This window comes from Taudactylus pleione, unplaced genomic scaffold, assembly GCF_031769625.1.
Source record: "Taudactylus pleione unplaced genomic scaffold, aTauple2 ptg000205l, whole genome shotgun sequence".
Classification (NCBI taxonomy): domain Eukaryota; kingdom Metazoa; phylum Chordata; class Amphibia; order Anura; family Myobatrachidae; genus Taudactylus; species Taudactylus pleione.
In genome coordinates, this window is record NW_028284607.1 from 4,698,867 (window position 1) to 4,947,500 (window position 248,634).

General features: G+C 44.9%; 5 protein-coding genes across 13 annotated transcripts in view; 2 read left to right on the plus strand and 3 right to left on the minus strand.

The window, feature by feature from the left end:
- Positions 1–229: 229 nt before the first annotated feature.
- On the minus strand, positions 230–13,376 carry CRKL (CRK like proto-oncogene, adaptor protein). The gene is made up of 3 exons (XM_088477859.1): positions 12,795–13,376; positions 10,102–10,567; positions 230–2,562 (listed from the first exon to the last, which is right to left on the minus strand). Exons 1-3 carry the CDS (start codon positions 13,103–13,105, stop codon positions 2,428–2,430), a joined length of 912 nt encoding a protein of 303 aa, XP_088333985.1. The 5' UTR covers positions 13,106–13,376; the 3' UTR covers positions 230–2,427.
- Positions 13,377–26,137: 12,761 nt separating this feature from the next.
- KLHL22 (kelch like family member 22) lies at positions 26,138–85,167 on the minus strand. 3 transcript variants are annotated; one of them, XM_088477866.1, is made up of 8 exons: positions 84,921–85,167; positions 77,945–78,275; positions 75,960–76,125; positions 63,691–63,915; positions 58,195–58,688; positions 42,485–42,677; positions 37,003–37,236; positions 26,138–27,776 (listed from the first exon to the last, which is right to left on the minus strand). In XM_088477866.1, the coding sequence occupies exons 2-8, from the start codon at positions 78,169–78,171 to the stop codon at positions 27,399–27,401; spliced, it is 1,917 nt and encodes a 638-aa protein (XP_088333992.1). In that variant the 5' UTR covers positions 78,172–78,275; positions 84,921–85,167; the 3' UTR covers positions 26,138–27,398. The 3 variants fall into 3 exon arrangements, with proteins under 3 accessions (XP_088333992.1, XP_088333991.1, XP_088333993.1); XM_088477865.1 differs by having other exon boundaries at positions 84,806–85,167; XM_088477867.1 differs by lacking the exon at positions 84,921–85,167 and adding an exon at positions 84,728–84,773.
- Positions 84,844–133,853, plus strand: LOC148517986 (mediator of RNA polymerase II transcription subunit 15-like). Of its 5 annotated transcripts, none has more exons than XM_088477862.1 (18): positions 84,844–85,344; positions 92,063–92,150; positions 94,567–94,618; positions 97,328–97,357; positions 97,444–97,656; positions 101,802–102,097; positions 103,008–103,328; positions 103,484–103,699; positions 106,789–106,905; positions 107,989–108,125; positions 127,623–127,747; positions 128,437–128,571; positions 128,905–128,968; positions 129,097–129,163; positions 130,173–130,333; positions 131,185–131,351; positions 132,820–132,918; positions 133,270–133,853. In XM_088477862.1, exons 1-18 carry the CDS (start codon positions 85,277–85,279, stop codon positions 133,404–133,406), a joined length of 2,493 nt encoding a protein of 830 aa, XP_088333988.1. In that variant the 5' UTR covers positions 84,844–85,276; the 3' UTR covers positions 133,407–133,853. The 5 variants fall into 5 exon arrangements, with proteins under 5 accessions (XP_088333988.1, XP_088333987.1, XP_088333986.1 ...); XM_088477861.1 differs by having other exon boundaries at positions 103,011–103,328; positions 103,481–103,699; XM_088477860.1 differs by having other exon boundaries at positions 84,845–85,344; positions 103,481–103,699.
- A 39,249-nt stretch (positions 133,854–173,102) lies between these two features.
- Positions 173,103–179,380, plus strand: LOC148517987 (mediator of RNA polymerase II transcription subunit 15-like). Its single transcript, XM_088477963.1, has 8 exons — positions 173,103–173,277; positions 173,967–174,101; positions 174,434–174,497; positions 174,626–174,692; positions 175,702–175,862; positions 176,712–176,878; positions 178,347–178,445; positions 178,797–179,380. The coding sequence occupies exons 1-8, from the start codon at positions 173,118–173,120 to the stop codon at positions 178,931–178,933; spliced, it is 990 nt and encodes a 329-aa protein (XP_088334089.1). The 5' UTR covers positions 173,103–173,117; the 3' UTR covers positions 178,934–179,380.
- Positions 179,381–220,446: 41,066 nt separating this feature from the next.
- Positions 220,447–248,634, minus strand: part of SMPD4 (sphingomyelin phosphodiesterase 4) — a 49,225-nt gene continuing 21,037 nt past the window's right edge. For 2 of the 3 annotated variants that reach the window (XM_088477868.1, XM_088477869.1), the window contains exons 10-18: positions 242,642–242,787; positions 241,558–241,648; positions 241,364–241,470; positions 240,197–240,360; positions 239,868–240,073; positions 232,899–233,132; positions 224,835–224,966; positions 221,423–221,551; positions 220,447–220,882 (exon numbers count right to left, since the gene is read on the minus strand). In XM_088477868.1, coding sequence (XP_088333994.1) covers positions 220,562–220,882; positions 221,423–221,551; positions 224,835–224,966; positions 232,899–233,132; positions 239,868–240,073; positions 240,197–240,360; positions 241,364–241,470; positions 241,558–241,648; positions 242,642–242,787 — 1,530 coding nt within the window. In that variant the 3' untranslated portion in view covers positions 220,447–220,561. Of the gene's footprint in view, positions 220,883–221,422; positions 221,552–224,834; positions 224,967–232,898; positions 233,133–239,867; positions 240,074–240,196; positions 240,361–241,363; positions 241,471–241,557; positions 241,649–242,641; positions 242,788–243,654; positions 243,739–248,634 lie in introns of all 3 variants that reach the window. The other variant, XM_088477870.1, reaches the window with a different exon arrangement.

A 248,634-nucleotide genomic window follows, 5' to 3' on the forward strand; every position in this document is an offset into this window, starting at 1 on the left:
GAAATATGTGTCATTCCAATTTGCCTCAAAACTAGAGATCATCCAATACATTGCTTCATGTGTACCCGGGCCTAACAGTCTGAACAATGCAATGTTACGGAGAGCTTTCACCATTACATTTCAGCTGTGGTTCCCTGCAATCAGATTATCCACTTCAATTATTGTATTTATCTATAGTTGTTCTACAAAATATAAACATTTATTTTAAACAGAATGAAGACACATGGTGTATTCTAAGAATATAAGTAATTTAATACTGTTAATTTTACAGCACAAAAAAATAAAACTCAAAGCTATGATTTTCTCCCCTCTTCAAAAACAAAAATCAGGTTAAAAAGCATACACCTACAAGTATTGTGTATTCTATGTAACCTATTGAGTCACACGTCCCCCCTACAAGAGAAAGCAATCATGTAGGCTGGCCCTCCGAAAGTTACAGAGAAAACATCAAGTGGGAACAAAAATGCGTTTTATGAAGTGAGCATCAATGTTTTCAAAACAGTTAAAAATGTTAATTACACTGAATCGCAAAACATAAATCCCTCCCAAAAAAGGTAAATACAATATAAAATTACAATTTACAAGCAAACAAAATGGCACAAATGCATTTCTTCCTCCCTTTATAAAAATTAAATAAAACATTGCCCTCATTAGCAAGTGTCCCAAATGAGATTCCCTTTCAACATTTGAGAGATTCGTAAACATCCAATTGGATCAAAAAGTGAATTTGCAAAGCATGGCTAAAGCAGCGATCACACACTTAGACCGAAAGCTTCCAGAGCCAAAAACAAAAAAGCAGCGAATCGAGGGAGAGCACCTGTCAAACTGGGCTGGGTTAAAAATGACAGGGGTATTAAAATTAGGCAGTAAACAGAGAATCCGATTTGGTTTTCAAAAGGAGATGTAGGGGATACCAACTGTATGAGAAGCCTGAAAATGTATTTCAGACCTCTTAATATCTGGAGTCAAGGCAATTTTACTTTGCATAGTCATTTGCACCATTTCAAGAAAAGTGGGCAAAACAAACAGGAGATGGAAATAAGGAGCTGGCTCGTTGTGTGAGAATTGGTTTCCTCTTCTTGTGCTATTTTACTGCATAAGAAATCAAAAGCCCAACAAAAAAGTTTTATGAATGCAGCTGGGATTACTGAAATACTGGACCACAAGAAAGAAAAAAAAAAAAAGAAAAAAATTATGGGGGACGATTCAATTGTTTTGGGTGCCGCGATAATTAATGTATGCCCAATGTAGCAATTAAATTTTTTTGGGACGCCCATTAATTACTGCTCGTCGCGGCCAATGAGACTGGGTTTAGCATCTTATAGCAGCTAAACTGTCTAACGCTCTGGTTTGGGCGCTCAAACCACAGACCTCACGCACATTACTGCTCACCTCCTCAGGGAGAGGGGGGGGAAAGAGAGAGTGTAGAAATGCCGGCACCTGTTCGCGCCCGAACAGAGCAACAATTTAATTGCCCCGTTGGGCAATAGGCACTGACAGCTCCTGGAACTTACAACTATGTTGCCCCCTATATGTTGTTAAGATAAAGTGGTTTCACAGCTACTCAAATGATAGACATTCTGCAACAGTACAGATTAAGGGGTCAGATTTATATTTATTTTAACTGTAACCAAAAGTTTAAAAAGACAATATTCAGGGAATCTCCAGGAGCTCTATGTGCTGAACATCTCACAGAACAACTCTATAATGGCACCAAGGAGAGAATAAAACATACTGCAGCATAGTGGAGTATTACATGTCAATCCATTCATTGTATGAAGGCCAGGCACCGAACTCTGCATTTGAAAGAAGATATCAAATTCCTGTGTAGAACAATAATTAACAGGATTTGCGGTATAAATAAAGGCCTCAGTTTAACTGACTACCACACAAGTTCTTCCCACAAGTAATAGGGATTTCATAGTGTACAACAGTTGGGTGCAATAGACAATCTATCCATATTCAGAAACAACTGAAGTGGGGTAACTTCTCAACACAGCTTTGCAGCCATGTTTTAAGTCATTGTACTAATGTCCTCATTAATCCTTTAGGCATGATTTAAATTTGTTCAAGAGGGAACAGCCCTCCAACCACTCCCCCCACTCAAAAAAACAAAAAACACAAAAATATCAGAAGCCTCAGATTCCACCAGACATTGTTCTCCACAGTAATGCAGGATTAGCAGCTGGCAATACAGCACAGATAAGCAAGTTTGTTCAGACCTTTGAACACATGGTAAGCAGCACTTTGCATTATGGACAGACACAGCTATGTTACATGCTTCAGTAGGTGAACATTGCAGTGTGTTATTTTCAGAAGTGTCAAATAACCAGGCTGCTGAAAGATTGAGTGGAACTATATGCCAAGCTTCAGAGGATCTGGCAGGAGGGAGGGTGAATTAAGCAGAACCAAACGGAGATTAAAAAGTCACTCGTTATCATCTGGATTCTGGGGGTCGATGATTTTCACATGTGTAAAGGGGAAAAGCCCTTTTCGCCCATTCACTTCTCCTTCCCACTGCCCGTTAATATTCAGCCGAGTCACTTTCACCAGGTCACCCACCTATAAATAAAGAAGAAACATTATCAGGTATAAAATGACAGCTACCGAAGGGCAATTTAGTATGTAGAACCAGATTATGACTATCTCTATGTGATTCTCTATGTGGAGAATCTCATACTACAAATACATCCATTGCAGTCCCAAAAAGCAGGAACTATTTAGAAAGTGTCCATGGTGGTCCATGAATATATTCTTTTTACCAGGATACCCAGTATATCCATAACAATATGGTGTTACCAAAATGCTACAATTTCGTAATTTAATAGCTGCATCCCACTGCAGGACCAATGGGAAAAATGTTCTGTTTGGTTGCCGGTTACCAGCAGTCAGAAGACCACAAACATGCTGATAGTGATCTGGCAAAATGCTCAGCACTATGCAGAGCATCTATTGCTCCCACAGGAATGCCCAGATATGCTCCAGCCACCAAAACAGCATATTTTCTCAAAACGCAAGGATGTGCAAGCTGTCAGGACGGATTCAGTATGATTTACATGTGGCCGGCGGTTCAAATCCCGGCAGCCCGACACAGGTGGAAATCCCGAACTTTGGTAGGCAAGTATAAACTAACCTATTCTACCCCCTAACCATCCCTTGGGGGGGAGGTTAGGGTTAGGCACCCCTAAGTGCCTAATCCTAACACCCACCTTCCCCACCGCCTAAACCCAAGTCCCCCAGGGGGGTGCCTAACCCTAACCTACCCCCAGGTGTGCATAACCCTAACCTCCTGGGGGGGGGGGGTGCCTAACCCTAACCTCCCCAGGGGTAGGCCTAACCCTAACCACCCCTTCCCCTAGCCTGACCCTAACCTCCTGGGCGGTGCCTACCCCTAAGTCCCCCCCAGGAGCCCTAAACCTAACCCTCCCCCAAGCAGCTATCCGCACCCGGCATCCCTTCGATCGGGATGCCTGGCGCTGGTCTACAGGCGTAGGTCAAATAACAGGCGTCGAGATTTCGACGCCTGTCGTTTAACCCTTGCCGGGATTTAGCAGTCGGGAACCTGTCTGAATTTGAGCCCTAGCCTTACTGATTTATAGCCTAGAGCAGTAGTTTCCAAACTTTTCCTGAATGACAGCGCACTACAGTATCACCATTTTATACCACAACAAGCCAAAGTTTCAAAATGAGAAATTTATCAAAAAATAGTAAAAGTAAAATTGTGCTTACATGTTATCCCTAGGTCAGTTATGTGGTGGTGGAAAGGGTTGCACTTCTGTTAACCACATATTTTACATTTAGCATCCACCAGCTCTGTTTTGTTTCCCATCACATGGACCATAAATAATTTGATTTGGTTCTGGACCACCAACCAATGGCACCCCTGCAAGTGCCCCACGACACCCAGTAAGGGAACCACTGGCCTAGAGTACAAATAATGCTACTCTATTAGCTGGATATAAACAAATTGAATACATCTTAAAAAATGTTTGGTAAAATAAAACACAAATTAACCACCAGCTTTATTAATAACACCTTAAAAAAAAAATTACTATTTGTATGTACATGTACTGTTTTTCTACAGTGCTGGAAGCAGTGACGCCTGGGGACAAATACTACGTGTTCACACTCACTCCAAGCAAGGCAATGAGTGTAGCCTAATGTTATATCGTTCAGCAAAAGCCGCATCAAATCCGCCACAAAGGTGGACAAATGAAAGAATTCAAGAGCCAGTCATGTAAGTGTAGGAGTCTGCAGGCTCTTGTAAGGGACCAAAGACCAAGAAAGATGACATCCAGAAAGATTTTATTTATTATGTGTAAGTGCAATTGTAAAAAAGGTACCACTCACTATATAAGGGACTGCTAGCAAAATGGTCCATGCTGCACTCTTAAATAGAAAATGAGACAAAACTAATTTCCACTGAGCCACAACCTGGGTTATCACAGCAATAACCTGGGTTTTAGCAGCAATAACCTGGGTTTTAGCAGCAGTGGAAAAGGGTCCAATAAAAAAAAAAAAAAAACCCGGGTCAAGTGACCTGGGAATCCGAACCAGGAAGCGAACAGCGTTGGCCACGGGTAGGACCCTGGTTAATGGGCAGTGCAAACAGGTAACTCGGGCTCAGATTACAGCATGGGGATTGGTTAAATAAAAAAAAAAATGAACGGTGTCTGTGACAACTGTCACCGGGGAGTGAGAGATTACAACCTCCCTGTATGGTCAGGACTGTTCTGGTTTTGCGCCATCCCCGGTTCATACAGAGACTAATCTTCCCCTGCCCGACTCTCCGGTGACTTCTGTGACAGACACCCTCCCAGACGGGACATCCCTTCCCCCAGCTGCAGGTCACCGGTCCTGTCCTTCATTCCGGTTTTGACCCAATCCTGGGGAGTTCTGGATTTCTCATCGCTTTGCCAACAGAAGATGTGCAGTGTAAACGACACGAAGTGGGAACAGGGTCTGTCCCAGATTGGAACAGTGACCCAAATCCCGGGTCGTTCCTGGGATCTCAGTGGAAAAGGGGTACAGGGTATAAGTAGGGAAAACCAAATCTGATGCATAGGCTCAGGATATGACAGAAACTAATCTTATGTTAATAGATTGCAGAAAGATCAGTTCTCTTACTGATAGAACATACCACCATCCTGTATGCATGCTTACAATGCTAGAATTTAAAATTGCAATCTAAAGTGTATTAAAACTACAAAGTTTGATACAAAACATTTTCTACAATTATAAAATGTACTTCTACAAGCACAACAGGTACGCCCATATACCTATATGTCAGATTACAGTAGGCGGTGCATTAATACATATATTTGTCCCAATAAATACTACAGTAATTACATTAGAACCTAGAGTTTATACAGAAAGTTACACATACATCACCTGTAACATATTTATTTTTCAAACTAAACTATATTATTTGTCCTAGATTCATTTTTCTGCAGTTATATAAAGTAGATGTCAGAGGACACCCTTCAATAGGAGAATATCTATGTACCTTGGGAAAATGATGCACATGCAGGTCCCAACTAGTTGGTCTCTGCATAACTGGAAATATTTGCTATTGTCAGACGCATGAATCGCAATCCGCCCATAGGAAACTTGCAGGTAGCTTGCTGTGATCTGTTGTCCATTGGTTATTACTGGAATCCATGGCCTCAGGGTGGGAAAACTGAGTCAGAGGAAAGTTTGCGCGCTCAGGTGGGACGGAGGGATGTGTGGATGTTGTGAGTCAATGGCACACGACTTTGCCATGTGTCATTTCCTCCTCTTACTGATAAATCCATGGACTTCTGTACACACTGACTCACTGCCAAGCTGCTCTGTCTGATAACCGAAAGCGCTCTCCTGCTGGCTCTGTACTCGGAGAGCACATTTACTACTTCTGTCAGAAGGGTGGTGAAAGGAAATGAACACACCAAAGCTACTAGTGTTTCAGTAGGTTTGATGTCATTTATGAATGTACATACAAACCTTATTATTGCTTTACTGCCAAAAGTAAGACAAAAAATACTGAGTGAATGGACTAGTTCTTTTTGTATGCATTTTATACTTTCAATAATCCAAAAACAAAACTTTCTCCATAGACAAATAAGGATGTTAAATCTGACCCAGCAGTGGACATACCCAAGGGCAGACAGTGGCAGACTATCCCAAGGGCGGTTTAGATGTTTTTTTCAATCCTAGTAAAAATATATAATAAGTACATACATGTAGGATTCATTTGTATTATGCATTTTTGCTACACTTAACACATAAATTAAGATGAATTCTAAAAGGGAAAATTAAATTGTTAATTGGGCGTCAAAAAGAGCAATTCTATTGTTGCACCGATCGGGCATGAGTGCAGCAGGAGCCCATTACTTATCGTGCACAAATGTACCAAGTTTAGTCACGTAAACCCATCTAAAGTTATGGTTAGGGAGCCCAAACGGCTACCCAACAGCTGGACTTTTTGTGAATATATGCTCACCACCAGGGACGTGCAGTCAGGGGAGACAGAGCCTCCCCTGTCATACTCCTGAGATTTGATCTAAAAATGATTAGAATACTACAAATTAGATATGTATAACTTAAACATCTTTGTTTATTGTAATAATGGTTATAGTTAACACTCACAAGCTTTGTGGAGCTTCCTGGGACTGCAGGGAGACAGGAGATAAGGCACCAACAGCTCAGTCTCGTTACTATATAGTCAGGCACTGCTTGCAGAGCTGGGGGGCGGGGCCACAAAGGGCAGTAAGCTGCGCAGAAAGATACAATAGAGGCATGCCTCAGAGTAAGGGGCATGTGCCTTGAGCACTGATGGACACTATGAATGTGTCAAGTGACCAGGAACTGCCCTGCAGTGTTTAGAGATCGAAGCTGCCAGCAGCAGCAAGAGAAGACCGTGATGCAGGTAGAAGAATCAATGGACACTGAAGCTTAGTGCAGTTGAGGGGAGATTTAAAGTGAGTAGGTGGTGAGAAAGGCTCCCAGCACTCAGACCCATCTCCATGTACACCTCCCCAGCCATTGACCTCACCGCACGTCACTGCTCACCACCCCGGGAGGGTGCGAGCAGAAGTCTGGGCACCAGCTGTACTTGCGTCCGACTGGAGAACCAATTGAAGTGCTCCGTCTGGCACCCATTACGAATGGGTAAGCAATAAACAATTGAATACTGATGTAAAAGCACCACCATGACACAAGTATTAGCACTAATGATTATGGGAACACTAGGAACAATGTTAAATAGTGTTGAGAGCGATTCACATATTTAAAAATGTGTAAATGCATTTAAAAGATGTCAGTAGCTATGTAGTTTAAGTGTGATTAAGGCTGGTACAGCAAGAACATATAGGTACCCATTACCACAAAGACTTAAAGACTAACAAACATACTTCAGCTGTAGTCTACAGGCCCCCAAACACAGGGCGATTTTTCACATGATATGGCCATTTTCAACTGATCGTAAGGACCAATTGTGTAAAAAATTGCATTTTCTAGACGATTACGATGCGCATCCCCGCAATGTTGGGCATCGTAGATCAGATGGTTTTGCAGAAGGATTTCAACAGATCAGTACAATGGGCAGCACAGACGGTGTAATGGTTAGCATTACTGCCTCACAGCACTGAGGTTGCGTGTTCGATTCCCACCACGGCCCTAACTGTGTGGAGTTTGTATATTCTCCCTGTGCTTGCGTGGGTTTCCTCCAGGTACTCCGGTTTCCTCCCACACTTCAAAAATATACTGGTAGGTTAATTGACTCCCAACAAAATTAACCCTAGTGTGTGAGCATGCGGTAGGGAACATAGATTGTAAGCTCCACTGGGACAGGGACAGATGTTCTCTGATATTCTCTGTAAAGCGCTGCGGAATGTGTGTGCGCTATATAAATAACTGGTAATAAAATAAATGTGACAAATCTTAATACATCGTATCGTATAGAATGTCAAGTGAAGAATTTTTCAAGGTAATCGTATGAGAGTTCGGATACAAATCACCCCATGTATGGGCAGCTTTACAGGCTCAATGTGCTGTACACAATGTTGGGAGTGAAACATTTAGGAAGTATTCAATTAGCGGTGACAGCGCTAACTGAATATTTATCCTTGCACTCCATAGAAGTGAGCAGAAAAACGTGCAGTGTTGTGTTATCGTAATTAGCAGTTATGTAAGCAGCTCCACACTGCCGCTATTTGAATACCCCCCTTCATGTTAATAAGAAAAACTTGACCTAAGATGCTTGCTGAAAAGTATACTGGGATTGAATTAAAAATAATAAAAAAAAAGATTTGGGATTTGAGAAGTTCATGTAGAACAACCCGACCTACTTGAGAGCATTCCAAACATTTTTCCAGGCAGTAACCTAATTAGAATAACCCTGGGAGGCTTGTGTGACTACGTTGTACTAATTGACACTTGATAAAATAAGACTGTATAGACCTACTTACAGAGATGTGAATAAGTGAAAAACAGTACATGAAAACGGTTTTGTAAAAAAAAGAAAAAAAGGTACATGTGTACTTTACGGACTCATTGCAGAGAACCCAATGAATGTTTTAAATGGTATTTGTGTACTTTACGTACACAAGTACCGAAAATTGTCCCCACCTAAAGAAGAAACTTGTCCGCTCACCACACTTCGGGCTCAGTGGCTCGCTACAAGGTTATATTCCCCCTCCATGCCCACTTGGATGGTACGGAATGACGCTGGACACTGGGGGCGGAATTCAATTGATTTCGCGGCCCGCATCTCCCGTCTAAAGTGACAGGAGATCGCGGGCCGCTATTCAATTGTGCCAGCGTTTCACGCTGATCGCACCCAAAGTGGTCGGGTTTAGCCGCGTAAAACGGCTAACCCCGACCAAAGTGCTGGGCGCGATCGCGAAAAGTGCCGTTTGGGTGCCCAAACAGGACACTTTTCGCCCATTTCAGCCCACACCCCTCTGGGGCTGCGAGCTGAAATTGAGCCCTAGCAGCTGATCGCACCCGACAGGAGCAACAATAGAATAGCTCCGTCGGGTGCGAAGGGGGGATCAATCAATTGAATTCCGCCCTGGGAATGACGCTGGACACTGGCTGAAGACGTCAGTGTCCTCTCCGTGAAGGGGATTTAGACATTACCATGATTAATAATAATAATAATAATAATGTGTAGGACACTTGTATTCTCTCTGCAATGAGTCCGTAAAGTACACAAGTACCAAAAACAAAATAAAATATGAGCAAGGTAGAAAAAAAAAAAAAAAAAACTCATCCAAATGCCTAAGCAAGGTGAAATAACACCAAACCTAACCAATAATTCTACATTCTATGGCAGAGGTTCCCAAACTCCACCATTACAGTCCAGGTTTTAAGGATATCTATACTTGAGCACAGGTGACTTAATACCTCAGTCAATTTGATTAAACCATCTAGACTGAAGCATGGATATACTTAAAACATGGACTGTAATGGGGAAGTTTGGTCAACTCTGGTCTATGGGTATTCTTGTCAAGAAATTAGGAGATGGTGGTCTTTGGGAAAAAAGTTATACGTGTTCCCATAGTAAAAAGGCATTGTAGTGATCAGTGCTTTGCCAACAAATCTGAAACAATGTACATGACACAATGGGCGGAATTCAATTCTCTCCAGCCCCTATCGCGCCCGACAGAGCTATTCTATTCTTGCTCCTGTCGGGCGCGATCAGCTGCCAAGCGGTACATTTCAGCTCGCTGCCCCTGGGGGATGAGAGCTGAAATGTACGAAAAGTGACATGTTTGGGCGCCCAAACATCACTTTTCGCATTCGCGCCCAGCACTTTGGTCGGGTTTAGCTGCTTTACGCGGCTAAACCTGACCTCTATGGCCGCGATCAGCGTGAAATTCTGGCACAATTGAATAGCGGCCCGCGATCTCCTGTCACTTTAGACGGGAGATGCATGCCGCGAAAACAATTGAATTCCGCCCAATGACCAATATATCAAGAGCATATAAAAGCCATGTCAACTTCTTGCAATGGAGGTAAAAAGAAATGGGAGCGTGATGACGACACTTCTGCACAAGTACTCACAGCTAGTACAGGGGAGCAGCTGTTTCTTACACAATACAACTGCAAGTAACTTACCTCTAATGCAAGAGCGGTTTTATCATAAGCACATGGAACGCGTTTCTGTATAGCTTTAGCATAGACCGGTCCATTCTGCGTAGAAGGTAAGGGAGTGATCACTGCGCCAGGAGGGGTGGAAGAGACAGGTAGGGGGCTGGGAGTCTGAGGTTGAGCATAGGCATGTGCAGGTTCAGGTATACCATAGCTGTTTGAATTCCTGTTTCCTATTTTTCCATGAAGTGATAGCCGCGAAAGCTTCTCCACGTAAGGTACAGGGATCATACCAACACGACCGTCTCTGTTTCGGGCACTCCACCATTGTTCCTCTGGCTTTTCTATGATCATTAAAATTTCGCCTTTTTTAAAAGGAAGGTCCTCAGCGTCATTCCCAGGGAAGTCATACAGAGTCCGCACACATTCCAGGTTTTCCTCTGATGCAAGTACATTTGGGACAGAACCTGTCCCAACAGGTGGACTTGGATACCTATAAAAAGGAGGAAAAAAAATAAATAACATGATTGGCATGGCTTAAATGCAGACAAAGTAATGCAACAAAAAGTGACTTGCTGTGGTAACCATAGTTTAATGCCCAGCTTCAGATACGAGTAATCATGGCAGAGCCCCAGTGTAAATGGAATTAGGAAGAAAAATGTGCTTAAGTCTTATTATGGGAACTCGCATGCATTCAGTAGGTCTTTACCAAGAATGAGAACTATTTTGTGAATTCCATATAAAGTATTAACGCTCAGTTGAGTGCCTGTATAATGAGACAAATCCAAAGTAATCGCATTCAGTGAATGAGTTCAGCAAATAAGTACAGTATTTCCAAGGGCCAACTAATTAGATTAGATTAAGAGCAGCTAATTATAATGGCTTCTGATATATCCCAAATGTCCTCTTCATTCCCAATGCTGCTAAAAACTCTGTATACAACGACAATTCTACACATATATACCAGATGTGGTCCACAGCGCCGTACATAGATTATACAATACAAGCACATGATAAAAACAAACAAACAACAAAACAGTACAATACAGCAAGAACAAATAACACCAACTCTCAACACAGCTACAGAGCAAGGGGAATATTCAGTGTCAAATTAAACTTGTACATTAGCATGAGCACAGCTTAGGGTGCATAAACACAAGGACAATATAGGGCACATTGGAACAAATCGGGCATATTGTACAGTGTGTATGCCGAATATGCGCGCTCCAGCAGTCACATGCGATATTGTGTGATTGGCTGTGCAGTAGTAGTTGTTCCAGTAGTGGGAGGACAACATTGGCGGAATCTTGAATTGGAAAGTGAGATGTAACCAGTGTGGACGAAAGGCGACTGTCACTGGCTGACCGGTCTATATATGGAGATGTAGGGAGCAGTGAAGTTGGAGAGGGCTTTGTACATGAGGGTGAGGAGTTTGAAGATGATTTTGTAGGGGGGAGAAAATAAAGAACAGGGCTTGAAAGAGAGGGGAGACAGATGTTGAGTGGTGCGAGAGTAAGATAAGTCTAGCTGCAGCATTGAGTTCAGATTGAAAGAGTGAGAATAAGGTTGCAGTAGTCAAGATGAGAAATGATCAGTGAGTGAACAATAGTTTTCGTGGCATCCAAGGAAGAGTCTGATGCAAGCGGTGTTGCGGATCTGGAAACTACAGTATTGGGCAAACGATTGAATACTCTGCCCATGAACTATACAAGATTCACTATTCACCCTAGCATATATCCCAGCGTCATCTCCTCAGGACATATCATAAACAACTATGTTCCTAGGTACCTAAATTAGACTGCAACTCAAAAAGTTCAGTAAAAAGGTGCTTTAATAAATGAATGTTGTGGAGCGCAGTAAAGTTATCAGGTAGAGAGAATCTGTACACCTGAGTTACATAAACATTTTTCAAAACCAACTTGTATACTTTACAAACAGCTTTGTACTAGCTTATCAGATATTCCAGACACTTGATTTAAATTGATGTACAAACCACAAAGTTATCAGCAATAGATAATCAGCTTATTAGCATCATGGATAGCCAGGAATTTGGAACCAGCAAACTGAATCAGCAACTTTGTAAAGCTACAGAAAGCAGGGAAATAACATGACAGCAAGAAAAGCGTGAATTTGGCTGGGGAACAAATCAATGTCAAGTAGCACAGCGGCTAGGACCAATGAAACACAGAAGACTCAAGTTGACAAACTTGACTACGGTTTAAGCAATGGATAATAAAGCACATTCATATCTATGCGGGCTATACCCCACCTCAACACTTTGCCAAATTGAAACTTTAAAAGGCAAAGTAGTGATCAGGAATATATATATATATATATATATATATATATATACACACACACACACACACACACACACACACACACACACATATATACAATTTCAGCACATTCAACAGACAATATAACTAGCTCATTACTGGTTGTCAGCAGCAGACACGGCTCGATAGAAAAGCCCTGGAGGTAGCTCAGCCATATCGGAGATACCCAGATGCACAACCAGGCACCACCGGCTGCAGCTCTCACGGAAACCTCTGACATCTATAGCACAGCTCTGTGGTAACACACAGCAGTCAGCTCCTGTATAACTGCAGGTGAGCTGCACAGAGCACACACCGTCTCCTCCTGCAGCAGGTATCACGGATCTCCCTATAGCAGCTCCAGCTGGGAGCCGCACAGTCAGGTACACGCCGGCCGCTCACCTGGGTGCAGGCTCGATGAGGGTGGTGGTGTCCAGGTAGTGGATCTTGTAGAAGTCCAGCAGAGCCGGCAGGTTGTCGAACTCCTGGTCCCCGATCTTGAAGCGGCGGCCGGGCAGCGAGTTGATGATGTAGTGGGAGACCCGCGAGTTCTCTGACACGGACAGAACGTGATCCCCGGGGCAGGTGGACGAGTCCCGGACCAGGAAGACGCCGTGTCGCTGCCCCTGCAGCCGTGACTGGGCCTCATGCCGGGACACGGGGCCGAAGTACCAGCTCGAGCGGTCCGACGAGTCGAAACGGGCGGACGACATGGTGCGTGCAACCGCCAGGGACGATCGTATATAGCGGGTGTGAGCGGGATGGGGGGTGTCACGGGGCGGCGGGTCACTGGCGGGGGCCTGTCTGGACGGCTCTGGGTTCCATGGTGACAGCGGAGGCTGCAGGTCCCGTCAGGCCCGCGCGGTCTGTGTGCGACCCAACTTGTGTCCCCTCCCTGCGCTACTCTACGAGACTATAGTGCTGGGAGACAGGGAAGATGGCGGATAGACTGCGGGCTTTCACATACAGCAAACCGGATGCGCGTCACATCCAATAGGAGGCCGGCGCGTTATAGTGAGACCCGCCCCCTTCTCGAAGTGGGGCGTGCCTCTGCGTACTATTGGCCTTCGCTCCTGTCACTTAACATTGAACAGACGTGAACGCGCGTTTTCATACGGTCGTACAATCAGTCCCTTGGTGATTCAACCAATCAGGTGGGACCTCTGACTGACGTCAGTGAGCGCTCCTGTTCCGACCTATACTGCTTCATTGGACGCCAGTCCCTGCAGGGTGTGTTCTGATTGAGCTTCTGACGTCAGCAATACACATCGATTACATCACTGTATATATTTAGCTGGTCAGAGATAATCCTATAAAGGGGTTACAGTATTTTAAGTGCAGAAACTGTTCCCTAAAAGTTTTATATTTTCATTGTAATTATATTTTAGTTGGCACTCACTTTCATTTTGTATTACAATACTATAAAGAAAGATGTCAGAATATATGCAGTAAGTGCACTCAAATTGATGACAAAGTTAGGGCACACCTATTTCTTGCCCCAGCCAGTTGATGTTGCCATTGCTGGTGGGTTTTTTGGTTTCATATTATACCATTGGTAGACAATTATTCCTGCTAACGAGTAAACTGTTGAGGACTGCAATCAAAATAAATTGTATTTACAATACCTATCAATAAAATATGTGTAACACATGGAGGGCAGGAAAACAAGGAAAGAGAATAAGAGTACACTAAGCGCAGAATTCAATTGTTTCCAGCCTCCTTCGCGCCCAATGGAGCTATTCAATTGTTGCTCCTGTCAGGCGCGATCAGCTGCCAGCGCTCCATTGCAGCTCACAGCCCCAGGGGGGTGCAAGCTGAAATGGGCGAAAAGTGACCTGTTTGGGCGCCCAAACTGCACTTTTCACGATCGCCCCCAGCACTTTGGTCGGGTGAAGCTAAACACAACCACTTTGGGCGCGATCAGTGCGAAAAGCTATAACAATTGAATAGTGCTCCGTGATCTCCCGTCACTTTAGACGGGAGATCCGGACCGCAAAAGATATTTAATACCGCCCTAAGGGCCTTATGTATCAACGAGTCTTATCATTCACAACAAGTGATAAAATTTGTTTCGTATGATAAATAGTGCTCAAGCCAATCAGCTCCCAACTGTCATTTTTCAAACAGATGACACATTGGCTGGAGCACCACTGACGGTTAGCAACTACCAATGATTTGCAACTGCTTGTTGATGGTTTGGTCATTGATAACAGAGATCCAATGGTTCGATAGGCTCCCCCTACACTGTGAATAGATGCTGCGCATGGCATCTATTCTCCTGCTGCTTACCCGCTACTCTGCTATACAGAGCAGCGGCAACTTCCACCAACCTCCCCATGAGACACTGCAGACCGCTGGTCAGACATCGGGACAATCCCAGAAAAACTGTCCCATTGAATGTGGGGCAGTTGGGAGGTATGAGGCCCCAGATGTGGTCCACATAGCCCTGCCCCCTTCCCTGATTGGCCTCCAATCCAGCACCATTACGGTGCCATTGCGTCCTGTGCTGCACCCACCCACTGAGCGCCGCCCAAGCTGTCATGACTGAGCACCCCAAGGGGGGCGGAGATGCCTTTTCCGGAGCACAAGCCTGCAGCTCAGAGTGTCCACTAGATACTCTGAGGGGCAGAACAGATCCCACGGCACTGTGCGAGAAGAAATAATGAGGTAGATGTATGAAGCAATGAAAAACGAAAAGAAGTGTGCAAGTGGAGAAGTTGCCTATGGCAACCAATCAGATTTGAGGTTGTATTTATCAAGTACATTCTATAAAATAATAGGTAGGAGCTGATTGGTTGCCATGTGTAACTTCTCCACTGGCACACGTCTCCACTCTTTTCACTGCTTCATACATCTTCTCCAATGTCTCTACCCACACAGTGTGGGAGCTGGGAGCTGGAGCAGGGCACTGGTTGTAGCATAGGAGGAGTACGGCTGCTACCAATCACAGCGCATCCCACCCTGTGTGACTGGCCGCACCGTTCTCCTTCTGGCCTGCTCCAGCCACTGCCTACACTGTGATGGTTCACAGTCAATGGTTTCCTTCTATCCCAGTAAAACAGCGATGGCACCATCAATGATGGACTCTTTGATGGCCATCCCTAGAATACATGCAAAAGAAAGATGTGTTTTAGTTTGGCAAAACGGAGACTCCGCATAAGAGCAGACAAGACATGAATGTACAGAGACACAGGTCAACAAAAAGAAAACAAACAGGGCCAGTAGAAACCCCAAGGATGTAGCCACAGACACAGTGACCAAACAAATGGCACAAGAGAAGCAAACTGAACCCTTGAGGAGACAGGGCCTGATTCAGAGATGCATGCTAATGCAACCACAGCTGCAAATTTGTACTCAGCATCTCTGCAAAAATATGCATGTGTCACAGCCACCTGGATTTGTATCAAGACTTCTTTCGGCGGCTTAGCAAATCCAAGCGCACTGTTCAAAGATGCAGCATCGGTCACAGATAAGTCGATTACACAGACCTGCAAAGTTGGGGTAATTGAAAATTGTCTGCAATTTGATGACAGATTCTTATGGTTTTTGGCATGCTGATTTGAAATAGGACCATCACATTTCTCTATCATGCAAGGTTTTTTCACAAAGTGAATGCGAAGATATGGGGAAATAGTAAATTTTTGCTTGCAGATTGTAATGTTACCCTATCTTCAGTGCTCGAAGTGGAAATTTCGAGGTGGGGGTATGGAACTTTCAAACTCCAACCCCCCCCCCCCTTCATGTGTCGGCAGTGCACGTACTCACCGCACTGTCCCTGCAGCCTTAGTCACGCTGGGGATTGAAGATCAGGCTTACCTATGTGAGCTGCGCGCTGACGCCATCTAAGGAACAGTACTCGGTGGCTCCCAACCGAGTGGAGAGAGATGCTTCCTCGGACTGAGCGGCATTTTAAAGCCGGCACCCAATGAGAAGCTGCCACTTGGCAGCTTCTCATTGGCTGGCGGGCCGTGAGCCATGATTGGCTTGTGGCAGCCCCTTCTTTTAATCCGCGAACCAGGATTGGCTGGCGGCTGAAGCTAACTGATGTAAGTGTAGCTCGTGGCTGCCTCCATCCCAGCGCCGTCATCGAGATGTGTCCCCAGCGGGACACATCTCCATGCAATGCCGCTGCTGTTCCAGCGTTGGGATCCCATATACGATCCCAATGCTGGTACCTTTTTTACCGCCCCACTTCGAGCACTGCCTATCTTCATGATGGAATCGGTATGTAATACCGACAGACGGGATCAAGGCAGTCAGAATCTCGACGCCTGGATCCCAACTGGGTTAACATACCAACACTTGGTGGCAGGGCCGGATTAAGGTCTGTGGGGGCCCCTGGGCAACAAACTTGTGGGTCCCCTATATACCACCATTCCAGTCACCATAGGAACATTTTTCTTTCTATTCACCTCAATGCCCCCAGTAGTAATGCCCCTCTTGCAATGCCCACTGTAGTAGTGCCCCTTATGCAGTGCCCCCAGTAGTGGTCCCCCCTGTAGTAATGCCCCTTATGCAGTGCCCCCAAAAGTGGTCCCCCCTATGCAGTGCCCACTGTAGTAGTCCCCCCTATGCAGTGCCCCCTGTATTAATGCCCCTTATATAATGCCCCCAGTAGTGCCCCCCCTATGCAGTGGCCCTTATATAGTCACCCCTATGCATTGCCCCCAATAGTAGCCCCCCCTATACAGTGCCCCCATGAAGCGGCCCCCCCTATGCAGTGCCAGTGCCCCTTATACACACAAAAAATAAACCACCACTTACCTGAACCCCCGCTCCTGACGCGATCTCCGCTGTCTGCTCCGAGTCCTGGCTCTTCTCCTGCACTATGGGAGAGACATCATGACATCTCTCCCATCACCCGCTGCGGGGGGAGCCGGAAGGCGGAGCTCATGAGTGAGCTCTAGCGGGCTCCCTCTGTTGACGCCGCAGCCAATGAGAGACTGTCTGGCTGCTACAACAAACACACAGCTGTCGCTGGCAGCTGTATGTTTGTATAAATGTCCGTGTAATGTGGACTATGCTCACTGCGGTCTACACTACACTAGCGGCAGGTGCAAACAGCGGACCCTTGTGCAAGCCACCGGCTGCACAGCTGCTAGTGGGGGCCCCTCCGTGTGTGGGGGCCCAGGGACCACCGCCCCTGTCGCCCTCCCTTTAATCCGGCCCTGCTTGTTGGTCGGTATGCTAACCCTCCCCCTCTCTCTACCCTAACTCTCTCTCACTGGTGCCTGAACCTAACCTCCCCCTGTAGTGCCTAACCCTAACCCTCCCCCCTTAGTGTCTAACCCTAACCCTCCCCCTAGTGCCTAACCCCTAAACCTAACCCTCCCCCCACCCTGCTACTTACCTTCGGCATCCTGGCAGTCGGGATGCCTGCGCCAAGATTCTGACCGGCATCAGTATTCTGGCGCCAGTAAGGTAAACGCCATCATCTAGACCGCCGGGATGCCGAATGCATACCCTTCATGATGGCTCATGGCACCTATTATAATCACTGAATAGCCAACCCCACCGCTTCCCATATTATCCCTCTTTGTTCTTAGAATGCTCCTTCAAAACTTGATCAAATTAGAATATACATTTTTTTTCTCAAAGCGCTATAATTAAATATTTATGTTAAAGCTGAATACATTAATTCTGGCAATACTGAAAATGAAAATTTGAGTTTGCGGTAAAATGGTACGTGATGGACTTTATTTTGTATGTTTTCTGAGAGCAGCACCCAAAAACCTATAAAAATCAGCTATTTGTTTTCAGACAAGTTTTCCATTACAGGCTTATGTTATTGGCCTTCTGAGTAATCCTCACGGTGAGCGACAACGAAAATGTAAATTGAAGCATGCGCAGTGCAACTCATATGCATGCGCAGATTTAAATCGCTCGAGTGCGTAAACATTTCCATTGCGTCCATCTCTGAATCAATATGGGTGAGGCAAGCAGGGCTTTACGAGCACATTACGATTTTCCATATTTCCAATCTCCTGCATATCAGCATACACCCACTCCCATTTGTAAATACCCACCACACCATATTACTCCTTCGCTCACAGTGTAATACACAGCGGAGACAAATGAACGGCTTCTTTATCAGTGGCCATCCCAATAGAAGCACATGCTGGAAGCTACATGAGTATTGACGGAAACAACTGTTCCTGTGTGGGTATGACGTGTGTATTGAATGCTTTGTCGCCATTTACAGGTAGCTTCAGGTTTTAGCAATAAATTACAGTGCATTAATATGTTTTCCCTTCATGAACTCCCACACTTGTAACATGTTACTCTGATAACAAACTAGTCTAGAATGTGCTAGATACAGTACTAAGCCATGCTTTCTTGGGACATTGGGCCTGATTCAGACCCGCTTGCAAGCGTAAGCGGGTCGATGGTACCCCACTGCGCATGTGCACGCCGGAGCCTGCTCCGGCGTGCTCGAGACCCGGCCAGCGACGGGCGCTCAGTCGCTACGGGTCTCGCACCAAAGCGGGGCAGCTGTCGATTGTGATTGACAGCTGCCCCGTTTTGGAGGCGGGCAGGGGGGTGGCTGGCCAAACGGAGGCGTTCCCGCAGGAACGCCTGCCGTTTGGGGACTGCCCCACTGACATCACGAGTGATGTCAGTGGGTGAGCTTCCGGCTCTATTAGAGCCGAAAGCTCACTGGGGCTTGCGGGAATGAGACCCTACCACAAGGGTCTCGTCACAAGCCCCGATGGTCGCGACCATCGCAACCATCACCTGGCCGCTCGCTAAAGCTGTGGGTGGTCACTCACAGCTTAGCGAGCGGCCAGGAGGCCGTCTTTAAAAAAAAAAAACAGGGATGCCCTGATTCAGAGTGATCACTCTCAAAGAGCGTCTGGCTCTGAATTATGCCCTTTATACAGTGGTAAAGATTTGTCCGTTAAAAAAAGCACTGGAAATGGGAATATTTTTCAATATTAACCAACTGTTCACGAAGCTTCTCTTATGCTCCAGATTGAATCCAGATTTCAGAATCAGATTGGACAGATAATCTTATAGGATGTACATAGGCAAATGCAGGGGGGGTTTCTGGTTGACTAGAAACCCCCCTCCTCAGCCCACACCATGACACAATAAAATGTTACTAGAGCTGCATGTTCTTCTCAGCATCACAAATTAAATAATCAGCACAACCTGTGTAATAAATACACCTGTGCACCAACTAGGACAGGCCTGGCTAACCTGTGGCTCTCCAGCTTTTGTAAACTACAAGTCCCAGCATGCCCTGCCACAGTTTTAACATTTCCTAATAGCAAAACCGTGGCAGGGCCTGAACTAGGAGATCTGTAAAACATGCACCGTTAGGGGTGCACTGCTATAGACCATCAACAGGGTTAATATTAAAACTGTATAATAATACACTATCCAGAGCATAAGGAGACCAATATGCACATATACAGTCAGGTCCATAAATATTGGGACATTGACAGAATTTTCAGATTTTGCCCTCTATTCACCACCACAATGGCTTTGAAATGAAACAAACAAGATGTGCTTTAACTGCAGACTTTCAGATTTAATTTGAGGGTAATTACATCCAAATCGGGTGAACGGTGTAGGAATTACAACAGTTTCAATATGTGCCTCCCACTTTTTAAGGGGCCAAAAGTAATGGGACTATCATCTCAAAAGCTATTACATGGACAGGTGTGGGCTATTCCCTCGTAATTTCATTATCAATTAAGCAGGTAAAAGGTCTGGAGTTGATTATAGGTGTGACATTTGCATTTGGAATCAGTTGCTGTCAACTCTCAATATGAGATCCAAAGAGCTGTCACTATCAGTGAAGCAAGCCATCATTAGGCTGAAAAATCAAAACAAACCCGTCAGAGAGATAGCAAAAACATTAGGTGTGGCCAAATCAACTGTTTGGAACATTCTTAAAAAGAAAGAACGCACCGGAGAGCTCAGCAACACCAAAAGACCCGGAAGACCACAGAAAACAACTGTGGTGGATGACAAAATAATTATTTCCCTGGTGAAGAAAAACCCCTTCACAACAGTTGGCCAATTCAAGAACACTCTCCAGGAGGTAGATGTATATGTGTCAAAGTCAACAATCAAGAGAAGACTTCACAAGAGTGAATATAGAGGGTTCACCACAAGATGCAAACCATTGGTGAGCCACAAAAACAGGAAGACCAGATTAGAGTTTGCCAAACAACATCTAAAAAAGCCATTACAGTTCTGGAACAACATCCTATTGACAGATGAGACAAAGATCAACTTGTACCAGAGTGATGGGAAGAGAAGAGAAGGAAAGGAACTGCTCATGATCCAAAACATACCACCTCATCAGTGAAGCATGGTGGTGGTAGTGTCATGGCGTGGGCATGTATGGCTGTCAATGGAACTGGTTCCCTTGTATTTATTGATGATGTGACTGCTGACAAAAGCAACAGAATGAATTCTGAAGTGTTTCGGGCAATATTATATGCTCATATTCAGTCAAATGCTTCAGAACTCATTGGACAGCGCTTCACAGTGCAGATGGACAATGACCCGAAGCATACTGCAAAAGCAACCAAAGAGCTTTTTAAGGCTAAAAAGTGGAATGTTATGCAATGGTCAAGTCAATTCCCTGACCTGAATCCGATTGAGCATGCATTTCACTTGATGAAGACAAAACTGAAGGGAAAATGCCCCAAGAACAAGCAGGATCTGAAGACATTTGCAGTAGAGGCCTGGCAGAGCATCACCAGGGATGAAACCCAGCGTCTGGTGATGTCTATGCGTTCCAGACTTCAGGCTGTAAATGCCTGCAAAGGATTTGCAACAAAGTATTAAAAAGTGAAAGTTAGATTTAGGATTGTTTAGTTTGTCCCATTACTTTTGGCCCCTTAAAAAGTGGGAGGCACATATAGAAACTGTTGTAATTCCTACACCGTTCACCTGATTTGGATGTAATTACCCTTAAATTAAATCTGAAAGTCTGCAGTTAAATCACATCTTGTTTGTTTCATTTCAAAGCCATTGTGGTGGTGAATAGAGGACAAAATATGAAAATTCTGTCAATGTCCCAATATTTATGGACCTGACTGTATATGTCCAGGGCAGTGCTACGTTCTTCTGCTGCTCCCCCAGACTCCCGGACTTGCTCCAATGCTCTGGAATGGTGCCTACATCTGAAATAAAAACATTCAGCTCAGACAGGATGATCCTACTTCCACATATAATGGCTTACTGTGATTGCTGGTCCTGTATATGTTGGAATTATGACACACAATATACTTTGTATGGCACATATTAAAGCTGGATAAGTGCTAATTATGTCCTCTTCATGGCCTGGCCACACTCACTCTAAAATCAAGCATTTGGAAACCCCCCTCTAGAAATCCTGCATTTGACACTGGTGTACCTAGTTTTAGGGATAAATTTACTAAGCAGCACTTTTCAAAGCCACTATGTCATCAGCGGTTTTGGCAGCTAGATTTTCAAGGTCAATAATATTAAAAGCAAAACCAGGCGTGCTTTGTATCTAACAAAAAGCTAGGCTCAGGTGTGTTTTGTATTTAATATTTGTACGGTCGTTTTTCACCAAAGTACGCAACTTACAATTTTTTCCCCCGGTAATTTATCATTAGGGGGGGTGTTCAAAGGGTGCTGAAAGAAATCCCCACATTTTTAGCCACAAATAGGGATGTTGCTGTTTTCGCCAGTTTTTTGCCGAAAATTTCCCCTTTTTTTGCCGAAAAATGTCCATTTTCGCCAACGGCAAAGAAAAACGTCAGTTTTCGACGCTAATTGAATACGGCCCTTAGTCTCTATATAGTATGGAATTCACTAGAATATTTTCTGTATTGTAAAAGAGATCTTATCTATTATTCATACAAAATAATGTTGGTATATAAAGTATTTAATAATATAGAAATTTTTTTTTAGCATGCGCTGTACAGAAATCTGTATCATAATTTATACTCTGTTTAGGGTTTATTAAAACTATTGGATTGAAAGAAAAAGCATTCAAATGTGAACTCAAACTCATATAAATGAATTGGCTCTGTAGTCCCTGCTTTATCAGTATTGTCTGGCAGACAATCTAATCATATTTTGTTTACCCTTCTGCAACGTCCAGGAGATTCGTGAATTTGTGAACCTTCGGAAGAGTAGTCGGCTTCATGTCAGTTTGGCCCTGCTCTCTCTTGATAGACTGGCGATTTGCGGCATTATGCTGGGAGTGGGTGGGGCCAAATGAAGCACCATGACTCATTATCATCACCAGTCAGCTGCAGTTGGAAAAATAGTAATCGGATGCGTTTATATTGTATATTGGCTACTAGGATGCTCTCTGTAGTGTAGAAGGATCATTGGTATAGACTCTGGGCCTGATTCAGACCCGGTCGCAAGCGCTGAGCGCTCGCAACTGGGTCGATGGTGGCCCACAGCGCATGCGCACGACGGAGCCGGCTCCTTCGTGCGCATGCGCAAGACCCGGCTAGCGACGGGCACTTCGTCGCTCCGGGTCTCGCACCAAAAAGGGCGAGCTGTCGACGTTGAGTGACAGCTCGCCCCCTTTGGTGGGCGGGTCGGGGGGGGCGGCTGCCCAAACTGAGGCGTTCCCATGAGAACGCCTGCCGTTTGGGTGCGGCCCCACTGACATCACAAGTGTTAGAGCCGAAAGCTCTCTGGGGCTTGTGATGAACGAGACCCTACCGCAAGGGTCTCGTCGCAAGCCCGATGGTCGCGACCATCATCATGGCCGCTCGCTATAGCTGTGGGTGGTCACCCACAGCTATGCGAGCAGCCGAGCTCCAAAAATAAAAAAGCCCGGCCCCGATTCAGAGCGAGCGCTCTGTCAGAGCGACCGGGTCTGAATCAGGCCCTCTGTTTTGTATGGTGGTAACTAAAATTTTCTCTGTATTATATAGCGGTCAGTAGACTGCTCTTCATTGTGTGATGGACAATATATTGTATGTTAACCACTTTAAACTACTCAGAAATTGACTTTTTTTATGATTAAATTAGGTCAAGAAGTTTATTTAAAACATACGATTTTAATAAAAAAAAATATATACGAGATAGATTTTTTATTCAGAATCAGATGACTCCACAGGATCTGAACATTTTTCTTTTTCAAAGTAGCATCCTTCACATTCAATACATTTTTTGCAGCGTTTCAACAACGATTCAAAGACTGTTTTGTGACATCACTAAGTGTGGCAGCTGTGGCATTTTTCACTTCATCATCTGTTGAGAACTTCTTTCTGCGCAGTTGTTTTTTCAGCGTCAGGAATGCCCAGAAATCACAGAGAGCTGTCCGGGCTATATGGAGGGTGTTCCAGTGCTTCAGTCAGTGCTGCCAATACAGCAGCAACAACAACATGTGGCCATATATTGTCTTGTAGCAAAAAACACTGGGGGTCATTCAGACCCACTCGGGAGCGGCAGTATGCTCGCAAGTGGGTCGATGTTCCCCACTGCGCATGCGTACGACGGAGGGAGCTCCGTCGTGCGCATGTGCGAGACCCGGCGAGCGAAGGACTTTCCATTGCTCCGGGTCTCGCACCAAAGGGGGCGTGCTGTCGATGTTGATTGACAGCACGCCCCCTTTGGTGGGCGTTCCGGGGGCGTGCCTGCCAGACGGAGGCGTTCCTATGGGATGGCCTACCGTCTCAAGCCGGCCCCACTGACATCACTAGTGATGTCAGTGGGAGTGATTTTGGCTCTGATAGAGCCAAAATCACTCCTGGCCTTGCGGTTGAGAAACCCGACAACAGGGTTTCACTCGCAAGTCCAATGGTCGCGATGGTCAAGACCATCGCGACCATCTTGTTGGACGCTCGTATATGCTGTGGGTGGTGACCCACAGCTATACGAGCGTCCAGGAGGACGCTCCATTTTAATGGAGGTGGGCCCTGATTCAGAGCGAGCGCTCTGGTCAGAGCGTCCAGCTCTGAATCAGGGCCACTGTTTCTTCAGCAAATGTGGTATTTTCTTCCTCATGGTTCCTTACAAATGGGTTTTCAGGACAATTGCATAATAGTCACCATTAATTGTCTGTGTACGGGGATCCCAGTGCTGTAGGATCATACTGTGTGCATCAAAGAACAGCAGAAGCATGACTTTCCTCGCCAAAGGAATCACACACAATTTTTTGGTCGGAGACGAATTCGTGTGTTTCCATACATTGGACTATTGTTTGGATTCCGGATCACAATCGTAAGGAAATCGGGTATCCTCTCCGACATTCGACCGGTGTTCTTGCACGATTCAACACATCGTCGCATCTGCTCTTCTGTGAGCTTTCTGGGTACCCAACTGGCACACACGTGATGCAGTTCAGTTCCTTTGTCACAATATGCTAAGCCCGTTCAAATTAGATGCCAAGTGAAGTCGAAAGTTTGCGTAAAGTTAACCTTCTGTCATTTTGCAACATCTCCGCAGCTTTGGCAATGTTGTAACCTGTAAACACGGTGGATGGTTTCCCAGAACGCGCTTCGTCGGTCACTCGCGTATTAACCTCTTTGAAGTGCTTCCACCACCGAAATAATGTTGCACCGCTAATTGTTTCTCCACCGTATGCTTGCCGTTACATTTAATGAGTTTAATTTCTGCTTCTTCCAAGTTTAACACAAAAGTCAGTCACACATCTCTGACGTAATCTGACAGACACGTCTTCCTCATCCGCCATGACAAAACGTACAAAGATCTTACACTCGCTGTGACCAAACAAAGAAGTCTACAGCAGTTCAACCGCAGGTTCAGACACATCAATCTATGGGCTTAACAATAACCAGCATAGCATTGCCACATCTACCTATGGAACAGAAAAACAGAGGCAGGCTCATTACTTTTCAATCAGCCCTCGTTTATTATATTTTTTAAAAAACACCTTATACCATAAAAATAGCAATTTTTATGGTATACTGTAGCGATTGCCATCGATGGCTGTACCATTAATGGCTGATGGTTTTAAACCATATCTAGAAAACAATGGTGTAGCCATTGATGGTTGAGTTCTGCACAAAATTGATTTTTCCAATATATCGTAAAAATTGATAGCAACGATGATCGGGACTGGTTGTGGGAAAGACGCACTACTATGTTTATACACAGTGGGGGCAGGCTGGCTTTCCCCAGTGGCTGCTCTTCTGTAGTCGCTGGGTATACACACTGGGGGCTGGCTTTCTCCAGCGGCTGTTCCTCTGTAGCCACCGGGTATACAGTGATGGGGAGAGGCACCGCTGTCAGTAGATTTCTCCGGTTGCTGCTTCTGTCTGCAGACACCGGGTATACAGTGAAAGGGCAGGCTGTATTTGCCTGTGGCTGCTTCTCTCTGCAGGCTCCAAGTATACAGTAAAGGGGGCAAGCTGGATTTTCCAGCAGCTGCTTCTCTCTGCAGGCTCCAAGTATACAGTAAAGGGGGCAAGCTGGATTTTCCAGCAGCTGCTTCTCTCTGCAGCTGCCGGTTGGCGGGTGCCACAAAGCTGCCGATCACTGTGACCAGCCCCCTCGGCGTGCACGAACGGTGTATAAGTGAACTCAGTCAGGCCCTGTAAGTGAAATACAGCAGCTAAATGTACTGTATTTTAGTAAGTTAAAGTACTGAATACCATGTGGCACAATATAACCTTATATAGTCACACATAAATGATATCAAGGCTGGATGCAACCCCAAAAATACAAATTTCAATTACCTGTGGTGTTAAACAATACATACTGTACTATTTGCATAATAACATTTTTAATCATGATATATAAAGTGCAGAATAAATAAGATATTTAGCTCAAAAGAGAAGAAAAACAATCTTTATTTAAAAATAAAACAAAAATAAACTTTGCCCTAGTGGGCTGTACAGCGATGGCAACTAAGCAGGTTCCCTACACATAGACTCCAGTTATATTGGTGGGGAACTCACAATGTGTAAATCATGTATTATTTCAGTATGTGCATTCATGTGAAAATTGCATGTATACAAATGGCAGATGAGGAGCCTAGCTGTAACAACATGGTCACCGTATTTAGGTGTCAGTATACCTATATGTTTGAGGCTGTATTATTATATGTGCGACTGCACGTATGTAGCTACTGCATGTCTAAAGGACCCCATACATGGTGTGATATAGCGGCCGATCCAACAGATTGGTACGATATCGCTGCTATATCGTACCGTATGTGGACATGATATCGGCCTGTGCGCACTCCCGTGGGGTTGTACATCGCTTCTCCAGATCTTACTGCACGTTCACTTGATCTGGGGATGTGATGTACGATCCCATGCAGCGCTATGCGGGTGGGGGAGGGGGGTGCCGGCATATCGGACAGTCGGGCAGCGGATCGCTCAGTGTGTGGGGACAGCCTATATGTCGGCCATCGGATCGTCCGTCGCGTGGGGGACTTAAGTTATATGTAGGACTGTTAAACTGCATGCATCAATTATATGAATGCAAACACTTTTGCAATTATGTGTTGCTCTGCACATCTATAGCACTCAGGCTGTGTGTGTGACAGCTACAAGAGGTAATCTGTGTGGGGTTAGTATAGGCACACATTTCCTAAAGACATTTTACCACTGCCATGCACTCTGCAACAAAAAGGCCACTTGTCTGTAACTCCAGAAAGGTAAATCAATGAACATTGCATTTCCTTGTTTGCATTTGGCACTTTTTTCTTAAACATTATGCAAGAGCTTCTTGTTCTCAAGGTCAGAGTAAAAGGTGTAAGAATCGGTCCTCAGGGGGTGGCTTTGCAACATGGAGTTGAGAATATGGCACTCCATGCAGAGAAAAACAAGAAAGCATGTATGTGGGAAAACAGCACTGTACTCATGTAACAGAAGTTTTGTTCAATTATCGGTACAGTAAAATAAGACCAATCAGATTCTCCACAACGTGAATGATTTACATAATCAACAAAAAGTATGGAGGGAGGCAACAAAGTAGGGTAAGAAAAACTCATAAAAGGCAGGCATGAAGATTGCACTTATCTTGTACACAGTGGCAGGATGCACTGATCACATGCTCAGAAACCAGTGTTACAAGGAGATGTCAGTCTTCCCCAGAATTGTCCAAGTCCTCCCAGTCTGACACACTGATAGCTTCAGATGTATTGTCAGGTGGATGCTGCATGTACTGCATGTACATCTCCTGCGTCCAGACATCGGCATCGATGAGTACAGATCTGGGGAGAGTCAGGACACAGGCTGCCATGCCAGAAATATTATCCTCTAGCTGAGGTCCTTCCTCCCATAAGTCCTTTTCTGCATTGTATATATGTACATAATCCATGCGCTCTCCTTTGTTGTGTGATCTGCCTCCTAGGACATACATTTTGTTGTCTACAACAGCAATGCCAGGCTCTCCATGCCCTGCAGGAGCAGGGCTCATTAGCGACCACTGGTCTGTCTTTGGGCTATAGCAAGCCACCTAGAGGATGGGTATATAGGATATATATAATACAATCATTTCAAGAGAAAGACATGGTTATTATGTGTAATGAAAATATTCGAACTGTAGTTTGGTAATATAACAAAAGTTTCTGTAGGTTTGGGTCTTTCTGACCTTAGGTTCTATTATATAGCTGCTCAATTAGTCCATTTGTCTGACTGGGTATCTGGCACCGTCGGTTCGACGTTGCTGGTTTTTTTGGCTGAACGGGTTGGATCTTTCCTTACTCCTTTATTATTTTTCCTCTCTGGTATGTCTACTCCTGGATTGCCCCCTTTACTTCGTCAGGCTTTGTTAGTCTGGCGTTATGCTCATACCCTTTTTGACTGGTCTGATGTGGATGCTGATTCTCCTTTATGGTTTAACAGCTCATATCCTGAACTATTTAAGCTGTCTTCAGAAGGGTGTTATTACTTTAGTTCAATTGTATGATAATGGGAGCTTTAAATAATTTCAGCAACTACAAGTTGAGTTTAATATTCCTGATACAGTCTTTTTTAGATATTTGCAGTTGAGACATGCTGCACAGTCACAGTTTGTCTGTACTACTCCTAAATTTTCTCTGTCCTCTGTTAAGTCTTTGGTATCTGCTTTAGGTTCCAGGGGTAGAGTGTCTTTTGTCTATGCCGCTCTCAATGATGAACTGTTTCCAGAATTGTTTACTCCCCTTAAACTGAAATGGGAAACAGATATCGGTTCCATCACTGATGAACACTGGCTACAAATGTTAGGCTCTATTAAATACACTACTCCGTGTGTTAGATATCAACAGGTACACTTTTATGTTTTGCATAGAGTATATCGCACACCTGTCTTTTTTGCATTGTGCTGGTCTTAGAGAGGACTCTCTCTGTCCTAGATGTCGGGAAGACAATGCTGGTTTCTGGCATTTACGGTGGGATTGCCCATTAGTACATGTATTCTGGGAACAAGTTTGGAGGGATCTTCTAATCACAGACCCCTCTCCCTGCCGAGCTTCAGTCCTGAAATTTGCTTATTCGGCTTGGATTTTGAGGAAACGCATTCCTTAGTTCTGTACCGTTATAGTACAGGTTGAGTCTCCGATATCCAAAATGCTTGGGACCAGGGGTATTTTGGATAACGGAATATTCTGTATTTTGGAATATTTGCATATCATAATGAAATATCTTGGGAATGGGAACCAAATATACACACAGAATGCATTTATGTGTTATATACACCTTATACACACAGCCTGCAGGTAATTTTATACAATATATTCAATAATTTTGTGATTCAAACAAAGTTTGTGTACATACATAAAATTCAGTTATGTTTCATATACACCCTATGCACACAGCCTGAAGGTAATTTTATACAATATGTTTAATAATTTGTGCCTTAGACAAAGTTTGTGTACATTGAGCCATCAGAAATCAATGGTTTCATTATCTCAGTCATGCCAAAAAAATTCCGTATTTCGGAATATTCCGTATTTTGGAATAGTTGGATATGGGAGACTCAACCTGTATGTGTTTATCTACACTTGCCAAGGTAATCGTGGCTCGTACGTGGTTTACAGCTGATCCCCCTGAGCTGCTTAAATGGAGAATGATGGTAAATGATGTGGTTAAACATGAAAACCATATGTTTAAATCTCGAAATACTATGTCTAAATTCCATGATAAGTGGGATAGATGGTGTCATTCGCGGCTGGGTAGAACTATTGGTGGTGATGTAGCTACATAAATGTATTTTGTCGCGGTTGGGATGTGCTTGAATGGGTCTGAGTTATAGTTGGCACCACGCTTATGTATTTAATACCTTAACTGTTGATGTAGTATATCTATTTCTACTTCAGGGTCCATAGGGTATCCACAGGATACCTTGGGGTATAGGTGTGACGTCAGTCATCGGGCACCAAAGAGTTAAGCTTTCAGCCTCCCAGGAGGCACTAGGTCCCCCTCCTATACCCCGCCCCCGAGCCAAGGCATCTCAGTTTCGTTTGGTGCCCGGCCGTAGTCGGAGGCACCTGCTAGAGGGGGGCTTAGAAGAGCCCCTGAAGTTTTTTTTTCATGCAGCTGTGGCTGCACATCTGGATGAACAGCATGGACAGTCAGTCCTGACGTCCATGCTGTCTTCCCTACACCCCGCCGGTACCAGAACGCCGGTACTGATCCGGGGATGCTGGTGGACATCTGGGGTCACAGCTAGCGGTGACCCCAGATGTTCCGGACCATGGCCGGATTCAAGGGGGACAGAGGTAAGCAGCGGGGTCCCCCGGGGGGTCCCCGCTGATCACATGGTCCTAAGTCCCCAGGCAGGGGGCTCCCTGGGGACTGGCTGCAGCATGGAGCCAGGCGACCAACCTGCGCTTCCACTACCCCCTGGCCCTGTGTCAGCGCTCCTCCCCCAGGCCAGCCTTCTCTCTGCTCCTCGGTGGCCATCTTTTATGAAGCATGGTGAGCGCTGCTGGAAGCCTGCATTGGAAGCATCGTGGTCTGGGTCCCCCCGCATACCTCTCCTCCGCTGTGGTCAGGTCTGTGTATGCAGCGCTGTGTCCTACCAGGCCCTGTGTCTGTGTAGTTGAGTGATCAGCGCTGTTAGTGCAGGAATTGTTATTTCTCTGCATTGTATGTGACTGTGCTAGCGCTGCTGCCTGTAACTTTTTTTCTAAACTGTCAGCTTTATACTGTCCCTGTTTTTTCTGCTAAGCCCTTGCGGTGCGGTGCTGCAGGGTGGTCTCTCGCCTCTTAAATATATAATTGGTGAGAGGGGTCACATACGTGGTGCCATCATGTCTGAAAGTGATTTTCCCCTCCGGCTACAGTGTACTACGTGTAAAGTACCGTTAGCGGAGGGGGAGGGTAGCGCGGAGGTCCTCTGCCGGCAGTGTTTGTTTATGGCGCGGCCTCTTACGGTTACTGCACCGGTACAGGAGCCGCCCTGGGCTTGTTTCGCTCAAGTGCTTACAGCCTTAGTGGGCCAGTTAGCTCCGCAGCCCGCGTTTACACCGATGGGTTTGTCCCAGCAGTCAGTGGTGTCGTCACCCATGCAGGGTTTCCCACGACAATTGGTGGTACCCCACAGTCTCCCTATTTCCCCGCTCCCGGTTTCTCAGGAGCCAGCGTGGGTTAACTCCCTGACGAGTTCTGTACAGCACTTGTCGGATGTGTTGCAAGGGAAGTCTGTGATGCGACCGCATAAATGGCTGGTGGCATCTCTGTCGGCTCCTTATGAGGATGACGAGGGGACGTCTGATGATGGGGAGATTCTGGATCCTTACGATCAGGAACCTCTCCATGCTAAGGACGCTGATGCTAAGTCCAAAGTATATATTCCTGGACTTATTCGGGCGGTCCGCACAGCCTTGGTGATTGAGGACGAAGTTCCCCCAGTGGCTAAATCTAAGTATGCCTTTTTCAAAGATGTGAAGGGCGATGCCACAGTCTTTCCTCTTTCGGGTCAGTTGGTGGACCATTTAGAGGAGGCGTGGAAACAGCCTGGCAAAAGATACCAGCCGCAGAGACGCCTGGCGGTGGCTTATCCGTTCGCGGATAATTATTTTGCAAAGTGGGAATCCCCTCCACAGGTGGATTCTCACGTGACCCGTCTTGTCCGTAGTGCCACATTGCCGATGCCATCCATGTCCTCCCTTAAGGATGCTACGGACCGCAAGGTGGAGATCTGCCTGAAGTCCGCTTATTCCCTTGCGGGGGGGGGCAGCACGGCCGGCTATGGCCATTTGCTGGGTTGCCAGAGCGATGGAGCGCTGGGCGGATTCATTAGAGGCTTCTTTTGATTCCGACTGTCCGGCCGAACAGGCGGAGTTGATTGGCAATCTCCGTGATTCGGCCACCTACATCAACGAGGTGGCCCTAGACAATAGTACTCTGGTGTCTAGGATTTCTTCAGCAGCGGTAGCTGCTCGTCGCACCTTGTGGCTGCGATCCTGGAAGGCGGACGCAGATTCCAAAAAGGGTCTGGAGGCGTTGCCGTTTACCGGAGAAGTTCTCTTCGGTCCGGATCTGGATAAGATTGTGGCCACGCTGGCGGCAGCCAAATCGGCTTGTCTCCCGTCGGCCGCTGCTCCTTCTGGTTCTGGACCATCGTCCTTTCGGTCATCTAGGGCCCAGGGCAGGCCCAAACCACAGTCGTTTCCTCGACAGGCTGGCCCTAAGAAATCGGTCAAGCCCCGGAAGCAGACATGGGGTACCAGACGTCCGGCCCCCAAGCCAGATGACAAGCCTGCGGCCTGACGGTCCAGGCCTCCCTTTGGGGGATCCCAGGGTGGGAGGCCGCCTGCTGCAGTTCGCCCAGTGTTGGTCGACCACTACGACAGACACTTGGGTTCTGGAGGTGGTCTCCCACGGGTACGCCCTCTCCTTCCGGCACAGACCCCCGGCTCGATTCTTCACCACGGGTCTACCATCAGACCGGAACAAGGCTACGGAGCTGCGGAAGGTATTGCACACTATGCTCCAGGCTGGAGTTATAGTGCCTGTTCCATTCTCCCAGAGGGGCCAGGGTTTCTATTCAAATCTTTTTTTGGTACAGAAACCCAATGGGTCGTATCGTCCGATTCTCAACCTCAAAGCACTCAACAGGTCTTTGCGGGTACCGAAGTTTCGGATGGAGACCCTACGGTCCATCATTCTGGCGCTGGAACCTGGGGACTACATGGTGTCATTGGACATACAGGACGCTTACCTGCATGTCCCTATTCTTTTGTGCCATCAACAGTTCCTCAGGTTTGCAATCCGCAGCAACCACTTCCAGTTTCGGGCGTTACCTTTTGGCCTGGCGACAGCACCACGGGTTTTCACCAAGGTGATGGCGGTCATGGCGGCTTCTCTGCGGCTGCAGGGAGTCCGCATGTTGCTGTACTTGGACGACCTGTTATTGGTGGCAGGATCTCAAGAGCTCCTGTTACGCCACTTGGACCTGACCATTGCACTGCTGCAACGGCACGGCTGGCTAATCAACTGGCAGAAGTCCACTCTAATCCTGTCTCGGAGGATTCTGCATCTTGGAGCCTTATTGGACTCGGGACAGCAAAGGATCTTCGTGACGGAGGACAAGATCTCTGCTTTACAGTCAAGGGTGCGCAGTTGTCTGCACAGCCGCCGGGTGTCCCTACACTCGGCGATGAGGTTACTGGGCTCCATGGTGTCGGTGTTCGACATGGTGGAATACGCCCAGTTTCACTCCAGACCTCTGCAGCACCTGATCCTGTCCAAGTGGAACGGGCTGCCTCAGTCTCTGAAGTCCCAGACGATTTGCTCACCCCGGAAGTTCGCCTGTCCCTTGCATGGTGGTTACAGACGACCCACCTCAACAAGGGACGTCCGTTCTGGGTTCCAAATTGGGTCCTGTTGACAACGGACGCCAGTCTTCGGGGCTGGGGATCGGTTTTGGGTCCACACTTGTAACAGGGCAGGTGGACGCCGACAGAAGTGGAGCTTCCCATAAATATCTTGGAAATCTGTGCGGTCTTCAATGCTCTCCAGCAGGCACATCGGTTTCTATAGGGGCACCCGGTACAGGTCCAGTCGGACAACGCTACCACCGTGGCCTACATAAACAGGCAAGGAGAAACCTGCAGTCGGGCGGCTCTTGTAGAGGTCTCTCGGATCCTGGTTTGGGCAGGGCGCAATCTTCCGGCCATATCAGCGGTCTTCATCCCGGGAGTGCTAAATTGGGAAGCGGACTTTCTAAGTCGCCAGGACGTTCATCCGGGGGAATGGTCCCTGCACCCGGACGTTTTTCAACTGCTGGTGGACAGGTGGGGTCTTCCAGAGATCGACCTCATGGCGTCCCGGCACACCAACAAGTTGCCGGTGTACGGGTCTCGCACAAGAGACGAAGGGGCGTCTCTGGTGGATGCTCTGTCCGTCCGGTGGACGTTCCGGTTCGCATACCTGTTCCCTCCGGTCTCCCTTCTTCCACGGGTAATCCGGAAATTCAAACAGGAAGGAGGGACGCTCCTGTTGATAGCTCCCGCGTGGCCCAGACGGCACTGGTTCTCAGGCCTTCAGGGTCTGTCCGTGGTCAGTCCACTGCGGTTGCCGCTACGACCGGACCTTCTGTCTCAGGGTCCTTGTCTTCACCCGGACCTGACTCGGCTGTCTTTGACGGCGTGGCTGTTGAGACGGCCATGCTGAGGTCCCGGGGGTTTTCCAGCTCTGTGGTGCGTACCATGTTGCGAGCTCGGAAACCGTCTTCCGCGAGGATATACCATCGCGTGTGGCATACGTTCTTCCAGTGGTGTCGACCGAGAGGTTATGCATCGCGGGAGTTTCGTCTGTCTCGGATTCTCGCCTTCCTACAAGCGGGACTAGATCATGGGCTTCGCCTTGCTTCTTTGAAGGTACAGGTTTCGGCCCTGTCTGTCTGGTTTCACCGTAGGATTGCTACAATCCCGGATGTGCGCACCTTTATGCAAGGTGTTGTCCGCATTCAGCCACCCTTTGTTCCACCTGTGGCGCCTTGGGATTTGGCTGTGGTCCTGAGGGCTCTCCAAGGACCGCCGTTTGAACCACTGGGCTCAGTGGATCTTAAATGGCTAACAGCTAAGACTGTTTTCCTTCTGGCTATTGCTTCGGCCAGACGTGTTTCTGAGTTAGGGGCTCTTTCTTGTAGACCCCCTTTCTTGGTTTTTCATGGGAACAGGGCAGTGCTCCGCACTCGGCCCGACTTTCTTCCCAAAGTTGTTTCCCAGTTTCATGTTAACGAGGAAATCGTTGTTCCGGCCTTTAACTCACCGGGTCTTTCCGTGGGTGAGGCCTCTTTGGATGTTGTGCGGGCCTTAAGGACTTATGTTGACCGCACTTCTTCGTTTAGGAAGTCGGACGCTTTGTTTGTCCTCTATGGCTTCCGTAAAAAGGGTTGGCCTGCTTCAAAGCAAACTTTGGCAGCCTGGATCCGTATGGCTATTTCTGAAGCTTATCTTCATGAAGGCCTGCCGGTTCCTCCTTCTGTGAAGGCTCATTCCACTAGGTCTGTGGGTCCTTCGTGGGCAGCTCGACGTGGTGCCTCTGCAGTCCAGATCTGCAAGGCTGCTACGTGGTCCTCTGTCCATACCTTCGTGAGGTATTACAGGTTTGACACCTTCGCCTCTCAGGATGCTTCCTTCGGGCGGCGGATTCTCCTTTCTGCACAGGAGCGTCCCCACCCTTAAAGGATACTGCTTTGGGACATCCCCAAGGTATCCTGTGGATACCCTATGGGCCCTGAAGTAGAAAATATGAGATATGGTAAGAACTTACCCTTGTTATCTCTATTTCTACGAAGTCCATAGGGTTCCACAGGACTCCCGCCCTGTCGCACCTGTGCTGCAGATGGGCTTTGCTCTGGTCACCGGTTTTCCGTCTCCCTCTGGTGAGAATGTGATTCTTGTATGTGTCCAGATCTTTGTTCTCTCTCTCCCTTCTCCTCCTCCGGCCTATGGCTTGGTAACTAACTGAGATGCCTTGGCTCGGGGGCGGGATATAGGAGGGGGACCTAGTGCATCCTGGGAGGCTGAAAGCTTAACTCTTTGGTGCCCGATGACTGACGTCACACCTATACCCCAAGGTATCCTGTGGAACCCTATGGACTTCGTAGAAATAGAGATAACAAGGGTAAGTTCTTACCATATCTCATATTATATCTCTTTTTGGAGATTCTATATTTTATATGTTATATCTTTGTCGAATTGTGTATAATGTCTACTTAACAGGTGTATTTATTACTTGTAGACACTAAAGTGATAATATGAGAGACAGCTTTCATATGCTCTCATATGTTTTCTCTTTTCTATTTATATACATGTTTTGATAAGTGTATATCTGATGACTTTGTTTTGTTTGTATTTGTATTTTTGTTAATTTGAAAACCAAAATGTTTCAATAAAGAATACCTGATTTAAAAAAAAGAACTGTAGTGTCGAATCTCCATGTTTTATATTACATGAGGAAAACAATTAAACGTATTAAAAATATATTTCAAAGGCGGGTAAGACGTGAGGCTGAAAGTCACTTGATCAATTTTGTGCCATTTACTCATGAGTGGGCCGTTCTGGGCATTTTTCCGCAGGGACAGAGACTTACCCCGGGCAGTAGGAAATTATTACTTGTTATAAGTGCAGCAGCAAAAAAAGACCATTGGATACACCCAAACCCTATCAATTTTCAATTGTCCATGGAGAAATTAACCTTTATTTTTTCGAATGGACTGTGTAAGACGATGTTTGAAAAAGAAAAAAAAGGTTTCTTCATTCTTTGACACTTGGGAAAGTTTTATTGCAACTTTGCTAACTTCAACATAAACCCAGATTTATCATAGCATGCGTCTGACCCAGTGGTATGAAATTAGAATTCTTTTGGGTGATCTTCCTATTATATTGCCTGGTGGGTGAACGCTGGACATTCTCTTTCATTTTTAACTTATTATTATTTTTTTTTCTCCATTTGCGTCTGTCATAGATGTTCATATTTAAGTTTATGTTTATATACATTCCAAGCTATATGAACGCTTGTTTAATGTAAAGGCCCATTGATATGTGCTGGAAGGTGTTTATTGTATACTATTCAACACTGCATGTACTCTTTTCCTTTTCTATGTTTATGTCTTGCTAATTTATTTCTGGTGTTTTGGCTTCAATAAATTCATTAAAAAAATAATATATATATATATATATATATATATATATATATATATATATTTTTTTTTTTTTTTTTTTTCAAGATCCTGCTAACAAACTCTGTATCTGTACCAATAAGCTGACAGGGCACAAAATGTGGTCTGGTCACAAAGGTCAAGAAAAAGATAAATCTAAGCATGTTTTTAATGCTAGCAAAAATTCATGCTAAATCGCTAATTTTTATTTTTTGTTAAAACACCATTGTAGTTTTCATTCTAGCACCCTGCACCTGTCACAGCCCGTGTAGTTCCTCTTTCCTGCCTGGGGTGTCACTCTCTGCTCTGGTGCTTCTAGCAGTTTGTGTGCTAGAAGGACCAGAACAGAGAGCGACACCCAAGGCAGGAACAAGAAACTGCACAGCTATTAACAGTTGCAGGGTACTAGACTGAACACTACATTGTAGGTATTCCCGATTCATATATCCACTGTAAACACTAAATAAAAGATGCTTTCTGAAAACGCAGAACACATTTGAAAAGCATCAGTGGGTACGAACCTTTCTAGTTTTACATCTCAGCAGCAGTGACTGTCAAGAGAACATAATCACTCTCTTATTTTTACCTCCAAGATATCTTGTCGGAAGCCCTCATCATCATTGCTTCCTCCTATGACATAAAGTTTTTCCAGAAATGCCACCATACCATGCCAAGCTCTTCTCACTGGCCCCAAGGCTACATGTGTCCACTCATCCTTCTCCGGGTCATAACAGCTAGTCTCTTTCAGATATGTATTTCCCCTTCTTCCACAAGAAATGTAAATGTTACCATCCAAAGCCGATCCGGCATGTGCATGTACCTGCAGATGTATTGTAGTAGTTAATATATTATCTAAAATACAAAAATATAATACAGCCCTTTTTTTCTCCATAGAATGCTTAGGTACCCGTTATCTCCCTAGCTCCTGAACTAGCACAATGCTTCTCATTAGCAAAAGGTTTCCGGTAGAGTTAATTGATTGCATCATCTGCACTTGATAAATCCATCATCTACACATTAAAAAAAAAAAAAAAAATTATATATATATATATATATATATATATATATATACACGCACACTTCCACACACAGTATATATATATATATATTACTGACATAAGAACACTATGTGAAGAATAACAAATCAGATACTCACAGAAGTTAAAAATACAATATTTAGTTTGACAATTGCCATTAAACAGTTGATTAAATTGCTACATTTAAAAATTAAATGTGCTGATTTTTGAAAGAAAATGACTCTGCTCTGGATCAACAAAAGATATGTACAGTATAGAAGATGCGGTTCTTGTTCTCCTCTCTAAGGAGTGGGTTCTGTTAGGCTTAGTTACAGCAAATCTACTCCTGAGTAATTCTTAAATGAACCCTTTTGGAATAGGATGCATATAATTAAATCTCAAATTCAAGTCTATATTGGTATTGGCAGGGCCGAAACTAGGATTTTTGTCACTCGGGGCAAGACAGTAATTTGGCACCCCTCCCCAAGTAACTACATTAAAAAAGTTGATACAAACAGTTATTTACATTATAAAAGTAATCATCTGAAGAGTTGGAAGGACAATATTCCGTACTCACAATTCCACAGGATGAAACGTAATTGTAATAATCCAACTATGTGTGATCAACAGATCCAAATATACCAATAAAGATTTCAAAACAAAGAATACCCGGAAGAAATAATTGGGAGAGCAATTAAAAAAACTACAAATCTGGTGAGGTCCGAATTACTAATATATAAACAGAAGGAGAAAGAAGAAAATAAGATAATCCCCTTCATCACCACCTATAGTGGACAGGAAAAAAAGATAAGGGCGACACTTTCAAAACATTGGAACATCTTGCTGTTGGACCCTATTTTAAAGGACGTGATTCCACCAAAGCCACCCACTGTGTTCAGGAAAGCAAAAAGCCTTAAAGACTCTTTAGCACCAAGTCTCCTGAGAAGTGACATAACAGAACCCATTAGAACAATACCAAAATGTGTTGGATGTTACAAATGTGGTCGATGCAATATCTGTAAATTTTTGAATCCACAAAGGAAGAGCTTTAAGAATCATGATAACTCGAAGGAATATAAAATAAAGGAATTCATGAACTGTAATTCTACATCAGTGATCTACCTGCTAGAGTGTTCATGTGGTACTAAATATGTGGGAAAAACAAAGAGGCCCCTCAAGTTAAGGATGCAGGAACATGTGAGGAATATTAAGAATAAAGTAGAAAATCACATGGTCTCAAGACATTTTAATACACACCATGGATCCAGCCCAGAAGAACTGTCCTTTAAAGCAATAGAACATGTAACCATGGGAGTGAGAGGGGGAGATCTGGGCAAAAAACTTGCTCAACGTGAAATGTTCTGGATCTTCGAACTAAACACTTTATTTCCCATGGGGTTTAACGATAACTATGAAATAGCTCCTTTTATATGACTTAAGATACAATGATAGCGGTATAATACACGTTATCATGTACCAAGGCGATTAAAGACAACTTTATAGATACAAAAAAGGAAGTGAAAGTTTGGACTACAGCATTATTATTAAAACATTGTTCTTGTTTATTTATGATATGGAGGGTGATGAAGCCGAAATGCGATTGATTACAGGTCCTCGTGGAGCAAAGTCCATAAATCTATGCATAAGTGAACACATACCTACAACCATACCAACATGTCAATGCCCAATCTCGCCTGATCTTGAAGCGAAGCATGATTGGGCCTGGTCAGCACTTGGATGGGGGACCTCCTAGGAAGACCAGGTGTTGTAGTAAAATTGTGAATGGGAATAAAATGGCATATAGAATATGATATGGCTCCGAGTCTTGTTTTACAATTTTGCACCGGCATCAGTCACCTTTCCATTTAATATGTAATCTTTATGAATATAAATCTATTATTTAGTTGGTATCCATAGACTATTGTCTTTTTGTATAGTTCACTTTCTGCATTGACAATCAGGGAATGGAGTCTCTGATTAAATAGTTCATCATATTTGTGTCTGCCTTAATTTTCTCCTCTTTTTCAGGATACGTGTTAATGGTCAATAAAGACGTTCAGCATCCTAGAATATGAATGCTAATTTCTCCCCCTTCTTTATTAAATGGCACTGGACATAGCATTTAGGAACTACAAAGATGGCTGCCACATGTCATGAAAGAACTACCAAGATGGCCGCCGTCCCTATCCGAAGTAATATAATGATCCATAAATATTGGAAGAACAGTGATGGAATACAAACAGTCAAGAAAAGATATTGAACATCTTATGTTAAGAATGGCAAACCTCTGTTTTCCGAGTGACCCCGATTGGTGTTTGACATAGCACTCAAAACCACAAAGATGACTGCTACAAGTGGTAAAAGAACTACAAAAATGGCCGCCGGCTACATGTAAAAGAACTACAAAAATGGCCGCTGGCTTAATGTAAAAGAACTACAAAAATGGCCGCCGCCCTCATCTAAAACGACCTCGTGGCCTACTAATACAAACACATGCGAGCGATACATCCTCCGGTGGGGACCTGGAGATGAAAAAAATAACATCTTAGTAGCTATATAGTGGTGATGTAATATGGGGACTGGTAGTCACTTAACCAATACTATATGGAACAGGAAGTGACACGGTGCGCTCATCCTGTGTTTTCCCTGCGTTCCACCTAGACTGGCATTATGCTAAACCAATGCCAGCCTGCGCACCACAAGACCGGAAATGACGGGGTGCGCCTCACATGCGTTCCACTTGGACAGAACTATAAACATGAAGCAGAAAAACATTGATTTACATACTTTATTTGCCTTCTATGTTTTATACTGTTTATACTGAGTGCCATGATACAAATTTTATTGTCAAAACCTGGACATTATACGGCTTTTGACCTGAAATAGGTAACAGGAAATGATGTCACGAAATAAGGACATGTGCTTCCTGTACTTAAGGTATATAAACCCTGCTCTGTCTCTATGCGTACACTTCCCCTTGATGAAGTCCAGAGGACGAAACGCGTTGGGTCCCTGACCTTTTGCACTTTATGAACTCTTCCCAAAATACTTTTGGAAAAGATAAGCTATAAATCCGATTTATTTAAAAAAATATATATTTATTTTTTACTAAAAATCGCTATTTATTAGTACTAGCTTTTTATCCATTATTTCTGTGTATTTATGTCATTGTGTGTTGTCTATGAATTGTTTTATCTAATTAAATTTTTTTATGCACATTATTTATGCAGTTTTAAATATTTATTCATATATATTACACGGTTGTATTTATTGCACAAAGTCACTTGTATGTCACGGTCCTGGATAAGGACAAGGATATAAATACAAAAAATTGTTTTTGCACAGGTTGCGAGATTTGCACAGGTTTAATTGGTTCACTGTATATGCACTAGGAGGCGCTTGTGGTCAGCTATATTGTTATATATTTATATATATATTACTGACATAAGAACACTATGTGAAGAATAACAAATCAGATACTCACAGAAGTTAAAAATACAATATTTAGTTTGACAATTGCCATTAAACAGTTGATTAAATTGCTACATTTAAAAATTAAATGTGCTGATTTTTGAAAGAAAATGACTCTGCTCTGGATCAACAAAAGATATGTACAGTATAGAAGATGCGGTACTTGTTCTCCTCTCTAAGGAGTGGGTTCTGTTAGGCTTAGTTACAGAAAATCTACTCCTGAGTAATTCTTAAATGAACCCTTTTGGAATAGGATGCATATAATTAAATCTCAAATTCAAGTCTATATTGGTATTGGCAGGGCCGAAACTAGGATTTTTGTCACTCGGGGCAAGACAGTAATTTGGCACCCCCCTGGTAATTCCCCCATAGTAATGCTCCCTGCAGCAGTGCCCCTATAGTAATGCCCCGAGGTAATGCCCCTGTAGTAGTGCTCATATGGTAATGTTCCCATGGTAATGCCCCTGTAGAAGTGCCCATATAGTAATGCCCCTGTGGTAGTGCCTACATAGTGATGCCCCTGTAGTAGTGCCTACATAGTAATGCCCCTGGAGTAGTGTCCATATGGTTATGCCCCCCATGTAATGTGCCTGTAGTAATGCCCATATAGTAATGCCCCTGTAATAGTGCCCCTATCGTAATGCCCCCATAGTGCCCGTGGGGAGAGCCGGAAGCTGGAGTTCAGGAGAGAACTCCAGCCTCCGGCTATCGCGGCGCTGCTTGGAAGGAGTCGGGCGCCCGCAGGTAACAAAATCTAAGCGGGCGTCCGGCTTGGAGCCCCCCTGAGGCGCAGGGCTGGAGGACACTGGTGCGGGTGCAGCGGTGCACCAGGTGCACGTGCACCTCCAGCTCCCCCTAGTTTGCGGCCCTGCTATTGGGCTGAATGTTTCCCATCAAGTTTAATGTATAATATGGACATCCATGATAAATAATAAAAATAGAAAAGTTTACACTGAATCAAGAAGAGAGAGAGAGATAGAGACAGAATAGAGTTAAAAAGCCATTGCTGTATGTTCTAATGAAACACAGACAACTATTAATTCAACAGCAATTACTTTACTCCCATTTAGGAGACGGAGGAGTGGGTTTTCACCCAGAAGATAAAAGGCTGCACATTGTCTACAAAGCAAGAAGGACAGAAAGGTCACAGCGCCTCACTTTGATATGGACACAATGACATACCTTCCAAATGAAGGATAAAAAGTTGTACAGCAACCAAATACAGTATATAGTTGCTGGGAAATTGGGTTAATTCGGATTACACAGTGCTCCATAAGGGTGCCTAGTTGACTGGCAAGGAAGGTGTACCACTGATAATATTGGAACAAAGGCTATATCACCATCTTCTTGTGTATCTTTAAGAAAATGTATATAAACTAATAAGTTGTCATGTCTGTCAGTGAATTATAGAACTTTATAATAGGGTCATAAACAGCATGTAGATTTGTGCATTCATTTCCCCTTTTGATGCTACAAAGCGGGTATGCAGCCCTAGCAAGGATTTAGCCATATACCTTTCTAGCCCCAAGCCATATCAATTGCTGACCTTCATTGCACACTTAAAAACAAAATATTTCTTGCCTGTTTCTGAAGTGAAGCCACATATTGCCACGAGTTGGTATACGGATCATACCTCTCCACCTCCTTAAGCTCATCGTGATAATCCCTGCCTGCCACTGCATAGAGAAACTTCCCCAAAACACAGACAGACAGATCAGCACGGGGCTGCTGCATTGGCTGGATCTGGAACCAGCGGTTGTGTCGGGGGTCATACCTTGAAAAGAGAAAAATTATACATTTCTTGCTCAAACACATGTAAATGCAGAAAGCAATTTTAATGAAGTCGCACAAAAACACTAACTTTGGGATTAGAATATTAAAGGGTAAAATATATCCTACAACTATGGTGAAATATATCCTACCTATTATGGTGAATCCTATACCTACAGTACATTATGGTGAATATAAGGCCATATGGGCCTGATTCTGAGGTGGGAGTAAAGTAAAGCTGGGTATACACCTGGCTAACCTGCTGAACTATCTAATGATTGGTAAGTGCATACACACTTACCAATCGTTCGGCCAAGGTGACTGTGATGACATAACTGGGCGGGCATTTAAATTTGCCCGCCAAGTTGAGTTGTCAGTCACCGGGATTGTCCATAAACACAGCCAGACGTGCCAATATATCTGCAAGATATATTAGCATCGGCTGTGCTGCAGGACAGATGCAATATGTCTGTAAAAGACGTAATTCACAGACATATCGTCTGTACACACCAGCCGATTCACTACATACATATCGCCCGTTCAATGGAACGGCCGATATAGGTGTCAGTGTGTACCCAGCATAAGAAAGAGCAAGTAACTGTGCACCTTGGTAAAACCATGCTGCACTGCAGGTGGGGCAGATGTAAAATGTGCAGAGAGATTTAGATTTGGGAGAGGCGTGTCCAAATTCAAATCTAAATTGCAGTGTAAAAATAAAGTTGTGCAGCATTTACAGGCCACATGCAAAAGAATCAAGTATTTACCCTGCATGCAAAAGCAATAAATGTATTTGCTCCCCTTGAGTTGCAACATGGTTTGTCCAGGTGCTCAGTTACTTGCTCTTTTTCTCTTAAAGTGCGTACACACTAGACGATGTGCTCACGATGCAATATCGTTAGCTATTTCCCTTGAACTCTCCTCAGCAGGTCCCCCAGCACTCCAGGACACGATGTGCAGCAAAAGCTGCATGATGTGTCACAAGATCTATCGTGTACGATCTAAAGATTTGCCGATCTTTAGATCATGCAGGATAGCAGACAGATGCTTGCACGGATCAGGGAGATCTGAGATGCATGCACCTGTCTGTAAAAAAAATAAACACAGATGTACAGATAGATCAGTGAGATCAGTCTGTGTTGCTGTGTTTAAAAAAAATAAAAATAAAAGTCTTGGTGAAATAAAAAAAATTAAAACGGCATGCCCCTCCCCAAAAGAACAACCAGCCCCGAGCTTTGGAGACCCAGTACTGGCTGTGCAAAATACAGGGGGCAAACGACGTTAGAGGTTCCCTGTATTTAAACAAAACCAGCACCGGGCTAGTCAAAACCAGCCCTGGTTGCCAAAATACTGGGGACAAATGACGCAGGTGCCCCCCGTATTTTGCGCAACCAGCACTGGGCTCTGATCCGATCCTGGAAATACAGGGGAAAAAATGTATAGGGTTTCCATGTATTATCCAGAATCAGTACCAGACTTTTTCTAGCGGAGGCTAATGCCACAGCCAGGGGAGCCCTTTCACCGGGTCCTGTGCCGGCTCTCTACTGGGTGCCTCATCATCGCGTGGGGCAAAGCTGCGTGCAAACAAAAATGGGGGTGTGGCCTAATTTCCATTGGCCACGCCCCTACATTACGTTATTTGGAGGCGTGCCCGCATGGCATGCCTCCAAATAACATCAGGCTGGGGAGAGCCTCACTAGCTGGGATTTCCCCAGCCCTCTCCAGTCACTGAATGGATGCCGCGCACATGAACGCAGCATCCATTTCAGACTCCAGGGTCCGGCACCGCCACACAGCTGCGGCGATGGGGGTCCCTAACCTCCCAATTTGACCACCCGCGAGCCACTTCAGCCCACGGGTGGAACAGCGGGACAGCAATGTCAATCGGGATGTTGGGGAGGGGTGCGCCCTCTATGGGTGGTGCCCCTGTTCGGCCGCACTAGTTGAACACCCCTAGAGCCGGCTCTGACCGGGTCCCCCAGCTGTAGCATCAACCCTGATCGCAAGTCAACCCAGGCCAGGGATCCCTGCCTCTCCAGGGCACCCCAAGCCCAGGCTGATAGCCCAGGGCTATCCCCGGCACCCCTGGAGCGGTGGGCGCCGGTTTGATACTGTAGTGTAGTGCATTTGAAGTCTTGAAAATATCTTTTGCTGTGGAACTCCCCCGCATACTGGTACTTGGAGAGCCACAAGTAACAACATTTGGGGCATTAAGGGCCCGCTGGTACCTGTAGTTCCACAGCAAAAGCAATATTAAAATAAACACACACAGGATAAAGTCAATGGTGATAACAGCAAAGTAACCTTAAGTTTCCTTTGCGGTTCTCACCATTGAAGTCAATGATGGGACCCGTTCATTGGCTAAGAGCCGGAAGGCTTGCCTCTTTCAGCCAATGAGCGATCAGCACCAGGATTTCCATAGTGAAATCCCGTCGCTGAGCTCTCATGCGGGAAGTACCGTCCGTAGAGGTTGGTATTGTGTCCGGTGGCTCGCGTATTTGCGTTCTTTTGTTTTGCCAAAACCCCATGGATTGCCTACTTGGAACGAAGGGGACCCAAACTTCACATAGGAGACGGTGAGTATGGCTAAGTTTTTACAGGTACCCTATGGATTATGTATATTTAATAAACTTTTACTTTGTACAGCGTGTGTGTCCTGTGTTTACTTTAATATTGCTTTTGCTGTGGAACTACAGGTACCAGTGGGCCCGTAATTCCCTGCATGCTGGTACTTGTGGTTCTCCAAGTACCAGCATGCGGGGGAGGCTTGCTGGGACCTGCAGTTCCACAGCAAAAGACAATATTTTCAACACATATTCAAATACACTACACAACCCTATCAACCCGGCACCCACCGCTCCAGGGGTGCCGGGGATAGCCCTGGGCTATCAGCCTAGGCCTGGGGTGTCCTGGAGAGGGGGACCCCTTTATTGGGGGGGTCCCCAGCTCCAAAAGTATTCCTAGCCTGGGCTGACTTGCGGATAGGGGTAATGCTTCGGCCAGGGGACCCGGCTGTGACATTAGCCTCCCGCTAGAAAAAGTTCAGTGCTGGTTCTGGATAATACAGGAGAACCCTACGCATTTTTTTCCCCTGTATTTCCAAAACCAGGACCGGATCAGAGCCCAGTGCTGGTTGTGCTTAAATACAGGGGAACCCTACTTAATTTGTCCCCTGTATTTTGCACAACCAACACTGGGTCACTAAGCCCAGGGCTGGTTGCTCTTTGAGGAGGGGCACGTTTTTTTTTCACCGGATCTTCATTTTTTAGATACAGATGCACAGATGGAGATCCATCCATGCATCTGCGTCTTCATGCTTGCAGCACGGATCTCCCCGATCCAAGCCTGCAAGCATCGTCTGCGGATCCGAATGACATATCATTCAGGCATAAACACTGACACTGTGCGATATGCCACCAGATCGTATACGATCTTGCCTGTTGTAGGCAAGATCTCAAGATGCGAAGTACAACCCGCGGGGACGCGCATCGGCATTGTGATCGTGAGTGGCCACTGATGATTTGGACATATTTTCCATGAACTGTCGATCCAATGCATCGGAATCAGGCAAAACGTGTAAAATATCGTCTAGTGCGTACGCACCTTTAAGGGGCCTATCCATTAGCAGATAAAATGAACGATTGAGCGATATATCATTCAATCGTTCATTATATATGCTAATGGATAGGCCCTGAACGATGACAGATGCACACTCCCTCGGCCGATAAATCGCATCTATCATCAACATGTTGGTCAATTATCGCATAAAACTGTACGATATTAGCAATATCGTGCAGTTTGTATGCGATAAACGACGAAAAATATTAGCAGCAGCTACAGAGCGCTGCAGGGAAAAAAATCCACTCCCTGAATAATGTCATGCGATATCGTTCATCAAAATCTGTCATGTACATGACAGATATCGTTCAGCACAGCCATCGGAATTTTCAAGGGATATCTTTTGTCTTTCATCGCTCAGATATACATCTGCTAATGGATAGGCCCCTTTATCTTACCTCAGAATCAAGCCCTATAAGTTTACATTAGCCAACAAAAGTTTAAGCTCCAACATTGTTCAGATTAGGTGAAATGAAATATCAGTTGGAGATTCCAGTGGAGCGCTTCCCCAGCTGGCTACATTATCAGAGAAGGGTACCTAAATCTACTAAGCTACATTGAACAAATCATCTTGCAGAGAAGTACAACTATTTTGTTCAGTAAGATGAGCCGTACAGATTTCTAGTAGTAATGTATTAAGTTAACATGTTAAATACAGAACACAATTTCAGACTAACGGTGCGAACACACACGACGATATTTTGCCAGATTCGCCCAATTTCGACGCATCGGAACACCAAATCGTGTAAAATATGTCCAAATCGTGAGTGTCCACTCACTATAGCGATGCCGATGTGCGTATCCGTGGGTCTTACATCATATCTTTAGATCTTGACTATAGCAGGCAAGATTTGCTAGTCTCATACACGATTTTTTGCAGATCGTTTATGCTTGGCACTAACGATCTATCATACGATCTATCGTCCAATCCGCATCACTTGAATGACATATTGCAGGTCACGCCCAGTCTCCATTTTGTGCAGCATCGTGCCTTGGAAGAAGGAAATGATTACAGCAGCTGGCACACCTGATCACGCATTCCATATTTTGGTAAGTAATTATATAGTGCTGCTGACCAACAATGTGTCCTGCTTTATATACCCCCTAGTCAGACCCACCCATTATTTAAATTTTGCCGATATCATGAAAATCATCGTGAGGTGTTTGGTTAGCAAACGATCTATCGTGCACGATCTAACGATTTGGAAATTGTTAACAACGCACGATAGATTGTGAGATCGTTGGATAGATTGGACACTTTTAAGCACCATATCTTGTCCTGGAGTGCCGGGGAGCTGCCAGGAAGAGTTCAAGGGAAATCGCTCAAGATATCGCATTGTGAGCACATCGTCTAGTGTGTACCCACCTTAAGGATCTTAATAATCATCCCAGCCACCCTATTTGCTGGCATAGATTCAATTACAGCAAACTAGTCTGAATTTGTAGACCACTATCTACAACCTGAAGTAATTAAATTAGAATTGTATTTCAGAGATACATTAAAAAATATCATACAGGTTTTGGATAATTTAAAGTGAGAAGAGGGGACCTTATAATAACAGCGGATGTAAGTTCCCTACATACGATCCTAAATCACCAAGTAGGTCTAAAAGCAATCAAATTCTTTCTGGAAAAAAGTGGGATGGAAAAGGTATAATGGAGTTTTAATTAAAGCTATTTTGTTTCTAGTTCATAATTATATTTGGTTCAAAGAGAAATTTTTTACCCAAATCAGAGGGACAGTATTGGGAACTATTGGGGTGAGTCAGCAGCTCCTTGCAAATATAGCAGGTGGTGGATGACCTACGCTGCTGCATTTGTGATCCCAGCACTGCGACCGAGGTCGTAAGATGGGATCACCATTGGTGGATGGCACCGGGCCACCGGCCAGCTGACTAAGCCTCAGCTTACGCAGGCTGCCTGGCTTGCGAGGCCAGGAAACTGCATCCATGGATGCAGCCCCTGGCCTTGCCACTCTTGGAAAACAGGGCCAAAACTCCCCGTTTCTGGGAACATCGGCTGTCCCCGTCCCCACACCGCCCCTTAAATGCCTTTGCCTGACAATCAGGCAGAGAGGTATAGCAGGGTAGGAGTGTTTTTTCATATCCGTGTTTTATTTCTATGATATTTTTATGTATGTATATACATTGAAATGAATTATTGATATCCCAAAACAGAAGCTCAGGAGGTCATTTGTACATATACATTATATATTTTATACATTACATTATATATTTATTGAATTAAAGGAGAATAGAACATTCAATTATTTTGTGGATCCCTTTTAGACTTAGATTTAATATGTACAAAAGAGGCTATTTATAAATTATAAGAGTGGAAAATAACCCCATTTTGCATTTAACATGAGGCTTGTTATACAAAACTATAACTAAAATGAAATGAATTTTATTTCTATGCATTTGCAATCGAGAAATCCAATATATGTATGAGTTTTTATAAATATTTGTATTATTATTGTTGTTTTGTAAAAGAAACTTTTTTGTTATTTATATTTTTATATTTTTTTATTATTATTTATTAACAGTTTCTTATATAGCGCAGCAAATTCCGTTGCTCATTACAGTTTGAAAGAAAAGGTAAACCTACAGTATACTATTAAGATCAAGGGCCCTCATTCAGAGCCGCACGTTAACAACAGTACGCTCGTTGCGTTCCGATGTTGACTAACCGCGCATGCGTCGGTGTTACACTGCGCATGTGCGTACGGCAGATTGCGAGCTTTTTTTCTCTCGTTCCTAAAATAGCGTACAGGAAGTGACATGTCAAATGTGATTGACAGAACAGGGCGTTTTTGGGTGTTGACGGGGGTGGAGATGAAAAAACGCAGGCGTGGCGAGGCGTTTTTGGGGCGTACATACATTAGCAGATGCGAACGTCAAATGTGTTCGGACCGTCTCATACGTCACTGGAACATCCGCTTTCCCTTCAAAATGCTCGCACAGCTTAGGGTCAGGATTACTCGACCACATTGGCGATGGCCTTCTCCTCCGTCCCGGGACTCCACGATGGTGCTGCGATTAATCGCGGCTGGTCAGTAAAGTAATTAGTGTTGGATTGAAATCCGGCTTGGTATGTGTTTGGAAAGCAGTTTATTGGGATAGCACAAAAGCGTACGCAGGTGGAAATCAGAGCTGCTAATGTCATGATTACACAATCAATTAGCGTACATTTTTGGGGCTTTTATTTTGGCCACAATTTGGTGGTTATGGCCTATTGTAAAAATAATGTCATCATCTTTTAATTAGCTCCCCTTTTTTTTGGTTTACTGTGGAATTTGCATCGCTATGTGATTTTTTTAAACGTTCCTTAAAGAGGCCTTTTTTTTTATCTAAAGAGGGTCAGTTTTTGCGTTTAAGGCCAGGAGTAAATGTAACCCATTTGTACAATAATGTCACAATACAATGTCAGTGTTTTGTTTTTTATTTATTGTTTACACACAAACAAATTGGCATAATATTGTATTGCCTTTTTTTGTGGCCAAGATATTTGATCAAAAAAAAAAAAAAACATAACTACTAACATAGCGTAAATACAAAATTTAAAAACATTTCACAAGAAAGGAGAGGGAAGTTTTGACCAGAAAGGAATATGAGCCAAGCACAGAAGGAGAGTGGGAAAAGTCGCCATTGCTGTCACCGTTTTCTCGCCCGTTTGGCTGGGTGAGGGTGGGCGCCAGACCGGGTCCGGGATGCCATCGGGCTGGCCTGTCCAGAGGCAGATGTTGTGGCCTCTGGACTAGGCACAGGGCTAGGCACATTTGGAGGATTGCCTGATGTTGTGCCAGAGGTGGAGGATCCGGATGTTCCGGCAGGAAGGGAGGTCGGCTCCACCATGTGCTGGCGAACGAGCTGCTCCAGGGCATCGGCGATGCGGATGTTGGCCCTGGTATTTTCCGCCAGGGCCTGAGCAATGGTCACGTTGGCCGCAGCATTTTGCTCCAGGGCCTCAGCCACCCGTATCAGACTGGCGTCCATCCTCTGCAGAATCTCCGTATGGCAATCCGATTTAAAATTGAGTTCTGTGAGGAGGCCCACTGCCTGCGAGGGGGCACGCCCTGGACTGGCTTCTGCAGGGTCCTCAGCCGGATGTACTGGTTCCTCCCCTGCAGAGTCAGCAGAAATTCTGCGGCCAAGGCTCCCCTCTGGAGCAGACTCATCCGCCTCTGTCTCTGTTAGGAAATTGGAGAAAAGACTCACATTAGAATCTACATATTGGCACAATAGCATTTCTGAGTTGGTGACATCACAAGACTTACCTTGGGCAACATGAGGAGCCGCAAAGTCTGGCATGTCCGTATCCATGTTGGACACGCCAAACACCTCCACAGCCTGCACACACCCCTGTGCCATCTCTTCTAAGTCTGTCAACTCCAATGACACAGGGGTGGGACCCCCACCTGTCCCCCTTGCATGCCTAGCCCTGTCGGCAAGTTTTTGTTTTAGACGATATTTGAAGTCTGCCCATCTGTGGAATGAATTTGGAACCATTATCCTTTTTTTTACAATGGGGTTTGTTTATAGGATGGGAAAGTGTTTACTTACCGCCGTTTGACATCCCGGGCTAGACGGACATAATCACCCACCCTATTGACAGCAACGGCGACCTCCTCCCACATTCTCCACTTCTGGCTTTGGCTCATATTCCTGGCTGCCTGGGGCAGGATGTCAACGCACTTCTGGATCAAAACCTCCATCTCCTTGCTTGTGAAATGTGGCTGCCTTTTTTTTTTTGCAGCTTTGGCGGGTTGACTGGGGCCAGCAGTCTCTTCCATGTCATCCTCCTCACCTATTTGGGTAAATATGCAGATTTAGCCACTTCACAACTTGCACAATATTATGTTTTAAAATACTCATTGACACAAAATGCATGAAGGCCTTACCGCCGCAATTTAGACCATTGTTTCCCTGGTTTGAAGCCATGTCTCTGCTTCCAGCATGAAATCATCCAGAAATTCTATGTGATTTCGTGACGTATTTATACATGCGTCGTTAGTTTGCGGCCGCATCATTGATTGTGCGTCCCTATGATTCATCCTTAATTTGTGCGGGAAAATAAACACTATTTATGGCTTGGTGTGTGTGGATTCGAGGTGGGGTTGTTGGAGTGTTGTTGGTTAAGTGGTTTGGATTTGGTTGGTTGGTTGCGTTTGGAGGATTTTGGAGAGTTGTTTTTTTGTTTGTTTTTGCTACATTTCTTTGGTTTTTCCGTTCGCATTTTTTTCATTTTTTCAACATCCTTTCCTGATTTGGTAAGTTTTGTGCATTCAAATTTGTGGCCAATTAGTGTATTCTTCTGTTTTGTGGTTAGTTAATTTGTTTAACACTCATTTCATCTTTTTTAGTTTTTTTTTGTTTTCGGACCCAAAGAAGTTTTTTGAGGACATCTTATATATTCGAGTTGGGTAAGTCCATTTTTTGTCTTGCATTTGCGAATGAATTACGGCATTTTTGACTGTTGGTGTAGCGCCTTGCATTTGCGAATGAATTACTGCATTTTTGACTGTTGGTGTAGTGACTTGCATTTGCGAATAATTTACCGCATTTTTGACTGTTGGTGTAGTGACTTGCATTTGCGAATAATTTACCGCATTTTTGACTGTTGGTGTAGTGACTTGCATTTGCGAATAATTTACCGCATTTTTGACTGTTGGGGTAGTGACTTGCATTTGCGAATAATTTACCGCATTTTTGACTGTTGGTGTAGTGACTTGCATTTGCGAATAATTTACCGCATTTTTGACTGTTGGTGTAGTGACTTGCATTTGCGAATAATTTACCGCATTTTGGACGGCTTATTCATCATATAATCCAGTTTTGCTTTTCCCTTTTCCATTTTTTGGGTCCATTTGAACCCTATTTGACGTACGGTGTGCAATGTAGTTTTCATCGATGGCCAAATGTGTTTTTCCGTTATTTTCTGTGTTGGCTTGCAACAATTTTTAACCAAAAAAAAAACCCTCTAAATTTTTGACGTCTCATTGTTGCCTTTTTTACAGTTTATACGTATCATGACAATACCCCGGCATGTAAGCAGCTATGGATGGTATCAGAAAGCTAAGTTGTTTTTTCTTACTTTTGGGGTGGGTCAAAAGCCTTACATTGTAAACTTTGAATTTCAGGTAGATCTGGGGCGAATTGTTCTGGCCCTGCTCCCGGAAGACGACCAACCTCAAACTCGTCCCAGGCGTAGGCATCGTAGGCATGCAAGGCCCCAGATATTTCGAACAAGTGTCACCCTTTTTGGAATGCCCGATGATGAGGTTTTAAGACGCTACCGTCTACCTCCCAAAATCATCATAGACACTCTCTCATTAATAGAAAGTGATCTTGAGCGGCAAATTGACAGTCCAACAGCAATACCACCACTGACGCAATTTATGGCGGTGTTACATTTCTGTGCCTCAGGATCGTTTCAAACAACGGTCGGAATAGTGGCGGGCATCTCCCAATCCTCCTTTTCCCGGATCCTGAGGGCAGTGATGGAGGCACTTTTCAAGCACCTCCATCATTTTATTAAAATGCCTTTGGATATGGGTGCCCTTAGTGTGGCCAAGGCCAATTTTTACCAAATAGCTGGCTTCCCACACATCATAGGGGTTGTGGATGGTACTCACATACCACTTCAGCCTCCAGCACGGCTGGAGGCCATATTTAGAAACAGGAAACACTATCACTCCCTGAATGTAATGGTGGTATGTGATGCCTCCCTCCAGATCCTGTCCCTGAATGCTAAATTACCCGGAAGTGCTCATGACTCCTTCGTCATCCGGCAATCAGGGATATGGCAGAAATTAACCAACCTACAAGCTGGTGATGCGTGGCTTCTGGGTAAGTGGAGACCTTTAGTACATAACAATGTTAAGCTTGATACACAGTGTTCCTGATGTGGTCTATTTTTGTTCACAGGAGACAGTGGATACCCTTGCATGTCCTGGCTGCTCACTCCTTATTTGGCTCCCACACCAGGGCCACAAAGTGCGTATAATTCCGCACTTACAGCCACCAGGCAAGTGGTGGAGCGCTGTATCGGCCTTTTAAAAGGCCGATTCAGATGCCTCCACCGCTCTGGTGGCGAGCTCATGTATGTGCCGGATATGGTGTCTAAAATTGTGGTCCTGTGTGGGATATTTCACAACATTGCCATAAGGAGTGGTGTCCCAATGCAGCCAGAGGATGCCTTACCTGAGGATGGCCCCCCCGAGGTTGGTCGAAGGTCAGTATGTGGGGGGGCCATACGCGATGATGTGGTGGCCAGATTTTTTAGGTAAGTTTGTTCAAAACTCCAGTGTTTATACCTAATGTGTTTGTTTTTTTTGGCAAACATCTAATTTATTTTTAATTTTCTCACCATCTTCTGTTTGTTCACATAATCTTTGGCACTCCAACGCTCACTACTTCCTGCTACCCTTACCAAACCTGGATCTGGTCCTTTTGGGCATATATTCTGGAACCCATATCGCAACGCCATGTTTGTGGAATCATGTTGGCATGGTCCTTCGTCAACCAGTTCTTGATTTTGTGTTTTTATTTATTTTTTTCTTGGTATGTGTTGTATTTGAATTTATCACTGTGTATTTTTTTTGGGAGTGACCACTTTGTTTTCTCTATTATGTGGTGAATAAATGTTTGAAGAGTGAAATGGTCTTCCTTTTTTGGGACGTTAACAGCAAGTGTAACCAGGTTAACACAAGTTACATTTGACTAAGGGGTAAACCAGTACTGACGCCAGATGAGCAAAACTGAAATATGTTTTCAGCTTTCCAATCCACACCAAAAGGAAGCCTGGCCCAACCTTGGGATTTGTAAGATTGGCCTAAGCAGCTTGCGCACCAAGTAGGAACCTGGAAAATGTAGAAATCTGAAATTGACACTACACCCAAAAAGGGAAATTACATTGTTACTGTTATGTGTTTCTGGTGTCTGTTTGACATACAAAGACAAAACACAATCTAACTTTTAAAAAAGGGAAATCCTTGCAGGAACTTATGTCAGGCTAAACTATCTTGGTTTTGGTTTTTAAAAATGAGCCACAACGTATATTTGTCTTTAAAATTTTATTGGGAAAATACAACAAAAAAAAAAAAAACTAATGCCGAAGGAGGCCAGACAGCCGGTCGAGGGCCACCAGAAGGCCGATTACATGGTGGCGCATCTGCCCCACAACATCCGCCACCTCTTGCCGACGCCTCTGTTCCTCTGTGGGTGAGAAAAGTGTGTGGGTTAATACAACAATAGGGACTCCACAGAAAAACATTAATTAAAAAACAAATCACTCCTAAACCCAAAAACAAAAATAAAAAGGGTGGGCTGGCAAAAATACAAGGCCTAGGTACAAATTCCCACAGGTATGATATGTGTATGCTTAAATCACCAGGAAGAGGTAAAGGCAAACCTTCACAATCAACAAAAGTCAAGCCACAAAAACACGAAGAAAGGCACGACACATGATTACATACAAACAGTTTGTGCTTTAAAAAAAAATAATAAAAAACATACCGGGAAACAAATCGGGAGCTCCGGCAAAACCTCCATGATCCTCCTCGGAGGATCCGTCATTCCCCAAAGAATGGGGCGGAGTTATGCTGGACTCCGGGGAGGGGGTAATTGGAAGAGGGGTGGGTGGAGGAGAGGGGGAAGTGGGACGGAGGGGAAGGAGTCCCGACATTTCCGGGAGAGGGTCTGGGAAGGATGGGGAGGAGTGGGGAATAGGCGAAAGATTTGGGGTGGAGTGTTGGCTGGGGGTTGGGGAGAGTGGGCGGGAACGCCGACGTTGACGGCGGAGTCTTGGCTGTCCCCCTAAAATATGTCAAATAAATTGCGTTTAGTTTATGGACAAATCCGGCCAAACAAACAAAAAAAAAAAAAAAAAAAACAAACAAAAAAAAATAGCAGTAGAATTAAAAATTCATAAAAAGAGGGAAAACATGCAGACGCAGATATGAGTACAAATAATAAATAGAACAGACAGGAAAACATGCAGACGCAGATATGAGTACAAATAATAAATAGAACAGACATGAAAACATGCACACGCAGATATGAGTACAAATAATAAATAGAACAGACAGGAAAACATGCAGACGCAGATATGAGTACAAATAATAGAACAGACATGAAAACATGCACACGCAGATATGAGTACAAATAATAAATAGAACAGACAGGAAAACATGCACACGCAGATATGAGTACAAATAATAAATAGAACAGACAGGAAAACATGCACACGCAGATATGAGTACAAATAATAAATAGAACAGACAGGAAAACATGCACACGCAGATATGAGTACAAATAATAAATAGAACAGACAGGAAAACATGCACACGCAGATATGAGTACAAATAATAAATAGAACAGACAGGAAAACATGCACACGCAGATATGAGTACAAATAATAAATAGAACAGACAGGAAAACATGCACACGCAGATATGAGTACAAATAATAAATAGAACAGACAGGAAAACATGCACACGCAGTTTGCCCCACAAACACAAACATTAAAACCACAATACATAACACTTACTTGCCAGGATCTGCATGCGAAAGCATGCCAGCAAGCGGGGCGTTCGCCGTTGCAGGTCGGACCACCTGCGCTCCAGCTGCCCGATGTTGCGGCGTGATCCAAAGGACCGCAGGCGGGACCGTACCTCCGCATACGCGGAGCGCTTCTGCCGGTTGGTCATGGGTTCTGGCTGGCTGGTGATCCGGCGATCCATGACCTCCGTAAGCACCAGCAGCTCACGCCTGGTGAATGCGGAGGCTCTCATGATGGCAATGGTGTTTTTCTTAAAAATCATTTTTGATAAAGTGTGTAAAAATTTTCTGATTGGCTAATGTATTTTGGAAATTAACAGGAGCAATTTTATTGGTTAGTGTATGAGTCATGTGTTCGACAGGGCCAGAAATCTATGGAGAGTTAGGATAGGCTTGATGCAGTGACATGCGTAAGCAAATTTAAATAAAGAAATGAACCCAGGGAAATATGCGGGGATACACAGCAATAGTACAATTGTTTAATTGTGGTTCACATGTTTTTTAAACAATACAAGCGAATGTTTCATCCGTACGTATTCTGCGGGTAAACACAAACACAGACAAGAGTAAAGTTTCTTGCATTGTGTTGAAAAAAAACAAACAATTAAGCTAATTGATACATTGATTGGCATGATACGATTGATGGAGGTAGGCAGAATAAAGGAGCAGGTAATCGACATCTGACAAGGCCACTTCCTGTTTATACTTGTGCGTGCGTTCCTTTCAAGCCATTTCGGGGATGTACGCTCGCTATTTCGTACGCTCGTTAGTTAGAGGAGGGGTCGTCAGAGTTTTGGGAGGCATTTTAGATGCGAACGAAAATACGAGCGAGCCATTGAATTTAAATATTTTTGTACGTACGCCTAACGTACGTGCGCCCGCTTGCGTGCGGCTCTGAATGAGGGCCCATATTCATTATGTGAAAATTGTTAAAATGAAGGACTGCATGAAAATGACACAGCTAGAATAACCTAATTACACAAGATGTAGTCATAATGTTATTGTTAAAATGTCGACATGTAACGTGTTGGACATTCTCAGAATGTCGACATTAGGGTTAGACTACGTTGGGTGGTTAGGGTTAGGCTGCGGGGAGAGGTTAGGGTTAGGCTGCGGAGGGGTTGGGATGGGGTTAGGGGAGAAATTCTCAACTGAATGCCGAAGGATCGGAGGTCTTACCCGGAAGTTACAGTCACATGACCGCTGAGACCCGGAAGACACCACTGCAGCTGCTGGAAGCAGGTAAGTATCCAGGAACGATAGGTCGACATTCATCGCTGTCTACATGATGTCAACGTAGACATTATGACCATGTTGACATACCTGACCCTAACCACTCTGTGGTGGAGATCAGAGATATTAAATTGTGGATGGCTTATGTTGATTTATTACTTAGCATTACTCTAGGCTAAATGGACACTTTTTCTTCTATTAGGCTTGTCCGCTGTTCGCTGTACTGTAGTTGTGACCATCTTCTTAGCGACATTAATTGTTACTTGTATTTGCTGTGTTATCAGATTGTGACTTGCTCTTATATAAGATACTGTACCATGCATACAATCCAGTTTGGGACTCGTTGAAGGACACAGAAGACAGGAGTCAGCACAAAAAATGACATGGGTGAAATGCGCGCACTCATATTACTTATTGTCTATGTGTAGGTGCATTTACATTGCTAAAAATATACATTTTCAAATTAGATCACCTTTGTTTCAGTTGTGAGATTCAAATACATACAAGAGTTCCTAATTAATGTTTTTTATGTAAATTGGCAGAAATCAGAGGTAACCATAAAAGTGTATTTATTTTACTTGTTTTCTTAATAACATTTATAAAACACTAGCTGTTGCCCACGGCTTTGCACATGATGAAATGGCTTCTGCCAACATTTTTTTAATTTGAGGTGTTCTAGTTGTATTGCTTGGCGTAGGGGCCATGTTGCGGGAGTGTCCCACGTGACCAGCAGCTCCTTCACCCACCACTCACACCAATGTCACTGGGTGCCCCATGCACAGACTGCTATGTAGCCTAACCTAGTCAAGTGAATGCTGGCCCAAAGTTCCTCCCCCCACCACCTCTTACCAGCCGTATGCATGGTGCCACCCCTATCTCTTGCATTGATGATATCAATACATTTTGTTTTTGTTATTGTTCAGCTTTAATTTGACGGACCAAGATGAAACAAAGTGCAGGTTATTTCGAGGAGTAAAAAATGATGCAGTTTTCATGAAAATCAGTTCAGTAGTTTTTGTGCCAACTTGGAACAAATGGACAGACACAACATTCTTATTATATTAGTATAGATTACAGTACAGGGCTGAGCTAAATAATGAGAAATCTCCTCACCTCCAGCATCGTGCTTCTGCACGGTATCCCCTCACGTTGTTGTCACCCCCAATCAAGTAGACAAAGTTATTGAGCACTGCAATGCCTTGATTAGACATGCGAGGAGCTTGAGGTGCTGTTAGCGGCCTCCACTCGCCGGTTAGCGGATTCAAATATTTGGCCTGATCACTGAGTACTGTATAAGGGGCAGAGTACATACCGCCAAAGCCCACCACGCAGTTGAACTCAGAGCGCAATTGCGTGTGGGGCCCCTGTAGCACTGGCTGCATGGTTTCATTCTTATGATATTCCAGAGCATTGGATACTGTCACTTTGAGAGGACATGGCCCCAGCTTGTCATGCAGTCTCTGTAGAACCGACCACTCCATTAGGGGAAAGCGCACAGTTTCTAGTAGCTTTGGAGACTCCGACAGGCTCACCTGATCCGTTTCAACCTGCTCGGTAGTGTAGTGGTAAAGTAAGGCTCCTTCATAAACCTCATTTTCAGATCCCACCTGAAAGACAGATAGGATCATATGGTGTATGCTATGAGTCACAGTCATTCAACCTATTTTTTCAGTGAAATCCACAAACTCCTTAATCCTTAAAACTTCCTTACTCTCACTTCTCAACCTAGACTCTTCTCTCTGCTGTGGCGATAATGCACTCACTAATCAGTATCTGTCAGTAACGGTATCCACCCTCACAGTTTATTTTCTCCATCTTCCATATCCCAATGAATATTTATACTGTATATCTAGCTTTTTAAATCTTTACCTACATGTGTATATGCCTTCTTTTACTATTACATGTTTAAAATGTATTTATTAACAGTTATTTAGGTAGCGCACACATATTGCACAGCGCTTTTTACAGAGAATATTTCAGTCATTCACATTAGTCCTTGCCCCAGTGTAGCTTACAATCAATGTTTCCAATCTCATGGAGACACACACTAGGGTTATGTTTTTTTTGTCAGATGCCATACACAAGGGCGGAACTAGCAGCGGAGAGCCGGTGTATTGTACCAGGGCTCGCCCCACTGAAGGGGGCCTGCAGCATTGTAATGATTTATTATGTGTCGCGGGTCATAGAATGAAGATGCCTTGATGCAGTGACGGAGGGAGGTGGGGGCGCCAGAGGGGAAGCCGCAAAGGCGTCATCAGTTCCAATAAAGGATGATGAGATCAATCATCACCCTTCAAGTTGGCGCTGCTGCATCGGTCTCTCTCCGGTGGGTGAATGCTGGGAGGAGGGAGGAAAGACAGTAGCAGTCTATTGTGTGTGGATGCCCTGGAGGTTGCAGTGAGGACCATTTCCGCCACAGCCATCAGGAGCAAGCTGCCAGCCTTTGCAAAGGATGTTGTGTAAATAAATAATGTAAATCCTGGGCACACTCCTCATTTATATTTTGACAAAAGCAATGGGGAAGTTGTTGATGGAAGGTATATATTTCCCATGTTCTTAACTTGTGTGTGGTAATTATCCAGGTAATGAGCAGCCTTGGTTGCCAGACCACCTGTGAGAGGCTGATAAAAGGTGTGTCAGTTTCTCTGAGCAGTCTCTCACTACCTGGGGAGCAGGCAACCTATTAAGAGACAATGCTATGGCTTTATGTAAGTGCTGTGTTTAAATGATGTTCTGTGTGAGTTGGACATTAGATCTTCCCGTCGTTCGAGACTTCTTTATAGTTAGTGCCGGACTTCTTTTTGTTTGTTTTCTATTTTGTGCTGCAAAATAAAAATAAATGTGGGTACTTTTACAAAGGCAATGGACTGGTGTGCTATTAATCGGCTGCTGCTAGAGAAGCGCTACCATCTACTTTACCCGAGGAGATGGCACCCTTTGATCTGATCTTGCAAATATAGATCTTTAAATCTATATCTACAACGGGGGACCAGCACACCACCATTATATGAACACATTTAAGTATTTATTAAGGCACCCACAAAGCCATTGTATCAAAAATAGGTAATACTTGTCGGCATCATTATGATGTGGGATTTCAACAAAGCTGATGGCAGTTTCGGTGTTAGTACACCTTCATCAAGGGTCAGCCATACAAATGAGCAACAATATAGGCTTAATATAGCAGACACAATTAATCAATAACACCCACCTGTGCATATCACCCACACACAAGTACGCCGTCTGCCCCCAAGGGCCAACATTCAGCAGACGGAACCAATCAGTCTACACATGCACTGTGTGGTTCTGTCTGCTGGATATATGCACATATTATATGTACACACACACTTGTGTGTGTGTTATATATATATATATATATATATATATATATGTTATAATTACATCAGAATGACATCTATATGTCAAATATATTAATATGAGAACCTGCAACTCATTAATTATGTGGATATAAACTTTAATACCATCTTTTTTATCATGTAGGATAACTATCCACAGATGGCCATATCCCTATATCTCAAGATGTATGCTCATTACTTTATCTATTATCAGATTGCGACATTGACAGTAACCAATGGAACTTTGCGGACCAAGGGACTACAAAGATGTATATAATTAAGAGTACCAAGATGGCCACCGCTAGGTACCTGATCGAGTACTAAGATGGCCGACATCGATCACCTGACCGCAACCTTTGGGCGGAAGTAACACACGAGTGTATCTCCATTAAGCAGAGAAGACTTCAACAAGCCGCGCCTGAAGGGCGGAAGTACTGTACAGGAAGTAGCTAGATGGGCGGAGATGACGTGACGCCCAGGGACATCACGTGATGACTCACATGAATTCCCATAAAGATAAAAGACTGAATACACGGATATATTTTTAGTAAACATTGCGATTTCTCATTATTTAGTAACCAGAGCACCTGACTAATATAGAATTTATCTTTCTCACAATAAAACACATATACATTTTAACGAAAACCGGAAGTGATGTCACATCTAATCTTAAACACCTCCCAGTTTGTCCTACTAAGAGGGTATTTGTACCAGATACCCCACAGGAATTATACATCCCTTGAAGAAGTCTATTAACTGGACGAAACGCGTTGGAGACTCCTAGTTCCACCTTCCATGAACTTACCTATTTATACATTCAGATAAGCCACTTTCCATTCCTCCTATTTTATGCTATTTTTTAACATCTAATATTGGCAATTTTTTATTTATATTTATTTATTGTATGTATATTGCCCTATATGTTTAGGGTATTTTTGGGTTGTAATTAAATTCCCATTTGTTTTATATTCTCATAGCCTTTGTATCCAATTTTTCTATGGGCATTGGTATTTGAACTGCACTATAATTTGCACGTTTATGCACGCTCCGCACTTTACATTGCATTTTGCACACTTACCCATGTTCTGGGATTGTACATTTTATTATTATTTATACTTTTTGCAATATTGCACATATTAGCACATTGAGCACTTTACATCAGTTCCGATATTCACACATTTGTATTAATAACAAATCACCATTGTTATTATATTACTGATGAGCTGACACCCAAACCATCTTGGTGCTATAATCGCTCATATAATTATATATATATATATATATATATATATACACACACAGTCAGGTGCATAAATATTGGGACATTGTCAGAATTTTAATATTTTGGCCTCTATTCACCACCACAATGGCTTTGAAATGAAACAAACAAGATGTGCTTTAACTGCAGACTTTCAGATTTAATTTGAGGGTAATTACATCCAAATCAGGTGAACGGTGTAGGAATTACAACGGTTTCTATATGTGCCTCCCACTTTTTAAGGGGCCAAAAGTAATGGGACTATCAACTCAAAAGCTATTTCATGGAAAGGTGTGGGCTATTCCCTCGTTATTTCATTATCAATTAAGCAGGTAAAAGGTCTGGAGTTGATTCTAAGTGTGACATTTGCATTTGGAATCAGTTGCTGTCGACTCTCAATATGAGATCCAAAGAGCTGTCACTATCAGTGAAGCAAGCCATCATTAGGCTGAAAAATCAAAACAAACCCATCAGAGAGATAGCAAAAACATTAGGTGTGGCCAAATCAACTGTTTGGAACATTCTTAAAAAGAAAGAACGCATCGGAGAGCTCAGCAACACCAAAAGACCCGGAAGACCATGGAAAAAAACTGTGGTGGATGACAAAAGAATTATTTCCCTGGTGAAGAAAAACCCCTTCACAACAGTTGGCCAAATCAAGAACACTCTCCAGGAGGTAGGTGTATATGTGTCAAAGTCAACAATCAAGAGAAGACTTCACAAGAGTGAATATAGAGGGTTCACCACAAGATGTAAACCATTGGTGAGCCACAAAAACAGGAAGACCAGATTAGAGTTTGCCAAACAACATCTAAAAAGCCATTACAGTTCTGGAACAACATCCTATGGACAGATGAGACAAAGATCAACTTGTACCAGAGTGATGGGAAGAGAAAAGTATGGAGAAGGAAAGGAACTGCTCATGATCCAAAACATACCACCTCATCAGTGAAGCATGGTGGTGGTAGTGTAATGGCTGGCTGCCAATGGAACTGGTTCCCTTGTATTTATTGATGATGTGACTGCTGACAAAAGCAGCAGAATGAATTCTGAAGTGTTTCGGGCAATATTATATGCTCATATTCAGTCAAATGCTTCAGAACTCATTGGACGGCACTTCACAGTGCAGATGGACAATGACCAGAAGCATACTGCAAAAGCAACCAAAGAGTTTTTTAAGGCTAAAAAGTGGAATGTTATGCAATGGCCAAGTCAATCCCCTGACCTGAATCCGATTGAGCATGCATTTCACTTGATGAAGACAAAACTGAAGGGAAAATGCCCCAAGAACAAGCAGGAACTGAAGACATTTGCAGTAGAGGCCTGGCAGAGCATCACCAGGGATGAAACTCAACGTCTGGTGATGTCTATGCGTTCCAGACTTCAGGCTGCAATTGCCTGCAAAGGATTTGCAACAAAAGTATTAAAAAGCGAAAGTTAGGTTTAGGATTGTTTCGTTTGTCCCATTACTTTTGGCCCCTTAAAAAGTGGGAGGCACATATAGAAACCGTTGTAATTCCTACACCGTTCACCTGATTTGGATGTAATTACCCTCAAATTAAATCTGAAAGTCTGCAGTTAAAGCACATATTGTTTGTTTCATTTCAAAGCCATTGTGGTGGTGAATAGAGGCCAAAATATGAAAATTCTGTCAATGTCCCAATATTTATGCACCTGACTGTATATATATATATATATATATATATATATATATATATATATATATATATATATTCCACAAGGGGCCGTACTCACATCTTCATCTTTATATGTTGTTAGGCACTGGTTAGGCACCCATGATGCAAACTCCACACAGATCGGCCATGACCAGAAATTAAACTCATGACCTCATTGCTGTGAGGCAACAATGCTAACCACTATGCCATGCATGCTGCCCATAATATTGTACCTAGTAAGTGGTGTTACCATACAAGAAAGCATTAGTCATAGGTACAGCCATGTAGTGGAAAAGCAGAAAGATCTTTCTTATCTTACCTCCAATTTGTTGCTGCTAAGCAGAGAGTACACTTTCTCTAGTGGAAGCTGCCTATATATTTGGGTGCGTGAGAATGTGATAAAATTTTTAAGCACAAATGAGTCCAGTTGCTCACTAAGATGACTCAGGTGGAAGAGCTCTGCCAGCTTGTACACCTCCACAACATTTTCCTCATCCACCCACGAAATTAGAAAGTCACAGCAGTAATTAATGACTTCAGCGATCTGAAATAAAAGGCAATTTCAAAATGGATTTAGAAGTATATTCAAAACCTTTTGCCGGATTGAAGCCCAGATTATTATATTTTGGAACTAGTTAATAAGTACGGTGTTTAATCTGAATTAGGGACAGAGAAAATGTGGCTATCCATTTGCTATCGAGCAACATTTCAGCTTTTTCCGCCATCAGTTCATACACTTTGTACTAATTAAAATACAAAGCTCTGTCAATTTATAACACAGGAATAGAAATCCACTAGATGACTCTCTCTCTTGCTCTCTTTCCTCCTCTCTCTCTTCAGCGCTCCCTTTTTCTCCTCTCTCTCATCTATTTCTCATATCAGCATTTGATTTTATTATAAGGATTATCATTAGCATTTACTTTTTTTTCACTATTGTACTTTTTGGGACATCCTCACCTTTTCTCCTCTACAGAGCCTTTATGTGGCCTGTGCATCCCTGTGTGCCTTTTTCCTTTCTTCTATACTGTTAGACATTTTTGGTTGTTGCTAATGTTGCAAAGTTGCTACTGGTTGATTTTCAGGAGTGTGTGTTTTGTGGTGGTAATTGATGAGTAAGTATGGGGAAAAAACAGAAGTGTTTGGAAACTGTAGATGTGTGTTATGCCAAAACTCTCTGGAAGTGACCTCACTGACACTGGTGGGAGGGGTCAGAGTTCAGACCAATATCTAAAGCAAAAAGTGCATAAATAGAAGATACAGTATAAGATCACTTTAGCATAACAACAGGTGGGCTTTACAGAGCAAACAGTATACTCAATATGTTTTATTGCTGTTGACTATTTGAAGTGAATAATGAATACCCAGCTACATTCCAAGGTATTTTGTTATGCCAGGCTTCATCAGAGAGATGGTCTTTCACCAAACATTCAGTGTTTATTTAGTCCTTTATTATAGGAACAGTAAAAGACAAAATAGGAAGTGTGGTAATCAATCGATTGGGCAACTATACCTGTGATGGACGTTATGCATCAAATTAAAACGACTGATAGCAAAAGATTATAATTGGCATAATATTATCTAATCACAATCAGTATAACAAACAAACTGAGCCAAAACATACTAAGGAAGAAACATACTAATATATTACATTAAGCATTATGAATTATGGTAACATTATATCAAACAGGAACCGACAACCATCATTCCACGTTCAAACTCCGTCAGATCACGTCGTTTAGCCATTATCTCATAAGTGATGCACTTTATTAGTCTCTGCATAGTTGCCTTTCCGTTCTCATACAGAATCAAACATCCTATGTCAGCATTATCTGCAGAACAGCTACTTAGCATAAAATCACCTGGTGGCCATTTGCCACTCAATGTATATAGCATGTTGATTCGTTATCCTAACACATTCATGGAGAGTTTGCTGCTATTTCTAGTCCTGTTGGCAGATAATTTTGTTGGAAAAATAGTGGGTTCAATTTACATCACTGGCACCAGCAATATTTGCACATTTATAAAGAGCGCTATTACAAAACAACTTATCTTTACTTCTTTGTATGGATTCCAGTAGTAGATTGCACCACGCTATATCATAAATAAATAAAAAAGGGGTTATACATATAATTGGTACCAGTGCATCAGCCTGCTGTCATTTAGTTGCCTGAGGGAACCATCAAAATGGACCCCTTGAAGGATCCCGTTAATTCTGGACACGTTTGATTCATTTAAGGTTTCACTCTGGTACGCTGCTGATTTATAATGAGATTGTCATGTCAGGTTATGATTTTATTCTTATTTCGGTACGCTTTCTGAGTATGTATTTTTTAATTTCTATGGTTTTTATATGTGAAATTATTAAATATTGCTTTACACCATGTTGAATCTTCCTCAATATATGTATGAACCCCTGGTGGGAAAATGATTGTTGGAAGAAGTTTACATTGAAGTGTTGCAGAAACCATTGATACGACTGCATAGTAGTTGTTATTCCGTAAGGGCAATTCACAGAGGGGTCCTTTTCCCCACGTTCCAAAGTGTGTAACTTTATCACTTTGGGGGATCTTTGATATCTACTCATCAGATCACTTATTGGGAAGGAATCTGTTCAATGATTGATATCCTTACACTCCTTCGTTTTCTCATTGTATTGGGATACATTATGCTTTTTGGACACTAAAGGGTGTATTTATTGAATTTACTACACTATGGGCCTGATTCAGAGCCAGACGCTCTGAACGAGCGCCCGCTCTGAATCGGGGCGTTTTTTTTTTTTTTTTTGGTGCGTCCTCATGGACGCTTGCATAGCTGTGGGTTGACAAGTCGCGATGGTCAAGACCATTGGGGTCGCGATGGTCAAGACCATTGCGACCATCGGGCTTGCGACGAGACCCTGCGGTAGGGTCTCGCTGCCACAAGCCCTGGAGTGATTTTGGCTCTATCAGTGCCAAAATCACTCCCACTGACATCACTAGTGATGTCAGTGGGGCCGGACCCAGACGGTAGGCGTTCCCATGGGTACGCCTCCGTCTGGGCAGGCACGTCCACCAAAGGGGGCGTGCTGTCACTCACCATCGACAGCACGCCCCCTTTGGTGCAAGACCCCGAGCGACGGCTTCCCTGTCGCTCGCCGCGCCTCGCGCATGCGCACGACGGAGCAGCCTCTGTTGTGCGCATGCGCATTTGGGTTCCATCGATCCGCTTGCGAGCGGGTCTGAATGAGACCCTATGTTTCCTTTTATGTATTTATTTATATTTTGTAAGGGTCACCTGATCCTAGGACTGAGCTTAAGGCTGGGTACACATTAGATGCTGAATCGTCCGATATGTCGTTTTGAGGCGGATCAGAACAATATATCGGGTACATCGTCTAATGTGTACCTGTGGTTGCGCACTTCCATGACTCATGTGACATCGTGTGATCGTTCCGTCGTTCACTAAATCTTCTAGTGTGTACCTGCAATCTTGCATGGTCCGGGGCGAAGATAAATCGGCGCGAACATCGGCAAGACTGCCGCGTCGTTTAAAGTGTAACCAGTCTATTACCATTCCCAATTTCCCATCAGTAAAGAGCAAGAAAAGTAAGTCTTGCGCAGTAAATGTACTTACTTAATGGGGTGCACATGTGATAGCTGCAGAGTTAGAGTTGCGATCATAGGGCCTGATTCAGAGTTGTACGCTATTGTTGCCGTAGCTGCAATTTTCGCAGCTGTGGACGTGTGAAAACGAGAGATATGGTAATGGTAAGAACTTACCTTTGTTATCTCTGTTTCTACAAAGTCCATAGGTTCCACAGGGTTGACCTTGGGGTATAGCTGGATTTGGATCCACGGGAACCACGCAGTTAAAGCTTTTGCTGCTCCCAGGATGCATTTGGGTCCATCCTCCTCTATACCCCGCCTCCGAGCCACAGGCACCTCAGTTGGTAAGCAGCCAAGGCTGGAGGAGGAGACTAAACAGAGAGAAGGAAGACTGGAACACACAAGAAACCATACTCACAGAAATGGGAGACGGAAAACCGGTGACCAGCCACACAGCCCATATGAAGCCAGGTGCGTCAGGGCGGGTGCCCTGTGGACCCTATGAACTTTGTAGAAACAGAGATAACAAAGGTAAGTTCTTACCATATCTCTTGTTTTCTACTTCAGAGTCCATAGGTGGTCCACAGGGTTGACCTTGGAGATGTCCCAAAGCAATTCAACTAAGGGCGGGGACGCTCCTGTGCAGAAAGGAGAACGAAGGATGCATCCTGAGAGGCAAAGGTGTCAAACGCATAGAGTCTCAAAAATGTCTGAATGGAAGACCAGGTGGCCGCCTTACATAGCTGAACAGCAGAGGTGCCACGTCTAGCAGCCCAAGAAGGACCCACAGACCGAGTGGAATGAGCCTTAACGGAGGCTGGAACAGGTAAACCCTCCTGTGCATAAGCCTCACAAATAACAGAACAAAGCCAACGGGCTAAAGTTTGTTTGTTGGTAGGCCAACCCCTACTGTGAAAACCAAAGAGGACAAACAAGGAATCAGACTTCCTAACGGAATCAGAGCCTGATTCAGACCCGCTCGTGAGCGCTGAGCGCTCGCAAGCGGGTCGTTGTTAACCAAGTGCGCATGCGCACGAGGGAGCCGGCTCCGTCGTGCGCATGCGCGAGACCCGAATAACGACGGCCAAGCCGTCGTTATGGGTCTCGCACCAAAGGAGGCGTGCTGTCGATGGTGATTGACAGCACGCCCCCTTTGGTGGGCGTGCCGGGGGCGTGGCTACCCAGACGGAGGCGTTCCCATGGGAACGCCTACCGTCTGGGGCCGGCCCCACTGACATCACTAGTGATGTCAGTGGGAGTGCTTTTGGCTCTGATAGAGCTGAAAGCACTCCAGGGCTTGAGGCAGCGAGACCCTACCGCAAGGGTCTCGTCGCAAGCCCGATGGTCGCGATGGTCTTGACCATCGCGACCATCATTTTGGCCGCTCGCTATAGCTGTGGGTGGTCACCCACAGCTATGCGAGCGGCCAGGAGGCTGCTCCAAAAGGTAGGAGGGACGGCCCTGATTCAGAGCGAGCGCTCTGTCAGAGCGTCCGGCTCTGAATCAGGGCCTCAGTCCGGTCCACATAAATTCTGAGAGCACGGACTACATCTAAGGAAGCCTCATCAGCTGAAAGATCAGGTGACTGAAAAGCTGGCACAACAAGTTCCTGATTAATGTGGAACTTAGAAACCACTTTAGGCAGAAACTCAGGACAAGTGCGAAGCACCACTCTGTCCTGGTGAAAAATCAGAAAAGGTGGCCGACAGGAAAGCGCCCCCAATTCTGACACCCTCCTGGCATAAGCAATCGCCAGGAGAAAAACAGTCTTAAACGTTAACCATTTGAGTTCCACCGACTCAAGAGGCTCAAAAGGAGGACCCTGCAGGGCCCGAAGAACCACCGCCAAGTCCTAAGGAGCCACAGCAGGCACAAAGGGAGGCTGGATTCTAAGAACACCTTGGAAAAAAGTGTGAACATCTGGCAGTGTAGCGATCTGACGTTGGAACCACACAAAGAGTGGAGACACATGAACCTTCAGAGAGGCAAGACGTAAGCCTAGGTTCAAACCAGACTGAAGAAAGCCAAAATCCTAGAAACTCTGAACACTTGAGGATCAAAGTTTCTGGACTCACACCACTGAAAGTAAGTGTGCCACACTCTATGATAAATCCGTGTGGAAGCCGGCTTGCGTGCCCTATGCATGGTACTGATAACAGAGCTTGAGAAGCCCCGAGACTTTAGGACAGCTGTCTCAAGAGCCACGCCGTCAAAGATAGCCGACCCCATAGGACTCTGACATATTGTGAAGCCTTGGAAAAATATAATACTTTATCAGGATACCCTGTGGCCTTCCTACAGGCAAAACATTATGTTAATTCTGTGATACAGGTGTTTGCAGAGGGAGATTGGAACAATCCAATAGATAGTCTTCTTTCCAAACCACCAATTTTGAGGAAAGCCATTTCTAACTATCATATGTGTTTTAAAACAGACATGGATCATGCATCCAATACTAGGGGAATGTCACAGTGGATTCAGAAATTTCCTACGTACACAATAGAAGATTTATTGGCTGCCCTTAATTATTCTTGTAGAACTCTAACATCAACAATCTATGTGGAGATGTACTTAAACATTTTCCACAGAGCTTATTTATCACCGCACAGAAGTTACTTAATGGGACGCACGACTTCTCATTGCTGCTATAGGTGTGGGGAAAGTAATGCCGATTTATATCATTGTTTTTGGTCGTGCCCATTGGTTAGAGGATTCTGGTTACAAATAAAAAGATATGCGGAATCATCAATACTTAATTATGTCCCTTTCATGGCAGAGTGGGCAATCTTTGGCATTATTCCCACAGATATGAGGGCTAGTAAGGGGAGTAGGAGAATGCTCTTAGCGATCAGTGCGGCAGCACGCAAGACGATACTACAAGAGTGGATCTCGTCTACTGCCCCATCTTTTGCATTATTTAAGATAAAATTATTTAATGTTTTTCGAATGGATTGGGTAGAGGTAATATTCGAAAAAGAAATCAAAGTGGAAAAATTTTTCAACACATGGGAATCATTTATATCTACTCTGTCCCTGGAAATGCGACGGCAAATTTATAATAGTGTGAAGGATACTTCATGGTACACACTTCAAACCATTGGAAACAATCCTCCAATAGATGTCACTTCGGTTGGTCACTAAACATACTGAATATGGAGGGAACCTGGACTCTACTGGTTTTGGTCGGGGGGGGGGGGGAGAGCGAGAGAGAGTTTCTATTTATTTATTTTTCTTTATTTTCTTTAGTTAATGTTCATTATTGACTGTATTTGTATACATATTAAGAATTTCTTATGTTATATGAAAAATTGTGATGTAACAAGATTGAACATTACAATATACTATTATGAAGTTTATATTATGTAACATCTGACAGAGCAATACGGCTATAAGATTTATATGATCTTAAAAATGTATGAACATAGTGACAATACTATGTAATTGTGTTACATTTCTGATGTCTTTAAATGCTTTGTATCGATCTGATTGAAATTCTTGAATGTGAATATGTGCAGTGTTTCAATAAAAATTATTTTGGAAAAAAAAAAAGATAGCCGACCCAGATCCGGGTAAAGGCAGGGCCCTTGAGACAACAGGTCCCGCCGCTGAGGAAGAAGGTACAAAGCGTCAATGGAGAGGCTCTGCAGATCGGAGTACCAAGGACGTCTGGGCCACGCAGGAGCCACCAGCAGAAGCGTGCCGCCGTCCTGCTTGAATTACCGCAGTACCCGAGGCAGCAGGGATATTGGAGGAAATAGATACGCCAGTTGAAACGTCCATTTCACCGACAGTGCGTCTACCAGACTTGCGCCTGCGTCTCTTGTCCTTGACCCGTACACGGGCAACTTGTGATTCTGACAGGAGGCCATCAGGTCCAGCTCCGGCAGCCCCCATCTGTCCACGAGCAGCTGAAATACCTCTGGGTGAAGCGACCATTCCCCGGGATGCACGTCATGACGGCTGAGGAAGTCCGCCTCCCAATTGAGGACTCTGGGGATAAAGACTGCCGAGATTGCTGGAATGTGGCACTCCGCCCAAGCCAGGATGCGAGACACCTCCGACATCGCAGCACGACTGCGAGTTCCTCCCTGGTGGTTGATGTATGCCACCGTGGTGACGTTGTCGGATTGAACCTGTACTGCCTTTCCTTGAAGAGCGGTGCCGGACGACTGCAGGGCCCTGTACACAGCCCGCAGCTCCAGAATGAACCGCTTCTTCCGCAGACCAACGGCCCTGAAGTGAGCCTGTCACTGCCCCCAACCCCGGAGACTGGCATCTGTTGTGAGCAGAACCCAGTCCGGGATCCAAAAGGGGCACTCCTCGATGAGATGAGCGGTCTGAAGCCACCAAGCTAGAGACCGCCGAACCTCCGGGGACAACACCAGCATCTGAGACCGGATCCGGTGGGGTAACCCATTACATTCGGATAGAATCAGCCCCTGCAGGGGCCTGGAATGGAACTGGGCAAATACCACCATGTCGAATGCAGACACCATGGACCCCAGAACTCTCATTGCCAAGTGAACCGACACTCGGCGACTGCTCAGGCAACTATGTATCCGCAGCTGCAGGGAGGAGAACTTTTCCGGAGTCAGGAAGATCCTTTGCTGATGAGAATCTAGCAGGGCTCCCAAATGAACCATCCGCTGTGATGGGATCAGGAAGGACTTTTTCCAATTTATCAACCACCCATGCGCTTGCAGACAAGCGATAGTCAGGTGGAGATGTTGAAGCAGTACCTCGGGAGAGCTCGCCAGCAAAAGGAGGTTGTCTATATACGGTAGCAGCCGCACATTCTGGCTCCGAAGGTGAGCGGCCATGACCGCCATCACTTTGGTGAAAACCCTTGGTGCCGTAGAGAGGCCAAAGGGTAGCGCCCGAAATTGGTAGTGATGTTGCAGTATAGCAAACCTCAGATACCGCTGGTGTGAAGGAGCTATAGGAACATGGAGGTAGGCGTCCTGGATATCCAGGGAGACCATGTAATCCCCCGGTTCCATCGCCAGAATGATGGAACGTAACATTTCCTTCCGGAATTTGGGAACTCTGAGGAACTTGTTCAGAGACTTCAAATTGAGGATAGGGCGATGAGAACCATTTGGTTTCTGAACCAGAAACAGAGTAGAGTAGTACCCTGTCCCCCGTTGTGACTGAGGAACGGGAACAATGACCCCTGCTTTCAGCAAGGACTCTATAGCTTCCTGAATCTGCAAAGCCTTGGTTTTGTCCTGCGAAGGACTTGTGCAGAAAAACTGGTGGGGCGGTCTGTGCCGAAAGGACAGGGCGTACCCCTGGGAGACCACTTCTCGAACCCAGGCATCAGTGGTAGTATTGTGCCAGCACTGGGCAAATTGAAGAAGTCGGACTTCCACTCTGGGGTCCCCCAGAGGGAGGCCCGTCCCATCAGGCAGAAGGTTTATCTACCTGCTTGGAAGAAGGGCGCCTAGCACTTCATGCCTGCTTCTTGGGCTTAGAGGCGGCCTTGGTCGCCAACTGCCTCAGGAAGGACTGACTTTTGGCCTTACCCTGAACCCGAAAGGCAGAGGTCCAGACCTTAGGATGCGATGTAGTCGAAGGGAGGAGAGCAGACTTGGATTTAGCCAGCGTATCCACTATTTTGTCCAAGTCTGGACCAAATAACAACTCCCCATTAAAGGGTAAGGCCTCCAGGCCCTTCTTAGAATCTGCGTCAGCTCTCCAGGACCTCAGCCACAAGGACAGACAAGCAGACACTGCTGCCGCCGAAACTCTAGAGGTCAGCAGGCTTGCATCCAATGACGCTTCCCCAATATAGGACGCCGCATCTCTCATCTGTCCAATTAACGCTCTCTGGACATCCGGAGCATCATCTGGAAAGGTACCCTCTAACACGTGGGCCCAGCTCTCAATGGCTTTAGCCACCCAGGAGATGGCCATAGAGAGACGGGCCACTGCCCCTGAGAGAGAGTAGATAGACTTTAAACAAGTCTCCACCTTCCTGTCCGTGGGATCCTTGAGGGAGGAGATAGACGGTAAAGGCAATGTAGCGCTTTTGATTAAGAGGGTGACATGGGAATCCACCGCCGGTGGGGTTTCCCATTTTCTGCAATGAGCCTCAGGAAACGGATAATTGGAAGCCAGCCGTTTTTGTGGCTGGAATCTCTTACTAGGCAACTGCCAGGCCGCCACCATATGATCCGTCAACTGGTCAGACAGGGGAAAAACCGTTGAAGTCACCTTAGCCTTCTTGAAATTAGGATACTTAGCACTGGGCGCTTAGACGCCTTTAGAGGCATGTCACCCTGTAACATTGACTGACTGAAAAGCCGAAGACGTGGCCGCCAAACTCTGAACAGAGCTGGAGAGTACATCCACCCAGGGTGGAGGAACCGTCTGAGGAAAACCCTGAAAGGGTTAGGGAGTTTGAGAGGGCCCAGGCAATAGCTGGCACCGCCCTCACAGACCATCCTGAGATAAATCCTCCCTCTCCACTCCTGCAGAACAGCGTCTGCAGGAGGACAACACAGGAGCCACAGAGCGCTCAATCTCTCATCAGACATGACAGAATATATACAGTCAGGTGCATAAATATTGGGACATTGACAGAATTTTCATATTTTGTCCTCTATTCACCACCACAATGGCTTTGAAATGAAACAAACAAGATGTGATTTAACTGCAGACCTTCAGATTTAATTTGAGGGTAATTACATCCAAATCAGGTGAACGGTGTAGGAATTACAACGGTTTCTATATGTGCCTCCCACTTTTTAAAGGGGCCAAAAGTAATGGGACAAACTAAACAATCCTAAATATAACTTTCACTTTTTAATACTTTGTTGCAATTCCTTTGCAGGCAATTACAGCCTGAAGTCTGGAATGCATAGACATCACCAGACGCTCGGTTTTCAACCCTGGTGATGCTCTGCCAGGCCTCTACTGCAAATGTCTTCAGTTCTTGCTTGTTCTTGGGGCATTTTCCCTTCAGTTTTGTCTTCATCAAGTGAAATGCATGCTCAATCGGATTCAGGTCAGGGAATTGACTTGGCCATTGCATAACATTCCACTTTTTAGCCTTAAAAAACTCTTTGGTTGCTTTTGCAGTATGCTTCGGGTCATTGTCCATCTGCACTGTGAAGCGCTGTCCAATGAGTTCTGAAGCATTTGACTGAATATGAGCATATAATATTGCCCGAAACACTTCAGAATTCATTCTGCTGCTTTTGTCAGCAGTCACATCATCAATAAATACAAGGGAACCAGTTCCATTGGCAGCCATACATGCCCACGCCATGACAATACCACCACCATGCTTCACTGATGAGGTGGTATGTTTTGGATCATGAGCAGTTCCTTTCCTTCTCTTCTCTTTCCATCACTCTGGTACAAGTTGATCTTTGTCTCATCTGTCAATAGGATGTTGTTCCAGAACTGTAATGGCTTTTTTAGATGTTGTTTGGCAAACTCTAATCTGGTCTTCCTGTTTTTGTGGCTCACCAATGGTTTACATCTTGTGGTGAATCCTCTATATTCACTCTTGTGAAGTCTTCTCATGATTGTTGACTTTGACACATATACATCTACCTCCTGGAGAGTGTTCTTGATTTGGCCAACTGTTGTGAAGGGGTTTTTCTTCACCAGGGAAATAATTCTTTTGTCATCCACCACAGTTGTTTTCCGTGGTCTTCCGGGTCTTTTGGTGTTGCTGAGCTCTCCGGTGCGTTCTTTCTTTTTAAGAATGTTCCAAACAGTTGATTTGGCCACACCTAATGTTTTTGCTATCTCTCTGATGGTTTTGTTTTGATTTTTCAACCTAATGATGGCTTGCTTCACTGATAGTGACAGCTCTTTGGATCTCATATTGAGAGAGTCGACAGCAACTGATTCCAAATGCAAATGTCACACCTAGAATCAACTCCAGACCTTTTACCTGCTTAATTGATAATGAAATAATGAGGGAATAGCCCACACCTATCCATGAAATAGCTTTAGAGATGATAGTCCCATTACTTTTGGCCCCTTAAAAAGTGGGAGGCACATATTGAAACTGTTGTAATTCCTACACTGTTCACCTGATTTGGATGTAATTACCCTCAAATTAAATCTGAAAGTCTGCAGTTAAAGCACATCTTCTTTGTTTCATATCAAAACCATTGTGGTGGTGAATAGAGGCCAAAATCTGAAAATTCTGTCAATGTCCCAATATTTATGGACCTGACTGTATATATCACAATAGAGAAGTATGGTGTTTAACAACTGTGCACTCACCAGTATGCAACACAACAGCCTATAATATGGTACTGTGTAGCGTTGCCACGCCCCCTTCTCGGCGCATATCGTCCCTCCCTGCACCGGGTGACACCGCGGGGAGGGACATCACTGCTAAAAAAATATTAATTGGCTTGACTGAACAGTACTAAACCATAATATTCATTTTTAAACTTTTTATTATAGCAAATGTTTTAATACTGTAGACTTACCCTACAAATTTCTCACCATTAAACATGGTTATACCTAGTTTGTTTTTGCGATAATTAAAAATGAAGAATAGAAGTGTGTATGCGTATAGGCATGCTTTATATCTATAGGCCTATTTCACATTTGCCGGTTTTGGCCGCCCGTGGAAGAACCTGGCGGTAGCCGGCTGGGTTTTTTCGGGCACTCAGTGCGTTTCACAAGCAGCGGCTTTGAGACGCTTTTAATGTGTTTGTTTGTTTTTCTATTTGGCATGCGCAGCAGCAACTACTTCTACTCAAGCCCGGCCGGCACAAGCCCATGTGTGTGAAAGGAAACAGTGTTTCCTTTACAACACTGGTGTGCAGGGACGGGACCGGACACGGCAGCCGTCCGGCACAGTGGATATTCCCGGCTATAACACTGCGACCGTGCCATGTGAAAGAAGGCACCTGCTTTCAACCACCACTATTTTTCACACCCGGCAAAAAACAAACCAGCAAGTGTGAAATAGCCCTTAATGTGGCACTTCACAATATTAATTCATCTTGCTTTGTTCTTTTGTACCCACCTGAAGCTGGCACGCGGCAGCAAGTGTTTCCTGTACATTGTGGACACCAAGTTCCAGCTCAGATGTGTATATGAAATCCAGGATTTTGCACATAGCATTGTAAGTGATTCCATGAATCTGAACTTCCCGTTGATCCATTTCTCGTAACCCTCCTGCAAACATACCTCTAACAAAACATACATAGCATTAAGATAAAAAACAAAACAAAAAAAACTAACATTAAAAAAATTAAATAAACATGCCAGTCCTCTGATGAAGTCATTATTAGTCTTTTAAGGTGAGACGATGCTTAACTTGGCCAGAAAGTCTGTACTTAGAAAGCAAAATGAGGAAATATGCTACAATTGCCAGCACACAGGAGAGGAATGGAGTAACTGAGCATACAGTACTATGAACTAGAGCCTACCCATAGTATCTATCTACAAACAATAATTGCCAATAGAATTACTAAATAACATAAAAAAAAAATGCAAAAATATAGCAGAAGTAAATACATGAACAACCACATCCTACATTTATGATAACTGCACTGATAGTTTTATAAAATGTTCCCTGAGTAAGGCCTAGGGGTGGATCTGGACTCTTGGTTTAGGGGGGGCGGTGTGTATATATACTCCAAAAATATACTGGTAGGTTAATTGGCTCCCCACAAAATTGATCAAAGTGTGTATGTTTGTGAGCATGTGGTAGGGAATATAGATTGTAAGCTCCACTGGGGCAGGGAAAATGTGAATGGTAAGATATTCTCTGTAAAGCGCTGTGGAATATGTGTGCGCTATATAAATAACTGCTAATAATAATAGATATATATAAAATATGCACACATGTATGTATGAATATATATATATATATATATATATATATCTACCTCTATCCATAATGACAGCACCCCATACTCCACCAGTCACTGGGAGGCTCGCTTGTTGGGCTATCTATCTCAGCCCCTCCTCCCACACATGCCCCAGCAACTTACTGTACGTGTTCCTGATACCAGGGCAGTGGAAAGCCGGCTCGGTTCAAGAAAGAGGGGCGTGGCCTAATTGTGGGATGTGTGACCACGCCTCCTTAAAAAAAACACACAAAAAAACAAACCCCACCTTTGCTACATGGTGCGGCATGTCCCCGGAGTCCTCCAATCTGCGTGCATTGCATTAGGTAAGGTAACCTGCCTAGACTCTGAACAGATCACTGAATCCATAGCTGAAGGAGACTGCCATTACTGTGAACACAGTGACTGTGTGTTACCGGGGGCGATCGGCCTGATCACGTCCCCCTGGATCCTCCACTGGTAAGGCCTTATGCATATTTTATGCCAGGCCTAACCTGGTAAAGGAGAAGTGGCAGTGTTTCTGTTTTAGTTGCTACTTCACATACGTTATTATAACATACTCCCTTTTTTGGCAACATCTTAGTCATGTTTGGTGCACAACTGAGTTCCATAATTCCAAATTAAGTTATTCTTAAAATGCTTATAAAAATTATTTCATGGACATGCAACAAAAACAGTATGAATGTTAGCATATTTTCGGTTTACAATGGTTTGCCAAGACTACGTCCCTTGTCCCATCATCTGTGGTGTATTCCAGTAGTAGTCTAATGAGACAGGGCACTGAATGTTTCTAACCATAGAGGATGTGGCCAGTGTGAATTAGAGAGGTGATCAAGATTAATATTTACCATTTTTAAAGTACATTTTTTTATGCACTGCATCCAGCAAAAAATGTTACCTAAGCTTTTCATTATAGACTAACTTAATAAAGATAAGTTATCTAAAAAGGCTTATAATTTAATAATAATTTTTCTAATTGTTCTGCAAAATAACACAAACTTCAATAACTTATTATTAGCATAACAGCTCACAAAAATGATGAAATAACAAAATTCATTTCTCAAAAAATAAAAGTCCACATTATAATAAAGGGTGTCAATAATGGTTGTAGATGCAATACTAAAAAATAACTTTGAAAGAAGAAAACATACCGTACCTGAAATAATCACAAGATGCAGCTAATAGAATCCGATGAGCTTCTACAGACTTCCCTTCCAACTTGAGTACAACGTCAAACAATATACCTCCATCACGGAGACCCACAAGACCACTCAGGAGAGCTTGAGAGTGCCCTGTACTTCTATATGTTTTCCAGGTGTTTTGTGTATGTGGTTGCTCCTTGTGTACATGATCTGGCTTCAAAACCTCGTGGTCTTCTGCCATCTTTTGCAGAAATGTTCTGAATCCAAAACAGGCACCTGGACCAATTAATCATCCATACGAAAACAATGAAACCTGTTCTGTGATTACAGATTCCAGGTATATATCTGTGAATGTGTAAGAAAATATTTTATTGTAAAATTAAAAGGCTTTATGCTATGCTTTATTGATTTTACAATCTCTATTATAAAATATAAAAACAGTGACAGATATGAGTGAAACATTGGTTTGAGCAGAAATTGGTACTTCACTATGCAAGAAATGCGTAGGATGAGTTGTTTGTATGTTTCTTAGCTTGTTAGACTGAAGCACTCGACATCAGATGTTGTAAAGCTGGCCATACACGCTACAATTATCGGGGCGATCCGCCTGATATCGGCGGATCGCCCCAATAATTGTAGCGTGTGGGGGGGCGACCGAGGGTTAAATATTGCTCGATCGGGCATGCCGGATTGTCCAGCATGCTCGTCCGATGCGATATTTCCCGGTAAACTGTCAGCCGCATCGGGCAGTGTATGCCCAGCCGCGGCCGACAGACAGACATTTCCTGTGTTCCTACCTACGGAAGGAACAGGGAAATGTCTCCTCCTCCGGGGGTGGAGCGCAGATGTCGGGCTGATACACTGTGAGAGAAATCTCACAGTGTATGCCGGCGACATCTGCGGCTGGCAGGCTGCCAGATAAAATGTCTGTCGGTCTGACAGACATTTTATCTGGCTGTGTATGCCCAGCATAAGAGTGACCGACAAGGCAGTTAGATTGAAAACATGATTTAATCATACTCCAGAACAGAACTTTTCTCGGATACGTCCACCAGATGTGATAAAAGGCCCACTTGGCTGCAGAGTCTCCAGCATAAATCAGGTATTGGGGTAGATTTTATGGAGGCAGGTGGGGACAAAATACCACTTTGTGTAGACTTTAAAGGAGTTCTGCTTAACTGCAACACTAATGGAGCATTTGGAAATAGTAGTGCGGATGATATCCCACATCTCAGAGCTCAAGGGGCATCCCAAGACTGAGTCTGCAGGTCAGTTCATGCAGCAATAAAATTGGAGAATCTGGAGCCTAGATGGTGTGGTACAAAAAAATATAGATATACAGTACCTTTCCAAGGGTGATGGGCATCTGGAATAGGAGGTAGCAAGGGGCAAGGAAACAAAATACTGGATTTGAAGGTACCAGAAAAATGTGTTGATTGCAAAGGAACGTGGTGTAAATTCACCAACATCATAATTAAAGCGTGTAATGCCCTTTATATGAATGACATAAATGAGCACTGGCCAGGAGGGAATAAGGTTCAATAAGTGTCAGAGATGATGGATATACCAAAAGGTCAATAGTCCAGATGAGTCTGTCCTAAATTGAAAGCGTGAGGATTACCACTGGGATTAAGGCGGCAGAGTGGGGTGAGAGTTGACCTTTGAGCTAGGGTAAACATGTGATTAAGTTGTTGCCTACCAGGTCATTCCCCAGCTCTATGTAGTCTTTAGTGAGGGCCCTGGTGTGTCATGCCACCATTTGACTAATCAGAGGCATTGTAATATCTGAAGAAGATAGGAAGACATAAGCCACCTCTCAAGATGCCTCTGATCATTCCAGATAAATGTACTACTTAACTGTAACACGTGGTGTCTGGAATAAATACAATATTTTAGGGAGAATAGTCATGTTTATTGTTGTGCAAATCCAAGGTATATAGTGTTTCTACCAGCGTATCTTGCACAATCTGTTTAAGCAAAGGGGATAAATTAGTTGAATACAGTTATGGGGCCTATCCATTAGCAGATAAATTTGAACGATTTATCGTTCAGTCGTTCAATTTATCTGCTAATGGATAGGCTCTTAACGATAAAAATGCGCGGCCGACAAATTTGGTCTTTTGTCTCTCCAACATGTTGGTCAATTATCGTTTATCGCTGACAGATATTAGAAATATCTGTCCCTGTAAATGACGAACGATGAAAATGAATAGAAAAATCCACTCCCAGAATGATGTTATGCAATATCTTTCGTCATTCGCAAAAATCTGTCATGTACATGACAGATATCTGTCACAGCAGTCCCAGGAATTTTCAAAAGATAAATCTTTTGTCTTTCAGAAAGATCTGCTAATGGATAGGCCCCTTTAGTCGTATGATTTAGTCAAGTGAACTCAGATATTTCATAGACTGCAATCACCACTGAAGATTTAAGTTTAACTTGAGTTTATTTTAAATGGACCAGGAGCTGGAACGGTGTTATCAGATAAGTCCCCAAAGTCAGCAACACTTTGAAGAGTATTGGGGAGGGATGCTTAGAAAGCGTGAGGAGGACAACATTAGCAAAGAGGGATATTTTATATTTGGCATTACCTACATTAATTCCAGGGACATCATGGGTAGAATAAATATTGCATGCTAGGGATTCAATAATAAGGGCAAAAAATGCCATTGGTGATGATAAATGAGCCAGAAACCAGCCCTCCAACATGTTAGCAGTTACGATAGCACCATTATGGTAATGCAGCAGGAGTCACACCTCCTGCATGCATTACTTATCCGAGCTGCGTCCGAGGACAGCATCAGATAACCTGCGATCATATCGGCCAGCCGTGTACAGGTCAGGCGCCTGCGCAGATTCCCGACCATCGGGAATCTGCGGTGAGCAGTGCACATGCGTGCATTACTGAATCAGGGCCCTAGTGTCCAACTCAAAAAACAGCATTTAGCACAGCACTTACAATCACAAGCAGTGGTCAGTCTCCCTGCAGGCCTCAATCTGATCCCCAGGCAGTGAGAGACAAACTAGACCCACCTTTTATAAGCTTGTCATAGGTGGTGTGGCAATTAACGAGTGTGATTCAATTCAATGCGATGTTGAATAGCCATGGGAAGGAGCTCCCGTAGCTATTCAGCGCGCTGTTAAGTCGGAAAATGTTAGTTCTCGTGACTGAACCTGGGTGTTTAGTCGTGAGAACTGGCATTCCCCAACTAAAGTGCCAGTAGCAAGGTTGTTAGCACTAACCTGGAAAACAGCCGCGCTGACGGCACTCTTGTCGGATTTCTCCTCACATCCCAGGAGGGTGCGAGAAGAAATCCTTTAGCCTGCCCAAACATTGCGAGGCTATTCAACATCGCACTGAATTAAATCGCCCCCAATGCTGCTAATTAGCTGTCTACCAGATAAATGCTAGAAACCTGGGACATATAGATGTCCCCTTGACAACTTCCCCAGTATTTTGTTTGCATTTCCTCACCTCCCACCTATTTTGACCTGTAGTCCCTAAACAAAAACTACAGGAAAGAGCATCTGCATTGGCCAGATGGCTTCCTGATCTATGCACTACTGAGAACTTCTCACCAAGATCGGATCTCAGAACGAGGCAAACATCTTTCACGTGCAAAGATGACGTTTCGCTTCATTCTGGAATCCGAACCTGGCGGGAAGATTCGAGACATAACCGAACCGCTCATCTCTGATTCTAACTAGCACAACGGTTGTGACTTTGTATGCAATTGTGATATAATCATAGGAGGTAAAAGGAAAAAAGAAGGATGGATTAAGATTTAATCATGAACCGAAGACGCAACACACTGACAATTGTGCAGACACGATGAAAGGGCAGCTCCTAGATTTAAAAAAAATATACATATTTTATTGTAATGGACACAATTTTAATTGTTTTATTGAATCAAATCACAAAGTTGAACAACACATATACAAAAATACATAAATCAGGAAAGTTGAAGATCTTCCTGTTATTTACAGGATATGAAGCTCATAGGGGGCGATTCAATTGATATTGAATAGCCCTGGGAAGGAGGTTCTGGAGCTATTCAATTCACTGACTTAAGTGCTTCTAGTCTGACTTAACAGCGCGCTGTTCAGTCCAGCTAAAAGCACTTAAGTCGGAGAAAGCCGGTTAGTGCGAATAAAGCAGGGTGTTTAGTCACGAGAACTGGCATTTCCCGACTTAAGTGCTGGCTGGGAAGCCGGCACTTCAGTCGTATTTCTGCTCTCACCTCAGGAGGGTGCAAGCAGAAATTCTTCTTAGGGCCGAATTCAATTAGCTGCGAAAAGCCGAGATCATCGAAAGGCGCAATGTTTTCGCCTCATTCGCCTGTTTGGACGCGATGTTTTCTCCATGCGCATCCCCGCTTTTCGCCCTATTCAATTCCAAAACGCAGATAGGCAAATGTAGTTACTAGCGAAACTAGTAAAAAGGACAACATATTTTGGGCAAATCAGTCTGTACCCCATAAAAAGCCTAACGGAACCTTGGAATCAATATAGAAGAGTATTAATAGCCCTATTAAAAGTATTTATTGATCTTGTGTTTAGTCAAAGGTCTGTGATATGCATATTTGCATAAGTGTGGAAAAATGTTAGAAAGCAATGTTTTTTGAGAAAAATTAGTACGGTAGTTAAATTTGGGGTACATGTAAATGGGTACTAGTATATTTTTGTGTCTCTAAAGTGAAGATTTCAAAAATCTAAAAAATACACTTGCTGCAGCCTCCTGCAATCCTAAAAACACCTGTCTCAACCTTATACCCACCCAAAACACCAGGTCCACTACCCATTTTCCAACACTTTTTACATTTTCGCCTCAAAAATGAAATTTTTTTTGGCGGGTGAATTAAGATAATTTTTAGCCTAATTAGTCATTAATGGGGGTGTCCAAAGAGTTCTGACCCAAGTCCCCACATTTGTACCCCAAAATATGGATTTTGCGCTTCTTTTCTCCTGCCTTTTGCTGCAGAGACTTTTTTGCCTATGGGGTTTTTGCCTAGGCGAAAACGTCCTGGAATTGAATACGGTAATACTTTGAAAACACGTGAAAACTGCACATCAGCTTTTAGCGGCAAATTGAATTCAGCCCTTAGTCGGCTTAACATCGCAGTTGAATAGCTCCAGGACCGCCTTCCCGGGGTTATTCAACATCGCAGTCGCCTATTGAGTGGCTGTATAACACACAGCCTGCTCTCTCTCACTAACTTTGGCCCTACAGGACATAAACAGTGGAGTGTGATGCCGCGGCCGTCAACAGTAACAGCCGGATCACAGCCGTGGCTCATGCCCATTCAACCACCAGGGCTTTTTTTTGGGAGGAGGCGGCATGGGACACCAAGTGACGCTGCAGCCCGGAGGGCACATGGCGCTAGGCCCAGCCCGCCGCTAACTGCTCTGGACCGTGATCGACTGGTTGAGTGCCTGCGGTCGACTGTCGACCAGTTGATCGCGATCAACATTTTGGCCAACCCTGCCCTAGAAGATTTAACGACGGAGCGATCACTCGTTCCAGCCTTCATTAATCTACACAGCCCCGCATGCGATATAGTGTGATTGGCCCTGCATCACGGCCAATAACATGATATCACATGCAACCCATGGAAACACGTAATCGGTCGTGCACACTGCACGATAAGCATGATTTTTGGTTCTGATTTGCCTTATAACAACAAATCGTCCATCTTATTGTGTAGTGTGTTCCCAGCCTTAGAAGCTGATTGGTTGGTACTTGATCTCTCTCCAAGCTTTGATACATATGCACTATAGCAATGGTTCCCAAACTATGCGCAATGGCTCCCTGGGGTGCCATGGCGGACGGAGGCCTAAAGAGGCCGTCCAGTGTATTTTTTCTTTTGTGTAAAATATTTTATTTTTGGGTTGGAAGGGGGGTTGGTTGTGCGGAGTATAGCAGGGTGGCAGGAGAGTGGTTGCGATGAACGGGTGGGAGAGCTGTCATTGTAAAGCTACAGGCAGTGAATCCTGAGGCTGCCTGTTGCTGAATGATGTCAGTCAGGAAGTGACTGATCTGAGAAGCGATGCTGCAGAACGGCATTGACATCACAACTAAAGGTAAGTAAGGGGGGGACATTGAGAAGGGAAACTGGAGAGACATGAAGGGGACAAAGGGAGAGAGAAAGAAGGGTCAATGGGTAAGAATAGCACAGTTTTTCTTTATCTTTTTTTAAATACTTATTAAGTTGTTTTGACCCAACTACTTAAAAAACGAGATTGCTCAGTAATTATTTTGACTTAGGGGTACCTTAAAAAAAAATTTAGTTCAAGTTCAAGGCCCTAAGAGTGCCTTGAACTGAGAAAGTTTGGGAACCACTGACCTATAGTCTTGAAATATATGGGCACTAAAGTTTAACTTAGAAGCTCATATGATACAGAACACAAAAGAGATACAAAACAGACTTTACTAGGTGTGGCTGTAAAGATAATGAAAGTGAAAGAATACTGAATGCTCATCACTATGGATGTGTTGAAACTTTTTGTTTATAATTAAACCATCCGTTATTCCCAATAGAAAAGTATATAAATAGGGTTTACAGTCTGACACATGAGACATTGGACATATTTGTGCAATAAAATGTATACAGGCGTGTAACATATCACCAGGCTTTAATACCAACAGGAGGTGACGCCATGCATCATTACCAAATCTGAGTATTACTTTGCAATTACTCTGTAGTAACCACAGCAAGAAGCATAAGATATGGTAGTACTGCTGCTATCACAGTGTGTGCACTGACGAGACACCCCTTGCTTCTCACACGGTCACTACCTGAGGCGCTTCAAGCACCGGCTGCTGCCATGTGAGCGGAGCCCCCCTCTATCCCCTCCCCGGTGACGTCGTTATTACCTGTAGCCCAAATCCGCTCCTTTCACCTGACTCCCCTCTGCCAGCACCTGGGCTGCAGCAGCGTCACTTCCCCAAACATGGCGGCGCCCAGCACTGAGACACAGCGGCAACTCACACTATAGCGGCGGCAGGAGACTGGGACGGGACACCGGGCGGATATTGTGTGGCCGCTGCGCTACTAGGGCCCCCACACAGCCCGAGAGGCGGAGGAGGCGCTGTCACAGGGAGTGCCCTGCTGGTGGGGACCGCGGCCAATCGGCGTGAGGGGGTGTGGTGGCCGCGGCACAGTCACTCTCGGGGAGTGGGTGCCTGCAGGGAGTGACTAGCGCCGCCGCTGCCGCCGCTCGTTGTTGTCTCTTCCCAGCAGCAGCAGCAGCGCTAGCACTGTGTGCCCGCTCCCACGCCGTCAGGCGTCACTTCCGGCCGGGTAGTAGTGCGGCTCAGAGAGACACGGTCCGAGCAGAACCGAGGATGGACGTCGCCGGGCCCGAGAGTGACTGGCGGAGCGCAGGGTTCCGTCAGAAGCTGGTCAGCCAGATGTGAGTGTGCGATTTTAAGGCTAAAATAAAAAGCTATACTCTGTGCGGCGTAGGCCGCAGCCCGGACCTCTCGTAACAGCGTGCCCTGATAGTTACTACTGTGGGAAGTGTCGGCGCTTGCCGCAGTTACCGCTGTGTCAGAGATACCAGGACATAAAGGATCGGCTGCCCCATGCAAGAGTAGCCTGTATCTGTAGAGGGAATAGTATTACATGGGGGTGGCAGTCACGGTGTGTAATGCTACAGTAGGGGAAAGACTCTGGCAGGATCTTGGTAACAATGATACGGGTGTCAGCCCAAACCCCCTCTTCCCTCCAGTCAAAACCATTTTTAGGGCCGTATTCAATTAGTTTTGCGTACGCGATAAAGTTTTGCAAGACGGACTTTTCGTCCTACATAGTGTATTTTAGTCATGGAAACTTATTTTGCGTGTACCCGCGATTCGCTCTATTCAATTCCAAAAGACGCGAAAACGGCGATAAGCAAAGTCAGAGCAGGCGAAAAGTGGTGTCAGATACGGGGAAATCGGCCTAAACCCCCCAATTGGGTATAAATGTAGTAGTGCCCGATTAGCTGTAATAGAACTGTTTGGGGTACTTAAGTTCGCACAATTGCCACTAATTAGGGTATTTGTACAAGTGTTGAAGAATAGCATAAAGCAGTATTTCTTGGAGAAAATTAGTCCTGTCAAATTTGGGGTACCTGAAAATGGGTGCTAGTATATTTTAATGTCTCCTAATAAATGCGAATTTCCATTCTCATAAAAGCACCTGCAATCCCAAAAACACTTGATCCCTTCTTAGAGCACCCCCAGAACCTTATTTCGCTAGTTTGCGAATTTGTCCCCCCACTTTGTGCTTTTTTTCGTCCCAAATTCAAAGTACTTTTTTGGGGTGTTAAGCTTTTCCCTCAAATTTTTTATGACGCAGTTACCCTTTGGGGGACTGTCCCAAGGGTACTGAGTGGTTTCCCCAAATTTGCACCCCTAAATAAAAAATTTGCACTTCTTTTCTCCTGCTATTCAAAGGCGAATCTTTTTCGCCTATTACATAGCATTGATTTTCCGCGTACGTGAAAAGCGGATGGAATTGAATCCGGAGATAAGTTTCCGACAGACGAAAAGTCGCAATCGGCGATACTTTCCCCCGCGGATCTCGGCTTTTCGCTTCTAATTGAATATGGCCCTTAGTCTTACACTGGCACTAATGTGACTTTGTGGAGGTGAATGAAAAAGTTAAAGCTTAAAATATTTCTACACAATGGACAGTGATAATATGTATCAGTATCCCAGGGTGTTATGCTGGGTACATACTGGCCGATCAATTGATCGGCCAACATATCGTTCCCCCCGTCGGCCAGTGTGTACAGACGATATGTCTGTGAACGACGTCATTCACAGACATATCGCATTGGCTGTACTGTACAGCCGATGAACAGATATCTCTGCAGACATATCTGTCCATCGGCAAGTGTGTACGGGCGATCAGCCGATCGCCCGTACACACAGCGGCAGCCGCTGGGAGGAGGCGGGACACGCCCTCAGGCCGGCCGACCCCGCTGCAGCATGCAGATGATGGTCGTTCAGTGTGTATGGGCGACCATCATCTGCAGATATATTGCTATAGTGTGTACCCACCATTAGAGTTATTGACTTGATTAGAAGGGTATTTTATTTTTGTATCCGGAGGAACAGGGTGACTGGGCTGGATAAGTATCCACCTGATTGTCAAACATGTCCCACAATGATGGCCTCTACCATGGTGTCTGTTAAAGAAAGTTTTGTTTGTGAATGGCAGAATTTATTTAAAACTTTAATTTTGTTTCTTTGAAATCTTTTAAGCATCTAATAAATCCAATCTGTAATAAACTAAATCCACCATTTTTTTGTTTGCTGGTGTAGTTTGCATTATATAAAGTACACTATACTACTTGTTATAGATGATTATGTACAATCGGTAATATAATAGACATAGGCTTTCTTTATGAAATATGTTCCTAAATTGCAGTCATCCATGTAGTAGTTTAACTGACATATATCAATATCCCTATATTAATGAAATGAGAGTGATGAAATATTGACTGTTTTACAGCTCCACAAAGAACAACAATGTGCTTCAAAATACATGAGTTATTATTCAGGTTCCACCAGTCGAAGAACAGACAACTACCTTTTGTATTTGAACTATAGTAATTTGTTCTTCACCACGTGATATGAAATGACCAGAATGCCTTTTTTTTTTTTTTTTAAATTCACAGTGCTTGAGGAACAACAAACGTGTTGAGTGCTAAAATTGATGCAAATATTGGGCTTGATTCAATTCAGTGCGATGCTGAATAGCCCTGGGAGGGAGCTTCTGGAGCTATTCAATTCACTGCACTGTTTGGTCCGACAGTTGGCAATTAAGGCCCGTATTCAATTTGGAGCGAAAAGCCGTTTTCACGTGTTTTTGGCAAAAACTTTTTGCCGGTGACTTCATTTCGCCAGGCGTAAAAGTATCGCCGTATTCAATTCGAAAGACTCTCCGCCTAGGCGGAAAGTCAATGCAATGTAATAAGCGAAAAAGTTTCGCCTATGAATAGCAGGAGGAAAAAAGTGCAGAATTGGGGTTTTGGGGTGCAACGTTGCGGGACAGTCGCCCAAAGGCAAAAATTTTGAAAAAACACTTAAGGACACCCCAAAAAAATCACTTTGAATTTGGGGGCGAAAAAAAAAATGTTGGGACAAAGCTAAAAACTACCGAACTTGACTCTGGGGGGGTTCCCAAGTATGCCCCAGGTGTTTTTTTTTTCATTGCAGGGGCTTGCGGCAGGTGGATTTTTCTGGGATAAGTTATTTTCTGCAAAAAAACCTCCAGAATACTATTCTGCACCACTTATACAAAAACGCTATTTAGCCCGTTTAAAAAACACCAAATAACTTCAGCAAGCCAAATCACAGCATCTTTTGGGGGGTGTCAGGCTGATTTCCCCAAATCTGACAGGACTTTCCACTTGTTTAAGTTTCGCTGGGTCCCGTTTTCGCCTACTTTGAAATTGAATACGGAGATAAGCGGGCACGCGTGCGATACTTTTCTGCCTGCAAAACACGCGATGTAGGTGAAAAGTTCGGGAGGCGAAAAAATTGAATACGGCTGTAAGTCGGAGAATACCGGTTCTCGCGACTTAACATGGGTGTTTAGTCGTGAGAACCGACATTCTCCAACTAAAATGCCGGCCGCAGGGATGTTAGCGCAGCGCTAAGCAGGAAAACTGCTGCGCAGCTGGCATTTTTGTTGGATTTCTCCTCGCACCCTCAGGAACAAACCGCCTAGTGAATTGATTAACTTCGGGAGCTTCCTCCCGAGGCTATTCAGCATTGCGCTAAATTGAATCAAGCCCCTAGTAGTGTTCTTTCTAGCACACTGCACCTGTCACAATCTGTGCAGTTCCTCTTGCCTGCCTGGGGTGTCGCTCTCAACTCTGGTATCTCTTGTACACTCTGGTCTGTATCTCAGCACTTTGTTGTATCAGCTGAATGTGTTCGAAACACCAGAGCAGAGTACGACACTCCAGGCAGGAAAGAGGAACTGCACAGATTGTGACAGGTGTAGGGTGCTAGAATGAACAGTATATAGTGTTATTATTATTTATTGTCTTATTTATATGGCTCTACTTAGTTTCCATATTCGGTGTTCTCCCCAGACTTTCTGCGGGAGCATCGCCCGGCAGAAACAGCCTACCACCCGCCCCAATGCATCGCATTCCCGGTCACCCTCAATGTGTCCTTGTTGACACGTATGTCGGATGTGACGACATCACGTTCTTCACATTGGAGGCTCCATGTCCGCCGGCAAGAAGGCCGTGTTAGTGAAGGTTCCAGGTGCCAGGACACGGCGCATTGGGGTGGGGGGAGGTGCCAGGCAGGGGACGCGAGATTGGGGCAGGGGACACGGCATTGGGTCAAGGGAGAGTGCCGAGCAGGGGATGTGGCATTGTGGTGGGGGGTAGTTGTCCATCACAGTGCAGGGGCGGTGTCAGGCTGGAGGGCAAAGATCCTTCCTGTATAAAAGTTCAGACAGGAACAGTCACCTGAACTGATTAAAGAGAACCTGCAAGTGGGTCCAGTATATGTAGAGCTGTATATAAAAATATATTCTGTGTAGCCTGCAAGTGGGGACAGTATCTGGGCCTCTAAGAAGAAGAGAATTAATATATGGGGCTCGATTCTATTCTGCACGAAGTGAATAGCTATTCAATACACCGCTCTGCTAAGCCCGACTAAGGATTTCTTCTCGCATCCCTCTGGGGATGCGCGCAGAAATCCGACAAGTCCAGGCACGAGGCTGTTTTCTGCCCATTGCGCCTGGAAAACAGCATCGCGCCGGGAAGCTAGATCGGGGAATGCCCGTTCTCGCGCCTTAAAAAGCGTGTTTAGTCGCGAGAACGGGCATTCTCCGACTAAACACAGTGCAGAATAGAATAGACCGGGAGCTATCTCCCGGTGATATTTACATCGCGGGCAATTGAATCGAGCCCGTGAATTGTTATTTCAAGTTTAAATCACTATAAGGTCAGGATTTAAAACATTTTATTATTGCAAAGGCCCCCACCCGGCTACTTTTTGATGCCACCCGGCTTGAAAAAATTTCTGGGGAGAACACTGCATAGTGCTATACATAGATACGCTATGCTATAGATTGTAAGCTTGTGACCAAGGCCCTCTTCTCAGACTGTTAGTACCCGGTCTAGTTTTATTAATATTTTGTTCTCAATTTTGAAGTGCAAATGAATATGCAGTAAAAAAAAAAAAAAAAATTTATAATACACACAAACAATACTTATATACAGTAATGCTGTATGTGGCCATCTTGCTGCCAGCGACTCCGTCCTTGAATGCAGCTTTACTGGCGCTGATGGCTTAGTACCGATGACATACTGACCTGGCTGCAGCGGAAAATGGACCCTTCCGCTGGTGTTATTGGCTAAACGCTCAGAGGGAGGGAAGGGGGCGAGCAGTGCAGCACAGGATGGGGCTGCGTGCCGAGAAGCCTAGCACCAGCCCTGAAAAGGTGATAGCTGATTGGTTGCTGTGTATTACATACAACTCATTATTCTTTGCACTAGGTTATTAACTATGCTCTTTACTGTTTTGGGCATGTTTTTTCTCCATTTACAAAATATGATTCTCACCGTGCAGTGGATTTCCAGTGCACATTGATGTGCTTATTTGTTGCTGCACTTTCCTGAAATACTACAAGCTTGGGGGTAGATTTACTAAATAGATTTTTATTTATTTATTTGTTTAAACTGCCGCAGGAATCGATGCTAAAAAAAGAGTCTGGTTTAGCATGGTTTCCTGTTGCGGTTTAAAAATGTTCGGTCATAGCTGCCGATCGGCAACTTTGAAAATATGGCACTTAGTATACCTACCCCTTGGTATAGGCTATATCTAGTCATGTAAACAAGTAGTAGATGTCAGACTGGGAATAGGGCTGTATTGTTGGTGCAAAACCTGAGCGTACTTCTGCTACTCAATGGTATCTTTAGCTCTACCCCCCCCCCCCCCAACCACCAATATAATTTCCCTTTTTTATGTGTTGAGTATTTTTTAAACCTTTGCTAACAGTCTGAGCTGAATATTAAATGAACAAGAACAGTACTGTGTGTATAATATCTTTCTCTATATTTCCCCAGCAGATGATTTATTATTAAGTAGACTGGTTTATTTTCAATATATGAAGAATGTGCTACAATATTTGCTATAATTAACAAGAGGATTATTACATGGACATTGTAGTTGTTGCAGTTAGCAGTCTTGATACATGGGGGGGGGATTCAATTCATTGCGAATTGAATAGCGCCGGGAGGGAGCTCCCAGAGCTATTCAATTCAGTGCGCTGTTGTGTCGGAGAATGCTGGTTCTTGCGACTTAACAAGGGTGTTAAGGCGCGAGAATCGTCATTCTCTGACTAAAGTGCCGGGCACATGGCTGTTAGCGCCGCGCTAAGCAGTAAAACAGCTGCACCTCCGGCACTTTTGTTGGATTTCTTGCATCCCCAGGGGGTGTGAGAAGAAGTCCTTTGCACACCCAAACAGCGCGGTGTATTGAATAGCTTCGGGAGCTCCCTCCCGCGGCTATTCAACATCGCACTGAATTGAATTCCCCCCATTGTTAATTTAGTGAGTCCGATTAAATTATCAATTGAATGCCTCAATTTACAGTATGTGCTGGATCATGTTCCAGCTATATTTTAAGAGATTTTAATTGTTATTAATAATTGTAACTATTTATTAAGCTGATTAATTCTTCTATTTATGAAGTACACACCAGCGCAGTCATTTTGGAATATAGGATTATTGTGAGGTTGGCAATACCTCTTCTTTATTAGACTGCTGCAGGTGTGTGTTTGTATCCACCCCCTCTGTTTGTTAAGCTCTGGGTTTCTATATTTCCTCTGCATTTTTAAAGGGTCAAGGTATTTTTTTTTATATTCTCGGTAGATATATTACTTTGTCCATGCCTGTCGTATCTGTGTTGTGTGTTTTTTTTTTTTCCCTGTTTAAATTGAAAGTATATTTACATTTGATGTAGATGCTTTTTACTCCACTTCCTGATTACAAGAACCGGGATGACTTCTACAGGAAGTGTACCCTGTAATTGTTTGTGATGTCTTCTATTTCAGCACAATAAGGACTTCTAGCTTCTGGCTCAAGCAAATGCTGTCTTTCTGTATTTCAGTGATGAAGCAATGCGCAAAGCGGGGGTTGCTCACAACAAGTCTAGCAAGGAGATGGAAAGCCATGTTTTTCTGAAAGCTAAAACACGTGTAAGTGTCTTGTACATCCGTGAAGTCCTAAATGGTCCTCTCCGCTTTACTGGAGACATTCCTATTGTGAGGTATTAAACATGGAGTGTTGACATTTTTGTTTATTGCACATGTTTAAGCAGCTCTCTACTTAACTCTGATCTTCACCTATTGCCTAAGTCACAGGTTCTCAAACTCGGTCCTCAGGACCCCAAACAGGGCATGTTTTCAAGGTCTCACAGAATCACAAGTGAGATATTCGCTCTCCCTGTGGATCTTTTAAAATGTGACTCGGAGTAATGAATACACCTGTGCGCCTGCTGGGTGACCTGGAAAACGTGACCTGTGCGGGGTCCTGAAGGCCCATTCTGAGAACCTCTGGCCTAAGTAACCACTCCTTCAGGTCATGTAATTTAACTCCTAACGACTGTGTTTTTGTTTTTTTGTGTGAGTCTAATAAGTAGGGTGAAGTCTCAGGTGCTTTCAAAGGGGATCTCCATTTAGTTATCTTCTAACATTAGACACAAGTATGTAAAGTGGTTTACTATGCTATTCTTGTTGAACCCGGAAGTAGATTTTAATGCTTCTGTAAATATCCATTTAAGCCCCTTATTCTCTGGTGTCAAATCATAGAGCTCTTCATTACATTTTGCCTTTCTCACAGAGGGGCTGACTGAGTTAGGAGCAAAGCAAAAAAAATTGCACCTTGGCAAAACCATGCTGCACTGCAGGTGGGATAGATTTAAAATGATGTGCAGAGACTTCTAGATTTGAGAAGGATGTTTCTAAACTCAAATCTAAATTGCAGTCTAAAAATAAAGCTGTCCAGCATTTGTAGGCTACTTGCAAAAGCAGCCAGTGTTTACCCTGCTTGCAAAAAAAAAAAAAAGACAATGGCTTCATTGATTTGATTTGGATTTCTGAGTGCATCATATGGTATAATATAATTTGAGTGAGGTTTGTAGAGCTCTCATTTCTGGAAAAATTGGCTACTCGTTTCAGAATAAAGTTTCCCAATCTAGAATGATAGAATTCTAATTGTTTGGAAATTGATTTATAACTTTACCGGCCTGATGAGCAGCAATAATTGATTCTCTGATAGCATTGCAGAAGCATTTTCATCTTTGCATGGTGCTAGCACAAGCATGAATGCTCCAGACTGACCTGTCATAGCTCCTGCTTTACATAGAGGTGTCAAAGCAAAGCCTTTTTTGTTTTATTTGTCATTGAAACTGTTTTGTAAAGTTTTAGGAGTTGGTTAAAATTATATGCTTTCTAACAGCGTTGTGATATGTGAATATACAGATTTGAAATAAGGCATAACTTTTCATAATTCAGTCTTTTCTACCTTTCTTGGTTGCATTTCATGCCTGATCCAGTGGCAGTAGTACTCAAATGTTAAGGATTAAACCCATCCAGTAGCATTGTAATAGGAAATGAATATAAAAATATTGGTATTGCTGGTAAATCTCTGATCTTACATTGGGGAGCTACTGTTATTGTATGACACCCATAATCAATTGTATGACCATTCTCCAACAAGAGTGCTTGGACTGAGGAGTTTGTCATTATTGCACCATGATCGTATTGGCAATTGTTAGAGCTAGACACGCCCACATATTCCCCAGTTCATGATACAATTGAGCAGTTTTTTTTTTTTGTATCTGTCTTCAGTTCAGCTGTGTTCACAAGCTAATAAATGACAAATCTACTTCCTTCCTTCCTACCTATATATCCGTGTGTTATTACCCAGTTTTGTTCTATTTATGTTTCCAATTATAAAGCGCAACGGAATATGCTGCGCTATATAGCAAACCGTTAATAAATAAATAGTAACTTTACTAGATAACGCTGTCGTTCTTCTAGAGCAGTGGTTCCCAAATCACGGCGCCCTAGATTATCAATATTGCTTTCACGGCACCCCTAAGCCAATAGTTTAATCCGAAATTTCTAATTTTTTTTAAGTATGTAGTAAAGTGAAGTAAATTGTGTTTACCTGTCATCCTTAGGATGAGTTATGTGGTGGTGGACAGGTCTGCGCTTCAGTTTGTCCACATATTTACATTACATTAACCATAAAAAAATTGGAATTTGGTGCTGAGGCACCCCTGCAAGTGTCCAGAGGCACCCCAGGGTGCCGCGGTGCAGAGTTTGGGAACCACTGTTCTAGAGGCTTCACTAGCATAGAGCAGGTAATATAAATACATTTTATTTTAATTTTTTTCGTGTGTAGCGCCACAGAATGTTGGGATTTTATAATCTGTATTTGAAAATTGGGAAGAATACAGTGAAAGAACATTTTTCACATCCAGTAACCTTTTTATACTGAGTGGATAAACTACTTTTACCACCTTGTATTCTTTGCAAATTGTAATTATGGCTCCCATGTTGCAGTGCTTGGCTTGTTTGCTGACTTGTCATTTCTTCCTGATTACAGGAGGAGTACCTGTCTTTGGTGGCCAGACTCATTATTCACTTTCGAGATGTCCGTAAGTCTCTTACTTCAGATTGATTTTTTTTTTAAACCTCTTGATGTCCCTCTGTGCAATAATCTTATTTCCAAATTATGACTGTCAGTCAGCAAATTGGATGTTTTTTTTTTTTTTTCACAATATGTAAAAAAAAAAAAATGCTACTACGTTGTAACAGAAAATCCTAGCAACACTACCAGTAGGGATTTCCTTCAGGTCGGCTTGCCCGAGTCCTTTCTTTGTATTGCTACATTGGGTAGTCCATGCAAAGAAATACTATATGACCCATGCAGACATGTGCTAATGGTATCTGCTACTTCAGTAACCAATTGAGCCTATTTGCTTTTGATCTATGGATACTATGAGTGGTGTGTGACCTATTGGGGTCTATGAATCCTAGATGTCTGTCCTGTTTTGGTGGGAAAAAAGGGTTTTCTGTGTTGGCATGGAGAGAAAAAACATGACCGATGTACACACTTATGACCTCACTCTGAAATATATGCACAAATACGTTGTTCATTATTGAACAGCTCATATGCTTTCTGTCACCCTTTTTATTTCCTCTGTATCCGTTACAAAGTTAATGACATTATTATACTTTACCTAGAAATGTAGAAGCAATTTTGATTGAAATGTCTTGCATGCTTTTCATATGATCATAGACTAACTGACAATCCAAAAGGCCAGAGATTTTGGTCCTTTTGTTGAGCAGCTATTACCATAGCACTAAGGAGGCTGGTCCAGTCACGGCGTCCACATCACATGCCGGCTGAAACAGTAGGCATAATGGAGCTCCTCTCCATTCAGTCAGTTCTGTGCTGGGAGCATGTGTCATTACATTTTGCTTTCTTTCATACTCTGCCTGTCAAAATCCCAAAACATTTTTATCTTCTCTACAACGTCAAATTACCAGATACGTATTTTGGGATAAGGCAGTGGCCTCAAAGGAGTATGGACAAAGCACTGACTTCCCCAACTGTGCTAGGAGATGTAGATCCCTAAAATGTGCCCATATGATGAAGTTGCAGTTTTTTGCCAAATGGGAGACTGGCAGTGGACCACAAAACATAAGCTATAGGTCTCCATAGAACGGTTTTACAAAGCTCTTGCTGTCTTAATTGAGCCATAGGAGTGCAAAAGACACATTCCACATGTGCAGGCAGGATTATCTTCCTTACATGCCATAGCAATAGGCTTTCATACCTCTGCTTTCCATATCTCTGAGTTCCTCCGGGCCTCCATTTAGCAAATTTGGTGGTGTTAGGGATATTAAACTGGCCAAGGCTGGCTGCCATGCAATCCATGCCACCCTCAAAAACACTTCCTTGTTTAACGGCAGTATGCACAGAATACGGAATCGGTATGATTTACCGCCGGCCGCATGGTTCAAATCCTGACAGCGGCAGCCCGGCAGGGGGTGAAAATCCAGATCGTCCAAAGGTAAGTATTTACCAACCCTATTCTACGCCCTAACCCTCCCATAGGGGGGGCCTAACCCTAATCCCCCCCCCCCCTCCGTGCCTAAACCTAAATCCCGCCGCCTAAACCTAAGTCCCCCGGGGGGGGGCTGCCTAACCCTAACCTCCCTCTTCCCCTAGCCTAACCACCCGGGGGGGTGCCTAACCATAAATCCCCCCTGGGAGCCCATAACCTAACTCCACCCCCCCTTCCCCCGCGGCTGTCCATGCCCGCCTTACCTTAGATCGGTAAACCTGGTGTCGGGCTCCCGGCGTAGGTCTAATGACAGGCGTCGGGATTTCGACGCCTGTCATTAGACCCCTACCGGATTAGACAGTCGGGAAGCCGGCGGTCGGGATTACGTCCGTCGGCTTCCCGACTGCTGCCCAAGATTACATACTTCCTGTAATTCTTGTTCAGACACCCTGCTTCTTTCTAGCAATGCTGTATAGCACAACAAATCCCTTATAGCATTTCTAAAACCTCTTCCTTGCGAAACTGCTCAAGAATTACTCTCCTCATACCTAAAACTGGAGAAAGATCTAAATTGTTCCTTGATCAATTGGAATATTACTCTTCAGGCTGAAAGAAAGGCTGGAGCATACAAAAGGTTCCTCATAAAGCAGATGCTCGGCAAAAGCAGTCCCACTTCTGTTTTTGGTAACTTCAATGTTAAGGTCTATAAGTGAATAATACTTAACTGACTTTTGCCACCCATGGCAGACAATCTGTCTATTGTGTAGTTTGGTTGTTTTCAACCTCAACTTTGGAAGATATACTGCTTTCTTGATACACCTCACAAATCATGCTTTCCGATTAAAACTACTGTCTAGCTCCTGTTCCCTTTCCTGTTTTCCAGCTTAGCTCAGCGCTGACAGCCTCGCGGCCAGCACTTTAGTCGGAGAATGCCTTTTCTCACGACTAAACACTCAGATTAAGTTGCGAGAACCGGATTTCTTTGACTTAACTGCTTCCTGTCGGAGTAAACATCGCGGTGAATTGAATAGCTCCAGGAGCTCCCTCTTGGAGCTATTCAATTCACGCTGAATTGAATCGCCCCCTGTTTTTCTCTTCTGTGGTTGCCCATAAATCCCTTTGGCCTTAGTGACATTAGTAAATACAGTACATTGGTTATTGCAACATTGTTTTATTCAATATTTTGTTTATTTTTTATCTGTATATGACTGATTTCTTTATTAAACTATTGTAAAAGTGGTGTCTTGCATGGTGTTCAGAATATCCATTGTTTTATTTTTGCTCCTTTTACAGTAAACAAGAAATCCCAGGCATCTGTAAGTGGTAAGAACTTTACAATTTTATTGACTCATCTTTTTTTTTTTTTTAAAGCTATTGTTCTTTTGTAATATATTTATTTTATCCCACAGACCCCATGAATGCTCTACAGAACTTGACAGGTGCAGCTCCCGTTGGTGCACAAGGAATGCCTATGGGGGTCCGTCCTCCTGGACCCCAAATGGGAGGCATCAGTGGAATGGCACAAATGGCCCAACAAATGAGCCTTCCTGGTCAGCCACAGCCTGGTACTACGGGTATGCCACCACATGGGATATCTGGTGTATCAACAGGAAACCAACCTAGTAAGTGGTCTTAGTTACTCTTTCTGCTGTACAAAGTGGTCAATCTTATTAGGTGTGAAGGGGTCACGTTGCTGTTGCAGCGGCACCACTACTTACTCCTCTCGTGACTCGATGTTGCTCAAGACGTGCAGATTTTTATATGCATCCCTACGAGGCTGCGCACTAGAATCAGCAAGTACAGAGGTACCATAAGTGCAGCATACGCGACTAATAGGATCGACCCCCAAAGAATTAACAGAAATGTGTTTTCCCTTCCACTCTTTATTGAATAGCAGCTTTGTTTGCTTTTATTATAGCTTTTATTTTTTAGTAAGCTTTCAAAATTTTATTAGAAAACACTCGGCATTTGGAAACAGTCACAGTAATCGTACTTAGAGGATATAAAAGGCAGACAGATCCTTTGATATAAGAGCCTACAGTAACAATGTATATAAAACAGAGCTGAATAAATGATTGTATTGGGCATTTTGGTGTTTTCAAGTGGGTGGTTCTCCGAACATTAAAAATACCTCACCATGAGAAATTGAAAGCATTTTGTTTTTGTTTTTTAATTGGATTTAATTGGAGGTGTCACTAAGCCAAATCACACAGAATAACTCAGTGATGCCACTTCAGATGTCTCCTCTGCTTGAAATATCACATTAGCAAACTAACACAAGTAAATGGCAAAATTGTCAGGCAATGTGTTTTGACTGCAGTACACTGAAGAATGAAGCTTTTTCTTTGGGGGCGATTCAATTCAACGCGAATTGAATAGTGCCGAGAGCGAGCTCCCGGAGCTATTCAATTCAGTGCGCTGTCGGTTATCGCGGTCATCGCGCCTTAACAAGGGTGTTAAGGCGCGGTAACCGACATTTTGTGACGACATTGCCGGCCGCGCACCCGGCACTTTGGTTGGATTTCTCTTCGCATCCCCAGGGGGGTGCGAGAAGAAATCCTTAGCACAGCCAAACAGCGCGATGTATTGAATAGCTTCGGGAGTCCCTACCGTCGCTATTCAATAGCACGTTGAATTCCCCCTTTGTTTGTAAATGTCTAGGATGCTCTGAAACTTGACTTGCTAGCGATCAAAAAGGTTGGGGCATAATTAGGTTTCAGTTATGTAGGATACAGTCAGGTGCATAAATATTGGGACATTGACAGAATTTTTATATTTTGGCCTCTATTCACCACCACAATGGCTTTGAAATGAAACAAACAAGATGTGCTTTAACTGCAGACTTTCAGATTTAATTTGAGGGTAATTACATCCAAATCAGGTGAACAGTATAGGAATTACAACGGTTTCTATATGTGCCTCCCACTCTTTAAGGGACCAATAGTAATGGGACTATCAACTCAAAAGCTATTTCATGGACAGGTGTGGGCTATTCCCTCGTTATTTCATTATCAATTAAGCAGGTAAAAGGTCTGGAGTTGATTCTAGGTGTGACATTTGCATTTGGAATCAGTTGCTGTCGACTCTCAATATGAGATCCAAAGAGCTGCCACTATCTGTGAAGCAAGCCATCATTAGGCTGAAAAATCAAAACAAACTGATCAGAGAGATAGTAACAACATTAGGTGTGGCCAAATCAGCTGTTTGGAACAGTCTTAAAAAGAAAGAACGCATCGGAGAGCTCAGCAACACCAAAAGACCTGGAAAACAACTGTGGTGGATGACAGAAGAATTATTTCCCTGGTGAAGAAAAACCCCTTCACAACAGTTGGCCAAATCAAGAACACTCTCCAGGAGGTAGGTGTATATGTGTCAAAGTCAACAATCAAGAGCAGACTTCACAAGAGTGAATATAGAGGGTTCACCACAAGATGTAAACCATTGGTGAGCCACAAAAACAGGAAGACCAGAATAGAGTTTGCCAAACAACATCTAAAAAAGCCATTACAGTTCTGGAACAACATCCTATGGACAGATGAGACAAAGATCAACTTGTACCAGAGTGATGGGAAGAGAAGAGTATGGAGAAGGAAAGGAACTGCTCATGATCCAAAACATACCACCTCATCAGTGAAGCATGGTGGTGGTAGTGTTATGGTGTGGGCATGTATGGCTGCCAATGGAACTGGTTCCCTTGTATTTATTGATGATGTGACTGCTGACTAAAGCAGCAGAATGAATTCTGAAGTGTTTCGGGCACTATTATATGCTCATATTCAGTCAAATGCTTCAGAACTCATTGGACGGCGCTTCACAGTGCAGATGGATAAGTACCCGAAGCATACTGCAAAAGCAACCAAAGAGTTTTTTAAGGCTAAAAAGTGGAATGTTATGCAATGACTAAGTCAATCCCCTGACCTGAATCCGATTGAGCATGCATTTCACTTGATGAAGACAAAACTGAAGGGAAAATACCCCAAGAACAAGCAGGAACTGAAGACATTTGCAGTAGAGGCCTGGCAGAGCATCACCAGGGATGAAACCCAGCGTCTGGTGATGTCTGTGCGTTCCAGACTTCAGGCTGTAATTGCAACAAAGTATTAAAAAGTGAAAGTTAGATTTAGGATTGTTTAGTTTGTCCCATTACTTTTGGCCCCTTAAAATATGGGAGGCACATATAGAAACCATTGTAATTCCTACACCGTTCACCTGACTTGGATGTAATTACCCTCAAATTAAATCTGAAAGTCTGCAGTTAAAGCACATCCTGTTTGTTTCATTTCAAAGCCATTGTGGTGGTGAATAGAGGCCAAAATATGAAAATTCTGTCAATGTCCCAATATTTATGCACCTGACTGTATGTTTCTACTACGTTAATTGAATAATATTACACTTGTCTCAAATTTGAATGTTTTATTTCTGGCATTAGGCCATGGAATATTGATACTTGTTCATGTTCTCCTAAATCTTGCACACTGTAATGTATTGTATCGCCTATCCAGTCTAGTTTTGCTTATGTCCTCTATCTGTAGCTCTCCGGCGTTTTAGATTTTAATGTTTTCAAAAAATTTTGTCATTTTAAATGAAGTAGATTTAAAGGTCTAAGAAACACAATTAGTAATTAGTTATACCCTTAATGGAAACTCCTGTTTTCACATGTTTAAGGGCAGAATTAAGTATCCCTACAATGTAAGCGAAGCTTCGAGAATATCTTCAGATGGCATTAGCCTATTCACTACAGTGGGGCAGCCCTACTGGAGAGGGATTTGCGATCCCTCTCCAGTGGGTTGCAGGATGTCCCATTGCGCTTGGCAAACTGGTATGCATTGTTCATCCGGAAAGCTGCACATTAGCCACAAGGGGGTCTGAATATGGAAGCAAATTGATTACTGATGAGATCATTGTACTTCTTTCTGATTGCCAGAACGGGCTCTTATCGGAGCTCTTGTCAATTTATATTAATACATTTAAACAAATAATTATTTTTGCTGTGATGTGCGGCGATAATGATTCTTAATATTCAGGGGCTTGCCACAATGTGTAAGAGATATTCCCTTTAGAAATAAAAAAAAGGTTCCCTTTTATCACCTATCACCTATTGCCTATACTTCCTGCCAAATACTAGTATTAGCTTTTTGCAACTTTGGGAGTAAACAGTGTGAAAAAATCCATTAAATAAAATTTATTGGTGCTGCATTTTATATTTCATTTTTAGTTTGAGTACTGAAAATGTAGCTGAAATTAGATTGACATACACAATCAATTGATATTTAAACCAGCTTCTTATGCTGTTAACAAATCCAAATAGGTCAATACTAATCTGAAAAATGAAAGCTTTAATATATAGATATTATTGGATTACTGTGCTACCCATTTTGTGGTTTGCAGATTTGTTTGTGGTTTCACACCTGCCATTATTGACCAATGCTAGTGGTGCTGCTTGGCCAAGCCAACATTAAAGGTCTACTGTGGACCAATATGGTGCTCCCTGTTGAAAATAGTTGATGCCACCACTGGAAACCACTTAAGTGTGGTGGCGTGCATAGCAGTATTTAATGGTTTTATATGGATATAGGGCCTGACTCCAATGCTGTGAGGCAGTGATTTTGACCTCTAATGATGCTAGACTTGTTCATGAAGCACATGTTCCTAATGTAGTATTGATAGACTATAATCTTGTGAATATTGGAGGTAAGGCTGCACACAGATATTGCCTCCACTTGGTGAGTTAGTCAAGTCAACCTTACATCCTGCATTATGTCTTTAGCTCAACTGCAGCTCCAACAACTTGCACAACAGCAACAACAGCAGTTTCAGCAGCAACAAGCCGCTTTACAACAACATCAGCAGCAACAACAGCAGCAGCAGCAGCAATTTCAGGTTGCCCAGCAGAATGTTATGCAACCACAGCAGCAGCAACAGTTTCAATTGGCAGCAGTTGCTGCAGCTCAGCAACAGCAACAACAAGCACAACAGCAGCAGCAGGCACAGCAGCTTCAAGCTGCAGCCCAGCAACAGCATATACTGAAGCTACAGATGCAGCAACAGCAGAACCAGCATCAGGTATATTAAGTACTAGACAAAATTACTGTAAGAGAAACGTTTTCCATTTTGCTTGGGGTGCTCTGTTTACCCGTTGGTGAATTTGGTTTGTACTGAAATAGGCAATGCAAACTGGTTTCAATGAACCCTAGGAAGACAATGGCAGCAATAAACATGCAAATTATCAGTGAAAATTGGACAGAACATGGATGCTGCATGGTCTGTTTTAATTTACCCATTTTCTGTAGTGTTCATTTGGATCACTTGTGCATACAATCAGCACTTTTTTTCATTGTTGGTTGATCCCTTTATGTTTGGGTGCAAAGCTATACATTACGAGCCTTTTCACAGCTTTTGATTTTCATCTGAGCAATACATTTCTGCTTTTGTATTAAAATCATCATTACATGCTTAGGAGGGAATTCAGTTGTACGCGATAATCTATTGGTCTATATGGTCTATTTGCTATAGCGATTGTTTGGAATATATGTTGACATGCTATGTATTGGAGGGCCATGTGTTAGTTTACTGTGCTTTGATAGTAATTAATGTGTTAGCTGGACTGTGTATACAGCACTTTATTATTTCTACCTACATTTGTACTACTAATAGAAAATTCAGATTGGCTGGCTATAGGGGGAGGATTCAGCTGTACCATTTAGCGAGCCGGAGGAAGGTATTGCTAGTTACAAAAGTTACTTTGGGGGTTTCCGTCAAACCAATACGATTTTATAAGTTACCTTCGTAAATGAAGATATTGATTACAATTGTATTTCCATTTAATGCTTTGTTTTTTGATCGGCATACAATTTTAATTTTCAAAATATTTTTTGTTCCCTAAATAAAGACCTTTTGATTCAACTGCAACTAGAATACTTTACGCCTAATTATTTGTCATTTGTGTTATTTTTTTACTTATTCTTCTTTTTAGCAGTTGCAACAACAGCAGCAACTGAGATTAGTACACATTCAACAAATGCAGCAACAGCAGCAGCAGCAGCAGGTTCAACAAGCCATGCAGCAGCAACAGCAGCAGCCCATGCAGCAGCAACAGCAGCAACCACAGCAAGTGATGCAGCTTCAGATGCAGCAACAGCAGCAAGTAGCACAGAGTCAACAGCAGCTGCTTTCCGGTCAAGGGCAGGCACAGTCCCTAGTGTCACAAGGACAGACACTCCCAGGACAAATCCCGTCCCAAGTTATGTCTGTAACTCTTACACCGCAGCAGCAACAACAGCTCAAGATACTCCAGGTATTTTTCTTTACATAAATTCAAAAGTTCACTAGTTAACTTCATTAGCGGTTGTTGTAGTGCTTGTGACTGTTGTTCTTTCCTTTTTTTAGTATATTTTATTCATTTAAATAACCATTATTTTTGTTATCTTGCAATTCTGTCTACGTCAGCAGCAGGTCCAGCGAGCTCAGCAGCAGGCACAGCAGGCTCAGCAGCAAGCACAGGCACAGCAGGCTCAACAACAAGCGCAGGCTCAGCAGCAGGCCCAGCAGCAAGCCCAACAACATGCACAGCAGGCGGCTCAACAAGCAGCGCAACAACAAGTGCAACAGCAGCAGGCAGCTCAGCAGCAAGCAGCTCAGGCTCACATGGCAGCCGCAGGAAGCCAGGTAAGTGTTTGTTTGAAGAGACCATTAAGTCCCTCTCTACATGCATGGAATTAGTTTCTAACTGCAAGTTCAGCCACTTAAAGCAGCAGTGCAGGTTTATTTTGTAACGTCAAATGTCCCTAAATTGTCATTACTGATTATTGATGTGTTTTCTAGAAACCGCATACTTTTACCTGGGCCGGAAAGATTGTTTTTGGCATACTTGTTAGATTGCTTCAATTCTGTGTGGCATTAAACTTGCACTGCTCCTTTAAAATCACTTGTTTTCTGTGGTGGGTGCAATAATAATAATGCCTGCTGGTTTTAGAGGAGGCCTTCTCCTGTGCTGGTCAATGTGGCTAATACCCAGCTATCTCTGATTAACTGTGCTCTGGACTAATAAATCCTAATCTATTGTGTTGCATACGTTGAGCAAGAACGAGTATACAGTGATAGATGGTGAGTACTTTCAATAGGCTAATGTTGGTAAATGAACCAAGTGCATCTTTAGTCGACATAAGTGTTCAAAGTATTGTTGGCTACAGGGGCCTGCATGTGTTTGCTTTATGGACAAGTGTCTTTTATCTTCAACATAGAGCGCCTAGAGGGTTAACATAAAATGGGTCTTCTACACTGGGACAGCTATGTCCTTCCCCACCAGGTTTATTGTCTGCTTGAATTGCTGTGTTTTATTCATTGCATCTGTGAATCCTCTTCATCCTTTCGCTCCAGACAGGCTTCAGAACAACTGTTGTGATGTAATTGCTTTGAAATTTATTTCAGGATTCAGCTCGCAAGTTTTCAGATATAGAGGATTGTGCAGAAATCTTTCCATGAGGCTTCTCTCTGCATGGCATACACTCCTTGACGCTCTTTACCCATTTTGTGTTTGTTGTTTCATAGCCCTTACAGTAGGTGGCTCTGTCTCTGGACCATAATAGATATTCTACACCTTTCCAGAGATCCAAGTTGTAAATGTGTCTTAAAGGATCTCTAAACCTCTTCTTTTTTTTTTCTTTGTAAAGAGATATAAAAATACTGAGGCAAATTTACTTGGCCATCTGTTCTCTTCTATCTGGGTGGACGTCTTATTTGAAACATTTTCAATTGGAATCTAGGTTTCTCCACAGACTGCTACACCCATGTACTGCTGAATTTAGTGTGACTAACCCAACCAAGGCACCACAGAGCTCATTAGTAGATATTCAGTGACTCACGCTTTGTTTTTTGAAATGTGAAACTTGAGTTTGCCTGAGACCACTATTGAAGAGCTGCTACTCAGTCATGCAAGGTCTTTTGGGCTGTGATAATGTCCAGTCACTGTCTTTCCCTCTTGGGAGCTCTATAGAGCAGCTGTTAACCCATAAATCACAATAGCTGGATCTGCTGACAAAGAAAATGGAAGGAGCAATTTAACCCATACAATGCTTTGTAGATGCAGGAGAGTTAAGTGCTCTAGATAAACATTTTAGAACCAGTTCAGTACAGTTAGTATGTGTAAAACCTAATGGAAAATAAACTTAAGTAGCTATGTTAATTTATCAGGTATGATATGGCTATAGCTGCTTGTGGAGAAACAATTAAGGCTGATGCTGAGTTGGACATAATGTACGCTCCTAAAACTACATGTAAAAATTGTTTTTACACCCATATGCTGATACATAGACATTGCAAGATGTGCGTGCTGGACTGCACCAGGCTCATGTCATGCATTTGTCAAATATTTAAACCCATGTTTTGAAAGATTTATTTTGATTACAAAATATTTATTTGTGGCTAGCTAAAGGCCCCCATATAGCTGCGATGTGTTGGGCCAATTCCCTGATCCCCAGACGCCGGGATTGGGGCATTGGTGAAATCCATGTTGGATTTCCCTGATTTGTCAATCATGATTACAATATTGAGGGTTTTTTCCACCGATTCCCCGAGAGATCGGTAATTATCTATGGCCGCTGATCAGCATTTTCGACGGGCGGATCTGCAGTTATTGCCTGATGGGGAAATCTGCGAAACGGCTGTCTGATGTATGGCGCCCTTAATGCTAGTGATCATAGGCATTGTGGACTTGCGCCTGCAATTATTATGAATTTAAAGGGCATATGTGCCTGCATCTTTTCTGAGTTACTCAAACACTCCCTTACTGTACTTGGCCTGCATTAGACCCTCCCTTTCCCATATTTTCTCTCCAGTCACAAGCAGACGCAAGTGTCAGATTTGGGAAAATCTTCATAAGCACATATGCCTGCACTCTGTTTGTACAGAACCATTTTGCATGTTATACACTACACAAATTGGCGTATGTCCATATCATCAGCCCCATTAAGTCCAATGAAAGGTTTTCACAGGAACCACCTACCCTACATTGGAAAAGGATGAGCTTGCAAGTAAATTTGTGTTTGTATGTTTTATAAAAAGAAAATAATCGCATTCACTAGTCCATTTTAAAGACTGGATGTAGAGAGTAAAATAATAGAATGGTGGTTTGCTTTTTTTTTTCCGGTAAAGGCAGGAGGCTACGGAAGGGAAGCCATCTTTTTGAGCTACACGTCCAGAAATAGCCCTTTTAAAATAAGAGTACGGCTTCTAAAGCACTACCTGTGAAGTACCTCGCAGGTATGATGAAGAATTCATCTTGTATTGGTTCAGTATCTGTTGAGTATGTCATTGAATCATTCAGGGAAGAATTTAGTGACACGCGGTTTTTGTTTTGCTATTTGTTTTTTAGTTTTGTCTTGAATAACGTTGTTTATGAATGGTGGGAAATGAGCAGTGTTGTTTTGGAAGTTACAACAATTCCGCAGATTATAGCAACTATCAGTTTTGAACATATTGGCGTCCGATGGTTGAATGCGAAGATTTCCTAAAGCTTGAGACCAGGCACATAAATTAGATAATACAAAGACCTTTAAGAGACCTCTGGGGCTGCTCTGACACTACTGCGGTCAGTAAGCTTTTAGTGCAGGTGTTCCTTGCTTGGGTTGCTATACGGTGCTGATCTTTGTAGTTTTTAGGGTGCTCCTGCGCCTGCTTTTGGCTTTTGCATGCACTCTTCTCCCTCACGCCGCTTGCACTGCATTTCTTGTTTTACTTTTGTCTGTTGTCCTCCAAAGATGATCACCGCATCTATGACTCGAGGTGGGATGGCAATAAGGTCGCGGTTCCCGCCCACCACTGCATCTGACACGCCTCCAAGCTCCACCCCTATGGGAGGACAGCAGATGCCACAGGTATTGACTGACTTGTGGGTGCCAGAGCTATGACAGTCTGTCAGTTATCTGCAGTCCCTCAAGATGTAAATCTGTGTTTCTTGGGGACAGCCAAAACCTGAGGGCTGTAAAATGGTTGCCTATGTAGTTTTAGATTGCTTTTGTTGGTCTGTGGTGCCTTTTTATTGGTCTGCTAGTGTTTGCACTAGTGCAAAAGCGTGTGATTGTGATAGTGTCCTTTGCTGCTCTCTCACCATGTGGAGTAGCAAACCAAACGTACACCTATAAAACTTTCAGAGAAAATCTATATTTTAAATAACATAAACTTCTGATAGCCCCCACTTACAATCTTGAGGGGCAATTGTAAAGCTGTAGGCACTGGAATTAATCTTTTGTATATGTTTGGCAGTGCCTGTCATTTTCATCTCCTCCGTTCATTATTTGCCTTCTGTCTATCTGCTGCTTGCAATATTTATTTATGGTTTTGTTTCCTAGGGATATAGCGCTTGCAGTGTATGCTGTGCGCATCTATTACAACATAATGGGCGTTTTCTCAGGAATATTAATTTAGATGGGTTAATTTAAATATATTTGTATCAGCTACTTGTGTAAGCACATTCCTAGTTTCTATTGATAGATATTTATGGTTGCTAAGATCCAGTGGTTTCAAATTTTATATATAATATAATTTTTTTTATATATATATATATATATATATATATATATATATATATATATGTTTTCCTGTTGTCGGGCAGTGATTAAGCTGATTAGACTAGCTTGGAACACTTTCCTCTGACAATCTATAGTTCCATGTGATTAACTTTTATTTGGTGTCTAGCAGATTCCAGGGATTTGGATCAATCTGTTCCATGGTGATATCCAAGTTCCTCTTGTACAGGTGGCTCCCTGAAGATAGCACCAACTGCTACTAACCATATCTCTGCAGGTCCAGCGACAAAGCCCAGATGGATATACCTCCTGGGCATTGTGACTAACTGCTCCTTATATCTTTTTTTTTTTTGTCATTTTGCTGTTGAGGGGTTGATTTTTTAATTTTTTTTTAATATATATTTCTTTAACAAATGCAATGTTTTATTTTAGGTAAATCAGGGCAGTATCTCTTTAATGTCGTCACCATCACCTGTACAGCAGGTTCAAACTCCACAATCTATGCCGCCTCCTCCTCAACCCTCCCCACAGCCCTCACAGCCAATGTCTCAGCCTAACTCCAATGTCAGGTGAGAAAGATGCTTTAGGTTATTGACTCTTGTTGTAAGGATTCAACTGAACTAGAATTGAATTTGTATAATATAGCATATCATTAATCCATAATAATGCTAAATTTGTGACAGAGTGGGTTTGTAGGACTTTTTCTGTAATTGCTTCTAACGTTGCATACTAAGGAACTGATTTGGGGTTGAACAAAAGTCCACTTTGTTGTTGGTGAATAAAGTATATATTTTAGTCTTCAGGATCCACAGGGATACCATGGGGGAAATGTGGTTGGAGTGATCCATGCACCAAACAGTTAAGCGTTTAGCTCCCTGGATGCCTTAGGTCCTCCTCCACATATCCTGCCCCTGGCTACAGGCATTCAGTTGTTCGTTTGGTGCGGCAGGATTCAGACGCACCTTTATAACTGGGACTGTTCACGCAGTCCCAAGCTTTGTATTTTATGTTTTATTTATTTTTACTTTAGAGCATACAGCGCTAGGTGTTCTAAAGGACGCCTGTGCTGCTGCTCCACCTACTCCCACTGGTGCCGCAATACCAGTAACCGGACTGGTGATTTCAGCGGGCACCAATGGAGATTGGTTAGTGGCGATGCTGGGACCTGGGACTGCAGCTGGAAGCACGGGGAAGCAGGTAAGGTGGTTCATCCTTACCTCCGGTGGTTGGAGACCTGCCGGAGGTTGCTGTAGTGGGGCGACCACTGGGTCCTATCCTCCACTAGACCACCGGGGCAAGTCAGTCTGGCATTGGGGACAGTGGCGGTGGCCGTGTTACAAGGCCAGCGCACCTGGGGGGTTGATACAGCATAGGGGAGGTAGATTTCCCCCGCAGCACCTCCCCCAGCCCAGACGCCGATCCAGCTGAGGTTTTCCCGCGTCTGGGTTGCTCCTCCTGTATATGGGCCCATTGCAAGTATATTGCATATGCATTGTATGTGACATTTGCTAGCTCTGCTGTGTGGTTACTGCCTTTATTTTCTGTACTGTCTGGTATAACTATCGCTACTATTTCTCAACTCTTTGCTACAGGTGTATGGGGAAATATTTTTTCTTTTCTTTTTAAATTTGTACTTCACATTTATTTTTGTTTGTGAAGGCAGTCACATTTGCACTTAGTTATTATTTCTAAGAATAAGGGTAAACCGGAAACTGAGGCTTGGTGCTGGTTTCATGTAAAAGTTGATTGGTGGGCTTGTCCCCTCAGGACTTAATACAGGATGGTTTGTGTGCTGTTTGTTATAAAGAAACACGTCACCAATCCAGTCTACTAGCCCCTGTACAGGAGTCCTCTTTGGTATCCTCCTTGTCTCTGGTTATGACGCAGCTAGTGGACCGTTTGGCTACTACTACGCTGCCTCCCATAATGGGATCCCTACAGCAGTTCCAGCCTGCTATGTTTGTCCCCCCTATACATCCTTCCTGGATGGATGTTTATGCCCACTCAAGTCAGAGTATGGCTCAGTCAGCTGCTGCGTTTCAACAAATGTTGCAGGCGAACAGACCGGTAGCCAATAAAACGCCTAAGCGGACGATATAATTTTATCAGCCTGCTCATCATGTAGATTCAGACGCATCATCGGAGGAGTCAGATGATGCGACGGGTTCTTCAACAGGGTCTATCTCAGGAGAGGAGGACCATTTTTCTACAGTGGATGTCCCTTCTTTGGTGAGGGAGGTCAAATGAATACTAAATATACAGTGTTTAAATACCAGAAGGTGGTAAAAGCTGAGTTTCCTAAGTCTGAGCAGCTCACTGAACTTATGGAAGCATGGAGTAACCCGGATAAACTGTTCCATGTTACAAAACGGCTACTATCTTTGTATCCTGATCCACCTATTGATTGTACTAAGTGGGAAGTCCTTCCTACGGTGGATGCTCATGTGACACATGTAGTCAGGAGTGCTGCCTTGCCTATACCATCAGCATCATCCCTTTAAAGATCCTACAGATTAGAAAACTTGAAACATGTCTTAAATCAGTGTTTTCATCGTCTGGAGCTGTTACTCGGCCGGTTCCAGCATGGGTATCAAAAGCTGTTGAAGAGTGGACGGGGCATTGGAAGATACTCTACCAAATGCTACCAGAGAACAGCTGATACAGATCTCCCACATAGGGGAAGCAGCCTCCTATTTGGGAGAAGCTGCAATAGATCCTGGGCTCCTGGCTTCTAAAGCATCGTCAGCTTCGGTTGTTGCTCGTAGAGCCCTTTGGTTAAAGTCCTGGAAAGCAGATACGGGCTCCAAGAAGGCTCTGGAATCTTTACCTTTTTATGGAAACATACTTTTTGGAGCACAATTGGATAAGAGTGTGGCTACTCTGGCAGCCTCAAAATCTTTAGGTCTGCCATCAACAGCTACGTCAAAGTCTAGGCAGTCTTTTGGTCCTTTCACCCTCAGGGAAGAGCAAAAGGACAGCCTTCCTCCAGACCGTCTAGTTCTCGCAGAACCACCAATTCGCAAACTAAGAGGTCCTGGCCAGTCAGACGTCCAGCCTCTAAGCCGGACGATAAATCCTCTGCCTGATGGGACGGGCCTGCTCCTGGAGGATCCCATGGGAGGAGGTCTTCTTTTTCAATTTGAAGACTACTGGCATTAAACAACAACAGACGCCTGGGTCCGTGAAGTGGTCTCTCAGGGGTGTATGCCCTCACCTTCCGGAGGCGGCATCCACAGAAGTTTTTCGGTACAACTTCCCAATCATATTCTATCAAGGCCTTGGCCCTCCAGGAGGCCATTTACTCCTTGTTGTGGGCAAGGGTGATAATCCTGGTTCCTGTGAAGGGGGGGGTGGTTATTCCAATCTATTTTTGGTTCAGAAACCAACTGGGTCTTATCGCCCTATTCTAAATCTGAAAACCCTCATCAAGTTTATCCGTGTACCAAAGTTCCATATGGAGACTCTTCGGTCAATTATTTTGGCTCTGGAACCTGGGGATTTTATGACTTCCCTGGACATTCAGGATGCGTATCTGCATGTGCATATTTCGTCATCCCACCAACAATTTTCTATGGTTTGCTGTCCGCAACAACATTGCCAATTTCAGGCACTGCCCTTTGGTCTATCAACGGCCCCTCGGGTCTTTACCAATAAAATGGCATTTATGACGGCCTACCTCAGGCATCAGGGAATTGGAACACTTCCATACCTGGATGACCGTCTGATATTGGCACAGTCTTCAGCTGTTCTACAACACCATCTCCAACTGACCATTGCCTGACTGCAGATGCACGGCTCGATCATCAATTGGAAGAAATCATCTTTCTCCAATAAAGTGGATGGTTCATCTGGGGGCACTTCTGGATTCTCAGGCACAAAAGGTGATTCTGCCAGGACAAGATTTTGGCCCTATTATTGCGAGTATGCAAATTGCCTGGGGTCAGTGGTATCCACCTTCGATATGGTGGAATATTCTCCGTTCAACTCCAGACCTCTGCAACAATTGATTCTCTCCCGGTGGAACGGGCAGTAGCATCATATAAGGTCCCACAGGATCCTTCTCACCGGAGGTTCGTATCTCTCTCGTGGTGGCTACAAAAGGCTTATCTGGACAAGGGTTGCCCATTCTGGATTCCATACTGGGTGCTCCTCACCACGGACGCCAGTCTTCACGGATGGGGGGCAGTGACAGGTCATCATACCTTCATACCTTTCAGGAAAGATGGACAAATCAGGAAAGTCACCTACCCAAAAATATCTTAAAGCTACGCGCTGTATACAAAGCGCTCCTCCTGGCACAGGACCTATTCCAAGGCAGGCCGGTCCAGATCCAGTCCGACAACAGTAGCCTATCTCAATCATCAGGAAGGCACGCCATGAAGGAAGTGACAAACATTCTGTTCTGGACAGAATGTCATCTTCAGGCTATCGAGGCAAATATTCATCCCGGGAGTCCTTAACTGAGAAGCGGACTTCCTAAGTCGTCAGGACATACACGCCGGAGAGTGGGCTCTCCACCCGGGGTTTTTCCAGTTCCTGGTGAACAAATTGGGCCTACCAGACGTAGACCTCATGGCCTCACGTCCCAGCCACAAGGTCCCCAGATACGGGCTAGGACCAGAGAACCCTCAGCTACCTTCGTGGACGCGCTGGCTGTGAGGTGGGACTTCAAGCTGGCGTACGTCTTTCCGCCAATTTCCCTCTCCCAAGGGTCCTCAGGAAATTAAAGCAGAAAGGCAGCACAGTAATACTAGTAGCTCCTGCTTGGCCCAGGCGCCATTGGTTCACTGACATACTGAATCTATCCATAGACAGTCCGTTTCCTCTTCCTTTATGGCCGGATCTGATAGCGCAGGGCCCCTGTCTGCATCTGGACTTATCTTGTCTGTCTTTGACGGCGTGGATCTTGAGTCTTCCATCTTAAGAGCCAAAGGTTTCTCCATCTCTGTGATTCAGACGATGCTTAGGGCACGAAAGCCTTTCTCTGCCTGCATCTATTACATAGAGGCACTCTATTGGTCAATGGTGTTCCCACGGATAGTATGACCCTATGGTTTTTAGGGTTTCCCGGGTACTTTCTTTTCTCCAGGTTGGGTTAGAGCTCTGTCTCCGCCTGCCCACCCTGAGAGTACAGGTTTCTGCGCTGCCTGTTTGGTTCCAGCGGAGGATTGCGTCTCTGCCGGATGTTTAGAAATTTTGTCAGGGTGTTCAGCCACCCTTTGTCCCACCGGTGGCACTGTGGGATTTGTCTTCTCTCAAGGGGTTTCAGGCACCCCAATTTGAACCTCTGGACTCAGTAGATTTTAAGTGGTTGACTGCAAAGACACTTTTCCTCTAATTTGGCAGTGCTCTCTTGTTGCTCCCTCTTTTTGATTTTTCACCAGGATAAGAGCTGTCCTCCATACATAGGCAGGTAACCTTCCTAAGGTAGTGTCCCGTTTTCATGTGAATGAACAGATTGTGGTTTTTAGCTTTCCAGTCTTCAGACCTTTTCTGTAGGTGAAGCTTCCCTGGATGTGGTTCGTGCTCTCCGTATATATGTGGATCGTACAAACTCTCTTAAAAAATCAGACACTCTTTTTGTGTATATGGTTTTCACAAACAAACTCTTGCTCGATGGTTCGATGACTACCTTTCAGGCTTACACGCAGGCTGATCTACTTGTTCCAAACACGGTGACAGCACATTCTACCCGGTCTGTGGAACTATCATGGGCATTTCGTTGTGGTGCCTCTGCTGAACAATTGTCCAAGGCGGCCACATGGTCTTCTGTCCACACTTTTCTTTTGTTCAATGCCTTTAACACTTTTGCCTCTCTAGATTTAGGACATCCCAATGGTATCCCTGTGGACCCTGAAGAAGAAAAGAGTTATGGTAGACTTACCTTGATAACTCCTTTTCTTGGAGGTCCACAGGGCACCCACACCTGGCTGCATTGGGTAATTTTTCTTTCGGTCATGGATTCCCTAATTTTGTGTGAGTTTCTGGTGTACATTGTTCTTCCTTCTCCTCTTTCCTTCTCCTGCCCTGGGCTTGTTTACAAAACTGAATGCCTGTAGCCATGGACGGGGTATATGTGGAGGACAACCTGAGGCATCCTGGGAGCTGAAAGGGTATGTAGTTGGAGTGATCCAGGCACCAAACCATTACAAGCTTTATCTCCCAGGATGCACTTGGTCCTCCATATATACCCCACCCCTGGCTATAGGCACTTAGTTTTTTGTTTGGTGCACAGGATCAGTGCACCTTGTAGACGGGACTGCTCAGGAAGTCCCAAGCTTTGTTTTTTTGGTTTTTTTTAATTAACATTGCTAGGCGTCCGGTTGGACGCCAGTGCTGCTGCTCCATCTACCCCCGTTGGCGCCACAACACCAGTGAGGGAACTGGTGATTGCAGTGGGAGCCAGTGGAGTTTCACTAGATGCTGGGCCCAGGACTGTAGCTGGAAGACATGGGGATGCAGGTAAGGTGGTTCCCCGCTTGCAGGGAACCATGTGGCAGTCCGTACCTCCGGCAGTGGAGACCTGCCAGAGGTCGCTGTAGTGGGGAACCAGGGACGACTGCTTCTCCTGCTGGACCACCGTGGCATATAATTTTATCACTGGGGACAGTGGCGGTGACCATGTAAAATGCCAGTGCGCCCGGTGAATTGATAAATCCGAGGGGAGGTAGGCTCTCCCCGACAGCCCCTCCCCCAGCCCAGATGCCGATCCAGAGACGAGGTCTCCTGCGTCTGGGTTGCTCCTACCTGCCACCTTGGTATATGAGACGCCCAGAGACCACTTTTAGGTGCTCTACTGTAGCTGCGAATCTAAGGAGGTTTGGTCAATCTCCCTGTATACCTCTCCTTTGGTGGCCAGGTTATACAGAGCTCAATATCCTACTAAGCTTTTAATCTTATTGTAGTCGACTAAGATATAATATATTTATATTATTGCTTGTATGTGTTTTATGTAATTCTGCTGTTATACTGCCTTTTTTATTCCTGAATAACTGTCAGTTGTTAGAACTATCGCTGCTATTTCTCCTCATAACCCTCTGCTACAGGTGTGTGGGTTGTTTTGGGGGTGAACACTGTCACATTGTAATGCATTACATAACATTACCTTTATGTCTACAGATAAGGAGAAACAGGAGGCTAAAGCCCCTGTGCTGGTTTCATGTATGGCTTGTCAGGTGGGCTCGTCCCTTCAGGATTTCATACACGATGAATTGTGTGGTCGCTGTTATAAGGAGCCACCACATCATTCCAGGCTACCAGCTCCTGGGCAGGAACCACCTTGGGCTTCCTATTCTCATGTTATGGCGCAAGTTGTGAACAGTTTATCTACACCCACGCCGACCCCTACTATGGGGGTACCCTCAGCAGCTACAACCTGCTATGTTTATGCCTCCTATGCATCAGTCCTGGATGGATATTTATGCCCACTCAAGTCAGAGTATAGCTCAGTCTCCTACTGCATTTCAGCAAATGCTGCAAGCAGGCCGGTAGTACCTAAAACCAGAAGGCGGTCGGCTTCTTATCAGTCCGTCCAGACTGTAGATTCTGATGTATCTTCAGATGAATTTAAAGAGGTACATGGCTCCTCTCAGGAGAGGAGGACCATCTGGCAGCAGTGGATGTTGTCTCCTTGATTAGGGCGGTCAAAACTATTTTAAAATAGATAGTGAAGAGCCAGCACCTAGGAAGGCTCCGGTATTCAAGCGCCAGAAGGTCGTTAAGGCTGAGATCCTAAATCTGAGCAACTCTCTGAACTTAGGGGGGGAAGCATGGAGTTCTGATAGACGATTCCATGTTACAAAGAAGGTTACAGCTTTATACCCCCTCCCTCCTGGCAAATGTGCTAAATGGGATGTTCCGCCTCCTGTGTATGCTCATGTGGCACATCTGGTTAAGAGCGCCGCATTGCCCATACCATATGCATCCTCCCTTAAGGAACCTACAGCTAGAAGACTTGAGGCCTGTCTCGAGGCAGTATCTCTGTCTGGAGCTGTTACCCGTCCGGCTAAGGCCCGGGTGTCCAAGGCCATTGAAGAATGGACAGGGGCACTGGAAAATACTCTACCAGAGGCTTCCAGGGAGCAGCTGACATTTATCTCCTATATCAAGGAGGCAGCCTCCTATTTGGGGAAGGTGGCATTCGATGCCGGCATTCTAGTTTCTAAGGCATCAGCTACCTCAGTTGTTGCTCGCAGAGCCCTATGGTTAAGGGCCTGGAAAGCAGATGCAGGTTTCAAAAAGGCTCTGGAATCCTGCTGTTTGCTGGAGGCATACTGTTTGGCACAGAATTGGATAAGATTGTGGCCGGTCTGCCTTCGACGACTACCCCTAGGCCTTGGCAGTCGCCGTTTTGAGCCTTTTGTCCGCAATGAGAAGCGAAAGGACAGTCTTCATTTAGACAATCCAGTTCTCGTAGGAAACCGCAAACTAAAAGATCTTGGGCATTCAGACGTCCAGCTTCCAAGTCAGACAACATACCCTCGGCCTGATGGGGCGGGTCTTCTCCTGGGGAATTCCCATTGTGGGAGGCCGACTTCTTCAGTTTTCGGATACCTGGCATCAGACAACAGACGCCTGGGTCCGAGAAGTGGTCTCTCAAGGGTACTCCTTGACTTTCCGGAAGGGTCCCCCGCAAAGGTTTTTTTGCACCACTCCTCCTTTGGATTCTACCAAGACCTTAGCCCTCCAGCAGGCCATTCGTTCTCTGCTGGGTTCAGGGGTGATAGTCTCAGTTCTGTTGGGATCAGCAAAGAAAGGGTTATTATTCCATTCTATTTTTGATCCAGAAGCCCAATAGGTCCCACCAGCCTATTCTGAATCTGAAAGGCCTCAACAAATTTATCCGGGTGCCCAAGTTCCGTATGGAAACTCTTTGGTCAACTGCTCTGGCAATGGTACCGGAGAATTTTATGGTGTCCTTGGACATTCAGGATGCGTATCTGCATGTGCCAATTACGCCTTCCCACCAAAGGTTTTTGCGGTTTGCTGTTCTGAAGCAACATTTCCAAATTCAGGTGCTGGCTTTTGGTTTGTCAACGGCCCCGCGGGTCTTTACCAAAATAATGGCAGTAATGACAACCTCCTGATACTGGCACAGTTTCCAGATGTATTACAACATCATCTCAGAATGGTCAATTGCCTTCCTACACAGGCACTGCTGCATCATAAATTGGAAAAAATCGTCTTTCTCCAGTACAGCAGATGGTGCATTTAGGTGCACTCCTGGATTCTCTGGAACAGAGGATATTTCTGCCAAGCGACAAGATTTTGGCCCTTCGATTATGGGTTCGCAGATTTCTCCACAATCGGACGTTGTCTATCCACTCAGCGATGCAGGTTCTGGGGTCCATGGTGTCCATCTTCGACGTGGGGGAATATGCTCAGTTCCACTCCAGATCATTGCAGCAGCTGATCCTCTCCCAGTGGAGTGGGGAGTATCTGTTTGGAGAAAGACTGATCGTCTGACTTTATTAGAGGTTTGGCTTTCCCTCTCATGGTGGCTGCAGACGTTTCGTCCTAACGGGTCACCCCTTCTGGATTCCAGATTGGGTGCTCCTCACTATGGATGCCAGCCTCCACGGATGGGGCGCAGTGATGGGTCGTCACACTTTTCATGGAAGATAGATGACCAAGGAGGGTCATCTATCCATAAACATACATCCTGGAACTTGGTGCAGTATTCAGTGCACTCGTTCAGGCACAGGATATACTAAAAGGCAGGCCTGTCCAGATACAGTCCGACAACGCGACCACAGTAGCCTACCTCGAAGTCTGGCAGCCATGGCAGAAGTGAAAAACATTCTGGTCTGGGCAGAATGTCATCTTCCAGCAATTTCTGCAGTATTCATACCAGGAGTCCTCAACTGGGAAGCGGACTTCCTAAGTCGTGAGGATATACATCAGGAAATTCAAGCAGGAGGGCGGCATAGTAATACTGATAGCCCCTTCTTGGCCCAGACGCCATTGGTTCACTGACCTTCAGAGTCTCTCCATAGACACTCCATGACTTCTCCCTATAAGGCCGAACCTGTTAACACAGGGTCCCTGCCTGCATCCGGACCTTCCCCGTCTGTCTTTGACGGCGTGGCTCTTGAATCTTCGATCTTAAGAGGCAAAGGTTTTACTGCCTCTGTAATTCAGAAAATGCTTAGGGCACGAAGCCTTCCTCTGCCCGCATCTATTACAGAATTTGGCAATTGCATTTTCAATGGTGTAGTCCATAGAAAATATGATCCTGAAGTTTTTAGGGTCTCATGAGTGCTTGCTTTTCTCTAGGCTGGGTTAGACCTGGGTCTCCGCCTGGCCACCCTGAGAGTTCAGGTGTCTGCACTCTGTTTGTTTGGTTTCAGCGAAGGATCGCCCCTCATTTTTTCAGGGTGTTCTGACTGTTCAGCCTCCCCTTTGTCCCTCCTATAGCTCCATGGGATTTGTCTTTGGTTCTCATCGCTCTACAGGCTCCCCCATTTGGGCCTCTGAAATCGGTAGACATCAAGTGGTTGACAGCGAAGACAGTTTTTCTTCCTGCTATCTCTTCTGCCCGCAGGGTATCTGATTTGATAGCCCTTTCTTGTCGCTCGCCATTTTTGATTTTTCACCAGGATAGTGCTGTTCTTCGTGCCTAGGTTACCTTCCTAAGGTAGTATCCTGGTTTCATGTAAATGAAGAAATTGTGGTTCCAGTTTTCAGACCTCTCTAGGTGAATCTTCTCCTGGATGTGGTGCGTGCCCTGCCTATCTACGTGGATCGTACCAACTCCTTTAGGAAATCTGATTCTCTTTTTGTGTTGTATGGCTGCCATAAGCGAGGCTAGCCAGCTAACAAACAGACTTTATCTAGATGGCTTCATATGACGATTTCTCAGGCTTACACACAGGCTGATCTCTCTGTTCCAAACACAGTGACAGCACATTCTACTCGATCTGTGGGACCATCGTGGGCGTTTTGTCATGGTGCCTCTACTGAACAATAAATTGCAAGCAGCCACGTTGTCTTCCGTCCACACTTTTCTCAAATTTTACGCCTTGATACTTTTTCCTCTCAGGAGAATCCGGCGCCCAAAGGAAGCATCCTATCTGTTAAACAGGAGCGTCTCCACCCTTAAGGGAACTGCTTTGGGACATCCCCAAGGTAATTCCTGTGGACCCTATGGAACCCAAAGAAGAAGAGAGTTATGGTATAACATACTTTTTTGTTAACTTTTTCTTCGAGGTCCACAAGGCACCCACCCAAATGCACCTGGTTGTTATTGGGTAATCCTTTTTTTTTTATTTTGTATTTCAATTATTCCCTCTTCTTAGAGTGTTTGTGGTGTACAATTGTCCTTCCTTCTCCTGCCTTGGGCTTTGAAACAAACTAAATGCCTGTAGAGAGTGGCGGGGTATACTGTATATTGAGGAGGACCCAGTGCATCCTGGGAGCTAAAGCTTGTAACTGTTTGGTGCCTGGATCACTCCAACCACATACCCCAAGGTAATTCCTGTGGACCCTATGGACCTGGAAGAAAGAGTTAACAAATGTATTTTATACCATAACTCTTATTTTTCCCCAACAACAGAATGGACTTTAGTTCAACTCCGAATCAATTCCTTATATATACAGTGTGTGTGTAATATAAATATATATATATATATATTCTCATACTATCTAATTCTCATCTGTGTAAAGGTAATACACGCACACATATATTTGTATTTTGTATTGCAGCAACGAACAATAACTTTAAATGCTCTTTTATAACCATAAAATGTCAGAAATCTCAGTTCCTCACTGTATGGTGAAATTTCTATATTAATATACCTTAACTGCAGTGACATTTCAAATGCAAATAAAATGGAGCTAGCGTCATGCCTAATACAAGCCTATGAAGTAAATGATACATTTGTAGTACATTTAGCTTAAGGGGGAAATTGTCTCTGTTTACCAGGCTAAAACATCAGCTCTGCAAAGGGGTACCTTTTGTTGATGTAGTAACTAACCGCTCCCTCTGTATAACATGCACAGTACAATAACACACTCTCCATCATAGTTGCAGTTCCATTAATAAAGAAAAGGCCCTGGGAAATGCTGTGAAATTGAGTAGGGTTTATATATTTGGCATAGTGTGTAGCCACATTTGGTGTATTTATACTACACAGTGAGGGGGATACCAGTGGGATAAACGATGAACGAAACATTGTCCTTTTTATTCAGCGATAAAATATGAGATATGGTAAGAACTTACCCTTGTTATCTCTATTTCTACGAAGTCCATAGGGTTCCACAGGATACCTTGGGGTATAGGTGTGACGTCAGTCGCAGGGCACCAAAGAGTTAAGCTTTCAGCCTCCCAGGATGCACTAGGTCCCCCTCCTATACCCCGCCCCCGGGCCAAGGCACCTCAGTTAGTTACCAAGCCATAGGCCGGAGGAGGAGAAGGAAGAGAGAGAACAAAGATCTGGACACATACAAGAATCACATTCTCACCAGAGGGAGACGGAAAACCGGTGACCAGAGCAAAGCCCATCTGCAGCACAAGTGCGACAGGGCGGGAGTCCTGTGGAACCCTATGGACTTCGTAGAAATAGAGATAACAAGGGTAAGTTCTTACCATATCTCATATTTTCTACTTCAGGGTCCATAGGGTATCCACAGGATACCTTGGGGATGTCCCAAAGCAGTATCCTTTAAGGGTGGGGACGCTCCTGTGCAGAAAGGAGAATCCGCTGCCCGAAGGAAGCATCCTGAGAGGCGAAGGTGTCAAACCTGTAATACCTCACGAAGGTATGGACAGAAGACCACGTAGCAGCCTTGCAGATCTGAACTGCCGAGGCACCACGTCGAGCTGCCCACGAAGGACCCACAGACCTAGTGGAATGAGCCTTCAGAGAAGGAGGGACCGGTAGGCCTTCATGAAGATAAGCTTCAGAAATAGCCATACGGATCCAGGCTGCCAAAGTTTGCTTTGAAGCAGGCCAACCCTTTTTACGGAAGCCATAGAGGACAAACAAAGCGTCCGACTTCCTAAACGAAGAAGTGCGGTCAACATAAGTCCTTAAGGCCCGCACAACATCCAAAGAGGCCTCACCCACGGAAAGACCCGGTGAGTTAAAGGCCGGAACAACTATTTCCTCGTTAACATGAAACTGGGAAACAACTTTGGGAAGAAACTCGGGCCGAGTGCGGAGCACTGCCCTGTTCCCATAAAAAACCAAGAAAGGGGGTCTACAAGAAAGAGCCCCTAACTCAGAAACACGTCTGGCCGAAGCAATGGCCAGAAGGAAAACAGTCTTAGCTGTTAGCCATTTAAGATCCACTGAGCCCAGTGGTTCAAACGGCGGTCCTTGGAGAGCCCTCAGGACCACAGCCAAATCCCAAGGCGCCACAGGTGGAACAAAGGGCGGCTGAATGCGGAGAACACCCTGCATAAAGGTGCGCACATCCGGGATTGTAGCAATCCTACGGTGAAACCAGACAGATAGGGCCGAAACCTGTACCTTCAAAGAAGCAAGGCGAAGCCCATGATCTAGTCCCGCTTGCAGGAAGGCGAGAATCCGAGACAGACGAAACTCCCGCGGTGCATAACCTCTCGGTCGACACCACTGGAAGAACGTATGCCACACGCGATGGTATATCCTCGCGGAAGACGGTTTCCGAGCTCGTAACATGGTACGCACCACAGAGCTGGAAAACCCCCGGGACCTCAGCATGGCCGTCTCAACAGCCACGCCGTCAAAGACAGCCGAGTCAGGTCCGGGTGAAGGCAAGGACCCTGAGACAGAAGGTCCGGTCGTAGCGGCAACCGCAGAGGACTGTCCACGGACAGACCCTGAAGGTCTGAGAACCAGTGCCGTCTGGGCCACGCGGGAGCTATCAACAGGAGCGTCCCTCCTTCCTGTTTGAATTTCCGGATTACCCGTGGAAGAAGGGAGACCGGAGGGAACAGGTATGCGAACCGGAACGTCCACCGGACGGACAGAGCATCCACCAGAGACGCCCCTTCGTCTCTTGTGCGAGACCCGTACACCGGCAACTTGTTGTTGTGCCGGGACGCCATGAGGTCGATTTCTGGAAGACCCCACCTGTCCACCAGTAGTTGAAAAACGTCCGGGTGCAGGGACCATTCCCCCGGATGAACGTCCTGGCGACTTAGAAAGTCCGCCTCCCAATTTAGCACTCCCGGGATGAAGACCGCTGCTATGGCCGGAAGATTGCGCTCCGCCCAAACCAGGATCCGAGAGACCTCTACGAGAGCCGCCCGACTGCGAGTTCCTCCTTGCCTGTTTATGTAGGCCACGGTGGTAGCGTTGTCCGACTGGACCTGCACCGGGCGACCCTGGAGAAACCGCTGTGCCTGCTGGAGAGCATTGAAGACCGCACGGAGTTCCAAGATATTTATTGGAAGCTCCGCTTCTGTCGGCGTCCACCTGCCCTGGAACAAGTGTGGACCCGAAACTGCTCCCCAGCCCCGAAGACTGGCGTCCGTTGTCAACAGGACCCAATTTGGAACCCAGAACGGACGTCCCTTGTTGAGGTGGGTCGTCTTTAACCACCACGCAAGGGACAGACGAACCTCCTGGGTGAGCACAATCGTCTGGGACTTCAGAGACTGAGTCAGCCCGTTCCACTTGGACAGGATCAGGTGCTGCAGAGGTCTGGAGTGAAACTGGGCGTATTCCACCATGTCGAACACCGACACCATGGAGCCCAGTAACCTCATCGCCGAGTGTAAGGACACCCGGCGGCTGTGCAGGCAACTGCGCACCCTTGACTGTAAAGCAGAGATCTTGTCCTCCGTCACGAAGATCCTTTGCTGTCCCGAGTCCAATAAGGCTCCAAGATGCAGAATCCTCCGAGACGGGATTAGAGTGGACTTCTGCCAGTTGATTAGCCAGCCGTGCCGTTGCAGCAGTGCAATGGTCAGGTCCAAGTGGCGTAACAGGAGCTCTGGAGATCCTGCCACCAATAACAGGTCGTCCAAATACGGCAACATGCGGACTCCCTGCAGCCGCAGAGAAGCCGCCATGACCGCCATCACCTTGGTGAAAACACGTGGTGCTGTTGCCAGGCCAAAAGGTAACGCCCGAAACTGGAAGTGGTCGCTGCGGATTGCAAACCTGAGGAACTGTTGATGGCGCAAAAGAATAGGGACATGCAGGTAAGCGTCCTGTATGTCCAATGACACCAAGTAGTCCCCAGGTTCCAGCGCCAGAATGATGGACCGTAGGGTCTCCATCCGAAACTTCGGGACCCGCAAAGACTTGTTGAGTGCTTTGAGGTTGAGAATCGGACGATATGACCCATTGGGTTTCTGTACCAAAAATAGATTTGAATAGAAACCCTGGTCCCTCTGGGAGAATGGAACAGCCACTATAACTCCAGCCTGGAGCATAGTGTGCAATACCTTCCGCAGCTCCGTAGCCTTGTTCCGGTCTGATGGGAGACCCGTGGTGAAGAAGCGAGCCGGGGGTCTGTGCCGGAAGGAGAGGGCGTATCCGTGGGAAACCACCTCCAGAACCCAAGTGTCTGTCGTAGTGGTCGACCAACACTGGGCGAACTGTAGCAGGCGGCCTCCCACCCTGGGATCCCCCAAAGGGAGGCCCGGACCGTCAGGCCGCAGGCTTGTCATCTGGCTTGGGGGCCGGACGTCTGGTACTCCATGCCTGCTTCCGGGGCTTGACCGATTTCTTAGGGCCAGCCTGTCGAGGAAACGACTGTGGTTTGGGCCTGCCCTGGGCCCTAGATGACCGAAAGGACGATGGTCCCGAACCAGAAGGAGCAGCGGCCGACGGGAGACAAGCAGATTTGGCTGCCGCCAGCGTGGCCACAATCTTATCCAGATCCGGACCGAAGAGAACTTCTCCGGTAAACGGCAACGCTTCCAGACCTTTCTTGGAATCTGCGTCCGCCTTCCAGGATCGCAGCCACAAGGTGCGACGAGCAGCCACCGCTGCTGAAGAAATTCTAGACACCAGAGTACTAATGTCTAGAGCCGCCTCGTTGATGTAGGTGGCCGAATCACGGAGATTGCCAATCAACTCCGCCTGTTCGGCCGGACAGTCGGATTCAAAAGAAGCCTCTAATGAATCCGCCCAGCGCTCCATCGCTCTGGCAACCCAGCAAATGGCCATAGCCGGCCGTGCTGCCCCCCCTGCAAGGGAATAAGCGGACTTCAGGCAGATTTCTACCTTGCGGTCCGTAGCATCCTTAAGGGAGGACATGGATGGCATCGGCAATGTGGCACTACGGACAAGACGGGTCACGTGAGAATCCACCTGTGGAGGGGATTCCCACTTAGCAAAATAATTATCCGCGAACGGATAAGCCACCGCCAGGCGTCTCTGCGGCTGGTATCTTTTGCCAGGTTGTTTCCACGCCTCCTCTAAATGGTCCACCAACTGACCCGAAAGAGGAAAGACTGTGGCATCGCCCTTCACATCTTTGAAAAAGGCATACTTAGATTTAGCCGCTGGGGGAACTTCGTCCTCAATCACCAAGCTGTGCGGACCGCCCGAATAAGTCCAGGAATATATACTTTGGACTTAGCATCAGCGTCCTTAGCATGGAGAGGTTCCTGATCGTAAGGATCCAGAATCTCCCCATCATCAGACGTCCCTTCGTCATCCTCATAAGGAGCGGACAGAGACGCCACCGGCCTTTTATGAGGCCGCATCACAGACTCCCCTTGCAACACATCCGAAAAGTGCTGTACAGAACTCGTCAGGGAGTTAACCCACGCTGGCTCCTGAGAACCCGGGAGCGGGGAAATAGGGAGACTGTGGGGTACCACCAATTGTCGTGGGAACCCCTGCATGGGTGACGACACCACAGACTGCTGGGACAAACCCATCGGAGTAAACGTGGGCTGCGGAGCTAACTGGCCCACTAAAGCTGTTAACGCCTGAGCGAAACAAGCCCAGGGCGGCTCCTGTACCGGTGCTGTAACCGTAATAGGCCGCGCCATGGACAAACACTGCCGGCAAAGGCCCTCCGCGCTACCCTCCCCCTCCGCTAACGGTACTTTGCACGTGGTACACTGTAGCCGGAGGGGAAAATCACTTTCAGACATGATGGCACCACGTATGTGACCTCTCTCACCAATTAAGTATTAAATAGGCGAGAGACCACCCTGCAGCACCGCACCGCAAGGGCTTTAGCAGAAGAACAGGGACAGTAATAAAGCTGACAGTTTAGAGAAGAAAAGTTACAGGCAGCGCTAGCACAGTCACATACAATGCAGAGAAATAACAATTCCTGCACTAACAGCGCTGATTACTCAACTACACAGACACAGGGCCTGGTAGGACACAGCGCTGCATACACAGACCTGAGCCACAGCGGAGGAGAGGTATGCGGGGGGACCCAGACCACGATGCTTCCGTCCAGCGCTTCCAGCAGCGTTCACCATGCGTTCTGGAGAAGATGGCCGCCGAGGAGCAGAGAGGAGGCTGGCCTGGGGGAGGAGCGCTGACACAGGACCAGTCGGCAGCATGCAGAGAGGGCTGTGTGCAGCGGGGGAGGCGCCGGCTGTGAGACAGGGAAGGCGCGCTCCCCTGGCATGCATTTAACCCCTGGGACGCCGCAGCGCTACCGCTCTGCTGCGGTCCGCTGTCCCAGGGGGTAGTGGAAGCGCAGGTTGGTCGCCTGGCTCCACGCTGCAGCCAGTCCCCAGGGAGCCCCCTGCCTGGGGACTTAGGACCATGTGATCAGCGGGGACCCACCGCGGGACCCCGCTGCTTACCTCTGTCCCCCTTGAATCCGGCCATGGTCCGGAGCATCTGGGGTCACCGCTAGCTGTGACCCCAGACGCCCACCAGCATCCCCGGATCAGTACCGGCGTTCTGGTACCGGCGGGGTGTAGGGAAGACAGCATGGACGTCAGGACTGACAGTCCATGCTGTTCATCCAGATGTGCAGCCACAGCTGCATGAAGAAAAAGCTTCAGGGGCTCTTCTAGCCCCCACTCCAACAGGTGCACCCGACTCCGGCCGGGCACCAAACTAAACTGAGGTGCCTTGGCCCGGGGGCGGGGTATAGGAGGGGGACCTAGTGCATCCTGGGAGGCTGAAAGCTTAACTCTTTGGTGCCCTGCGACTGACGTCACACCTATACCCCAAGGTATCCTGTGGATACCCTATGGACCCTGAAGTAGAAAGTTGTGTAATTCTACCTAAACTTGGAATTTCAGCCTAAAACTGGGTACACACTATATATAATATATCGTGTAATATATTGTTCTGACGTGGATCGAAACAATACATTGTACACATCGTATAGTGTGTACGTCCGATCCGTCATTAACAACTGTCGTCCGTCCCATCTGCTGTTCTGCATAGCGAGTGGGATGATGCGGTGCTGTTACATGCAGCATATAGTGATACATTGTGCCGTCGTACACCGGATTGTGCAGTGTGTACGGTGCGCACTGTCGTTACATTGCGTCGCACCATCGTATATTGTGTACCCAGCTTTAGACTTTTTCTACAGATCTAATGTTGAAGAAAATTGTTTTCAAATACAAAGATAATTTTACAAGTTTATGATATTTTAAGTGTTGATTAGAAGTAACTAATGTTTGTGTATATAATCCTCTCTAGTTTAGTTTTGCTGTTTTTTGTAATGAAGTCATCTGATGTCACTGAGAATTATAATATGCAATCCACCCTGATCTATGTCTGCTTGAATTAAAATGATTTGTTTTTTACATTTCCCTGCTCCAAGTCACCTGAAAAGCACAAGTGTGGCCCTAGGACCTGATTCAGAGATGGGACGGTATTGCACAGCTGCAAGAAAGCGGCTGCGCAATACTGTCCAACTAAGGGCCGTATTCAATTAGCGGCGAAAACAGCCGTTTTTTTCGCCATTGGTGAAAACGAAAAAAAAAAAAAAAACGGCGAAATTTTCGCCCAAAAAACAGGCGAAAATGGGAACAGGCAAAAAAAAAAAAATGGAGAATAGTTTTCTCCATCACAGATCAGGTGAAAAATAATGCAAAATCTCTAATTTTGGCATAAAATGTGGGGATTTCTTTCAGAACCCTTTTGACATGAACTCCTAATGATAAATTACCGTAAAAAAAAAATCTCAAGTTGCGTACTTTGCCGAAGAATGACTGTGCAAGTTTTGGGCAGGAAAAAAGAAACGTTGAAAAACGATAGAAAGCATTTTTTTTTCTAGGAAATTACTGTTCCACGTAAATTGGGGGTACGTTAAAAATTTATGCAAGTATATTTTCGTGTCATAAAAAACACAATTTTAAAAAACGTTAAAACACCTGCGACCGCGTACGATATTTAAAAGACTTGGCGCATCCATACCGCCCATCGAAAAATCAGACCCGATACGTTAAAAACCATTTTCAATTATTTTTTTTTTCGCCCAAAATTTGTGCGGCCGTTTTTCGTCAAAGTACGCAACTTACGTTTTTTTCCCCCCTCCCCCGCTAATTATTCATTAAGAGGAGTTTCCAAAGGGCTCTGAAAGAAATCCCCACATTTTTCGCCAAAATTAGGGTTTTTGCATTTTATTTTTTTTCGCCTGGTCTGGGATGAAGAAAACTTTTCTCCATTTTTTTTTTTCCCCTGTTTTTTGGCGAAAATGTCGAAGTTTTTGTTGGCGAAAACTACCGTTTTCGCCGCTAACTGAATACGGCCCTAAATGCAGATGCTGCAGGAGGGGTCTGTAGGAAATAGATACCTCCTGCATGCTTCTGCGGTCCAAGCACAGCGTTCGTATACACTGGTTCTGCGATGGTTGCTGCTGTGGCCAGGCTCATAAGCTGAGACTCACTCAGCATGTCCGACGAAACTGCACATCCGGGTTCATGAAGTCTGCTTCCGACAACGGAGATCCTGGGCTCGGCACACCCACGTTTTGGAGAACATTTACGCTCGCCTCCCCTCAAATGCAGCTAAGGGGGTCTGCGAGCACGCAGGTCCTGTTCTGCACCTACACAGACCCAGTACCATCGGATATGTACACACATCGGGTTTGCTTACATTTCTGAAACAGGTCCCCAGTTTTAAAGGCCTTAGTGTGTGTCTGTGACTACCATTAATGTGTCCTATAGTGAAATCTATTCTTTTCTGCAGTTCTGGCACAGCACCCTCCCCAAGCTTCATGCCCAGCCCATCGCCACAACCTTCCCAGAGCCCAGCTTCTGCCCGCACCCCTCAGAATTTCAGTGTGCCTTCTCCAGGACCTCTCAATACTCCAGGTAAGGAGAGACACGTATTAGGGAATAAAATCTCACCTGGGATAACTGGGTGAAAAAGGGAGGGGTTTGGGGAACTATAAGCGTATGTCCACCATCTTTCTGTAAGGACTGACTGCTTTGTCACAATCCATAACTAGACTATGGGCTGGATTCAATTAGCCATGAAAAGCCACATTTTGGCAAAAAGTGTTTTGTAGGTGCGAACTTTTCGCACAAAACGACGTATCATGCAATCCTATTGCCGAAGTTTTCACATTTGCGAAAACTCAATAGACAAAAACCAGCGAACTGTTTTCACCATCTCAGAGCAGGTGAAAAGTTGTGCAAAATCCCTATTTTCGGCTAAAAATGTAGGAACCTAGGCCCTGATTCAAAGCCGGACGCTCTGACAGAGCGCTCGCTCTGAATCGGGGCCGTCCCTGCTCCTTTTTGGAGCGGCCTCCTGGCCGCTCGCATAGCTGTGGGTGACCACCCACAGCTATAGCGAGCAGCCAAAATGATGGTCGCGATGGTCAAAACCATCGCGACCATCGGGCTTGCGACGAGACCCTGCGGTAGGCGTTCCCATCTCTTACGTTAAGTTTTCGCTTTTTTGCGTCTAATTGAATTCCCTCTAGAACTTGCATGAGGATAGGTTTGATATAAGTTCCATCAGCTGTAAGGCTACAATTATTTTCTGGTTTATCCAGGTAATCCTAACTCTGTGATGAGCCCTGCAAGCTCCAACCAGTCGGAGGAACAACAGTATCTTGAAAAGCTAAAACAACTATCCAAGTACATAGAGCCATTGAGACGCATGATCAATAAGATTGATAAGAATGAAGGTAAGTCTCCTCTCCTCCCAATCCCCAACTGCAAGTGATTATTGAATTTGTTAAATGAAGCTGTTCCGACTGGCACTTTTTTTTTTTTTTTTTATATATATGGTTTCACGATACATAGAAGATTCTATGCTATGTGTGTGGAGGTCCATTGCAGTATTTTCTGTTACGGTCTCTAGTGTTGTAATCTGTGTTCTTTGGGACACTTCTGCATCTATAAGCAGGGTTTTCCTATTAACGTTCCAGGTTCTTTCAGTTAATAATTGTAAACTTTAAAAAGTTAATTATCCTTACCTTTTTTTTTTTTTTTTTGCCTTTTTCCTATTTGTCCCCCAGATCGTAAGAAAGATCTGAGTAAAATGAAGAGTCTCTTGGATATTCTGACTGATCCATCGAAGAGGTGGGTTTGTGTATAGCTATATGGATGTGTATAGGCGCGTGTGTATTTCCAGTGTTATTTATTCACTGAAAATTGTTTCCCCTCTTTCTGATTACTTTTATCTTTTATAATCTTCCTTATTTGTACAGATGCCCCCTGAAGACTTTGCAGAAATGTGAGATTGCTCTGGAGAAGCTGAAGAATGACATGGCTGTGGTGAGAAATGTCTCTACGGCTGACTACCAGCTTAATCAAGAAGCACACTGGAGAAACACAGTGCAATTGAGAAGCCAAAAACTGCTGTATTATAATGTTCACATGACCAGCACCTCACACCGGAAGGGAGAATGTACTAAGCCTTGGAGAGTGATAAAGTACCAGCCAATCAGCTCCTGTCATTTTTCACACAGCCTGTAAAGTAACAATTAGGAGCTGATTGGTTGGCACTTTATCGCTCTTCACTTTATCACTCTCCAAGGCTTAAAACATTTCCGCTCAGGTCTCGCAAGTTTCCTTTTGCACTGAGCCTAATGAAAAGTCCACATGCAGCATGTTTAGTTTAGCGAGGGAATTTACAGTACAATGTGGTTTTGTTAAGCCAGCCTTCCATGAATTCTCTTGTTTGCAGTAGTTCTCTTTTTCTGTGTTAATTCAGGTTTGCTTAAAACCGCTTAGGGCCTTGGTGGCTAACCTTGACACTCCAGATGTTGTGGAACTACATATCCCAGCATGCACTGCTACCATTTTGCTATTAGGGCATGCTAAAACTGTGGCAAGGCATGCTGGGATATGTAGTTCCACAACATCTGGAGTGTCAAGGTTAGCCACCACTGGCTTAGGGAGTGACATTATGTACAGATGTGTACCAGGTCCCGTTTTGTGTTTTGGCAAAAATGTATCTGTATACGAAGCTCTATAATGTAGCGGACGCAGCTTTGTTTCATTCCAAGTTATGTTGTGCTTCATATATAGACTTCGCTGCACACAGGTAAACAATGTCGTATATCAAATTAATCAGCACAGTCTGCTGGTGCGTCCTAGTCTCCTCGCATTGCCACCTAGACGCATTTTTAGCAAAAAATAGACGCCCAACGCTAGGAGAGTATCATGGGACCTGGGCCCGCTCACGCCAGGCAAGTTGCGCTGAATGGCATATTGACGCTAGATATGAGGATACTCTGTAGGTTACAGAGGTTCACAGGTTTGGTTCTTGTTTTTCTTTCAGCCAACTCCCCCTCCCCCAACTGTTCCATCATCAAAGCAGCAGTATCTGTGTCAACCACTATTGGATGCGGTCCTGGCGAATATCCGATCACCTGTATTTAACCACTCTTTGTATCGAACATTTGTACCAGCCATGACGGCTATACATGGGCAGCCCATAACGTAAGCTAGTGCAAGTTTATCTAATACCAAGTATTTTTGACTATTAATGCTGGCAATGATTGTTATGTGTGTTTTAATTTTTCTCCCTTGTAACAATCCTGCAGATACAAATGTGTAACTTTTACCTATCTTTTTGCCCATTTGTCTTTAGGACTTATGTGGATTTTGTTTTGATGCACTGTTCTTTAAAAGTTGTTAAATTTGGTGCGTTTTACTGAGACTAAACAATAGTTGAGTTGTCATTGCCACAGACTCCACACTGCTGTTTCGCTGTTCCAAAAAATCTTAAGTAATGTCAGAGCTTCAGTTCTCTGAGTTGTGGAGAAAAATAAAAGTGGGCAGTGATTTTGTTAGTAATATTAATGACCATTCCAGCCAATACTTTAGCAAAATGTTCGAGATGTCTAAACAAAAGTTGCAAAGTATATCTTATTGCAATATATTTTCATGGAATATATGGTTCAAATGGGATGTAGTCCCCATCCTGGCGGTCGGGGTGCCGGAGCTCAGAATACCGGCGCCGGAATCCCGTCCGTAAGTGTTAGGTTTAGGCACTAGGGGGAGGGTTAGACTGTTTAGGGCTAGGCTGCGGGGGGGGGGGGGGGGTGTAAGTGTTCGGCTGCAGGAAAGGTTTGGTTGATATTTAAGGTGAGGGTTAGGGAATTTGCCTACTTGTCGAGATTCTGACTGTCGGGTTGCCGTACCCAACCCAGTTCAAATCATGTGTTTAAAGAACATGACCGAGAATTTACTGTAGGTAAAGAAGTAAAAAGAGCAAGTTACATTACAGTATCTATCTGCTTCACTGCTTTGAGATTATAACTGTGAACACTGCCTCATTGTATTTATAGCGCTCAAACAGTTGTTCCACGAAAGAGAAAGTTTGAAGATGATGAAAGACAGAGTATTCCCAATGTTCTTCAGGGTGAGGTTGCAAAACTACACTCCATATTCCTGGTTAATCTGGATCCATCGCATTGCAGTAATAATGGGACAGTGCATCTTATTTGCAAATTAGGTGAGTATTACCAAAGCGTAATCAGAGAAACTATTTCACATTGTGTGTTTGTGTCATGGACAGTGTTTGTCAGCCCCTCACTTTTGTGGGGATTGGAACGTGTACGTATATTTGAATCTAAAATAACAATCATCCTCTACTAATCGCCATTAAAATGTAACCCATATCTGATATTATGTTTGTTTTTTTTATTTAAAAAAAAAAAATAGTCCACCAGACTACCAGGGATAGGCAGGGATGTTCCCATACCAACTAACTGAATTTCCACTTCAACAGTGGTGGACCGGGTTAAGTTTTTATAAAAATAAAGTATAGTGTTTGGGGGAAGGGGAAGAGGAGGGGTTTGTGATCATTTGGGCTTGTTCTACAGGCACAAGAATCTGAGGGGTCTAGTTACTGAAGCAGTGTTAGGAGACAGAGTGAAAAGTGATAAGGTGGCAGCCAATCAGCTCCCAACTGCCATCTCACAGGCTGTGTTTGAAAGATGACAGTTGGGAGCTGATTGGCTGGCACCTTATCACTTTTCACTCTGTCTCCTAACACTGCTTAGTAAATAGACCTCTGAATGTCTGGCGTCACTGAGTCGTCTTGAAACTCTGCTAGTATTATTTACATGCCAAACTGCTAGGTTTAGAATTTTCTTCCACTTTTTGAATACAAATTATAAACAAAATGTTTTTTCCCATTAAAAACCAAGAAGTCTACAATTATATGAAGAGTGTTTGTTTGAAATAGTCAAGTCAAAGTGCAGAACTCCACCCCATTAAGATACTGTGGTGGGACCTTAGGTATGCTGTGCATGAACAAATGACATCAGAAGTCAGTGAACTGAAGCAGTGCTTGCAAGGAAGAATGGGCAAAGGGAAGTAGTTACTTTGTCGACGGTTAGAATGTGGACAGTGGAATCTCGATTGCATGATGTTGGCGAGATACTAATTCTAAATAAAGCACTTTAACCGTTCGGCATTATATCTTTAAATATTGTGCTTTACCATTAAATGTAAAGCTATAATGCTGACCCGGCTAAAATGTTTTAATTAGCATTTAAACCATGTCTGCATTTTGCCGTCGGGATTATGCTATCCACAATGTAACTGTCAAAATTTCATGTTTTAACCGACTCTAAACTGAAAGAAAAATAGTAACTTCAACTATGTATCCAGGAACTAGAGCTTCTCCAAGAGGTAGTGGTGGTGCTATGGGGATGGAAGCTGGGACCACAATGGCGATGTCTGCCCATATGTTGTTGACCACTAACATCAATAGCCATTGCTGATTAAGGTGGTTCTTCGAGCTACATAATCATAAGATATACTTCTTATTACATGGCTTTTTTTAATATGTAAAAAAAAAAACAATTATTAGAGTGTAAAAATTTTTTCAGGGAATTTTGGTCCACCGTGCTCCTTGTTGCTGGGTAATAACGCCATTTCTTTCATCATAGTAACTAATATTTTCCTAAACCTAGATGACAAAAACCTTCCAAGTGTACCTCCTCTGCAGCTGAGTGTGCCAGCGGATTATCCTGAGCAGAGCCCCCTTTGGATGGACAATCCCCGGCAATATGGTAATGTTCCAGTTAGATTTCTCATTCATGTAACTTCAGTGTGTTGCTACTTTCTGAGCCAAAAATGCTCTGAAAACTAATGATACAGGCTCAATAGAATGTATCTTACTATACAAAGATAAAGTTACCAACTGTTGGAAATAATCAACCAAAAGAATGTTTCCACTTAAAAATAAGGAGTTGGAACTCTGGAATATACATGAATGGAAGTGCCAGGCATCATAGCTAGAGCTTTTAGGATGACTTTAAAAGACTGTTGTTGTATTTTATATTCATATAGCTTTAGAATAATACATTGTGGTCTGTTTTGTGTTCCATGTACTTAGTTGTGATAGTAGCTTTCTTTTGCAGAAGCTAACCCATTCCTGCAGTCCGTGTACCGCTATATGACCTCCAAACTCCTTCAGCTTCCTGACAAGCACTCTCTTACAGCCCTGCTAACAACATGGGCACAGAGCATTCGGCAAGCCTGCCTCTCAGCTGCATAGGCACAGCATCATCTTCACATCTATGCAAAGAACTGGACCAGTAATGTATTTCCATGGGGCCAGTAAACGGAACTGCTTGAGAAGTATTGTACTCCTGCATGATGGCCGCTACTGATTTATAAGCTGGTATAATACTGGCGGCTTTTAAATCAGCCAGTTATGGTATATATACTGTGTAGAACTTAAGACAGATGTTAAGAGTTCAATACCCTTTTTCTTTGCAGCTCTGAATCCTGTCAGCATGAGTACACTAATGACACAGAGTGACTATCATGCCCCTTGTGATGGTGCTCTCTGAATGGAGAGCTTTGTGATGCGCAAGCATGTAACCTAGTAATAACATGTATACGAGTTAATGCTTGATGTGATCAGGCATATTTTGTACACATCTTTTAAATTGTATTTCTTTTGTTATAATAAATCAGACTGTTGCCTGCAAGAATCATTGATTGTGTGATGGATATCTGTATTATTGTACTAGGTTTGCTAGAGAGAAAAGATCGACTGATAAACTGAGCAGATGCCATCACTTCACTGTTTGATGTTTGCTTCATTTTAATACTACGTCTGCTTGACAGCATTTAATCCTGAACAGTCTTTATACAATGTGGCGTTGTTTTAGGCAGGTTTCTTCCAGACTCCTGCACTTTCATTAAGCTCTCTGTATTAATATGTTGATTTACCTTCTGTGTCAAGTTAATCAGAATGAAATGTGCTTTTTATTCAGCACCAGCATTCTCCAGACCTCACCGCTTTATTGCTAGGCATTGAGCAGTGGTCGCCAACCTTAATCGAGGTGTGAGCTACTTTAGAAAAATTAAACCTCCTGAAGAGCTACTAAAATTTGGCTAATAACCGAACAATTGAAGGTCATTTAATGAAAATGAAAAAAAATGATTCATAGAAAATAACAATGCATTTAATTATTACAGTGATATTGTTGTAGTTTGTAAATAAAATTTAAGCACAGGCACATTTCACTGTTAACACCGGCTCCAAGAAGGTACGTGCAGTAGAGGAGCAAAAGATATAGGCAGGGCTGCTGTGTGATTTTCCGGCAGGGCTGGTTGGGAGTCGCTCGCTCCGCTGTAGTGGGAGGAACCACAGAGAAGCACTTCAAAGAGTATCACTCAGGCAAATATCGCCACAGACCCAGAGGTCTGAGATCTGATGAGTAAAGATTAGAATTATCTTTGTGAAAAGGTCCGAGACAAGCTGGAGCATTGTGGGATGTCTCCAGCCCTATTGAAATGTATTTTTATTTATTTTAATGCCATGTTTTGCTGAGGACAGGCAGGCTGCTTTCTGCGACAGCCTGCCTGCTACGTGGGAGCCATTGGAGAGGGCACCGCCACGGCTACTGCTATCAGTGTCCGGTGCCCTGATTAGACAAGTGATACCTGCCACGGCAAAAGCCTGCAAGTGTGCCGGTCCTCACTCCTCTTCAGCCCAGTACCCCAAGCCGCAGCAGACGGGTGAGTATACGCAGCGCTCCTGACTAGCAGGAACATTAAGTCTGGGCTCTCAGTGCGGCACTTTGTGCCTGCACTGATAGGTAGCGACAGCTCTACTCCCGATACAAGGAGGAGAGCAGGCGGCCCTTGTACAGCACGGTAATCCTGCGGCTTGGTCACGTATCTCCCTGCTTCTCCCCACAGTCCACGATGGTGGTGGATGCCGGTGGGGAGAAGTATAGCCCCCATGCGTTCCGGCCGGAGACCCGCATCATAGGGGGTGGAGCTTAGGCAGGCGGACATTATACAAACGCAGCCTTCTCCTGCAATTGGCGCGCTGGTGCTGCAGGCTCTGCTGTGTTGCCGTGGACGCTGGGGAGCCAGTCCAAAATTAGGGGTTTGTAAGCCCCCATAAGGTGGGAGCTTGTCTGTGGCCTGCTCCTCTCCATTTATTCCTATCTTCCTTCCATTCTGTCCTGTGCTTCAGGCTGGTGGGTGTGCAGAATGTGTAGCTGGCTGTATGCAAATATGACAGCTAGAGTAGCAGAGAAGAAATCAAAAAAAGTATTTGCTTGCTCTAAATACAAGAAATAATTCACACATGCACGTTCAGAGGGAAATCCCCTATATCGTGTGTGATGCAGAACAGTCTATTGTTCTGCAGGGTGTGAATATGCTTCCATCCTGGATGCAATATTTTACTGATGTTATGGCGGATTTAACTTCTGCGTTAGCTGCCTCCAGAAGGGAAAGGGAAGCTGCTCGGGTAGATCCCAGTACTTCCCAACCCTCTTTTGCAACCAATAAGTGGGCACAAGGTTTATCCCGTTCGGTAGACAGTTTGATACATATGATGAGTTCTTCCAGACAATCGAATGTCGGCGTCAGCCAGCAGCCCAGAAAACTTACTTTGCCGGTGATTCTCCAGTCTGAGGAAGAATCTAATGGAAATGATTCTTCACGGGAACAGGAGGACTCTGATGTGGAAGTCTTCTCTCACGAACCAGAACCACCATCGCAAGGAGTGGAGGCTTTGATTCTCGCAGTTCGTGAGGTACTTCAGGTGTCTGATACAGATGTTCCGGAATCAGTGGATGCAGACCTGTTTGGAAAGGTAACAGTGGATTTAGGTTTCTTAACGTTTTCCCTGAAATAAGACGAACAGATGGCAGCTGCCTAGAAACATCCAGATCGGAAGTTTCTACTTCCGCGTCGTTTTCTGTCTCTGTATCCTTTTTCCTCTAGATATTTGGAGTAGATGGGAAACTCCTCCGCAGGTGAACTCTTTGGCCTCTCGCCTTTCTAAGAAGACTACCCTTCTGGTACCAGGTGCTATGACCCTAAAGGACAGATCAGATCGCAAAATAGAAGTCACACTCAAGACCATCTACGTGGCTGCAGGGGCTTTACTTAGACCAGCCCTTGTTGGCTTTTGGGTCAACAAGGCGGTAGAAAAGTGGGCTGAACAACTAGCGGAGGGTCTACGATCTAATGCTCCTAGATCGTAGCTTATCACCCTAGCGGAACATATCCAGGAATCTGCGGTAAACCTGGGAGAAGCTTCGCGTGATATAGACTAGGTAAGTTCTATGATTTCGAACTCTGCTGTTTCTGCTAGTCAAGCCCTATGGCTGCCTTCCTGGCAGACGGATACAGAATCCAAGCTTGCGGTTGAAGGGCTTCCATTTACAGGTGATATTCTATTCGGTCCCAAACTAGACACATGTGCTTTCACCGCCCGTGGCTAGAGAGATCACTTTTTGCCACCTTCAACTCCCCCTCCACGCCAGCCCTTTAAAGGGCCTTCCTTTCGTTCCTTTCACACTTCCGCAAAATTACAGGGCAGACCCAGGGGTGCTTCATCCCTTATCAGAGGAGGTTGTGCTAGACAGAGGATGCCAAGCTGCCGGCTCTCGTCATGCTGAGCCCAAGTCTACCGACAAGCCTGTCGCATGACTGGCTACTGTCCCACCTGGGGGACTCCAAGTTGGGTGCTTGTCTTCTGGGGTTTGCAGAGGTCTGGCCCAAGATGTCTTCAGGTTCCTGGTTTAGCAGCTTGGTCGGTCAAGGCTACAAGATCGACTTGCCTTTACTCCAGTTAGTTTTTTTACCACAGGTCTGCCTGTCGATCCAGAGAAACGTTTGGTCCTTCAGCAGGTAATCGACAGACTTTTGGCCTCAGAGGTCCTGATTCCAGTTCCGACTCCCCAAAGGAACCAGGGTTTCTACTCAAAACTTTTCATAGTCCCCAAGCCAGGTGTTTCGGTCCGACCCATATTGAACCTAAAATCCTTAAACCTTTATCTGTATTATCACAGATTCAAGATGGAATCCCTCCAGTCAGTGATGGTTTGGAAGAGGCGGAATATCTGGTCTCATTAGACATCAAGGATGTGTATCTTCACATCCCCATTTGGAAACCGCATCAAGCATTTATTCGCTTTGCGATTCTGGATTCCCATTACCAGTTTCAGGCCCTGGTGTTTTTCCTATCGTCAGCTCCCAGGGTCTTCACCAAGGTAATGGCGATGATTGCCAATCTTCGCACACAGGGAGTCAACATTGTCTCATACATGGATGACCTTCTCGTCAAAGCATCGTCGAGGGAAAATCTACTGGAACATATGTAGCTTTGACACACCAGTTCCTCATTCAATTCAGCTGGATTATCGATTTCCAGAAATCCCAGTTGATACCATCTCAACTGCTTCTGTTCCTGGGGATGATTCTGGACACTGTTACTGCAAAGTTTCCATCCCTCCGGACAAGGCACCGGCTATCCAGGACAGTACGTCTAGTACTCCAAACTCACAATGGTCCGGATCTCCCCTGCAGATGGTAACCTTGTCTCTGCAAACTCAGATTTCCCTGCTTTGGTGGCTCCAGATGGATCACCTACTGGCAGGACGTTGATTCGGCATTTGGAAATGGGTTCTGCTGACCGCGGACGCCAGTCTCCATGGTTTGGGGGCAGTGACTTTGAACAACCAGTTCCAGGAACGCTGGATATGCCAGGTAGTCTCTCTTGACAATCAGTGTCCTGGAACTGCGAGCCTTCTAGCTCTCATTGCAGCGGCTCCTCTGTTACGGGGGACACCGGTTCATATCCTATCGAACAACGCCACAGCCATGGCATAATCAGTCGCCAAGGAGGGGACTCGCAGCCGCATGGCAATGCGATAGGCAAGACACATTCTCAGATGGGCACAAAAAAATGTCCCGGCCATCTCTGCAATCTTCATTCCGGGAGTAGACAACTGGGAAGCAGACTACCTCAGTCGGCAAGATCTTCATCCAGGATAATGGGCTCTCCATCCCGAGGTCTTTCGGCGCCTGGTGTTCTGTTGGGGCGTTCCTCAGATAGATCTCATGACCTCCAGGAACAATCAGCAATTACCTCTGTATAGCTCCAGGACGAGGGATCCCAAGGCGGTAGGAGCAGACGCTCTCTCTCTCTATCCTGGCCATACGATCTGGTGTATCAGTTTCCTCCTTTCCCTCTAATTCCATGAGTGCTCAAGCGCGAATCGGTGACAGCCATTCTGGTGGCTCCGGATTGGCCTCGCCGAGCTTGGTACTCGGATCTCCTGGCGGACGATCCTTGGCATCTTGCGCTTCGATCAGACCTTCTGCAGCAGGGCCCTTTTGTTCACCACGATTAACGTAGACTTCGTTTGATGGCGTGGCTGTTCAAACCGCCATTTTAAGAAATCAGGGAATTCCAAGGAAGGAGATGCAGACCATGCTTCGTGCTCGTAAGTCGGTCATATCGGCACATTACCATAGAAATTGGAAATATTATGTGTCCTGGTGTGAGCTGCGTGGTTCCTCTACTTCTTTCCATTTACCTTACCACCTTCTTTTTCTACAAAGAGGCATGGATGCGGGGTTCGGTTGGGTTCCCATAAGGTGTAGGTTTCTGCATGATCGGTTTTCTTTCGGCATCCACTGGCGCTGCTTCCCAAGGTTCAGATTTTTCTCCAGGGAGTTTTTTCGTGTACAACCTCCCTTTGTTGTGCCTACATCCCCATGGGATCTTAACCTTTCTTTTGTTCAGTCCATGCTCTTTGAACCTTTGGCTGAGATTAACTTGAAATACCTTACCTGGAAACTGATCTTGTTGCTGGCGCCTGCTTCCGCTATGGGAGTTCAGAATTGGGCGCCTTTTTTTGCTGGTCTCCATACTTGTTTTTTCATGAGGACCAAGCTGTACCATGTACCTGCCTGTCCTTTTTGCATAAGGTGGTGTCGGCTTTCCACATTAATTAACTTATTGTGGTTCCGGCACTAATGTAATTCGTCGGGATCCTCAGACCCTCTGGATGTGTTGCGTGTCCTACAAATTTATGTATCTCACACTGAGGAGATCCGTAAGACTGATGCTCTTTTTGTCCTTTTATGATGCAGTCAAGTGGGGTTGGCCGGAGTCTAAGCAGACTTTAGCAAGATGGATCCACCCCCGCCCATTTCCATTTCTGCGCGTTCTACGTGCTCAGTGGGTACTACTTGGGCCTTCGCTTCTCAATTGTAGGGCAGCTACTTGGTCCTCTCTTCATACCTTTGTAAGGTTTTACAGGTTTGATACCTTTGCGGGCTCAGATGCTAGTATTTGGTCGCAGAGTGGCACAGCACTCTCCCTCCCACGATGGGGGCTTTGGGACGTCCTCAGTGTTGTAACTCCAGTGTCCCCTAGTGATGGAAGGAGAAAACAGGATTTGGTACTTAACGGTAAATCTGGTTTCTCCGATTCCATGGGGGACACTGGACGCCCTCCCAGCGCTGTTTCCTGTGTTAAGTTACCTATTGTGGTTGTTTTCTTCTGCCCTCATTGCTTAAGTGTGTTGTTGTTCATGGTGTGACTGCTGTATACCGCGCAGTGTGATTGGTTCGCAGCTGTGCTCATTTCCTTATTGGCTTTTCCTTCTCCTTTATGTGTTTCCTCAGTCTCCTCTCGGGCTAAGTTTTTTTTAACTGGGGCTGATGGGGTAAGAGGGGGAGGAGCCAGTCACATCTTTAGAAATTTTTAAAGTGCCAGGCTCTTCTCGATCCACTTCAGTGTGCCCTGTGGAATCAGAGAAACAGATTTACCGGTAAGTACCAAAATCCTGTTTTTATGCATATATTAATACATCGCAACAAATAACTTTGGAGGGAATTTTGCCTTATGTATTTCAATATGTTACTGTTTTATTCCATTCATATTATATAAAAGATAATTACGTAGATTTGGCATATTGATCTTTATTTCAGGCATGTCAAGTGATTAAGAGTTTGATATACAGTATTTTCTATTAGCGCAACACCACTATTATATTGTTACTATATGTGATGTGCCATGTTTGTAGGCTGTTGCATCAGAAGATCTTCTTTTTAACTTCAACTTTTGCAAGTCCCTTTCATAGTTTTGTAACTCTGCAGTGCCATAGGCCATGTTTTACTTCATTCCTGATCCATGAGTGTTACACTGATAGCAATATTAGCAGTGGAGCAGCAGGTAAAATAAAACACTGGAGAGCTGTAAACATTTCTCCTTCTCCTCCATCTAGGGGACACTGCACACCATGGGAGTGTTAGGGAATTGTGGTAGGAAATTAGCATTTAAGTTCATTATGATTTTGTTTATAAGCTTCCTACACTCCCTCCTTTTTAGGTTTTTTTTTTTTTTTTTAATTAAATGATTCAAGGATAGCAGCATACAGTATAGTCATTTAGATTAGCAGGGTTTTTTTTACTGTTAGGAAGCCAGCTGTACAGATCTGTATAGAATCTGGAAGATGTATTTGGGATTGTGTGAGAGGAATTGGGTGCATACATATTTCAGACTGCCTAGTTTATGTTCCTAAAATCTGAGTTGGATACACGATTGCGTCGAATTTCCTTTAAAGGGTTCAAGTATCAGCATTATCAGTTTATTTTCAGATCAGAACGTTTTTGCAGGGAGTTATACATATGCAGCTTCCATATGTTCCTTCATTAGAGCTATAGGATCTTAACCTGATTCTAGCAACTCTTCAACTCCCTTCCATTTGAGCATTTGGAGTCGTTTTGAGATACGATTAAATACCTAGTACAGGCATGTCAACCATGTGGCCCGAATAAACATTTTATTCGGCCCGAGAGTGTGGGCTCGCATATATATTATATGCGGCCCACACCCATGCCACGATTGGAGCTCAGTTCAGATCGGGCGGTGTTTACTTTACAAGCTGGCAACGCTGGTTTCTAAAGCGATCAGAAGCCTCTGATCGCTTCAGAGGCCAGCATTCCTAGTGATGCAGCGTGCGGGTGACGTCATCCACGTTGCCCGCGATGAGCGGAGCAAGCGCCTGCCGCTCTGGATCTAATTAGATCCAGGCAACATCTACGCGGGACGGCGTGGACTGGAGGGGGTGCCCAGCGGCCCTCATGAAGAAAGGCAAGTACTGCACAGACAGGTGAGTGGGGGCCTGTTCTATACTGGGAGGGGGCACAGCATAAGGGGCATTACTGAGAGCACAACATAAGTGGCTCTGCATAAGGGGCACTACAAAGGGCATTACTGGGGGCTCTGCATAAGGGACATTACTGGGGGCACAACATAAGGGGAATTACTGGGGGCTCTGCATAAGGGGCACTACTAAGGGCATTACTGGGGGCACAGCATAAGGGGCACTACTAGGGACATTACTGGGGGCTCTGCATAAGGGGCATTAATGGGGCACTACTAGGACCATTACTGGGGGTTCTGCATAAGGGGCACTACTAGGGTCATTACTGGGGGCACTGCATAATGGACACAAATTCAGGGGGCATTGCAAAAGAGGCTCTAATGGTGGAATTGCATAAGGGGCACTACTACAGGGGCCACTGCATTGGTTTTTATTAATAGTAAACTTTTCATAATTGCATATAAGACTTTTTTTTGTTGTTGTTGTTGCAGCCCACGCACACATAGACCTTGCTTATTCGGCCCAGTTGGTATTTTGAGTTTGACATGCCTGATCTGGAAGATAGTTAGCAATCCCTCCAGCTAGAAGGAGTAGACACTGTCTTGCAGAACTTCGTTTCTAGTGTTCCATGAGGATGGGGTGGGTAGTATTGCAGACTACCCATCTTTCCAACCGATGCTTGTATCTATTTTTCATCTAAACCAGGAATTTGTTATTCTAGTATTTAGGATTCAGAAGATTCCACCAAGCAGGATTAGGTGGTCTTGCTGGATGAAGAAAGAGCTCTAAAGATTTATCTGAGAAGAACAAAGTCCCAGGAAAACAGTTTGTTTGATCTATGTGAATCACAGAAACAAACAAAACAGGGCACAGTCAGATGTATTAGATCAGCTAGGCAGCAGAATTATACAGATGGTAACCTACTCCTTCCCAGATCTCTGCTCATTCCATTAGATTGGTTTGTGCATCTTTGGTGACCAGATATGGAGCCTCAGCTGAGCAGGTGTGTCAGGCAACAACGTGGTCTGTCCACACTTTAACAAAATTCTGTCATATGTAGATTCTTGCTTTGGAAAGTTTTTGATTCAGCGTTATCTGAACATACTCTCCTCTAGGAATGGTTTTGAAACATCCTCATGGTGGGCAGGGTCACTCAGATGGAGGATGAGAAAATAAGTGGGGTTTTCTTTTTGTACTTGCTGTTAATGTCTTTCTCTAGTCCATCTGGGGGACTCTGCATTTCTGCCCTATTGTTTCTTTATTTCCTGTCTAATATACATCTATTTTTTTAAATGGTTGCCTATCCATTAGGCTTTATATTTTAAAACGGAGGATGGGAAGTATAGGGGAAGATCGTATATAAAATTATAATTGACCTAATTAAGTTCTTGCTTCAGAATCCCCTTACCTAACACCCCATGTTATCAAGTGTCTCTCACATGGCTCTTTGTAAAGTCACTATATAAATAGGGAAAGGGGGAATGGGAAATGGAACCCAGACAGGAATAGTATTGATATATTTTAATCTATTAACCTACTGTAACAAGTTATTATTCTGGGTTCAATGTGTTGGTGGTGCTCCCTGGAATTAATGTACTTGTACATCTATTTTAGTATTTTTCAAGGGCAAAGGAGAAAAAAAAAATTGGGCACTCCAATACTGAATCTATCATATTCTATGTAAACAATACAACAACAACTTCTTCTTGGAAGACATGCACCCATCCTATATCTTGATCGTATGCTGCTGTTCAATGGGATATGGGCAATAATCTATATGCTGCTACCAATAGGGATGATTGTAATACACTTATTATAGTATCATCAGATGCGTATGGATTTACTCCATACGAAGATGGGTAATTGAACATACCATATTTTGTGTAAACGATATAGTATTACTACCTCATGGGAGCCTCACAACAAATCTAGTCCTGTTTTGAACAACACATGCTTGTCTTATTCCTCACCCTATATGTATGATCCTGTTATAATCTTATAGGCGCCTTATTTCAGTTAAGAGAACGCGTGAATTTTTCATTATAGCATATCTATTTAACAATTGTGACCGGAGGGGAATTCCTAGATGTCTAGATTATCATATCATCTAGGATAATCACTATTTTTAAGATTTTTTTGCAAAATACTAAAATAGGCTCTTTGTAAAGGCCAGCATACTGTTATAGACTGAAAACTTAAATAATTTCTTGAGTTTTAACCTGCGGTTCTGTGAAACCCATGGAGTCTGTAGTAAAACATCGAGCAATATTTAAATTTTTTCCTTCAGTGTAAATATTCTTCAACTGTGTTGCTTTGTACACTCTAATATATGTGTATAATATATATATATAGAGTTTTGTATAGCTCCAAAACTTTGCAACAAATGCCAAGCTGAAGCCTCTGTGACAGACCCGTGAGTGGCCATTATGCACCTGGGCAATAATTGTACAAACAAAAAAACTAAGTAATAATAATGTGTCAGGTGAGTGATGAAGAAAACTTTGTTGTCAGTTGGTAAGCTTAGTATGTACTGCAGTATGTGGAACCAACATTCCACTTTCTTAATACAGAGCTTTAATATAAAGTATAGTTGGAAGTATTATCATTAGTTTGTCAGGTAAGTGCTGAGGATTCTATGTTTTCACACACACCTCTATAATGATATTTATTTCTTTATTTTGAGAGTCATATAGATGTTGGGTTACACAGAGAAGGCAGACATGAGTGTTCGTGGATAATCCCTTGTGTTCCCAGCATCTCTTAGTAGATGTACTGAGTAGGTGATGGCATGGGTTTTGGAAGCTAACTACATTAAAGACATACTGCCTTAATTCACCTCAAATAAAATGTTGCAATGTTAAATATAAAATCATACTTGCCTTATGTGCTTCAGACACTATGGTGAAAGTAATTAGCCATAAGCAGCCGCCGGGACATCTGCATAAAATGTGTCTCCGTTTGTGCTGGCAGCCTATGGTGATGCAAATAGAAAGCGGGCTGCTGTAATGGCGCTTATGTGCAGTGCATACCGCCAGCAGGCAGCAGCTCACATCTAATTAAATTGAATCTGCCCCTATGTGGTTTCATGTTTCTGAGTTTGTGTGTTACAAAATATTCTTAGAGTGGCTAATGGCAGTTTGTTCCGGCTTCAGGTGGGCAACCTCTTGGGGTTTTAGATTGTGAAAAGATGACCAAATAATGGAGTAACCTGGGTTGGAAATGGTCAGTGCCAGTTAGGTACACCCCTATTAGCCGTCTACTGAAAAATGCAAATTGTGGGGGTGTGAATAGAAGTAGTAGTGACAAAAGGAAGTGTTTAGAGCTCTCCATGTATCATACAGCCCAACCTCAGCCATACATAATTTCAATGTCACAATCTAAGAAGATTTGGTGACATGATAGTGTTGTAAACTCCACCTACCAAGAGCAGGCATTTTCAGTCATTTTAAATTCCCAGTGTTTGGAGCATAAATGTTAAACAAATTTATGTCTATTTTGGCTCAAGAGGGACAATTTTTGTATTTGGCAATTTTGGTATCTGGTCATAGGAAAGTAACAGAATTCTGTATTCATATCGCTCCCCCTTTATTTTTTCAGGGAGAGAAATGTGAGTAGTATATTGTAGATATCCTTCAAGAAGTCCAGGAGGAATGGTCTTTTTGTGGAGTGGATTTCCTATAAAATAAAATCACCCATAAGTTTCTATGTAACTTTGAAAAGTATTTTATTTCTGTCAAATGTTCAGCTTTTTGGCGTTGATGGAAAGTCTTTTAAATATTGCTCCAAAATGTTCTTGGTTATAAAAAGTGTAATATAAACCAAATATCCCTATTAAGCTTGCCATACACCAGACCAAAATATAGTGTGCACTGTGATGACACAAGCTATATAATAATTGTGTAAGGCCTGTCCCATCTCCAGCATGCAGTGGGTTCCACCCTTCCAATGGCTCCCACTGTGAGGGAGACAGGATAGACCTTAGCTGGAGAGAGGAAGACACGGACGGCAACCAGAAACGGGTTAAGTATGGTAGTGGGTGGGGGATGGAATGGGACAGAGCTGGAAGAGGAGGTTGCAACGAAGAGGAGCGAGATGGGGAAGAGATGGGACGAGCAGCAGTCCAAGTAGGGGGCAGAGCAGCAGATAGAGATGGGGCCAGACAAGTAGAAAATAAAATTGTGATACATTATGCACTAGCCCCGTGTTGGAGTAATAAAGATGTAGTGGAATTTACTTTTAGATGAAGCCAGCGTGTCACATCTCCCTGCTTCATTTAATTCTGGTCTCAAATCTTGTGATGCCCCTATTCATACACTTGGAGCGACATATGGGTTAATTAATGCATAATGTTTAACATCTTGAGTTGTTACAATACGCAATGTATTTATTTTCACATTTGCTCTCTGTCCCTCTGCAATGGAAATCCATCTACATTCAAAGCACCCTTAGAGCATGTTTTGGAGCTCCTTCTATTCCTTTAAAATACTTCTGATTAGTATGCATAAATGTGACTCATTTCTCACAGTGAATGAGGCGCTATGGTCCCAAATGCTCACCAGCTCCAGTGAGTTTTTGATATACTCAAGATCCTTCAGAGGAAACTTTCCAAGGTATAGAGAAACTCAGTGCCAGGCATAGGCATAATAAGCATTCCTGGGCTCTGCCGCAGTTCCCCCCCCCCCCCCCCCCACTGGCACTGCATGCCCCTACCCCCTGCCCTGCTGCTGTCGCTGCTGTGGAGAGCCGTGCTGGGACCAAGTGACTGATCCCAGCATCGGCACAGCAGGAGGAGATGTGTCCCCTGCGGGACACATCAGCGTCCGGCGCTGGAATGCTATTTCTGCTCCCAGCGCCGGAGAAGCATAGGCGGCGGGTAGCCGGCGCTGGGACGGAGTATGTTCCCAGCGCCGGCCAATCATCGGGAGCGGTGGGCAGGACTTGGCTCCGGGTGCGGGCTTACTGTAGCCTGTCACCCAGTAGCCTTGGTATAGCGTCGGCTGCGGCGGGTGTTTGGCTCTGGCCGCCAAACCCGGCTCGTGGGCCAGCAGCCAATAGGAGGCAGACTCGACGCGGCTCGCCACGTCATACCCCCGCCCACTCACGGCGTCTTGTGTCAGACGCCGCTGAGCGGGAATAGGCAGTACGGCGACGGAGAGGGAGGAGTGAAGACCTCCCGCAGAGAGCATCGCGGCAAGAGTTCCGGCGGCCGCGGAAGAGGCCAGAAGACAGGCGGCGCAGGCTGGAAGAAGCAAAGAAGAGGCGGTGCCGTTGGCCAGGATGGGCCAGCGGCCGAAGAATGCGGCTGAGGACCGGAGAGGATTGCAGGGGTGGAAAGTAAAAGAGCCAACAAAGCTCCCCCCCCCGCCCCCCCCGCCGGCTCTTCCAACGGAGAGGGTAGGCCTTCATGAGGCCTACCATATACCCCTCCCTAGACCACCAGGGTTGTCGGGCACTAGGCTCGTGGGGGCACTGTCGGGCAATATGTCCGTGGGCCTATACGCGGGCGCAAGGCCCGGGCTAAATCGGGGGCATTAGGCCCTAGAGGGAGTTATTGCCCTATTAGGTGTAAGTGACCTGGGTACTAGGCCCAGGTCACTATTGAATAAAGTAGGCGGGCTCTAGGCTTGTGGCCAAAAGGAGGGTCACCTGTTTTTAGGGGGCACCAGTCAAAATTTTGCCTAGGGCACCAAATGGGCTAGGGCCGGCTCTGGAGAAACTAGTCAATGTTCACGGTCACCTACCCACAGTCTCTCTCCTGTATATTCCTGTGACTATCCATAATGGGAGACAGCTAAAAGCTCTGATAATTACACATGGAGCATTCCTCTGTGACCCCTGCTTAGTTGGATAGCAGCTAACTGCATCCCCTGCATAAATACTGCTGAGAGTGAGCATTCTGCATCCCCTCTACCATGGGACAGATGATTGATACATATTGGACAGCATTGAACTTCCAGCATAAGATCCGCTTCCTCATCCAGCCACTAATGCACAGAATGGCGCTTACAGTAAGTTTGAGCTGCTATTACATTACCCACCGCAGGGTTGGCGCTCTCACATTACTTTCTTTCTCATTGTGTTTCTTAGCTAGCACACATGGGACCAAACTCCACTCTCTAGAAACAATATATCAGCTGGTCTATCTCACCCAATCATTTTGCTGCCTTTCTCTGTTGGAGCCCAATATTTGTTACCAATTATTAATGTACTACTAAAAATGTCAGGAGCTGATTGGTTGGTAGTTTATTACTCCAATTTATCGCTTTTCAGAGCTTAGTACATCTGCCCTGCCGGAGAGTGAGAAAGTGGATGGAGATCTATTACCAGCCAATACGCTGTCATTTTTCAAACACAGGCCTGTATAGTGACAGGAGCGGATGGGCTGGTACTTTATCTCTATCTACATTATCACTCTCCAAGGTTTAGTACATCTATCAGTTAACGCCCGTAAACTGCACTTAACGCTCCTTTTTATCAGCTGTAAAAAGGGGCTCGGGTGAAAATGGGAGGCTAATTGAATATCTTTAGGCAATAAAGCCAGAGGCTACCTCCCTTTTTCACCCCCGTTAAGTTAACGACTCTAATTGAATCATTTTTGCTTGTAGTTAATTTCAATGGAACCACTAGATGGCATAGGAGTCCTGCTAGCAGATCTACCATTGTTAGACTATACTATAGTCTGGATGGGGGTTTTTTCTTGTTACTTTATTTTTTTTCTTTTTGTAAACATATCTTTTTATTGGTGTATAAATGAGAATGGATAAAAGAAAAGGCATGAAAATAAGATAAAACAATAGGAGCAACAAGAAACTGACTGACTAGTTGTGGTATAGATCAAAATACAGCTTCTCAAACTAATAGATACCACCCCAAGAGAGAATGATTTGTGGTTCACAAAACAACAAGTATCATTGGTGTCTGAAGGAAACAAGTTAAATCTTAAAAAGAGAGAAAATCAGTCAACTCGAGATATTAGAGGCAGGGCCATAACTAGGGGTATGCAAGTGGTGCCGCCTTATTGAGCACAGTGCTCTGTGGGCAGCACCATCAATGCCTGACAGCCCTTGCTTCTGGCTCTTTTGGATGCTTCAGAAAGGCACCCTGCAGAATGAACAGCCAATCAGAGTATCCGCCAGTCAGTGCTGCACTTATCGGAGCTGACAGCTCTGTGCGACGTAATGCAAGCAATGTAATGATGTCATACAATCAGGGGGCGGGGCTGGCACAGGGCACAGTTGGGCCCTGTTACAGCACTGATTAGAGGATTATTTAAGCACAGCCTAGTCTCATACCACATCGTGTTGTAAAGACTGGAGTGGATCTGAAATTTGAAGGGCTGAAGGTAAAGAATAAATAAATAAAGCTTTTATTGTTTATTAACGTTAGATTATGTTCCTATTTTAAACAAGCTTGTGTCAATTGTAAATCATCAACTTTTTCTATAGGAAATAAAATAGAATTTTGTGAAAGGTAATAATAAAAATATTAGCTTGATCTCAGAGCTCCCCTGTAGTGACGCTTTCAATATCTCTTGTACCAGTAGCATTACTGGGGGGGTGCTGGCCGCATCGTGTGACACCATCCAAGGGGTTGACACCAAAATAGGAGAACTTTGGTGTCACCCCCTCTGATGGTGTCAACGAACAGCGATTCAGCGGGGTGATGAATGTCATCCACACTGTGCTGAGAGAGGCTTGGGACTTCCTAGCAGTTCCTGGAGCGCTGGGCAAGCCCCTCAGCGCACATCACTTTGCATGGCCTCAGGAGCACAAGACCACGTCCCTTTTAGATGTACGAGTCTTTGGCGCGTGATAGTGGTCGGTGAGTGCCGCACCGTTTGCCAGTTTGGAAAGTCTGTGGCTTCCTGTAGAGAAGTATTATTATATTTTACTTGTTAGGTACCACAAGGTGCATGGTAACATAAAAACAAGTACAGTAAACATTATACACACAATGTGCCACAATAGGCTTCAGGGTTATTCCATGGTAACTCACGTTACAAAGTGACATAGCAAGTATACTATCAACAGCAAAAGAAATTTGAGAAATTTTATTTACTGAGAAAATAAGACAGGTCATGATTTAAAAAAAAAAAAACTGTATACAGGAATTGCTAAATTTTTATTACCTAACAAAATTTTTTTAATAATATTCCTGGTAACTCACATTACAATTTAAAGAACTGAGGGCCTGATTCAGAGCCGCTCGCTGCTGGTGAGCGCTCACTCTGAATCAGGGTGTGTGTTTTTTTTTTTTCTCCAGCCCGCTCGCAGAGCTGCGGGTGACCACACACAGCTTGTGCGAGCAGCCTGGAGTCCGTTGCGATTATCGTGACCATCGGGCTTGTGAGGAGACCCTGTGGTAGAGTCTCTGCTCCCGCAAGCCTGAGTGGACTTCCTGCTCTAATAGTGCATACACTAGTGATGTCAGTAGGGTCGCCCACAAACGCCAGGTGTTCCTAAGGGAACGCCTGCGTTTGTGCAGCCACCCCACCTCCCCGCCTACAAAACAGGGCGAGCTGTCACTCACCACCGACATTCGCCCCGTCTTGTAACAAGACCCGTAGCGACTGAGCTGCCGTCGCTGGACGGGTCTCGCGCATGCGTACATCGGAGGCGGCGCATGCGCAGTGGGGGACCATCGACTTGCTTGCGAGCGGGTCTGAATCAGGCCCTGAGTTTTGTATGTTATTTAACAAATGTAAAATTCTGCTCTTTCTTAAGTCCAGGTGCTCCTAAAGTTTTATCCATAACGTATAAGAGTCTAGAAAGCATTTTAATCCGTAACTAAGTTTTTGTGGTTATATAAAAGAACTTTTAAAAAATAAAATTTGGTAACACATTACATAATCACATTTTTTTATAGTAACATTGTGAATTCACTACACTTGGAGGATTGATTTTTCTGATTATCTTGTCTTTGCTATGGAATATTTAATCTTTATTTGTATGCCATTTCCATCTTTCTCCATATCATTAACCTTATATTTATTGTTTATAATACTAGTTACAATTCCTGGATAAAGCTCACTGTCATATTTTACCACCACCCAATCATCCACCTGAAGCTCATTTCCCTGTTTTTCTTCTATTTTTTTTTTTTTCTTCTGTTGTTGTCATATGCCCAGTTACTTCACCATTAAGGAGTTCAAAGTGATGAACTTTGTTGACGGCGCGAAAAGCTATGTAATTTTTAACCAATGAAGAAAGTTTAAATTTCATGCTTTTTTTGAGAATATCTTCTTTATTCATGAGAATAGCTGTCACCTTGGAATTTGGACGTACTGCAATTGCAAAGTCCATTGCATTGTTTACGATGTCTACTTTTAACAAGAGACAAAACATGACGTTTGATGGCACCACCAACAGGCTCCTTCCCATGCAATGTTGCAAAGTACTTCCATGTTATTCTCCTGTTGTGTTTTGTGATTAGAATTTTCAAAGCCTCTGCAATATACCTGTTTTTGAATTGAGAAGCAGGACCATCAGACCAAATTATAACTTCTATAATGTCAGTTGGCAGTTCTTTATATGGGATGACATTATTTTTGGAGCGATCAAGAACATCAGATACCAAAACAAAAGAATGCATCGATACGCACTTCACTCTGGTTCCAGTGAGTACTCTGGCTTTCATACTGACTAACACAGGTATAATTTTCTGAAAAATCCACCCTCATCGTTGCTGTTTGTGGAGCTAATGCCAATGATGCTTTGTCGTCTTTGTAGCTCCTTAACAGTTCCCTCTTGATATAATAAAGCTCCATGAACTTAGGTCCTATAGTGAGGATGTTATTTTGGAGGTCCTATAGGTTTCCCTCATCCTGTACTTTCACAAGCCTTTCATTACTTTCTTGCCATGCAAACCATATCACATTATATACCACTGAATCAGAACATACCTCTTCAAGTCTTTTGAAAGTGGTATTCATTTGTGAAAAAATGGTAACATGTTACATTAAATAAAACTACCATTACTAATATGAGAGCACAAGATGGAAAGCAATTCCATATCTCTAATAAATATCCACACACATATTATGGAGAAAATACAAAATGATTTTCTGTGACCATCGTGTAAGTGAGTATGTTTAAAAATAAAGATACTGAGTAACTTACGTTACACAATTTAGGCTTGGGTTAAACAAATATGTTCCTCCTTTAACCCATTTTCAAAATTTACTTTAAAAACTATCATGAAAAATAAATTATTCATGCTCTTTCAATTGCATTATAAGGCATTTATAAATATCAATATAAATGTTAACTTTTCTTACCTTGAAGAAATTTAGCATGTGCTCTGTCCACAAGCACTCACCAGAAGTAAACAACTGGTTTTGTAGGGAAAAATTATTGCTGCCAACATGGCTCGATGCATGCTCTAGGGCAGAGGTAACCAAACGCGGCCTCAAGGCCGCCCAACAGGTCAGGTTTTGGAGATGTCCATGGTTCACATTTTTGATCAGAAAACAGTGCACTGGCGGCTGGCATATAAAAATATCACAAATTTACCAACTGGCCACAGGGGGGCGGATTGGCAGGCCCCTTCGGGCCTTTGGGCCCAATGGAAGAGATGGCCCTGGTCGCTCTCCCTATTTGGTGTTTCATCAGAATAGAGCTGTCCTCCATACCAAGGCAGGCTACCTTCCAAAGGTGGTTTCCCATTTCCATATTAATGAGGAAATTATAGTACCGGTCTTTCAGTCTTCAGACCTGTCTACAGGTGAAGTTTCCCTTGATGTGGATCGGACCAAGTCCATCAGGAAAACAGATTCTCTTTTTGTGTTATATGGATTCTTTGTCCTGCTGGCTCCGTATGACTATTTCCCAGGTCTATACTCCGGCTAATCTCCCTGTTCCTAACAGGGTGACAGCCCATTCGGTCTGTCGGGCCTCTGCTGAACAGCTCTGCAAGGCAGCCACCTGGTCTTCCGTGAGTACGTTCATAAAGTTCTATGCTTTTGATATGTATGCCTCCCAGGGTGCTTCCTTTGGGTGGCGGATTCTCCTATCCTCTCAGGAGCATCCCATCCCTAAGGGAACTGCTTTAAGATGTCCCAAGGTAATTCCTGTGGACCCTATGGAACCCGAAGAAGAAATACAGAATTATGGTATAACATACCTTTTGATAATTCTTTTATCTTTGAGGTCCATAGGGTCCACAGGGCACCCACCCTGACGCACCTGGCCTCAGATGGACATGTTCTTAAAGCTTTATATCACAGATTCTGTTTTCGCTTGTTGAGTGGTTTCTTGTGAAATGTTTCTTCCTTCTCCATTCTCCGTCTCTTGCCGTGAGGCTTAGTCACGAACTGAATGCCTGTGGCTGAGGGCAGGGTATATAGGTAGGAGGACCAGTGCATACTGGGAGCTCCAAAACTTTGCTGTTTGGTCCAATGGATGCTGTCCAACTATATATCCAAAGGTAATTTGTGTGGGCCCTATGGACCTCGAAGAAAAAGAATTATCAAAAGGTATGCTATACCATAATTCTGTATTTTGCTGTTTTTATAATTAATATTTGAAGCAATAGGAGAGACTTTAATTTTTTAATACTATTAACAATCAAAAGTTAAGTTTTAAAATTATTACCTCATTAAGTGCGACTACAAGAAACTGGTTTCACCCCCCTTAACCAGATTGTATATAACCAGGTAGTACGCATCAACCTGATCTTGGTGCGGATATTGCATTGCACGATGAATTCTGGATTTAGGAGAGTATTTTGACAAATATTTCCTGTCTTTCGCAGTCCCTCCCTTTCTTTAGTACATTCATTATATGGTGTTTGTAAGGTCTGACCTAGTATTTTCCCGATTAATCACTAGACAGCACTGACGTATTGAATTGGTGGTTGATGTTATTTTATAGTTTTTTTTTTAATGTCTTTTTAGTATTGATTTTTACTAAATGTATGTATGTGTGTGGTTTTTTTTTATTTAAATTTAATTGCGGTCCCTTGATCATTTCAGATGTTGTGATTAATTATTACAGATAAATTAGTTTTTTCTCAATATAGCGGCTTTTAAGGATGTATACCGGAATGCTGAGGCAATCCTTAAGTCCATTTATGGTACGATTGGGGCCTTTGTTAGACCCAATCTGACCTCCCCCCGGCGGGTGCCTGTCCCTACGCCAACAACCCCCCTCCCCCCTGCAGGTGTCCGACCTGGCCCCAAATCCCCCCACTATGTCCATCAGGCCTCCCCCCCAGCGGATGTCTGCTCCCTTTACCTGTGTGTCTTCTTCACCGGAGATCTCAGTTTGGGGGCTCTGCAGTGCATACACAGCAGGGAGGGATCTTAATAGATCTGGGCTTGACTGGCTAGTATATCTTCACGGGCTGCCAGGTAAACAGCAGCCTGTGAAGATCTTTGGAGGCTATACGCCATCTCAGGGAAGTCCCGAAAAAAAAGCATTTTCGGAACTTGATGAATTTCTATATCTCCATACTTACTACTGGGGGCACTGCATAAGGGGTACTACAACAGAAGGCATTGCATAAGGGGCACTACTATAGTGGGCATTGCAAGATGGCCACTACTACTAGGGGTCTTGCATAATGGGCACTACTACTGGGGTCATTAGGGTGCATATGGAATGGAAAGGAATGTTCCTAGAGTGACTAGAAATGGTGGTGTGCCACGCCCACTTTTCGGCACACACTTTGGATGAGGGGACTCTGTTTTTTTAACTTGTCTTGGGCTTAAAATCCCCTAGTTATGCCACTGTGGCTTTCATTGAGCACTATATATACACCAGAGTCCAAAGATACATTCAGGTATAAATAGGAGTCTCACAGGATTAGACCATAGCATGTGAGACACTTAATTCATACCGGAGTGCCGCCGCATATGTGATATATATATATATATATTTATATATTTATTGTGATGATTGGGTTAGGTGGTCCCTCTCCTGGGGTAGATGGACGCCTCCAAATACACAGCATCCAGGAATCAGCACACCGGCCCAGGGTTTCATGCAAGCTAGTCATAGCTAGTTTTTTATTGTGCAGTATAAAAACAGAAATATTAAAAAATAAATCCTAGCCTCTCTCGGCACTAACTAAACAATAACTTCCATCTCTCAAACAGTGGTAGAGCCTACTGCCCTCACTATTGTGCATAGGCATATGCACAATACTTACAATAAGTATATCACAGTGTCTCTGAACAAGCCTGCCTGCTTGTTCTGTCCAGGTGTGAGACCCTGAGCCATACCTTGACACAGCTAATATGAGCCTCTTCCAGGTGCAATCCCTATTCAACACAGGCTTAAAGGCCCAAACACCTGAAATAGCCTAGTGGATGGAGCCCTCACTTCTCTTCTCACATCCACACCCCCAGGACCCTTTATCTGGCTTTTATTAAAAGCCCAAAACTCCAACAAACACAAGCACAGACATTTGCTGGGGATTTCAAAACACATGTCAAGAATCTGGGACACACATATATGCCATCCGGGATGTAGTTAGTCTCAATGCCAACCCTGGAATCCTAAGTTAAGATAGGCATCGAAATACCGACACCTATCTTAATCCCGATGCTGGAATACAGGAGGATGCCAGCTCGAACGGAGGTAACTCGGGGCACCCTTAGTGTTAGCCACAGGGGGGGTTAGGATTAGGAAAGTTAGCGGGGTTAGTGTTAGGTTTTTTGGGAGGAGGTTAGGTTTAGACACCCTTAGGGGGTTTAGGCACTAATGTTAGGTTTAGGAACTAACGGGGAGGGTTAGGGGGAAGGGTAAGTATACTTACCCGACACCTGTTGGGATACCAACCATCAGAATGCTGCTATCGGTATTGTGACAGGAGGCATCCTGACAGCCGCCATTACATACCCATTCCATGCCATCCAGCACTTTTCGAGAGCTTCTATCACATATCCCCCCCTATGTTTCGACCTGTGGGGTGGAACAACTGTAACCCCCAAACAATATATACATGACAAAGCGTCTCCAATGGCCTGTGTTCTACTTTGAATTTAAAGTTTTGCAATGCCAAGAACCACCTCGTTATTCTCCCATTGCTCTCTTTATTCCTTGACATCCATTTCAAAGGGGCATGGTCAGTGATCAACCAAACTGTGCACCTTGGCACCCTGGGGTGCCTCAGTACACTTGCAGGGGTACCTCAAGTTGGTGGTCCAGCACCAAATAAAATTAGTTATGGTCAATGTAATGTAAATATGTGGATAAACATAAATTCAAACCTGCCCACCACCACATAACTGAACCTAAGGATGACAGGTAAGCACAATTTACTGCACTTTACATTTTTCTGAATTTCTCAATAACAAACTTTTGGCTTAGGGCTGCCGTGGAAACAATGCTGTTACTCTAGGGTGCCGTGATTCAAAAAAGTTTGGGAACCACTGCATTAAGTAGTACCTGAGAGTTTCTAATGCCCACTTCATGGCCAACGCTCCTTTCTCAACCATAGCATAGATTCTCTCATGTACATTCAATTTTCTGTAAAATAATAATGGGGTGTTCACCTTCTTTGCAATCGGACAGGACCGCTCCCATGCCTACATTTGATGCATCTGTTTGCACAACAAACTCCTTGTTTAAATCAGGTGTCATCAGTACTGTTGGGTACACAAGGCTACCTTTAACTCCTTTAAAAAAAAAAAAGCCTTTACTGCTTCAGGACTCCATGTAACCATAACTTTCTGCTTACCTTTGGTAAGGTCTGTCACGGGACTGCAATGGTGGCAAAATTGGGTTTCAATCTCCTATAATACCCCGTTATTCCTAAGAATGCTCTCACCTGCTCCTTATTTAGGGGTCGTGGCCAATTTAGTATTGCCTCAACTTTATTAAGTTGGGGCTTTATCAAACCTCTGCTAATGGTGTATCCAAGATACTTTACTTTTTCCATCCCTAGACAACATTTTTTGTGGTTGGCTGTCAATCCTGCCTTATAGATGGAGTCCAACATTGCTTGTACTCTAGGTAAGTGAGACTGCCAATAAGGACTATGGCTGATTACACCATCTAGATAAGCAGCAGCATACTGTCTATGGGGCCTTAGAATTTTATCCATCATCCTTTGAAAGGTGGTAGGTGCCCCATGTAACCCAAATCGCAACATCTTGTATTGGAACAATCCTTCCGATGCAGAAAAAGCTATTTTCTTTGGCATCTCAGTTAACGGTACTTGCCAATACCGTTTGGTTAAGTCTAGAGTAATACACACAACAAAGAGAAGAAGAAAGTATTCCTTTAAGGGGCACTCGCAAACTAAATTCCTTTACAATTAGTAGGGGGTACTTACTTTCAGCAAAAAAAAAATAAATATAGAAAACAATGTCACAATCCTGGCTAGTTTTTACCTCTTGTGACTAACCTCTGGCAGCTGCTCCTTGGATCTGTGTTTGTAATTCTCCTGGGACATCTGCTCTGGCTGAATCATGCTGGCTGTAACATCTCTGTGTGTGCAGACTGCTCTCCCCCCACACTGATTAAACACCTGGACCCTGCTCTGTCTGTGAGCATTGCTAGCCTTAATTGGAATCACAGGTGTGGTCCTGATTCTCAAGGGCTGCAGAGATGATTACTCCCTCTGCATGTTGTGCCTTGCTCCACTCAGAATGCCACTGCCAGACCACCTGTCTGTATCCACCAATCGCTGCCAGACTCTAGGTATATAGATCCTCCTCTAATAGCACTCAGTGCTTGAACATCTAGTTACGTTCCGTGGTGTACTACTTGTGCTATAGCTGTACCTCTGTGTACCAGTATGTCCCAGGCTCCTGCTGGTTCCTAGACCAGTGCTATCCATAAGCCTGCTGCGCTCAGCTATCCACGCTACCATTTCTCACCCACGGCTCCCAGGCCGCACCAAGTAGCTTCCACACTACCATCTCTCACCTACGGCTCCCAGGCCGCACCAAGTAGCTTCCACGCTACCATCTCTCACCTACGGCTCCCAGGCCGCTCCAAGTAGCTTCCACGCTACCAGCTTCTCTACACGGCTCCCAGGCCGCATCAAGCAGCTTCCACGCTACCATCTCTCACCCACGGCTCCCATGCCGCACCAAGTAGCTTCCACGCTACCAGCATCTACCCACGGCTATCCAGCCGCTCCACGTAGCCACCCAGCTACCAGCGTCTACCCACGGCTATCCAGCCGCTCCACGTAGCTACCCAGCTACCAGCGTCTACCCACGGCTATCCAGCTGCTCCATGTAGCCACCCAGCTACCAGCGTCTACCCACGGCTATCCAGCTGCTCCACGTAGCTACCCAGCTACCAGCGTCTACACATGGCTATCCAGCCGCTCCACATAGCCACCCAGCTACCAACGTCTACCCATGGCTTCCCAAGCCACAAGTAGCTTCCACGCTACCATCCATCTGCAAGCCCATCTACTAGTAACCTGACCAGCTCAGTCAGCCTTCCTGCCGGTCCCAGTCCGGTTCCTCCAAGTCCACTCACCTCACGGCTCATTAGCTGCACCAAGTAGCTTCCGTGCTACCATCCATCTGCAAGCTCATCTACTGGTACCCCGACCAGTTCAGTCAGCCTACCTGCCGGTCCCAGTCCGGTCCCTCCAAGTTCCTTCTGGTCTCATTCCAACGTCTCCAGTTCCAGTCACTCATCACCAAAGGCAGTTCTCACTGCTACCCACTTCTTATAATAAAAGAGCTATTCATGTTAACCATGGTTCCAGTCCAGCCGGCCTCCAGTGATTCCAGTTCATCACCTGATACAGGTAACTCACTAGCACCAACTGTGACACATAACTTTTATTAGATCTAAATTTAAAATTGTTGACAGCGAAATATAAAATTGTGTGTAATTTAGAAAGTGAAATAAAACTGTTATGGTGATCTACCCAAACAAACAGTGTCTAATTTTTTTACTCCTGAAATTAATATTTAGATATGATGTAGACACTGATATTAAATAGGATAATGTGGCACACTTAATTGGATTCAACAAAAACTCATTTTTTCCTTTTATAATAATTGTCTCCTATAGTTTTATTAATTTGGAGATACAGTAAAGCCTAAAGCCACATGTCCCTATGATTACAAGTTACTTACATAATCTTCTCATGTGTGCAACCAAATTTCCAAAATTATTACACTTATTAGATAATCAAAGACAATAGTGTTTTGCTGTTACTCAAAATTTAATCTCTCCGCTGACCCTTATGGGATTAACATTCAGTAATCTAATGTTATGATTTAAATAACAGTGTAGGGGCATAACGTGCTGTGGTTGTAAACATATCACGTCTCTCTGATTGTCATCCAAAGTTTGTATCTCTCCTTTAACTTCTAGGAGACTGATCAATTCTCTCAGTAACTTCTTATACCACTTATCCTGTGGTTATACACGTCACGTCTTATTAGTGATTTATCATACAATATCATATCTCCCGTTTAATCTTTATCAAGTTTACATTATTCGATCTAATAATGTAGGGTATAACAAGAGATATGGTAAGAACTTACCTTTGTTATCTACGAAGTCCATAGGGTCCACAGGGTTGACCTTGGGGTATAGCTGGATCTGGATCCATGCAGTTAAAGCTTTTGCTGCTCCCAGGATGCACTTGGGTCTATCCTCCTCTATACCCCGCCCCCAAGCCACAGGCACCTCAGTTTGTAAGCAGCCTAGGCCGGAGGAGAATATGGAACAGAGAGAAGGAAGACTGGAACACACAAGAAACCATACTCACAGAAATGGGAGACGGAAAACCAGTGACCAGCCACACAGCCCATATGAAGCCAGGTGCGTCAGGGCAGGAGCCCTGTGGACCCTATGGACTTCGTAGAAACAGAGATAACAAAGGTAAGTTCTTACCATATCTCTTGTTTTCTACTTCAGGGTCCATAGGGGGTCCACAGGGTTGACCTTGGGGATGTCCCAAAGCAGTTCAACTAAGGGCGGCGACGCTCCTGTGCAGAAAGGAGAACCCGGCGCCTGAAGGATGCATCCTGAGTGGCAAAGGTGTCTGAATGGAAGACCAGGTGGCCGCCTTACATAGCTGAACAGCAGAGGCGCCACGTCTAGCAGCCCAAGAAGGACCCACAGAACGAGTGGAATGAGCCTTAATGGAGGCTGGAACAGGTAAACCCTCCTATGCATAAGCCTCACAAATAACAGAACAAAGCCAACATGCTAAAGTTTGTTTGTTGGCAGGCCAACTCCTCCTGTGAAAACCAAAGAGGACAAACAAGGAATCAGACTTCCTAACGGAATCAGTCCGGTCCACATAAATTCTGAGAGCACGGACTACATCCAAGGAAGCCTCACCAGCTGAAAGTTCAGGTGACTGAAAAGCTGGCACAACAAGTTCCTGATTAATGTGGAACTTAGAAACCACTTTAGGTAGAAACTCAGGACGAGTGCGAAGCACCGCTCTGTCCTAGTGAAAAATCAGAAAAGGGGGACGACAGGAAAGAGCCCCCAATTCTGACACCCTCCTGGCAGAAGCAATCGCCAGGAGAAAAACAGTCTTAAACGTTAACCACTTGAATTCCACCGACTCAAGAGGCTCAAAAAGAGGACCCTGCAGGGCCCGGAGAACCACCGCCAAGTCCCAAGGAGCCACAGGAGGCACAAAGGAAGGCTGGATTCGAAGAAAACCTTGGAAAAAAGTGTGAACATCTGGCAGTGTAGCGATCCTACGTTGGAACCACACAGATAACCTCGGACACATGAACCTTCAGGGAGGCAAGACGTAAGCCTAGGTCCAAACCTGACTGAAGAAATGCCAAAATCCTAGAAACTCAGAACACCTGAGGATCATAGTTTCTGGGCTCACACCACTGAAAGTAAGTGTGCCACACTCTGTGGTAAATCCATGCGGAAGCAGGCTTGCATGCCCTGAGCATGGTACTAATAACCGAACCCGAGAAGCCCCGAGACCTTAAGACGGCTGTCTCAAGAGCCACGCCGTCAAAGACAGCCGACCCAGATCCGGGTAAAGGCAGGGCCCTTGAGACAACAGGTCCCGACGCTGAGAAAGAAGATACAGAGCGTCGATGGATAGGCTCCTCAGATCTGAAGTACCAAGGACGTCTGAGCCACGCTGGAGCTACCAGCAAGAGGGTGCCGCCATCCTTCTTGAATTTCCGCAGGACTCGAGGCAGCGGGGATATCGGAGGAAATAGATACACCAGTTGAAACATCCATTTCACTGACAGTGCATCCACCAGACTTGCGCCTGCGTCTCTTGTCCTTGACCCGTACACGGGCAACTTGTGATTGTGACGGGAGGCCATCAGGTCCAGCTCCGGCATCCCCAGTCTGTCCACGAGTAGTTGAAATACCTCTAGGTGAAGCGACCATTCCCCGGGATGCACGTCGTGACGGCTGAGGAAGTCAGCCTCCCAATTGAGGACTCCGGGGATGAAGACTGCCGAGATTGCTGGAATGTGGCACTCCGCCCAAGCAAGGATGTGAAACACCTCCGACATCGCAGCCCGACTGCGAGTTCCTCCCTGGTGGTTGATGAAATTCCACCGTGGTGGCGTTGTCAGATTGAACTTGAACCGCCCTTCCTTGAAGAGCAGTGCCGGACGACTGCAGGGCCCTGTACACGGCCCGCAGTTCCAGAATGTTGATGGGGAGAAGTGCTTCTTTCACAGTCCAACGTCTCTGAAGTGACAATGAGCCTGTCACTGCCCCCCAACCCCGGAGACTGGCATCTGTTGTGGGCACATCTGGTTAAGAGCGCCGCATTGCCCATACCATATGCATCCTCCCTTAAGGAACCTACAGCTAGAAGACTTGAGGCCTGTCTCGAGGCAGTATCTCTGTCTGGAGCTGTTACCCGTCCGGCTAAGGCCCGGGTGTCCAAGGCCATTGAAGAATGGACAGGGGCACTGGAAAATACTCTACCAGAGGCTTCCAGGGAGCAGCTGACATTTATCTCCTATATCAAGGAGGCAGCCTCCTATTTGGGGAAGGTGGCATTCGATGCCGGCATTCTAGTTTCTAAGGCATCAGCTACCTCAGTTGTTGCTCGCAGAGCCCTATGGTTAAGGGCCTGGAAAGCAGATGCAGGTTTCAAAAAGGCTCTGGAATCCTGCTGTTTGCTGGAGGCATACTGTTTGGCACAGAATTGGATAAGATTGTGGCCGGTCTGCCTTCGACGACTACCCCTAGGCCTTGGCAGTCGCCGTTTTGAGCCTTTTGTCCGCAATGAGAAGCGAAAGGACAGTCTTCATTTAGACAATCCAGTTCTCGTAGGAAACCGCAAACTAAAAGATCTTGGGCATTCAGACGTCCAGCTTCCAAGTCAGACAACATACCCTCGGCCTGATGGGGCGGGTCTTCTCCTGGGGAATTCCCATTGTGGGAGGCCGACTTCTTCAGTTTTCGGATACCTGGCATCAGACAACAGACGCCTGGGTCCGAGAAGTGGTCTCTCAAGGGTACTCCTTGACTTTCCGGAAGGGTCCCCCGCAAAGGTTTTTTTGCACCACCACTCCTTTGGATTCTACCAAGACCTTAGCCCTCCAGCAGGCCATTCGTTCTCTGCTGGGTTCAGGGGTGATAGTCTCAGTTCTGTTGGGATCAGCAAAGAAAGGGTTATTATTCCATTCTATTTTTGATCCAGAAGCCCAATAGGTCCCACCAGCCTATTCTGAATCTGAAAGGCCTCAACAAATTTATCCGGGTGCCCAAGTTCCATATGGAAACTCTTTGGTCAACTGCTCTGGCAATGGTACCGGAGAATTTTATGGTGTCCTTGGACATTCAGGATGCGTATCTGCATGTGCCAATTACGCCTTCCCACCAAAGGTTTTTGCGGTTTGCTGTTCTGAAGCAACATTTCCAAATTCAGGTGCTGGCTTTTGGTTTGTCAACGGCCCCGCGGGTCTTTACCAAAATAATGGCAGTAATGACAACCTCCTGATACTGGCACAGTTTCCAGATGTATTACAACATCATCTCAGAATGGTCAATTGCCTTCCTACACAGGCACTGCTGCATCATAAATTGGAAAAAATCGTCTTTCTCCAGTACAGCAGATGGTGCATTTAGGTGCACTCCTGGATTCTCTGGAACAGAGGATATTTCTGCCAAGCGACAAGATTTTGGCCCTTCGATTATGGGTTCGCAGATTTCTCCACAATCGGACGTTGTCTATCCACTCAGCGATGCAGGTTCTGGGGTCCATGGTGTCCATCTTCGACGTGGCGGAATATGCTCAGTTCCACTCCAGATCATTGCAGCAGCTGATCCTCTCCCAGTGGAGTGGGGAGTATCTGTTTGGAGAAAGACTGATCGTCTGACTTTATTAGAGGTTTGGCTTTCCCTCTCATGGTGGCTGCAGACGTTTCGTCCTAACGGGTCACCCCTTCTGGATTCCAGATTGGGTGCTCCTCACTATGGATGCCAGCCTCCACGGATGGGGCGCAGTGATGGGTCGTCACACTTTTCATGGAAGATAGATGACCAAGGAGGGTCATCTATCCATAAACATACATCCTGGAACTTGGTGCAGTATTCAGTGCACTCGTTCAGGCACAGGATATACTAAAAGGCAGGCCTGTCCAGATACAGTCCGACAACGCGACCACAGTAGCCTACCTCGAAGTCTGGCAGCCATGGCAGAAGTGAAAAACATTCTGGTCTGGGCAGAATGTCATCTTCCAGCAATTTCTGCAGTATTCATACCAGGAGTCCTCAACTGGGAAGCGGACTTCCTAAGTCGTGAGGATATACATCAGGAAATTCAAGCAGGAGGGCGGCATAGTAATACTGATAGCCCCTTCTTGGCCCAGACGCCATTGGTTCACTGACCTTCAGAGTCTCTCCATAGACACTCCATGACTTCTCCCTATAAGGCCGAACCTGTTAACACAGGGTCCCTGCCTGCATCCGGACCTTCCCCGTCTGTCTTTGACGGCGTGGCTCTTGAATCTTCGATCTTAAGAGGCAAAGGTTTTACTGCCTCTGTAATTCAGAAAATGCTTAGGGCACGAAGCCTTCCTCTGCCCGCATCTATTACAGAATTTGGCAATTGCATTTTCAATGGTGTAGTCCATAGAAAATATGATCCTGAAGTTTTTAGGGTCTCATGAGTGCTTGCTTTTCTCTAGGCTGGGTTAGACCTGGGTCTCCGCCTGGCCACCCTGAGAGTTCAGGTGTCTGCACTCTGTTTGTTTGGTTTCAGCGAAGGATCGCCCCTCATTTTTTCAGGGTGTTCTGACTGTTCAGCCTCCCCTTTGTCCCTCCTATAGCTCCATGGGATTTGTCTTTGGTTCTCATCGCTCTACAGGCTCCCCCATTTGGGCCTCTGAAATCGGTAGACATCAAGTGGTTGACAGCGAAGACAGTTTTTCTTCCTGCTATCTCTTCTGCCTGCAGGGTATCTGATTTGATAGCCCTTTCTTGTCGCTCGCCATTTTTGATTTTTCACCAGGATAGTGCTGTTCTTCGTGCCTAGGTTACCTTCCTAAGGTAGTATCCTGGTTTCATGTAAATGAAGAAATTGTGGTTCCAGTTTTCAGACCTCTCTAGGTGAATCTTCTCCTGGATGTGGTGCGTGCCCTGCCTATCTACGTGGATCGTACCAACTCCTTTAGGAAATCTGATTCTCTTTTTGTGTTGTATGGCTGCCATAAGCGAGGCTAGCCAGCTAACAAACAGACTTTATCTAGATGGCTTCATATGACGATTTCTCAGGCTTACACACAGGCTGATCTCTCTGTTCCAAACACAGTGACAGCACATTCTACTCGATCTGTGGGACCATCGTGGGCGTTTTGTCATGGTGCCTCTACTGAACAATAAATTGCAAGCAGCCACGTTGTCTTCCGTCCACACTTTTCTCAAATTTTACGCCTTGATACTTTTTCCTCTCAGGAGAATCCGGCGCCCAAAGGAAGCATCCTATCTGTTAAACAGGAGCGTCTCCACCCTTAAGGGAACTGCTTTGGGACATCCCCAAGGTAATTCCTGTGGACCCTATGGAACCCAAAGAAGAAGAGAGTTATGGTATAACATACTTTTTTGTTAACTTTTTCTTCGAGGTCCACAAGGCACCCACCCAAATGCACCTGGTTGTTATTGGGTAATCCTTTTTTTTTTATTTTGTATTTCAATTATTCCCTCTTCTTAGAGTGTTTTTGGTGTACAATTGTCCTTCCTTCTCCTGCCTTGGGCTTTGAAACAAACTAAATGCCTGTAGAGAGTGGCGGGGTATACTGTATATTGAGGAGGACCCAGTGCATCCTGGGAGCTAAAGCTTGTAACTGTTTGGTGCCTGGATCACTCCAACCACATACCCCAAGGTAATTCCTGTGGACCCTATGGACCTGGAAGAAAGAGTTAACAAATGTATTTTATACCATAACTCTTATTTTTCCCCAACAACAGAATGGACTTTAGTTCAACTCCGAATCAATTCCTTATATATACAGTGTGTGTGTAATATAAATATATATATATATATATTCTCATACTATCTAATTCTCATCTGTGTAAAGGTAATACACGCACACATATATTTGTATTTTGTATTGCAGCAACGAACAATAACTTTAAATGCTCTTTTATAACCATAAAATGTCAGAAATCTCAGTTCCTCACTGTATGGTGAAATTTCTATATTAATATACCTTAACTGCAGTGACATTTCAAATGCAAATAAAATGGAGCTAGCGTCATGCCTAATACAAGCCTATGAAGTAAATGATACATTTGTAGTACATTTAGCTTAAGGGGGAAATTGTCTCTGTTTACCAGGCTAAAACATCAGCTCTGCAAAGGGGTACCTTTTGTTGATGTAGTAACTAACCGCTCCCTCTGTATAACATGCACAGTACAATAACACACTCTCCATCATAGTTGCAGTTCCATTAATAAAGAAAAGGCCCTGGGAAATGCTGTGAAATTGAGTAGGGTTTATATATTTGGCATAGTGTGTAGCCACATTTGGTGTATTTATACTACACAGTGAGGGGGATACCAGTGGGATAAACGATGAACGAAACATTGTCCTTTTTATTCAGCGATAAAATATGAGATATGGTAAGAACTTACCCTTGTTATCTCTATTTCTACGAAGTCCATAGGGTTCCACAGGATACCTTGGGGTATAGGTGTGACGTCAGTCGCAGGGCACCAAAGAGTTAAGCTTTCAGCCTCCCAGGATGCACTAGGTCCCCCTCCTATACCCCGCCCCCGGGCCAAGGCACCTCAGTTAGTTACCAAGCCATAGGCCGGAGGAGGAGAAGGAAGAGAGAGAACAAAGATCTGGACACATACAAGAATCACATTCTCACCAGAGGGAGACGGAAAACCGGTGACCAGAGCAAAGCCCATCTGCAGCACAAGTGCGACAGGGCGGGAGTCCTGTGGAACCCTATGGACTTCGTAGAAATAGAGATAACAAGGGTAAGTTCTTACCATATCTCATATTTTCTACTTCAGGGTCCATAGGGTATCCACAGGATACCTTGGGGATGTCCCAAAGCAGTATCCTTTAAGGGTGGGGACGCTCCTGTGCAGAAAGGAGAATCCGCTGCCCGAAGGAAGCATCCTGAGAGGCGAAGGTGTCAAACCTGTAATACCTCACGAAGGTATGGACAGAAGACCACGTAGCAGCCTTGCAGATCTGAACTGCCGAGGCACCACGTCGAGCTGCCCACGAAGGACCCACAGACCTAGTGGAATGAGCCTTCAGAGAAGGAGGGACCGGTAGGCCTTCATGAAGATAAGCTTCAGAAATAGCCATACGGATCCAGGCTGCCAAAGTTTGCTTTGAAGCAGGCCAACCCTTTTTACGGAAGCCATAGAGGACAAACAAAGCGTCCGACTTCCTAAACGAAGAAGTGCGGTCAACATAAGTCCTTAAGGCCCGCACAACATCCAAAGAGGCCTCACCCACGGAAAGACCCGGTGAGTTAAAGGCCGGAACAACTATTTCCTCGTTAACATGAAACTGGGAAACAACTTTGGGAAGAAACTCGGGCCGAGTGCGGAGCACTGCCCTGTTCCCATAAAAAACCAAGAAAGGGGGTCTACAAGAAAGAGCCCCTAACTCAGAAACACGTCTGGCCGAAGCAATGGCCAGAAGGAAAACAGTCTTAGCTGTTAGCCATTTAAGATCCACTGAGCCCAGTGGTTCAAACGGCGGTCCTTGGAGAGCCCTCAGGACCACAGCCAAATCCCAAGGCGCCACAGGTGGAACAAAGGGCGGCTGAATGCGGAGAACACCCTGCATAAAGGTGCGCACATCCGGGATTGTAGCAATCCTACGGTGAAACCAGACAGATAGGGCCGAAACCTGTACCTTCAAAGAAGCAAGGCGAAGCCCATGATCTAGTCCCGCTTGCAGGAAGGCGAGAATCCGAGACAGACGAAACTCCCGCGGTGCATAACCTCTCGGTCGACACCACTGGAAGAACGTATGCCACACGCGATGGTATATCCTCGCGGAAGACGGTTTCCGAGCTCGTAACATGGTACGCACCACAGAGCTGGAAAACCCCCGGGACCTCAGCATGGCCGTCTCAACAGCCACGCAGTCAAAGACAGCCGAGTCAGGTCCGGGTGAAGGCAAGGACCCTGAGACAGAAGGTCCGGTCGTAGCGGCAACCGCAGAGGACTGTCCACGGACAGACCCTGAAGGTCTGAGAACCAGTGCCGTCTGGGCCACGCGGGAGCTATCAACAGGAGCGTCCCTCCTTCCTGTTTGAATTTCCGGATTACCCGTGGAAGAAGGGAGACCGGAGGGAACAGGTATGCGAACCGGAACGTCCACCGGACGGACAGAGCATCCACCAGAGACGCCCCTTCGTCTCTTGTGCGAGACCCGTACACCGGCAACTTGTTGTTGTGCCGGGACGCCATGAGGTCGATTTCTGGAAGACCCCACCTGTCCACCAGTAGTTGAAAAACGTCCGGGTGCAGGGACCATTCCCCCGGATGAACGTCCTGGCGACTTAGAAAGTCCGCCTCCCAATTTAGCACTCCCGGGATGAAGACCGCTGCTATGGCTGGAAGATTGCGCTCCGCCCAAACCAGGATCCGAGAGACCTCTACGAGAGCCGCCCGACTGCGAGTTCCTCCTTGCCTGTTTATGTAGGCCACGGTGGTAGCGTTGTCCGACTGGACCTGCACCGGGCGACCCTGGAGAAACCGCTGTGCCTGCTGGAGAGCATTGAAGACCGCACGGAGTTCCAAGATATTTATTGGAAGCTCCGCTTCTGTCGGCGTCCACCTGCCCTGGAACAAGTGTGGACCCGAAACTGCTCCCCAGCCCCGAAGACTGGCGTCCGTTGTCAACAGGACCCAATTTGGAACCCAGAACGGACGTCCCTTGTTGAGGTGGGTCGTCTTTAACCACCACGCAAGGGACAGACGAACCTCCTGGGTGAGCACAATCGTCTGGGACTTCAGAGACTGAGTCAGCCCGTTCCACTTGGACAGGATCAGGTGCTGCAGAGGTCTGGAGTGAAACTGGGCGTATTCCACCATGTCGAACACCGACACCATGGAGCCCAGTAACCTCATCGCCGAGTGTAAGGACACCCGGCGGCTGTGCAGGCAACTGCGCACCCTTGACTGTAAAGCAGAGATCTTGTCCTCCGTCACGAAGATCCTTTGCTGTCCCGAGTCCAATAAGGCTCCAAGATGCAGAATCCTCCGAGACGGGATTAGAGTGGACTTCTGCCAGTTGATTAGCCAGCCGTGCCGTTGCAGCAGTGCAATGGTCAGGTCCAAGTGGCGTAACAGGAGCTCTGGAGATCCTGCCACCAATAACAGGTCGTCCAAATACGGCAACATGCGGACTCCCTGCAGCCGCAGAGAAGCCGCCATGACCGCCATCACCTTGGTGAAAACACGTGGTGCTGTTGCCAGGCCAAAAGGTAACGCCCGAAACTGGAAGTGGTCGCTGCGGATTGCAAACCTGAGGAACTGTTGATGGCGCAAAAGAATAGGGACATGCAGGTAAGCGTCCTGTATGTCCAATGACACCAAGTAGTCCCCAGGTTCCAGCGCCAGAATGATGGACCGTAGGGTCTCCATCCGAAACTTCGGGACCCGCAAAGACTTGTTGAGTGCTTTGAGGTTGAGAATCGGACGATATGACCCATTGGGTTTCTGTACCAAAAATAGATTTGAATAGAAACCCTGGTCCCTCTGGGAGAATGGAACAGCCACTATAACTCCAGCCTGGAGCATAGTGTGCAATACCTTCCGCAGCTCCGTAGCCTTGTTCCGGTCTGATGGGAGACCCGTGGTGAAGAAGCGAGCCGGGGGTCTGTGCCGGAAGGAGAGGGCGTATCCGTGGGAAACCACCTCCAGAACCCAAGTGTCTGTCGTAGTGGTCGACCAACACTGGGCGAACTGTAGCAGGCGGCCTCCCACCCTGGGATCCCCCAAAGGGAGGCCCGGACCGTCAGGCCGCAGGCTTGTCATCTGGCTTGGGGGCCGGACGTCTGGTACTCCATGCCTGCTTCCGGGGCTTGACCGATTTCTTAGGGCCAGCCTGTCGAGGAAACGACTGTGGTTTGGGCCTGCCCTGGGCCCTAGATGACCGAAAGGACGATGGTCCCGAACCAGAAGGAGCAGCGGCCGACGGGAGACAAGCAGATTTGGCTGCCGCCAGCGTGGCCACAATCTTATCCAGATCCGGACCGAAGAGAACTTCTCCGGTAAACGGCAACGCTTCCAGACCTTTCTTGGAATCTGCGTCCGCCTTCCAGGATCGCAGCCACAAGGTGCGACGAGCAGCCACCGCTGCTGAAGAAATTCTAGACACCAGAGTACTAATGTCTAGAGCCGCCTCGTTGATGTAGGTGGCCGAATCACGGAGATTGCCAATCAACTCCGCCTGTTCGGCCGGACAGTCGGATTCAAAAGAAGCCTCTAATGAATCCGCCCAGCGCTCCATCGCTCTGGCAACCCAGCAAATGGCCATAGCCGGCCGTGCTGCCCCCCCTGCAAGGGAATAAGCGGACTTCAGGCAGATTTCTACCTTGCGGTCCGTAGCATCCTTAAGGGAGGACATGGATGGCATCGGCAATGTGGCACTACGGACAAGACGGGTCACGTGAGAATCCACCTGTGGAGGGGATTCCCACTTAGCAAAATAATTATCCGCGAACGGATAAGCCACCGCCAGGCGTCTCTGCGGCTGGTATCTTTTGCCAGGTTGTTTCCACGCCTCCTCTAAATGGTCCACCAACTGACCCGAAAGAGGAAAGACTGTGGCATCGCCCTTCACATCTTTGAAAAAGGCATACTTAGATTTAGCCGCTGGGGGAACTTCGTCCTCAATCACCAAGGCTGTGCGGACCGCCCGAATAAGTCCAGGAATATATACTTTGGACTTAGCATCAGCGTCCTTAGCATGGAGAGGTTCCTGATCGTAAGGATCCAGAATCTCCCCATCATCAGACGTCCCTTCGTCATCCTCATAAGGAGCGGACAGAGACGCCACCGGCCTTTTATGAGGCCGCATCACAGACTCCCCTTGCAACACATCCGAAAAGTGCTGTACAGAACTCGTCAGGGAGTTAACCCACGCTGGCTCCTGAGAACCCGGGAGCGGGGAAATAGGGAGACTGTGGGGTACCACCAATTGTCGTGGGAACCCCTGCATGGGTGACGACACCACAGACTGCTGGGACAAACCCATCGGAGTAAACGTGGGCTGCGGAGCTAACTGGCCCACTAAAGCTGTTAACGCCTGAGCGAAACAAGCCCAGGGCGGCTCCTGTACCGGTGCTGTAACCGTAATAGGCCGCGCCATGGACAAACACTGCCGGCAAAGGCCCTCCGCGCTACCCTCCCCCTCCGCTAACGGTACTTTGCACGTGGTACACTGTAGCCGGAGGGGAAAATCACTTTCAGACATGATGGCACTACGTATGTGACCTCTCTCACCAATTAAGTATTAAATAGGCGAGAGACCACCCTGCAGCACCGCACCGCAAGGGCTTTAGCAGAAGAACAGGGACAGTAATAAAGCTGACAGTTTAGAGAAGAAAAGTTACAGGCAGCGCTAGCACAGTCACATACAATGCAGAGAAATAACAATTCCTGCACTAACAGCGCTGATTACTCAACTACACAGACACAGGGCCTGGTAGGACACAGCGCTGCATACACAGACCTGAGCCACAGCGGAGGAGAGGTATGCGGGGGGACCCAGACCACGATGCTTCCGTCCAGCGCTTCCAGCAGCGTTCACCATGCGTTCTGGAGAAGATGGCCGCCGAGGAGCAGAGAGGAGGCTGGCCTGGGGGAGGAGCGCTGACACAGGACCAGTCGGCAGCATGCAGAGAGGGCTGTGTGCAGCGGGGGAGGCGCCGGCTGTGAGACAGGGAAGGCGCGCTCCCCTGGCATGCATTTAACCCCTGGGACGCCGCAGCGCTACCGCTCTGCTGCGGTCCGCTGTCCCAGGGGGTAGTGGAAGCGCAGGTTGGTCGCCTGGCTCCACGCTGCAGCCAGTCCCCAGGGAGCCCCCTGCCTGGGGACTTAGGACCATGTGATCAGCGGGGACCCACCGCGGGACCCCGCTGCTTACCTCTGTCCCCCTTGAATCCGGCCATGGTCCGGAGCATCTGGGGTCACCGCTAGCTGTGACCCCAGACGCCCACCAGCATCCCCGGATCAGTACCGGCGTTCTGGTACCGGCGGGGTGTAGGGAAGACAGCATGGACGTCAGGACTGACAGTCCATGCTGTTCATCCAGATGTGCAGCCACAGCTGCATGAAGAAAAAGCTTCAGGGGCTCTTCTAGCCCCCACTCCAACAGGTGCACCCGACTCCGGCCGGGCACCAAACTAAACTGAGGTGCCTTGGCCCGGGGGCGGGGTATAGGAGGGGGACCTAGTGCATCCTGGGAGGCTGAAAGCTTAACTCTTTGGTGCCCTGCGACTGACGTCACACCTATACCCCAAGGTATCCTGTGGATACCCTATGGACCCTGAAGTAGAAAGTTGTGTAATTCTACCTAAACTTGGAATTTCAGCCTAAAACTGGGTACACACTATATATAATATATCGTGTAATATATTGTTCTGACGTGGATCGAAACAATACATTGTACACATCGTATAGTGTGTACGTCCGATCCGTCATTAACAACTGTCGTCCGTCCCATCTGCTGTTCTGCATAGCGAGTGGGATGATGCGGTGCTGTTACATGCAGCATATAGTGATACATTGTGCCGTCGTACACCGGATTGTGCAGTGTGTACGGTGCGCACTGTCGTTACATTGCGTCGCACCATCGTATATTGTGTACCCAGCTTTAGACTTTTTCTACAGATCTAATGTTGAAGAAAATTGTTTTCAAATACAAAGATAATTTTACAAGTTTATGATATTTTAAGTGTTGATTAGAAGTAACTAATGTTTGTGTATATAATCCTCTCTAGTTTAGTTTTGCTGTTTTTTGTAATGAAGTCATCTGATGTCACTGAGAATTATAATATGCAATCCACCCTGATCTATGTCTGCTTGAATTAAAATGATTTGTTTTTTACATTTCCCTGCTCCAAGTCACCTGAAAAGCACAAGTGTGGCCCTAGGACCTGATTCAGAGATGGGACGGTATTGCACAGCTGCAAGAAAGCGGCTGCGCAATACTGTCCAACTAAGGGCCGTATTCAATTAGCGGCGAAAACAGCCGTTTTTTTCGCCATTGGTGAAAACGGAAAAAAAAAAAAAAACGGCGAAATTTTCGCCCAAAAAACAGGCGAAAATGGGAACAGGCAAAAAAAAAAAAATGGAGAATAGTTTTCTCCATCACAGATCAGGTGAAAAATAATGCAAAATCTCTAATTTTGGCATAAAATGTGGGGATTTCTTTCAGAACCCTTTTGACATGAACTCCTAATGATAAATTACCGTAAAAAAAAAATCTCAAGTTGCGTACTTTGCCGAAGAATGACTGTGCAAGTTTTGGGCAGGAAAAAAGAAACGTTGAAAAACGATAGAAAGCATTTTTTTTTCTAGGAAATTACTGTTCCACGTAAATTGGGGGTACGTTAAAAATTTATGCAAGTATATTTTCGTGTCATAAAAAACACAATTTTAAAAAACGTTAAAACACCTGCGACCGCGTACGATATTTAAAAGACTTGGCGCATCCATACCGCCCATCGAAAAATCAGACCCGATACGTTAAAAACCATTTTCAATTATTTTTTTTTTCGCCCAAAATTTGTGCGGCCGTTTTTCGTCAAAGTACGCAACTTACGTTTTTTTCCCCCCTCCCCCGCTAATTATTCATTAAGAGGAGTTTCCAAAGGGCTCTGAAAGAAATCCCCACATTTTTCGCCAAAATTAGGGTTTTTGCATTTTATTTTTTTTCGCCTGGTCTGGGATGAAGAAAACTTTTCTCCATTTTTTTTTTTCCCCTGTTTTTTGGCGAAAATGTCGAAGTTTTTGTTGGCGAAAACTACCGTTTTCGCCGCTAACTGAATACGGCCCTAAATGCAGATGCTGCAGGAGGGGTCTGTAGGAAATAGATACCTCCTGCATGCTTCTGCGGTCCAAGCACAGCGTTCGTATACACTGGTTCTGCGATGGTTGCTGCTGTGGCCAGGCTCATAAGCTGAGACTCACTCAGCATGTCCGACGAAACTGCACATCCGGGTTCATGAAGTCTGCTTCCGACAACGGAGATCCTGGGCTCGGCACACCCACGTTTTGGAGAACATTTACGCTCGCCTCCCCTCAAATGCAGCTAAGGGGGTCTGCGAGCACGCAGGTCCTGTTCTGCACCTACACAGACCCAGTACCATCGGATATGTACACACATCGGGTTTGCTTACATTTCTGAAACAGGTCCCCAGTTTTAAAGGCCTTAGTGTGTGTCTGTGACTACCATTAATGTGTCCTATAGTGAAATCTATTCTTTTCTGCAGTTCTGGCACAGCACCCTCCCCAAGCTTCATGCCCAGCCCATCGCCACAACCTTCCCAGAGCCCAGCTTCTGCCCGCACCCCTCAGAATTTCAGTGTGCCTTCTCCAGGACCTCTCAATACTCCAGGTAAGGAGAGACACGTATTAGGGAATAAAATCTCACCTGGGATAACTGGGTGAAAAAGGGAGGGGTTTGGGGAACTATAAGCGTATGTCCACCATCTTTCTGTAAGGACTGACTGCTTTGTCACAATCCATAACTAGACTATGGGCTGGATTCAATTAGCCATGAAAAGCCACATTTTGGCAAAAAGTGTTTTGTAGGTGCGAACTTTTCGCACAAAACGACGTATCATGCAATCCTATTGCCGAAGTTTTCACATTTGCGAAAACTCAATAGACAAAAACCAGCGAACTGTTTTCACCATCTCAGAGCAGGTGAAAAGTTGTGCAAAATCCCTATTTTCGGCTAAAAATGTAGGAACCTAGGCCCTGATTCAAAGCCGGACGCTCTGACAGAGCGCTCGCTCTGAATCGGGGCCGTCCCTGCTCCTTTTTGGAGCGGCCTCCTGGCCGCTCGCATAGCTGTGGGTGACCACCCACAGCTATAGCGAGCAGCCAAAATGATGGTCGCGATGGTCAAAACCATCGCGACCATCGGGCTTGCGACGAGACCCTGCGGTAGGCGTTCCCATCTCTTACGTTAAGTTTTCGCTTTTTTGCGTCTAATTGAATTCCCTCTAGAACTTGCATGAGGATAGGTTTGATATAAGTTCCATCAGCTGTAAGGCTACAATTATTTTCTGGTTTATCCAGGTAATCCTAACTCTGTGATGAGCCCTGCAAGCTCCAACCAGTCGGAGGAACAACAGTATCTTGAAAAGCTAAAACAACTATCCAAGTACATAGAGCCATTGAGACGCATGATCAATAAGATTGATAAGAATGAAGGTAAGTCTCCTCTCCTCCCAATCCCCAACTGCAAGTGATTATTGAATTTGTTAAATGAAGCTGTTCCGACTGGCACTTTTTTTTTTTTTTTTATATATATGGTTTCACGATACATAGAAGATTCTATGCTATGTGTGTGGAGGTCCATTGCAGTATTTTCTGTTACGGTCTCTAGTGTTGTAATCTGTGTTCTTTGGGACACTTCTGCATCTATAAGCAGGGTTTTCCTATTAACGTTCCAGGTTCTTTCAGTTAATAATTGTAAACTTTAAAAAGTTAATTATCCTTACCTTTTTTTTTTTTTTTTTGCCTTTTTCCTATTTGTCCCCCAGATCGTAAGAAAGATCTGAGTAAAATGAAGAGTCTCTTGGATATTCTGACTGATCCATCGAAGAGGTGGGTTTGTGTATAGCTATATGGATGTGTATAGGCGCGTGTGTATTTCCAGTGTTATTTATTCACTGAAAATTGTTTCCCCTCTTTCTGATTACTTTTATCTTTTATAATCTTCCTTATTTGTACAGATGCCCCCTGAAGACTTTGCAGAAATGTGAGATTGCTCTGGAGAAGCTGAAGAATGACATGGCTGTGGTGAGAAATGTCTCTACGGCTGACTACCAGCTTAATCAAGAAGCACACTGGAGAAACACAGTGCAATTGAGAAGCCAAAAACTGCTGTATTATAATGTTCACATGACCAGCACCTCACACCGGAAGGGAGAATGTACTAAACCTTGGAGAGTGATAAAGTACCAGCCAATCAGCTCCTGTCATTTTTCACACAGCCTGTAAAGTAACAATTAGGAGCTGATTGGTTGGCACTTTATCGCTCTTCACTTTATCACTCTCCAAGGCTTAAAACATTTCCGCTCAGGTCTCGCAAGTTTCCTTTTGCACTGAGCCTAATGAAAAGTCCACATGCAGCATGTTTAGTTTAGCGAGGGAATTTACAGTACAATGTGGTTTTGTTAAGCCAGCCTTCCATGAATTCTCTTGTTTGCAGTAGTTCTCTTTTTCTGTGTTAATTCAGGTTTGCTTAAAACCGCTTAGGGCCTTGGTGGCTAACCTTGACACTCCAGATGTTGTGGAACTACATATCCCAGCATGCACTGCTACCATTTTGCTATTAGGGCATGCTAAAACTGTGGCAAGGCATGCTGGGATATGTAGTTCCACAACATCTGGAGTGTCAAGGTTAGCCACCACTGGCTTAGGGAGTGACATTATGTACAGATGTGTACCAGGTCCCGTTTTGTGTTTTGGCAAAAATGTATCTGTATACGAAGCTCTATAATGTAGCGGACGCAGCTTTGTTTCATTCCAAGTTATGTTGTGCTTCATATATAGACTTCGCTGCACACAGGTAAACAATGTCGTATATCAAATTAATCAGCACAGTCTGCTGGTGCGTCCTAGTCTCCTCGCATTGCCACCTAGACGCATTTTTAGCAAAAAATAGACGCCCAACGCTAGGAGAGTATCATGGGACCTGGGCCCGCTCACGCCAGGCAAGTTGCGCTGAATGGCATATTGACGCTAGATATGAGGATACTCTGTAGGTTACAGAGGTTCACAGGTTTGGTTCTTGTTTTTCTTTCAGCCAACTCCCCCTCCCCCAACTGTTCCATCATCAAAGCAGCAGTATCTGTGTCAACCACTATTGGATGCGGTCCTGGCGAATATCCGATCACCTGTATTTAACCACTCTTTGTATCGAACATTTGTACCAGCCATGACGGCTATACATGGGCAGCCCATAACGTAAGCTAGTGCAAGTTTATCTAATACCAAGTATTTTTGACTATTAATGCTGGCAATGATTGTTATGTGTGTTTTAATTTTTCTCCCTTGTAACAATCCTGCAGATACAAATGTGTAACTTTTACCTATCTTTTTGCCCATTTGTCTTTAGGACTTATGTGGATTTTGTTTTGATGCACTGTTCTTTAAAAGTTGTTAAATTTGGTGCGTTTTACTGAGACTAAACAATAGTTGAGTTGTCATTGCCACAGACTCCACACTGCTGTTTCGCTGTTCCAAAAAATCTTAAGTAATGTCAGAGCTTCAGTTCTCTGAGTTGTGGAGAAAAATAAAAGTGGGCAGTGATTTTGTTAGTAATATTAATGACCATTCCAGCCAATACTTTAGCAAAATGTTCGAGATGTCTAAACAAAAGTTGCAAAGTATATCTTATTGCAATATATTTTCATGGAATATATGGTTCAAATGGGATGTAGTCCCCATCCTGGCGGTCGGGGTGCCGGAGCTCAGAATACCGGCGCCGGAATCCCGTCCGTAAGTGTTAGGTTTAGGCACTAGGGGGAGGGTTAGACTGTTTAGGGCTAGGCTGCGGGGGGGGGGGGGGTGTAAGTGTTCGGCTGCAGGAAAGGTTTGGTTGATATTTAAGGTGAGGGTTAGGGAATTTGCCTACTTGTCGAGATTCTGACTGTCGGGTTGCCGTACCCAACCCAGTTCAAATCATGTGTTTAAAGAACATGACCGAGAATTTACTGTAGGTAAAGAAGTAAAAAGAGCAAGTTACATTACAGTATCTATCTGCTTCACTGCTTTGAGATTATAACTGTGAACACTGCCTCATTGTATTTATAGCGCTCAAACAGTTGTTCCACGAAAGAGAAAGTTTGAAGATGATGAAAGACAGAGTATTCCCAATGTTCTTCAGGGTGAGGTTGCAAAACTACACTCCATATTCCTGGTTAATCTGGATCCATCGCATTGCAGTAATAATGGGACAGTGCATCTTATTTGCAAATTAGGTGAGTATTACCAAAGCGTAATCAGAGAAACTATTTCACATTGTGTGTTTGTGTCATGGACAGTGTTTGTCAGCCCCTCACTTTTGTGGGGATTGGAACGTGTACGTATATTTGAATCTAAAATAACAATCATCCTCTACTAATCGCCATTAAAATGTAACCCATATCTGATATTATGTTTGTTTTTTTTATTTAAAAAAAAAAAATAGTCCACCAGACTACCAGGGATAGGCAGGGATGTTCCCATACCAACTAACTGAATTTCCACTTCAACAGTGGTGGACCGGGTTAAGTTTTTATAAAAATAAAGTATAGTGTTTGGGGGAAGGGGAAGAGGAGGGGTTTGTGATCATTTGGGCTTGTTCTACAGGCACAAGAATCTGAGGGGTCTAGTTACTGAAGCAGTGTTAGGAGACAGAGTGAAAAGTGATAAGGTGGCAGCCAATCAGCTCCCAACTGCCATCTCACAGGCTGTGTTTGAAAGATGACAGTTGGGAGCTGATTGGCTGGCACCTTATCACTTTTCACTCTGTCTCCTAACACTGCTTAGTAAATAGACCTCTGAATGTCTGGCGTCACTGAGTCGTCTTGAAACTCTGCTAGTATTATTTACATGCCAAACTGCTAGGTTTAGAATTTTCTTCCACTTTTTGAATACAAATTATAAACAAAATGTTTTTTCCCATTAAAAACCAAGAAGTCTACAATTATATGAAGAGTGTTTGTTTGAAATAGTCAAGTCAAAGTGCAGAACTCCACCCCATTAAGATACTGTGGTGGGACCTTAGGTATGCTGTGCATGAACAAATGACATCAGAAGTCAGTGAACTGAAGCAGTGCTTGCAAGGAAGAATGGGCAAAGGGAAGTAGTTACTTTGTCGACGGTTAGAATGTGGACAGTGGAATCTCGATTGCATGATGTTGGCGAGATACTAATTCTAAATAAAGCACTTTAACCGTTCGGCATTATATCTTTAAATATTGTGCTTTACCATTAAATGTAAAGCTATAATGCTGACCCGGCTAAAATGTTTTAATTAGCATTTAAACCATGTCTGCATTTTGCCGTCGGGATTATGCTATCCACAATGTAACTGTCAAAATTTCATGTTTTAACCGACTCTAAACTGAAAGAAAAATAGTAACTTCAACTATGTATCCAGGAACTAGAGCTTCTCCAAGAGGTAGTGGTGGTGCTATGGGGATGGAAGCTGGGACCACAATGGCGATGTCTGCCCATATGTTGTTGACCACTAACATCAATAGCCATTGCTGATTAAGGTGGTTCTTCGAGCTACATAATCATAAGATATACTTCTTATTACATGGCTTTTTTTAATATGTAAAAAAAAAAACAATTATTAGAGTGTAAAAATTTTTTCAGGGAATTTTGGTCCACCGTGCTCCTTGTTGCTGGGTAATAACGCCATTTCTTTCATCATAGTAACTAATATTTTCCTAAACCTAGATGACAAAAACCTTCCAAGTGTACCTCCTCTGCAGCTGAGTGTGCCAGCGGATTATCCTGAGCAGAGCCCCCTTTGGATGGACAATCCCCGGCAATATGGTAATGTTCCAGTTAGATTTCTCATTCATGTAACTTCAGTGTGTTGCTACTTTCTGAGCCAAAAATGCTCTGAAAACTAATGATACAGGCTCAATAGAATGTATCTTACTATACAAAGATAAAGTTACCAACTGTTGGAAATAATCAACCAAAAGAATGTTTCCACTTAAAAATAAGGAGTTGGAACTCTGGAATATACATGAATGGAAGTGCCAGGCATCATAGCTAGAGCTTTTAGGATGACTTTAAAAGACTGTTGTTGTATTTTATATTCATATAGCTTTAGAATAATACATTGTGGTCTGTTTTGTGTTCCATGTACTTAGTTGTGATAGTAGCTTTCTTTTGCAGAAGCTAACCCATTCCTGCAGTCCGTGTACCGCTATATGACCTCCAAACTCCTTCAGCTTCCTGACAAGCACTCTCTTACAGCCCTGCTAACAACATGGGCACAGAGCATTCGGCAAGCCTGCCTCTCAGCTGCATAGGCACAGCATCATCTTCACATCTATGCAAAGAACTGGACCAGTAATGTATTTCCATGGGGCCAGTAAACGGAACTGCTTGAGAAGTATTGTACTCCTGCATGATGGCCGCTACTGATTTATAAGCTGGTATAATACTGGCGGCTTTTAAATCAGCCAGTTATGGTATATATACTGTGTAGAACTTAAGACAGATGTTAAGAGTTCAATACCCTTTTTCTTTGCAGCTCTGAATCCTGTCAGCATGAGTACACTAATGACACAGAGTGACTATCATGCCCCTTGTGATGGTGCTCTCTGAATGGAGAGCTTTGTGATGCGCAAGCATGTAACCTAGTAATAACATGTATACGAGTTAATGCTTGATGTGATCAGGCATATTTTGTACACATCTTTTAAATTGTATTTCTTTTGTTATAATAAATCAGACTGTTGCCTGCAAGAATCATTGATTGTGTGATGGATATCTGTATTATTGTACTAGGTTTGCTAGAGAGAAAAGATCGACTGATAAACTGAGCAGATGCCATCACTTCACTGTTTGATGTTTGCTTCATTTTAATACTACGTCTGCTTGACAGCATTTAATCCTGAACAGTCTTTATACAATGTGGCGTTGTTTTAGGCAGGTTTCTTCCAGACTCCTGCACTTTCATTAAGCTCTCTGTATTAATATGTTGATTTACCTTCTGTGTCAAGTTAATCAGAATGAAATGTGCTTTTTATTCAGCACCAGCATTCTCCAGACCTCACCGCTTTATTGCTAGGCATTGAGCAGTGGTCGCCAACCTTAATCGAGGTGTGAGCTACTTTAGAAAAATTAAACCTCCTGAAGAGCTACTAAAATTTGGCTAATAACCGAACAATTGAAGGTCATTTAATGAAAATGAAAAAAAATGATTCATAGAAAATAACAATGCATTTAATTATTACAGTGATATTGTTGTAGTTTGTAAATAAAATTTAAGCACAGGCACATTTCACTGTTAACACCGGCTCCAAGAAGGTACGTGCAGTAGAGGAGCAAAAGATATAGGCAGGGCTGCTGTGTGATTTTCCGGCAGGGCTGGTTGGGAGTCGCTCGCTCCGCTGTAGTGGGAGGAACCACAGAGAAGCACTTCAAAGAGTATCACTCAGGCAAATATCGCCACAGACCCAGAGGTCTGAGATCTGATGAGTAAAGATTAGAATTATCTTTGTGAAAAGGTCCGAGACAAGCTGGAGCATTGTGGGATGTCTCCAGCCCTATTGAAATGTATTTTTATTTATTTTAATGCCATGTTTTGCTGAGGACAGGCAGGCTGCTTTCTGCGACAGCCTGCCTGCTACGTGGGAGCCATTGGAGAGGGCACCGCCACGGCTACTGCTATCAGTGTCCGGTGCCCTGATTAGACAAGTGATACCTGCCACGGCAAAAGCCTGCAAGTGTGCCGGTCCTCACTCCTCTTCAGCCCAGTACCCCAAGCCGCAGCAGACGGGTGAGTATACGCAGCGCTCCTGACTAGCAGGAACATTAAGTCTGGGCTCTCAGTGCGGCACTTTGTGCCTGCACTGATAGGTAGCGACAGCTCTACTCCCGATACAAGGAGGAGAGCAGGCGGCCCTTGTACAGCACGGTAATCCTGCGGCTTGGTCACGTATCTCCCTGCTTCTCCCCACAGTCCACGATGGTGGTGGATGCCGGTGGGGAGAAGTATAGCCCCCATGCGTTCCGGCCGGAGACCCGCATCATAGGGGGTGGAGCTTAGGCAGGCGGACATTATACAAACGCAGCCTTCTCCTGCAATTGGCGCGCTGGTGCTGCAGGCTCTGCTGTGTTGCCGTGGACGCTGGGGAGCCAGTCCAAAATTAGGGGTTTGTAAGCCCCCATAAGGTGGGAGCTTGTCTGTGGCCTGCTCCTCTCCATTTATTCCTATCTTCCTTCCATTCTGTCCTGTGCTTCAGGCTGGTGGGTGTGCAGAATGTGTAGCTGGCTGTATGCAAATATGACAGCTAGAGTAGCAGAGAAGAAATCAAAAAAAGTATTTGCTTGCTCTAAATACAAGAAATAATTCACACATGCACGTTCAGAGGGAAATCCCCTATATCGTGTGTGATGCAGAACAGTCTATTGTTCTGCAGGGTGTGAATATGCTTCCATCCTGGATGCAATATTTTACTGATGTTATGGCGGATTTAACTTCTGCGTTAGCTGCCTCCAGAAGGGAAAGGGAAGCTGCTCGGGTAGATCCCAGTACTTCCCAACCCTCTTTTGCAACCAATAAGTGGGCACAAGGTTTATCCCGTTCGGTAGACAGTTTGATACATATGATGAGTTCTTCCAGACAATCGAATGTCGGCGTCAGCCAGCAGCCCAGAAAACTTACTTTGCCGGTGATTCTCCAGTCTGAGGAAGAATCTAATGGAAATGATTCTTCACGGGAACAGGAGGACTCTGATGTGGAAGTCTTCTCTCACGAACCAGAACCACCATCGCAAGGAGTGGAGGCTTTGATTCTCGCAGTTCGTGAGGTACTTCAGGTGTCTGATACAGATGTTCCGGAATCAGTGGATGCAGACCTGTTTGGAAAGGTAACAGTGGATTTAGGTTTCTTAACGTTTTCCCTGAAATAAGACGAACAGATGGCAGCTGCCTAGAAACATCCAGATCGGAAGTTTCTACTTCCGCGTCGTTTTCTGTCTCTGTATCCTTTTTCCTCTAGATATTTGGAGTAGATGGGAAACTCCTCCGCAGGTGAACTCTTTGGCCTCTCGCCTTTCTAAGAAGACTACCCTTCTGGTACCAGGTGCTATGACCCTAAAGGACAGATCAGATCGCAAAATAGAAGTCACACTCAAGACCATCTACGTGGCTGCAGGGGCTTTACTTAGACCAGCCCTTGTTGGCTTTTGGGTCAACAAGGCGGTAGAAAAGTGGGCTGAACAACTAGCGGAGGGTCTACGATCTAATGCTCCTAGATCGTAGCTTATCACCCTAGCGGAACATATCCAGGAATCTGCGGTAAACCTGGGAGAAGCTTCGCGTGATATAGACTAGGTAAGTTCTATGATTTCGAACTCTGCTGTTTCTGCTAGTCAAGCCCTATGGCTGCCTTCCTGGCAGACGGATACAGAATCCAAGCTTGCGGTTGAAGGGCTTCCATTTACAGGTGATATTCTATTCGGTCCCAAACTAGACACATGTGCTTTCACCGCCCGTGGCTAGAGAGATCACTTTTTGCCACCTTCAACTCCCCCTCCACGCCAGCCCTTTAAAGGGCCTTCCTTTCGTTCCTTTCACACTTCCGCAAAATTACAGGGCAGACCCAGGGGTGCTTCATCCCTTATCAGAGGAGGTTGTGCTAGACAGAGGATGCCAAGCTGCCGGCTCTCGTCATGCTGAGCCCAAGTCTACCGACAAGCCTGTCGCATGACTGGCTACTGTCCCACCTGGGGGACTCCAAGTTGGGTGCTTGTCTTCTGGGGTTTGCAGAGGTCTGGCCCAAGATGTCTTCAGGTTCCTGGTTTAGCAGCTTGGTCGGTCAAGGCTACAAGATCGACTTGCCTTTACTCCAGTTAGTTTTTTTACCACAGGTCTGCCTGTCGATCCAGAGAAACGTTTGGTCCTTCAGCAGGTAATCGACAGACTTTTGGCCTCAGAGGTCCTGATTCCAGTTCCGACTCCCCAAAGGAACCAGGGTTTCTACTCAAAACTTTTCATAGTCCCCAAGCCAGATGTTTCGGTCCGACCCATATTGAACCTAAAATCCTTAAACCTTTATCTGTATTATCACAGATTCAAGATGGAATCCCTCCAGTCAGTGATGGTTTGGAAGAGGCGGAATATCTGGTCTCATTAGACATCAAGGATGTGTATCTTCACATCCCCATTTGGAAACCGCATCAAGCATTTATTCGCTTTGCGATTCTGGATTCCCATTACCAGTTTCAGGCCCTGGTGTTTTTCCTATCGTCAGCTCCCAGGGTCTTCACCAAGGTAATGGCGATGATTGCCAATCTTCGCACACAGGGAGTCAACATTGTCTCATACATGGATGACCTTCTCGTCAAAGCATCGTCGAGGGAAAATCTACTGGAACATATGTAGCTTTGACACACCAGTTCCTCATTCAATTCAGCTGGATTATCGATTTCCAGAAATCCCAGTTGATACCATCTCAACTGCTTCTGTTCCTGGGGATGATTCTGGACACTGTTACTGCAAAGTTTCCATTCCTCCGGACAAGGCACCGGCTATCCAGGACAGTACGTCTAGTACTCCAAACCCACAATGGTCCGGATCTCCCCTGCAGATGGTAACCTTGTCTCTGCAAACTCAGATTTCCCTGCTTTGGTGGCTCCAGATGGATCACCTACTGGCAGGACGTTGATTCGGCATTTGGAAATGGGTTCTGCTGACCGCGGACGCCAGTCTCCATGGTTTGGGGGCAGTGACTTTGAACAACCAGTTCCAGGAACGCTGGATATGCCAGGTAGTCTCTCTTGACAATCAGTGTCCTGGAACTGCGAGCCTTCTAGCTCTCATTGCAGCGGCTCCTCTGTTACGGGGGACACCGGTTCATATCCTATCGAACAACGCCACAGCCATGGCATAATCAGTCGCCAAGGAGGGGACTCGCAGCCGCATGGCAATGCGATAGGCAAGACACATTCTCAGATGGGCACAAAAAAATGTCCCGGCCATCTCTGCAATCTTCATTCCGGGAGTAGACAACTGGGAAGCAGACTACCTCAGTCGGCAAGATCTTCATCCAGGATAATGGGCTCTCCATCCCGAGGTCTTTCGGCGCCTGGTGTTCTGTTGGGGCGTTCCTCAGATAGATCTCATGACCTCCAGGAACAATCAGCAATTACCTCTGTATAGCTCCAGGACGAGGGATCCCAAGGCGGTAGGAGCAGACGCTCTCTCTCTCTATCCTGGCCATACGATCTGGTGTATCAGTTTCCTCCTTTCCCTCTAATTCCATGAGTGCTCAAGCGCGAATCGGTGACAGCCATTCTGGTGGCTCCGGATTGGCCTCGCCGAGCTTGGTACTCGGATCTCCTGGCGGACGATCCTTGGCATCTTGCGCTTCGATCAGACCTTCTGCAGCAGGGCCCTTTTGTTCACCACGATTAACGTAGACTTCGTTTGATGGCGTGGCTGTTCAAACCGCCATTTTAAGAAATCAGGGAATTCCAAGGAAGGAGATGCAGACCATGCTTCGTGCTCGTAAGCCGGTCATATCGGCACATTACCATAGAAATTGGAAATATTATGTGTCCTGGTGTGAGCTGCGTGGTTCCTCTACTTCTTTCCATTTACCTTACCACCTTCTTTTTCTACAAAGAGGCATGGATGCGGGGTTCGGTTGGGTTCCCATAAGGTGTAGGTTTCTGCATGATCGGTTTTCTTTCGGCATCCACTGGCGCTGCTTCCCAAGGTTCAGATTTTTCTCCAGGGAGTTTTTTCGTGTACAACCTCCCTTTGTTGTGCCTACATCCCCATGGGATCTTAACCTTTCTTTTGTTCAGTCCATGCTCTTTGAACCTTTGGCTGAGATTAACTTGAAATACCTTACCTGGAAACTGATCTTGTTGCTGGCGCCTGCTTCCGCTATGGGAGTTCAGAATTGGGCGCCTTTTTTTGCTGGTCTCCATACTTGTTTTTTCATGAGGACCAAGCTGTACCATGTACCTGCCTGTCCTTTTTGCATAAGGTGGTGTCGGCTTTCCACATTAATTAACTTATTGTGGTTCCGGCACTAATGTAATTCGTCGGGATCCTCAGACCCTCTGGATGTGTTGCGTGTCCTACAAATTTATGTATCTCACACTGAGGAGATCCGTAAGACTGATGCTCTTTTTGTCCTTTTATGATGCAGTCAAGTGGGGTTGGCCGGAGTCTAAGCAGACTTTAGCAAGATGGATCCACCCCCGCCCATTTCCATTTCTGCGCGTTCTACGTGCTCAGTGGGTACTACTTGGGCCTTCGCTTCTCAATTGTAGGGCAGCTACTTGGTCCTCTCTTCATACCTTTGTAAGGTTTTACAGGTTTGATACCTTTGCGGGCTCAGATGCTAGTATTTGGTCGCAGAGTGGCACAGCACTCTCCCTCCCACGATGGGGGCTTTGGGACGTCCTCAGTGTTGTAACTCCAGTGTCCCCTAGTGATGGAAGGAGAAAACAGGATTTGGTACTTAACGGTAAATCTGGTTTCTCCGATTCCATGGGGGACACTGGACGCCCTCCCAGCGCTGTTTCCTGTGTTAAGTTACCTATTGTGGTTGTTTTCTTCTGCCCTCATTGCTTAAGTGTGTTGTTGTTCATGGTGTGACTGCTGTATACCGCGCAGTGTGATTGGTTCGCAGCTGTGCTCATTTCCTTATTGGCTTTTCCTTCTCCTTTATGTGTTTCCTCAGTCTCCTCTCGGGCTAAGTTTTTTTTAACTGGGGCTGATGGGGTAAGAGGGGGAGGAGCCAGTCACATCTTTAGAAATTTTTAAAGTGCCAGGCTCTTCTCGATCCACTTCAGTGTGCCCTGTGGAATCAGAGAAACAGATTTACCGGTAAGTACCAAAATCCTGTTTTTATGCATATATTAATACATCGCAACAAATAACTTTGGAGGGAATTTTGCCTTATGTATTTCAATATGTTACTGTTTTATTCCATTCATATTATATAAAAGATAATTACGTAGATTTGGCATATTGATCTTTATTTCAGGCATGTCAAGTGATTAAGAGTTTGATATACAGTATTTTCTATTAGCGCAACACCACTATTATATTGTTACTATATGTGATGTGCCATGTTTGTAGGCTGTTGCATCAGAAGATCTTCTTTTTAACTTCAACTTTTGCAAGTCCCTTTCATAGTTTTGTAACTCTGCAGTGCCATAGGCCATGTTTACTTCATTCCTGATCCATGAGTGTTACACTGATAGCAATATTAGCAGTGGAGCAGCAGGTAAAATAAAACACTGGAGAGCTGTAAACATTTCTCCTTCTCCTCCATCTAGGGGACACTGCACACCATGGGAGTGTTAGGGAATTGTGGTAGGAAATTAGCATTTAAGTTCATTATGATTTTGTTTATAAGCTTCCTACACTCCCTCCTTTTTAGGTTTTTTTTTTTTTTTTTAATTAAATGATTCAAGGATAGCAGCATACAGTATAGTCATTTAGATTAGCAGGGTTTTTTTTACTGTTAGGAAGCCAGCTGTACAGATCTGTATAGAATCTGGAAGATGTATTTGGGATTGTGTGAGAGGAATTGGGTGCATACATATTTCAGACTGCCTAGTTTATGTTCCTAAAATCTGAGTTGGATACACGATTGCGTCGAATTTCCTTTAAAGGGTTCAAGTATCAGCATTATCAGTTTATTTTCAGATCAGAACGTTTTTGCAGGGAGTTATACATATGCAGCTTCCATATGTTCCTTCATTAGAGCTATAGGATCTTAACCTGATTCTAGCAACTCTTCAACTCCCTTCCATTTGAGCATTTGGAGTCGTTTTGAGATACGATTAAATACCTAGTACAGGCATGTCAACCATGTGGCCCGAATAAACATTTTATTCGGCCCGAGAGTGTGGGCTCGCATATATATTATATGCGGCCCACACCCATGCCACGATTGGAGCTCAGTTCAGATCGGGCGGTGTTTACTTTACAAGCTGGCAACGCTGGTTTCTAAAGCGATCAGAAGCCTCTGATCGCTTCAGAGGCCAGCATTCCTAGTGATGCAGCGTGCGGGTGACGTCATCCACGTTGCCCGCGATGAGCGGAGCAAGCGCCTGCCGCTCTGGATCTAATTAGATCCAGGCAACATCTACGCGGGACGGCGTGGACTGGAGGGGGTGCCCAGCGGCCCTCATGAAGAAAGGCAAGTACTGCACAGACAGGTGAGTGGGGGCCTGTTCTATACTGGGAGGGGGCACAGCATAAGGGGCATTACTGAGAGCACAACATAAGTGGCTCTGCATAAGGGGCACTACTAAGGGCATTACTGGGGGCTCTGCATAAGGGACATTACTGGGGGCACAACATAAGGGGAATTACTGGGGGCTCTGCATAAGGGGCACTACTAAGGGCATTACTGGGGGCACAGCATAAGGGGCACTACTAGGGACATTACTGGGGGCTCTGCATAAGGGGCATTAATGGGGCACTACTAGGACCATTACTGGGGGTTCTGCATAAGGGGCACTACTAGGGTCATTACTGGGGGCACTGCATAATGGACACAAATTCAGGGGGCATTGCAAAAGAGGCTCTAATGGTGGAATTGCATAAGGGGCACTACTACAGGGGCCACTGCATTGGTTTTTATTAATAGTAAACTTTTCATAATTGCATATAAGACTTTTTTTTGTTGTTGTTGTTGCAGCCCACGCACACATAGACCTTGCTTATTCGGCCCAGTTGGTATTTTGAGTTTGACATGCCTGATCTGGAAGATAGTTAGCAATCCCTCCAGCTAGAAGGAGTAGACACTGTCTTGCAGAACTTCGTTTCTAGTGTTCCATGAGGATGGGGTGGGTAGTATTGCAGACTACCCATCTTTCCAACCGATGCTTGTATCTATTTTTCATCTAAACCAGGAATTTGTTATTCTAGTATTTAGGATTCAGAAGATTCCACCAAGCAGGATTAGGTGGTCTTGCTGGATGAAGAAAGAGCTCTAAAGATTTATCTGAGAAGAACAAAGTCCCAGGAAAACAGTTTGTTTGATCTATGTGAATCACAGAAACAAACAAAACAGGGCACAGTCAGATGTATTAGATCAGCTAGGCAGCAGAATTATACAGATGGTAACCTACTCCTTCCCAGATCTCTGCTCATTCCATTAGATTGGTTTGTGCATCTTTGGTGACCAGATATGGAGCCTCAGCTGAGCAGGTGTGTCAGGCAACAACGTGGTCTGTCCACACTTTAACAAAATTCTGTCATATGTAGATTCTTGCTTTGGAAAGTTTTTGATTCAGCGTTATCTGAACATACTCTCCTCTAGGAATGGTTTTGAAACATCCTCATGGTGGGCAGGGTCACTCAGATGGAGGATGAGAAAATAAGTGGGGTTTTCTTTTTGTACTTGCTGTTAATGTCTTTCTCTAGTCCATCTGGGGGACTCTGCATTTCTGCCCTATTGTTTCTTTATTTCCTGTCTAATATACATCTATTTTTTTAAATGGTTGCCTATCCATTAGGCTTTATATTTTAAAACGGAGGATGGGAAGTATAGGGGAAGATCGTATATAAAATTATAATTGACCTAATTAAGTTCTTGCTTCAGAATCCCCTTACCTAACACCCCATGTTATCAAGTGTCTCTCACATGGCTCTTTGTAAAGTCACTATATAAATAGGGAAAGGGGGAATGGGAAATGGAACCCAGACAGGAATAGTATTGATATATTTTAATCTATTAACCTACTGTAACAAGTTATTATTCTGGGTTCAATGTGTTGGTGGTGCTCCCTGGAATTAATGTACTTGTACATCTATTTTAGTATTTTTCAAGGGCAAAGGAGAAAAAAAAAATTGGGCACTCCAATACTGAATCTATCATATTCTATGTAAACAATACAACAACAACTTCTTCTTGGAAGACATGCACCCATCCTATATCTTGATCGTATGCTGCTGTTCAATGGGATATGGGCAATAATCTATATGCTGCTACCAATAGGGATGATTGTAATACACTTATTATAGTATCATCAGATGCGTATGGATTTACTCCATACGAAGATGGGTAATTGAACATACCATATTTTGTGTAAACGATATAGTATTACTACCTCATGGGAGCCTCACAACAAATCTAGTCCTGTTTTGAACAACACATGCTTGTCTTATTCCTCACCCTATATGTATGATCCTGTTATAATCTTATAGGCGCCTTATTTCAGTTAAGAGAACGCGTGAATTTTTCATTATAGCATATCTATTTAACAATTGTGACCGGAGGGGAATTCCTAGATGTCTAGATTATCATATCATCTAGGATAATCACTATTTTTAAGATTTTTTTCGCCTAAAATATTCATTAATATTTATCTTATACTAGTAGATAATAAAAGCTAAGTTTTAATTAATAGAACCTTTACAGCAGTATCATTTGAGTGCCCCAAAAAGGATTTTTTTCTCCTTTGCACTTGCAAAATACTAAAATAGGCTCTTTGTAAAGGCCAGCATACTGTTATAGACTGAAAACTTAAATAATTTCTTGAGTTTTAACCTGCGGTTCTGTGAAACCCATGGAGTCTGTAGTAAAACATCGAGCAATATTTAAATTTTTTCCTTCAGTGTAAATATTCTTCAACTGTGTTGCTTTGTACACTCTAATATATGTGTATAATATATATATATAGAGTTTTGTATAGCTCCAAAACTTTGCAACAAATGCCAAGCTGAAGCCTCTGTGACAGACCCGTGAGTGGCCATTATGCACCTGGGCAATAATTGTACAAACAAAAAAACTAAGTAATAATAATGTGTCAGGTGAGTGATGAAGAAAACTTTGTTGTCAGTTGGTAAGCTTAGTATGTACTGCAGTATGTGGAACCAACATTCCACTTTCTTAATACAGAGCTTTAATATAAAGTATAGTTGGAAGTATTATCATTAGTTTGTCAGGTAAGTGCTGAGGATTCTATGTTTTCACACACACCTCTATAATGATATTTATTTCTTTATTTTGAGAGTCATATAGATGTTGGGTTACACAGAGAAGGCAGACATGAGTGTTCGTGGATAATCCCTTGTGTTCCCAGCATCTCTTAGTAGATGTACTGAGTAGGTGATGGCATGGGTTTTGGAAGCTAACTACATTAAAGACATACTGCCTTAATTCACCTCAAATAAAATGTTGCAATGTTAAATATAAAATCATACTTGCCTTATGTGCTTCAGACACTATGGTGAAAGTAATTAGCCATAAGCAGCCGCCGGGACATCTGCATAAAATGTGTCTCCGTTTGTGCTGGCAGCCTATGGTGATGCAAATAGAAAGCGGGCTGCTGTAATGGCGCTTATGTGCAGTGCATACCGCCAGCAGGCAGCAGCTCACATCTAATTAAATTGAATCTGCCCCTATGTGGTTTCATGTTTCTGAGTTTGTGTGTTACAAAATATTCTTAGAGTGGCTAATGGCAGTTTGTTCCGGCTTCAGGTGGGCAACCTCTTGGGGTTTTAGATTGTGAAAAGATGACCAAATAATGGAGTAACCTGGGTTGGAAATGGTCAGTGCCAGTTAGGTACACCCCTATTAGCCGTCTACTGAAAAATGCAAATTGTGGGGGTGTGAATAGAAGTAGTAGTGACAAAAGGAAGTGTTTAGAGCTCTCCATGTATCATACAGCCCAACCTCAGCCATACATAATTTCAATGTCACAATCTAAGAAGATTTGGTGACATGATAGTGTTGTAAACTCCACCTACCAAGAGCAGGCATTTTCAGTCATTTTAAATTCCCAGTGTTTGGAGCATAAATGTTAAACAAATTTATGTCTATTTTGGCTCAAGAGGGACAATTTTTGTATTTGGCAATTTTGGTATCTGGTCATAGGAAAGTAACAGAATTCTGTATTCATATCGCTCCCCCTTTATTTTTTCAGGGAGAGAAATGTGAGTAGTATATTGTAGATATCCTTCAAGAAGTCCAGGAGGAATGGTCTTTTTGTGGAGTGGATTTCCTATAAAATAAAATCACCCATAAGTTTCTATGTAACTTTGAAAAGTATTTTATTTCTGTCAAATGTTCAGCTTTTTGGCGTTGATGGAAAGTCTTTTAAATATTGCTCCAAAATGTTCTTGGTTATAAAAAGTGTAATATAAACCAAATATCCCTATTAAGCTTGCCATACACCAGACCAAAATATAGTGTGCACTGTGATGACACAAGCTATATAATAATTGTGTAAGGCCTGTCCCATCTCCAGCATGCAGTGGGTTCCACCCTTCCAACGGCTCCCACTGTGAGGGAGACAGGATAGACCTTAGCTGGAGAGAGGAAGACACGGACGGCAACCAGAAACGGGTTAAGTATGGTAGTGGGTGGGGGATGGAATGGGACAGAGCTGGAAGAGGAGGTTGCAACGAAGAGGAGCGAGATGGGGAAGAGATGGGACGAGCAGCAGTCCAAGTAGGGGGCAGAGCAGCAGATAGAGATGGGGCCAGACAAGTAGAAAATAAAATTGTGATACATTATGCACTAGCCCCGTGTTGGAGTAATAAAGATGTAGTGGAATTTACTTTTAGATGAAGCCAGCGTGTCACATCTCCCTGCTTCATTTAATTCTGGTCTCAAATCTTGTGATGCCCCTATTCATACACTTGGAGCGACATATGGGTTAATTAATGCATAATGTTTAACATCTTGAGTTGTTACAATACGCAATGTATTTATTTTCACATTTGCTCTCTGTCCCTCTGCAATGGAAATCCATCTACATTCAAAGCACCCTTAGAGCATGTTTTGGAGCTCCTTCTATTCCTTTAAAATACTTCTGATTAGTATGCATAAATGTGACTCATTTCTCACAGTGAATGAGGCGCTATGGTCCCAAATGCTCACCAGCTCCAGTGAGTTTTTGATATACTCAAGATCCTTCAGAGGAAACTTTCCAAGGTATAGAGAAACTCAGTGCCAGGCATAGGCATAATAAGCATTCCTGGGCTCTGCCGCAGTTCCCCCCCCCCCCCACTGGCACTGCATGCCCCTACCCCCTGCCCTGCTGCTGTCGCTGCTGTGGAGAGCCGTGCTGGGACCAAGTGACTGATCCCAGCATCGGCACAGCAGGAGGAGATGTGTCCCCTGCGGGACACATCAGCGTCCGGCGCTGGAATGCTATTTCTGCTCCCAGCGCCGGAGAAGCATAGGCGGCGGGTAGCCGGCGCTGGGACGGAGTATGTTCCCAGCGCCGGCCAATCATCGGGAGCGGTGGGCAGGACTTGGCTCCGGGTGCGGGCTTACTGTAGCCTGTCACCCAGTAGCCTTGGTATAGCGTCGGCTGCGGCGGGTGTTTGGCTCTGGCCGCCAAACCCGGCTCGTGGGCCAGCAGCCAATAGGAGGCAGACTCGACGCGGCTCGCCACGTCATACCCCCGCCCACTCACGGCGTCTTGTGTCAGACGCCGCTGAGCGGGAATAGGCAGTACGGCGACGGAGAGGGAGGAGTGAAGACCTCCCGCAGAGAGCATCGCGGCAAGAGTTCCGGCGGCCGCGGAAGAGGCCAGAAGACAGGCGGCGCAGGCTGGAAGAAGCAAAGAAGAGGCGGTGCCGTTGGCCAGGATGGGCCAGCGGCCGAAGAATGCGGCTGAGGACCGGAGAGGATTGCAGGGGTGGAAAGTAAAAGAGCCAACAAAGCTCCCCCCCCCCGCCCCCCCCGCCGGCTCTTCCAACGGAGAGGGTAGGCCTTCATGAGGCCTACCATATACCCCTCCCTAGACCACCAGGGTTGTCGGGCACTAGGCTCGTGGGGGCACTGTCGGGCAATATGTCCGTGGGCCTATACGCGGGCGCAAGGCCCGGGCTAAATCGGGGGCATTAGGCCCTAGAGGGAGTTATTGCCCTATTAGGTGTAAGTGACCTGGGTACTAGGCCCAGGTCACTATTGAATAAAGTAGGCGGGCTCTAGGCTTGTGGCCAAAAGGAGGGTCACCTGTTTTTAGGGGGCACCAGTCAAAATTTTGCCTAGGGCACCAAATGGGCTAGGGCCGGCTCTGGAGAAACTAGTCAATGTTCACGGTCACCTACCCACAGTCTCTCTCCTGTATATTCCTGTGACTATCCATAATGGGAGACAGCTAAAAGCTCTGATAATTACACATGGAGCATTCCTCTGTGACCCCTGCTTAGTTGGATAGCAGCTAACTGCATCCCCTGCATAAATACTGCTGAGAGTGAGCATTCTGCATCCCCTCTACCATGGGACAGATGATTGATACATATTGGACAGCATTGAACTTCCAGCATAAGATCCGCTTCCTCATCCAGCCACTAATGCACAGAATGGCGCTTACAGTAAGTTTGAGCTGCTATTACATTACCCACCGCAGGGTTGGCGCTCTCACATTACTTTCTTTCTCATTGTGTTTCTTAGCTAGCACACATGGGACCAAACTCCACTCTCTAGAAACAATATATCAGCTGGTCTATCTCACCCAATCATTTTGCTGCCTTTCTCTGTTGGAGCCCAATATTTGTTACCAATTATTAATGTACTACTAAAAATGTCAGGAGCTGATTGGTTGGTAGTTTATTACTCCAATTTATCGCTTTTCAGAGCTTAGTACATCTGCCCTGCCGGAGAGTGAGAAAGTGGATGGAGATCTATTACCAGCCAATACGCTGTCATTTTTCAAACACAGGCCTGTATAGTGACAGGAGCTGATGGGCTGGTACTTTATCTCTATCTACATTATCACTCTCCAAGGTTTAGTACATCTATCAGTTAACGCCCGTAAACTGCACTTAACGCTCCTTTTTATCAGCTGTAAAAAGGGGCTCGGGTGAAAATGGGAGGCTAATTGAATATCTTTAGGCAATAAAGCCAGAGGCTACCTCCCTTTTTCACCCCCGTTAAGTTAACGACTCTAATTGAATCATTTTTGCTTGTAGTTAATTTCAATGGAACCACTAGATGGCATAGGAGTCCTGCTAGCAGATCTACCATTGTTAGACTATACTATAGTCTGGATGGGGGTTTTTTCTTGTTACTTTATTTTTTTTCTTTTTGTAAACATATCTTTTTATTGGTGTATAAATGAGAATGGATAAAAGAAAAGGCATGAAAATAAGATAAAACAATAGGAGCAACAAGAAACTGACTGACTAGTTGTGGTATAGATCAAAATACAGCTTCTCAAACTAATAGATACCACCCCAAGAGAGAATGATTTGTGGTTCACAAAACAACAAGTATCATTGGTGTCTGAAGGAAACAAGTTAAATCTTAAAAAGAGAGAAAATCAGTCAACTCGAGATATTAGAGGCAGGGCCATAACTAGGGGTATGCAAGTGGTGCCGCCTTATTGAGCACAGTGCTCTGTGGGCAGCACCATCAATGCCTGACAGCCCTTGCTTCTGGCTCTTTTGGATGCTTCAGAAAGGCACCCTGCAGAATGAACAGCCAATCAGAGTATCCGCCAGTCAGTGCTGCACTTATCGGAGCTGACAGCTCTGTGCGACGTAATGCAAGCAATGTAATGATGTCATACAATCAGGGGGCGGGGCTGGCACAGGGCACAGTTGGGCCCTGTTACAGCACTGATTAGAGGATTATTTAAGCACAGCCTAGTCTCATACCACATCGTGTTGTAAAGACTGGAGTGGATCTGAAATTTGAAGGGCTGAAGGTAAAGAATAAATAAATAAAGCTTTTATTGTTTATTAACGTTAGATTATGTTCCTATTTTAAACAAGCTTGTGTCAATTGTAAATCATCAACTTTTTCTATAGGAAATAAAATAGAATTTTGTGAAAGGTAATAATAAAAATATTAGCTTGATCTCAGAGCTCCCCTGTAGTGACGCTTTCAATATCTCTTGTACCAGTAGCATTACTGGGGGGGTGCTGGCCGCATCGTGTGACACCATCCAAGGGGTTGACACCAAAATAGGAGAACTTTGGTGTCACCCCCTCTGATGGTGTCAACGAACAGCGATTCAGCGGGGTGATGAATGTCATCCACACTGTGCTGAGAGAGGCTTGGGACTTCCTAGCAGTTCCTGGAGCGCTGGGCAAGCCCCTCAGCGCACATCACTTTGCATGGCCTCAGGAGCACAAGACCACGTCCCTTTTAGATGTACGAGTCTTTGGCGCGTGATAGTGGTCAGTGAGTGCCGCACCGTTTGCCAGTTTGGAAAGTCTGTGGCTTCCTGTAGAGAAGTATTATTATATTTTACTTGTTAGGTACCACAAGGTGCATGGTAACATAAAAACAAGTACAGTAAACATTATACACACAATGTGCCACAATAGGCTTCAGGGTTATTCCATGGTAACTCACGTTACAAAGTGACATAGCAAGTATACTATCAACAGCAAAAGAAATTTGAGAAATTTTATTTACTGAGAAAATAAGACAGGTCATGATTTAAAAAAAAAAAAACTGTATACAGGAATTGCTAAATTTTTATTACCTAACAAAAATTTTTTAATAATATTCCTGGTAACTCACATTACAATTTAAAGAACTGAGGGCCTGATTCAGAGCCGCTCGCTGCTGGTGAGCGCTCACTCTGAATCAGGGTGTGTGTTTTTTTTTTTTCTCCAGCCCGCTCGCAGAGCTGCGGGTGACCACACACAGCTTGTGCGAGCAGCCTGGAGTCCGTTGCGATTATCGTGACCATCGGGCTTGTGAGGAGACCCTGTGGTAGAGTCTCTGCTCCCGCAAGCCTGAGTGGACTTCCTGCTCTAATAGTGCATACACTAGTGATGTCAGTAGGGTCGCCCACAAACGCCAGGTGTTCCTAAGGGAACGCCTGCGTTTGTGCAGCCACCCCACCTCCCCGCCTACAAAACAGGGCGAGCTGTCACTCACCACCGACATCCGCCCCGTCTTGTAACAAGACCCGTAGCGACTGAGCTGCCGTCGCTGGACGGGTCTCGCGCATGCGTACATCGGAGGCGGCGCATGCGCAGTGGGGGACCATCGACTTGCTTGCGAGCGGGTCTGAATCAGGCCCTGAGTTTTGTATGTTATTTAACAAATGTAAAATTCTGCTCTTTCTTAAGTCCAGGTGCTCCTAAAGTTTTATCCATAACGTATAAGAGTCTAGAAAGCATTTTAATCCGTAACTAAGTTTTTGTGGTTATATAAAAGAACTTTTAAAAAATAAAATTTGGTAACACATTACATAATCACATTTTTTTATAGTAACATTGTGAATTCACTACACTTGGAGGATTGATTTTTCTGATTATCTTGTCTTTGCTATGGAATATTTAATCTTTATTTGTATGCCATTTCCATCTTTCTCCATATCATTAACCTTATATTTATTGTTTATAATACTAGTTACAATTCCTGGATAAAGCTCACTGTCATATTTTACCACCACCCAATCATCCACCTGAAGCTCATTTCCCTGTTTTTCTTCTATTTTTTTTTTTTTTCTTCTGTTGTTGTCATATGCCCAGTTACTTCACCATTAAGGAGTTCAAAGTGATGAACTTTGTTGACGGCGCGAAAAGCTATGTAATTTTTAACCAATGAAGAAAGTTTAAATTTCATGCTTTTTTTGAGAATATCTTCTTTATTCATGAGAATAGCTGTCACCTTGGAATTTGGACGTACTGCAATTGCAAAGTCCATTGCATTGTTTACGATGTCTACTTTTAACAAGAGACAAAACATGACGTTTGATGGCACCACCAACAGGCTCCTTCCCATGCAATGTTGCAAAGTACTTCCATGTTATTCTCCTGTTGTGTTTTGTGATTAGAATTTTCAAAGCCTCTGCAATATACCTGTTTTTGAATTGAGAAGCAGGACCATCAGACCAAATTATAACTTCTATAATGTCAGTTGGCAGTTCTTTATATGGGATGACATTATTTTTGGAGCGATCAAGAACATCAGATACCAAAACAAAAGAATGCATCGATACGCACTTCACTCTGGTTCCAGTGAGTACTCTGGCTTTCATACTGACTAACACAGGTATAATTTTCTGAAAAATCCACCCTCATCGTTGCTGTTTGTGGAGCTAATGCCAATGATGCTTTGTCGTCTTTGTAGCTCCTTAACAGTTCCCTCTTGATATAATAAAGCTCCATGAACTTAGGTCCTATAGTGAGGATGTTATTTTGGAGGTCCTATAGGTTTCCCTCATCCTGTACTTTCACAAGCCTTTCATTACTTTCTTGCCATGCAAACCATATCACATTATATACCACTGAATCAGAACATACCTCTTCAAGTCTTTTGAAAGTGGTATTCATTTGTGAAAAAATGGTAACATGTTACATTAAATAAAACTACCATTACTAATATGAGAGCACAAGATGGAAAGCAATTCCATATCTCTAATAAATATCCACACACATATTATGGAGAAAATACAAAATGATTTTCTGTGACCATCGTGTAAGTGAGTATGTTTAAAAATAAAGATACTGAGTAACTTACGTTACACAATTTAGGCTTGGGTTAAACAAATATGTTCCTCCTTTAACCCATTTTCAAAATTTACTTTAAAAACTATCATGAAAAATAAATTATTCATGCTCTTTCAATTGCATTATAAGGCATTTATAAATATCAATATAAATGTTAACTTTTCTTACCTTGAAGAAATTTAGCATGTGCTCTGTCCACAAGCACTCACCAGAAGTAAACAACTGGTTTTGTAGGGAAAAATTATTGCTGCCAACATGGCTCGATGCATGCTCTAGGGCAGAGGTAACCAAACGCGGCCTCAAGGCCGCCCAACAGGTCAGGTTTTGGAGATGTCCATGGTTCACATTTTTGATCAGAAAACAGTGCACTGGCGGCTGGCATATAAAAATATCACAAATTTACCAACTGGCCACAGGGGGGCGGATTGGCAGGCCCCTTCGGGCCTTTGGGCCCAATGGAAGAGATGGCCCTGGTCGCTCTCCCTATTTGGTGTTTCATCAGAATAGAGCTGTCCTCCATACCAAGGCAGGCTACCTTCCAAAGGTGGTTTCCCATTTCCATATTAATGAGGAAATTATAGTACCGGTCTTTCAGTCTTCAGACCTGTCTACAGGTGAAGTTTCCCTTGATGTGGATCGGACCAAGTCCATCAGGAAAACAGATTCTCTTTTTGTGTTATATGGATTCTTTGTCCTGCTGGCTCCGTATGACTATTTCCCAGGTCTATACTCCGGCTAATCTCCCTGTTCCTAACAGGGTGACAGCCCATTCGGTCTGTCGGGCCTCTGCTGAACAGCTCTGCAAGGCAGCCACCTGGTCTTCCGTGAGTACGTTCATAAAGTTCTATGCTTTTGATATGTATGCCTCCCAGGGTGCTTCCTTTGGGTGGCGGATTCTCCTATCCTCTCAGGAGCATCCCATCCCTAAGGGAACTGCTTTAAGATGTCCCAAGGTAATTCCTGTGGACCCTATGGAACCCGAAGAAGAAATACAGAATTATGGTATAACATACCTTTTGATAATTCTTTTATCTTTGAGGTCCATAGGGTCCACAGGGCACCCACCCTGACGCACCTGGCCTCAGATGGACATGTTCTTAAAGCTTTATATCACAGATTCTGTTTTCGCTTGTTGAGTGGTTTCTTGTGAAATGTTTCTTCCTTCTCCATTCTCCGTCTCTTGCCGTGAGGCTTAGTCACGAACTGAATGCCTGTGGCTGAGGGCAGGGTATATAGGTAGGAGGACCAGTGCATACTGGGAGCTCCAAAACTTTGCTGTTTGGTCCAATGGATGCTGTCCAACTATATATCCAAAGGTAATTTGTGTGGGCCCTATGGACCTCGAAGAAAAAGAATTATCAAAAGGTATGCTATACCATAATTCTGTATTTTGCTGTTTTTATAATTAATATTTGAAGCAATAGGAGAGACTTTAATTTTTTAATACTATTAACAATCAAAAGTTAAGTTTTAAAATTATTACCTCATTAAGTGCGACTACAAGAAACTGGTTTCACCCCCCTTAACCAGATTGTATATAACCAGGTAGTACGCATCAACCTGATCTTGGTGCGGATATTGCATTGCACGATGAATTCTGGATTTAGGAGAGTATTTTGACAAATATTTCCTGTCTTTCGCAGTCCCTCCCTTTCTTTAGTACATTCATTATATGGTGTTTGTAAGGTCTGACCTAGTATTTTCCCGATTAATCACTAGACAGCACTGACGTATTGAATTGGTGGTTGATGTTATTTTATAGTTTTTTTTTTAATGTCTTTTTAGTATTGATTTTTACTAAATGTATGTATGTGTGTGGTTTTTTTTTATTTAAATTTAATTGCGGTCCCTTGATCATTTCAGATGTTGTGATTAATTATTACAGATAAATTAGTTTTTTCTCAATATAGCGGCTTTTAAGGATGTATACCGGAATGCTGAGGCAATCCTTAAGTCCATTTATGGTACGATTGGGGCCTTTGTTAGACCCAATCTGACCTCCCCCCGGCGGGTGCCTGTCCCTACGCCAACAACCCCCCTCCCCCCTGCAGGTGTCCGACCTGGCCCCAAATCCCCCCACTATGTCCATCAGGCCTCCCCCCCAGCGGATGTCTGCTCCCTTTACCTGTGTGTCTTCTTCACCGGAGATCTCAGTTTGGGGGCTCTGCAGTGCATACACAGCAGGGAGGGATCTTAATAGATCTGGGCTTGACTGGCTAGTATATCTTCACGGGCTGCCAGGTAAACAGCAGCCTGTGAAGATCTTTGGAGGCTATACGCCATCTCAGGGAAGTCCCGAAAAAAAAGCATTTTCGGAACTTGATGAATTTCTATATCTCCATACTTACTACTGGGGGCACTGCATAAGGGGTACTACAACAGAAGGCATTGCATAAGGGGCACTACTATAGTGGGCATTGCAAGATGGCCACTACTACTAGGGGTCTTGCATAATGGGCACTACTACTGGGGTCATTAGGGTGCATATGGAATGGAAAGGAATGTTCCTAGAGTGACTAGAAATGGTGGTGTGCCACGCCCACTTTTCGGCACACACTTTGGATGAGGGGACTCTGTTTTTTTAACTTGTCTTGGGCTTAAAATCCCCTAGTTATGCCACTGTGGCTTTCATTGAGCACTATATATACACCAGAGTCCAAAGATACATTCAGGTATAAATAGGAGTCTCACAGGATTAGACCATAGCATGTGAGACACTTAATTCATACCGGAGTGCCGCCGCATATGTGATATATATATATATATATTTATATATTTATTGTGATGATTGGGTTAGGTGGTCCCTCTCCTGGGGTAGATGGACGCCTCCAAATACACAGCATCCAGGAATCAGCACACCGGCCCAGGGTTTCATGCAAGCTAGTCATAGCTAGTTTTTTATTGTGCAGTATAAAAACAGAAATATTAAAAAATAAATCCTAGCCTCTCTCGGCACTAACTAAACAATAACTTCCATCTCTCAAACAGTGGTAGAGCCTACTGCCCTCACTATTGTGCATAGGCATATGCACAATACTTACAATAAGTATATCACAGTGTCTCTGAACAAGCCTGCCTGCTTGTTCTGTCCAGGTGTGAGACCCTGAGCCATACCTTGACACAGCTAATATGAGCCTCTTCCAGGTGCAATCCCTATTCAACACAGGCTTAAAGGCCCAAACACCTGAAATAGCCTAGTGGATGGAGCCCTCACTTCTCTTCTCACATCCACACCCCCAGGACCCTTTATCTGGCTTTTATTAAAAGCCCAAAACTCCAACAAACACAAGCACAGACATTTGCTGGGGATTTCAAAACACATGTCAAGAATCTGGGACACACATATATGCCATCCGGGATGTAGTTAGTCTCAATGCCAACCCTGGAATCCTAAGTTAAGATAGGCATCGAAATACCGACACCTATCTTAATCCCGATGCTGGAATACAGGAGGATGCCAGCTCGAACGGAGGTAACTCGGGGCACCCTTAGTGTTAGCCACAGGGGGGGTTAGGATTAGGAAAGTTAGCGGGGTTAGTGTTAGGTTTTTTGGGAGGAGGTTAGGTTTAGACACCCTTAGGGGGTTTAGGCACTAATGTTAGGTTTAGGAACTAACGGGGAGGGTTAGGGGGAAGGGTAAGTATACTTACCCGACACCTGTTGGGATACCAACCATCAGAATGCTGCTATCGGTATTGTGACAGGAGGCATCCTGACAGCCGCCATTACATACCCATTCCATGCCATCCAGCACTTTTCGAGAGCTTCTATCACATATCCCCCCCTATGTTTCGACCTGTGGGGTGGAACAACTGTAACCCCCAAACAATATATACATGACAAAGCGTCTCCAATGGCCTGTGTTCTACTTTGAATTTAAAGTTTTGCAATGCCAAGAACCACCTCGTTATTCTCCCATTGCTCTCTTTATTCCTTGACATCCATTTCAAAGGGGCATGGTCAGTGATCAACCAAACTGTGCACCTTGGCACCCTGGGGTGCCTCAGTACACTTGCAGGGGTACCTCAAGTTGGTGGTCCAGCACCAAATAAAATTAGTTATGGTCAATGTAATGTAAATATGTGGATAAACATAAATTCAAACCTGCCCACCACCACATAACTGAACCTAAGGATGACAGGTAAGCACAATTTACTGCACTTTACATTTTTCTGAATTTCTCAATAACAAACTTTTGGCTTAGGGCTGCCGTGGAAACAATGCTGTTACTCTAGGGTGCCGTGATTCAAAAAAGTTTGGGAACCACTGCATTAAGTAGTACCTGAGAGTTTCTAATGCCCACTTCATGGCCAACGCTCCTTTCTCAACCATAGCATAGATTCTCTCATGTACATTCAATTTTCTGTAAAATAATAATGGGGTGTTCACCTTCTTTGCAATCGGACAGGACCGCTCCCATGCCTACATTTGATGCATCTGTTTGCACAACAAACTCCTTGTTTAAATCAGGTGTCATCAGTACTGTTGGGTACACAAGGCTACCTTTAACTCCTTTAAAAAAAAAAAAGCCTTTACTGCTTCAGGACTCCATTTAACCATAACTTTCTGCTTACCTTTGGTAAGGTCTGTCACGGGACTGCAATGGTGGCAAAATTGGGTTTCAATCTCCTATAATACCCCGTGATTCCTAAGAATGCTCTCACCTGCTCCTTATTTAGGGGTCGTGGCCAATTTAGTATTGCCTCAACTTTATTAAGTTGGGGCTTTATCAAACCTCTGCTAATGGTGTATCCAAGATACTTTACTTTTTCCATCCCTAGACAACATTTTTTGTGGTTGGCTGTCAATCCTGCCTTATAGATGGAGTCCAACATTGCTTGTACTCTAGGTAAGTGAGACTGCCAATAAGGACTATGGCTGATTACACCATCTAGATAAGCAGCAGCATACTGTCTATGGGGCCTTAGAATTTTATCCATCATCCTTTGAAAGGTGGTAGGTGCCCCATGTAACCCAAATCGCAACATCTTGTATTGGAACAATCCTTCCGATGCAGAAAAAGCTATTTTCTTTGGCATCTCAGTTAACGGTACTTGCCAATACCGTTTGGTTAAGTCTAGAGTAATACACACAACAAAGAGAAGAAGAAAGTATTCCTTTAAGGGGCACTCGCAAACTAAATTCCTTTACAATTAGTAGGGGGTACTTACTTTCAGCAAAAAAAAAATAAATATAGAAAACAATGTCACAATCCTGGCTAGTTTTTACCTCTTGTGACTAACCTCTGGCAGCTGCTCCTTGGATCTGTGTTTGTAATTCTCCTGGGACATCTGCTCTGGCTGAATCATGCTGGCTGTAACATCTCTGTGTGTGCAGACTGCTCTCCCCCCACACTGATTAAACACCTGGACCCTGCTCTGTCTGTGAGCATTGCTAGCCTTAATTGGAATCACAGGTGTGGTCCTGATTCTCAAGGGCTGCAGAGATGATTACTCCCTCTGCATGTTGTGCCTTGCTCCACTCAGAATGCCACTGCCAGACCACCTGTCTGTATCCACCAATCGCTGCCAGACTCTAGGTATATAGATCCTCCTCTAATAGCACTCAGTGCTTGAACATCTAGTTACGTTCCGTGGTGTACTACTTGTGCTATAGCTGTACCTCTGTGTACCAGTATGTCCCAGGCTCCTGCTGGTTCCTAGACCAGTGCTATCCATAAGCCTGCTGCGCTCAGCTATCCACGCTACCATTTCTCACCCACGGCTCCCAGGCCGCACCAAGTAGCTTCCACACTACCATCTCTCACCTACGGCTCCCAGGCCGCACCAAGTAGCTTCCACGCTACCATCTCTCACCTACGGCTCCCAGGCCGCTCCAAGTAGCTTCCACGCTACCAGCTTCTCCACACGGCTCCCAGGCCGCATCAAGCAGCTTCCACGCTACCATCTCTCACCCACGGCTCCCATGCCGCACCAAGTAGCTTCCACGCTACCAGCATCTACCCACGGCTATCCAGCCGCTCCACGTAGCCACCCAGCTACCAGCGTCTACCCACGGCTATCCAGCCGCTCCACGTAGCTACCCAGCTACCAGCGTCTACCCACGGCTATCCAGCTGCTCCATGTAGCCACCCAGCTACCAGCGTCTACCCACGGCTATCCAGCTGCTCCACGTAGCTACCCAGCTACCAGCGTCTACACATGGCTATCCAGCCGCTCCACATAGCCACCCAGCTACCAACGTCTACCCATGGCTTCCCAAGCCACAAGTAGCTTCCACGCTACCATCCATCTGCAAGCCCATCTACTAGTAACCTGACCAGCTCAGTCAGCCTTCCTGCCGGTCCCAGTCCGGTTCCTCCAAGTCCACTCACCTCACGGCTCATTAGCTGCACCAAGTAGCTTCCGTGCTACCATCCATCTGCAAGCTCATCTACTGGTACCCCGACCAGTTCAGTCAGCCTACCTGCCGGTCCCAGTCCGGTCCCTCCAAGTTCCTTCTGGTCTCATTCCAACGTCTCCAGTTCCAGTCACTCATCACCAAAGGCAGTTCTCACTGCTACCCACTTCTTATAATAAAAGAGCTATTCATGTTAACCATGGTTCCAGTCCAGCCGGCCTCCAGTGATTCCAGTTCATCACCTGATACAGGTAACTCACTAGCACCAACTGTGACACATAACTTTTATTAGATCTAAATTTAAAATTGTTGACAGCGAAATATAAAATTGTGTGTAATTTAGAAAGTGAAATAAAACTGTTATGGTGATCTACCCAAACAAACAGTGTCTAATTTTTTTACTCCTGAAATTAATATTTAGATATGATGTAGACACTGATATTAAATAGGATAATGTGGCACACTTAATTGGATTCAACAAAAACTCATTTTTTCCTTTTATAATAATTGTCTCCTATAGTTTTATTAATTTGGAGATACAGTAAAGCCTAAAGCCACATGTCCCTATGATTACAAGTTACTTACATAATCTTCTCATGTGTGCAACCAAATTTCCAAAATTATTACACTTATTAGATAATCAAAGACAATAGTGTTTTGCTGTTACTCAAAATTTAATCTCTCCGCTGACCCTTATGGGATTAACATTCAGTAATCTAATGTTATGATTTAAATAACAGTGTAGGGGCATAACGTGCTGTGGTTGTAAACATATCACGTCTCTCTGATTGTCATCCAAAGTTTGTATCTCTCCTTTAACTTCTAGGAGACTGATCAATTCTCTCAGTAACTTCTTATACCACTTATCCTGTGGTTATACACGTCACGTCTTATTAGTGATTTATCATACAATATCATATCTCCCGTTTAATCTTTATCAAGTTTACATTATTCGATCTAATAATGTAGGGTATAACAAGAGATATGGTAAGAACTTACCTTTGTTATCTACGAAGTCCATAGGGTCCACAGGGTTGACCTTGGGGTATAGCTGGATCTGGATCCACGCAGTTAAAGCTTTTGCTGCTCCCAGGATGCACTTGGGTCTATCCTCCTCTATACCCCGCCCCCAAGCCACAGGCACCTCAGTTTGTAAGCAGCCTAGGCCGGAGGAGAATATGGAACAGAGAGAAGGAAGACTGGAACACACAAGAAACCATACTCACAGAAATGGGAGACGGAAAACCAGTGACCAGCCACACAGCCCATATGAAGCCAGGTGCGTCAGGGCAGGAGCCCTGTGGACCCTATGGACTTCGTAGAAACAGAGATAACAAAGGTAAGTTCTTACCATATCTCTTGTTTTCTACTTCAGGGTCCATAGGGGGTCCACAGGGTTGACCTTGGGGATGTCCCAAAGCAGTTCAACTAAGGGCGGCGACGCTCCTGTGCAGAAAGGAGAACCCGGCGCCTGAAGGATGCATCCTGAGTGGCAAAGGTGTCTGAATGGAAGACCAGGTGGCCGCCTTACATAGCTGAACAGCAGAGGCGCCACGTCTAGCAGCCCAAGAAGGACCCACAGAACGAGTGGAATGAGCCTTAATGGAGGCTGGAACAGGTAAACCCTCCTATGCATAAGCCTCACAAATAACAGAACAAAGCCAACATGCTAAAGTTTGTTTGTTGGCAGGCCAACTCCTCCTGTGAAAACCAAAGAGGACAAACAAGGAATCAGACTTCCTAACGGAATCAGTCCGGTCCACATAAATTCTGAGAGCACGGACTACATCCAAGGAAGCCTCACCAGCTGAAAGTTCAGGTGACTGAAAAGCTGGCACAACAAGTTCCTGATTAATGTGGAACTTAGAAACCACTTTAGGTAGAAACTCAGGACGAGTGCGAAGCACCGCTCTGTCCTAGTGAAAAATCAGAAAAGGGGGACGACAGGAAAGAGCCCCCAATTCTGACACCCTCCTGGCAGAAGCAATCGCCAGGAGAAAAACAGTCTTAAACGTTAACCACTTGAATTCCACCGACTCAAGAGGCTCAAAAAGAGGACCCTGCAGGGCCCGGAGAACCACCGCCAAGTCCCAAGGAGCCACAGGAGGCACAAAGGAAGGCTGGATTCGAAGAAAACCTTGGAAAAAAGTGTGAACATCTGGCAGTGTAGCGATCCTACGTTGGAACCACACAGATAACCTCGGACACATGAACCTTCAGGGAGGCAAGACGTAAGCCTAGGTCCAAACCTGACTGAAGAAATGCCAAAATCCTAGAAACTCAGAACACCTGAGGATCATAGTTTCTGGGCTCACACCACTGAAAGTAAGTGTGCCACACTCTGTGGTAAATCCATGCGGAAGCAGGCTTGCATGCCCTGAGCATGGTACTAATAACCGAACCCGAGAAGCCCCGAGACCTTAAGACGGCTGTCTCAAGAGCCACGCCGTCAAAGACAGCCGACCCAGATCCGGGTAAAGGCAGGGCCCTTGAGACAACAGGTCCCGACGCTGAGAAAGAAGATACAGAGCGTCGATGGATAGGCTCCTCAGATCTGAAGTACCAAGGACGTCTGAGCCACGCTGGAGCTACCAGCAAGAGGGTGCCGCCATCCTTCTTGAATTTCCGCAGGACTCGAGGCAGCGGGGATATCGGAGGAAATAGATACACCAGTTGAAACATCCATTTCACTGACAGTGCATCCACCAGACTTGCGCCTGCGTCTCTTGTCCTTGACCCGTACACGGGCAACTTGTGATTGTGACGGGAGGCCATCAGGTCCAGCTCCGGCATCCCCAGTCTGTCCACGAGTAGTTGAAATACCTCTAGGTGAAGCGACCATTCCCCGGGATGCACGTCGTGACGGCTGAGGAAGTCAGCCTCCCAATTGAGGACTCCGGGGATGAAGACTGCCAAGATTGCTGGAATGTGGCACTCCGCCCAAGCAAGGATGTGAAACACCTCCGACATCGCAGCCCGACTGCGAGTTCCTCCCTGGTGGTTGATGAAATTCCACCGTGGTGGCGTTGTCAGATTGAACTTGAACCGCCCTTCCTTGAAGAGCAGTGCCGGACGACTGCAGGGCCCTGTACACGGCCCGCAGTTCCAGAATGTTGATGGGGAGAAGTGCTTCTTTCACAGTCCAACGTCTCTGAAGTGACAATGAGCCTGTCACTGCCCCCCAACCCCGGAGACTGGCATCTGTTGTGGGCAGAACCCAGTCCGGGATCCAAAAGGGGCGCCCCTCGACTAGATGAGCCGTCTGAAGCCACCAAGCTAAAGACTGCCGAACCTCTGGGGACAACACCAGTATCTGAGACCGGATCCGGTGAGGTAAACCCAGTCCATTCCAATAGAATCGGCCTCTGTAGGAGCCTGGAATGGAACTGGGCAAATTCCACCATGTCGAATGCCGACACCATGGACCCCAGAACTCTCATTGCCGAGTGGACCGACAGTCGGCAACTGCTCAGGCAACTTTGTATCCGCAGTTGCAGACAGGAGACCTTCTCCAGAGTCAGGAAGATCATTTGCTGATGAGAATCTAGCAGGACTCCCAAATGAACCATCTGCTGTGATGGAATCAGGGAGGACTTTTTCCAATTTATCAACCACCCGTGCGCTTGCAGACAAGCGATTGTCAGGTGGAGATGTTGAAGCAGTACCTCCGGAGAGCTCGCCAGCAAAAGGAGGTAGTCTAGATACGGTAGCAGCCGTACATTCTGGCTCCGAAGATGGGTGGCCATGATCGCCATCACTTTGGTGAATACCCTTGGTGCCGTGGAGAGGCCAAAGGGTAGCACCCGAAACTGGTAGTGATGTTGTAGTATAGCAGACCTCAGATACCGCTGGTGTGAAGGTGCTATAGGAACATGGAGGTAGGCGTCCTGGATATCCAGGGAGACCATGTAATCCGCAGGTTCCATCGTCAGAATGATGGAACGTAACGTTTCCTTCCAGAATTTGTGAATGCTGAGGAACTAATCCGCAGGTTCCATCGCCAGAATGATGGAACGTAACGTTTCCTTCCGGAATTTGTGAACTCTGAGGAACTTGTTCAGAGACTTCAAATTGAGGATAGGGCAATGAGAACCATTTGGTTTCTGCACCAGAAACAGAGTAGAGTAGTACCGCATCCCCGTTGTGACTGAGGAACGGGAACAATGACCCCCTGCCTTCAGCAAGGACTCTATAGCTTTCTGAATCAGCAAAGCTTTGGTTTTGTCCTGAGAAGGACTCGTGCAGAAAAACTGGTGGGGCGGTCTGTGCCGAAAAGACAGGGCATACCCCTGGGAGACCACTTCTCGAACCCAGGCATCCGTGGTGGTATTGTGCAAGCACTGGGCAAATTGAAGAAGTCTCTCCCACTCTGGGGTCCCCCAGAGGGAGGCCCGTCCCTTCAGGCAGAAGGTTTATCTTCCTGCTTGGAAGAAGGGCGCCTAGCACTCCAGGTCTGCTTTTTGGGCTTAGAGGTGGCCTTGGTCGCCGACTGCCTCAGGAAGGACTGACCTTTGGCCTTACCATGAACCCAAAAGGACCACAACGCAGAGCTCCTGACCTTAGGATGCGATGTAGTCGAAGAAAGGAAAGCTGACTTGGATTTAGCCAGAGTATCCACTAATTTGTCCAAGTCTAGATCAAATAACTCCACATTAAAGGGTAAGGCCTCCAGGCCCTTCTTAGAATCTGCGTCTGCTCTCCAGAACCTCAACCACAAGGACCGACGAGCAGACACTGCTGCCGCCGAAACCCTAGAGGTCAGCAGGCTTGCATCTAATGACGCTTCCCCAATATAGGACGCCGCATCTCATCTGTCCAATTAACACCCTCTGGACATCCGGAGCATTGTCTGGAAAGGTATCCTCTAATGCATTGGCCCAGCTCTCAATGGCCATAGACGGATGGGCCACTGCCCCTGAAAGAGAGTAGATAGACTTTAAACAAGTCTCCACCTTCCTGTCCGTGGGATCCTTGAGGGAGGAGATAGACGGTAAGGGCAATGTAGCGCTTTTGATTAAGAGTGTGACATGGGAATCCACCGGCGGTGGGGTTTCCCATTTCCTGCAATGAGCCTCAGGAAACGGATAATTGGATGCCAGCCATTTTTGTGGCTGGAATCTCTTACTGGGCAACTGCCAGGCTCCGCCATATGATCCGTCAGCTGGTCAGACAGGGGAAAAACCGTCAAAGTCACCTTAGCCTTCTTAAAATTAGGATACTTTGACCTAGGGGCCGCTGCGTCCCCCTCTATGTGCAGGATGGCCCGCTCCACCCTAACCAATGCCGGCACATTAATGGCGGACTTGGTCTCTACATCTTGAGCCATGGCGCCCGAGTCAGAGTCCTCATGTACCTCCCCGTCATCTGAAGACACATCAGTGTCCGATAAATGCGCAGCCTGGGCAGCCAGCACTGGATGCTTAGACGCCTTTGAAGGAATGTCACTCTGTAGTAAAGACTGAAAATGAGGCCGCCAAACTCTGGACAGAGTTGGAGAGTACATCCACCCAGGGTGGAGGAGCTGCCTGAGGAAAACCCTGAAAAGGCACCACAGACTGCTGCGTCACTGGGGTAGACTGAACATACATAGGCAACCCCGTATACTGACCAACAGTCTGAGACCCGGGGGGAGACTACAATAACTGCAGAAAACCTGGGGAATGGGGGATGGTCGGCTGGGGCAACGCCCTAGTAGGGACAGCAGTCGGGACCGCTAGATGGTCCGCGATTGACACCAGCACCTGTGAAAACATCGCCCAAGGAGGGTCCTGCGACGTAGTGGGTTGAGAGGGACCAGGCAATAGCTGGCACCGCCCGCACAGACCATCCTGAGATAAATCCTCCCTCTCCACTCCTGTAGAACAGCGTCTGCAGGAGAACAACACAGGAGCCACAGAGTGCTCAATCTCCTCATCAGACATGACAGAATATATATATTTAATGTGTGTGTGTGTGTGTGTGTGTATATATATATATATATATATATATTAGCACAATAGAGAAGTATGGTGTTTAACAGCTGCGCACTCACAACACGACAGCCCACAATATGGTACTGTGTAGCACCCAACTGTACGTGACTGACCTCATAAATACGTGATATATATACGTGAGGTCCACAGAAAACGCCCTTCCCCCACACACCTGCCGGGCCGTAGGAGAAGGAAAGGGATAGGTATAAGCTGACAGTAAGTAGAATAATTAGAACAGACAGGCAGCATTAGCAAAAGTCACATACCATGCAGAAAAGTCCATACTCACTGCACCTTTCACTACAATCAACTGCCCAGATTCAGTATCTGGGAGGGCTATAGTGCTGTGTACACTGTCCTTTAGCAGGGGAGAGGTACACAGAGGGACCGGTCCACGTGCTGCTTGGGAGATCTGCGCTGCTTCCAGTAGAAGATGGCCGCCGGAGACCTCAGAGGAGGAGTATCCGCAAGGAGAGCAGCTCAGCGACGCCAGTACTCTGGAGAAAAGGCCCGCTGAGCTGAGGGGAGGAGCCGCTAGACAGGGAAGGCTGCCTCCCCTGGCTAGCAATTAACTCCAGGGTTGCCGGTTCCCGCTGCTGGCATGTCACCCTGGTGGTCACGCGGGTTATGCCTCTACGGAGGGGGAGCCCGCCGCCACTGCTAACGCCTCCGGTCTGTCCCCAGAGACTGGAGGCAGCCGACTGCCTATACCCGCGGGCCTCCGCACGCGGTGACCTGCGGCTTACCTGTTCCCCGGCGCTTCCGGCAGCAGTCATGGGAGTCCCCAGAGCCCGGCTAGTACAGACTCTGGGGTCCCGCCACGATCTCCAGATCTGTAATAGCGGCGCCAGCTCCTGCAGCCAAACTGCGCAAGGGTGACCCGACTCTGGCCAGGCACCAACTAAAACTGAGATGCCTGTGGCTCGGGGTATAGAGGAGGATGGACCCAAGTGCATCCTGGGAGCAGCAAAAGCTTTAACTGCGTGGTGCCCGTAGATCCAGATCCAGCTATACCCCAAGGTCAACCCCTATGGACCCTGAAGTAGAAACACAGTATATATGGTCCACTAGGCTTAATAATTTCTTTCCGCAACTAGCAGTACCACTTAAGGTTACAAATGTGTCAAGTTGCAGTAATCGTACACAATGTAGCTCTCAGTTCTGTTTGACAGCGTTACAAATGCTACTATTACTCAGCGTCCCTCACACTGGTAATAATGTCTAAGATTTTTAGTTTAACTATTCAGGTATATATCTTTTAATATCCTGAATCTTTGCTTTTCAAAAAGGTCGTTTGTAGCTATAATAAGGAATACAGAGTCAGAACCTTATCCCAGTATAGATGGAATATGCTATCTGCATATACCATTTATCCCACTCTTATAATATCAGATCTATTAGTACTGCGTGATATGGAATGAACTGTGATTTGTATTCAGCCTCATTTCGCAGCTTATATAATTAGTACCATCTCTGTACATATTTGCTACAGCTGGGACCGTTCATATACTTCATCCACGCATGGTAACTGGTAATTTTGGATCAAGTACATATAAAGGCAGCACAGACTGTGTAATGGTTAGTGTTACTGCCTCACAGCACTGAGGTCATGGGTTCAATTCCCACCACGGCCCTAACTGTGCGGAGTTTGTATATTCTCCCTGTGCTTGCGTGGGTTTCCTCTGGGGAGTCCGGTTTCCTCCCACACTCCAAAAAATATACTGGTAGGTTAATTGGCTCCCAGCAAAAAATAACCCTAGTGTGTATGTGTGTTAGGGAACATAGATTGTAAGCTCTACTGGGGCAGGGACTGATGTGAATGGCCAAATATTCTCTGTAAAGCACTGCGGAATATGTGTGCGCTATAATAATAATAAAGTCTGCTAGCAATGTATACCATATGTCCATAGGGATCCACAGGAGACCTTGAGGTATAGGCGATAACGTCAGTCTCGGGCACCTCAATAGTTAAACTTGTGCTCCCAGGATGCACCGGGCCCCTCTCCTATACCCCGCCCCCAAGCCAAGGCACCTCAGTTTCTTAACAAGCCAATGGCCGGAAAAGAGAGAAGGAAGAATTTATGGAACACACAAGTACCACACTCTCACATATAGGAGACTGAAACTGGTGACCAGAACACAGCCCAACTGCAGCACAGGTGCAACAGGGTGGGAGTCCTGTGGATCCCTATGGACTTTGTAGAAATAGAGATAACAAAGGTAAGGTCTTACCATATCTCTTATTTTCTACTGCAGGGTCCATAGGAGTCCTTGGGGATATCCCAAAGCAGTCTCCTTAAGGGTGTGGACGCTCCTGAAGGAGGCATCCTGAGAGGCAAAGGTATCGAATGCATAATACCTTAGGAATGTATGGACAGTACACCAAGTGGCTACCTTACACAGCTGAACAGCTGAGGCACCATGACGAGCTGCCCACGAGGGACCCACAGACCGAGTAGAGTAAGCTATGATGGAACAGGAAGGCCCTCATGAATGTAAGCCTCTGATATTGCCAGGCGAATCCAGCCTGCCAACGTCTGCTTAGTGGCAGGCCATCCTTTCTTCGGAAACCAAAAAGGACGAGTCCGACTTCCAAAATGAGTTGGTACGGTCCACATAGGTCTTTAGAGCCCTTACCACATCCAAAGAGGCCTCACCAGCTGAGAGGTCTGGGGAGTTAAAGGCTGGCACTACAATTTCCTCATTAATGTGGAAGCTGGATACTACTTTAGGCAGGAAACAGAGTACGAAGAACCGCCCTGTCCCTATGAAAAATTAGAAAGGGGGGACGACAAGAAAGAGCCCCCAAATCTGATACCCTTCTGGCCGAAGCAATGGCCAGAAGAAATACAATTTTAATAGTAAGCCATTTTAAATCCACTGAGCCCAGTGGTTCAAATGGTGGTCCTTCTAGAGTCCGGTGGGATAAAAGGAGGTTGGATGCGAAGCACCCCTTGCATAAAGGTATGTACATATGGAAGGGTAGCAATCCTACGGTGAAACAGTACTGACAGGGCAGAAACCTGCACCTTCAGAGAAGCAAAGCGAAGACCGTGATCTAAGCCCACCTGTAGAAATGCTAAAATCCTGGATAATCCAAATGTTTGAGGATTATAACCTCTGGGGTGACACCATTCAAAGAAAGTGTGCCACACTCTGATAAATTCTCGCAGAAGCAGGCTTGCGAGCTCTGAGCATGGTGTTGATCACAGAGCTAGAGAAAACCCTGGAACTCAAGAGGGCAGTCTCAAGAGCCACGCCGTCAAAGAGGCAAGGACCTTGCGATAACAGGTCCGGACGCTGCGGCAACAGCATCGGAGTGTCTAATGACAGACTCTGAAGATCTGCGTACCAGTGACGTCTGGGCCATGCTGGAGCTACCAGCAGCATCAGACCTCCTTCCTGTTTGAACTTTCGGATTACCCGAGGTAGAAGGGAGAATGGAGGGAACTGGTACACAAACCGGAAGGTCCATTTGACAGGCAAGGCGTCCACCAGCAGAGCTTCCGCGTCTCTTGTCCTGGATCCGTACCTTGGCAGCTTGTGGTTGTGCAGAGATGCCATCAGATCTATTTCGGGAAGGCCCCACTTGTTTACCAGAAGTTGAAATACTTCCTGATGAAGTGACCATTGCCCTGGGTGTACGTCGTGACAGCTTAGGAAGTCCGCTTCCCAGTTTAGGACTCCCGAAATAAACACCGCTGATATGGCTGGGAGATTCACCTCCACCCAAGTCAGGATGCGGTACACTTCTACGAGTGCCACCTGACTTCGAATGCCGCCTTGGTGGTTTATGTAGGCCATTGTGGTCGCGTTGTCTGACTGGACTTGCACGGGATTCCCCTGAAGTATGAGCCATGCTTGTTGAAGAGCCCTTAGAAACACCCTTAGTTGCAATATAACTATTGACAGCACGGACTTCTCCATTGTCCACCTTCCTTGGAAGAAGTGTGGACCTGTCACTGCACCCCAGCCCCATGGACAGGCATCCGTCGTCAGGAGGACCAACTCTGCAATCCAAAAGGGGCGGCCCTTGGTAAGGTGACTTGTATGAAGCCACCAAGTCAGAGACAGACGTACCTCCGCAGACAGTACCAACGTCAATGTCAGTTACAGATGCTGAAGCAATTCCGGAGACCTGGCCAGCAATTGCAAGTCGTCCAGGTAGGGTAATAGACGGATCCCCTGCAGCCGCAGTCGGGCCGCCATAAGTTTGGTAAACACCCTTGGTGCCATGGAAAGTCCAAACGGCAGGGCCTGAAACTGGAAGTGTTGATGTAACACTGAGAACCTGAGGTACTTCTGGTGAGCCGAAGCTATCGGGACGAGCAGGTAGGCATCCTGTATGTCCAGAGACACCATAAAATCCCCAGGTTCCATAGTCAGTATAATTGACCGCAGGGTTTCCATCTTGAACTAGGGTGTTCGGAGGAACTTGTTTAAGGACTTGAGATTCAGGATAGGCCTGTATGTACCATTCGGTTTTGGAACCACAAAGAGTGGAATAATACCCCGTTCCCCTCTGGGGAATAGGTACTGGAACTATAACTCCCTGTAGGAGCATAGATTGAACCACTCTCAGCAGTTCCAATGCCTTTTCCTGATCCATCTGTTGTCCCGTAAGGCAGAATTGATGTGGTGGTCTGTTTTGGAACGAAAGGGCGTACCCATGAGAGACCACTTCTCTTACCCAAGTGTCTGGGCAAACTGAAGAAGTCGGCCTCCCACCTTGGGGTCCCCCAAGGAGAGGCCTGTCCCGTCAGGCTGAAGGTTTTGCCTCGGGCTTGGCAGCTGGACGCCTAGCATTCCAGGACTGGTTTTTGGGCTTTGTGATTTTTAGTTCCAGATTGTCTGGGAAAGGACTGAGCCTTGGCCTTACTCTGAGGGCGGAAGGTCCGAAATGACTGAGTTCCAGAACTCGAGGGTAATGGGGCCGAAGGTAAACAGGCAGACTTGGCAGCCGCCAAGGTGTCCACAATTTTGTCCAAATCTGGACCAAAAAGTACTCGGCCATTAAAGGGTAAACCTTCTAACCCTTTCTTGGACTCAGCATCTGCCCTCCAAGATCGCAACCAGAGAGAGCGTCTAGCCGACACTGCAGCCGATGAAATGCGGGATGTTGGCATACTAACATCCAGAGCAGCCTTATTCACATATGTGGCTGAATCTGAGGAAACCAGTTCCATTTGTTCACTGGTAGCTTCTACAGGACACCTCCGGAGCATTTGCCCAACGCTCCATTGGCCTGGCCACCCAGCATATAGCCATAGCTGGCCTAGCCACTCCCCCTGAAAGAAAATAAATGGACTTTAAGCATATTTCCACCTTCCTGTCCGAGACATCCTTTAATGACATGGATGGCATAGGAAGTGTCACACTTTTGACAAGGCGCGTAATATGAGAATCCACCTGAGGTGGAGTTTCCCATTTAGAGAAATACTTCTCCTCGAACGCATAAGTGGTCTCCAATCTCTTCTGTGGCTGAAATCTCCTGCTTGGAGTTTTCCATGCTTCTTCCAAGTGTTCAACCAGCTGATCAGACAGCGGAAAAGCAGTCGCTGAACTTTTAACTTCTTTAAAGTAAGCATGTTTGGATTTGGCTGCTGGGGTATCTTCATCCCCAATATTCATGGCCACACGGATGAGGCCGTGCACATATATTTTGGACTTGGGCTCCGCCTCTTTTAGAGGGAGCTCAGATTCAGATAAGTCCTGTATTCTCCATCATCAGTCAACACATCATCCTGTTAGGAAAGAGAAAGTCTACGTATTAACAGAATGTTGGAAAGACTCCCCCTGTAACACCTCCGTCAAGTTTTGCACCGTATTGGAGAGTATTAACCCACACAGGTTCCGACTGTGTTTGGTAGGGAGTAGGTTGTAAAGGCATACTATGAGCCACAGCCAACTGTCTGGGAGTCCCCTGTGACGCAGATGGATAGCAAGCTGCGGAGTGTACCCCAATGGTGGGGTCACTGGTGGTGCAGCAAGCCGACCTATCAGGGTGTTTAGTGCTTGTGTAAAGCAAGCCCATGGAGGCTCTTGAGAAGAGCTGGGCCCAGCAGGTAATCCTGCATTCCTGGTACACAATCCTCCCACAATAATCTCTCCCTCTCTTATTCCAGCCAAACATCTGTTGCAGGACTGTGTGAGGGGTATGTGTCAAACTCCTCACTACAATAATCGTTTGAACTGTGAAGCAAATTAACCCCTGAGCAGCACTGTCACCGCAAGGGCTAGTGAAAGAGAAAGTACAGGGATAAAATGGCTGACAGAGCGATACAGGCAGACAGCGCTAGCACAGACATACAATGCCAGGAAAAACCTGCACTATATTACACTATCAACTAGCTAGACCTTGTGTCTAGTAGGAATAGTGCTACATACACTGACCTGCTTAGAGGAGAGGTATGTAGGGGGGCCCAAACACCGCAACTCTCGGTGAGATCAGTGTTTCAGCACATATAAAATGGCCGCCGGACTCATAGGGGGCGTGTCTGAGGGAGGAGAGCTGCCTGCAACCGCCAGATCACAGTGGAAAGGCGCGCAGTGCAGTGGGGGAGGGGCCCGCTCCCCTGGCATGCTCTTAACCCCCGGGATGCCGACTACATACGCACGCTGTGGCCCGCTATCCCTGATGATATAGTGTCAGAGCAGGCGCAATGCCTGTTAACACGTGCAGCCGCTTCCACAGGACCCCCACCTGGAAAGCCTACAGGACTGGTGATGTCAGCGGGCGCCGCTGCTTACCTTAACATCCCCCGTGAAGTCCGGCCACAGTCCTGGGCGTCTGGGGGATTTTGCTAGCCAAAACCCCCAGACACCCGCCGCGATCCCTGGCGCCATGCCAGCGTCTCAGTGCCGGCTGGGTTCCCCTGCGGACCACTCTTGTAGTTTTTAAAAGTTTTCTGGGGTTGTCAATGCAGCCCCTCTTGAAGTGACCCGACTCCGTGCCGAGCACCTACGAAACGGAGGTGCCTTGGCTTGGGGGCGGGGTATAGGAGAGAAGCCCGGTGCATCCGGGGATCACAAGTTTAACTATTGAGGTGCCCGAGACTGACATCGCCTATACCCCAAGGTCTCCTGTGGAGCCCTATGGACCCTGCAGTAGAAAAGGAGATTTATATTCTTAAGTCCTTTTCTTCAAGATCCATAGGGGACACCAGGCTTGCAGGATTTTTACTCTGCTTTCAATCCTCCATTTAGCGTTTCTAGGTGTTTGGGCCTGTATGTGTATGTCGGTCTTCATTCTCCTCCTTCTTGCTCCTGCTTTGGGCTTGCTAACTTAATTGGCCTGCCTGAGGCTGGGGTATAGGAGGGGAGGAGCCAGGGATGCTGGGAGAAGCAGCTTAACTAGGTGGTGCCTGGGCTCCTCCCTATACCCATGGTCTCTGCATGTGTCCCCTATGGATCTCAAAGAAAAGGACTTAACCAGGTAAGAACATAAATCTCCTTTTTCAGAAATTTTAGCAAATAGGTTAATAAGGAGAAAATGCCGCTATGTGGCATCCCTGAGAAGAGTGGGAAGGGAGGAGCATCACAGCAGTCATCAATCTATCCTCTTTTCAGATGTTGGACTGTACCATATGCTGCATCTTCACCAGACTGCCTGATGGGCAGGCTTACCACATTTCATTACCTGGCTACATCAGCTCACTACTCTGACTCTTAATAGCGTGATGACCTTGTTGCCGTAGGTCCAGTCACTCCCCGCTCATTAAGCAGGGTGATCTGGTCCAGATATACTTTCTGATGCTGTTTGATATAATCTGTAATCGTTAACAGAGTTAGAGCTCCGCTGTTGCTTCTCTCACTAATAGTCTCTGCAGTGCCTATTGACAGGGAGATCAAACACAGGTCAGTCCGGGCCAGTCTCATACGTACTCAGTGGTGGGACCAGGCATCCATACTGCTCCACGGCCATGCCACGGGGCCCCTCACAGACCACCGCAATACCCACATGGCAGTGGGTCCCGGCTCCAGCTTGCTACCTTAGCTTTGGCTCCAGCTGGTCTGCCACTGACCCCAGCGCTGCTGCCTGCCGACCCCTGCATTCCCCTTCTCTTGACTACAAAACTGCTGTACACCCCAGAAGTTCACTGCATCCTGAGCCTTACCTCCTGAAGCGGCTTGCAGGTAAGGATTGGAGTGGTAGACCTTTAGAGGGGAAAATAAATGAAAGGTGCAGATAAAAATATACTAGCTAATGGAGTCCATACATGTATTGCCCCAATTCCCTATTCTGCCAACACTGCGGTATCAGGGAAATTCAACATGTTGGAAATCCTCGTTTCACAGATCCGGACCAAAAAAAAAATTTGGGGGATTGGCGAGTCAGGGCTTTTTAACAAGCTGATTTTTCCCTGAATGGCCAACGTATCAGATCATATGGCATCGGCAGACTGGGGAATCGGTGCCATGGATGTATGGTCTGCAAAACCTAGTGCTGACCTATTCCTTCAGCACTTATATATAAAAAAAAAAAAAAACTGAGGAAGGGTTTAGCTTATATAATACAAAAAGGTTAGCACAGTGGTTCCAAAATCTTCTTGAATCACAGCGCCCCAGAGTATAAGCATTTTTTTCACGGCACCCTTAGGACAAAAGTTTAGTTTTGAGAAATTCAGCAAAAATGAACATAAGAAAAATTGTTCTTCTACATCATCCTTCGGTTCAGTTATATGGTGGTGAACAGGGTTGCGCTTCTGTTTGTCCATGTATTTAATGATTGGGAGCCACCAGCACTGGTTTTGCCTATCACAAGGACCAAAATAATTTTATTTGGTCCTGGACCAGCAAACTGTGGCACCCTTGCAAGTGCCTCGTGCTGCCCCAAGGTGTCACGGCACCCAGTTTGGGAACTGGGTTAGCCTATTAAGTGTAGCTCCTCAACCCTCATTACACTCCATGGTCTAGAAGTGTCACCTAGATGGAGAAAGTAGAATGTTAGGAATGGGTTTGCCAAATACACCAACTATACAGGACTTTAGTCTAGTCTTGCGGCCCCAAAGCACTATTATAAGTCTCTCAGAACAAAGTAATACACCAGCTGCAGTTACCCGAAAACATTATTATAGCTCTTGGTTTCAGCAGAAAAAAGAAAAAAGCAAGCATCTTGTATGGTGCACTCTGAACCAACTAATTTTAAAAACATTTTTATTGGTATGTATTAAAATATAAAGATCAGTGAAATATTAAAATAAAGTTAGGTGTGAAGAAAGAAGAAATGCAGTGTTTAAAAGAGAGCCTTGAAAAAGCCTATGGTGATACGGCCGTTGGCGGTTTAGACGGCTGCTATATAATGTGTATTCTTACTGTATAATATTGCACCTAAATGTTTAAATGTGTAGTGTCCGATTGAAACTAATTATACATGGTGACAGGCAAGAGTCAAAATTGGGGATAAGCGCTGAGCGGCGCTAATACTTTATCCTTATTGAAGGCAGCAAGCGGGACATTTACTCTGTTCCCCAGTCATAAACCAATTTGTGCTGACCGCGATGAACAGCAGCTATAACGGGAGACCAACCGCTAAGCAGCAATGATTAGTGTTACTTAAACAGAAGCCACAAGCGGAATATCAAACCTGTCTCTTTATTATATGTTGTAACTCAGCGCCTACTCACTTATATGTTCAGCATATAGAACAGGTAACAACAGCATACAGCTAAAACAGGAGACCAACCGCTAAGCAGTAATGACTTGTATCATTTAAACAGAAGCCATATGCGGAATATCAAGCCTGCTTCTTTATCATATGCTGTAACTCAGCGCTCACTCACTTGTATGTTCAGCAGATAGAATAGGTAATAGCAGCATAATATTTATTATAAATAGCTGCAAGCGGGATTCTGTTTTGTTTCCCCTAATATGTATTTAATATACTAATAGCAGCAGAAGAGCGGCATCACGTATTATCTAACAATCAGCTGCAAGTGGGATGCTGTTTTCCTAAATATATACTCATAAATGTTGTGCTTCACCGCCAGCAATGGTTAAAATGTTCACTGTGGTGAGACACAGAAGAGGACAAATTTGCCAGTGATTCTATTATTCATAAATGAAATCACGGTTCATAGGATATTAGCTGCTGACCAGTGGATTTAAATATGAATGAATGTCAAATCAGAAATAAATGTTGAATGTTTAATAATAAATCTTAACTATTGGAGGACACAACACATGAGAACTAACATATTTATTACATAGTTCCAGTGTAGACCCATGAATAAAGATACAATAAAGTGTTGCAAACACAGTATCAGTTTATTCTGACACACATCATAAACACAGGATCTCACTGTTAACATTATAGATCCTTTATTCCTGATGCAGGTGCAATTAATAGGGCAATTTAGCCTAGAAATTAAAAGATAAGTAGATACACATTGTCATATAGCAGTCGTATTATTTTAAACACTGCATTTCTTCTTTCTTCACACCTAACTTTATTTTAATATTTCACCGATCTTTATATTTTAATACATACCAATAAAAATATGTTTTTAAAATTAGTTGGTTCAGAGTGCACCATACAAGATGCTTACTTTTTTCTGCTGAAACCAATTGTCTATGACTTATTACCTCTAATTTATATTTTATTGAGGGTGCTACCATGATGCTATAAGATTGAGGTTTGAACCTATGGTATTATAACGCAAAATATACCTGGTCCTTTGGACACTGGTGCGGGATTTATTCTTTATAAGTTTCTATTATTATAGCTCTACCTTCATTATATAGCTTGGGATAGTGTCCAGCAGGCCTGTTCAACCCGTGACACACCAGCTGTAGTTTCACTACAAGTCCTAGCATTCCCTCCCACCAAAATGCTAGTAAAGCATGCTCGGGACGTGTAGTTTCACATCCCCTTGAGAGACAGGTTGGCCAGGCCCGATATACAGTGTGTGCAATAATACTGTGTTCTTACTGCGTTCAGAGGAGCACTCCTACACAAACCTTATGACTGGACAGGGTGTAGTGCAGCACTGTATACAGTAACGGTACACTGTATTAAATCATTAAAAGCTGGTTGGAGCAAACTGCAGTGACGGAAGCAGACATAAGGGGACATTCAAAAGCCACGGGAAATGTTTTAATTCAGAACACACTGGTACATTATTTAACATTAAAATATTGACAATATCCACAGCGTAAAAAAAAAAAATATAAAATTAACGGTCATCAGTCTGGGTGCGACTTCCACTTTTCAGCAATCAAGGTCATGACAGCAGCATAGAGAAGATAGCCAATCAGAAGAAAGAATGAGCATGTAATGGGCCCCACAGACAGCAGGCCACATAGAAAGTAGAAAAGCAGCAAGTAAAATAAAACTCCATAGTTGGCGAGGAATCGAAGACGAATGCGAGGAGAGGTCTGCTCCAAGGCAGTGTGGGATGGAATGGGGCTCATTCTCCTGCCAGGGGTACTGCTGATCAGATGGTAACTGCAAAATTTCCCCAGAAAGTCCTGTCTTCCGCACATTGAAGCCATTGTGCCAGCAAACTGAAAGAAGGAAATAACAATTTAAGCAGAATCAGCGTTTTAAAGTTAAGACTATCCTATTTTTTTTTAAATTACTTTATTTATTTTTTTTAACTAAAGCAGCCCTTTTCCTCTCTTGCCAAAGCTGTTTGGTGTCCATGTGTGACCTCCCTGCACTTCCCAATGTTCTCACCCAGCCTCAGGTACGAACAGACTGTTTTCCAGACATTGGACACTCTGGATAACTTTGAAGGAATACATTAAAGGAACAAATTGTTATGGATATATTGTGCTGCTCGATCAATCAAGAACAGTTACCAAGATGATAGATAGTAAGATAATGGGAAAAAGGGTCATCAAGAAGAGAAAAGAAAAAAAAAAAAAAACTACAAATTTTACTTTAGATTCTGTGGGGTCTTTCGTTCACAACATCAATAAGTGTAACCCCAGCAATTTGCAAAACCAAATAGAGTAAGCCCGCCTTGTTACAGATAAATAAAACATTCTGAATGAGGCAGCATGCGTAGCCAGAACCACTTATAAGAAGAATGTGCCCCTTACCCTATCATTTAGTACACTTGACAGCTGATACAGGAATCGTACAAGTGTAGCATTCTCATAGCTGCGGATTGGCTGGAGTTCAGGATCCCCCTGGTACTGGATGTCAAACTTGCGCAATCCATTTATTAGCTGATATCAGAAGACAGAAGAGTTAAGTTATCTAGCACAAACTCACAATGGTTTTAAAGAAAATAAGAAAGAACTTAAAATATCAAGCCTAATAATTTTCCTGCTGTTCTATATATAACATAACAAAAACTCTAAAGACTTCAAAAATCCTATAACCAAAAAGAGAATTACGAGGGCTGATTGAAAAGTAATGAGACTGCCTGTTTTTCTGTCCCATAGGTAGACGTGACAACACTGTTTATTATTGTGAAGCTCATACATCGACGTGTCTGAACTTGCGGTTGCACTACTGTAGTCTTTGACGTAATCTCAGACACGTCTTCCTCATCCGCCATGACGAAACGTACAGAGAGATGAGTGACTGAATTTTGTGTAAAACTTGGAAAAAGCGGAAATGAAACTCATGAAATGTTACGGCAAGCATACGGTGGAGAAACAATTAGCAGTGCTGCAATATTTTGGTGGTGGAATCACTTCTAAGAGGGTAATACGCGAGTGACTGATTAAGCGCATTCTGGGACACCATCCACGGCGGTTACTGATGTCAACATTGCCAAGGTCCGAAGATGTTGCAAAATGACAGGTGGTTAACTTTATGCAAGCTTTCGACTTCACATGGCATCTCATTTGAACGGGTTCAGCATATTGTGACAGAGGAACTGAAAATGCATCGCGTGTGTGCCAGGTTGGTACCCAGAAATCTCTCAGAAGAGCAGATGCGACGACGAGTTGATACGTGCAAGAACACCGAATGTCAGAGAGGTTACCAGATTTCCCGACATCGATTGTGACATTTGACGAATCGTTGATTCGTCATTATGATCCGGAATCCAAACAGTCCAGTGTATGGAAACACACAAAATCGCCTCCACCCAAAAAAAATCCTGTGTGATTTCTTCACGTGTAGTCATGCTTCTGCTGTTCTTTGATGCGCATGGTATGATCCTACAGCACTGCAACGTCCTGAAAATCCATTTATGTGGAGCCATGAGGAAGAAAAGACCACATTTGCTGAAGAAACAGTGGTTTTTGCTACAAGACAATATATGACCACATGTTGTTGCTGCTGTTACATTGGCAGCACTGACTGCAATTAATGGGACAGCACTGGAACACCCTCCATATAGCCCGGACTTCGCGCCCAGTGATTTCTGGGCATTCCCGACGCTGACAAAACAACTGCGCGGAAAGAAGTTCTCAACAGATGATGAAGTGAAAATGCCACAGCTACAACACTAAAAGTGATGTCACAAAGTCTTTGAATCATTGAAACGCTGCACAAAATGTATCGAATGTGAAGAAAGCTACTTTGAAAAAGAAAAAATGGACAGATCCTGTGGAGTCATCTGATTCTAAATGAAAAAAATCAGTCTAGTTACTTTACAATCAGCCCTCGTATAAACAATGCTTGAATAGAAGTAAAATGGACAAAAGCCTCACAAAATAAGCAAAGAATATTGAACATGATCTATGGTTTGTATCATAGATAAGTGTCAAGTCACTGGTAAGTTACATAGGTATGGAGATAAGCAAGACCTACATGAATAATACGATTAACATTACATAGAAATTTATGGAGAGCTATGTTATGGTAAATAAAAAAAATAGGGAAAGGGGAGTGGATGGATGAGGAACCCTGTCCTGCTGGTGTAACCTGAGAGTAATACAGCCACGGCCAAAAATATAAAAGACCCCACTAAGTCAAAAGAATCTAGTTCTGACAATCCTAATCAGAACTACTCAATAATTGTCGATATAAAAACAAAATAATTTATTTGAATACTTTCATTATGTCCTGTTGAACATCAGGGCTCAGATATTCTATGTATGGGCCCCACTTAGAATAAATTATTTTCCACAGGTCATTCTCTCAAAATACAAGAGTTCCAAGAAAGTAGTTAACTTCTGCTAGCCTTGGGGGAAGAGAGGAGATACACTTAGCTATAGTGAAACTCACTTTCAAAAGTGGAAACAATTTAAAAGGTATTTTGCAGTGGAATACTCGTATGAGGGAACCACACATCAAAGTTACAGAATAACATGGGAAGTGGATGCATGGGGAGCATGAATACAGTTATCGTGCTATACAATGCCAGAATCTTATTCTATAAACGTATTTTCCTGCAATTCCATTAACAGTGTTGAAAATTGAATCTCCCACCTTTACATTTTCTACAACAACCTGTTTCATCAAAAAACAAAATGCGATATATATGCTCTATTTATAACTTTAATATGTAACTCTTGCAGTGCAGCAGATTACAGGTATTTTAAGGTGTTAATATAATACTTCAGAAGGGAGTCGGTTGTGAAGCGCATATCTGTTTCATCAATGGGGGACACCTTGGTGATACTGACCTGAGACAAATAGTGAGCAAGACAAATCCCGCACAGAGCAGGAGCGTTCCCTCCCATCAAGGGACAGCTTTGGGAGGTCCTAGCGTATTCCAGTGTCCTCCATGGATGAAAGAGAAAATGGGATTTTGGTTCTTACCTGCTAAATCCTTTTCTCAGAGTCCATGGGGGACACTGGACGCCCAACCCTTACGCTCCTGGCTTTGCTCAGGGGTGTTAGCAACCCAGACCTCTGTACTACCTTTCCGTGTTTGGTGAACCCGATTTTTCCTCTTCTTCTGCTACTCTGTCCTCTGGGCTTTGTGATCACTGAAGGCTGCAGGCATGGGGTGGGGTATAAGGGAGGAGCCAGGGCTTTGCAAAAACTAAACCTTTTGGTGCCCAGACTCCTCCACCTATACCCAGTGTATTCCAGTGTTCCCACGGACTCGGAAAAGGATTTAAGCAGGTAAGAAACAAAATCCCATTATTTTCCTGTTAGACACTGATCATTAGTAGTTTTACTTTTGCACCTCTATCGGGTGCGAGGAAAAACTAGTGATATTAATGGTCGCGATGTACTGACCCATGCTAGTGGCAAACATTAGATCAGGGGTGAGCAATAAGCAGCCCTCTAGCTGCTGTTGAACTACACATCCCAGAATGCCCTGCAACAGTTTTAGCATAGCCAATAGTAAAACTGTGGCAGAGCATGCTGGGATGTGTAGTTCTACAGCAGCTGGGGGGCAGTTTATTGCCCACCCCTGCAATAGTCATGGGAGAAAATAAAAAATTAGGAAGGGTGAAATGTATTCTTAAAGTGTTGCCTTTGTACAAAGAAATATCAATATCCATTAGGCATAGGAAAGATTGTTCTTGTGTAAACAATGTGGTTATTCAGATTACACAATGTGGCATTGTAATCACAGTAATGTGTTCTTACTCTTACCTGTTGCCTACCTAACGGGGTGAGGAACACACCATTGTCATTCTGGATACAGTCCGGCAATTGATTTCTTCCACTTTCATCCTGTACATTCCCGAAGTTTACTGTGAGTTGCCCGAGTTGAGCAGAGTTCAGCTAGGAGGAGATTGCACTAGTTAATTAACAAAATACAGTCAGAGCGCCTAGTTTACTCCACAATGGAACAGTCAAGTATGGAATGTCTGACGATATATGTAGATTATAAATGTGTAACCAATGCATTGGTGGGATACCCTTCTAAGAGATTCACTTCTAATGTGAAACTCTGAATTCTCATCACTTTCCAGTTTCTGGCTGTAGCTGAAAAATAACAAATCACCAACTCACAGCACCTTGGTGATATTCTCTTTCAGGAATTCCTTGTTTAATTGCATTGTTCCCTTGTCAATTATTCTCAGACACCTATTAAATCCCACAATGGCACTTTTACTATCCCCACACATTATCCTTGGAGTCAAATCCTTTATCCCACCCACCCTCACTACTCTAAAAACTTTAAACTTCTTTACGGCCTTAAATAGAAAGGGAAATATAGCCAGGCACTACAAATCTGTAAAAATAAATCTGGGATGCTCAACTCTAGTGAGGGGGAGCTGACCCCACCTGGGACAAAACCAAAAAATACTGTGAGCGCAAACAGAATGGAAATGACCAATTTAATAAGAGCAATAGATAACCATGCAATAAAATAAAGCCACTGTGTATTCGGAAAGGACATATAAGCACATAGGAAATAAACACAATAATAAAGAATTATTATTATTTATAAATGGGAATGAAATGGAAATGTGAGTGTGTTAGTACATCTCAATACTGTATAATTAAAACAATCCTCCATATAAGACTGATCCAAATCAGTATATTCCCTAAGTAGATAAATGTTGATAAGGCAAAAAAGTAGCACAGTGTAGTAGAAATAACAATTTATAGTAGTCCGAGTTGCAACTTGTAGCAAGTAAGAAGCCTTTATGAATAGCTGTGGTCATGGTAAAGTCCATTTGGATTATTATTATTTCACAGTCTCGCCTCTTTGACCAAATATTTAGTAAAATTGAGTACAGAGAGACAATCATCGGCACCAATTACCTATGTACAGTGATCAGTGTGCATCAGCCTGACCAGCACGCACAGGGTTTTTCTCTATGCACATTTACCCTGTTAAAGTAATCAGTACATGGGTTTATACCTCACTTTAGAGGGTGCTGAATACTTCCTCTGATGAACGGCCAGTGTTACTCGGCTGAAAAACGAGATAGGATTACCCTGACCCACTGCTGCTTTTGGAAGGACCTCTACAAGTCATTCAATACTTACTCCCAAGTCTGTCCTCATCCATACCGCTGCACGCTGCCTGTTAACAGAGCCGCCATCTAGGTGTACTGCGGACATGTGAGTAATGCCTTGCCGGCTACAGGCACCCAAACTGCAGTGCGGCACACAACACTAGGAGTCAGAGCTTAACTGCAGCCCATTAGCTGCATGCTTCATCTTACATCCATGTAGTGACTAGCTGTTCCCGCTAGCCTGTTTCAGCAGGGAGCTACGCCCTGCTGAAACAGGGCAAAGTTGCGGCTTAGCGATCACAGCAAATGAATAGATGGCGTGTGAATGTGCACGCCATCTAGTCAGTGAGGGGAGAGCTTGGGGGCAGCCCAGCATCTCCTTAAGTGCTGGGCATGACCCCTAGAATGAGAAACAAGGGGCATGACATGTAGCCATACTCCCATCTTGAGTGGCTACACTCCTTTTTCGGGAGCGCTCGCAGCTTTGGCGTGTGCAGAAGTGCCCCTTCTCCCGGACGGGACCCTGCCCGCTGTTCAGCCTAAAGTGAACACTAAGCGGATATGCCCGGTTTCACTTGGGTAGAACTTCGATATTTACCATTTCCATTTCTTTTATCCCATTTTCATTTAACTTATAAGCTTAGTTCATTGGATGCCTCTGGGGTAAAGGAGTGTGGTAGTATTCTTTTAAATAAGTTGTTTTTTTTAAACTTTTTTTTTTAATGAAATGAAGATGGAGTCACGTTGAGGGATGGGTGGTGTGAAGGTACACATTGCAAATGACCTTAGAGACCCTGCGTAAAGCAAAGCCTCCTCATGGGGAAAATATTCAGCACAAAAACTTTCATAGAGCTCACCACTGCAGTAAGCCTCAAAGAAGAACTCGAAAGGTTGCCCAGCCGCCACCAGTTCGCACAAGCCACCATCAGTAAAAGGTTGGGATATGTTAATAAGGCACGCAACGGAGCTGGTGTAGTTGTCCTCACTGTTGTGGGACATAATGGAGAAGTCCTCCCAGTTGTCCACTACGTGCCTCACGCACCTCCCTAGCCATTAGCTGAGTGCCATACATGAGATAGGAAAGGGACTGGAACATGCAGGCTCCATCTCCTGTGATGGGGACAATGGTATGAGGCACCATCTCCCCATTTACATTAAAAAAACTAAATTTCCATGTTCGAAATCAATATTGCAAATCAAGTGAAGTACCGTATTACAATTCCAAAAGTAGAGTTATGGTAAAAACTTATCCTTGTTAACTCTTTCTTCGAAGTCCAGATGGAGACTATGGGGTGTAGGTGGTACTTGGGGGACCAGACAACAGCAAAGCTTTTTTCTATCTCCAGTCCTTCCACCTATACTCCGCCCACAGCCTGAAGGCAACTCAGTTTTGTTAACAAGCCAAAGGCAGGAGCAGGATAGGAGAGAAGGAAGACTGGTACACTGAAGAATCACACACTCACACAGAGAAGGAAACAAGTGACCAAGAGAAGAAACCCACAGAAGCCAGGTGCGTCAGGACGGGTGCCCTGTGGACCCTATGGACTTCAAAGAGTTAACAAGGGTAAGCATCCTGAGAGACAAATGTGTGAAAGTGTGCGAACATCCGGTAGAGGAGCAATTCTGCGCTGGAACCAGGTGAGCAGAAACGTACAGTTTCGGAGAGGCTAGGCAGAGTCGGATCTAATCTAGCTTGAAGAAATGCAAGGATTCGAGAAACCCTAAAAACCTGAGGTTCATAGTTTCTAGTAGCACACCACTGGAAATATGTATGCCACACCCGGTGATAAATCCTGGCAGAGACCGGTTTACACGTTCTGAGCATGGTCAGGACCACAAAGCTAGAAAACCCTTTAGACCTTAGGAGGGATGTCTCAAGAGCCAGGCCATTAAAGACAGACGGGCCAGGTCCAGATGGAGACAGGGACTCTGAGACAACAGGCTTAGTCACAGAGGAAGTTGGAGAGGAACGTCTATGGAGAGACTTTGAAGAGTACCAATGGAGTCTGGGCCAAGCTGGAGCTACCAACAGGACCATGCCACCCTCTTGCTTGAACTTCCGAAGAATCCAAGGCAGAAGGGAGACTGGAGGAAAGAGGTACACAAAACTGAAGGTCCACTTCAAAGATAATGCGTCCATGAAGCCTGCGTCGGGGTCCCTCGTCCTGCCCCGCTTGTGGTTGTGTAGTGAAGCCATGAGGTCCATGTCCGGTAGACCCCATTTGTCCACCAGGAATTGAAAGACTTCTGGATTCACGTCTTGACGGCTGAGGAAATCCGCCCCCCAATTGAGAATCCCTGGAATAAACACTGCTTAGATGGCTGGGAGATGGCGTTTGGCTCATGTGAGAATGCGGGACACTTCTGCAATTGCTGACAGACTTCGAGTGCCTCCTTGGTGATTGAGGTAGGCCACTGCCGTGGCGTTGTCGGACTGTACTTGTACTGGCCTGCCCTGAAGAATGTCCTGAGCCAGAGTGAGGGCTTTGTAAATGGCTCAGAGTTCCAGGATGTTGATTGGTATAATTGCCTCAGCTGGAGTCCAGCGTCCCTGGAAAAAGTGCTGGCCGGTCACTGCACCCCACCCGCAAAGACTTGCGTCCGTGGTGAGGAGTGCCCAGTCCAGGATCCAAAAGGAACGACCCTTGTTTAGGTGGGACGTCTGTAGCCACATGGATTGGGACAGGCAAACCTCTGGAGAGAGGCCCATCATCAGGGATCTGAGCATATGGGACAGCCCGTTCCATCTGGAGAGGATCAGTTGTTGTAGGGGCCTGGAGTGAAGCTGAACAAACTCCACCATGTCGAAGGTGGACACCTTGGATCCAGAGGTCTGCATTGCAGAGTGAATTGACATTCGGCGACTGTGGAGTAATCTAAGCGCTTGGTGCTGTAATACAGAGATTTTGTCTGCTGTCAGGATGCTTCTCTGAGCCTGAGAGTCCAGGAAGGCTTCCAGATGTACCATTCTTTGAGAAGGGGTCAGGGAAGACTTTTTCCAGTTGATCAGCCAACAGTGCGTAGAAAGGCAATGCTTATTTGTAGATGGCGGTGAAGAATTTCAGGGGAGCTTGCTAAGAGCAAGAGATTGTCCAAGTATGGGAGCAGTCCGATCCACTGACGACGAAGATAGGCCACCATAACTGCCATGATCTTGGTAAAGTCCCGAGGAGCTGTAGAAAGCCCAAAAGGCAGGGCTTGAAATTTGTAATGTTGCTGTAGGACAGCAAACCGGAGATACTGCTGATGAAAAGGCGCTATAGGTACATGTAGGTAATCGTCCTGAATGTCCAGAGACACCATAAAGTCCCCAGGCTCCATAGCCAGGACAATGTAGCGTAGGGTTTCCATACGAATCCTGGGCACTCTGAAAAACTTGTTCAGAGAATTGAGGTTGAAAATAGGCCGATGAGATCCGTTGGGCTTCTGAACCAAGAAAATAGTAGAATAGACTTTCCCTTGCTGTGATGAGGGGACCGGAATTATTAACCCCAAGAGCAGTAAGGACTGAATGGCCTTCTGGAGGAGTAGGGCTTTGCTTGGGTTCGATGGAGGTCCTGTGCAAAAGAACTGCTGGGAGGACCGCCTCAGGAATGAGAGGGTGTATCCGTGGGAGACCAATTTTTTTACCCAGGTGTCTGAGATGGTCTAACGCCAAAAATGGGCAAACAAGTAGTCGGTATCCCACCCTGGGAGCCCCCAGGGAGAGGCCCGCCTCGTCAGGCTGAAGGCTTGTCCTCAGATTTTGTAGGTGGATGTCGAATAGCTCAGGTCTGTTTGGTCCTAGGCTTGGAGGCCTTAGTGGATGCCAACTGCTGTGGAAAGGACTAGCCATTAGCTTTTCCTTGGATGACATCCGAGACTTCGTAGTACATGCAGAGGGCAAGAACGCAGACTTGAAATATGCCAAGGTAGTCACAATCTTGTCCAAACAGGATCTCCCCAGAATAAGCCAAAGACTCCAAAGTCTTTTTAGAGCTCGAATCTGTCTTCCATGAGCGAAGCCAAAAATACGGTGGGCCTCACCTGTCCCCTTGAGTCTTGGGTGCAGTCTGGGGTTCGAGCAGCCCTGCTAGCTAGGTCTCCACGGAGCCCCGCCGAGAGTACCTAGCCGAGGGCTGAAGTTGCAGCACAACGGAGGGGTGATGGAGCAGCGGTGCAGATGTCCAGGGGACTGAGTAGCGCTGCTTGCTCTGTATTAAAAATTTTATTAAATCATAAAAATAAAGCTTCTAATGGTGATCCAGCTCCTGCCGGACACCAACGAAACAAAGTTTCAGGCTGTGGGCAGGGTATATGGGGAAGGACCGGAGCATCCTGGGATAGAAAATAGCTTTGCTGTTGGTGTCCTGTCCTCCAAGTACCACCTACACCCCACTGTCTCCTTGTGGAGCCTGAAGAAGAAATATTATTCCAGGTGGACTTTACTGTGACATCAGCCATTCATAAAAGGCTTCTTGCTTGCTACAAGTTGCAACTCAGACTGCTACATATTATGTCTACTACACTGTTACTTTGTTGCCTTTTCAACATTTATCCACTGAAGACATATACTGGTTTAGATCAGTCTTGTTTGGAGGATTGTTTCAAATACAGATGTGTCCTCACAGCTAGCCTGAATACACCACGCAGTGCGACTTGCCTAGGCGTGAGTGAGCCGCCAGATCCTGTGCTAGCATTGGACTTCTTTTTGTCAAAAATGCATTTAAGTCGCGATGCAGATTGTGCTGATTAATTTTCTATGCAAAACTTGTATATCTGTGTGCACCTGAGTCTTTATATGAAGCACAATTGAACTTGGAATGAAAAATGCTGTGGCCGCTATATTGTAGCACTTCGTATGCAGATTCAGAGACTCAGGTGTACACAGATATATAAGTGTCTTATATCAATTTAATTGGTACAGTCTGCTGGTGCGTCCTAGTCACATCGCATCGCGACTTAGGCACATTATTGGCAAAAAAAAGAATAACACTCAATGCTAGCCTTCATGAGAGGGGCTTTTTGGCGTCACTGCAGTAAAGATGTGTAAGGACACATCTGTATACAGCATTGAGAGATCAGCCAACACACAGAGCTCAAATTTAATTCCCATTTAATACTAATTATTTTTTGCTTGCCTGTCTGTTAAACTGCATTATATACAACATATTGGCACATATCCTTTTACTCTATTTCTCAAATATTCTCCTTCAAGGAAAGAGTGACAGAGGCCAAGTTCCTCCATCTCTCATATATTTCAATCTACTGTTGTCACATTATAGTGTAATGCCGATAATTTATGTAGTTGATAGATTGTCTGTGATAGATTGCGGTCGCAGTGAGGATTTGGCCGCAGTGTGATGGTCAGGGAGCGTTTGGGGGAGGTAACAGAGGACTGGGAACAAATGCAAGTGTGTGGTGACCATTTTGGGGGCATTATACAGACTCCATAAGCAGTAAAAATGGTTCCTGCATCTCGGTTCCGGTGGCCATTCCGAGTATCCATAGGTTATTCACAACTCTGATAATCAACTGATATGTGACTGATGCTGCATCTTTGTAAGCAGTCGCTTGCAGTCAGTGGGCATCTCCATACAAATCCTGTGGCTGCAACATTAGCATAGATTCACACAAACACAGCAGCATTCACGTACATCTCTATCAGGCCATCTGTATGTAACGCACTGACTTCACACCTCACCTTCTCACATCACCTCAACCTTCTGCCAATAACAAAAACATGGTTTATGGAACATGGTCTCAAGTGCAGCCCTTTCTCATAGTGGTGTCAAGTGTAACACCGCCATGCGTGAGAAGATGCAGAATCAACATGTATTTAACCTTTTCCCTCATTCATAATCCCATCTTTTGACGTACATCCTATGCAAGGAATTGCTGCAGAGATCCAGGGGAAAGATCTCAGCAACATGCAGAGTGGGGGTTGAAAACCCAATCTGAACATTACTAACCCTCTCCATCATTTCCTATTCTCCGAAAATGCTCACCGTCATCTTGAGTGATGATCCAAATTCTCATTTCAAACCTCTATCAGCCTCTAATAGTTGACAAACCTTCTTACTCATGATAGCATCTACACTACTTTCATCTAGTTTTCTCCTGACTGATCATTTAGATTTTTTTTCTAACACCTTGATCCCTCACAGCCCAACACACAATCACCTGTAATCTTTCTTCCAACATTCTCAACCCTTTGAACTCAACCAAAGCTTCACATCCCCATATAAGTCTCAGTTCTATTACTTTTCAATAATTATACACTTTGCAAAAATTTCTCCTCGGTTCATACTTTCTGAACTGTCAGTCCCACATCTTAAATCACAGCTTTGCAAGAAACCTTGAAATAGCTCCAGCTATTTTCAGTAGTCGAAGACTTGTATGTGAAAAAGGGAATGGTTCAAACTTCCACAAAACACCCCTCCTTAAATGCTCCAGACATTGCTAATGTACTTTGCTTACCAACACTGCCCAAAAGCTTACTTCCAACAAACTGAAATGGTAACCTCTTTCCATGAGGAACAGGCCACTCAGCTACTTTCCTGAACCCTTAATTTTACTATCCCATTTCTCATGTCCCTCTAAACTTGAGAGGTTGCCTACACTCATACCGCACAGCCTATTCGACCCTTCTCAGGTCATTCCCAGCGTGATGGCTTCTGCCATATGCATGTGATGTTGCATGCCAATCTATTGTGTGATCCCAAAAAAATAAATATAATAATATGTTTGTGTGTGTGTAGCTTACTCTAAAGATTTGACAAAGATATTCCAGGGCTTTTTCCAAGTGTTCATCAGTCTTCCTAATACTGTCATATCCAACTTCATCAACGTCATTTCCTGTGTAAGTGTTGTTCAAATCTGGAGAGCTTAACCCAAACCAGGACAGGAATGATTGGCTGCCTGAGGGATCTGTGGATTTGTCAGAGATGGATTTGGCAGTCTGCTTGGCCTGTATGATCATTTGAGCAAGTCGAAGAACCTGACAGTTTAAAAAAAATAAAATAAAATACAATACAGACATAAGATTGTGAATTAAGGGGAGTCCATAATGGGCAGCTAAACAACAAATGTGACACTGTATACAAATATATAGGACTTTTATTATTAAATACTAGCGACCCGCCCCGGCTTCGCACAGGAGAAATTTTTAATCTACAGCAATAGTCTTTTTTAATTGAGGTCTCAGTCCATCAGGGAATCACTGACGCTGGGATATGTGGAAGGGGCCGGGGCTAGGCACTAAAAATAATTGAATGACGAACTCCCCCTCCCTTATATACCCTCCCCTTTCTCTAGCTCTCCAGTTATCTGACTAGCAAAGCCAAAGGAGAAGAATGAGATGAACATAATAATCCATCACACATCAGGGAAGGAACGCAGTGATTCCCAGATGGACTCAGAGGAATTGATTCTATGGCGAGTAACCTAGAACCTTGTTTCCTCTTTCATCCAATCTGTGAAGCACGTACGCTGGGACTTCCCCAAGCAAGCCTTAAGATAGAGGGGGGATTACGCACATGCAATGCTATACGCAAAACCCGAACCTTTAGCCACAAATGTGTGGAACTGATAAAATGTGGTAAGTGTGTGCACGGAGGACCAGATGGCCATCCTGCACAACTGCTCAATCACAGCACCATGCCGAGCTGCCCAAGAAGCACTCACAGCCGGAGTCGAATGTGCGCGAATGGAATCAGGTACTGAGCCGCCCAAGGCTATATAGGCCTGTTTGATAGTGGAAGTAATCCAACGAGCAATAGACTACTTAGAAGCTGGCCAGCCTCTTTTATGGACGTCATGAAGTACTAACAGGCTGTCTGTTTTACGTAAGGCAGAAGTCCTATCCACATAAATTCTGAGTACTCGAACCACATCCAGAAACCGGACAGGACTCTCTGGATTAGGTGGATGCAATGCTAGAACCACAATCTTCTGATTTAGGTGAAATTTTGAAATCATCTTAGGAATAAAGGATGGCTAAGTGCGGAGAAACCCTCAGTCCTTATGAAAAATCAAAATGGGAAAGTTAGCTGACAAAGCCACCAACTCTGAAACTCTGCGAGCTGAGGCGATTGCCAAAAGAAAAACTACTTTCCAAGTTAACCACCTTAATTCCACCTTCTCAAGTGGCTCAAAAGGAGCCTGCTGAAAAGCAGCCAAAACTAAATTAAGGACTGGTGAAACATGAAGGTGGCTGGACATGCAATATTGCTTGCATGAAAGTTCTGACATCTGATATGGACACCAGATGTCTCTGAACAAATGTAGACAAGGCAGACAACGGACCCCTCGGGGAAGATAGGCAAAGGCCTTTGGACAATCCATCTTTTAAAAAAGAAAGTAAATGCGACAAGCGAAACTGGATAGCAGAAACCTTCCCAGTTTCACACCATCGGATGTAAGCTTTCCACACTGTATAATTAATCATAGAAGTGGATGACTTACGAGCCTGTAACAGTGTGGATAACGGCTGAAGAAAACCCCTTGGACCTCAAAAGACTGGTCTCAAGTGCCACGCCGTTAAAGCCAACTGAGGTATATTGGGATGGAGGAATGGACCTTGTGACAGTAGATCTTCTCTTAGTTGGTTGGCCATCAGACAGAAGAACAGAGTACCACGACCTCCGTGGCCAGTCTGGCGCTATTAGAAAACATGAGCTTTTTCTCGCTTGATCCTCTTGATTGCATGTGGGAGCATAGGAATTGGCGGAAAAAGATACCCGAAGTGGAAGGATCACTTGGCTGTTAGGGCATCCACCAGAGTTGCTTGTGTGTCTCGGGACTGCGCCCCGTAACTCGGAAGCTTCCTGTTCAACCTGGAAGCCATGAGATCTATCTCTGGCAGAACCCATTCCTCCACAATCATGTTGAATATGTCCTGATGCAGTGACCATTCCCCTGGGTGAACTCTGTGCCGACTGAGAAAGTTGGCTTCCCAGGTGTTTACCCGTGGGATAAAAATGGCTGATATGGCTGGAACAAATCTCTGCCCACATTATAATTTGGGTGGTCTCTGCCATAGCCAAAGGACTCCTGGTTCCTCCCTGTCTGTTGATATATGCCACCGCCGTGACATTGTCCGACTGTATCTGTAAGGGTCTGTCTCTGAAAATATCCTGTGACTGAACCAGAACACGAAAGACTGCTCGCAGCTCTAGCACATTGATTGACAACATCTTCTCTTCCAGAGACCAAACCCCCTTGAACTGGGACCCTAGAACTACTGCACCCCATACCTAGAGACTGACGTCTGTAGTTACTAGCGTCCATTCATACAGCGTAGCACGGACACCCTGTGTAGAGACAAAGGAATGTGCACCAGTGACCGCAACTCCCTGATCTTGTGCTCGGGCAAAAAAACCTGCTGAGACAGAGTGTAGAACACAAGGCCCAAAAAGACCAACTTCTGTGTTGGAACCAATTAGGATTTGGGCAGACTAAGAACCCAACCATGAGTTCCAGAGTTGTCATGACAATCTGCAAGTGATCCTTCAAGAGTTCCTCTGAAGGTGCCTTTATTAGCAAGTCGTCTAAACAGGGAATGATCAGAATTCCCTGACAATGCAGAAAAGCTACCATCATTTTTGTAAACACCCTTGGTGCAGAGGAAAGCCCGAAGGGCAGAGCCTGAAACAAAGTGCCAGGGGTCTATTGCAAACCGTAGCAGTTCGTGGTCTCGTTCCCAAATAGGTACATGGAGATACGCGTCCTTTATATCTAAGGGACGCAAGAAATTCTCCTACTTCCATAAAGGCAATTACTGAACGGTAATGACTCCATCCTGAACCTTCTCACCCTTATTTTGTGCAGGTTGAAACTTTTTAAATATAAAATGGGGCGAAAAGAACAATCTGGCTTTTTTTTTTTTTTACCAGAAACAGGTTTGAATAAAAAACCTAGTACCTGATGATGTATCATAACAGGGACCACTATCCCTGAATCTAAAAGGGAGAGAAATGCCCCCCTTAATGCCCCTCTTCTGAGCTGATTCCGAGGAAGAGGGGTTACAAAAAAAAACACTGTGGATGGGGTCCCCCCAGATTCAATATGTAACCTCTGGAGAGGACTCCTCTGACCTAAAGGTCTGTTGACCGAAACCAGGCCTCCCTGAAAGAGAGAGAAAAAAAAAAAAGACGGCCCACCTATACCAATGGGCTGGAAATCCTCCTAACCAGAGTCATTGGAAGGATCTGTCACCCCCTACGGGTGCCTGGGTGATGGGACTGCATGGCCATACACACTCTGTACTGACCCGTTTCTCTGACCTCCTGTCGTATCTCTGATGGGCAGAGGCCGGAACCTACCAGAGTACCGAAAGGGCCGAAATCTAGAGCGGTAAGAATACGAAGAAACTGTTTTTCCGCCAGTCGCCTGAGCGATAATTCGTTCCAGCTCTGGACCAAACAGAGATTGACCTGTAAAGGGAACTCCCTCCAAAATTTTTTTGGAATCGCTCGCCGCTTGCCAAGAATGGAACCACAACGTTCTTTTGGCCGAAACAGATAAGGGTGATGTACCTGCCAGAAGAGAAAGTGTCTAAAGATGAATTACCCACATAAATTGAAGTATTTTTCAGGGTGTCCACCAGGGTAAGGATATCCGAAGAATCTGCACCTAACATAATAGCTTCTGCTAATTGGTCTGACCAGGTTTCTATGGCCTTGGTAGCCAAGGCCCCTGCCAACACCAGATGCAAAGTAGTACCTGTTTAAAGTAAGCAAGGATTTGAGCAGATGCTCACACTTACGGTCCATAGCATCTTTCAGTGTGACTGCAGTAGCCATTGGAAGAATTGTAGTCTTTGCTAAATGGGCAATCGGTGCATCCATTGCTGGAGGTACCTCCCATGGAGCCGTATCTTTCTCAGCAAAAGGATAAGTAAACTTAGAGCCTGCTGGAAGTTTAACACGTTTATCTGGCTTAGCCCAGGATTCCTCTAGCACATCAGAAAAATGCATAAAAGAAGAAAAATTCAAAACATGTTTTTTTCTGCTCTTAAATAAAGCTGCAGAAGCTGCTTCATCATAAGGCTCCTCATCTTCAATTTTCAAAGTCTGGCGAAAGGCCTGGATAAGCTCAGTAACACCCTATCGGGAGAACTGTCTTCCCAAATAGAATGGTCTATCCATTCCTGATCTAATACCTCCCCATCCTCAGCAGAAGATCCTTTTTCTGAATCCTCCCCTTCACCCAAGAATTGCAGTGTCTGGGCAGGCTGTCATTTATAAGCACTCGCACCAGCCCAAGACTGCCTCTAAAGAAGAACAGACCCTGGAAATTCTATCCATCTGAATAGACATCTCTCTATTCACTGGGCTACTAACTCAGGGGAAGGAAACGGATATACTGGAACCTGCTGCATAGGTATAGAGGATGATGCACTAACATTAGCCGGCCATGAACCTCTCGTAGTTCCTTAGCCAGATCTGCAATGGACTGAGCCATAACCTTTGCCCATACCGGTAACACCTCCTCTGACAGTGTGTCCATAGATGAGCATAGCACGGACGCCTCAACCTCACAGTCTGCACACAGGTCTCCCTGCATCCTACTCCCCTGAGGGAGCTTGGCAGCACATTTAAAACATGTAGAATGTAATACAACACCCTGCTTATGTTTGGGAGGTTGGCCCCCTTTGTAGACATACTGTTACCACCAACTGCAACTCACACAGAACAAAAGAAGACCTACAGCCACAGTCTGTAGAGAGAAAAAGAAAATATATATATATTTTTTAAATAAAACAAAAAGAAATTAATATAAAATTAACTAATCTAATGAAATCTAAAAACACAAACAAAAAATACCTAACTATTCTATTTTAGCAATTTTAAAAGGCAAAAAAAAAACAACACAATTTAACTTTTCAGTTTGTACTATACCACACTTCCCAGCCTCGAGACTCCTGAGCAGCAAGAAGGAGCAGCAGGTGTCTTCACTTTTTCAATCAGTCCTCCAGGAAACAGCAGAAAATCACCTGACCTGGAAAGACCTCCCACAGGCTATCTGGGAGTGTGGGCAAGAAGACATCCACCATTACCAGATGGTGCCTCTGTAATCCAGGTAAACACTTTTTTTTTTTTTTTTAAACTACAGCACCTAGTATTCTCCAGGCCTTTACAGTGCCTCCTGCGCCCCCTTTAGGGAAAACCGGAGCTCACAAACAGCGAACCAGACCCTGCCCGTGCACTTAGTTTACAGTCTAGCTGCCCAGCATTACTCTCCAAATAAACTGTGGCAGCTGGTCACAGCTGCAGCCTCCAGCTACGAGGTGCTGCTCCTAATTCCCACTCCTCCAGCCTTGATCCCATAAGGGGATTCAGCCGCCAAGATTCCTTTAGGGTAAAAAATTTTAGGCTAGAAACAAACAAAGCTCTATACTACATTGTGCCTGCTCCTGCTGGCACTAAAAAATAACTGGAGAGCTAGAGAAAGGGGAGGGTATATAAGGGAGGGGGAGTTTCAGTCAGTCTATTTTTAGTGGCTACTCCTCGGCCCCTCACTCATATCCCAGCGTCAGTGCTTCCCAGATTGGATGAAAAAGGAAATTTAGTTTTGACGTGACACGCAAAAGAGCCACATAAAGTTGTCCATGAGCAAAACAGCCTCCACTTAGGTCAACTCCAGCCAAGGTAAGTGTCTGTCCCTGTGCTTCATGGTGTCATGCCAAAGCAGACTCCTACCGGGATATGGACTCGTTTGTTATAAAAGAATTGTTTTACACATAAGTCAAATAGATACGGTAAAAAAAAAAAAAAAAAAAAAAAAAAAAGGAAAAACTGAATTTTTATCAGTAAACAGGGCTTGCATCAAATTTTCTGGAGAAACCGGATAATATGTATCAATCTCTACATGGTATAAAATAGAGTCCATCTTTGTGATATATCATTATGGTTTAGGCAGCTTAAGCCAAAAAAGCGCTCCATTGACTTGTTTCACTAAAATAGTCACTGCTCGGCTCCCTTTTGTCATACAGTAATGTTTCATACACATAAACCTTCCTCAACAGATGCTCTATAGAATAGTGAAAACTGCATCAAGATCTGTCCCGTGGTTCTCAAATTAGCCCTAACAGACAGACGCCTATCAGGGACTTTATTTTATACCATGTATAGATATAGATGTACAAACTTCACCTTAACCCCACTGTGATAATATTTACAAATGATTCCTTCCTCATACACAAAGATTGCATGAAAATATTTTACACATTTTTTAAATAATTGTTACAAACCATGCAAAAGAATTGTATAAATGATTAAATAATTCACATGAAAGACTCCTTGAAACTGAACGTATTAATTATGCTGTTAATATATTGCCTCAAAATAAAACAAAACTCTCAAATAAGGAATTGTGGGCTGGGGCTTTTTATATTATTTCATTTACAGTGGACTTCTTTTTGTACCCCATTTGTTGCCCTGGTGAGCTCTAACTAGATTGAAACTACTGTCTGCTAGCTGAATCAATGGCTACATATATCTGATCCAATGTATTCTATACAGTCAGCAGTGCAAGATACATAGTTTAGTAAAGCGAAATATGTGATTTGCATGCTTCTCCGCACAGTTACTTTAGCGACAACGAAACCCCCAATTTGTTTACTTAAATTATATAAATATATACATATATCATGCGCCTAATTGTTTTAAAATGGATTTTACAGCAATTTAATTTGACTTTATTTACATATGCTATCTGATTCCACACTTACCAGATTCCTCGCCTCACTGCCAAACATTTGCATGTACTGGGACTCCTGTCCCTCAAGACTGTATACATGGCTCTTCACCTTGAAAGAAGAATCCATGATTGGTGGCTGCCAGGATGAAAGAAAGCTACCACCAAAGCTTGGTGATATCAGCAGTCTGTGCTGTCGGTGGGGAATAACCGGATCTGGTTCCAGTAACAATTGCTCGCCTGTAGAGAGCCAAGGATCAGAAGATTATCTGTTAATGTTCAAGATATTACAGATTAAAAAAAATAAATGACATGAATGAAGATGTAGAGCATTTATCTGGCACACTAAGGCTGTGGTTTTACCTTTTTGGATCATCTCTGGCAAGTTGGGTTGGGAGAAAACTTTTGCTGCTCTGAAGAGCATCAGCGCATTCTTGGGGCTGACAAGGTCACTACGGATGGCGCGGTTCAAAAAACGAAGAAACAGCTTTGTGTATATGAGCAAGTTCTCCTGCACAAATGGAGCCCTGTCATTGAAGAGTAACATGTATAATGCTGTTTCTAATGTACATTGCTGATGACATCGGCAAAATGAAGCATCAATGTATTTCCTGTTCAATCTCAAGCAAATAAAGAAATCACCTTCACAGTGCTAAGAATAAATGCACCACACAGAAGATAATTTTTACAAGATGAGCATTTTAAATCCGCACTACAACCTAACGAAACAGTTTACACCACAGCTTCCCAAAGTCGGTCCTCAAGGCACACTAATGGTCCAAGGTTTTAATATCATCCATGGTTGAGCACAGATGGCTAAATCAAAAAACTGGGGTACTAATTAAGTCACCTGTGCCCAAATATGTCTATCCATAAAATCTGGTTCATTAGGGTGCCTTGAGGACCTCTGGTTTACACAATGGCCCTGTTCCTCTTACAGCCCAGGCAGATAAACTTGTGGGGGAGCTGCATGTGGCGATTGGTCCTCTGCTCACCTCCCCTTGTAATTGTGAATTGGCAAAATACATTGTTTCGTTATCCAGTCAGGTGGTCAACACTCAGAATGTCGATAGGTTCTGAATGTGGATATGAATTTTAGGTCGATATCCAATATGATGACATAATTAGGTAGACATGGTTAAAATGTCGACCATTTAACATGTCAACAACAGAATACCAACATATGTTTTTGTTCATATTTTAGGGCTGGACTAAACCAAAAAACATATGCCGACATTTTGGTGTCCGCATGTTAAATGTTGACATTCTGAACGTGACGACCTAATTGGTTGTCGATCTTCTGAACGCCGACTAGTCATACCACACCCCAATAGTTTGTAGGTTCTGTATCACAAAATGGGTAGAGTCCCAGGAAAAACTACTGCATATGCAGCATCAATACAGCAAGGGGGAGAGCATATTAATTCGCTATTTTCAGTAGATGGTAGTGCAGCTTCTAATTAAGCCAACAAATAACCAAATTGATATCGCTTTCAAGAGCTTGGATTCAATAGGTCTGACGCTGCTCACCATTTTTCGGAGACACTGTGGTTTTGTGGCTCATTGATGACTGGTGAGGTGGGTCTTTCTGGCACATATCTCCATGGCTGTACATAACTAAGCCACATCTCCAGTACCTGCAGGAAAGGGTGGTCATTTATCCAATATAAAAGCACCAGATAATTATGGTTCAATAGAGACAAAGTTATATGCCATATACGTACCGCTCTGAAGGAGGCATCGAGAGGCCAGTGCCCAAAGCAGTGCTGCAAGAAGATGTATAGCTTCTGCTGGATGAATCTAGGGATAACCACCCTGCCAGGAACAGAGCAACAAAAAGAAATTTATATTTTGCATAACTGTGTACATATAAATATACATTCTAAGTTGCTCCACAGGGGTGGGAATGTTCTAAAAATGCTTTACAAGGTATCAGGAAAAAGTTTTAAAAAGGGCAAGCACAACCCATACGAAACTTATTCCTACACATAGGGACAGTACTGGAAGGTCAGTGCTTGCTTCTGTGCTGCTTGTAGAGCACCATTACTGTATATGGATTCTACGATACACTATCAGTTTACATGGCTTCACAAGTTTATGTGCCAGCTTAATTTAAGAGGCTGATTCGAGGCAACAGCACCTTCATCGCCCCCTAAAACACATTGAATTTGCCCCTAAATTACACATTTTAGCTCGCAGCCCCATAGGGGTGCATGTACTAAGAAGGTAACCAGTTTAGGAGCTACCATTTTGATGCACACTGTATTGTGCATTATTGAAATCGATCCCTAGGAAAGATCACAGCTATTACATAAAATATTCCCCAGGAAAATATAGCTATTTCTGCATGACTACCATACTAACCTATCACTGAACAGGTGTGTATTGTGTCTACAGCAAAAGGCCATTTAGGAGTTCTGTTGAGTCCTAGGACAAAATGTGGCCTGCACTCTGCCAATGACCTACACCTCAGAGCTAGTGAAAAGTTTAGCACGAGGGATATTCCTATAGCAGTCACCCTTGTAAATACTCAAAAAAGTGATTCCTTTGAGCCAAGGCATGTTAATGGTCACTTAAGTATCAGTGAGGACTCAAATCAGTTTTAAAAAGAAAACTTAACAGTTGACATGGGAGCATAATTCTGTTTGCAAAACACTGTCCATGTATCGAGCGGATATAAAACCAAGAAACACTTTCCAATTACAGCATTCTCCAACATATTCATGTCTCATCTATTCCAGAGGGATTACAAATGAATTGTTTTTATTGCTAATGACACATAAGCAGATGCACACACTAAGAACACACCTTTTAAGCTCTTCCAGGGGACTTTGCGTGTGAGAGTGGACAGAAGGAGAGGACTGCTCAGGCCTCTGACTGTTGGCAAAAGTGTGCAAGTGTTTCACTAGAACTCTAACCACCAAAACATGTTGCTCTGTGGGCTGGAAAGCCTCCTACAAACCAGGAAAAAAATACAATGTTACCGACTGGTGCACAGATATTTAGCCCACAGCACAAACCAATGTGGGATAATTATGCAATGAGCACAGCATGGGAAGGAGAGGAGGCAGACTGCAAGGCATTTTTACTGAAGCTCGCATTCACCCTATACAGTATGCCCGAAAAATATAGTATTAGCAGCCAGTGTCAATTGGCTGTAGCTACAAAAAAGAAAACATGATCAAGGTCAAATATTTCTCTTTAATGTGTTTTTGTATATGTACTTGGCACATCTGCATTTACACTTGGCTCTGTGACAGCATTCATATTAGACACGCAAGCTAGGATGAAAGAACAAAGACATTATTTAAATAGACTGAAAAGAAGGAAGCACTAGGCACTGCACGCACTATGGAAAGTCCTACAGAAGACAATGACACAATATTTTACAAAGCCCATCATTGCCTGGTTATGCAGGAAATGCTGGTGACGGATTACTGGGTAGAGTGAATGCATCTGATCAGCAACATTAAATACTATATAAACAATTACAAATTTCCCAGCCAAAGCAGTTCAGTGCTTATCATCCAGTTTCAGCCGGTTAAAGGCAACAAAGGCCTCCATAGAGCCTTTAGCAAAAGGAAAGAATGCACCATTCTGAGATGCAGAATATCAGCAACATATCAAAGCAAAGTTATTTAAAGCATGATACCCAACTTCAAAGAAGTTAAAAATGCCCTTTATCGTAGCATGATTGTCCGTGCCCAGCAAATGACATCCCCACATTGCACTGGAAAGAGGATGTAAGATGGCAGAAGCTCCCTTCCCCCTCCCAGCTACGATTTATAACACAGAAGTGTGTCCCAGAGAGCTGGAAGTACTTGATATGAATGGAGGGACCCAGGCAGAGCAGGAAAAATGTACGAAGTGCTGGACACATTGAGCCTGTAGTGAAGAGCTTCCAGCTGAAACACACACAGGAGCCAACAGGTGACGAGGAAGAGGGGATGGGGAGGTGCAGGGACAAAAATAGAGAAATAACAAAACACAAAATATGGAATGAGAGAAAACATACATGGTTAAATAAATAATAAAAAAATAAAACAAACAAGATTGGGCAACACAAATGCAGAATCTGAAAGACACATTTTCATCAATCTGACCCATCTAACATGACTATTAGCAATTCAATTAAATTGGACTTCTTTTGATGTAGTGCTGGAAGCAAAGAGAAATATCTACATTTATTCCAAAAATTAGATTTTTTATTTTGTACTTGTGATGTTAAATCCTTTTCTCTCAGACCACTTGGAGGCACTGGATACCATGGGTATAGTGTGGAGTGACAGGGAGCTTGGGCACTTTAAATATACTGGAGAAAAGCTCAAGCTGCCTTTATACTCCATCGGCTGCCTGGGAACTTCAGATTTAAATCCCATTTCTTCTGGCACAACTGCTCGGGAAAAAATACCATGCTGCCCAGGAGGCTCTCACCCATCTAACATTTTCACGAACAGGCAGTCCTGTCCCCAAAGTAAGCCTGACCAATCACCATGTAATCCACCTCGCAATGGTCTTTTTGGAAGTTGGCCAGCCTCTGTAAAAAAACAGACCGGTCCTCCGCGTCTTGTGGAAGTCCTTGGTCCAATGTACAAACATTTTCAAGTACATTACAGTGTACAAAGAACGGAAAGCCCTCTTCATGTGGCTATTTATTACAGTCTAAAGGTGAAAAAGGCTATGCAGCTTTGAAAATGGTTTGAACCACATGGTCATAAATCCTTCAGCCCTTAAAACCAGCCAAAGGAAACTCTGGTAATGAAAGGGACCCTTACTTAGAGATCGGGTCTTGGAAGCAGCCACAATGTTGGGCCCTCGAGAATGTCTGTGTACCAAGACCTTCCAGGCCAGTCCGATGATAAGAAAATAACGTGAACACTATTACATTTTATCTTTTTTTTTAGCACCATTAAAAGCTACACTACTGGAGTGAACACAGATTAGATGGAAGCTCCAAGGAACCCATGTCAACCAGAAATTCCTGCGGATAACTCAACCTGGATGGAAGTCAACATGTTAACATCTGGTTAACCATAATGGCCCACCTCTGGATGAAGGAACCTTTCCCTTGTGGGAGACAAGCACTCTACTGATAGGCATCAAATGGAAGTCCAATTTGTTGGTAATATGCCAAGTTGGAACTCTGGACATTGAGAATCAAACAATGAAATTTCAAGGTATGGGCTATTTCCAGCATATGAGCCTGCTGCAAACCCAGAGATTTTGTCTTGATCCCCAGGTAACGACCATCATCCCTCTGTATCCAAGAAGGGTAGTCATCACTGTCATTATCTTTGTTAACACCCTCTGTGCTGAAAAGAACAGCGTTTCTGAACAAGAAAAAGGTTTCAATAAAATTAAAATCTTCTGTTTCAGGATTGGAATAACTACTCATGCTGAAAGAAAGTACAGGATGGCTTAACTCCTAGGAAAACACTCAGGGAGACAGGTAGTTATAAAAAAAAAAAATCCTGGGTGGAAACTGCAGTGCTAGGATGTATGCCCAACTTACAATGCCTCTTACCCATGTGTTTGTAAAGGAATTAAAGCACCGATCTTGAAGGGAACCAGAAGACCCCCGCGACGAAAGGAGATCCTGGGTGGGAAGCCCGCCCTTCATGCTGACGGCTTGTCAGAGAGCTTGGGAGCTGGAAGCTTCACTGCACAGGCCACTATGTCTCTGTAGCCTTCACAGGGATCAGAGAAATGATCTATGGATGTTGGACACCTCGTTTTCTTAAGAGTGGAAAGATTATAGTTCTTTCCTCCTGAAGCTTGTGAAACTATTTCAAGCAGTTTGAAAACCAACGTACCTCCCCAAGAGTATGGATGGGACCCCAGAAGGAACGGCCTGCTGAGCCTGAAATTGTAGACCATATCAACGGGTTTCCTTCAGATAGTCAGGGGCATCACCAATATACCCCACCAGAACTAGCACCTCCGCCAAATGTTCCACCCACCTTTCCACTACTGTACTAAACAAAGCAAAACCCCCACCATTGTGTAAAAAGTCTTATTGAGGCTTCAATTTTCCTATCCATGCTATTCAGTAAGGTAGTAATTTTAACATGTGGTGTCTTAGAGGCGAGTTATGGGAGCATCCACCTTAGGCAATAATTCATATTTTGTCATAATCTTGCAGAGGAGAAGATAAAAGGACTACAATCTGTGAGAAACCTGGAATCAGGTCTATACCATGCTTTGTTAAACAGATCTTCCAATTGAGCGAAAGAGGTGAAAAGAAAAACAGGCTATTTACTCTTCCTTTTAATAACTTATATATATATTTTATAAAAAAGAAAGGAAAAAGGGGCCCTAAAAAATGATTTCATTTTTTTCTTACATTTTTTTATTTCATTATTAAAAGATGAATGAAAAGGTTTTTGAAAATAAAATATTATTAGGGGTGTCAAGCACAACTCCGTGTCTATAGGCTCCCTTAGCTTTTTTCCCGCTAGCCTCATCTGGCTAGCAGGGCGTCTAGAATGGCACACTGCAGCCGGAATCTATGCAGCAGTGCCGCCTGGAGCGTCCTTAGGATGCTTCAGACGGTCACACCTCTGCCCTTACAGCTCTCCGCAGCATCCTGAAGATGCTCCAGGCATTGCTGCAATCACCGACAATTGTGGCCCCGCCCCCATGTGATGTCACACTGTGGGGGTGTGGCCTGCACAAGGCCAGCGAATAATGTTCTATATATCAAAATGGCCCTCAGCACAAAAAGGTTCCCCACCCCTGGTCTAGTATCTACCTGACACATACACTAGATAATCCACTCCCAGCTTCCTGTGCAATTCTAATCAGGACATGGGGAAAGCTCAAGGTCAAAGCTGTCTGCCACCTCACCTTCCTCCTGGAAGGAAAAGTCACAGTGAAACTGCTGAGACTGTGTAACTCCTGGAAGTTAACGCTTCCATGGTATAGAAGGAGTGATGATAGTCATGACCCTTTCCATGAACAAGGACAAATGAAGCAGACCCTGCACAGACAGTGCTAGGTACAGAGACCAAGCAGGTACATGGGGCGCTGCAGAGGTGGAGGGTAAGGTGCACTTGTCAGAGGGCGATGTCTCTTCCCAGAGCTCTTGTAACTCCCACCATACTCTGCTTCCAATAGTATGTGGCGAACTGCAATAGCCTGGCCCACTGAAGTGACGGCCTACACTTCACTTGCAGTACATAAGTGAATCTGTCTTTTGGCTTGCTCATCATATCCTTTTAAACAATTAAAAGTTATGTTTTAATATAATAATTTACAACATTAAGAGAGCCCCCACAAATGTTTTCCCTGTTCTAATCCTGTTGTCTCTTGTACAAAAGGAACAATTTTCAATATTTCATGTACAAATTAACACTGGAGAACACCACCAAAACTTGAAAATCAAAAGGTATAAATTTCAACTAATTATCCAATTAATATTGTTAGCTTACTTATATAACTAATAATTTCCTAGTCCTGTGCAGGGCATCTAAACTGGGCACAAAGCTATTTGGAGTGACAAAGTCCTCTCCCCTGAAAAAGAGATAACGAGGCAAGAAAATAATTTCTCCATTACACAACCTTAGGTGACCCAAAGCTGCAAAACAGTCACAGGCAAGAGCCCACTGGAAGTACATGTCATAACTACTTATCTGCCGCTAAAAGGGCAGACCTGCTGTTCCGAATCTGGCAGGTTTGTCCATTCTAGTGGACTTGCCAAGTGGGAAGCCACACCAGAAAGGAAGCCATAAAAAAGAAAAAACGGTACCTCCCCCAGGGTCCAGCAATGACAATAGATGCCCCTTTAGCAATGGTGCACAGACCTGCACCACCTGTACAGCTAGGCAGTAACTTGTACAGAGAATAGACTCCTAAATAGTGGGAGCCAGTTACTTATCTATTGCGTATCTGGCCCGATAGCCACAGGAAACACTTGAATCACGGTAACTACCAGCATCCACAGTGACCAGGTCCCAGCTGCGGCTGAGGGATATCATCCAAAGATCAAAATTAAAATGCCTCCAATAAGCAGCCAGACAAAAAAGAAGCGCCCAGCTCCAGAGGGAACAAAACTGAAGTTCCTAAGCAGCCAATGGAGAGATGGAGGAGAAAGAACTTCAGCTCCATGTTAGTACATTTAAAGGGACCAAGCTCCTGTCAAAGCATTTTATGCCCATGATATCCAGTTTAACTTAACTGAATGCTAGAGAAACAGACTATATAATGATTTGTCTACTGCCTGCAATGTTTATAGTTTTCAATACCGCATTCACAATATTTTACTCATCAAATCATGTTATAATTGCACAAACAGAAGCAAAGAATCACGTATGACAAAGCATCACAAGACCGAGAATCAGACTTTTAAAGCCACATCATACAATACCAACTGAAGAGGAGTATGGATGAAAGTGTTATGTTACGCTTAGACGAAAAGATACACTTGACATGAATTGGACTTAGCAATTTTATCCACAAAATATATCAGTAATTAGACTCCAAACATTTTAAATAACATTGTTACTATGATCCCTAGGTCACAGCACCGTCACATATTAAAAAAAGAAGATTTTTCAGAAAATTTTTACATAACACCTTCATCCACTCTTCTCTCCAATTAATGTAAAGGGGTTGATGTATCAAGCAGTGTAAATAGTGGAGAAGTGGACCAGTGGAGACGTTGCCCCTAGCAACCAATCAGCTCTGAGGTAGCATTTATCAAGTAGATTATATAAAATAATAGGTAGAAGCATATTGGTTGCTATGGATAACTTCTCCATTGGTCCACTCCTATTTTCACTACTTGATAAAGCAGCTCCAAA

What these genes read in the sequence shown, in the direction of transcription:
- CRKL (XM_088477859.1), bottom strand. Translation starts at nt 13,105, where the DNA reads ATGTCGTCCGCCCGTTTCGACTCGTCGGACCGCTCGAGCTGGTACTTC. An exon ending in CTCATCGAGCCTGCACCCAG is followed by an intron (nt 10,568 to 12,794) that starts GTGAGCGGCCGG and finishes TCCTTTTTATAG; the next exon opens with GTATCCAAGTCCACCTGTTG. An exon ending in AAACCGCTCTTGCATTAGAG is followed by an intron (nt 2,563 to 10,101) that starts GTAAGTTACTTG and finishes CTTTATTTATAG; the next exon opens with GTGGGTGACCTGGTGAAAGT.
- LOC148517986 (XM_088477860.1), top strand. Translation starts at nt 85,277, where the DNA reads ATGGACGTCGCCGGGCCCGAGAGTGACTGGCGGAGCGCAGGGTTCCGT. An exon ending in TAAGATTGATAAGAATGAAG is followed by an intron (nt 128,572 to 128,904) that starts GTAAGTCTCCTC and finishes TTTGTCCCCCAG; the next exon opens with ATCGTAAGAAAGATCTGAGT. An exon ending in ATACATGGGCAGCCCATAAC is followed by an intron (nt 130,334 to 131,184) that starts GTAAGCTAGTGC and finishes TTGTATTTATAG; the next exon opens with CGCTCAAACAGTTGTTCCAC.
- LOC148517987 (XM_088477963.1), top strand. Translation starts at nt 173,118, where the DNA reads ATGTGTCCTATAGTGAAATCTATTCTTTTCTGCAGTTCTGGCACAGCA. An exon ending in AGGACCTCTCAATACTCCAG is followed by an intron (nt 173,278 to 173,966) that starts GTAAGGAGAGAC and finishes TGGTTTATCCAG; the next exon opens with GTAATCCTAACTCTGTGATG. An exon ending in GGACAATCCCCGGCAATATG is followed by an intron (nt 178,446 to 178,796) that starts GTAATGTTCCAG and finishes TTTCTTTTGCAG; the next exon opens with AAGCTAACCCATTCCTGCAG.
- KLHL22 (XM_088477866.1), bottom strand. Translation starts at nt 78,171, where the DNA reads ATGGCAGAAGACCACGAGGTTTTGAAGCCAGATCATGTACACAAGGAG. An exon ending in CTGCCGCGTGCCAGCTTCAG is followed by an intron (nt 63,916 to 75,959) that starts GTGGGTACAAAA and finishes CTTTTATTTCAG; the next exon opens with ATCGCTGAAGTCATTAATTA. An exon ending in TCCGACAAGATATCTTGGAG is followed by an intron (nt 27,777 to 37,002) that starts GTAAAAATAAGA and finishes CCCATCCTCTAG; the next exon opens with GTGGCTTGCTATAGCCCAAA.